The 234,889-nt window shown below is 31.5% G+C and overlaps 27 protein-coding genes and 1 long non-coding RNA gene across 58 annotated transcripts; 19 read left to right on the top strand and 9 right to left on the bottom strand.

The window, feature by feature from the left end:
* The first annotated feature begins 15,232 nt into the window (after nt 1–15,232).
* Nucleotides 15,233–16,352, top strand: LOC118647542. The gene is made up of 3 exons (XM_036292594.1): nt 15,233–15,253; nt 15,684–15,848; nt 16,103–16,352. Exons 1-3 carry the CDS (start codon nt 15,233–15,235, stop codon nt 16,310–16,312), a joined length of 396 nt encoding a protein of 131 aa, XP_036148487.1. The 3' UTR covers nt 16,313–16,352.
* Nucleotides 16,353–21,550: 5,198 nt separating this feature from the next.
* On the top strand, nt 21,551–24,248 carry LOC105831615 (splicing factor U2af 38 kDa subunit). The gene is made up of 5 exons (XM_012671854.3): nt 21,551–21,715; nt 21,807–21,894; nt 22,618–22,684; nt 22,897–23,185; nt 23,924–24,248. Exons 1-5 carry the CDS (start codon nt 21,672–21,674, stop codon nt 24,156–24,158), a joined length of 723 nt encoding a protein of 240 aa, XP_012527308.1. The 5' UTR covers nt 21,551–21,671; the 3' UTR covers nt 24,159–24,248.
* A 2,066-nt stretch (nt 24,249–26,314) lies between these two features.
* Nucleotides 26,315–31,552, bottom strand: LOC105841002 (transcription factor YY2). 2 transcript variants are annotated; one of them, XM_012688098.3, is made up of 3 exons: nt 30,737–31,552; nt 27,858–28,458; nt 26,315–27,588 (listed from the first exon to the last, which is right to left on the bottom strand). In XM_012688098.3, exons 1-3 carry the CDS (start codon nt 31,521–31,523, stop codon nt 27,474–27,476), a joined length of 1,503 nt encoding a protein of 500 aa, XP_012543552.3. In that variant the 5' UTR covers nt 31,524–31,552; the 3' UTR covers nt 26,315–27,473. The 2 variants fall into 2 exon arrangements, with proteins under 2 accessions (XP_012543552.3, XP_028045408.1); XM_028189607.2 differs by lacking the exon at nt 26,315–27,588 and having other exon boundaries at nt 27,854–28,416.
* A 44-nt stretch (nt 31,553–31,596) lies between these two features.
* LOC105841003 (gamma-secretase subunit pen-2) lies at nt 31,597–33,872 on the top strand. The gene is made up of 3 exons (XM_012688101.3): nt 31,597–31,724; nt 33,328–33,432; nt 33,518–33,872. Exons 1-3 carry the CDS (start codon nt 31,664–31,666, stop codon nt 33,655–33,657), a joined length of 306 nt encoding a protein of 101 aa, XP_012543555.1. The 5' UTR covers nt 31,597–31,663; the 3' UTR covers nt 33,658–33,872.
* Nucleotides 33,767–38,744, bottom strand: LOC105829357 (glucose-6-phosphate exchanger SLC37A2). Of its 2 annotated transcripts, XM_012668125.3 has the most exons (10): nt 38,593–38,744; nt 37,797–38,517; nt 37,391–37,469; nt 37,190–37,325; nt 36,357–36,722; nt 35,987–36,028; nt 35,322–35,517; nt 35,091–35,239; nt 34,346–34,648; nt 33,767–34,236 (listed from the first exon to the last, which is right to left on the bottom strand). In XM_012668125.3, the coding sequence occupies exons 2-10, from the start codon at nt 38,071–38,073 to the stop codon at nt 34,168–34,170; spliced, it is 1,617 nt and encodes a 538-aa protein (XP_012523579.1). In that variant the 5' UTR covers nt 38,074–38,517; nt 38,593–38,744; the 3' UTR covers nt 33,767–34,167. The 2 variants fall into 2 exon arrangements, with proteins under 2 accessions (XP_012523579.1, XP_012523580.1); XM_012668126.3 differs by lacking the exon at nt 35,987–36,028 and having other exon boundaries at nt 38,593–38,743.
* Nucleotides 38,745–38,767: 23 nt separating this feature from the next.
* On the top strand, nt 38,768–40,331 carry LOC105829359 (EKC/KEOPS complex subunit LAGE3). Of its 4 annotated transcripts, none has more exons than XM_012668129.3 (4): nt 38,768–38,898; nt 39,502–39,570; nt 39,645–39,773; nt 40,170–40,331. In XM_012668129.3, the coding sequence occupies exons 2-4, from the start codon at nt 39,554–39,556 to the stop codon at nt 40,294–40,296; spliced, it is 273 nt and encodes a 90-aa protein (XP_012523583.1). In that variant the 5' UTR covers nt 38,768–38,898; nt 39,502–39,553; the 3' UTR covers nt 40,297–40,331. The 4 variants fall into 4 exon arrangements, with proteins under 4 accessions (XP_012523583.1, XP_012523582.1, XP_012523585.1 ...); XM_012668128.3 differs by having other exon boundaries at nt 38,798–38,913; XM_012668131.3 differs by lacking the exon at nt 38,768–38,898 and adding an exon at nt 38,951–39,077.
* On the top strand, nt 40,325–41,176 carry LOC105829358 (phosphatidylinositol N-acetylglucosaminyltransferase subunit P). Its single transcript, XM_012668127.3, has one exon. The coding sequence runs from the start codon at nt 40,357–40,359 to the stop codon at nt 40,744–40,746; it is 390 nt and encodes a 129-aa protein (XP_012523581.1). The 5' UTR covers nt 40,325–40,356; the 3' UTR covers nt 40,747–41,176.
* Nucleotides 41,177–41,291: 115 nt separating this feature from the next.
* LOC105829361 (methylenetetrahydrofolate reductase) lies at nt 41,292–44,834 on the top strand. 5 transcript variants are annotated; one of them, XM_012668134.3, is made up of 5 exons: nt 41,292–41,847; nt 42,096–42,308; nt 43,525–43,685; nt 44,181–44,503; nt 44,600–44,834. In XM_012668134.3, the coding sequence occupies exons 1-5, from the start codon at nt 41,832–41,834 to the stop codon at nt 44,658–44,660; spliced, it is 774 nt and encodes a 257-aa protein (XP_012523588.1). In that variant the 5' UTR covers nt 41,292–41,831; the 3' UTR covers nt 44,661–44,834. The 5 variants fall into 5 exon arrangements, with proteins under 5 accessions (XP_012523588.1, XP_012523586.1, XP_012523591.1 ...); XM_012668132.3 differs by having other exon boundaries at nt 42,085–42,308; XM_012668137.3 differs by having other exon boundaries at nt 41,292–41,924.
* Nucleotides 44,835–44,954: 120 nt separating this feature from the next.
* LOC105829362 lies at nt 44,955–51,735 on the bottom strand. Of its 2 annotated transcripts, none has more exons than XM_036293361.1 (2): nt 50,611–51,735; nt 44,955–45,478 (listed from the first exon to the last, which is right to left on the bottom strand). In XM_036293361.1, the coding sequence occupies exon 2, from the start codon at nt 45,470–45,472 to the stop codon at nt 45,050–45,052; it is 423 nt and encodes a 140-aa protein (XP_036149254.1). In that variant the 5' UTR covers nt 45,473–45,478; nt 50,611–51,735; the 3' UTR covers nt 44,955–45,049. The 2 variants fall into 2 exon arrangements, with proteins under 2 accessions (XP_036149254.1, XP_028045425.1); XM_028189624.2 differs by lacking the exon at nt 50,611–51,735 and adding an exon at nt 46,169–46,342.
* LOC114254102 lies at nt 46,318–48,013 on the top strand. Its single transcript, XM_028189626.2, has 4 exons — nt 46,318–46,456; nt 46,558–46,656; nt 46,974–47,028; nt 47,119–48,013. Exons 1-4 carry the CDS (start codon nt 46,318–46,320, stop codon nt 47,198–47,200), a joined length of 375 nt encoding a protein of 124 aa, XP_028045427.1. The 3' UTR covers nt 47,201–48,013.
* Nucleotides 48,199–71,433, top strand: LOC105834266 (probable citrate synthase 2, mitochondrial). 2 transcript variants are annotated; one of them, XM_036293357.1, is made up of 4 exons: nt 48,199–48,366; nt 66,433–66,588; nt 67,932–68,855; nt 69,518–71,433. In XM_036293357.1, the coding sequence occupies exons 1-4, from the start codon at nt 48,322–48,324 to the stop codon at nt 69,782–69,784; spliced, it is 1,392 nt and encodes a 463-aa protein (XP_036149250.1). In that variant the 5' UTR covers nt 48,199–48,321; the 3' UTR covers nt 69,785–71,433. The 2 variants fall into 2 exon arrangements, with proteins under 2 accessions (XP_036149250.1, XP_036149251.1); XM_036293358.1 differs by lacking the exon at nt 48,199–48,366 and adding an exon at nt 48,408–48,864.
* A 697-nt stretch (nt 71,434–72,130) lies between these two features.
* Nucleotides 72,131–79,165, bottom strand: LOC105834271 (ADP-ribosylation factor-like protein 5B). Its single transcript, XM_012676629.3, has 3 exons — nt 78,755–79,165; nt 76,828–77,272; nt 72,131–74,696 (listed from the first exon to the last, which is right to left on the bottom strand). The coding sequence occupies exons 1-3, from the start codon at nt 78,798–78,800 to the stop codon at nt 74,648–74,650; spliced, it is 540 nt and encodes a 179-aa protein (XP_012532083.1). The 5' UTR covers nt 78,801–79,165; the 3' UTR covers nt 72,131–74,647.
* A 3,893-nt stretch (nt 79,166–83,058) lies between these two features.
* LOC118647779 lies at nt 83,059–83,662 on the bottom strand. The gene is made up of 2 exons (XR_004964919.1): nt 83,467–83,662; nt 83,059–83,163 (listed from the first exon to the last, which is right to left on the bottom strand). It is a non-coding gene; the product is annotated as an uncharacterized LOC118647779 (long non-coding RNA).
* Nucleotides 83,663–85,850: 2,188 nt separating this feature from the next.
* LOC118647798 lies at nt 85,851–94,845 on the top strand. The gene is made up of 10 exons (XM_036293340.1): nt 85,851–85,878; nt 90,193–90,290; nt 90,404–90,423; nt 90,766–90,840; nt 90,958–91,599; nt 91,668–91,718; nt 92,164–92,211; nt 92,704–92,842; nt 93,561–93,720; nt 94,484–94,845. The coding sequence occupies exons 3-10, from the start codon at nt 90,413–90,415 to the stop codon at nt 94,711–94,713; spliced, it is 1,356 nt and encodes a 451-aa protein (XP_036149233.1). The 5' UTR covers nt 85,851–85,878; nt 90,193–90,290; nt 90,404–90,412; the 3' UTR covers nt 94,714–94,845.
* Nucleotides 94,846–97,009: 2,164 nt separating this feature from the next.
* Nucleotides 97,010–111,574, top strand: LOC105833276. 6 transcript variants are annotated; one of them, XM_012674899.3, is made up of 8 exons: nt 97,016–98,402; nt 98,470–98,921; nt 102,843–102,933; nt 106,643–106,861; nt 107,126–107,341; nt 108,569–108,694; nt 108,870–109,108; nt 110,584–111,574. In XM_012674899.3, exons 4-8 carry the CDS (start codon nt 106,762–106,764, stop codon nt 110,677–110,679), a joined length of 777 nt encoding a protein of 258 aa, XP_012530353.1. In that variant the 5' UTR covers nt 97,016–98,402; nt 98,470–98,921; nt 102,843–102,933; nt 106,643–106,761; the 3' UTR covers nt 110,680–111,574. The 6 variants fall into 6 exon arrangements, with proteins under 6 accessions (XP_028048165.1, XP_012530353.1, XP_012530351.1 ...); XM_028192364.2 differs by having other exon boundaries at nt 97,010–98,921; nt 107,141–107,341; XM_012674897.3 differs by having other exon boundaries at nt 97,016–98,921.
* A 2,441-nt stretch (nt 111,575–114,015) lies between these two features.
* LOC105835226 (6-phosphogluconate dehydrogenase, decarboxylating) lies at nt 114,016–117,948 on the top strand. The gene is given in 5 exon segments (XM_012678301.3): nt 114,016–114,265; nt 114,357–114,601; nt 115,253–115,456; nt 115,458–115,879; nt 116,821–117,948. Coding segments are annotated over 5 exon segments (1,458 nt in total). The 5' UTR covers nt 114,016–114,021; the 3' UTR covers nt 117,164–117,948.
* A 3,538-nt stretch (nt 117,949–121,486) lies between these two features.
* On the top strand, nt 121,487–128,047 carry LOC105835227 (RNA-binding protein 45). Of its 3 annotated transcripts, XR_001138960.3 has the most exons (7): nt 121,491–121,834; nt 122,128–122,242; nt 123,689–124,485; nt 124,585–124,814; nt 125,536–125,676; nt 125,911–126,340; nt 127,748–128,047. XR_001138960.3 is itself a non-coding variant. In XM_012678305.3 (6 exons), the coding sequence occupies exons 1-5, from the start codon at nt 121,636–121,638 to the stop codon at nt 125,647–125,649; spliced, it is 1,455 nt and encodes a 484-aa protein (XP_012533759.1). In that variant the 5' UTR covers nt 121,487–121,635; the 3' UTR covers nt 125,650–125,676; nt 127,748–127,907. The 3 variants fall into 3 exon arrangements, 2 of the variants coding, with proteins under 2 accessions (XP_012533759.1, XP_012533758.1); XM_012678305.3 differs by lacking the exon at nt 125,911–126,340 and having other exon boundaries at nt 121,487–121,834; nt 127,748–127,907; XM_012678304.3 differs by having other exon boundaries at nt 125,911–127,888.
* A 695-nt stretch (nt 128,048–128,742) lies between these two features.
* LOC105835224 (period circadian protein) lies at nt 128,743–176,557 on the top strand. Of its 11 annotated transcripts, none has more exons than XM_012678300.3 (17): nt 128,743–129,790; nt 138,274–138,357; nt 144,691–144,869; nt 149,235–149,362; nt 151,490–151,688; nt 153,128–153,349; nt 156,646–156,830; nt 157,043–157,327; nt 159,436–159,588; nt 160,419–160,614; nt 162,172–162,563; nt 163,615–163,802; nt 164,866–165,032; nt 165,866–166,107; nt 170,111–170,329; nt 170,483–170,785; nt 170,999–176,557. In XM_012678300.3, exons 1-17 carry the CDS (start codon nt 129,708–129,710, stop codon nt 171,110–171,112), a joined length of 3,339 nt encoding a protein of 1,112 aa, XP_012533754.1. In that variant the 5' UTR covers nt 128,743–129,707; the 3' UTR covers nt 171,113–176,557. The 11 variants fall into 11 exon arrangements, with proteins under 11 accessions (XP_012533754.1, XP_012533745.1, XP_012533751.1 ...); XM_012678291.3 differs by having other exon boundaries at nt 170,111–170,386; XM_012678297.3 differs by having other exon boundaries at nt 160,395–160,614.
* Nucleotides 176,558–176,722: 165 nt separating this feature from the next.
* LOC118647797 lies at nt 176,723–179,421 on the top strand. The gene is made up of 3 exons (XM_036293338.1): nt 176,723–177,665; nt 178,028–178,166; nt 178,898–179,421. The coding sequence occupies exons 1-3, from the start codon at nt 177,590–177,592 to the stop codon at nt 179,028–179,030; spliced, it is 348 nt and encodes a 115-aa protein (XP_036149231.1). The 5' UTR covers nt 176,723–177,589; the 3' UTR covers nt 179,031–179,421.
* LOC118647796 lies at nt 178,891–184,982 on the bottom strand. Of its 3 annotated transcripts, none has more exons than XM_036293337.1 (7): nt 184,340–184,982; nt 183,957–184,141; nt 183,718–183,765; nt 183,472–183,638; nt 183,038–183,093; nt 182,787–182,941; nt 178,891–182,705 (listed from the first exon to the last, which is right to left on the bottom strand). In XM_036293337.1, the coding sequence occupies exons 1-5, from the start codon at nt 184,414–184,416 to the stop codon at nt 183,088–183,090; spliced, it is 483 nt and encodes a 160-aa protein (XP_036149230.1). In that variant the 5' UTR covers nt 184,417–184,982; the 3' UTR covers nt 178,891–182,705; nt 182,787–182,941; nt 183,038–183,087. The 3 variants fall into 3 exon arrangements, with proteins under 3 accessions (XP_036149230.1, XP_036149228.1, XP_036149229.1); XM_036293335.1 differs by having other exon boundaries at nt 183,042–183,093; XM_036293336.1 differs by having other exon boundaries at nt 178,891–182,668; nt 183,042–183,093.
* Nucleotides 184,983–185,006: 24 nt separating this feature from the next.
* On the top strand, nt 185,007–187,234 carry LOC114255381. Its single transcript, XM_028193929.2, has 3 exons — nt 185,007–185,278; nt 185,757–185,874; nt 186,335–187,234. Exons 1-3 carry the CDS (start codon nt 185,209–185,211, stop codon nt 186,459–186,461), a joined length of 315 nt encoding a protein of 104 aa, XP_028049730.1. The 5' UTR covers nt 185,007–185,208; the 3' UTR covers nt 186,462–187,234.
* Nucleotides 187,235–187,726: 492 nt separating this feature from the next.
* On the bottom strand, nt 187,727–193,598 carry LOC114255380. Its single transcript, XM_028193928.2, has 5 exons — nt 193,358–193,598; nt 193,046–193,160; nt 190,019–192,110; nt 189,462–189,573; nt 187,727–188,338 (listed from the first exon to the last, which is right to left on the bottom strand). The coding sequence occupies exons 3-5, from the start codon at nt 190,086–190,088 to the stop codon at nt 188,188–188,190; spliced, it is 333 nt and encodes a 110-aa protein (XP_028049729.1). The 5' UTR covers nt 190,089–192,110; nt 193,046–193,160; nt 193,358–193,598; the 3' UTR covers nt 187,727–188,187.
* A 1,494-nt stretch (nt 193,599–195,092) lies between these two features.
* Nucleotides 195,093–197,211, bottom strand: LOC105829348. Its single transcript, XM_012668110.3, has 3 exons — nt 197,099–197,211; nt 196,219–196,351; nt 195,093–195,639 (listed from the first exon to the last, which is right to left on the bottom strand). The coding sequence occupies exons 1-3, from the start codon at nt 197,172–197,174 to the stop codon at nt 195,507–195,509; spliced, it is 342 nt and encodes a 113-aa protein (XP_012523564.1). The 5' UTR covers nt 197,175–197,211; the 3' UTR covers nt 195,093–195,506.
* A 1,088-nt stretch (nt 197,212–198,299) lies between these two features.
* On the top strand, nt 198,300–200,899 carry LOC114255382. Its single transcript, XM_028193930.2, has 3 exons — nt 198,300–199,560; nt 199,931–200,075; nt 200,332–200,899. The coding sequence occupies exons 1-3, from the start codon at nt 199,485–199,487 to the stop codon at nt 200,516–200,518; spliced, it is 408 nt and encodes a 135-aa protein (XP_028049731.1). The 5' UTR covers nt 198,300–199,484; the 3' UTR covers nt 200,519–200,899.
* Nucleotides 200,900–201,302: 403 nt separating this feature from the next.
* On the top strand, nt 201,303–204,212 carry LOC105829349. Its single transcript, XM_012668111.3, has 4 exons — nt 201,303–201,729; nt 202,422–202,503; nt 202,902–203,004; nt 203,871–204,212. Exons 2-4 carry the CDS (start codon nt 202,434–202,436, stop codon nt 204,037–204,039), a joined length of 342 nt encoding a protein of 113 aa, XP_012523565.1. The 5' UTR covers nt 201,303–201,729; nt 202,422–202,433; the 3' UTR covers nt 204,040–204,212.
* Nucleotides 204,213–205,526: 1,314 nt separating this feature from the next.
* LOC105840979 lies at nt 205,527–208,610 on the top strand. Its single transcript, XM_012688065.2, has 3 exons — nt 205,527–205,811; nt 206,338–206,440; nt 208,387–208,610. Exons 1-3 carry the CDS (start codon nt 205,745–205,747, stop codon nt 208,523–208,525), a joined length of 309 nt encoding a protein of 102 aa, XP_012543519.1. The 5' UTR covers nt 205,527–205,744; the 3' UTR covers nt 208,526–208,610.
* A 1,219-nt stretch (nt 208,611–209,829) lies between these two features.
* LOC118647729 lies at nt 209,830–212,230 on the top strand. The gene is made up of 3 exons (XM_036293163.1): nt 209,830–210,471; nt 210,840–210,954; nt 211,952–212,230. Exons 1-3 carry the CDS (start codon nt 210,402–210,404, stop codon nt 212,073–212,075), a joined length of 309 nt encoding a protein of 102 aa, XP_036149056.1. The 5' UTR covers nt 209,830–210,401; the 3' UTR covers nt 212,076–212,230.
* A 3,494-nt stretch (nt 212,231–215,724) lies between these two features.
* Nucleotides 215,725–222,285, bottom strand: LOC105830628 (probable cytochrome P450 304a1). The gene is made up of 7 exons (XM_036293230.1): nt 221,463–222,285; nt 218,891–219,142; nt 218,538–218,710; nt 218,188–218,457; nt 217,513–217,802; nt 216,245–216,501; nt 215,725–216,119 (listed from the first exon to the last, which is right to left on the bottom strand). Exons 1-7 carry the CDS (start codon nt 221,551–221,553, stop codon nt 215,941–215,943), a joined length of 1,512 nt encoding a protein of 503 aa, XP_036149123.1. The 5' UTR covers nt 221,554–222,285; the 3' UTR covers nt 215,725–215,940.
* Nucleotides 222,286–234,889: the final 12,604 nt, after the last annotated feature.

Raw genomic sequence — 234,889 nt, 5'->3', positions numbered from 1 at the left:
TTACATAGTATCCTTTTCTATCTTATGGAAAAAGACGATCTTGATGGATGAAACAGCTAAAAAAATATAGAAAAAATAGTACCGGTGTTTTGAATTTTTTTGTACATCTAGTATATAAATAGATGAAAATATCGGCCAAGTTTTAATTGTTTTCATTACACCGTTTTAAAGAAATAAAATATAACTTGAGATAATTGTGCATTTTTACTGTGAAAAGTTTAAACTTATAAGTGAAAAAAATCGCAAATACGTGAAAAATACCTTGGTAAGAGTAAAAATAAGACTCCAACTATCGTTCAAGTTTCTTACATCTAGATTTACTATGCGTTAGGCCTAGATATTTAAGTATTTTAAATTTCATGCACTTTTGTCTAAGATTGTATGTCCGATACACCCTTAAGCCGTTATTGAGCTCTGATAATCTCAGGTGCAAGTTGCGTACTCGCGTAATTATACACGGCGGTCTCGCGCTGCGTGTTTACTTGGCGCGAGACACTATATTGTGTCTATTCAAAAAACAATTCGCAGTCAAAAAATATTAAGTATTGATTTCGAGAGACGTGTTAGAAAGCACGTCTGTTCTCCGCAATCTTTGTCAGTAGAAAGAGAAAAACGCTAAAGATATGAAAATCAAGTTGAATAACAAAAGGTAAATTTGATACAAAAATATAGTTAATCACAAGTGATTAGACAATATCTATAATCCTGTTATACAACGAGTTAAGATTGTCTATGTCTTTTTGTAAGTTTATATTATTATTAAACTTTTTAATGAAAAACATCTCAGCTTGTTGGGGGCCGCATGTTTTCAATGTTCAAAAAATTAATAAAATACGATTTTTAGAATGATTATATTATGTATTATGTATTTATTAGACTCAATGTGTCAAGCTCAATGTATTGTATATTATACATACATAGTCGTTTTATATTTTATGTCATTTTTTGAACTAAAAATATTTTTTACATTTTATTGTATATTATACATACATAGTCATTTTATATTTCATGTTATTTTTTAAACTTAAACTATAAATATTTTATATCAAACATAATCATAATAAAACATAAATCATCACATAAAATCCTACACAAAAAAATTCACTCGCATTATACAAAATAGAGTCCCCGCAAAGTGTTTGCCTAATCGTAAATGCACATAAATAAGATTTATGTATGTTCGATTTAATTTAATCCTATATTTTCTCTTTTTCAATCACTAAATTAAAAATTATTGAAACGCAAAATTTAAACTGCATACTGCAACTGCATTAAACTAAACTGCATACAAATAAAAATAAAATTTACTTTAAAATAATTAATATTTTTTTCAAAAAATTTTTAAGAACTCTAAGCGAGCCGCAACCTATGTATTGGCGGGCCACGTGTTTGACATGCCTGATCTACAATTTTGTTTAAGAAGGCGTTTTATATTCTTACTTACATTCTTTATATACGGCAGTACAATTGCTTTAGCATTGTCCGGTCTTTTATTAAAATCATATTGTTTGCATTCGCGCGTCTTTGTAAAACATGAAGTCGTATTTTGATACGTTTATTGATAAAGGCCATTGGATAACAATCGTTTAGCAGAAGTTTTTTTAATAATTCCTATATTTGTTTTGTGGAATCGTTCGTCGGATAATAAAATTGCTTAATCAACTAAATTTTTTATCGTATTAATTTTACAAACATTAGGATAGACCGAGAAATAATTAATGTACTTACCCGAGAACGTGTGTTTTCTGTACCAGTTACTTGTTAAGTTTTGACCATCTCTAATTACTGAAACATTCAAAAAATTTAACGAGTTGTTGTTTTCTATTTCATAAGTAAATTTTAGTCTCGCGTAGTAATTATTAAAGGTGTCTAGCATGTGATTTAATTCAGTTTCGGGAACTATACAACAAAAGATGTCCGTCCACGTATCGATAGTACAAACGCGGTTTAGCATTTAAAAACATAGCGTTTCCAAATCATCCATCACAATATTAGCTAAAATCGGGGAAAGAGGGGATCCCATTGGATTGCCAAAGTTGCTCATAGAATTTTCCATTGAATGAAAAGCTGATAGAATTCAATATGATGTTAATCGCATGTAAAAATTGTGCTAGACTTAAATTTGTAAATCTCGATAATTTTGTTCCATCTTTTTTCAATACTCGCTAGAACGAGTTTCTTAGGTATGTTAACAAACAAGGCACTGATATCCAAAGAAACAAGTCTTATATGGTGCGATTATTTTACCATTTATTACTTTTGCGAATGACCAGCTATCCTTGATATAAGATGATGGTTCATCTATATTTTCTTTAAGGATATTACGTTAGTATGTACTACCTAATATGGGACTACCTACTGACGAAACAATCATGCGTAGAGGAAATTCCGGTTTGTGAATCTTGGGCAATCCATAACAACTTGATAAATTACCATTGGTACAATTCAAACACTTATAGGTATAATAATCTATAACTCCATTCGTTAGCCAAGATTTTATTAGATTATTTGGTCTTAGTAGAGATACAATTAATACACAGAAAAAAATGTAATACAGCCAATAACATATGTGATTGCGGGCTGCCAACTACATAAAATACTCAATACAATAATATTTGCTATTAATGCAAGTACAATGTTGATACTGCAATAGCATATATTATTGTATTGAGTATATTTTTAATTGGCAGCCCGCAATAACATATCTTATTGAATATATTGCATTTTTTTTTCAGTGTAGAATCTCTCTTCAACTTTTTATATGTATCTTAGTCATTCAGTAATTTATTAGCCATTTGATTTTTGTACGTATTAACATCCATAATAACTATTACATATCCTTTGTCAGCTTTCATGATGAACAAATCATTATTCATTTTTAAGAATTTTTTACAATTAGCAAATTCCTTGAGAATATGATTGTCTAAATAATTAAGATGTATATTAGTATCTAAAAATTTATTGATAGTATTGACTACTAAGTGACTGTATAAGATCAACTGCTATTTCCGATAACTTGTAACAAAAAGCTTCAAAATTTTTAATTACACCAAGGGTAAGGTTTAATCTGTCTTTCTTATCCCTCTGGTTAATTGGTAAACCAAACTTGTCTTCTATGTTAATTATTATAAAGCATTAGATAACAATAATTTTTATAATTTTAATTATTTAATTATTGAAATTTGCAAATTGAATCAATTAATAAACATTAAAAACATGGCGTTGTTAGAAATCTCAATGTTAAATTAACGGAAAGATAAATTTGATAAATTACAAGCTTACTTTTATCGAAGCAGCTAGTTTTATAACGTAGTTAAAATGTCGGCCTCAAACAAACAACTTAAAATTTGCTTATGGAATGCCACTAGTCTTAATAAAAAGGAATTAGAATTTAACTATTTTCTATACAAGCATATGATATATTGATATTGCCATTGTTACTGAAACATGGTTGCAACAATTGTAGTATTAATATTAATTTTCGGAATTATACCTTAATAAAAAAATACTCTCCAAAGATTAATTATGGGGGTCTTGTCATAATTATAAAAAATAATATTTAACATAGCATTTTTCCTACACCTGCTATGCCTGCGGAAAAATTACTGCTTATTCGTACCAATATAGAATTAATAATTGGTACCATTTATTTGTCTCGTTTTATTAATTTTTCTATTAAAACTCTAGATAACATTTTCAAACTCATTGGAGATCACACGATCTCTAATTTTACTTGGAGGCGATTTTAATGCCAAGTATGCGGAATGGAATAACTTTTCTAGTAACTCCCGAGGGGACAAACTTTTTTATTAATTAATCAAAATAATCGCTCTCCAGACAACACGCATGTCAAAAAGACATCGAAAAAACACCTTAAAAGAGACGTCTTTAAGACATTGCGGAAAGACGTCTATAAGACGATTTTTGGTAAAAAATCTAATGGACATCCTTTTTTTAAGATCCTGAAATAATAGGTTAATTTTGTGACAGCTGTCAATATGACATATACGTATTGTGTAACGTGTAATTATATATTTATTATATATTTTATCATAATTATACTTGTGCAATTGTACAATTAATAATAAGAACGTAATTTGCGTGTATTAATTACCGATAATGCCGTGATGTCAATTACGCTGCTGTGTATTTGGTCTCTTTTCGATGGGCAGATATTGCATACGGTTTTAATTTAAGATAATTTTCTTTGTCTTCTTAAAAAATATTATATAAAATGTTAATACAATTACTATAATATCTTTATACACATACAAGGTGTCCCAAAACATGTGAGTCAACGCTCGTAAAAAGGTAAAAGGGATGAACATAAAAGTCCAATATCTTGGATTAGGTCTTGGGTTAATTAGATTCATTAATAATTGAGGTATTAATTTTTCAAATTATGTGAATAAAAGCGAGGCAAGAGCTCGATCCGTTTGAGCCATAACACGGAAAAAAATCTATCGTGAATGTATAATAAGCTTTTATTATTTACTGTTCACAATTACGATAGAAATTAATTAGATTATTTACAGATTTCATAATATCTCGATTATTGGGGGGGTGGACCTAACCCAAAACAATATTGGACTTTTTATGTTCATTTCGATTTCTTCTACCTTTTTGCGAGCGTTAAACCACATGTTTTAGAACACCCTGTATATTATTAATAATATATTTTGCACATAACTTCTTTCTGATAAAAATAAGTTATTTTGGAGCTTAAATATCTGTAAAAGTTAAATAACAAATAAAAATATTAATAATTTAATGCTGATTTAGAATTTAATGCAAAACTGATCATGTAGCTTAAATTACGTAAAAATTGTTACGCTAAAAATAAAGGATTTTTTGTAATTACTTTTATCAATGAGAAATATAAGTTTTGATAAATTTTTTGCATAGAAATATGTTAACCTTCTCTGGATGAGACAGTAAAAAAAATAGATTTCGGCAATTAGAAAATTAAAATATATGGTCTTTTTTTGAATACATAAATGAGGCATCAGATAAGCTGATACATACAAGTTTTACTTTCAAAATCCGTAGATAATTTTATTATGATGTTCATGCAATTATAAAAATATTTTCCTATCGCCGATTAGAAAACATTTATATAATTGTATAACGTCATAAATTATCTATATATTTTAAAAATAAAACTGATATGTACGTAGTGTGTAAGCTTATCTGTTGCCTTATTTGATGTCTTACAGAATGTCTAAAAGATATCTTATTGGATATTTAAAAGATGTCAAATAGAATATCTAAAAGATGTCTTATGAGACGTCTAAAAGCGGGACATAAGACATCTTTTAGACGTCTTTTAGATGTCTTTCTCTATAACTTTTCGGATATTCCAAAAGATTTCAGGACGTCTCTTAGTCGTTAAGACGTCTTAATGCTCTTTGAGTCTATTCCTAGACAGCACAAAGATAAACAGAAATTCATAAAGAAATCATTTTAAAAAATGCTTACAGAAGTAGAAAAATAAATACGTAAAGAATTCTTAAGGAATTAGCCACAATTAGTTCACCTTAAAGTATTCCTTAAAAGTTCATTGTAATGAATACTTCGCGATTTGTTATGTGGAATATTTAGAGTATTCATAGAGAAGTCATTTTAAAGAAATTTGCAGAAGTAGAAAAATTAATACATGAAAAATTCTTGAAGAATTAGCCACAATTAGTTCACATTGAAGTATTCCTTAAGAGTTCATTGCAATGAATACCTCACAATTTATTATTTGAAATACTTTGAGCATTCATCAGAAATTACTCGAGTGTTTAAATAATCTCAATTACGTTTTTACAATTATATAGCATTTATATATCGCTTAATAAATGCTAATTTATACTTTGTACATGAAATACGCTATATATAATTAACAAACCAATTAATATGCAATTTAAGAGCGTGCTGGTCTGCAACGACAGAGTGTCGCGTTCTGTTTCACGCATGATATATGTGCATGATGCAACATTCATCCTCGTTTGTGTTAACTATACATATATGTTTTATCCTTCTGACAACATCTATTGTAATAATCTATAACAAATATGTATACATAAACAAGAAGTGTTCATCGATCATCACGAAGCGTTAGGATGCGTACGATCTTTCGAAGCAACGTCAGCAACGTCAGCAATGGTTGACACTTGGATGGGTGACCGTTTTTTTAGGTACAGAGATTAAACATGCTTTAACAGATACGACTGGTGGCTTGGCTGAAACATGGTATAGTCTTCTTCCTCTTTCAAAATTACCGTAGAAATAATTAGACTTTTTAATTTTTAATTCAAGTTTTTTTTGCAGTACTCAGAACTCTTAAAAATACTTAGTAGAAATATTAAAAAGTTTTCTAAATTAATCAGAATTTTTTATTTTTTAAATTTTTCTGTGAAACGTTCCAATTAGAAAATCGGAACATTTATCAGAAATCCTGAAAAATAATTTTTTTAATTTTGTTTGAGATATCTACTTAAAGAAGTTCTAATGAATACTTTAAGAAGTTCTGAGGAATTCTAACAAGTAATTCTATATGAATACTTTAAGAAGTTCTGAGGAATTCGAATCATAGTGCATGTAACTTCTTACGTTATTCTTAAAGTATTCTTCTATGAATTCCTGAGGAATTACTGTTCATAAAGGGAGACTACTTTATAAATTCTTTAAGAAGAAACTGTGCTATCTGGGTTATTATTGCTCTATATATATATATATATATATTCATTTGGAATATACTCCTTTTTGCATAAGGCAAAGACTACATCATCTTTGTCAAAAATCTTTCCTATACCTTTTATTGTTTTTCTACTGATGATTTATCCTTTAACCATATACCTGTCATTCTTGAACTTGAAAACGTTAATAATATTAAAAGAGATAAATATTTACTTAAAATAGATTGGGAAAAATATCATAATTCAACAAATAATTGGAAAATTGTACATGATCTTAGTTCTGATAAACATCAGATAGATAACTACATAGCTAAATTACAAAAGTTCTTGCACAGTTTACTTAAACTTTCCTCTACTAAACATAAAGTAAATCCTAAATTCTATGATACTAATGTTGGAAAATATGCATTGTCCTGAAAAAAGTATACCGAAATTTGAAAAGTGAGATAACGTCCAAAAAAGTCAAAATCCCGAAATTTAAGACTCGAAACATTGTTCCAAAAAGTCAAAATCCCAAAATTAGAGATTCGAGACATTGTTTCGAAAATTCACAAGACCAAAATTTAAGACGTGGGACAATGTCCCGAAAATTGAGCCTTATAAATCTTTTCTATTGTATCATTGATCTTTTAATACTTAAAAAAGATATTAAAAAAGTCGATAAACCATTGACACGATTGCGCAATAATTGGATAATAAAAAAATCATTCACTTACGAACGCATGGACAGACTGGATGATTTTGTCTATTTATCAAAGATCTTTTAACATTAATAAATTCATTAATATGTAAAATACGTAAATATATTGTGATAAATAAGTTATAAGTTATAGATATGATTATAAAAATTATAATATTAGAAAATTAAACTGTTTAATTTTTTGGATGAATTCAAGACGAGACAAGACAAGAATTCGACGTTCTTGTCTTGTCTTGACTTTTTAATATCAAGAATCACTATGTCTTGATCTTGACAGTCAACTTCTTGTTTTGATTCTTGATTCTTGCAAGATTTTTGCAAGATTCTTAATACTTTTATAATATCTATAAACTATATATAATTGTAGATATTAGAAATTTTACAAAATTTATAAAAAATTTATGTAAATATAAATTTTTATAAAATCCAGATATTGTAAATAAAAATATTGATTCATTCACATTCTAATTTTGTTAAAGTTTTTAAAATATTTTTATAAAAATTATTAAAAAGATATATTTTTGACAGACAAATATTAACTGAATTAATACACAAAAAAAAATTCATAAAGTATCAATTATTAAATATACATATTTAAAGAAAAACACATTTTAAAATAAATATATATTTTTATTTATCACAATACAAATAATATTAACTAAACTATAAATTTTGACTACATACATTGCATACTTGTCAAAGAAATTAATATTGACTCTAACTTTTATCATATTTAAATTTTTATTTGTCTTACTTGTTTTTAATAGACTCTATTATTTTAGAACTATGATTTGTTTAATTCTACAATGCGTTTAGTGTACGCTTGTACTTCATACTCATAGTACTTTTCTTAGGATAAAAAAGTACACAATGATTTAGTTAAAAATTGTCAAAAACTATTTTTAAGAACAAAAAAATTGATATCATAAATAATCAAACTCTTCAATTGAGAATCTTCGTGATTAAATGATTCGCTAAATAAATAAATATTATAATTTATAATTAGTAAACAATAAATTTGATAAAATGTTATTATAGTTAGATAATTTTTTGATATAATTTATCAACTATAATTAAAAAAATTGTCGTTTAATACTTTGTCGTAATATACAATAATTTTTTTATTATGTTAAAAACAATTGTTTTATTATGTTATATTGTTAAAAACAAAATAGTTAAATATTTTTTTAATTTTAACGTAATACAATTTGGAAATTGCATTTTGTGAAAAACAATAAATACAATTGTAAAAATCAAATCTTTTAAATAAGCATTTCAAATTTTGCTGGTCGCGTATCATAGAGCGTTAAATGTGATCGATTTTAAAAACAATGAAGCAGTGACGTTAGAAACCATGCTCGGCAATAAATGCGATCGCGTTTGCCTATCTCGAATGGCCCGTGACTTTTTATCTATTCTTGCTACATCGGTTCTATCAAAGAGATTATTTTCAAGAGCGACACTTTATTCGTAATCATAGAAACAAATGAACAATGATTCTGCCAGAAGTCTGCTATGTCTTCAATACTGGTTTACTGCATGCAGTTTAAATGAAAAAATTCATTCTAATACATAAAGGTGTATAAGATCTTTTAATAAAGAATTCTCATGTGTCATTCAAAATTTTAATCAAATTTTATAAAATTTTTATGTATTTTAATTGTACACATATACTACACACACACACACACACACACACACACACACACACACACACACACACACACAAAATGTATAATTATAATTTCTCGTCAAGAATCAAGAATCTTGATTGATTTTTCTTGATCTTGAAGTAGTAAATCTTGTCTTGTCTTGATTTTATAAAGTACAAGAAATTGGTGTTCTTGTCTTGAAAAATCAAGACAAAACAAGATTTTGAAATTCTTGTCTTGTCGTTCATCATTAATTAAACATTTGTAATTAATTTAAATTATATTTTAATTTTAATTATATGTATAAATTTTATAGTTACAAAGTTACAATTGAATAAAAGTATAATAAAAAATGATGTAATTAAACATTAATATTTAATAATTATAATTAAATTATAATTAATTAAAGTTGCAATTGTATAAAAATTAGTTTTAATTATATATAAATAAAAAATTTTAATTGTATTCATTTTCTAATTATAATAAAACTTTAATAAAATTAGGAAATAAATAGAATAATAATAAATTTACGTAGTACATCTAATATATTATTAGTTATTGCATCAGATGTTTCAAAAGCACATTCAAAAAAATCTAGTAACTTATTTTGACATTTCTTCTCAAATAAAAAATATTGCACACAAATCGGATACATTTTTTATTTTCTTTGTTTGAAGTATCTGTCATAATACTGAAATAAACTTTATTACAATGTATTGAAATTTCTGAAACTGTTTCAGGATTTTTTAACGCTCTTATAACTATTTTTTCAGCTTTAGAACTAAGAACTTCTTTGACAATACTTTCAGACTTTGTTCTTCAACATAAAAGTTTTTTTGCAATAACAGAATCAGGAAAAAATTCTGTAATAGTAGTTTAATTCCACAGTTTAGTAAATTATAAGATATATTGTGTTTAACAGAGTGAAAAACGTTAACTAATTCAGCAAAAAAAAATTTTTTTTGATTCAGAGGAGTTTTACTTCGTAAAAAAATTACTCATTTTATATGAAGTTTTTTCAGTTATTAATATCTTTTTATGTCCTATTCCATTAGCATAATATTTTTTCATCATTAATTCCGCCATGATAAATTTTTGTTACATTTTTTACATTTTCCATAAAATTTACTCTCACTTAACCAAGAAAAAGTTTTCAGTCATTCAGCACGAAATTTGCACATACGCTTTTTTTTTTTATTTTAAATTACTTTAATGTTCTTGGTTCAGGTTCCTGGTCTTTTGGTAAATTAAAGTCATTCGTATCAGGTATATCCATTTTTATTGTATAATGCGTGACGTAATGCGAAAAAAAGATATAAACAGAACTGGTTGAACTTTCTGCATTTTTATTTTAATTAGATTAGGGGTGCGTCTTTAAACGCTTTCATGCTATAAATATTATTCTATTTTCATTACTCAATGCATATGGTATTTAAAAAAATAGAATAATTCTTTTAGCATGAAAACATCCAAAGCAAACACAGCTTAGATTAGATACTTATGACCATTTCTATGAATGTGGATTAATTTTAATTTTGGTTTAACTTGCTTTTCATCTTTTTCTAATTTTTAGAACTGGAAAAAGACAAAAAGTAAATTAAGCCGATTATAGTAATTTACATTGATAAAAGTGGACACGGTAGAATGGTTAGACGTAGTATAAGACTGCATTCCGATATTTGATTTGTACCACAAATATTGACTCATGGCTGCGTTGCGATATTCACTGCCAGACTGTCACGAGTGTCATAATAATAACAATCAAATATTAGTTATCTGATATCAGAGATGCCTATTTATTGCAAACGATGATAATATCCAATATCAGAGGCATCTATTTATTCCAGATGATAAAACAGGGCTCTGAAGCCTTTGAAGCTCTCTTTGGATATCGCACTCTGCTTACAAATTTTATCAATTTCTGAATATTGGGACTTTTAGCATCCCGGCCGCTATTGTGCCGGGACGCGGGACAAAGATTAAAAATCGGGACAATCCCGGCAAAATCGAGACAGGTGGCAACCCTGGCCACGATACCCGACGCGATACAGCCCCTCTCGCTTAAGTCCGACAATTTACCCCAAAATCGCAAGGCCACCCCGCGGCTGACGCAACACTAACACAAACCTATGTCGGAGGCAGAACGAGAACGGGATAGCTCGCCGGCCCGTGGCTTTACAATGCGCGGTCAAGACGAAATAAATGGGCCACCTTACCGATAACCGTCCCTGGCACTTGTCGCTCCTTCATCACCAACTGCTGCATCTTTAGGACACTCAATTCGTCTCACACGGGCTCGCTCGCCGTTACCGATATTTGCCCTTTTCGCCGAGAGTACAGAGCACGAGCTCCTCGGTCGCAAGTACGCACGTAAAAGCACGGGAGAATGGGGGATCGCGGTTGATCTACGATCGATGCCATGAACCCCCACTAAGGGCTGCGCGTTAGTACTCGCGCATTCCCAATCGCGTAGCCTCAATCACAATAGGGCGCCCACAGGATCGTGAGCACTCTAACTCTTCCGGAAGTCCTACGGATTCCCAGCGAAAACAGAATTTTCAGCCGGCAACTCCCGGCGCCTCCCGGCGGTCCTCGCCGCCCTCCGCTTCTCGCGAAAGGGTCCTGCATCTCGCGAGACGATTCCACGGCTTCGGCTTCCATGCCGCCGCCTCCAAGGTGCCAGCCGTTCGGCTATCAGCCGGGGCGCCGATTTTCCTTCCAACGGCCCCTAGTCTAGTAGAATTAGCTTCAAAAAGGGCCGTTTTGGGAAAAAATTGGTGACTCAGGTTTGACTGCGCGTAAAGCACAATTAATGTGCGTAGATTAAGATAGGCACGTTTGCCACTCGCAAAAAGCTGGGGGTTATTGCAAAATTACGGGTTGAAGTGAGGAAAAAGTAGTTTTTTGCTTGCGCCTCGTAAACTAAAAACGGAATCGAAAAAAGTTTCAAATAAAAGTTGTAGGTATTAAGTAGATCTACAATAATAAATTTAGTTCATTAAGATCGGTCAATTAGTTTAGTTGTAAAGTTGAAAAAACCATGAAAAATGGCCATTTTTTTAATTGTTTATAACTTTCTTAAAAATTAACTCAAGCATTTGAAATTGTAGAAAAATATAGCTTTTATGACGATAAAAAAGTGTACTAAATTTCATCAAAAAATATTAACAACTTTTTGAGTAATCTCAATTGTTTATCCAAAACGCGCTCCACTAAAATTTAATTTCTACATTTTTGAGACCATGCACAAACCTGAACCAAAGTTTTTTCTCTTCTTAAAAAGTTGCACTATTATATATCGGTATTGCGAAATGTGTGCAATGCAATTAAGTGCCTCAAATAAACGTGTAAAAAATAAGCCTTATTAACAATTATATAACTTTTAAAATATTAACGCTATCAACATGGGGTAAAATGCATTTGAAAGGTGCGATTTTTCCTTAAATTTAAAAAAAAAACATTGTTCTAGCTTGCTTAGAAGCCGAGATAATTTTTTTTCTTTGAAAAATCGCTGTTGCTATAGTTATGAATATTAAGAGCTGAAATTTTGACAGCGTCTTACTAAATAGTTAAAGTAACCTTTCCCAAAAGTTCAAAGCGATTCATGAAGATTGACCACTGTAAACGTGTTAACAAAAGTAGTATCACTCGAGAGCGGCGGCCGGCGGCACGCGCGCGCGTGCACGTCGTCCGCTACCGCGTGGCCAAGCGCCCGCGTACAAAATGGATCTGGCGCGTTCAAATTACTTCAATCGTCTATATCTCGGGAACTAAGCGTCCTAGAAAGATGATTTTTTTTTTAAACTGGGCTATCTCGACGAGACAAGACTAATGAGCTAAACCATTTTCTTATATCTTCTAAAATAAACGTTCTAATTAATTTTTTTCTTTTTTTAATTAATTATTTCACGCGTTAAATACGTATAAATAATTTATATAACTATGCGGCGTATGCATATGCCCTATGTTATTATAATTTAATTTTTTTATTACTTTTGTTGCAAGGAATGTGTATGTTCTTTATTTTTTTTTGCATAATTTAATATAATTTTTGCATTAATGTTATTATTAAATGAACGTTAACCTACAATTAAATATTAGTAATATAACATTAATTTTTTAACATATAAATGTTTGTTAATTGTACTAAATTAGCAAAAAAAAATAAAAAACATACATATTCCTTGCAACAAAAAAAATAAAAAAATTAAATTATAATAACATAGGGCATATGCATACGCCGCATAGATATATAAATTATTTATACGTATTTAACGCGTGAAATAATTAATTAAAAAAAGAAGAAAATTAATTAGAACATTTATTTTAGGAGATATAAGAAAATGGTTTAGCTCATTAGTCTTGTCTCGTCGAGATAGCCCAGTTAAAAAAAAAATCGTCTTTCTAGGACGCTTAGTTCCCGAGATATTGCCGATTCAAGTAATTTGAACGCGCCAGATCAATTTTGTACGCGCTCGCCTGGCCACGCGCTAGCAGCTGACAAGCGCGCGCGCGCATGCCGCCGGCCGCCGCTCTCGAGTGATACTGCTTTTGTTAACACGTTTACAGTGGTTAATCTTCATGAATCGCTTCGAACTTTTTGGAAAGGATACTTTAACTATTTAATAAGACGCTGTCAAAATTTCAGCTCTTAATATTTATAACTGTAGCAACAGTGATTTTTCAAAGAAAAAAAATTATCTTGGCTTCTAAGTAACCTAGGACAAAGTTCTTTTTCTTTGAAATTTAAAGAAAAATTGCACCTTTCAAATGCATTTTACCCCATGTTGATAGCGTTAATATTTTAAAAGTTATATAATTGTTAATAAGGCTTATTTTTTACACGTTTATTTGAGGCACTTAATTGCATTGCACACATTTCGCAATACCGATATATAATAGTGCAACTTTTTAAGAAGAGAAAAAACTTTGGTTCAGGTTTGTGCATGGTCTCAAAAATGTAGAAATTAAATTTTAGTGGAGCGCGTTTTGGATAAACAATTGAGATTACTCAAAAAGTTGTTAATATTTTTTGATGAAATTTAGTACACTTTTTTATCGTCATAAAAGCTATATTTTTCTACAATTTCAAATGCTTGAGTTAATTTTTAAGAAAGTTATAAACAATTAAAAAAATGGCCATTTTTCATGGTTTTTTCAACTTTACAACTAAACTAATTGACCGATCTTAATGAACTAAATTTATTATTGTAGATCTACTTAATACCTACAACTTTTATTTGAAACTTTTTTCGATTCCGTTTTTAGTTTACGAGGCGCAAGCAAAAAACTACTTTTTCCTCACTTCAACCCGTAATTTTGCAATAACCCCCAGCTTTTTGCGAGTGGCAAACGTGCATATCTTAATCTACGCACATTAATTGTGCTTTACGCGCAGTCAAACTTGAGTCACCAATTTTTTCCCAAAAAAATGCTAATTCTACTGGACTACCCAGTTTTCCCGGTTTTCGGTGCGCTCGCGCTCCGCCCGCTCACCTCGTCCCTCCGGCGATCCTTGGCTTTCAACCGTTGCCAGCCGGATCGGTGGAATTCCACCGGCGCGCCCCTTCTTCCGCGCTTATCTCCGCCTCTCCCCCGAACTCCCTGTTGCTTGCACGGTGAGGTGCTCGCCGCGTTACCGGAAAGAAAGTCAAATATGTAAGCCTAAATATTCTATATTCGTCGCGGTTCCCCCGAGAAATTTCTCGATCGGCTCTCGCTTTTCCGTGGGACGCTGCTCGTCGTGATAGCGAACTGACACGTCACAGTATATAAACTTAGAACTACTAACAGTAGATCTCACCTTAAATAAATTAGCTTCAAATTTAAAAAATTGCCAAATCCTCCTAAGAATAGACAATACTACGACAATTTCTTACATCAATAAGATAGGAGGAGTTAGGCATTCATCAAATATCATATTCTAGCTAACAAAATTTGGAAATGGGTGAAAAAAAGAAGTATTTTTCTATTTGGGTCTTATATCCTTCCAAAGATAACATCGAAGCAGTTGCTTTATCAAGATTAAAAACCAGGATGGCGAATGGGAATTTCGGGCGAATGGGCACCCTTCGCGTTCAACAAAATAATTAAAGCATTAGGTAAACCGGAAATATATCTATCCGCTACAAATCGGAACAACGTTCTCAACCGTACAATAATTATCGTATTTCTACGATAATTTTAATCATTGTACGATGTACGATAACACTGCTATCGTACGTAAAAATACAATAATTAGATCTTATTAAGACAGAAAAAGAGAGTGCGAGATTTCCGGAAGGTAACATTTGTGTTTTAATTATTAAAAAAAAAAAAGGAGTCTTAAACTCTTAAATCTCATTTCTTATTAATTATCATTTTCAATAATTATCATTTCTTATTAATTATCATTCTCATTAAATATCATTTGCGTTTTAAGGGGTTAACTACTCTTAGAATTTTCAAAAAATGGAAAAAAATTTTTTTTGCTTAAAAGGTGCCTAAGGGTCTTAGAAATAAGATACAACATTATTTATAAGGGGGAGAATTTTTTAAGTGCCTGTATTTTGATCCCGACCAAAGTCACTTGCTGCGCGCTCGGAGCAGATATAAGACTCGGCGCGACGCGCTACGATTTTTATTATTTGGAATGCTTATACTTGCTAGAATAATAAAGTATTAGTTACCTGTTTACGTAATTTGAAAAAAGTTACAAAGGGTCTCGGAGGAAAAGGAAAATTAATCGGAAAATTAATCGACGAATTATCGATTTATTACGGTCTGGTAATACGTCGAAATCACGATTCAGTCGAAAAAAATGCAGAACGACATATGGGCAACGCTTTATCACAAAATGTTTACGGACGAAGAGCCGCAGTGAAAGATGTTCATCCGGTGAAGATTCGTGGTGCTCGTGGCAGCGAATGAATGCCGCTAATACCTTGGGAGAACATCATCATAAACCACCGCTTTCCCAAGATGTATTCAAAGCCATAAAGCCAATATACGAGGATTTAAGCAGTGACGATCTTCTCACTCGATACATATTAGGTGGCTATATACAAAATAACAATGAGAGTTTCAACTCAATAGTGTGGGCGATGGCTTCTAAAACAACTTCAAGTGGCAAGACAATTCTCGATATCGTGACACATATTGCTGTTTGCGTGTACAATGATGGAATGACACCGATAATGAAAATTATGCAAACTTTGGGAATCAAAATCGGAACAAATTGCTATAATTTTTGCACCGAATCCGACGAATGCCAATTAATTATTTGTCTTTTTTTATAACAATTCTTGTTATTTCATTTTCTTGAAATATTTCGTAACCTAAAATGTCACAAAAATTTGATAAAAATTTAAGAAGTTGAGTTTTTTTAGTTACATTAAGACTGTTTGTTCTTTCGCGTGTAAATCCCGGATGTTGTAGATCCACGGGCGACGCGATTCGAGGCACTGGCCTCTATTTGATTATAATGAAGACGAGCGCGGATGATGGTGCAGACAATTAAATAAAAAACTATCTTATCGTGCAACTATCTTGAATTTTATTAAAATCTGAGTTCAAGATCGGGCGGAAGTTCGTAACGAGTCGGCGTCTTTTATAGGAGTGCTTGTGGCGCGAATCCGCGAGCAGATGGTAATATGGCCAGTGCAGATAATATGAGTGGTTATACATATTATCTGGCCATATTATCATCTTCTCCTCTATTAGATTTAGGCAGGCTCGGATTAAGGGGAGGAGGGCTAAGGAGAACTATAGCCCGAGCCTTGTTTGTTAGAGTCTCACCCAAACTATTCAAGAATTTTTCATTTTTGTCAAAGGGCCTCCATGGAGTCAATAACCTCGGGTCTTAAAATACCTTAATCCAGTAACTGGTCCTGGGCTTAGGTCTACCTTTCTACCAACGTAGATCAACTTTCTCGGTTCTAATACTTGACCTTTATCTATCTTTTTCTAATTTGTGAAACTAGAATGAGATAACAAGTAAGTTAACCCAAGAATGAAGCTTATCTACGTTGGAAGAAACCGATCTTAGGCTGCTTTCCTTTTAGAAAACACGATCGACACAAACATCGTTCTATCTTTTTTCATGTTCAATGAGTAACAAAGATAGAACAATACTTATGTCTAATGTGTTTCCTAAAAAGAAGGCAGCCTTAGTTTAATAGCATTGACCCAAATTCTACTGCTGAAATAGTAAGTTTTGATGTCTTTGAGCAGTCATCGACGCGAGCTTAGGCGCGGTGCGGCAAAACATGGGAATGCGTGAGAACGTCGACAACGCTACGCTTCTCCTTCTTCCCCCCGCCGCCGCCGTCGTCGGCAGCCAATGCTTGAGAGTAGGCCGTGCTATGGCTCGAGCGGCTCGAGCCCTTCCTTCGGCGCGCAAGGCGCGCTCTCATTCGCATAATTTAAAAAATATTTCGATTATTAGATAAAACAATATGTAGAGTCCTATAATAAGAAGCGCGATCTTGTTCCTACTTTCTGATTGGTCGGGCCCACGTTACTCATGTGTTGTTACACAATGTAAATAAATGCACACTTGTAATCATGGTAGATCCTGTCCGATCCTAAGATGGCGATGGGTGGCAAGGTGGGGGTAGAGTTCGCGCTTCTCTGATTATAGGACTCTATGTATATACGCAAATAGCAAACCCATTCTCTCCAAGAGTCTGCTAAGGGTCAGTGACCCAAATGAAACGTGGTACTGTAACCCTTTTATGGGTCGGAAATCCACCTGAGAAAATTTGAAGAAGAAGAAGAAGACTCTATGTATATGTAGTAAGGTGTTGTCTTTGTCACTCAGCTAGTCTGGTGAGAGAGCGCTTCCCGCTCCCCGTACATTGAAGCGTGCGTGGGGGATACGACGAGCGCCGTGGGAACCCGCGGGGTACGGAGAGCGGGGAGCGCGCCTTTAAATCTCCCATCACCAGACTAGCTGAGTGACGAAGACACCTTACTACATATCGTTCTATTCCATAAAAGATTCGGACAGCTCCGCTCACAGAAGGTTGCCTCTATATTATATATCTCTATGATTCGTCCCTTTCTCCTCTGCCCCTTCTAACGTTCTAATACCGAGCTCCGAGGCGGTCGCCGGTGTCTAATACTTTTTTTGAACTATGTTTATCGCGCGGGCGCTGCCTGCCTCGCGACTATTACGATCATAATTGAAAAAATATATATGTATATAAATAAAAACAATTTAATCAATTATAATAGAAATTAATTTTATAATAAGAAGAATAAAAAAGACTGACTTTAAAAAGCTTAAATATTTTTTCATAAACTATAGAATTAAGATATTAATTCTTAATTGAGAATAAAATACAATAAAAAATTGAATGTTAAAAATTTTTGTTTGATTGAGAAAATACCGATTTTAATTCTTAACTAAAAATATAGATTAGAGAATTTTAAAGCTTAAATGAATTTTTTCAATTAAACATTAATATTTTAATTTTTATTGGATATTTATACTCGTGTTGTATGCTGCAGAACAATTTGTACGTTTTATTGCATTTAATAAAAAAATAATTATTTTTTAATAAAACAACGTATTTGTTTCCTTATTTTTGTGGACAACACTTTTAACTTTTTTAATTTTAAATTTTAATTCTTAACTTTAACTAGATATTTTTAAAACACATAAACTTTAACTTGTTAACTTTTTTCCAAAGTTTTAAAATTTTATCTGTATAAAAGAAAAGATTATAGAAACAATTATTAAAAAAGATACGTTTCCTTATAAACGACAAGATTTCTTTTGTTATTCCATGTAAATTTAATTTACAAATAAAATGTTGAATATATTTTATGGTTAATTAAATAAATTATTTAATTATTTAAGTAACGCGCGCTTTGCTGTTATATGAGTTATTATTAATTTTCATAAAAATTGAAAAAAGATTAAGAAAACCTTTGTTTTTTCAATAATTTTACAAACTTTCCGTAACTTCACAAAATTAATGTTGGGTAAGTTAATATATTTTTTAAATCAAATCAAGTTAAAGCTAATAGCTTATAAAATTAATTTTTTCATGTTAAAAATTACCTAAACGGAAAACTGACTTAGGCCCGTTTCTATCAACGTAGATTAACTTTAATCTCGGTTTAATTTACTTGTTATCTTATTCTAGTTCCAAAAATTAGAAAGAGATAAAGAATAAGTTAATCTGAGATTAAAGTTAATCTACTTTGGTAGAAATGGGCTTAAGTTGAAAGTTAGGTTAAATTAACTCAAGTTAAATTTAAAGTTAATTTTGGAAAACGTTATTTATATTTATATTAAATATGAAAATCATAATTTGTTTAAACTAGATTATTGAAACAATTATAATTAGATTAGATTATAAAATATATTCAACAATTTCATAAAGTAAGAAGAAAAAGAATCAATTAACAGCGGTAAAAATGAGTAACAATAATTGAATACATACATTTCTTTTATACGAGATTATCCTTAAAAGTATACGTACACTATTAAAAAGGTAAAAATATTATTTTGTTTGAGTTACAACTTAAATAAATTAAAAATTCAAAATTATTGCAAGAAATATCAATAAAAAAGCAGTATAGAATGTAAGCAATAAGAAATCCACTCTTTGCCAAAAACGTAGATAGAATCGAGTACTAAAAATATTAGACAATTTTATTTCAAAAAGTAAAAGCTCTTAAATTTTTAAGAATAAGACGGAATATACATAAAATGAATATGTACAAAAACATTAGACGGGATTCATAGACCGATCTTAAGCTCAAGCATTGTCTTAAGTCTAGCTTCGAGCCGACTTGAGACTTACTTAACCAATGAAATAACAGCATTGACGTCTCAAGATCGTGCTTAAGCTGGAACTTGAATAAGATTCGACTATGAATTCCGGTCATTGTGTTGTGTCTCTACCCAGCAAACACAAAGTTACATGTAACGTGCTTGTTAGTTGTAATTTCCCACTCAATAATATAATTGCAATATAACACACGTGTTATATTACAATTACATTGTTGAGTGAGAAATTACAACTAACAGGTACGTTACATGTAACTTGGTGGGTATAGATATCTTTTACATAATAAATTTAAATCCACATTTCTGTTCGATGGAAATTGCGGGAAGGTGGTGGTCTCTTCCATTAAGAGGAAATGTAAAAGAAATTGTGTAATAAATTTTTTATAAAATACTTATAAAATAGTTATTAACCAATTTTGTACATTTCCTAAAAAAAGGGAAATTGGCAAAAATTAAAGGAACAAGCAAAAGTTTAAAGAGCAAAACATTAAACAGATAATAAAGTACAATGAAAATAAATATTTAAGTTAAACTTAATATTTATTATTAATATTTATTATTAATACTTAAATTAAAAGTGCGTAATAAAAAAATATAATAGAAACAAAACAAAATAATATTTAACTACTGTATTTACAGTTGCAATATGCATGCATTCGCAAATTGTTAAATAGTTATGTTTTATAGATATTTTATTAAAAGTTAATAATAAAGTTAAGAAGGTAATGACTTTTAACTTTATTAATTTTAAATTTTAAATTTTTTAAATTTAACTTTAATAGAATTAATATAAAATCATAAAAATATGTCTCAAAAATTTATTTATTTGTATTTTTCTGATTGTTATATATTTTGGCTAATAAAATAATTTTAAAAGATAAGGAAAAAGAGATTATCACCTCTTATTAGCATGCACATCCACGTTTTAATACGTCTTATACAATCTTATATGACTTACGTCTTATTTCTCTCTGGATCTTTCTATATTAATTAGTTCTACACATCCCTTTTTTATCCATCATATAACTAGTAGTAAGATTAAAGTTACTAGATAAATTGTATTCACATTTTTCACTTTTAACCACCTCGCGTGAAGGTTAAAAATTTCCATGAAAATTGACACTATTTTCAAGCAAGTCGAAAGTTTACATGAAATATTTCACTTTTGAAGAATTTATGCTGACGGTTAATCTAATCTAACCTAACCTAACTTTACAATCATTTGTTATATTTAATTGTATTATATATTATTACATTACATTATTCTCACCAAACACCAAGTTACATGTAACGTACCTGTTAGTTGTAATTTCCCACTCAATAATGTAATTGTAATATAACACGTGTGTTATATTGCAATTATATTATTGAGTGGGAAATTACAACCAACAAGCACGTTACATGTAACTTTGTGTTCGCTGGGTTATAACTATAAATTTTGGTTGCTTGATACTTATTAATATATTATTCATTACATTTTATATATTGTAGTTACATTTTTATATTAATAATTTGTATGATAGAAATACTACTTTTCATTTTTCGCTTTTTTACATTTCACTTTTCATTTACCTACCAGTGAAAAATGATAGATACATGATCGCTGCCCTGGTGTTACGGATGTACAAGAATAGCTTTTATGATAATTTATCGACCGACACAGTTAACGACATCTTTTGTTGTCGGTAGCAGGAATAGAATACGGATACAGGCTTATGTGCAGGCCAATAGGCCAATACCGGTACCGCCCGCCATTTTGACGTTAATCGACGCGTGATGTTCGGCAGGTTTTGATGATTTCAGATGAATTAACAACAACCGGGAATAATCACGTACTCGAAAGGACGTGAGTCATGGCAGAGTATTTAGCGTCTATCTTCGGTACCGAGAAGGACAAGTAAGGAGAACTCGTTCGCTAGTTGCAATTGAAAAGGAGATGCAAGAGATTTTGATCCTAACCTATATTTTTTCTTGTTTTCTTCTTTCAGAGTAAATTGTTCCTTCTACTTCAAAATTGGAGCCTGTCGTCACGGTGATCGGTGCTCGCGTATCCACAATAAACCTACATTCAGTCAGGTATGTGTTAAATAATTAATATAAAGTAACTCCATTGAATCAGTAATTAATTTTCCATCTCCTGTTAAATACATCAATGTAACAGAGAAGCTTTCATTCGGAAATACCACTGTAGTAACTGTATACTATCAGGAATATCCTCTATATAAATAAGTGATATATATTTTATTAATTTTTTCAATGTTTATCATTTATCCTGTACTCCTTTATTTATGGTCTTTAATTTTCTAATTGGTTTTTCTTCTAAAACAAAGATAAAACTTTGATAAACTTATAAATCTTGAAATTATACATTATTATGTAATTAAAATTGGTAATTAATTTTTTACTTTCTATTTAATGTGTCTATATAACAGAATCTTTATTTAACTATTAAGAATATTACTATAGTAACTACTATTAGGAATATTTTCTAAATATATAGATAGTTAATATGTATATTTAATATATCAGTTATTTTTATTTTTACTAAATATATTGATGTATATGTAATATATATTTTGAATCATTATCATTCATTTTATACTTCTTTATTTACAATCTTTAACTTTTTAATTGATTTATATTTTTTTATAAAACCAGAACATATAAACTCCCTTAAATATTGAGATAAGAGTTAGAATCAAACTTAAAATCTGTTGACTATAAGTCAAATATTGTTATATAATTGTCTATGTATTATTTCCCTTAAATATTTAATATACTGTTTATATTTATTTTCAGACATGTTTGCTTCAAAATCTATATGTAAACCCACAAAATTCTGCCAAAAGTGCAGATGGCTCTCATTGTAAGTATATTGTGAGTCTACAACTATTATTTAGTAGAATTATTATATTTTTATTGTAATTTTAATAATTACATTTATTCTTAAATGTATCAATCACTGAACAATCACTAGTTAATGATTGTTAAAAGGATATTAAAATAGTAAAACTTTAAAGTAATAAACTCTGTTCCAAAGATTGAATAAAAAAACCACGTGATCTATTCTCATTTCAGTGGTCGCAAACGTATCAGATGAAGAGATGCAAGAACATTATGATAATTTCTTCGAGGACGTATTTGTTGAGTGCGAGGACAAGTACGGCGAGATAGAGGAGATGAACGTATGCGACAATCTCGGCGATCATTTGGTAGGGAATGTTTACATCAAGTTTCGTAGAGAGGAAGACGCGGAGAGAGCTGTAAACGATTTAAACAATCGCTGGTTCGGTGGTAGACCAGTGTACGCCGAACTCTCGCCAGTGACAGATTTCAGGGAGGCCTGCTGTCGTCAATACGAAATGGGGTAATTCATAGAATCTATTTCACGCAAACATCTGTCATATCCCGATAGAATAATATTTATTAAATTATCTGATATCTTGTATAATGATTATAATGAGCAGTTACATAGATGTTTTCAAAAATAGATGCAGAAATTTTTTCCAAAATAACTGGTAATTTGCGGAATTAATAGTATTTCGACAAAATAATAAGATAACAATGTAATTTATATATAAAACTATGAATTATAACACTAGTGAATTTTTTTTCAAATTGTTACTTGGTAGTGGTATATTTGCAAAATTAAATTTGAAAAGAAATTGTACAATCGTTGAAAAAATATTTTAATTGTATTACTTATTTATCACATTTAGAAATATAATTTGTATTGATACAATATGTTTAAAAAGCAGAAAAAGGACAATTATTTCTAAATTATAATGTGGAAATATTGCAACATGAAATATTACATATTCATATTCACTATGATATTTCACAGAAAGAATATCAAATAATTTTTTAAATAATTTTAAATTTTTTATGCTTCAAATTGGATTTGTTTAATTTTTAACAAATATTATTTGGATATATTTATTTCGATAAAACTGCTGTAGAGCATCACTCTAGTCATTGAAAAATTTTCTTAAATTTATAATGCCAATAATTTATAAATTATTGTACAATGCACTTGCGGTGTTTTTATTGGAATAATGAATAAAATCCAGAATGAGATCTTTCATCTTCTCCGTTTTCTTTTCAGAGAATGCACACGTTCTGGATTCTGTAATTTTATGCATCTGAAGCCGATCTCGCGTGAATTACGACGCTACTTGTACAGCCGCAAGAAGAGCGGCAGAGGACGATCTAGATCGCGTTCGCGCTCGCGTGGCCGAGATCGCAAGCGCCGATCGCGATCACGCGACAGACGGTCAAGATCCAAAGACCGTCGAAAAAGGGATGATAAAGGTAGGGACGGGCGATCCGGAAGATATTGATTTTAAAGAATACAATTGTTTATACAAATATTCATTCCAAACGACGTGACACCATTTAACGGACGGATTTAATATAAACAGTCCCTCCTACGTGTGCTTGAATGAAAAAACGCCATTCATATATATATAATATATATATTTTATATATATATATATATATATATATATATATATATATATATATATTCAATAGAATTAGTACTCTTTCAAATGCGATGTCAAGAATTTTGTTAATAATTTAGTGATCTCGAAATATAAATAATCGAAGAATGTCTTTTCGCGCAATGAGAAATGAGACACAAATAAAATGTAAGCATAGAAATATATATTTCTTATTTCATGTTATATTTTTATATAAATTATCGAACTTAATTAAACATATATCATGAAAACTGTTGGACAGTTAGGTTAGGTTAGGTTGATGTATAAATTTATGAATATAACGAAAAAGTTACTTATACTTTTCAAAGATACTTCTATCTTTCGCGAAGATCACATATATCATTAATGAATTACCTCCTTTCGAAAAACAGGTGATAGCACTTCTTGTCGGATAATTATCTGAATTTTTTGATATCCAATCTTATAGCATTTTCGTCTGCAGTGGATTTGAACTCAATCCAAGATAGATTAATGACGTTGCATGCTGGAACTGTCTAATTAGAACCTCAAATAGAGCATGCGACATTATTAATTCATCTCGGGTTTAAACCCACTGCGATCGGAAATTCTAAATTCATATTCTGAAGCAATTATTTTATTCTTTTTTTTTTTTCGCGAATATTACGTTACCAAACCGTAAACCGTAAACGTAACATACAATACAGTACAAAATAACTCCAGATTGTATTTACATACAAAGGGTGCGTTCGGGAAGACGCTATTAGCGCTATCAGCATCAGTCTATCCTTGTTCTACTTTTAATGAGTAATGAAGATAGACTGATGCTGATAGCGCTAATAGCGTCTTCCCGAATGCACCCAAAGAAGCCTAATGTGAAATATGATAATCGTTAAAAGAAACAAATCAAAGAAATGACACTTGACAAAAAAAGCTTGTCATATAAAAACAATCATCAAACGTTAAATAATATTAAAATCAATCTTTTTCTTTTTATAAAATTTTAAACAGTACACGGAAATGCCTAGCTATTTGAATTTGGAGTTATATTCAAAACGCGTGCTTCAAATATTTGTGCGTTATGACCATCAAACAGATTATAAGGCGAAATAATAAAAGAGTATTAATTAATATAGTAATTAACTCTAGAAGACAGATATGGAGTTCCTCGTCACCCCAACAAAATTCAAACTGTTAAAAAAAAAAAAACTAATACTAGAGATATTCAGATTGCTTTAAGTAAATTGTTCAATATTTCTCTAACAATAAACTATGTTATACATCATTGTTTGCCTCATTAAAAAACGAAGAAAATATACTTAACCATTGAGTTACTGCTGATTGAAAAGATTGAAACACTATTTGAAGTGTTGTATTGATCCGTGTTTGCTTTTGAAGCTCACCAAATTTATACTTGCTTCCGGGACTAAAAATAAGTTTTTAATTATTGAATTTGTTAAAGTAACAAATTTAATGTCATAAAACGGTTTATATATATATATATATATATATATATAAAATTTAATTTGTTAATTGTAATGAAATTTGATTATGCAATAAAGAAATTTTTTCATTCTTTCACTTTTTATATAAAAATAAAGTAAAAATTTTTATTTTTTAATTTACAATTTTTGCGTTTATTTAAAAAAAACAAGAAAATTTCTTTATTGAGTAATCCATTTTATTACAATTAACAAATTAAAATAAACTATGTTTAAAAATATATTTTATCTCAATTTGTTAATTATAAAACTATTAAAACAAATTATAAGGTATAAAAGAGAATTAATATATTAATCAAAAATATTAATTTATTAATATTTTTTATAAATATATCAATTAATAATCTTATACCTCATAATCTGATGATTGTGCAAATCGCATAAATATTTAGAAAGAAGCACGTGTTAGGATCCGATATTTCTATCCTTGTGTATGGTGAAGAAAATATCAGCAAATGGGTACAGTCAGAAGAATTATATGTATAGCTGCAAAGTAACATCTTTTTTTTATGAAAGAATATATACTTCACAGGATTTAAACAAATTATTCCAAAGTTCATTTAATTCAATGCAGGTTGGTGCACATGTATACTTATATCGTAATTATGTCAGTTAACATCACGCGTATAAAATTATGATATGCGAATATAATTATGATCAGTGACGTAATAAGAGATGCACGCAGTAATCGTTTTATTCTAATTCGATATTAAATCTATCTCTCCATAGCTATATTGCTTCTTACTCGAAATTTTACGTATCACCATCATTTCAAGTCGTTCGATGTGCGTGCGCGCACGCAAACGTCGCAACGTTTTTTTTCTCGCAAATATCACATCGGAATGCAGTAACATCATTTCGTTTTATTCTTGTCTTTTGTACAATTTCCTCTTTTCGAGTACGTTACTTCCGTTTTCTTCCCACACGTTAAACATTCTGTCATATTCTTCCAATTATCGTATTTAAAAAAAAATTAATATCGTGAATCACGATAAAAATTACGTGATATTTACGGATTTCGTAATGTACGTTACGTACGCGTAACCTCCTTTCCTTTTTCTCCTCTCATCTCAACTGTCAACAAGTCTCAGCATTATACGGTGTAAAATTCGTATATGTTACCAAGATGGTATAATATTGAATCCGACGGAAAAAGATGTATCTTCGTGGTTTATTCCCATCTGAATTTCTCCAAAATATACTGTATACAATATTTTACTTGTACTTATATATATTTATATATATACAGTCTCGTGTTAAGTGTCGTGTATATGTATATATGTGTGTTGTGTGAATGTTGTGTATGCGAGCGCACTCGATTTCTCTTGATTAAACAAGAAATTGAGCAGTACGCGACACAGTCTAGCTCGTGTTATCTTAAAAGGTACATAATCTTTTTTTTTCTTTTTTTTTCCTTTAAATCTTACTTAACTTTATTTGCCCTCTCGTGTTTTTACGGTAATATAGTGCTCCAGACATTCCTCACAAGTAATTCGTATCTAAGCACAGAGGTATTAAATTCTTCCATTAATTCTCTTAAGACAGGCTAGTTGACTGTCCGTGTCATGTGTAATGACAAAACTCTTGTACGCGCCGTAAAAATATTTACATTATTTAGATTAATAATTAATGGTTACGATACTTCAGTAGTAATGTGTTCAGCGGGATATAAGAGATCAGTGTTTTAGGGGGGCTAATCGGCGTAGACAATGAACTGTTGATTGTCCACATCTGCAACTTCAACCTGGACAAATTGAGGCTGTTGAAGTTGGATTTGTTGTACTTGTCTTCCCATTGCGTTCCGAGATCTGAAAGTATACAAAACAAAAATCTTGTTAAATAATTATAAATTCTTACCCTTTTTTTTCTACTTTACATTTTATCGCATTGATCTTTTATTATGAAAATTAAATATTTTAAGCAATTTATCTCTTCAGTATGCCTAAAAAACTAATTAGCACATTCGGGATAATTATTATTTTAATTATTCTTTGACATAGATAGTTCCTAAAATATTTTCACGCTTGTCTTTTGTCTCTATTTCGAATTTTGTGCAACAAAGAAACGAAACACTTACTTGGCCTTCGCGTGAGTTAATATATGCGACTTGAGGTTCGTCGATTGCGCGAACTTTTTACTGCATCCATCGAACGGACACACGTACGGCCGATCGCCAGTGTGGATTCTCACGTGAGTGCGAAGATTGAAGTCGAGACTAAACCTTTTGCCACATCCTTCGAACGTACACTGAAACGGCTTCTCGCCCGTGTGCACCAGCTGATGTCGTTTAAGTTTCGAGCTCTCGACAAATGCCTTGCCGCATTCCGCGCACACGTGCACCCGCGGCCCATGCGTATGCAGGTGCTTGCGCATCGCACTGTTGTCCCGAAACATCTTCGTACATCCCTTGTGGGGACACGCGATCGTTCGCTCGACACCATCCATCACCGGTGGCTTACGCACCTTCAGTTTGTGACCGGGCCGTGCAAATTCGGCGAGTTGCTTCGGATCGGAGAGATCCAACCCGGGCATGCCATCTGATACTGACGAGCTGTTCGAATTGAACTTGGCATTATTGGACTTGCCCGTCATGTATTCCGTGTAGTCGGGATCCGGTTCTGGATTCGAACCCTCATCTGGAACATCCACATCCAGGTCAGGCGCTAATAGGATGTTACCTTTAACAGCAACAAACGGAGAGCGGTCCCAAAAAAGCTACGATAATTTTTCAATTTTTTTGTTAACTACACATGCAATAGGTTTGTTCGCGTTGCTTGAAATTTCCCAAATTTTTTACACTTGAAATAAATAAATAAATATATATATTCAAACGTTGGAGAGAGTGAAGTTCAAAAAGTGCAAGCAACGCGAATTGAAGTTACCAAATTGGGAAATTTTCCTTCTCCTAAATTTTAGGTTTTATTTTTATTACAAGATTTTTTGGAAGTTAAAATACTGCAGATCTTTATTTTTCCATTAAAAAATTTTTGTAAACTGTTCATCCTTCCAAAAAATTCTCCATATAATAAACCAAAATTTGAAAATCCCTCAACTTAGCAATTCCAATGCGAACAGATCTGATATATCATATAATTCATATATGATATATAGATTATATGTTTTACATATAAACTGTATGTATAGTTATGAAATTATATCTGGCAAGTAAAAAAATAATGAATTTGGTGGGGTTATAGGAGGAAAAATGTTTAGGAAAAAAAAAATCTAGAACAAAACTACAATGGGATGCAAGTTTCCAAAATTATTATAATAAATAAAGTTAAGTCAACATAAAGTTCAATTTTTTATAATTTTCTTTAAACAAAACACTTAAAATTACTATTTGTAGATTTGTCAATACTTTAATTATAATTTTTCAAAAATAAAAGTATCAAATTTTTTAAATTTAATAATTAGGTATATTTAAATATATCTCGATAATTTTTTACTTTTTCTGAACGAGGCAATTAAAGTTATCATATGTATACTTTCTATCATATGTATACTATCATATGTATTATTTATCAATACTTTATAATTTATATTTATGCCAAAAATAAAAGTACTAAATTTATTTAAACTGTAAGATATAGATACGTTTTAAAATATTTCTCTCATTGTAAACTTAAAAAAGTATGTTTTATCATTTTGGAAACATAGGATAAATTCCCAATGCAAAGGAAGAATGTTAGATATTAAGAATTAGAGAAACTAGGAATTTCAAAATTAGTTTCTTCAACACAACATACAAACAATAAGTTATACAAGTTTACATCTTACTCGTATTTATTGTGCGTTTACGTTTAACATTCATTCAGGAAACTGATTCTAAAATTCTATTCTTTTTTCTAATATTTAATATTCTTCCATTGCACGCATGGCCTAAAGGCAAGGAAACGCACGCAGAAACGGGACACCCGTTACATCGCGTCCTTAGTAACGGTCCCCAAAGTTCTTTCCGAAGAGATTACAAGGCAACAACGAAACCTCGTTTTATTTTTCGAACATCTTCGCAGAACGCGACCCATCTTTAAGCATACATTTAGAATCCTGGATAAACGAGAGACGCGTATCCGCGAAATATCGGTCGCTCGTATCGTCACCGCGCCGCGAGCGAGTTCGGGGACACCCGGTACATGCGCTCGCGGTGCAGCATGGATCTGTCGTGACGTCAGAAGTCGAAGCGTTGCTCTGGCGTGCCCGGACGCCTTTTGTGCGCCTTGAACAGTCTAGAACCTCACTCTTTTTTTGCCTCTTTCCATCCCGTTGAAACACAGCCCTGTCTGTCCATTTGTTTATCCGTTCATTTTTTTTTTTTCTTAAGAGACGCAAGCATTCCGGAATAATCTGAACCCGTCGAGGCGCTCGGCGGGACGTCGAACGCCGCGACGCTCCGACGACGTCGCTCGGCTGTTCCGCCGCCGCCATTTGCTCATAGACGGGCGGGCGCGATCCGCCGCCGCGTAAAAGAGGCCATTTTCAAAATATGGCTGCCCCCGTGGGGCCAAGCATAATGGCGTTCCCGCGATCAAAACAAACAACGCGGCCTGTCAAGCCGGCGGAATAGCGCGGCCGGCCCAGGTCGCCGATTTTCTTCCACGGGGCGGATCGCGTCTCGCGACGGCCGTGCGAGCGACGCGGTATCGATCTGAGCATCGCACCGGAAGTGCGTACCCGCCCGTGTGTGCGTGGAGGTACGACGGGCGCCAGGAGGAACGAGGGGAGAGAAAGAGATAGCGAAAGAGACGGAAGGAGAGACAAAGAGAGAGACGGACGGAAAGCGAGAGAGAAAAGGAACCGTCCTTTGGACCGAGGGCTCGGCGAAGGGCCAACGACGGGGACAGAATGGAAAAAGGGGAAAAAAAAGAGATAAAAATCGAAGCCAGAGAGGATGTATGCCAGAGACTTGATGCGTCGCGAGACACGCGGGCATACACGGCCCGTAAAACTACTCACCGTCGTCCGTGCCGGACGCCCACATCGTTACCGAGAACTCGCCCTCGAGCGTCTTGATCTGCACCTGCTTCTGTTCCCATTTCCTAGCCTTGGTCTCGGTGGCCATCTCGCCGAAGATCGCGTGCTCGGAGGTGCGGAAGCGCGCGCCACCGCTCTTACGGGCCTTCTTTGCGGCTTTACGCGACGGCCCCGGGCTGGACTCGACATAAATGTCGTTGTCCGGCACCGGAATCTGGTCGTACACGTTGAGCGGATCGGCGCCGACGATCTCCTCCTGTGTCTGCAGTATGATTTCCTCGCGGCCCGGCTCCGGCAGCGGCTGCAGCGCTATCATCGGCTGCCCGTCCTCGCCCTCGATCGTCGTCTCCACGGTCTCGCACGGTATCTCCACCGGTATCGCCTCTATCTCGACCTCCTGGATGTCCGGTTGTATCTCCACTTCGGTTATTATGTCCGAGGACGCCATATTAATCTCCGGCGGCGACGCCATGTTAACGCTTGCCAAAATGGCTGGCCTGCTGCGGCGACACAGGCCTCGCTCGGCGGGGACTCGGGGCACTTGGGAGCGCGTCTCCCGCGGACCACGTGACCCGCGCGAAAGATTCCCCACATCACGTGACGCAACTCTACAACCGCCAGGGGTCACGACGTGCCAGCGCACCCTCGCGGCGCCATCTTGCGAGCGCGACGAGAACGCTCCGTCGCGCGGCGGATCCTCCTTTCTTCTCCTTCGTTTCCTTCTTTTTGTTATTTTGCTTGCTTGCGTGTTGCGGGGATCGATTTTCATTGATCGACCGTCCGTCCGGTTCAATGTTGATCGTGGTCTGAATTTGATCGGAGGAACGGGAGGTAGGGTATCTCGAAAAGCGGCACGGCAAGGAAATCAGGTTAGGAACTGTCAGCTGTCATCACCGCGACGTCCGCGACATGGACCTGTCCAAGGTGCCGAACGAGAAGAAATTGCACCTGTGCAAGTTGTACTTTCGCGGTACGTTGACTATCACTGCACGATAATTTTTGGTTTGAGACCGACGCACTTCGTGCATTGATTTATCGCGTGTTACGATATGTTGTTACAACGTTCGACTTCCATTTTGACACGTTGACATAGGTATCTAGTTAAAAAGAGTTGTAATGACTCATTTCAAATATCGGGTTTTAATCCCTTTGTCTGCAATCTGGGTATTTTATCTTCAAATTTCACTGCTCAAATGCCAATTTTTATTAATCATCTTGTGCACATGTTTTTCACAGGATTGAAGGTTTCCTTGTAAAATATAAATAATCTACATTAAACTGGACACATTTAGCAGACAAAGGAGAACAATAAGTACTCAATGATTTTTTTAATGTGATTGGTTCTTACCTCTAATTCCTCGTTGGACTGAAAGTAGAAAGTAATATTTATAATAAAGAACCACTGAGCACTCATAGATCTGTTTTATCTGCTGAATGTGTCTAATATAATGTATATTAATGTAAACTATGTAAAATAAAAAACATTTTACATGTCATTTATGCAAACAATAATGGATCATAGAAAAATCAGATTTCATTTAGAAAAGTGAATAGTGAAATAGTGAAAATTATATTCCATTTTTTAATTTTTAGTATTATATATTTTTATTTTATGAAGTTTAAAGTCAAATATAAAAATCTTTTAAACAACTAAAAAATTTTATATTATAACAAATAAGTAGTGTTTTACCACTCTTTCATTCATGGATCTTTTATATATTTATAAAGGTACAAACTGACAGACAACTATGGACGTTCTAAAATATAATATTGTTACAAATTTTGTATTATGTAGTTTCGGATTAAACTTCAAATACAGCAATATATTTATGTAGTAATATGGAACAATTTGTGGTGTCCAAATTAAATTTTTATATCATTAACCTTGTTTTCTTTACTTTGTGGTTGAATAAATGTACGAGTTGCAGAATCAATGAAAAATCAAAACTTGTAAGTGTATCGAGATCTATTGCTGATTTATTTAATGTTTTTATTAGTCACCCTTGTGCTCTGTTCAAAATTTTTTAATCAAATCCATGTTCTCAGTTATTAATTTCGACCTCTCTGTTCTTGATCTTTGGATTGGGCGCCAAATATTTTTTTTTACCCAAATCATTAACATCCATTGTCTATTTAAACTTTCTTTGCTATTCTTAGAAATAATCTTGATTTCACGGTAATTATTACAATTCTTATCTGAACACAGAGACCTTTTAAAACCTACTGATCACACGATATGAGAAAAGGATACTTAATCATTCAAAAAGTTGCAAGAAAAACTTACATATTTAAAAACCTATTGTCTTCTCGGTCCTTTGTGTGTTGTGTTTAAACTGTATATATTTTTGGGGGCTTCAAATGTGAGAGTCATGGCGATATAATCAGCTTCCTTGAGAACTCACCTCTTCTTAAGTTCTTTTTTCTTCTTTTTTTCTAAACTTAAATACATATGAATTTTAAATACAAAGAGTAACGTAGAACGCAGTTAAAGGTCTCAAGAGTCACCAATTTTACATTAACAATTTTTTGTTAAATGTTTTCTTCATCTTCAATTTCTTTCTCTATCTTTACAGCTGGTTTCGCGCTGCTACCGTTCTTGTGGGCTGTGAACGCGGTTTGGTTCTCGAAAGAGGCTTTTGTAGCACCACCTTACGAGGAACAGAAGCAGATTAAAAGATGTTGGTAACAATAAATTTATCTCCTACAATGAAATCTTTTAGATTTGCTTTTTTAACAATATATTATTATTCGTGTTTCATTCAGATGTGATTTTCTCTGCCATTGGAGCAATCATCTGGACAGCTGCTCTAGTGGCTTGGATAATCGTCTTTCAAACCCAAAGAGCCGCGTGGGGTCAATTCGCTGATTCTATTAGCTACATAATTCCCACCGGCATTCCTTGAACTTATATATATATATATATATATATATATATATATATATATATATAAAATACGTCGTATCGGTACGTGATAATTTATTACAGAAAAATGTATATTAAACATCTGTATATTAGACTATGTAACATATTTATGTCATAATTTATTTATATAATTATAAAGTTATATGTGGTAACATTTGGCATATACAATAAAAAAATAACATTTTTTACATTTTACATACATGATTAAAAATATCGAATTTTTTAAAGATTTTTAAAATAGCAGAGCTATTTTCTCTGTTTAAAATTATACTTTCAAATGCATGTCTATAGCAGCTATGACAGAAAATATTATCCAAAAAATACATATATTTATTTCCGTACATTTAAATCTCCCTCATACATCGATCGCGGATTTATTTGGAAATATGCAACGAAAGTATACAAGCGAGTTTTAAAGTACGCAGATTCAAATAATCCTAAAGATCACATTCTTCCGCATTATGACAATTTGCGAATTTTATTTCGCTTTCTAAATTTGCATAACTCTTCGTCTTTGTACGTATGATCTTATATCTCTGTACACTAATCGGGATAGAAGCTGAAACAAAGAAACAGAATACATATTACATCATAGTGTTACATGTAATACGTTTACATGTACATAATAATTTCGTTTCTTTACGTCAACGAATGAAGCGAGGACTTACCAGTAGAGCGAATAAATCAGCACACATGAGCATGTAAAATACATCGTGCCACCCGCCCCATCGAGACACTACACCCGCTAACAGTGGACCAACGGCAGCTCCGATACTACCAGTTCCATCGATAATGGCAGTCACTGTAGCTAAGGCCTTCGAATTTTCTCCTAAGCTGGGATGAGTTCCCAATTCGGCCGACACGGCGGTCGTTATTAGTGCATAGGGACCATTCACTAACAGTCCTGCTATCAGTAGTAATACTATGTTGACGGCTAGACTGGTATTTCCAATATAGTCGTATATAAATAACTGAAAAACATGTAACGTACACATTAAAATGCAAGCTCTGTACATATATATTCGTTTTTATATTATTCGAATTTATATTGTATATTATAAAAATTAGAAATGCTGTTTTTTTGAAGCAGCATTTAATGAAATTTATATAAGTGTAAATTACACGGATACCAATTGCAGTTTATTAATAATTTATCTCATAATTTAATTCTTACAATTGTTAAAAATCTGCATATGAAAAATGTTTAGATTTCTGCTCGAACGTTTTCAGATATTTTTGCTGTCATTTCACTATTTCCTTATCAGTGTTATGAATAATTAATATGTTAAATTGTACATGCTGAACTTATGTGTAAATATTACGTTTTATTTCACTGTAGTCGCCAATTTTTGCAATTTTATAATTTTATATATTATATAAATATACATACTTCAAGCAAAAAATTGTACTCACCGCAGGAAATGCAAGTCCAAGCATCGCGGCACATGTTAACGCGCTCATGCCACTATAATCAGAGAGAACTCCAGCTGCTATGGCGCCTACTATACCACCGACGTCAAACAGAGTCGATAGATCCGCGCTCATAGTTGTGCTGTATGTAGCTGCAAAAATTAAAATTATTAAAATTTCGAAAATGAGAAACTATATTTCTAGTCGAAGATTATTTTGTCACAAGATACTCACTTGAAGCCGCGATATACAATGGTAACCAGTAAAGGAATGTATAGCTAACAAGTTTCGCGAAAAACAGTGATAAAGAGTATTCGATGACACCCGGTATCTTCATGGCCCCTACGAAGCCGATCGCGCTGTTCCGGACTGTACTCTGATCACGTCGATGTCCGGTCAGCATTGGGCTGGTTTCAGAACGTGCCATGTTCTTTTAGACATAAATTATAGTAAATATTATTAACAATATTTATACACATTAGAAAAAAGCAGTTGTAATATTAATCAATTTTGTAGTAACACATTGCTGCTTGGAATAGAGTTACTGAACCAGTCGCGTTTTAAGAAAAATATAAAAATAATAATACTTCAAACTAAATTGCAAATTAATTAATACTGCTTAGATTTAATTTTCATACAAATATGATAAAAATGCCATTTTTTATTTGTAAATGTAATTATATTAAATTTTTATTTATATTTTGTTCATTGACTAATGCAATAACTATGTATTCTTACATAATTACGAATAAAATTAAATTATGTCATTATATATATAAAATTTTGTGTGCGTGTGGGTGTGTGTGTGCACATGCATTATAATTTCTATCGAAATAATACGCGATTTTTATTACAAGCTACACAGCAATGTTAACTAATTTAGAGAGGCATGCACTTACATCAGCAAGTTGTTCACGGTAGACACAGCGATAGATGACGCGCTAGGTGTACAGTAGATTATTTATTTACGGAAGTGCAAACTATAATTGTACTAAAAATAATTTAATGATTTATCTCGTCACACTTGCATTATTAAAAAAAACCTAATGAAAACTAAAAGAGCTAAAAAAATTTTAATTATAGAAACTTAAAGTATCATGCTTACAATTTAATTCTGGACATGCTATTAAGTGTGTTAATCTATAAAAGTTACGCTAAAAAATTTTACGCTTGTTAAAATAAAAAGAAAAACATCTACTATATTAATACTAGTATTTAATGACTAAGAAAGTGCAAAGAGTATCGACAGCAATTACAGAGAGAACTTACATCCTCGCTGATACTACGAGATTCGTAACCTACGTCAGTCGAATCATCATCCGAACTATTTGTTACATCAATTTTCCGATACCCGTAAGAGGCGGGCGAGCTGTATCCTATGTCGACGGGACTCGGTACTAGGAACAGGAAAAGGACGAATCCCACCAGTCCCATTATCACTCCGGGTACTATAAAACTCAAGCTCCAATCGGACTCGACGTAAGCTGCCGCGATCAAACTGCCTAATATATTTCCTAAGGATGTATGAGAGTTCCACACACCGAAGATCAAGCCGCGTTTGCCTTTTCCGAACCAGTTTCCCACAACGGTCACCACACCCGGCCATCCAGAAGTTTGAAAAATTCCGCCTAACGCCTGTAAATAAGGAAAAAAAGAAAGAACATGTCTGCATCAACATATTTGGAACAAATAACTAAAATTTTTGTATTACGCAGTCCTAAAAAGTTTAATTTTAATTTCTTCAATAATAAATAATTATTTAATATTTATTTTATTATAACAAATAAAAGTTATTTCTTTTAGTATATTTCATTTTGTTCCTAAATTAAATAAAATAAGTTTATATTAGTTTTAATTAAGTAAATTTCTGTTATAAGTATTTTATTAAGGTAAGTTGTTTTTCTTTTTTGCTTAATATAATTATATTTTCAAATAAAAAAAGTGATATTTTAATCAAATTGTATGAAAAAATTAGATTAAAAATTTTTTAATTAATTTATAATTTATTATTTTAAAATCTTATTATTTCAATATTTTTCTTAAACAGTCATTCATACTAATAATTATTCAGCGACTAATGCAGTGACCATATTGATATTTACCTGTACGAAAACGAAGTACCACAGATTATGAATGTTGTACGGTTTAGCGATTCCAAACAGGTAACACGATATGCCTGACGCGAGCATACCGATGGAAAGGAAATATCGTAGATTTGCTCTCTCCGCTATGAACCCACTGTCAAGAAAAGCCATTATTGATAAGATACCAATTCTTGGCAAAGTTCATTTCAAGATATTTACCTAAGAAACATAGCCACAGCATACGCAAATAAAAATGCTGAGTCCAACATACCGAGTAACGCTGGCGCATCTTTTGTGTCTGTAGAAAGAACACATAATACAAAATTATTCACATATTTTAATAAGTTTTATTTTTTTCTGCAATATACTTTATATATAGAAAGAAATATTAGTCTTGTTTTAAGAACACTTTTATTTTCGAAATGTTAAATTTTGAAATGTAGAACTGAAAAATATATTTAATAATTGATATAAAAATATTATTAAGCATCAAAATCCTTTTGATCAAACAACAATGGTTCTTATTTCTTGTATTATTCATACATCAGTTTAATATTCAATTGACTAAGTTTTAAACTAGTATGTTTTTTTCTCATTCTATACTCATTATTTTGTCTTTTCTTACCAAACGGCGCCCAGTCGCACCAGGTATCCCGGTTACTGTCATTCACTAAAACGTCCGCAGGTACTGGCAGACTGCTGCAATTGAGACTCAGGACATTCTTCACCACAGATATGGGCTTTCGTGTCAAATGGTAACAGGTGTACGCCAGGTAGGTGAGGGCCAGGATACCTCCCTGATGCCATGCCATCCAATTGACACGGCGATGCTCGCAACAACCGTTGCACATGCATCTTGCACATTGCAAACCCCATGGCAGATCTTTCGTTGGCCCACTCATATTTAATACTTTCTACTTCGAATATTTTTTTCAGTATCATTCAGTTTCATTCACGTGATTCACTTGTCCAGCAAAAATTAAATCTCTTTTATCATCAAACAAAGAAGTATACTATGTACTTTGGTCGCAGGATTCTCTTTGTGTAGGCAGAGATCGAAATGATATTTATCGTGAACATCCGACGTGATGTAAAAAATGCAACTGGACTTAAATAAATAATTATCACAATTTTATATTAATTAGCTAGATTGACGAATGCATAGAGATCCCTTTTTGTGCGATCTCTTGACGAAATATTTAAGTATGACGTTGCTCGTGTTGCCTTCACGACGCTTCGCATAGTTCTCACCGTCTGGTCTGACAGATCGTCACTCGAAGCTTAGATTAATGGGTAAATGGTAAAAGTGGTAAAAGTAGTAAATAAACGCAACTGTCAGTCATAACCTGGGAACAGAGGAAGCATCTGTAGAAGACTCGGAGAGGAGAGTTTGCTTTTATTTTTCGAAATATTGCTCATACCTGGTTGGAAGATCCCGGAAGTAGATAAGAAATTTTCGATAAATGCAGGTACTCGCTTATTAACTTGTCTTTTTCTTTTTTTCTTCAAAATGCAATGTTTACTGTAGCACCATGTACCACCTTGAGATGACTGGTTGCCAACACATTTACGAACGTCAGCAACGCCCACAGCCACTCCACAACTTGCGTCTGTAGTTGCGTGTAGTTGTGTGTGCTGGCTGTCAGCTGTGTGTGACTGTGCTCATATGCTGCTATTGCTGCTGTGTGCTGCACGTGGCTGCACAAGTGCACAGACGTTCCTATTGTGTATGTACGCATAACGTATGTATGCATGCATGCATGATCGAATGCCTATATCATATCACTAATTGCAACTGTCTTAAACGCGTTCATTATTGCACGGACAAGTATTGCCACGTATAAAAAAAGTATCGCAAAGTGTGCAAGTCTATTTAATATCATGCTCGGTTTAAGGTTATCTCGTGGTAAACATTTATTTCCAAGGAAAAGCAGAAGAATCTTATGACTTTTAATTTTAATTAATTTATTGATATTTTATCATTTTTAATTCTCAATTTTTAGTTTTTTAAATATTTCTTGAATATTTCCTCCTGAGCTGATGGAAGAGTTTATCTACCAACAATGTAAATCTTGAACTATTGTTATTAAAATAAACTTAGTATATCTTTCTTTTACACGAGTTATTACCATTTTGAGTCATTTTTTCGAAAATAATTCGTGCTTTTTAGTCTAAGTAAAATTCACAAATGACAGTAACTGAGTTATAAAATTTAACATTAGAGGGTTATTTGTTATATATATATATATAAATAATATTCTATATGTGCATAAATATAGGCATGTAATATTTGCAAAGTATGCTTATATTGCTGTGATTTATGATTACAGGATAGTGTGACGGAGATTTCAATTTGGACAGATTACATTGCAGTGGAATGCCATGAGTGACCTCAGAGTGTATCCTTATTTTACAAATTAAATTATTTATAATATCATTAGCTATTTCTATTTGAAACCTTAGCATTACACAGGGAGCTATCTGTGCCTTTTCCAAGTGCCAGAGAAGCAGAAGTCGCATATCAGGTGCTTCGAGTCGACAAAGAACCATCTAGAAGCGGAGTCACGAAGAAGCTTGAGTTAAAGGACAATGTTTTAGAAGTGTAAGCACAAAATTAACTCTTAATTGAGCAAACAAATTCTGCTAAATCTAGAAGAAATAGTTTTTCTATGTATGAAACATAATCTATTTATAATTTTAATATTTGTGAAATTTAAGAATTTTAATTTATTTTTATTGATTTGAATGAATTTATTTGGAGTTTCTTATCGAGGATAGTTTGAAGTTTAAAGGATTTTTTTACCCTTCCATAAAAATACGATAAACCAATTCTTTAAAAATTCTTGATTTTTATGGAATTAATATTCTGAAAAATTTTTGGAATTTCATTTTTTTAAATTTAAGTTTTATTTCTCTTTTTAATGAAACTGTTTTCAATGAAATTGTTTAAATTTTCTTATGTATGTTGCTCTACTAACGTTTATCATTCTCTGTGTAGATCATTCAGCAGTAAGGAAGCAAAGAAAGTACGAGTAGCACTTACGTCCTTCTTTGATAACCTACTACTGGTTACAGAAACTATCGAAAAATTCGGTCCACCTGAACCGACGTATAATCATTACTGAGCGATCAGCTATTCATCGATTATATTTCGCTATTAGTTTTGAAACATACATATATGCATTATGGAGCATACTCCTGCGCCTTACGCTCCCAGAGCGGTATACGGATACGCCATGTATATCGGATCAAACATGCTTTTCCTGTTGTACGTGATATGGGCGATAATACCGGATGAAGTGTTGCACGATTACTTAGGCTTGACGTATTGGCCCTCCAAATACTGGGCGGTCGCGATTCCTATATGGGCGCTGACCGCTCTAGCCACGTTTGCGTTCCTCATCTATCCGGCTATCAATATGCTGATAACTCCGGATATCGACGATATTCGAACCATCACGGATAAGTACGCCCTGCCGAAAACCGAGAACACTCCAGCCGGGACACCAATTGTATCTGACATACCGATCACAGAAGTCTGCAGAAGATTATATTTGAGAAAAAATAACTCGTAATTATTTACTGTAATAATTATAATCATAATTTATTTTTGGGACTTAGATACGTGTACAATTTGTTAAAAATAATATTTGAGGGAAGCGGTGTTATGTACGAGATCACGACGTTTATAGATTATATTTGAGAAAAAATAACGTAATATTGTTTGCTGTAATAATTATAATTTATATTTTTACAATGAAATAGGTGTACATTTTCTTAAAAATAATATTCAAGAAACATGTATGTCATAAGAATCTGACAAATATCTGTTATGTATATAACAATAATGATCTATAAATTTATGTAAAAATACTTTCTTTAGAAATTCTAAAAGAAATTCTATAAGGTCAGTAAATATGACATAATTTTTATGTCATTAAAATTCCTAATGTTTCAAAATAAAATTATGGAACCCTTTCTAAAATAAGAGTGATCTATAATATATTCAAAGTTTCATTAAATGTAATTCTTTACCCTAATCAATCTATATTATTTAAATTTAATTAATTTTACATTTAAGTATTTTATTAAATTATATAAAAAAACAATTAGATATGTACATACATATATATTTCATAAATTTATTATTAATAAATGTATATACAACATTAACTGATTGGCACTAGAGATTGATAAACTTTTTTTTCGTAAAATTAATGATCATATGCATATATATTTTTATACTACTTATGCATGCATTAGTTCACAAAAGATCGCTCTCTTCTTTCCTGTCTCTATCTCTTCCTCTCTATATCTCCCTCCCCCCTCTCTCTTTCTCACACTGTATCTTTTACTGTCTTTTTCTTTTTCCATACTGATATTACACAATTCCGTGTAGATCGTCATTAGTACGGATGAAAGTATCAACAATACTAGTTCGGATTATCGCTAATTCTATAACAAGAAACTTAATTCCTGAGAAGCACACGTGTGAAAGAAGTGACACTGACGAAAACCAGCAAGGACGGATCTTTCACACGCGGTTTTCACATCAAGAATCCCCACAAGATGATCGTGGATTTGCGGCAATCGTTAAGAGACAAGATTAGCAAAAATGAAATATTTTGTAGCTTTGAAATCGCTTCCATGAGAAAACCCAATGCATTTTACCGAAGGTCTGTACAACGAGAGAAATTGGGCCGAATTACTGCATGATGAATTTTAATTAAAACAATTACATATAATAAGACAAGTAAGTTTTTTTCGAGATAAGAGACTCGATGCAAATTCGTGATTTTATTGAGGTTATAATGCATGATTCTATTTTTTTTAAATCGATTTTTGTTTCTCAAGAAACACCATTTATTATATATAAATATTAATATTATTATATATATTGGAGTGGATATTAGACTTCTCGCAGATATGGAAGAGTATTCGCCCCTCTTTTACGCGTTAACGTGGCATAACGAAGCAACTTCCAACAACGAAGACTATCTATTGGATTTGATGGAAAATTTTCCACCCCATACCCTTTTACATCTAGTGGCTAAGAGTCTAAAGCGTGACGATGTCGTTCATATCCTGAAAAAAGCACTTGCCTTGGGAATCGTTAATATATTTGCAATTCGAGGAGGTAATTAAATTAGTCATTAACTTTTCTATCAATTCTACAATACCTACATTATATATTGCTGTTAGGTATGTTAGGCACCTACGTTGAATTGAGTATTTTTATAAAAATTGACTGTAATTGGTCAATTTCTTATGGCTTGAAACTTAAATCTTTGTTATAGACCAGGACATGAGACCAAAATATATTTAAGATCATCTCAAGTTTATCTTAAAATATTGTATAGATCATTTCATTGGCTGTAGAGTATCTGAAAATTAAAATTAGGACAATCTTATATATAATATCAGATTACGAATGTTAAACTCCAAATTTATAACACAAAACATTGTTTTCAATTAAAAATATTAGAAATCTATTTTATTTAATGTTGTTTTAGTATTAAAAAAAATAAAAAGTAATGAATCATTTTTTAAATAACTATTATATAATAACGTTAATCTTTAAAATTAATAACTTAGATAAGAACAGACAAATTTTAGAATCATTTTTATTTTGAAATGTAATTTATAATATATACATTACAAGTCTAAATCTAATTTTTGAAATTATTAATTTTAAGTTTATTGTAACATATAGCAATTCTTTAAAAAATTTATGCTTAAAATTAAATGTTTACATAATTACAGTATCAGAGAGAAAATTATTTTAACACAGTTATTGCTGAGTGCATTGCAAAATTTAATTTTGTAATTATTGTATAAATTATTGCAAAAACGAAAATATAGCATAAAATTATACGTACATTTATTATTTAAGTATTCTTAAGTAAAAATTTCATAAAGAAACTTAAAGTAGCATGTATAACACATACATACTCTTTCAATATTATTTGTAAATATTTGAAAAATAATTGGAATAAATAGATTTACAATTAAATTATAATCACAAAATTCCTTTATAGCAAAAGATATATATGCATTTTGGTGTAAAATATAACAATTATGTTGTTTTGTAAAAGGTTTCTATTTGAGAATTGTAACTATAATTAATTATTTTTTTAACTCTGTAACGCCGCGATAATGATAACGTGTTACTTAAAAAAATTTTCCCAACCCTGATCATAATGATTGTTGTTAAACAATCGCGATACAATTTACGCCTGTAATCATTAAAATTGGGAGAATTAAATTCGTGACAAAATTGATTCTTGTAGCTCGAGTTTATCTTCCTGAGTTTATATTTTGCCGAGAAAACATTTTTTTAATTTGAATTGCAGATTCATTATCCAAGAGTGGTGATTTCGAGCATGCATCGGATTTGGTTGCTTTTATCAGAGAACAATTTGGCGATACATTTTGCGTGTGCGTCGCTGGTTATCCGCAAAAGCATCCAGAATCACCCTCCAAGGAACTCGACTTACATTACCTGAAAGCGAAAGTAAAAAGGCTTAACGACGTTACGAATTGTAATTTGTACGAGCATGATTTATCGAACAAAAAACAATTAAATCGATTATTTGAAAAAACACATAAGTCAATTTTTGTCGGGAAATTATATTAGGATATTCAGAATCAGAGAAAGTACTGTGTTACTCTAAGTACTTGTAAAAGATTTATGAAATATTTATAATTATTTGAATATTTTATAAATATTTTATAAACGTTTTTGTGATCTTAAATTAAATTGTAAAGATTTATAATAAATATAATAAAAATACTTATAAAGCATGTATATATAATAAAATTAAGATATTACTTTAAAAATTTTTTTTTTAATAAATAGTAATAAATATTTATGAATATTTATTATAAATAAAATGTGCTATCTGGAGTGCAAGTATTTTACTTAACAAGAAATTGTCTTTTGTTATTTTTTAAATGATTAAATCAATTATTCGAGTAAGAGCTTCGTTAATTTTTAAAATATTTTTAGGTAGAAGCGGGCGCGGATTTTATTATTACGCAAATATGCTTCGAGTCTCAAGTTGTGATAGACTTTGTGAGGAATTGCCGGAAGATTGGAATTCATATCCCGATCCTACCCGGACTCTTCGCGCCAGCGAGTTACGCGTCTTTGCAGAAAATGACGGACATCTGTAGGCTTGATGTGCCAATTGAAATTGAAAACGATTTGGCACGAATGAAGAACGATGATCAAGCAACGAGGGAATATTCAGTCGACATGATAGTACGAATAATTAAGGATGTGAAAGGAAGCGGAGTCACATGTGGTTTTCATTTATTTACTTTGAACAGGTAAAACATTAACAATGCTCTAAGAAAATAATGTTAAATTTTTAAAAATAATTTAAAAATTTTCTACATGTATTATATAATATTATATATTTATAGATTATTGTTGGTAGCAGAAATATGTAAACGCGTAGAATTGCTCAAAGGAGAAAACTCATAGTACGTAGCGCCGAAATTCACCATGTTCCAGGTCACATTTCAGAAATGTTACAAATTGAACGAAAAATAGATCAAGTTGATTTTTGTACAAAACAAAATAAAATCGATTGTTACGTCCTGGAGGGTGCGGGGCCAAGCGGTGTGCCATCCGTCAGGAGCGTAACTTGGTTCAATACTTCTCTTTCGCATTTATGTTCGTTGTCGTGGAGTTTTGGCACCTTGAGCAGGGAGGGATAACGAAAGTAGAGGAAGGAATAATGCATTAGGGGAGATGAGAAAAAAACGAAAAATGTAAATTACATAGAATTATGTATTTATATTTTTTTTTTCTTATTCCTAGCAGGTACCCATGCTGTTGATTTAGGGCTAGTACTTTTCGTGACAACGAATCTATATCGCGTGAGCAGTCGGTCGTTGCTTATTATTCGCGGCATTGGCCGCGGGGACGATAGGGGATGCACATCCGTTTGCCAAATCTGCCGAGCTATCGGCAGGGGCCTGGTGGGTATCCGTAAGGGGACAAGGTCCTCCGGAGGTCGCTGGCGCGGAGGTATTCTGAGAGTTGCCGGCCGGGATGCAAATGTCCGCGGACGCTGAGATACCGTTGCCGGTTGCAGTGTCGGAGACTCCGGAGGAGGCGATGTGTCCGGTCGTCTTAGGGTGAAGGGCTCCGGAGACGGATGTCGTAGTGAGGACGATTCGGGGGACCGGGGGGACACCAAAGACCCTGGGGTCAAAGGTAGCCAATTCTAATAGTCGCCTCTTAAGGCGCTTTAATTGCCGTTTTCGGCCACCTCGGCGTGATCGGGGCATTATCAACTGAAAAAAAGATTGGCACATTAGACGTTTGCGATGCATGGCCATAATTTGGGGGGAGTCTCGTGAGTCAGGAGGTACTCAGGAAGAAAACCCTTGTTACTCATTTATTAATTCACTTGCTCGGATATTAATTTGTTATGTCTTATATTTGATTGTAAGGCCTTTTATTCTATTAGAAAGAGAAAAGGGGAAGAAAGAGAGAAAGAAGAAAAAACTGGAACGGAATTGAACCATGCCTCATCGGAATGAACACGGATTAATCGGAGGTTAAAGCGCCCTTATAGTAGGCAAGCCCACGGCTCTCACAGGGTAAAGGTTGTATGGAGAATTCACAAGGTGAGAAATGGATAGATATAAGGTGAAGCGCCTTAATAGGCGAGCCCGTGACCCACAAGATGGAGGATAGGATATAAAAACTTATTCAATCTTGTGTGTGTTTAAGCAAAAAAATTAAGTCTATCGAAAATAAAAGAGTATACGCAGAGACAGATTCAAAGGAGAGAGAAAAGAAAAACAGAGTCTGCCCTCAGCCCGTCTGACGTGCGAGATCGCGGGAGTTCAAATATACAATATATTATATGTGTATTATTAATATTTGTGGCTATCGTGCATGAAAAAGAAAAAAGAAAAGAAAAAGGGATTTGTATTTACAGATACGCGAAGCTTTAATTATTATCACGAGTAGATTACCAATATTAATAGTGCCACTGGGAATCGAGCGACGGGATGAGATTCACCCTTTTCTTTTGCGGGGAGAATCCGAGGATGATACGAGGGAGAGAGATTGAGCGACAGCTTGGAACAGAGTCATGACGTCATGAGGCGGAGTAGACAGCACCATGGTCCATGAAATGAAAAAGAGAGACATACGTGGAGTCAAGCGCTTTAATAGGTCGGCCCGTGGTTCACTATGGGGATGGAACGATGTTGGGGGGGGGGGGTCAAGCACCTTAGGCTCCGAAATTCATTGCCAGTACTGTAAGTTTATAGTTCATGTTACGTGTACTTATATACATTTTCAGTACTGGCAGTAAATTTCGGAACGCAGCTATAGTAGCATAGGTGCCCGTTCTTAATAGGCGCCCGTGGCCGGAAGTTTAAGGAGAAAACAGCGCCTGAGAAGAAGCGCGCACTTCCGGGATGGGATCACAAGGAAATGTCAGCGCTCGTCGTTCAGGGTAAGTAAGGAAAGCACTTTACGGCGACACCCTTTTCTCCCTCTTACATCTAACGTACGCTATTCACATGAGTAGTATATTATTGGAATGGCAGAAAAGAGAAGGAAAGAGAAAAAAAAGAATTGTATTATATATAACAATTTTTGTTAAGTTTTTGCGAATATATATTTAATACGCGTGAAAGAACCATTAATTTACAACCGCCTTATTGCTGACTCGACCATAATTTAAATTATCGAGATATAATTTGACAAAATTTACAAAAGTAACGGAAAAATACAACGATTATGATGACAACGCTTATTTTAATATCATAGATATAGAATACGAAATTGAAGTCTTAGTTGCTCCAGAAATAAATGAAAATACTAGGTATGTGAAAATTCGATATTGTTTACTTGTGTCACTCAAAATGCTCTGTATTTTATTATTACAAAACAATTAACTTGTTTATTTTTAAAGCTACCGGCGCGTACGCCGCAGAAGCGAAGTTTTAACAGTTGGCGATTCCGTAAGAGTACTGCTTTTCGATTTGAATAAGTAATTTTCGTCAGGATATGCTCGACCAGTAAGAAGATTATTCACATGCACATTTGCGTTTGGTATTTAATTACATTATATTATTTAGTTCTATTATATTTTTCCAATGGTTAATTAATAAAATCTTTAAAAAAATTACTTTAGTAAAAAGAAATATGTATACATGCGCATGCTTGCAAAGAAAGAAATTAAAGATATGTCATTTCACTAATAAAAAAAAAAATTTCCTAGCAAAACACTGAGAGATTTTAACATTTGTCCCTACTTTTCAAACGTTATTGCTTTAAGATCCAGGTTCAAATCCTGGTTGAGATGTTATTTTCAATAATTTCTTTACCGCATACTTAATTGTTAGTATCAAAAGATATTGAATTGCTAGTCAATTTAATTGGTAATATTACATATTCCGACGGAAAACTGTGTTGTGAGACTAACGAATTTGTCGGCGCGTAGTATATGCTAGTAATTGTAAATTTAAAGAATTATACATGCAAAAGAAATACGTAACATACAAAATCTCGTTACAAAAATTATTGCTTAGTCGGTAAAACAGATTGTTTCCAGTATCCCCTTAACTAAAGCCACTGTAAAAGGCTCCTTGCACAATTACCTAGAAACAAGCAATAAGAAAAAAGGAATAAAAAAAGAGAAAAGAAAATAGTCTTTCCCTAAGTTTTGTAGTGATTCGAACTGCAGATATCGATCAAATAATAGCTGCAATACAGACAACCTGGATGCCATACTAAGAACCTTAATTATCAAAATATTGAAAAAAGATAATTTGCCAATTCTAACAATATTTCTAACGATAATGATAACGTACTACTTTCCGTACATCTCGTCGAAGTTTTAGCGCGGGGCGCGCCGCGCCCGCGGCCGTTTCTGAACGTTCCGAAGGCTCGCCGTGGTGTTGAACGCGCAATGTCGGGCGCCACGAGGCGCGCATGCGCGCGCGACGCCGCGTCGAAAGTGGCGCGGCGGCCGAGTCGGGGGCGCCCACTGTCGAGTCGAGGCGCCGCAGCACCGCGTGGTCGGTCGATCAGTCAGACGGTCGAGTCGAGTCGGTCGGTTTCGAGGGTACGGGACGCCCGCGCAAGGATTAACAGACTCACGCTAGGGAAAAGGATGGCGCTCTTCCGCTTCACCCCGAAACGCTGCCTCGACGTTCAGGTGAGTCGCCGTCTTCTTTTTTTCCTCCTCTCTCCTTCCCCTCCGTCTCACCCTTCTCTTCATGCCGAATTCGCGGGATTTGCGCGCCGCTCTCTCCTTTCGCGCCTTTCGCAAATTTGTTCCCAAAGTCACTTGTTCCGCGTGACGCGAATGGGGGAGAACTCGTGCCGTTCGAAATTCGAAATTTGAGACGCGCCTTCGAACCTACCCACCCCGGAAAGAAGAGGGAGGCGGGGAGGGAGGTAAAGTGACGAGAGGCGGATTCCGCGCCAGAATCGCGATGTGGTCTTCGCCGCCGCGAACAGCTTGGCCGGCCAAGCGGTGTTCTATCGACCGGCTTCGATACGAAACCCTCCCGACATGAAAGGACGGGACGGGTGGGCTGGCCGTTCGATAGACGGACGATCGAGCGACCGCGATCGATCTCACGAGCCTCGGGATCCCTCGAACCCAAGGTACCCCGGTCGTCCTCGTTCCGTGACGAGACCGGCGAAAAAGGTTTGGAAAAGGCACCTACGGCGTGTACGAATTTGATTCTGTGTGCGTATGCGTACGTGTGTATGCGTTTCTTCTGCGAGTGTGTTGGTGGGTCATTGTGTGCGAACGAGGCCTCCTCATTGTGAAATCGTAGACCTTGCGTTTTCGACAGAGGGGCAGCGAAGGCGGGGTGGCGCGAGGAGGTGCGAAGGGGGGAAGGGGAGGGACAACCGCGATTTAACGCGTGTGCGTGTGTGTGGCGTGATGACCTTGCGGGAGGAGTATCGTTAGCCGATTATTAGTCGGAACTTTTTATAGAAAACGGAGTTAGTTCTAGAAACGAACAGAGAATCTCCGTGTTCCTCCTTCGAATGAATTGGGAAGTCTCGTGTTCTCGATACATATTCATGAACGCGTATACGCGCGACGCGAATGTATGCTGCTGCGGTGTGTGCGTGTGTGTGTGTGTGTGTGTAGCGTGTTCGCGCGAGACATGCAGGTAGACCGAGAGTCGACGACAATGGTCGGGAGAGAAATCGGAAAACGTCGGGGCGCTCGTCGCAGCGAGTCACTTTTGATTTTCCGCCGATCACGTAACCTCACGCTGCACGCAGTGTCCTGGAAATCGGAGGCTCAGCTTCACGTTCCTTCCCCTCCCCTCCCCCTCTTGTGCCAGGAAGGAGTCCTCTCCATATTTCTGGCTTCGACATTGAACTCTACGTTCCCGGCGGGTTCTGGGTAGCGTGCTGCGCGGAGAGGTTGCATAATTCTTCTTTCACCCGATGGATTTCTGTCCCCGAAGGGACACAGTACCACGCTTTAATAGGGCTTAGAGGGCAACAATTGTGTGGGTCAAATGTTGTGCCCCAGCTAGGTTGCATAATAAGAGGCTTCCTTGGATTCTTTCCCCCTTTAAGCATTTAAGTCGATCGATCCACGTCTTTCCGAAGCTCGAGCGGTGCGCTCGGCTGGACGCGTCGCATGCACGTAGAATGCAGCGGCGCGTATTCCGGCGCGTCGAATCGAATCCGGGAATGTCCCGAGATCGAGTTTTTTTTATCGAGAATAGATTTTTTCTTTTCTACAAGTTTAACTTTAAAATTTTATGCTGAGAGAATATTTTATGCTGAGGGAAATCCCGCAGTGATTCTGTACTAGGAATTCACGTTTCCCAATCTGAATCACATTTCGATATTTGAATGTGTACTATAACGCGTGTGGCAAATATGTATGTTTTAGATTTAATAAAATAAGTGTAAGTGAACGTAAAAGTTTTATCAATATTGTTTACATTTTATTATATTTTGCACAAAATACGAAGAAATTCTGTACACAGGGTCATAATGTGTTTAATAAAATAAATATAAATGAAGATAACGTATATGTATATGTATATAATATATATATGTTATCTTCATATACTCTCTAAATCACAATCGGTGAAAATTCGACAAAATCAATGGAAATGTAATCATTTACTGATTATCAATCAGTGAAATAAATATACTGATCTTTCAGTGTTCAGTCTATACACTAATTCTCAAGTGAAAATTACTAAAAGACAGTGAATATTCACTGATTATCACAGTTTATAAGTATGCCAGTGAATATCCACTGATTAGAATATATATTATGTTTTTACATGTTACATGCATGACATTTAAATACGGAAAAATAATAAGTGTGTTAATGACATGGTAACACAGTTAAAAAAGTGGTTATGTAGCTAAATCATTGATTGTAATTAACATTATATGCACTCTTCACCTCAGTAGTAGACTCAGATAGTTGCGTAGAAACGCTATCTGCATCCACGGAGTCTTTAAAGATACACCTGTGTACTCGATCCGCATTCGGAATTAATTGCGAAATTAATTACGGTGCTTGCGCAGTAAACAGTTTTAGCGGAATATCGATGTTAACTTTACAAACAGATATAATACACCTGTAATCGGAAATGCAAACGTCAGCTATCACATTATTCACGGCTGCTCGTTTTTTTTTTCCACGTCGACGTATCGAAAACTACGAGCGAAACGATTTGGGAATGGGAACTCGGGTTTACACGTGGCGACTCATTAGCGCGATAGAAGGAAAAGAATGGTCAAATTTATGAGCAAACCGGCGATGTCTTCCTCGCCGCAAGAATGACATCATACTTTTTTTCTCCAATTATTGCAGACTTTTACGATGTAATAGAAGACCGCGCTATGTCACTCCGTGCTTGATTTCTCTCTCTCTCTCTCTCTCTCTCTCTCTCTCTCTCTCTCTCTCTCTCTCTCTCTCTCTCTCTCTCTCTCTCTCCTTTTCTCTCTCTTTAAATTTCAGAAAAGTAGAAGTTGCTGAAAAGAGTATGTTTTATGAAAATATAGAAATGTATACCTCATTACCAGCCGAGATAAAAATGTGTGAAAGAGTGAAAGAATTTAAAAGAATATTGAAAAAATGTATTCTAAATGAGATATAAGATTATTCTGTATTGTAAATAGCTGAGAATTCTCTCTTCTCCCCCTCCCCCCTCTTTCTCTCTCTCTATTTATCTATCTATCTATCTATCTATCTATCTATCTATCTATCTATCTATCTATCTATCTATCTATCTATCTATCTATCTATCTATCTCTCAGGATAGCAAATACAGGGATGCACAATCAAGTTCCGATGCCACCTTAGTACGAGGAAAATTATTTCTACGCGTGATTACGTAATACCATGCCGGCGCGCGTCTCTTTATCGTACCCGCATGCACATTCGAAATCAGCCTGCGCGCGTGCAATCGTCCGACTGTGACACGCGTCGCGTGACTCCGCGAAACCAATCTATACGGGGTGATCGAAAAAAACGCGTCCCTACATAGGAATACTTTTTGAGTATTTAAAATAGAGATAAGATAAGATAATTACCATCTAGTCTCCGAGTCGCATCGTTGGTGTCCAGCTATCGGTGCGTTATCTGAAATCTGACGTTTTCAGCGCGTAGCAATGCGCATAAGAATTTTTCGCGTATCATGCTTTTATACTACTACTACTACACTACTAAATTTTTTTGCTACGGCTTCTTGTATGGAAAACGTGGCCGGTCTTCAACGCAAGTTGCACGCGCGTCTTCGAATGTGTCGCGACATGTTTCAGAACAGAAGACGCTCTGTAGTAGTTCGTACCCTCTTCGAGCGATGCAACACTAATAAGTAATTGAATTAAACTCGAAGTGGAATTTTCTCATAGTCATTTTATAAAACATGCATACTAAAAAGCCACATAAATCTTAATTTTCTTCGGTAGTCTCGCGAATTTTTTGGAAAGACGCTCGCACGGAACGCAAGTTCGAATTTTGATTCAGGTATTTTTCGCAATAAAGTATTTACATTTTTTCGAGAAAGGAGAGATCGTGCTTCTGAGTATCGATATCTAGCTAATAACTTTTTTTAAAGAATGACAAAAGTGTAGGCCCGTAGTTTGTACGAGTTAAGACCGGTTGTTCCAACTTCTTGATAAACTTATCAGATGAATATGTCTTTGTCTTCATTTATTTAAGGAAATGAAGATAGATATATGTTTACCTGATAATTAAGTTTACCAAGAAGTTGAAACAATCTGCCCTAATTCATAAAAACTGCGGGCCGACACCTTTGTCAGTTCTAAAACAAAGTTATTAGCTGTTGATGCTCAGAAGCATCTGTAAGATATCTTTTTTTTTTCCCGAAAAATCAAATAATTTATGGCAAAAAATAATACCTCAATCAAAATTCGAACCTGCACCTTCCATGCGGGCGTCTTTCCAAAAAGTTCTACTGGGAAAATTATTAAGATTAAAAAATATTAAGTTTACAGAAAAATTATATTCAGCACCAAGATTCGCTGTAGCTCGAGGAGGCAATCTTATCTTTATGTTCGAAACGTTTATCGGTCGAATAATTAGCTTGCTGTTATTAATTTTTATTTCCTCGAATTATAATCTATTCGAGAGATTTGAACTTTCGAGATGCGCCGAGGGGCGTGACGTAACAATCGCGCGCGGATTCCCGTTTCCTTGAGAAAAACGGGCGTTTTTGTGCTTCCCGTGCTCGTAATGAGGAAATAATATCGACGAGACGTTGCACAACGCGTGCATACGTAAACGGAGAGCTCTTGTGCACGTATGCACGTTGCGTGCACAAGAGAGCGGTACTCGATTCTCTCTCTCTCTCCTCTCTTTTCTTTCTCTCTCGATCTTCTTCCCTTCGTCTCGCCGGCGCAGAATGCCCATTGAACGGTTTTGCAAGGCGCTAGGCTAATTTTAGCCGCAATTTCGAGGCCGAAAATCCGCCCGCACCCCCTGTTACCCTCGTGATCCACATCGGCCGTAACCCTGCCGCTGGTCCCGCATCTGGCGTTCTAACTAGGCCAAGTTGCTTCCGATCGGGGCCAAGTTATCCATCCCAGAGAGCCGAGATTCTTCAAGGATCGCGATCGGAAATCTCTATATTTAAGATAGACGCGGGCTTATATCACGGATTGTGATCCGCGACTATACGCGAGCCTCGAGAAATCGCTCCGTATAGATTCTCCACGAAGTAAAATTTAAGCTATTTTATATTACGAAGGAGATTATGAGATTTTTACTGGTTTTAATAAAATAGTAAGCTTTCAGTAAAATTTAGATTCAAGTTTTTACTAATTAAATTGATAAAGTCAAACTGTTTTATGTTATAAAATAGCTTGATTAAACTTGGATAAAATTAATAGTAAAATTCTTTGAATACTATGACGGTGATTTTGAGGGTGAGTTCAAAGAAAGGATCCTATATAAGGACATTCGGACGAATTCGCCGAGTTCCTTTTTTTTTTTACGGTAAATTCGTCGAGTGGTTGTGCATATCATATTGCAGATCCTTCAATACTTATCGTTGAATATATGAAATGACAAATGAGGAACTGACGAGACTCGAAGGTGGACCCCGAGTGAATTTATTATATCACGATTCTCTTGGCAGGCCTGACGTAACTTTCTGCGGCTGTATGTACATACATCTCACCTGTTACCTAATGCACGACGATCTGTCGCGTAACAAACTATTTCAGGGGCGATTCTTTCATTTCAAGCCCGAACACGCGTCATTTATTATTAGATTCCTTCCACTTGACCCGACTCCATGTCAACGCCTGTTTCACTGTCATCACGTATCTTGCAAGGCGGCTTTTTTTTCCTTTCTCTTTACAAGTCTCTGTTAATATCCTCGACGAATCGCAAAAGAATTTTTTTTACAAAATACGCTCTACTATTACAGTTCCTACGGTAATTTTAACTACCGAGTTGAATTAAAGTGAATACAATGATGCTGTTTCCAACAATCCCAGTTATATCATGATTAATTTAAAAATTAAAATCCTTAGAAAAACACAGAATGTGTGTGTGTGTGTGTGTATTTTTCTTATAAATTAATTACTTTATACCTTAAAAGTTTTATTGAGACCTATTAATTTGTTAATATTTGAATATTTAATACAATTATAACGATGCACACATAAATATACATTTACAATTTACATGTACATTTACATGTACATGTGTTTACACACGTACACAATTAAAAAAAAGTTGAAGTAGTCGAACTTCTCTTTGTAACGCAAACAAACTCAGAGATAATGAAGGACGTTATCTCTCCTTGGTTATTAAGGGTACGGTTAAATATTGACACATATGTTCCGAGCAGCGAGTGTTTTGTAATTTACTGCTTTTGTTGCGATAAAAATTACGTTTGCATACTTACGGTAGTGCGATCTGGTCGAAATTATTATATATTGCTGCCTCGTGACATGTTGTTTTGTCGCGAAACGAATTTAAACAAGTGACTAAGATGCATTTTATTACGTCACTTTTTGCTTTTTATATCACGTCATTTATTATTATTTATTGTTAGTTATACAGAGCTTGATGAATTTTTTTTAAGTTATGAAGTTACGAGTTTTACGCATTTTTATTATCTCTTTGGTAATATTTTATTATGCATTCTAGTCTTCAGTTCTTTATTACACGTTTTTTTTAAATTTTATAGTCTCTATAGTGTTAAATCTTTATAGTCTCTAAAAATGTTTTCAGGATAAATTAACTATCGTAGAATTACAAATTTTAATATTTAATTACGTTTTAATGTAAAATATAATTTATTGAGTTACAATATTAATTTTTTTTAAATACTATATAATATATAATTAAAATTTTGATTATATTATTTATGATTTTCACGTTACAATAATTGCATTACGATTCCAGAATATGAAAAGTTGTTAGAAATTGAAGCTAAGAATATTAATGTAATTAACAGATTTGAATTTATTTAGAGTACAAGCGATAGTTTACGATGCAAAAAGGGTGACACATTTTAGGCTACGTGCTTGTTAGCGCCATTTGATTACGTGACACGTGAAGAATTAGATAATTGTGACTCGCCGTATGTTTCGACTGGTAATGCCCTTCAAACCACACTGATTATACAATTGACGATAACGAGTGCCGTTATCACATCTGGACCACATGATTTGTTGACAATTAATCAGGCGCGATCGTTCACGCGCGTTGATCTGATTAAGAACGGCTAAGTGCGTCAGATCGTCGCAAATATAATCCGTAGTTTTCTTGTCAAATCAAATCTATTAAAGAAGTATAATTTTAATCCCTTAAATTCTTGCTTTAATCTTATCGTCGAGAGCGGAAGTGCTTTGTTTAAATGATAAAGATATTTTAAAAAATATTAATACTTTATTATTTTATGAATTAAAGACTCGATTTTATCCGCAATATATTTTTTATTATAGCACAGTACATTTAAATAATATATTTTACATATAAATTTAGTACATTTTAGTACATTATATTAAATTACTTTTGTATTATGAGAAAAAAATGAATGTTTTTCAGCTTTCTTCACGCAGAACATGTAGAAGCTTGTGTAGATAAATACATATGTGTGTCAGTGACGTAATTGTACGTGCGGACCATTTTTTACATTAAGTTGGATTTGTGCAATCGTACAATAACTTGTCCGGCGTTAAGGACTTTATTACGTCGCCGGCCTAGAATACGAGTCTAGGAACGAAAAAAGAATTCCAGCGAGTGTAATGAAAAGGCTAAGACTCGTGACAAAATATTTTATTCATACTTTATTCGTATTTTACTCGCGATCGTTTGGTAAAGAATTACGAGTAAGGAAGTTTTAGGAATTTCACACTGAATACAAAACGCATCGAGGAATTGAGACATCTGTTCCGTCGTAAACATTTTTCTACTTGTATACTCTGAAGTAAGTTACAAGTGCACGAAAGAATTTTTGGAACTTTACTGAATTATATAAAACGTATCGAGCCAATTAGGACACCGGTTCTATCATTCTTTTCCTTCTCACTGAAGTTTTCCTAGAAAGTTGACGATGAGGCTTTTTCGACTTAATTTTTTTCTAAATATTCATCAAAGGTGCAAATGGAAAACTTTCGCGCCGTATCTATGCAGATCCGTACCGAGGAAAGGACTCGAACCTGAACAAGGTCTATGACCTTGGTCGACAAACCGGTTGGGGGTTACCTCTGCGCCTGCACTTTTTTGTCCCCGGGTCGATTTTTTTGTACGAATGTGTGACGTAACCGGCTGCGAATTATAATTGCACTCGCTTTTTATTTTTAAGTCTTTTACTTTCGAACAGTAAATATATGCTCTAATACAATACATTATACATATTAGCGAGCTTCGTTTGTACATTTAAATAACATATATTACGCGCCACGTGTAACTCTGTCTTGTTTCCGATTACTTTTATAAACGTGAAATTTACATACGTACACACAGAGGCGTTGTTTATCAGTAAACTAATGCATGTTAATTTTCGTAGAGCGCCAGTGTGTCGTAACTGCATGCGATATATTTCTTTCTTGTTTCTCGGTGACCTCGGGAAAAGCGGCTTAGTATTCCGTGACGAAAGGGTCGTATGCGGAGGGGGAGGGAAAAACGGGGCAAACGCGTCAGTCGAATAAATAAATTGGGTCGTGCAGCTTTCATAAAGAGTGCAGCACGTGGTGGTTCGATTAATCCCGAAATAGCACGCTCACGAACGAACCGATATATCGATTCTCTTCGAGGATAATGCCCGTGTCCGTGAAAGCGAGTTCGCAATCACATCCGGCATCGGTTTTTCCCCGGCATTGTTAGAATTTCTCCAGTAAGAGGATTGGTTGCCAAATCAAAACCGTAAATTTATCCGTTTCATTCTTGTAAGGAAACATGAAATAGAAAATATTTGAAACGAAACTACTAATTTTGCTTTGTGTATTTTTTATCTGTCACTTGTCCTTTTATTACAATTAATATGACGGATCTATAAAAAATCAGTATTTATTATAATTTTTACTTGAGAAACTCTAGGTACTATAATTAAATTGCATGTTTATAGCAATCTAAGTTCAGTATGTATAGTCGGATATTATTTTAAGATCGTCTGAAGTAATGTCTTAAGATGTTAATACAACATCTTGAGAGAGTAGTTAAGACGATCTTAAATATAAGGGTATCCACACAAACTTGCATAAGCATATGTATGCATAAGGAATTTGATTGGTCTGTTTTCTCATGCAAATGCTTATGGTCCAATCAATTGTCTTGTGTAAATGCTTATGCGCTTTACGCAAGTGGATATACCTTAAGACTAGACTATGTGAATACCAGCCTAAATCCAATTCGATTATGAACGAATCGCGATATTATCGAAATCGTCTCACATGCAGCCAAAGTTCACCCATAAAGATATTCAACCGTAAGACATTTTATATTATCACCAAATATCTGTTTTTCACAGTACATACATTTACATATGCGAATTATAATAATATAAATACACGGAAAGAATTTTTTCTTAAAAGTTACCCTGAAAATTGTGGTAATTGTGGCATAATGTAAACCTTGAAGAATTTTACTATACTTTTGACAAAATTTACTAAAATTTGGCAAAATTTTATACATTTTACTATACTTCTAACAAAATTTACTAAAACTTTGCTGAATTTTATTAAAATTTTAGTAAATTTTAGTAATTTTTAATAAAAGTATGATAAAATTCTTCAAGGTTTACGTTATCTCACAATTACCACGATTTTCAAGGTAATTTTTAAGAGAAAATTCTCCGTGTATGTTACATTAATGAAACAAATATCAAATGTTTCGCTGTCGGAGCACAGTGATAACTGGTAACAATGCAGAAACACAAGATAGAAGGTGCCTTTTCCGATAATCGATGCGCAATAATTATTGAAAGAGTAAAATATCGTCGATGAATTATTTTTGTCACAGAATCTCTCGAAGTTAAAATTCGCTTCGATTAAACTTCGTAATGATAATTTAAATAGTTTGGAATGACTTACTGTTAGCAAAGTTTCAATTTTTTCGGACCGTTCGCTTATTATTTTAATTAAGCTTGATATTAATCTAGAAAAAGCGATCAGTTTTATCCTCGTGGGAGTTGCGAGGTCATGGATTACCGAGAGCATTTCTTATCGTGAAACGGGCGATGTATCTCGATCCACACCGACAATTGAATTTTTACGATCGGAAGTGGTTTTATACGCGCGAAAGTAGATAATCGCGGACGTGAGTATGCGAGTCACGGTACAAAGTGACGGCCCATAAAATGACGTCAAATGTGCCAATGTATCGGTCGGCACATGTGAGACGATAATCCCGTCATTCTGCAGCAAAGAGACGAGCCCACCAGCGAGAAGTCTATTGTGTTCGGTGCTCGAATCGTCATCAGTTTGTCGTTGACAGTCAATATGATCGATGCAGGTGCACCTGTTGAGACGTAATAATAAATAAGTAAGAGAAGAGACGTCTCTATTACGTCTCGCTATGCCTCATTCGGCGTGCATTTCTAGAAATACAGCGTGAATCATTCTCTCTGGATCATTATGATACTTGAAGATGCAAATCTATCGAGATTCCTACGCACAAAATATGTGTGTGCGTCAGCTCGTGAAATTTCGCCTTTCCAGCGAGATTAGAAAAAGATTAGAGATGGTTGTTCTCACATTTTGTGTACACTGAGGATAAATGGTTACAATTACTATAATTTTACTATAATTTAGTTATTTTTGGTGTCAAATATATATTTATAATTATTTTAACCATCCAAATTCTAGCTATAGATGTTAGTTATTATTATTAATCATTATGTAAGTGGTAAACGAATGTAAAAAAAATATATTGTAATTATGATTGCATTTATTATGTTTTTTATTATTTTATCTCTATTTTTTGATATATTATTATATATTTAAAATTATATTATAATTTATAATAAAATTTTTTTATAATTCATAAAACTATGAGCATTCAAAGTTTTTATTACTAACATTTATATTTAATTTTATTATAGCAGTAATATAGTTATAAAGAAAAGGAAATTTTTAATCATAATTATTTTATCATTATAGTCGTAAATACTAAACATTTTTGTCTTATTGTTATAGTGTAAAAAAATTCGTATTCTTAATAATTTTTCTAATAAATATATTTTTTAACACAATATAAAGTATTTAAATAATATATTTTACATATAAATTATAGCATATTAAATTATTCAATAAAGAGCACATTTTTATTATGAGAAAAGATAATAGTTTACTTATCTCACATTTTCAATATGATTGAATTTATTAATGATTCATTGATTCATTCTTTTAAAATCTGCCACGAGGCATACTCTTATTGTAGAAAAGCGAGAAAAAATCATTTTTACTTGAGATATAATTCGTGCCACGTGTCGATAATTGTGACTACACATACGTCCAGAGAATGTTGTGAGCGTGTGAGCTCTTATCAATCGTCTTCCGGATGACACAAATGAAGTCGACATTTATTACGTAATATATATAATTACAAGACATGTAGTTTAATCTGTCGAAAAGGCCAAACAGTTTCAAATAATATATTAACATATTTTTGTCTAAAACTAGTAATCTATGACCGACATTAAAATACGTTGAATACATTATTAATTTTTTACATATATTTGATATCGTTTTAACACATTTCAACATTTAATTTAATATTTTATATTAAAACTCGCGAGATTGATCTACTGCCGTATGATGCATACGCAGTATAATTTTCTGATCATCAGCGATACGGAAATGATAATTTATTTGAAAATGCAAACTTGGGCTCAATAATGTAATTTGAAAACAAAAAACACTAATTACGAAAGAGAGATCACATTTTATCGATATAATTTATATAATTATAATGTCATTTACATCATGGATTCGCGAGAAGTTACATAGTGAACTTTACCCCTACGAAACTAAACTTTGTTATCACTCGCCGAGAAGATCCAGACTCATTGAAAACTTTATCAGCTGCTATTATTTTGTTAGCCTCGTGTTTCACCGATGGCTTTTTTTAAACGGCGCGTAACATAAATTACATTGTATTATCTTGTGTTGTGTCTGTGGCTCGTCCTGTACAATTCTTTCGCACGTTCGCAATCGGAGTCCATTATTGAAAAACGACCCGTGAGACATTTCGATACGCGAAAGTCAGCTCGCGTCTATGCTCGCGTCATTCCGCGCGATGAGCGTCGATATTCTACCGCGTGTAATAATCGCTCGCAATTTAACCCGATGCCGATCTCGCGTTTCGGTTTGACGTTGGTTGCGTCTGCATTCCATTGCGTGGTCTCTCACAGTAAAGGGAGCCGGTTGACAAAGTTTGCGAGCGTCGGTGCCTATCTCTAACATACTTGAGCGTCCCTCTTAATGCGATTACAACCAATTGTCCTACCGCGTAATTGAGTAGGTTAAACGTATTTATACATTTCAAAGGGTTAATCGTATTCGCCGCGTGCTCGATTGACCCTCGAAGACCGGGCGCCCTTCAATTATCGTTCAATCCATATCGCGGCTTCAAGTGTTATCCGCGGAATTGAATCTCGACAGATCAATAAGTGGATTTTCAATTCGGGGAATAGGAAGTTATGCTTCTGGTCCGTTCTCGAACATGATTGTTTTCCCTAATTAAAGATCGGGGCGATTATAATTGTGATGAGTGAGATAAAAAGTTGCAACGTCAGCAATATGTTGCCGACGATAAAAATTATCGTTATTGTTATCTCTGTTACGATTTGCATTATTTTCCTCGTTCGTCTTCAGGCTGCAAGTGACTCTTGCATTCCTTCTGGGGATCAATGTATATTAACTTCACATGAAACTTTTCACATTTTATACAATGTATAATCTTCCTTCTATCAATGCAATAACTAACAAGAATTCTTGCGTAGACGAGAGAAAGACTGTACATACGTGAAGTATACACGGAGAGAATTTTCTCTTAAAAATTACCCTGAAAATCGTGGTAATTGCGGGACAACGTAAACCTTGAAGAATTTTACTATATTTTTAACAAAATTTATTAAAATTTTAATAAAATTGGGTAAAAAGTTTTAGTAAATTTTGTTAGAAGTATACAAAATAAAATTTACAAAATTTTGCCAAATTTTATTAAAATTTTAATAAATTTTGTCAAAAGTATAATAAAATTCTTCAAGGTTTACGTTGTCCCACAATTACCACGATTTTCAGGGTAATTTTTAAGAGAAAATTCTTTCCGTGTACATACGTGAAATATACATGAAAGGTTTCAGTTCGAAATTACGTGATCGATCCACAGGAAGTGTATAAAGGAACGATTGCATTTTTTTTCGGCGAGGGGACTAGAATTTTTCCGACACTTTGGCATCGATCCTCTTATCACGCTCGCGTCGCGAATGGTAACCCGAATTGCACGTCAAGTCGAAGTCCTTTTATTTTTAGCCATGCCATTGGCTCACCGCCTAGATTGCACTTTCTATCTGTCCAACGCGACAATGCTGACCGCAAAAATATTATCGGTATTTGTATCGCGCTTCTCGCGAGAAAATCTTTCTAAAAAAAAATTATACGGAAACGGGATTTTAGAGACGCGAGATATCGTAGCTTTTTCAATTGTCGCCTTGGTGAAGTTAAAGTTAAAGTTAAAGTCTCTTAAAAAATTTTTTTTGTTCGTTGAAATTACGTGGCGTGAGATTCGTGCGAACGGACGGACCGCGAGAATGTCCCGTCGAAAGGGACGCGATCCGCAGATTCTTGTGCAAGGGTCAAGGCCGGCGCCGACGGGATTACATTCAAGTGCAAGCGTCGTGACAAGCGAATTGCCGCGACACTACGTAATCGCGCTGCCACGCGTTTTACGTAAAAAATAGAATGCAGCGCACGCTATCGCGGACGGACGATGATAAGAGCGCGTGCGACGAGAAACGATCTTTGAACCGAGCCCCTCGAATTTAAAGGTGCACTTCGGTGATGCACGATGTACTCCGTTTCTTCTTTGATGCAACATTTGTATATTATATTTATTATTATATATATTTAATGTAAAATGTTAATAAATTATTAAAATATAACTTATTAATATTATAATTATTGTATCCATTATATTATAGAAATATAATGATTAATATATTAATATATTTGTTATGTATGTAATAATTATAGGAATTAACATAAGAATTAATTATATTTTATTTTTATTTAAGAAATAATTTGAAAACTTCATATTTCTCCCTTAAGAAAAATTTATTGTACTAACGTCAATGCATTATATAATCTGAGTAAAAAATGATAATCACTACAATATTTTAAACTACTTCTATTGCGATGAGAAAATAGGATAACGAATTTAATTAAATATTATTTAGTCTAGTAGCAAATTTTTTTTGTAGCATAAAATAATATATTTTAACAATTAATAAAATAAGTTTGGTAGCAATGGTATATCAGTAGCTGTCCCTATTTTTTTAAGAACATTTTAGCACGGCTATATTTTAGCTTTGTTAGCTAATTTTTTCGTGTGTACAGTGTCAATATGCTGTGTTGCCGTTTTTTTTTTTGCCTTTGTGTCACATGTTTCGCGATAAATTTGCATTCGTGAACATTTCTTCGTGCAACTTATTTTTAAAGAACAAATTACTTTGTCAATGTTTTTTTCCGTCTTGTGAGGATGTAATATTTTGTATGTATTTGGTCTTGTATAATAATAATGTTTAAAAAAAGATAGGGAGAACGGAAATTATTGATAAATGGCGAATTTATGATTTTCTAACGGAATATATTTCCCGAAGAAAAATACGTTTCAATCTTTATAGACTTCCAGTATGACGATTTTAACTTATAACCGGACTACCGACGTTTTTTTATCGCATCATAATTACTTTACTAAGTCACTTAATGATACTTCAGAGACGAAAAACAATTAGTAATTAATCAATTGATAAGTAATTGCAGTTTGTCGACGTCAGAGATTGCCGGAAGTCCAGTATTACAGAATCTTTTTATATTGATAATTTTTTTTTTTATGAACTAATTATACTTAAATACTTTGTTTAGTTACAACACTTGTTGTTTAGTTATAATATTTCGGATATTCCGATATTACAAAAAGTGTAACAGTGTGATTTCCTATTGTTCGCTTTAAAGATGCTCGTTAATTGATTGAATTGAAATTAATTGACGACATTTTTGGCCCTACATCATGGACGTATTATAGTCTTCAAAAGAAAGACAAATTATATGTCTTATTTTTTACTTGATATTTTTTAATATTAATTACGAAATCTTTTGAATTTTTTAAACTTGTTAATTAGAATATCTATCTAAATTTTTCCTATACCAATTAAGAGATTCTAAAGGCTATAATTATAATATTACGTAATATAAGAGAATATTATATTATATAATATTAATTTAATACAAACATAGAGTAAAGTTTTTATATCTACACAACATGATCGATTCTTGTTTATTTTATGCACTTAATGTGTTTTCTGATTTAGTCATAGCTTCTTATATATCTCATTTTTTAGGTTTATTTTTTATTGTAATACCTACCAGTTTGTAATGTCATCATATCACATTGTATCACATTGATACTCTGTTTTAGTTATTGAATTTTAGTCGTGAATGAGTTTTAAAAAACGTTTGTTTATGTTGAAGAAGACTTACCTACAAGTATGATCGAAACGTTCATTTTAATAATTTTTTGAAATTGATACTCCTTATTACATTGTAATTAATGTACTAAATATGTATAATAACATTAAAAACGTACTTTAATGTACATTTAATTGTGTCGACCTATAACTGGAACTTATATATAAACTGAGGAAAAAAAACCTCTCAAACGTCTGTTTGAAAACTCGAAGATCGTGTCAAGAAATATATGCTGTTTTCTTATTAATATTAAGATAAAATTTTTTGTACATTTATATATGTATATGTATACATACGTATATATTTATACCTTTATGATTTTGCCCAGTTCTTAAAATTGTTCTTAATTTAAAAGGATTGAGCATTACTGCTTTAATCTCTCGACATGTAAATTTGTGCGAACCGAGAGATTCTAATCGCCTGCGCGAGTCCCATTTTTCTGATCGCGGCTTGCCTCGTCTCGATACTCAGCTCTTCATCTCACCTTAATTACTCTCGAAGTGCGTCGCGTGCTTGTTCACACAGTCGACACGGACGAAAAGCCGTCGGAAGGAGTTCTCCTTCCCGCAGGCTGCTGTGCATGAGATGCGGGCTGCATCCGACGTTGTGCACAGCAGAGAGATAAGCGGGTTCCGGGCGAGCGCGTCACGCGACTTTCGCTTCGCCTGACAGGAGGCGAGGGGGGAGAAAGGAAAAAAAAGAGAATTAAGCGGCCTCGGATCAGATCGCTGTTCCCGCGTATCTGAACGAATGTGCCGTGATCCGGAGTCACGTTGCCCGCCAGTGTCGCAGCACGCACCCGTACACGCGTGCCGCCACACACTTCGCGCTCGCACGAATCACGCCGATCTTTCCGTCTGAGAGCCTGGACATATCACCGTCGTCACCGAGAGATCGCGCCCCGCTTATCGCCATTCGGATTCTACAATTTTTACGGCTATACTCTTTTGTGTCACCGTCATCGCTACTTGTCGATTTGCATCCGTTGCGATCGCACGACTCGCACAAATCTCGTCTCGATTTCGAGATCCGGTCTAAATTTATCCTGTCGAGGGCGATGGCAATAATTTATTAATTAGTCCCTGTGAGCGATCGTGGAGGAGATTGATCCTCGTCGAAGCGTTTCCACGAACGACACGCTCTATTTGATAATGACCCGAGGACCCCGCGATCTCTCGTGTTCTTATCTGACGTTTCTCATGAAGTTCGATGGTGCGTGACGAGATGACACACGATTACGGATTTTTTTTCCTCGTCGCACGCGGGAGCCGATTACGAGAGTTTAACAAAATGTGTAGTTGCTCCCGCATAATTCCATGGTAATATCCCATGTGTAAACGTAACTGCCGTTCCTCAAATTCACATTCTTCAAATCAGGCTTCAGATTCAACAGATTAAATTTAATTAACAAAGGTATTTGACATTTTGATTCTGATTTCTCACCATTCTTATTAAATTTTTATTCTTAGAAACTAATAATATAAAAATGCCCATAATATTTTTTCCAAGATAAAACATTAAATCTTAATATAAAATAAAATCGGGATTAAGATGTGACGTAAATAATTTCTAATTATTTTAATTTGCTATTAACGGCCACCACACACAATTATATATTTTTTTATTAAATTATTACCATATATAAATAAATATCATTAATTAATATTATCTCTTATTTTACATGTTATGAAATTTTTTTTGTTACTGAGAGACGGATTTAAAAAAAATATCGTTATATATGTTGTGAATTTTATAAATCGCACGAGATAGTTACGTGGACATTGCGCCGTCTTTATCCATTTCCTGTCGTCCTAGAGTTATGAAATCGTAATTTCAATTCCTACATGAATTTGCCAATCTAACGAACACTTGCGTGTGCACCATTGGCAATGCGATATTAACGGTTTGTCGCGTTTACGTAATGCACATGTGTCTTCCACCGTGACGATTCTTTATGACGATTCTTACACAATGCGTACGTCATGCACGGATGTCCCACGAAAAAAAATGATGAATGGATAACAAAAGAGCAAAAAGAAGTTACCAGAGGCTCATGGTCTAAAAAATAACTTGAAGAAGAATTAATAAAATTGCTTTTATTTTTTAATATGTTTCAAGTTATTAAATATTTGACATGGAGCACAAAAGTAGTAACAGTAGTAAAAATTATATAAATTTATTCGATTGAACGATAAGTCTTCTCGTTTTCTTTCTTTTAAAAGAATTCAAAGATAAGTTTTACATAAAATTATCTTCAACAAAATTCGCTCTTTTCTTCAACTACTTCTTGCCATTTAAGCCTTATTATTCAATTCTCATTGAGTACATAATTACGCTTAACAAAAACCATTGAAAGAACTAGAATATTTTTTGTTTAATTTGATACATTATACGGAATTACACAGTATAATTTTTACTTAATTTTAACTTTTTGCTTAATTTGTTCGAACAAATTTTTTTATGCTTATTTTTGATATTTCCAGTCTTTGATGTTTTTCGTTTTGCATTATTCTTAGTTGTTAATTATATAATTTTTTCTTTTTTTCAGAAAATAACGTCGATAGTCTTCGCGCGGCAGCTCACTGATGCGTCCACCGATCTCAAGAAGGTTCTTACCGATAGGATCCCGAAAGAACAAGAGCGGGTCAAAGCCTTTCGTAGAGACCATGGCTCCACCAAAGTCGGAGAAGTCACCGTCGACATGGTATACACTTTATTGTCACGTCCTTCATTAACATTAACGAGCTAACATTAACAATCTGCTTTATTATCGTAAAATAACATGATAGAGTATCTTAATTATTTTAATTATTTTAATTATCTGTTCGGGTATATTTAATTCAAAGTATATTTTACAAATATTTTATTTGAAAAGTTTCATGTTTTATGAAATTAAGGTGTAAGATTTTTTCTATTAAAAAATTTTATTTTATTTTTAATACTTTGTATATTTTGATTCTCAAATAATACAATTATATTTATTAATTTGAACAGAACAGGATTCTGTTCAGAGGAAAAAAGTAAATTTTTAAATAAAATCTAGTTTCTCCCTAGAAGGTAAGAAACATGTGTGACTAGCACACATTACTACTTTCTTCAATTAAAATCATTTTTTGTTAAAGTTGAATTTAGCCTACTGATTACAGAGAGAATTTGTTTTAGAATTTACCTTCAAAGTTATGAGACAACATGGGCTTTAAAGAAGTTTATTATAATTTTATTTAAAAATTTATAACTTTTTACAGTTTTATAAAATTATAAAATGTATATATATACACAATATTTTATTATATTTTTACAAATAATTTTATTGTAATTTTAACAAATTTTTTTTATTCTATGTTGTCTCACAACTACTACCATGATTTTAAAAATAAATTCTAAGACAAAATCCTTTTCGTGCAGAGATTCGTAAAAAAAATCATCTTCATCAGTTATCATTAATAATCATGAATTTGATAACGAAGGAGGAGGGCACGATGAGCTTGTTATGACGATACGCGATTCGATACGGCTCGCGTGCTTATTATGTGATTGCGATTACTGTAATGCACGTTGACAATTCCTGATTGTCACATGTGATCAATAAGCAGCGTATTTTTTTCGTTGGCTATCGACCGAATGATGCAGCGCGTGACAATTAATCGTCTCGCTTATCGCGCATGAAGACCTCATTCATTGTTCTCTATGTGTCTCTTTTTATTTATCGCTGATCTTTGCATGATTAATTAACGTGCCAATGGCCACGATGCTAATGATATTTTTAAATAATTTAGATCTACTGCTGTCGTTAGCATTAATTAAAAATTGGAAAATGTTAGCGATACCCTTGAATGAAAGATTATCGAAGAATTTAAGTATAAAGTGACTAACAAGTAAAAAAAATTTGAAGTTAATTTCTTATACTTTATTGTTATTATTGAAATTGATTAGAAAAAAAAATTAAGAAACTTGGAGGATCTAAATGATAAAAAAAGTTTAATCGAAAATAATTAACAGTTTTTATTCTATTGTTCAACTAACTAATGCGTTTCTTTTTTAATACAGATGTACGGTGGTATGCGTGGCATTAAGGGCCTCGTGTGGGAGCCGTCAGTGTTGGATCCGGAGGAGGGTATCCGCTTCCGCGGCAAGTCGATCCCCGAATGCCAGAAACTCTTGCCGAAGGCATCCGGCGGTGCGGAGCCGCTCCCGGAGGGTCTCTTCTGGCTACTAATCACCGGCGACGTGCCCACGGACGCGCAGGTGCGGGCCATCTCGCAGGAATGGGCGTCCAGGAGCTCATTGCCAGAGCATGTAGTCAAGGCTCTTAATAACTTCCCCAAGACGCTACACCCGATGACGCAGTTCTCCGCGGCGATCACGCTGTTGAACAGCGAGAGCGAGTTCGTTAAGGCGTACAACAAGGGCGTGCACAAGAGCAAGTTTTGGGAGACTGTGTACGAAGACTCAATGAATCTGATCGCCAAACTACCGGTGGTGGCGGCTACTATCTATCGCAACATCTACAAGGGCGGCAAGGGTCTGGGTTCCGTCGACGCTGGCAGGGACTGGTCTTGGAACTTCGCCAACATGCTCGGCTACGACAATCCGCAATTCATCGAGCTGATGCGCCTCTACCTGACGATCCATTCGGATCACGAGGGCGGTAACGTGTCCGCTCACACCACCCACTTGGTGGGATCCGCCTTGTCGGACCCGTATCTGTCCTTCGCCGCCGGTATGAACGGTTTAGCTGGGCCGTTGCACGGTTTGGCCAATCAGGAAGTGCTGGTGTGGCTGGAGAAGCTGCGCGGTCAGGTCGGCGACAGTCCGAGCGACGACAAGCTCAAGGAGTTTATCTGGAATACGTTGAAGAGCGGCCAGGTCGTGCCCGGTTATGGACACGCCGTTCTTAGGAAGACCGATCCGCGATACACCTGTCAGAGGGAGTTTGCGCTAAAACATTTGCCGGACGATCCGTTATTCAAGGTAAATCGCGCATAATACACGATTTCTATGCAGAATGTTTTAAATATTGCAGAAAGATTTTATTCTGCTTGAAATAAAAAAAAGATTGAATTAGTTAATTTATTTCATATTTAAGAGAATATTGAAATGTAAAAATTAAGAAAAACAATTTTAAATTTCTTGGAATATTTAATTCTTTTTGACATTGCACTTTTATTTCTGTGTAACTACACAGAAAAAAAATTAGTATCAAATCAACAATTATTATCTCATATATAAGCAAGAATATAAAATCTTTAGAGAGTTTAATCTTTAATCTTAGCAAAATACTATTTTTATTTCAATATTATAATAATTATTTAAAGAGCACAATGATTTTTTTTTTTATAATAAATATTTTTAAAAATTTACTTTGTGATTTTGAAGATATTGCTATTTTTTACTCAATACTCTTTTTTCCTCTCAACTCACGAAAATTATTGAATAAAGATGAACATTTTTTTAAATAAAATTATGCAAATTTGTTTACTATAGGCAAGCTTTTTCTATATATGATAAAGGATACTCATTTTTTCTGTGTATTTGGAATTATATAAATTAGCATTATTCTGATTTAATTTTAAATTAAATTTACATTAAATTTTAATGTCAATGTTAATATTAATGTTTTTTTTCCTTTATAGCTTGTTGCGCAAGTATATAAAGTGGTGCCGCCGATTTTGCTGGAGACCGGTAAGGTAAAGAACCCATGGCCGAACGTGGATGCGCACTCGGGCGTGCTGTTGCAATACTACGGCATGAAAGAGATGAACTACTACACGGTCCTGTTCGGTGTGTCCCGCGCATTGGGCGTGCTCGCCTCTCTTGTTTGGGACCGCGCCTTAGGACTGCCCATTGAGAGGCCTAAGTCCCTCAGCACCGATCTCCTCATGAAGGCCGTCAAAGCTTAAGGATCGTCTTTTACCGGATTGACGATTAATCAGCATCACCTCGGAGTCTCGTTGTCCCGGCCTCGACTTTGTTCGAGCATCGCCCGCGGCGCCACGGAACTTTGATAGAATATCATTTTGATACCGACCTCGCGACGGAGACAACTCAACGAGCCCGCGCCTTATCGAACGAACGAGATCGCGAATGAGAAAGCGATAGAGTGAGTGAATGGGAGAACGAGAATGAAAACGAATGAGACATAAGGCTAGGTATTAAACACGACAAATAATTATGTCTAATAATGTATTATCTAAATGTAGATTATTAAGAGCAGACACATCAACTTCCGCTTCAACGAGCGAAAGTTTTTATTAATTCTTTTCCTGCTGTCGATATTTCCAAAATGATGACAAATAGGCTTATTGATTATATAGACATATTATAATTATTACTTTTATGAGTATATGATAAAATTCATAACGTAATGTAATTAATATGACTGTTTGACTCTTACGAAGTATCGATTGCTGGGACAGTTTTAAATGTAGATGTCATCCGTTGTAACCTACGTTGTCCTCGCAACGTAGCTGCTTGTACACGTGGAAACATAGATTGGTCCAATAGTAAAAACTGCCAAAATTGCGAGGAAACCTAAGATAGCGCAAGAAATCCAGAGGATGGCTTTTAAATGTCTGAGTATTGAATTTTTAAATTTCTCTAAATATCTTTGACGTTTAAAAGATGTCTTCTGGAACTAGTTATTTATAGAAACACACACAAGATAGAGAAATGCGTGAGAAAGATAGGTTAAGCATATTGTAAATAAAGTCATCGCTCAATACAAAACAACACGTTGACTACCGTTAGAAATTTCGGAGGAACGGCATAATCCACGGCGATAATCAATGTGTTTAGCTCAACGACTTGACAGCCACTAGATTCGTCGCATTCAAGGCAACATTAAAATTAAAAAAAAACATCAAAAGTTTAAAAGATGATATTTTGACAACAAAATAACGACAAATGATGTCCTAATTTAGATTGGATGTTACTTCGGTCTTCGGTGACTTGCGCCGCCCGGGACATGTAGTTGGTAAGATCTAACTCATTGTTGTCTTGCTTTGTCACACACTCCCTGGGTGTGTAGTCATAGATTTTATTCTCAATCAAGTGAATTTATTTGGAAAATCGGATTTGTCAGCGGCAAAAAGCGATATCGAATTTTTGCAATTAGAGGATAGATTATTAGATCAAGGCAATAGTCGGTAACGGAACGCCAGAAAGGCGAACGTGCCAATTAGTTCACGAGACATAGATCTCCCGGTCATTAGTTTACAGTTTTCCCTCACCTCCCTCAGGAAGTTCATTCTAACCGATTATTTTTAGAATGGCGAAAAGAAATGCTATTGCTGTGTAACGCGAGTTGCAGTAGTTGCGAAATACTTAACAGCGAGCAATGATGCAGAGAGTGATCGAGCATACTTAAAAATAGCGTTTATAGCGTCTCGTTGGACGGCTACTCGCGATCGATTGTAACGCAGAGGAACCCGCCGCGATTCCGCGTAAAATTAAGGAGCATGACCAGTGGTAGACCCACTGTAACAAGAATGAATGAATGTGTGCATATCTTATTTATAACGAATGTGAAAATAAATGGATCAAAAGGTAACTGTGGCTGACAAATCTTTCTTCTTTCGCGAAACTTGAGATTCACATAGCGCCGCAAACGCATCGCTCTATCGAGAATACGTGTAACATCGAAAGAACGATATCGCGGAATATTATACCAAAATATTGAGAGATGCTTAGGAGAAAATTTAATGAATTTTAAGACAATATTCAAGGCATTGTAAATTTTAATATATTGAGTGAAATATGCTTAAAAGACAATAAAAACTTATTATTAGTAGGATCCGTGCTACACTAGTCAATAAACAAAAGAGAAATTGAAATCAATAAATATATAAAAACTTAATATAATTATATATACATCTTTAAGTAAAAAGTATATTTAATTAAATCTATATGAAAATTAGAAATAAAAATATTTATTTGCAATTTATTTTGAAATTTTTTAAACGCGAAAGTCAAGATCGACTTAAATATGATTAAAAAATGACGAATAAGCTTAACACAGATGACGTTTTTCTCATATAATATTTTATAATTTAATAGAAATTATAGAAAACGTATTGGCTCAATTTATTATGTTAAAATGTTTTTTAAGTCATCTACTTGTTCAGCAATTAGTACAATGATTCGGAATATGCATTTATTATGCATAATAAAATGCAAATGATTATACGAGAATTAGGAAGTAGACTTATCTTAGTGAGGTAGCAAAAAAAGTAGAGTAGACACGTATGTTTCTTACTGATAGAAACTGATTTTTAATTGAATTTATTTAACATCCCATACGTTTAGCCTTTGTTATTATTCGATTATACAGGATTCTCCCTGGCTTATGTTACACAATTATATTAGATAAAGACCGAATAAGTTGGAAAAAGATTGATTTTCGTAATCGTTATTTCGATACATTCGGGCCATGTGTAGAATTTGCAAACCAACACGAGTTGTGTCCTCGCATGTGATTAAAACAACCTACGTTCTTGTACTTTATATTCCAGAAATTATTTTTTTACACAATTACAGTTAAATAGAAGAGACGAACACGCGTCCGTGGATAGATTTGACGAGCGTGTAAGATTCGAATAATATATTCCCGCGTAGAGTCTTGAGGGGAGCAATGTATACGGCAAACAATGTATACGGGAGATACAACTCTTGTGTCATCAACACATTTAAGAATCCCGCGCATTTCTCAATATGAGAAAGCTAGCGTTAACATTTAAGCGTTAGGATCTCACTCTGGCATTGTTAGACGGCATTTTATATCTCTTCATGCGACGATGTTAACAATCTGCCTGTACAGTACCCAGTGCAATGCATGTCTAAAAGACATTTTTAAGATATCTTTCTAACGTCTTTTAGGCATTGCGTGTTGTCTAGGTATAATCTTCGCGTGTACCCGTTACTCTTGTAGCACACACCGACAATTTTCTTTCTTTTTTTTTAAAGCTATGATAATCAACATTATATCTACTGGAGTATTTAATGCTACATAAAAGATAGTTACATTTACAATTTTAAATAAAGCAAAGACGAGACAGCTGTCGGAGTTGGAGACAAGGTATATTTCCTCTGTGTCAGATTTTCGCCCGTCTTGCATCCATCCTGGCGGCACACGATAACCGCGGGTGAATGGAATCGGAAGATATGTTTCCTTAAACAACTAAAACTTTATGCCTTAGAAAATAACATCGCTATATTAACTTCTACCAATGGTGATTAATTTCGATTTAAATTGCATTTTGTCTTTTTCTAATTAGAAATGAATAGAGGATGAATAGATAAACCGACATTAATCGATATTCGTAGAAATGGACATTAAAAGTTACAGCAGTGAACTATATTGATATATATTAAACTTACAAGCTTCCTCATACTGAGACCATAAGAGAAATAAAACAACAAATTGAGATCGATTAAATGGATCAGCGAGACAATAGAAAAGTTTTTGATTCGAAGCTCCCATTCACCTGTCACGATATTACGTATGTCGCATGCGCTTAAAAATATCGTCGGTCTTCCGATTAGAGCTTTTATCAGCCTATCTGATCCTTCAGTTGCGCTTTTGTTTTCCACGCGTCACGTAAGTCGCATATCTGTTACGTGATCTATTCGGCAAACAACTGTCTCGGAATTAAATTCACGTATCACAGAGCAGTTCATATATTCCACCTTGAGAATAATTCTCTTTGATCGGGTCACCTTGCCATGAATCTGCTCGGCCCTTACGAACGGAAATGTATTGAAAAATCTGTCACTTTCTCCTTCTCTCATCTGGCATTATGTTTTTTCCCTTTTTATTTTACAGAGTTCGCTCTTTTAACGAGAAGTATAAAAAACTATGTACACAGATGCACTTTTGTTGCGCTTTTTATATGTCAACCGAGTACAAATAACGAGTTGCCTCCTTCATTAATTTTTGCTGCCAGTCTCACTGCAAAATTTTACCGTGGTGAACGGGATAAGAGAAATCTCGCACTTTTACCATGGCAAATGGTACAACAAAATTTGCATAGGCAATTGATAACATTCTTAATGAATTAAAATAGGATCACTGCACTAGTCAATAAACAGATAAAAATAACTTAATATAATTTCATCTTCAAGTAAAAAATGATATTTTAATAAAATTTGTATGAAGATTAGATATAAAAAATATGTATTAATTTGCAATGTACTATTTTGTGAATATTTTTTTTTAACAGTCATTTATTATATTTGCGACTGTTCAGCGACTGGTGCAGTGGTCCTATATATTTGTCGCTATATTTAATGGCCATTTAACTATGGTAATTAATCAAGAATATACATTTCGTATACGGACGCAAAAAATGGTTGTCTTCCTCCTTTAGTATGCTTAATATCTTGCTTTGTACTTGCTTTCTACTTATCTTCATTCTTTTCTTATCTTTGTTACTGATTGTATAACAAAGGAGTTGAAGTTTGTTATTATGTCACGAACAGTAATATCAAACATTCTTATCACGTATGCAATCAGCGCAATTAATGCTAAAGAATGAATTTACCCGTCCACCATCCTTCAAGTGTTGGCTCTGCCGTAATAAGGTAATCGCATCCACTTTGAAGGTTATATCAGAAAATTTAAATAATGACTAAAAAAATGCGACAGTCCAAACTGTTTTCCACTTCCGTATAACCGTCAAAGTGTATTAACCAGGGCTAACTTAACTTAATAACATATTTTACATTTTGAATATTCTGTTAGTTATAAACGACTTTCATAATGTACGTCATGTCTTTTTTAAACGTCCGACGATCCATTCTAGTCCCTGGTACAGCCTGAAACATTTTTTAATGTCGTTTATTTTATTTCATTGTATGCTAGAAATATGTACACAATAGAGACGTGCAAATCAAAATATTTTTAGAGTATTTATTTAAATTTTATAAAAAATTGGATTTTTCAAGAATTTTATTTAAAATTATGGGTAAAATTGGAGAACGTTTTATTGGAGTTTTTGAATAAATTAATTTTATTATATTTTTTAATGTTCCTTAATTATACAAACAAAAAAAAGGATTTGAATTTTGAATATTAGATTTGAGAAATATTAAAATAAAATAATACGAATTAAATTTGGTACATAACAATCTGTTTGCAACATAATTTAGCTGGACTAAAAGTACAGAATTAAAAATAATTAAACATAATGCATCATTTTAGAATAATGAATTGCCTTCTGTTGTACATTCAAGTATATGCTCGCCAAGTTTTATTTAAAAAATTAATGATACCTGAATGGCATATTTATTGTTATTCAATTTTACATTATTAATAAAAAATAAAAGAAATAAATTGTTGAAAAATAGATAAAATAAAACTCCAATAATTTTTATGAGTATCAATAAAATTCTATAATTTTCGAAGGTAAATTTTCTGCAAATTTTCTACACTTTCTGATTTTCTTGGTAATAAAATCTTATTTTTTGATACTGTTTTTTTACTAAATCAAATTAAACATCAAATATTACACGACTATTATTTAAGGGGGTTGTACAGGGCAATGTTAAGAATTTTTTGAAACCAAACAGTGATATAAAAATTGTTTGTTTTATTGTACATAAACTATAATGCAAGGTCTACAATGTCAGCAGGAGTAATGGAGTAGAAGTAAGAAGTAAGAAATATGAAATGAGATTTGCCCATTTCGTTTACTCCCGGTTTTTAATTGGTCAATTGTTATGCGGGGTCTACAATGGCAGCAGGAGTAATGGAGTAAGGAGTAAGAGTAACAATTGACCAATTAAAAACTGGGAGTAAACAAAATGGGCAAATCGCATTTTATATTTCTTATTTCTTACTCCTACTCCATTACTCCTGCTGCCATTGTAGATCCCGCATAACTTTTACTCCTTACTCCATTACTCCTGGTGATATTGTAGACCTAGAATAAGTATTGTAGAACATATAAAAATTGGTTTTTTTTTTAATAATTTGACGAACATTCTATAGAAGATCACAATGACTATCTCCAAAAAAAAAAAACGCTGTTGTGGCGTTGACAGCAAATGAGAAAATTAAATAATCCAATCGACTTCATCAAGGTTGCATTCTGCTAAGAAAATCTTTCTCTTTCGCAGCACGTACCCGTTTTTGATTGATAAAACTGATTTAATTTTTTTTTCTTCACGCGAAAAATTGGTAAAATTTTAAACCATTTCTTCATAAGTCCGCCGTTTTGTTATTATTCAAAACTGTTGAATTTTTCTACGTACTACAACAGCCAATCATATGTAGTTTCTACATTTTTTCGTTTTTTTTATTTTAAATAAAGTGTACGGCCAATTTGCTGTCAACGTTACAACAGCGTTTTTTTAGAGGTAGCCATTGTGATCTTCTCAAATCATTAAAGAAAAATTATATGTTCATCAATACTTATAGTTTATATACAATAAAACAATAAGGTTTTATATTACGCTATTTTCTTTCCAAAAATTCTTAAAAATACTGATGTATTTCGGCCCATTACCTTGTTCGATCCCCTCCAAAATACTATTATTGTTAGGTTGAATTTTAATATATAGATAATATAAGATTTTTATTTAAATAAAAAATAATATGGAAAAAAAATTGTATGATATAAAATCATTTTAATACAAATTATAAATACCAGCCTAAAATCTTTTTTATGTTTTTACCAAACTTCATATATCTTTGTTATTTCAAGTACAATAACTATTTAATTATAAAGAATAGATCTAGTAAAACATTTCTCACATTGTGGCTTCCCTGTTTAACAGGGAATGATTTTATACAATTGTCTTATAGATTTAAAATTTTCGAAGTTTAAATGTGAATCATAGAGATTTAAAAGCAAATTGAATCAATATTCGATTAAATTCCATTTAAATTTGAATAATTTGCACTGCTTTAATTTGTACAAATCGCGCAGATTGCTAACTCCCTTACCCCTCTCCTGTGAGGGCGCAACAGCTCTGTATGTGCCACTGATGCTTCTTAATGGACGTTAAATCCAACTGTCTCGAAATTTCGGCAGCAGTCATGCTGCCCTTCAAGTCTTGCTTGTTGGCGTACACCAAAACATTGGCCTTGCTCAGTTCTTCATGATTCAGCATTGAGTAGAGCTCTTCTCTGATCATGCCAAGTCTCTCTCGGTCAGTGCTATCTATGACCATAATGATGAACTCGGTGTTGGTATAGTAAGTGGACCAGGCGGCTCTCAGACTCTGCTGACCACCCAAGTCCCACATGATAAAATGAATATTCTTCCATACAACTTCCTCGACATTAGAGCCAATGGTTGGGGACGTGTGGACAACCTCGTTCATCAGAAACTGATACAATATTGTCGTCTTCCCGGCATTGTCCAAACCGACCATGACTATTTTGTGCTCTAAAAACAAGAAAATTTTTCTTTATATTAAAGTAATTACTTATGATTAATTATGATTGAGATATTAGTTTGAGGCAAAAATAATTGTTATGTTTGTTATTTTAAATGCATATTTTGGAATAAATTTTTGATTATGTTAATATGCCATTTCAAAGCACGAAATTCGCTCTACTGATTTAAAATAATTGTTTATTTTAGACTGTCAAATCAAAAATAGAAAAAGGAATATCTGCAATCTTTCCTATGTTCAAGACTCTCGTTTCCTAAAAATTTTTTGAAACTAATGTTTAGCTGTTTGTTATAGACCTCTGATCAAATTCTTAGTTGATATTGCGAGCAGTTTTTGCTACTTCACATCCCATTTAAAAATTATTCAGTTGCTCAAAAATTTGAATGTTTTTTTTCATTTTTAATTTAACAGCCTAAAACAAGAATAAACAATAAAAAAACCATTACAATAAATTAGCAAAGCAAATTTCATGCTTTAAAATGATGTATTGTATGAACGCAATTAAATAAAAGTTTAATCCAAAATAAGCATTAAACTTGAAAATAACCAAAAGTTATAAAACAATTATTTTTATTTTGTCTAACACTAATCTATACCATAAAGCTTTACTTGTTGTGAGAAATATTGTTGATAAATTAAAACAGTCAATATGGCTTACAACTTAATTTTATAACACACAATAACATAAGGAAAAAAAGTCTTTAATAAACACATAAAAAAGTGTTTATTAAAGATAAACTTTATTATAAAAACATACTGGAGCTGGAATAACTTTGATTCACAACAAAGCCAACAGTTGTTTAATAAATAAATTGGAACAAAACGCGAGATACTTTTGATAACATAAGATATGTAAATTTTTATACAGGAAATTCTTGTTGAAATGCAAAACAATTCCAATTAACTTTGTATCCTTCAAGGATACACAGGATATGATTTGGTGGACATAAATCAAACTTTAATTGCAAGTTGAGTATTTAAATTCCAAGGACAGGGGCTACATTTTCGATATCAAGAGAACGCGATTTGGCAGCATATGTTAGCAGACCTAGAGAAAGTAGGCCAGTGTAACACATGTTTGCACAGATTTTTCGGCGAGCGCGTCGCCCGATTCACCGCGTCATGTGGCTCTACGTCAGACTTTCGAAATCGACGCTTCACGAGAAGATTACGCTTAAAGTAACACGTTAAATTTTGCGGACGAGTCTCGTGTGTTTTTTTTTTTAGTTCCGTGAGGTTTTGCTTCCCGTTCTTCCGGATCGCGTGACGTAAACGATTAATTGTCAGACTGATCGACCACCCTCTCGACTAGGCTGGCAGATCAACGGACAACGATCAATCAACGATCGGACGGAGACTCCCTCGCACGTGTTATCGCAAAACAACTTTCACAATACAGTGGTCGCGTACAAAGGGAGAGGAGGGACGGGATGAGTGAATCATAGTTTGGGCTGAGCACGTCGATTATTTACCTTCATTGCCGAAGAAGCTCCACAGCTTCGCGAACAGCAGTCCCATGTCGACGGCTAACCGAATGTATCTCGTTCGACGCCAGAAGCTCGCCTTTTCCCCTCGCGGTTTTAGAAGAAAGTTCCACGAACGAGGTGGTTCATTGTCTCTCGGAGGGGTTATGTTCGCTTCCGCGACGACGGAACGTCGTTCACGCGCGGCCGCGTCGGCCGACGGTTTGACGTCATAATCTCGGAGCGTCGAGACGTCGACGGGGAAAGTCACAACGCCGCGGACGCGATTGCGGCAACGGTTTGGGAATACGGCGCGCAGAGAACGAGCGAAAAATCGGCGTGGGGCGCAGACACGAACCTCCGTCTAGCTCGATCGAACGAAATGCGACATGTTGCGCCTCCGACCGAGCAGTGTCCACACACCCCGAGCGAGGCGCCACCGCTGCGTCACAGTCTTTGAGTATAATATCAGAGAGAACCTGAGAGCGGCCACCGCGGCTTTTTTCGTGCGACCAATATTTGACTAGCATCAGCGCCAAACGTGGATGTAAAGCCCGTTCTACATTAATTGCAGTCGCCAGTTGCAATTTGCAACACCCAATAAATGTCGAGCTTTAACTAGAAACTAAGCGCCTATTGGATGTCAAGTCGCAACTAGCTGCTTGCGATTAATGTAAAACAGACTTTACATCCACGTTTGGCGCTGATGCTAGTCAAATATCGGTCGCACGAAAAAGGCCGCGGTGTCCGCTCTCAGGTTCCTCTCTGATAATATACATGGAGGAGGAATTACTATGGTTGGTAAGGAGCCAAAATCCATAAAAAACTAGGGGAGAATGTTGGCAATGATGGAAAATCACTAGAATCCATAAATTTATTTCTGAAGTTGACAACACTGTGGTGCTTTCGGGAGTAGCATGGGATGCGTGTAGTGCAGAACCGTGATTGTGACAGATGGTGTATGAAAGACCAAAATAACCTCGCGGAGATGACAGGTCAGCAAGACGCAGGTTAGTGCTAAATATTAAACTTTAATGAGATTATTAATTTAGGATCTTTACAATACGAGTTACTGTAAACTGTCTTTGCTGTTTAATTGTGACTGCATTTACTATGTAAATATTATCTTTCTTATAAAATTATGTGATATTTACTACATGTTTACTTTAATAAATAAATAAATAAATAAATAAAACCGAAGTTGTATTTATTAATTAATTTAACTAAAGTCATTTGTGTTGTAAAGATCCTAAATTAATAATCTCAGATCAGTCTTTCTATAATAGTATTGATTATATTACAATGTGAAATAATATTATTATTACCAAAATACCAAAAATAATATAGAATTATTATTATTTCTTAAGAGATATAAACGTATAAATCCTTTGTTGTAAAGATTTAATGATTGTATAGATCCATCAAAAATAAAAGATTAATTAGTAATTAATCTTTTACCTTTGATAGGTCTGTATTAATTAGTAATTAATCTTTTACTTTTGATGGGTCTGTATGATCATTAAATCTTTACAAAAAAGTATTTATACATTTATATCTTTTAAGAAATAATAATCAACCCATATTCTTGGTATTTTGGTAATAATAATTATTCCCTATTGTAATATCGATACTATTACAAAAAGACTGATCTGAGATTATTAATTTGTGATCTTTACGATACAAGTTACTGTAAACTGACTTTGCTGTTTAACTCCAGTTGTATTTATTAATTGAATTATTAAAGTAAACACGCAGTAAAATCACATAATTTTATGAAAAATATAATCTTTAGATAATAAATGTAGCCAGAGTTAAACAGCAACGTCAGTTTACAGTAACTTGTATCGTAAAGATCACAAATTAATAATCTCAGATCAGTTTTCCTGTAATAGTCGATATTACAATGTGAAATAATATTATTATCACCAAAATATCAAGAATAATATGAGATGATTATTATTTCTTAAAGGATACAAATGTATAAATACTTTTTTGTAAAGATTTAATGATCATACAGACCCATCAAAAGTAAAAGATTAATTACTAATTAATACAGACCTATCAAAGGTAAAAGATTAATTACTAATTAATCTTTTATTTTTGATGGATCTATACAATCATTAAATCTTTACAAAAAAGGATTTATACATTTATATCTCTTAAGAAATAATAATAATTCTATATTATTTTTGGTATTTTGGTAATAATAATATTATTTCACATTGTAATATAATTAATACTATTATAGAAAGACTGATCTGAGATTATTAATTTAGGATCTTTACAACACAAATGACTTTAGTTAAATTAATTAATAAATACAACTTCGGTTTTATTTATTTATTTATTTAATTATTAAAGTAAACATGTAGTAAATATCACATAATTTTATAAGAAAGATAATATTTACATAGTAAATGCAGTCACAATTAAACAGCAAAGACAGTTTACAGTAACTCATATTGTAAAGATCCTAAATTAATAATCTCATTAAAGTTTAATATTTAGCACTAACCTGCGTCTTGCTGACCTGTCATCTCCGCGAGGTTATTTTGGTCTTTCATACACCATCTGTCACAATCACGGTTCTGTACTACACGCATCCCATGCTACTCCCGAAAGCACCACAGTGTTGTCAACTTCAGAAATAAATTTATGGATTCTAGAGATTTTCCATCATTGCCAACATTCTCCCCTAGTTTTTTATGGATTTTGGCTCCTTACCCTATGGTTTCATGTAGACCGAAAGAAAGGCTGCGTTTTGTTTCAACGCATGAGGCGCATAATGCATTGTTCATCCTTGTTTAACGTTTGACAAACGACAAGGATGAACGATGCATCATGCGTATCATGCGTGAAACGGAACGCACCCAAAGTGTGTCCAAGATCTGTGCGAGAGAGAAAGGTATATCATGATACTCGCTTTCTCTGCGCATGCGTTAATATCATTATCTGCACCGCAGTTTCAACACTTCTTGTGCACTTCTTGTGCACTTTTGTACTTATTTATGGATTGTATGTGTGTGTAAAACATACAATGCCAGCCATTGTACATATAGCGTTTGACGCATGCGCAGAGAGAGCAGGTATCATGATATACCTTTCTCTCTCGCACAGATCTTGGACACACTTTCAGTGCTGGCACTCCTCCTCCATGTATATACGTACCGGGAGCGCCCCGATTGACCACGTTGCAATTGGCCACAACCATTTGCAGCAATGAATGCTTAGAGTTTTTCCGTTGGACCGCCAATTAAAAAAGCGGTGGTCAATTGGGACGTGGTCAATCGGGGCGCTCCCGAATGTACTAAGCATGTACTGTGAAAAATATAATACAAATTTAATTCATGTTGATGTCTCCTACTAAGACATTTTCACACCGGTTTTTAGATTTTAGCACTGAGGTTATGCTCAATTGCTAAATTCTCTCTAAAATGCGTTTTATGCGTTTACATCGACATTTGTATCACTTGGTACGTAGGGAGCGCCCCGATTGACCACGTCCCAATTGATCACCGCTTTTCTAATTGGCGGTCCAACGGAAAAACTCTAAGCATTCATTGCTGCAAATGGTTGTGGCTAATTGCAACGTGGTCAATCGGGGCGCTCCCAATTTCAATTACATGTTACAATTTAACTTAATATTTATTATTTTGGCGCGCGCATATGTCAAAACACTCATATGTCTCCGCGCATATGTCTCCGAACACTCGTGGATTTACTACTCAAACAATGGCTTAGTTTACATCGTCAAAACCTTAATACGCGTATTAAGTTTGGTACGCACCAAAGCCTTAGTACGGGCGCGTTTATATCGAATGTACGGGAGCGCCCCGATTGACCACGTTGCAATTGGCCACAACCATTTGCAGCAATGAATGCTTAGAGTTTTTCCGTTGGACCGCCAATTAGAAAAGCGATGGTCAATTGGGACGTGGTCAATCGGGGCGCTCCCAGCACATATGCTTTGTAGAACAAACAATTTCGACAAACCTGCTCTCAGTTTGTTGTATCAATCTGTTACTGCACCGTTAATAAATCAATTGATATTACAATATAATTTCAACTTTTTTGCTCACAATTTTGACATACTCGAGGAAGTAGCAGGCTTAGAATTTGACAGCTTTATTTGGCAAGAAATTGTTCTCTGGTGGTCCAGCTGTCAACATTCTACGATTGGCTAAGAAGCTGAAACAAAAAATTAATTCAAGAAAAGAATCGGTTCATCTACAAAAAGCACATATAGAATACATAATTTTTTATAAAGATATTAACTATTTATCTGATATATATTTTTATTCTCCATTTATTTCTTTCCCTCTTCCTTCTTTATGTTTCTATTTTATTTTGCACAGATTTTGTTTCTCGGCTGACTATGATTTTAATATGGAAAACCAGATTTCAATCATAAATCTTGTCTGTCAAGGCACATCAAAGAAATTAAAAATGATTATATTACTAATTAATTTAATATAATAAAAATATAATTTAGTATAGTTTAATATATTAATATATTATATTAAAATTTTTTCTCTTACATATAAATATATAAAACATTTTTTTCTTGTTCATCTCTATGTACTTAATATTCAGTTGTAATTTTTTAACATTAATTTCAATTACATGTTACAATTTAACTCAATATTTATTATTTTGGCGCGCGCATATGTCAAAACGCCTCCAAATACTCGCGGATTTACTACTTAAACAATGTTACTAACCTGTAAAAATTGAAATTGAAATGTCTAGAGAATTTTGTTGGTACCAACATTTTCCCCATCTAGTTTTCGGACTAATGTCGTGTAATCGAGCGGTTGTGCTACTGGATGCACCCCAATGCACCCACAGTACAAGTATATTTTTGAGTCAAAGGCACATGCATTATGGAAGAATATTTTTGTAATTTTTAAAATAATTTTATTGTTAAATATAAATTTAAAATAATAATATAAAATAATAACTATTTTAGATTTGTCAAAAATATATTTTTATTATTTAATTTTTTTTACTTTGCCGAAAACGTAAAAAACAAAAAATAGATGACAAAAAAATATCGAGTTTTATGTTGTCTTTTTCGACTTGCCGAAAAGATGTCTTAGGCCAGTATTCATAGTCGGATCTTATATTTAAGATCATCTTAAGTACTGTCTTAAGATGCCATCAGCCAATCACAGAGCTGTATTAGCATCTTAAGATATTGCTTGAGACGATCTTGAAATAAGATTTGACTTATGAATACCAGCCTTAGGCCCGGTTCCACAACTCACGGTTAAATTAACTGGCCGATTATTCCATTGGAATTGACCAATCGTATTTGTTAATTTTGCTTAACGTCAAATACGATTGGTCAATTTTAATAGAATAATCGGCCAGTTAATTTAACCATGAGTTGTGGAACCGGGCCTTACTGACGTCTTTTGGCTTTGACGAAAAGATAACTTAAAAATGTCAATTAATTTTTCGTCATCTTTTAGTCTTAGATGCTGTCTGGGATAATGCGGGGTTTACAATGGCAGCAGAAGTAATGGAATAAGGAGTAAGAGTAACAATTGACCAATTAAAAACCGGGAGTAAACGAAATGGGCAAATCTCATTTCATATTTCTTACTTCTTACTTCTACTTCATTACTCCTGCTGCCATTGTAGTCCCCGCATAAGAGGGAGTGTCCCAGATGCGCACAGTAACAAACGGACACCACCAATCAGATTGCTGGGTTGGTTAGGGTTAGGATGAATTTATAGAATTTGATTGGTGGTGTCCGTTTGTTACTGTGCGCATCTGGGACTCACTCGCATAAGACTATGGCCGGTATTCATAGTCAAATTTTATTTCAAGATCGTCTCAAGCAATGTCTTAAGATGCTAATACGGCTCTGTGATTGGCTGATGGCATCTTAAGACAGTACTTAAGATGATCTTAAATATAAGATCCGACTATAAATACCGGCCTATGAGCCGGTTTCGCCAACGTGAGTTAATCTAATTGGTCGATTATTTTAGATTATTCCATTGGAATTGACCAATCGTATTTGTCTTAAATAAAATTAACAAATGCGATTGGTCAATTCCAATGGAATAACCCAAAATAATCGACCGATTAGATTAACTCGCGTTGATGAAACCGGGTTTATTAAAAAGATTAATCCAGTGTAAGAAAGTTGGCATAAGGGCGTAAGTATAAAAATAAATTATTTTTATTTCGTTTTACTTCTCCTACTTTTCTTAACGCTCGGTCCATCACAGCGCAGAAGGAAATTACCTCACTTTTACTTCTTACTTCCCAGATAGCCACGCGAGATTGAACATATCGGGCAAACTAATGCATTGTATGTATTGTTGTGAACTTGCCCACAATTTGCTCTCATCGTAATTTAACATGGAACAGAGTTAGCATCAGGAAGGCAAATAATCTTCATGAGTTTATGAAATTGTGAGAGCATGCATTGAGGAATAATAAACTCTTCATTTTGACAGCAAATTGCCGGTATGCTATGAGCTCGCATTTCGTATCTAGTATCATATACGGCAATGTGACGGCAAAATGACGACGCTTATGTTATCAAACGTTGTACACAAGAAACAGAATATTTATTGTATATTGATGAATTTCCTAAACTACATCTTGATGTCGACAATTTGTTGACATCATAAGATTATTCTTCATGGGCGACAATTTGTCGGCAAGCATGGCTCATTTTCCTTAGTGCTAAAAAATTTAAAGTTTTATTGGCGGTAAAGAAAAACAAATAAAATTACACGCCGGTTGGTTTGATATTGTTAAGCCGGTATTCATAGTCAAATCTTATATTTAAGATCATGTTAAGTACTGTCTTAAGCATAGTCGTTAAACATTTTTTGTAAAAATATATGTTTAAAAGGCGCCTGTGACTGCAGCGTCAAGAAGCTGCGCAATAATCTTCTGCGCAGCTTCTTGACGCTCGACCCTCGACGCTTGCATGTAACTGCACCTTAATCCTTCCATCTTGAACAAAGCGTCTGCGAAAAGATAAGCGAAAAACATCAACAATAACACTCTTTGGCGAAGAAGTCATTATAATAAAAAATAAAAGACGATTTTGTGTTCTGAGACGAGGATCCTCCTTCGTATTACAAATATAAGGTTTGTCGAAGCGGTAATGTACCGAAAGTTTTAATTACTGTTTTCCATTTACATCAAACCTCAGATAAGTTCTCACTTGTGACGTTATAACTCAATTGAATGCACATTCTTTTTGCATTCTCACAAGTGAGATTCAACTGAGTTTTTTTCCTACAATCTGAGCAATTTCAAGACCGTATACTTTACTGAGTCTCGCACTTTAAAAATAAGGTTATGTATTGCGATAATTTTGTCATTAAAATTAATAAGCATAATCACTTGCACGGTTTTTTAAATCACTGAGTAATGATGTCACTATCTGAGTATAAAATATTTACATCACTGAGTGACTTAGTCTCACTTTAACATAAATAGAAAACAGCAAATGCTGTTAGAAAAATAATTAACAAGTTTTCCATTTCATGTTGACAGCTGTATGAAATGTTATATTATATATGTCGTAAATGTTTGTTTAACAAATCAGTACACTGACATACTCACATACCTCATACACATACCTCAGAAGTGGAGATTTCCTATCAACAGTTTCTAAACATTTATTGATTGTCCACCATATAAGATTTTGCTTAATATATGTACACTTAATTCAATGATATTTTATTACATATGATAGATTAGTACTAAGAAGTCATTCAAAGTTTATGTACATATATATTTGAAAAATAATGCTCTAGTTTACACCGAGCACTTGGTACGCGTATCAAGTAGTGAATTTAAGCTGATCAGCCAATGATTAAACATTCACTAGTTATTTACTATTTGATACGCGTACCAAGTGCTCGGTGTAAACTAGGCCAATAATTCCATACATATTTGGTTCAAAGCAATGCTTAGTTTACTAATTTTCTATCAACATGTGACAAACTGCGACCAGATAAACTGGTCGCAGTTTATCTTAAAAACATGGCATTTGTCAAAGCGGTAGTGTATTAATTTCTTAAAGAAACATTAAGACATATATATTTATAATTTAGGATGTAAAATGTTTCAATGGTGTTGATAGAAAATTAATAACAGGTTTTTAATTTTGTATTGACATGTTTTGAAATATTATATGCTATATTAAGATATATTATATATATCGTAAATGTTTGTTTAAAAAATTAGTACACCAACATATCTCAGAAGTAGATTTTTAAATAATGTGAACTAAGTATTGCTTTGAATCAATCGTGACAATCGATCTATTAGTGTCTAATATATTCATACACTTGGTGCTTGCATAGTTACATTATTAGTATGCGATTATAAATATATTAAACACATATTAAGCACAATTGATATAATTGTAGAATTTATTCATTTCTTTTTATTTCATATAATTGTTTTAAATACAACTTTATGTTTTATTTGCCCACAAATCTGAAACTCGGGCTAGGTCCACGATCACGCAATGCATTTATATACTTTTTCAATTTCAGATTGTACTACTTGGTTTTGTTCCTTTGGTTTCGATTTCGGTCAAGCTGGTTTCTTTTGGTTATTTTTATTCTTTTTGTTAACTTATAGTTCGGTTTTGTTAGGTTGGGTTTATTACTATTTTATGCGGATGTCAGTCTTTTCCACAGTTAGAAATATTGCGTATTTTTTAAAATTATTACAATCTTTTCTTTTTATTTATTCCTCATTTAAAAAATTAAACTCAAGTTCAAGTCTTTGCATTAACGGTGACATGAATCCCTACAAAAGGAGGCCAAAGTCGCAGTCAAAGTTTAGAGGCCGGAAACCGATGTACAAGGTAACATCACGTCAACGCTCCAATTTACTGCGACAGTTGCAGCAAAGTAATGAAATGAGTACTGATATGCGCCCAAAAAGTCAGGCAACGGAGGTTGCACACGATCCTTGCATTAATGACAGAGTGTTGTCTCCTAACTCTAAAAGTTGGCCTGATTCGGCAATGTCTGTTATTAATGAACTTTGCTCTGGACCATCTACTTTGGTTTCTGTTGATGTTGATAGTGTTGGTTCAATCCATTCTGACAACACCAATTCCGCTCTTGTAAATTGCAATAACGAGGAGGTGATGGAACCTACTCAGGCGTTTCAAGAATCTCTAGCATCGGCTTTTGTAAAGGGAAATCTCACGCATATACAAGGGAACATTATTTTAAAAGTACTGCATACCCTTCCGCAACTCGCTTATCTTCCACAAGATATGCGAACGCTTTTGAATACTCCTCGAGTTAGTCCTCAAGTGCGCAATATTTATCCCGGGGAATATTTTCATGTTGGGCTTAAAAAGGCCCTTACTCGCATTTTATTGAAAACTCCATCACATTTATTACCAGATATACTTCACATCGATTGGAGTACTGATGGTGCTAGATTAAATAAATCTGGCAGTGTGCAAATTTGGCCTATTCAATGTTTGGTTGCAAACATTTCACGCAGCAAACCTGAAATTGTAGGGATCTACAAAGGATCAAAAAAACCTGCAAATATCGACGATTTCCTTAATGACTTTATTGAAGACGTTCTTGAAATCATTGAGACAGGTGGTATCATTTTCATTAAAAAAAAATCCCTGTTACATTGAGGGCCTTCATTGCAGACGCGCCTGCACGCTCGTGGCTGTTAAATTGTTTCGGTCATACTTCCAGTCATCCGTGTTCAAAATGCAAAGTAGTTGGTATCTCTTGCGATGGCCACATGGTCTTCACTGGCATAAAACATTGCATTCGGACCAACGACGAATATGCACGACTTGTCGATGATGAGCATCATAAGGGATCAAGCCCCCTATCTCGTTTACCCATTGGATTAGTGTCACAGGTACCCGTTGAGTATATGCATTTAATTTGCATCGGTGTCGCCAAAAAATTGTTGATGTCTTGGGTTACTGGCAAACATGGAAAAAAAATGAAATTGTCTGGTCGAAATCAAGATCAAATTTCAAAAAGACTTGAATGTATTGCGCAGTATTGCCCGCGAGAATTTTCAAGAAAGCCGAGACCATTGTCTGATTACAAAGATTATAAAGCAACGGAAGGTCGTCAGTTCACTTTGTATACTGGACCCGTAGTTTTGCGAGGTATTATGGACGAGCAAGGTTACAAGCACTTCTTGCTTTTTCACGCGGCTATTCGTGCACTATGTTCCTCTCCACTCTCACCAACTTTGAGAAACTTTGCAAAGCTTGCATTAGAGAAGTTTGTCGAAATTTGTCCACGCTTTTATAAGCTAACTTTTCTAACGTACAATGTGCATGCATTGCTGCACTTAGCACAAGATGCTGAACGTCTAGATCCACTCGACACTTTTTCGGCATTTCCTTATGAAAACAATATGAAGTTTTTTAGAGCAATTTATAGGAAGCCCCATAGTCCTTTGCAACAGTTTGCCCTCAGACTAGCTGAAAGAGAGAAAAGGGAGGAACTTAAATCTTCAATTGTTACCAATGTAATTAAAGTCTTCCAAAGGCACTGTGACGGCCCTTTACCTTCACAATTATCCTTACGCTGTGTTTAGTATAAGAAACTACGGACTGAGAAATTCTTTATTCACGTTGATTCTTTAGGCGATAGATGCATCATTTTAAATAATCGTTCAATATGTGTCGTACGCAATATTGTTAATATCGATGACATCTATTATTTGGTATTGAACAAGTTTCAAATCGTCGAAGACTTGTATGATGTTGCTATTCCATCATCCGCATTAGAAATTGTCGTGTGTTCCGCATTATCTGAGAATTTAAAGATAGTTACTTTGAATGAAGTCAAAATAAAATGTTATTTGATGCCGTATTGGAGAGTTCAGAGTAGCAACGAATCAGATGTCAACGTTGATGAAGGAGATGAGTTCGTTCCAGACAAGTTCGTTGTTTCATCCTTGTTATAAATGAATTAAGGTGAGGTCTGGTTGGGTAAATCTTTGTTAAATTTGTTTTACAATTCAGCTCGCGCGTGCGCGCGTGCGCGCACACACACACACACACACACACACACACATGTACACGTAAACACACATGCATATAGAGAGCATTTTGGAGTCTTACTACGGAAGTAATGAGCCGTGGGGTCCGCGTCTTTACACGCACGCACGCACGCCGCATACACACATACACACACCTACACACTTATACACATATACGGGATCAGATTTCTGCCACGTCCGCGTCGTTGATACCGGATTATGCTAAGAGCAAAAACTGTAATGAAACGGACACTTAAACATTTTACAAGTAGTTTATATACACAGCTTTTTTTATTTCTTGTTCACGTTAATTTCATTATTGCTAGACAGTTCAATCTGTGAGAAATGCGTGAGAATCATCTTTTCTCCTTACTATTTTAGTATTTAACTTCTTCATTTCATATTCAAGGTGCAATCAAGCTGAACAATGAGTTCAGGAAACCGGAAGGTCTCGTCGAGACGACGTGGTATCAGCAAAACTTCAATACAAATGGGACAATTGAAACGGTAATTCTGTACTGTTAGATCCTTTATTGCAGTAGTACATGTGTTATTTCATGTGAACTGAATATAGTTTTACAACTCCCCATACGACATTAAATATTTCTGTTATGTTTCAGAAATGTTTAATGCTGTATAGGTATGTTTATTATTAAGTTAAATAAAAAGAGAAACATTAATATAAAATTGATATTGATATTTTTGTGTAAAATGTTTTATGAGAGGTGTTAGTTTTATAGAACGTTTGTTAATAATTTTTACATATTTGTTACTTCAATAAAGAATGTTGTTAATAAAGATAACACGTTACATGATCTCTGATAAGAACACAATTTTGTACAATTATATGTGTATTTATATAGTATAAAATAGTTATGTAATATAGCATGATAAAATCTTTGCATGCCATTATAATTCAACATTTTAAATAACCAATAACACCGCAATTAATTAAAAAAATAATGTTTGTGATGTGTTGCAGGATGAATGCTGGAATCGTTTCATCGTTTAAGCGACAAGGTGATATTGTCCAAAAGCGTACAGGACAGTCAAATCGGTAAACACACGATGTATTTACTTATAAACTTATACATATATATATTGGTGCCAAAAAGGTTCGAAACTATGAGATATTTCAAAAATTATTTAATTATAGTAATGATTCAAATTGCAGGGAAGGTCATCCAACACGTATCACCCAAAAACCGAAAAAAAACGTTACAACATCATCTGAACCAGAGACTTATAGGAAGAAGACTACTACTGCTGGCAATAAGGAAAACGAGAAAGACATTGACGAACATATTGATAACTTACGGAGAAACCTAAGTGCCGAAAATGTCACTCCGAATCATCCGAGTGCTAGTCAAGTATTCGGATTGACGCCACTGGAACCAGTCGTAGCGGATACTACAGGTCCCGTCACACCCAAAAACGTCATGGAAAAAACGTATATGCCGCTATTGCCGCGACTGCCATTGGCGTACTCAATAGGATCTGCAGACCCCTCCATATGCGGAAGCGCTTGTAACATTAACGTCTCCAAGTCGAACTGTTACCAGCCTTTCGAAAACTTTGCGCAGCCACGATACGACAACGCAATGCTTTGCGGAAACAGGTTTACTGAGCAACGTCAATACGAAGCATCATCGGCAACGTGCATCACAATGTCTCGCTCTCCTGCAACAACCGTCGATTTTCAGGACCAATATATGGATCTGCGGGAAGGACCTGAAAATACTCGTCAATCAATGCTGAAAGACATTCCTCAATACAACAATAACTCTACCCATACCATGCAAAACGACGAAATACGGTACGTGTTAGAAAAGATGCTTGTTGATGCCTTAAGAATAATTTCATTATTGAAAATTATTGTATCAGGATACTGCGAGAGAAAATCGACAAACTCGTCACAAAGGAGGAGTACAATAAGTAAGTCGAATCGTCTTTTGTATAATTGTAATTGCATTCATTTTATGTAATATCAGATTACTTTTATATATAATTTGCATAGCACCAAATAACATCAGAATGTCGCCAGAACATTGCAAAATATCGGACATAAGGCGTTGATCTGCTGACATTGTTAGAATGTCTTTGATATCATCGCTAGAATATTGCAGATTTGATATTTGGTACTGTGTGGAATTTAAAATTGTTACAGATTTTCAGATTTTAGAAGTAACGTTTATAATAAAAAAATTAATGAAATTTGCAGAAAATAATGAAAATCATAATTTTTTGTATGACGATTATTTAATATAACATCTATCAGTAAAGTTTAATTTTCCAAACTGTTGGACTCCGCAGTGGTGTCATGTTTAAAAATTTTCATTTTCTGTTAGTATATAGTAACTTCATAATTTGGTATTTTTAGAACTTTACTGGAGGTAACCGAAAAGCTACTAACCAAAGATGATTTGCAGTAAGTAAATGTCTTTCTTACAAAATTTTTTCTTTTGAGCGGCTCAATTCTCCTCACTGCATTTTTACATTATACGTGATATATTCGTAAATATGAAACATGTATGTATGCGTAGAAATGTGATAAATGCAGAAACTTTTTCAAAAAGAGCTCTAAAGGATCATCTTACTTTATCCAAGTTAAAATAAGAAGCGATTATTACCAGTGGATTGGATATATTTTAAAATGGAATTGGACTAAATGTTAACTCTCGAGTACCTTTTTCAAATACTTTTCGAGTAATGAGGTTTAAACGTTACAGTTACAGCTTTTGTGGAACCGATTACTCGAATCTTAGTGCACGGTGAGAGTTAATATTTAGCACAATTCCATTTTGAAATATGTTTAATTCACTGGTAATTCTTATTTCAACTTGGGCAAAGTAAGATGGCCCCTCTCAGTAATTATAACTGGTCACACAAGATCGTATAAAGTACAATATTTCATTTTCAGAATGATCAACAAGAAATTGGATAAATTGTTACGAAAGCGAATAAATGTAATACCTACAAAACCTACGTCGTTCCCTCTGTCGTCTGTGGAAGAAGTGATAGCATTCAAAAATATTAACGACGAAGAATACGAAGCTGCTGTGAGTATTACAGATACATAAGAAATGAAAAATGCATGGAAAACAAAAATGGATTCCCAGCAAACACCAAGTTATGTGTAACATGCCTATTAGTTGTAACTTTTTACTCAACAATATAATTGTAATATAACACGTGTGTTATATTACAATTTATATTTTATTATAGGCTTTTTATTACCATTTTTGTAGGTTATAGGCTTCACTTTACGTGCCTCTTACGACTATTTATTAATTGTCAGAGGGGGAAAGGATAGTTAAAGCTAATTTTTACAAGTGCTTTAAAGCTATCTTATTATTTTGTTTCATCCAAATTTCTTTTATTTACAAATGATATGCAAAAAACATCAACGTGTCTACCATGTTATTTCTCGCTTATGACGTCACGTTTTCAATATGTCCGTGACGAGTACTTAGAAGCCTTAAGGTTTAAAAAAATTACATTTATAGCATTTTTTATCGGTATTAGCATTTTTTACATGGACACTATTAAGTCTCATTAATGCATAGACGTTAATAGAATAGGATTCAGTTTTGCATTTAGTAAAATATTAATTAATTTTACTCTATTTTTAGGGACAATATAAGCGAATTTAGACACATTGACATTGATCTAAAAAACCTATTAATTTTAATCAATTCTCGTCTGCTGGAATTAAGCTAATATAAAATAATATAAAAAATGCAATAACATAATGTATTCAATTAATGTCGAATACAGGTCGATTATTTGGCATTTCTTGGGGAAAGAAATGTCCACGAAGCCGTCATCTTTTGCATGAAGGAGTCAATATCAGACGTCACAATTGGACACTATTCGGCCTGGGGAGAACGGGGAAATCGTCCATTATTCGATACAAAAATTATCAAAGCCATTTATGGTGAGTTAATAATTTCGGTGAGACAAATTTGATTATTAATTGTTTGTTTATACAGCATTATAGCTTTTAAAATCTGGAACCTGACGAATATTAAAAAATAATGTCAAATTCCTGTCTGTGAATATATTCAAAATAGGTCTCATTTTTTAGAATATACGCATGTATTATAGTATAAAAAAATTTAGTATAGAAATTAATTCTAATGTTTATATAAAATATTTAAAGACAGATTAATTCTCTATAATGTGAAAAATAGGTTCATGGTACAGTATTTACTATCAATTATACCTTAGAATTTTAAGGTCGCTGAATATAAATTTGAAGTCGACATGGCAAAATTAAAAATGGTGGATCCAATATAACATTGAATTACGAAAAATAAATTTTAGCTCTGAAAAAACTTGTCAACGTAAATACTATTGAAAAAAAATTAATTAAATATTTCTTAATTTAATCAGCCATAATAGATTCGCCATTTTGTATTTTGTAATTTCAATTTCAAATTCGGATTCAACAATCTTAAAAAAACTGGGAATACAAATTTCTGACTCCGTTGGTAAAATTTGTTTCTTCCCAAAAATTGACACTCATAGCTAATTTAAACTAATTTAAACCTTTGCCGTGTAAAGGTTAATAAAAATTGTCATAAATCAAATATTGTTAATTTCCGAATAACATAGATAATTAAAAAATTGTAATAAATTTGACATATTTAAAGCTTTCTCTACGTGAGAAATTTAAGCATGTTTGTTTTTTATTTCAGATGCCATCGCTGTGAATTTTCAACCACCTCCTAACCGCGATTATTTTTTTAAAGAAGTATCTGAAGGTGTACGCTTTGGAAAGCAACGTACTCGGAACGTAGTCGTTAGAGAGGCGGCTGTTCGGAATCCTGGCATACGTGCTCGAAATCGCCAAGCAGCCGACGTCAATTTAAACGACGATCGACGCGAACGCGAGGAGGAACTACAAGAAAGCGAAAGCGACAATTAAGCGGATGATGTCAGTTGTTATAAATGAGACTGATTATAAAAATCTTATTTTATTTTTTTAAAAGTTTATAATGAGTGAGATTGATTATAAAAATCGTTTTATTTTTTAAAAGTTTATAATGACATTGATTATAAAAATCTTATTTTATTTTTTGAAAATTTATAATGTTATAAAATAAATAGTGATTTAATATAGCATTTCGTTTAAGTGTGATCGGAACCCACCCTTACAAAAAAGTACGTATAATTTTTTTGATAATTTCTAACAATGCTGTATAAAATGTTTAAAGTACGCATATAACTTGAATTTTAATACACTTTCCCAGCTAACATAAGACTAAAAAGTTAACTCAATAATATATAGTCAACTTATAGACGTAAATCATCACTAAGTTGTGAAAAAAGTGAGACGTTAACTATTCAAAAATTGAATATTACTATTGGGTTAACTTTTCGGTCTTGTGTTAGCTGAGAATGTATTAAAATTCAAGTTATATGCGTACTTCACATTCAAGCATACACGTACTTCACATAATGTCGGCATATTTGTAGCATTCACGATTAATCATGCATGCCGTCGTCCTGCTGTTAATATGCTGTAACAATATGTTACCATAGATGACATATGGATGACGATAAAATGCTAATTGCGAAGTAGACAAGTTGCCGACAACATAACCTCACGACAATTTGCTGTCATTATGATATCAAACACCGCTCGTTGAACGTAGTGCATGCATGTAGACAACATGCCGTCAGTTTGTTGAATTCTAATGAAGACTTCACATGATGTCAGAACAACAGTCAGTTTGTGGAAACACCTTGGTTTTAGTTTGATGAAATTAAATACAGAATAAGTGATAGCAAAATGACAACATGTTGTCTTTATTTGGCTATCTGGGTTCATGCTTACTTAAGCTATTGTAGACCTGCTTGAGTGTCCTTGTGGGAAAGATGCGGTGTTGTATGCAGTATAGTTTTGCTCTGTACAATTCTTTTTCTGTTAGCCACCTGTCAAATGATATTCCCCGATAGGAAGATTTTGCAAACATTGCACAATAATGGCATTATAGATTGTGCTAAGATAATTCGCCATAACGCAACAGTTAAATTTTGTCAAAAAATAATTCTTGAATAATATTTAATAAAGATTAGACAAATATTGAAACATTTGCAATTATTTCAGCATTTAAAATTATTACATTATAATCTTTAATATTTTTATATTACAATGCAGCAATAATGCAACAATAATATTAGTGTGCAACATTTACAGCATTTAATCTTCAATATTTAATTCAAAATTAATTTCAAAAGGTATTACAATGAATTTAACAAATATCGCTTATTCACTAAACATTTAATAAAGATTAAAAAAGAGACACTTTGTCTGACAGATTAGTTGCGTCCGTTGGAGAGTTAAGTATTTTATTGATAGTAATAGTGGTTAGAAACTCTTAAATCATTCCTACATTATAATGCACAAATATTGAAATATACAATATTACACATTCCATATGTTTCAATATTTATGTATCATAAAATTTAGGAATAATTAGGGAATAATTTGAGTCTTTTGTGCACAATTATATTTCTAAATGTTTTAAACATATGTTACGACTGAAATATTTTTCTCAATTATTGCACAATCTATTTCTAAATTTAATTTTGCCAATGTGTTGTTAAGATGATATCGCTATTGTTATGCCAACATATTTCAAAATTTAATTGCGCAAACATTAATGTTTTATAAAAGGTTAATGTTTCTACATCTATTTTCTCAATTATGCCCTTATAATGACGGATTATAAATCTTTTACAATTCTTTTGTCATACAATTTTATAAATCAGGGTTGTTATTTAAGTTCTGCTATTTTATGTGTTTCGCATTTAGATCCTCTGCTATATACGCGCCGCGCGTCGCCCGATATACTCCGCGTCGCCAGTTAGCTGAGAAACCGATCAAAATTATCGATCGGCCGGTTGCCGGGGAAATGTTTATAAACATTTTCTTAGTCAGTTTTGTGCCGGCCTCCTGCCGAGGAGAACGCCTCATTGTTTTTCTGTTTTCCTTGGAATTCAATAAAGTTGGTGTTAAGCCGTAAAAGTTGGTAAAAGCCGTCTCGTTTATTTCCCGCGAGTGTACGTGTGCGTGTGCTGCGACGCAAAAATATAAAATTTTTTTCTCTGGTTTAGTTTTAATTGTTTGAAAGAATAAATTCTTTTTGCGCTTCGCTCGTTGCATATGCCGTTTAGTTATTGTTTCTTATTTTTATTTTTATTATTGTTTTATTATTGTTCTAGTAATGGATTTTTATTTATGTTATTTATGTTTACTCTCTGATACGGTATATGATTTTTTTTATTAGTATTGTCGTTCCTCCTTGTCTCGTTGTCCTATCGTCTCTGATGACATTATAAACTACGAATCTTATTACGTGTTCTTTTTTTAATTTTGTCTCCGAAATGCATAAGATGTCTGGTTTATATTTTTCCATCAACTTAAATAGTGACAGTCTTTTTTGGTTTGAAACTATTGAATTTATGTTTACTGATATGATTTTCAGCTTATCTATGGTTTTGTTCTGATTTTGGGATCTAATCATCTTGCGGTAGTAAGTTATTTATTACTCAGATAGCCAAATGTCTTGATGTTGCAGTTATGTTGCCAACAATTGTGCAGTAACTAATTTAAACAAACTCAGAACAAGATGAGACAGCATTATGTCTATTAGGTTGAACTCATATGAATTCTATTTTTAACAATGGCAAATTGATAACAACATGTCAGCATTAATTTGTTATCAATCATTTGTTATTGCCATGTTGCTGTTATATCGCAAACAATATAATGTATCATTATTGCTGACCGTTTCCTTTTTTAAATGACCTTAACTGATTGCATGTATAAGAATCATGTTGCTGAAATTGTTTTCTTCGTAGTGCCCTTGTTTTTCGTGATTAAACGAGTTATTGCGAATTATCTTCTTCAGTGTCGCGTTTGGGCTGAGTCTCGGAAATTTTCTTATCACCTCATCTATATCAATTCCTCGGGGTGTTGATATTGTCTCTGTATGGGATGTTTGATCCAGATTTTGATCGTTGGTGGGTCAACTATATATAGGTTGACCTTGTGCAATCTCAATCTCTTCTTCCTATTATCAGATATCTGTTTGTTTTTCTTATTTGGCTATCTGCATACACCAGTCAATTTTTACTTTGACTCAGGGATGGGAAGAAGAAAACTGCTCCGTACACCACGGAGGCTGGACGAGAACTCGAAGATCGTACGCAATCTAGCACTTCGTAATGATCCATGAACACTTGATGCTCATAAATACATATTTGTTATAGATCAGTTTAATAGATGTCAGAAAGATAAACTTGTAGTTAAATTTTTTTTTCAAATGGGCTACTTCTTAATCGCTAATATATCCTTTTACTTTGTGACGTGACGTTTTTCGTCCGTCACTAAGGCTCGGCCGGGAAGAGTCATTTAGGGCCGCGCCTTATCTCGAGAAGGGTGGATGCCTCTTCCTTTTTTCTGGCTAATTTGATTTAGAAATTACTAGCAAGCGGGTAGAGTGGTGTGCCAAGATGACCGATTGTAAATTACGGAGCAGCCGTCGAAGGATTATTAATGAGGAGCCTAGACAACCGAGGGACTGCAAATCAGATCAAATATCCAGGGTATTCATACCGAGATACATCAGGAGAGTCACTGTGGAGCAGTCACTGCCGTTATGTCCTGTTTTAGGAAAGGAAAGAAGTAAACAAAGCAACCGCGTGCCACCAAAGACGACGCCGGGGAAATAGCGTGCGCCCTTACGCCCGTCGGTGGAGGAAACCCCAGCAGGAGCGATCGTCACGGCCTCGAGGAATAAGCCAGACGGGGCCTGATCATCCCCGAGCCTATCCAGCAGGAGCCAGAACCGCGAGGAAAGCCATCGAGGCATGCAAACCGCAGCCTTTAAATCGCGCGGCGTCACGACCAGAGGCGCCCTCGAACGTTAAGATCCTACAGGACGAGTAGATGCCCCTATCGATTCGTGTGCTCCAATCGAAGCGCGATCGATGCGCCACTATCAACGTGGCGCATTGATCGCGCCCCCGACCGTTTATTCTATAGTATTTGTCATTATTCGATGAAGTGATCAAGGGTGCAAGTCAACGTCACCACTTCGATTTCGCAAGATAATAAAAGAATTGGTAAGCTTCCTAAGAAAATACTGCTGCGAGTAGATTTAGTGTTACCGAGCATACCCGGGGCACGTATCGAACTCCGTCTTGTGAGTTAAGTGCCCTTTTTTTGTAATTCTTCTTCTCGAGAGCCGCCGAGCCGACAGTCGCGTTATAATCATAAATTGCGATTTGCGGGAGACATCGGGACGATGCGAGAGAGTGAGACTTTCGGGATTAAGAATACTGAGGGCTCCGAGTGGCGAGCATTGTGCCAAGACGAAATTTCGAGGAATTTTTAGCCACCTCCCGGACGAGGATATCGAGCACCTGGGGATTGCGTTATACCGAGACGCCGCAACCACCTCGCGAGGATTTGTGTAAGGCCCGCGACGAGACTATATCTCGGCGTATATGTTTGAACTTTCTGCGTAATATACGGAATCGTGTGTAGAGTTGCGAGTAGAATGCGTGTGTTACAAGCGTCGGTGAGAATCGCGTTGGTTGGTCGCGTAATACCGAGCTATTCTTATGACCGTGATTGTATTATCGTGTAGAGTAATTAATAATTGTACTTCTAATTCAAGTACGCTCGCTGGCGATATGTCGAGCCTTAATCCCAATCAGCAAGCAATATTTTATAAATGTTTTTCAAATATTTATTTTTTGATTATTTTTACATTATTAGCGTTCATTGTACAAATAATATTTATTTAATATTTATTAAACATTTATTTTATATTAATTATTTATTTTAAAATAATGATTAAAAAAAATATTTATAAAACGTTTATTTAATATTTAAAAATTATTAATTTTTTATTAAAAGTACTAGTTTAAGAAAATTATTTATGTAACATTTATTTAATGTTTATTTAAAATTTATTTTAAATAAAAAAAAAATTTTAAATAATATTTAAAATAATATTTAAAAAATATTAATTTAATATTAATTTAGAATTTATATTTTAATAATTAATTATTTAAAATAATGATTTAGAGCAAATATTTATATAATATTTAATTAATATTTATCTAATATTAATTTAACATTTTAATGCAACGTTTAAAATAATATTTACATAACATTTATTTAATATTTATGTAATATTTATTTAAACCTTAAAAAAAATATTTTAAAAAACATTTAAAAAATGTTTATTTAATATTAATTTAATATTTATGTTACAATAATTAATTATTTGAAATAATGATTTGGAGCAAATATTTATATAATATTTAATTAATTTAATATTGTAATATTTATATTACAATAATTACACAGGCACACAAAAAAAAGTGGTTGGTCCGGCGGACTAGACTAGTCTATCTTTATGTATTTTGACCCGCTGAATCCAAATCCAAGGTCAGAATTGCTGAATTAGCTCATTTTTTCTTAAACTCAAAAAAATTTTTTTTAGGTTAGGAAATGCGAGCTAACTTTGCAATTCTGACCTTGGATTCGGATTCAGCAGGTCAAAATACATAAGGATTGACTAGTCTGGTCCACTGGACCAATATTTAAAAAAAATTTTTTTTTGAGGTTAGAAAATGCGAGCTAACTTTGCAATTCTGATCTTAGATTCGGATTCAGCGGATCGAAATACATAAGGATTGACTAGTCTAGTCCGCCGGACCAACCACTTTTTTTTTTTGTGCCTGTGTTATTTGAAATAATAATCTAGGACATATATTTATATAATATTTAATTAATATTTTTTAATATTAATTTAAGATTTTAATAAATTGTTTAAAATAATATTTACGTAACACTTATTTTATGTTTCTGTAATAATTATTTTACATTTAAAAAGTTGTTTAAAATAATATTTTAAAAAATATTTAAATTATGGTTAGAAAGCTTCACTAATTATATGTAGCGTAAATCAAGTGTAAAGAGGAAGTGAATCTATGTAATGAAAGAATCACAAAAGCGTACAAATAAAACCTCTGAAGCGTAGATTAAAACATCGGAACATAAAGAAAGTGGAGATTAAGACAACATTGCACTTATTGAAACAATATGGCATATTAACAATACTAAAAAATTATAAGAAATGACATCTATATTTTATTTTTTTAAGAACAGCGCAAAAATAGATCTTTTCCCAGACAGCACATGTAGATTATGAGAACGATAATAGGATATTGCGAAAGTATATTGCAATATTCGTATAATATTAGAGATACGTCTGTAATATGGCGAGTATATACTTATAACGTACTATGTCCGCGTTGCCTTATCCCATAGAATTTCGCTGGCAGTTTATGAGAATATACCGAATATATCTTAAGAATGTTATACGTATGTCTAAAGTATATCTTTAGTATATTCACAATATGTCTACAGTATGTTCACATTATATGGGCTCATGCATAATGAGAGGAATAAGGAACAAGGAATTAAACATACAGAATTAGCAAGAAGAAATAAGAAGAGGAGTTAATCATTTCGCACATCAGGAAGCTATCGCAAAAAATGAAGCGTAATATCTGTTGAATACGCTAGGGTGCTTTGGGAAATTATGCTCAGATAATTGTAGGTTATAACCTAAATAATATATGTATATATACAATATATATATATTATTATAGTTTACGTTACTATATTATATCTTATGTACATACCAGAGTTATCTGGGCATAATTCCTGAGAAAACCACGTTGTCCGTGAGTTCGTGTTCGCACGTTCACACCCTACACTTCACCACGTGTCTGCATCACACGGCAGACGAAAATGCGTAACGTTACAGATCATAGATAGCGTTGACATGATTCACTTTCGATATTACGCGGATATTTTGGAAATATGTGATAGATATACATGAGATATATCATAGGATATTTTACGGATGTTTTGAGTATATTAGATATAATCTCAGTATATTCAGTAGGAGTTGCGAAGTTCAGTCGCTATATTCTAAGTTTATCTTGAGGATATATCAAAATGACATTCTACTGAGACGTTATATGAATGTTTTACGTATATTCGGTATGATCACAGTACATTACGTATGAGAGTATAATATTCGTACGATATCTGGTGCTGTCTGGGTTCATATTTCACTATTTCGCATATGTAAAAATCAGTAAAAAATTGTAATTCTTTATATATATTTATAAAAATATAATTTATATAAATATAATTAACTATACATGTTTCATCTTTCTGACAACATCTATGTTGAAATAATCTATAACAAATATGTATGCATTAACATAAAGTATTCATGGATCATCACGAAGCATTAGGATGCGTACGATCTTCGAAGCAACGTCGGGCATGGTTGACTTGGATGGGTGACCGTTTTTTCAGGCGCAGAAATTAAACATGTTCTAACAGGTACCGTGGCTTGGGTGAAACATGTATAGTCTTCTTTCCTTTACAAAATTATCGTAGAAATTTATTAGATTGGTAAGGTTACGTTGAATTTATCAAAATTATTAAATAATGCAATCAATTTTTTGCTTTTGTTGTAAATATGTTTAGTAAATATTTAAAAATCATTTACTAAATGTCAAAAAAACATTTTCTTAAATTTTAAAACAAATATTTACTAAATGTAAAAAAATATTTGTCCAAACATTTAAAAAAACGTTTTTCTAATTTAAAAAAAGGAACTTATCTCATTATTTTTAACGTTTTTAGAAATGTCTTTTAAAATGTTTTTTAAATATTATAAAAAACATTTTTTTAATATTGTTTTGCTGATTGGGATCGTGTCTCGGACTCGTCGCACAGTGGGGAAAAAAGGCTCATTTTTTTGCCGGAATGCCCACAGCGCAGGACTGTTCGCCTTGCTATGATTGGGGCACGGGGATCGCGTGATGCGCGAGGATGAACGCGCAGTCCTTATAGAGGGGGGGGGGGGGCAGTGTGTCGATCGCATATCGATCGCAATCGCCTGTACTTTTGTGCGTATTTGCAAAGGTAAATGTGTTTTATTCTAGGACAAAAGGGCGAATATTGGTGCCGGAAAGCGAGCGGATCAAGTGCCCTGAGGACGGCGCAGTTGGTGACGAGTACCGGGAACTATTATCGGTGAGATGGCCCAGTTATTTCGTCTCGATCGCGCCTTGTAAAGCCACTGGCCAGCGAGCCACCCCGTTCTCGTTCTGCGTCTGACATAAGTTGCGTCAGTCATGGGGCGGCCTCGCGATTTTGGAATACATTGTCGGACTCAAGCGCGCGAGAGGGACAGCGTCGCGCCGAGTATCGTGGCCGAGGAGGAGAGCGGATTCCGTCCACGGTTTCCCCGGGAAGTAGCGAGCTGCGTAGCGCCGCGTGAAAAAGATCGTCTTCGCGAATATCGTTTGCGAGTGTCGTGTCGCGCGATGACTCATTTCTCACTGGGATACTGCTTCGTGCGAGTGAGATGTGCGAGTGCGACAATCCCGGAAGCCATAGACCGCAAACGCGATACTCGCCCTGCAACGCTCGTCTTTTTCGAAACCGATTTCGATGCATAAAATTACTCGCGCGACGCGACACTCGCGAACGATATTCGCGGGGATACTTTAATAGTATTAAGACAACAATATTATTAAGTAACATTTTTTAAATATTTATGAAACATTAAGTTAAGGAAAATATAAACATAATGTTACGGAAATTTCTTTAAAATTAATATTTTAAAAACGTTGATCAATGTTTTTTGCTTACTGGGCATGATTATATATTTGATATTTACATTAAAACTCCTTTTTATCTAAGGGAGAATTCGGACCTTAATTGGCACAATATTTTTATTTTTTTTTCAATAGAACTTTACCTGTTATTGCAGTTTTAACTACAAAAAATGTGAAATTATTACACTAAGTTTTTAATGATAAACTGAAAAGAAATAATTAAAATTTTATTAATTTTTACTTTTTAAGTGATATGATTATCTGAAAATAGTAAGAAATAGATTTTTTTAAATATTTAAATCATTTTTATTATAATATAAAAAATTGTACTCGTGAGATAAATATATTTTCTTGTAATTATTATTGAATAATTTTTTTTTAATAATTTGAATAATTTATATAAAATATAATATTAACTAAATAATATCAACTAAAAATGAAATATAATACAACTGGAAATAAATAATTAATACTCTGTTCCTTTCTATAAATAATATTACTATATACTATATTAATATTATCTACAATAATTATCTATAACAATACTATATAATATTATTAATTAGTATTATAACATTTTTTAACAGAAGAATTAAAAAATGAAACGAAATCTGCTTAGAAAAGACATATCAAGTTAGTGGAGTCAAATTGGACGAAAAACGAGCGTTACCTCGCAACCGGTTCAACCAACTCGGATCTTAATCGGATTTATGGCTTAAAATTTCACAAATTAAATATACTAAAACCTTTATAAGTTAAAAATTGCCGCTTTTTACAGGAATATAAAAAAATGCAAAAAAATTGAAATTGAACGATAAATGATTTTTTGAATGTGCTTCCTTGTATTCTATTGTTTGTAAACTGTAAATAATTATTTACCAGAAGTTTAGCGGTAATAAAATATATTTTTATTCATAATATACAAAGATTTTCAAACATCTTCTACATCTTCCATCTCATTTTCAAAAATGATAAGCGCGCAAATTGATAAGAACTTACTATATTACATCCGTAGTTGTTTCGTAATCTTGAAAGGATGGTTGTATTATTCGAACCACTAACTTTATTTTTCAGTTCTTCCAATGTAAAATGACAGTCTTCATTTTGCTTTATAAAGTCGAAAATAGTGTTCATAGCAGCATCAACAGCACTGATAATATTCTACACAAAATAATTGTACGTGGACACGATCAGAATATTTTGTACAAATATATTGTACACAAAAAATTGTACGTGGAAAAACTATGCACAAGAATTATTCTTGAATTAAAAATTGTACACAAATATATTGTGCATAGAAAAACTGTAGTGGACAGTTGTTCTATATACAATATATTCGTGTGCAATTTTTAATTCAAGGCTGATTCTTGTGCACAGTTTTTCCATGTACAATTTTTTTGTGTACAATATATTTGTGTAGAATATTTTGATCGTGTACAATTATTTTGTGTAGAATATGATCAGTGCCGCATCAACTAAGATTTGCTTATGTGTTTTGCGTTCCTTATCTTCAGGCATATAATTATGCTGAAAGCAATAGCTGAAAGCAATTTTTATGATACACAGCATGTCTAGATATTAAATCCGAAACACCTGTGAGTCTTTTAAAATTTGCTATGATCATCTCTGCGGTCTTTTATTAAATTGACAATACTAATTTTAAAATTATTAGATGTAACGTTATTAACTGTTGGGCGTTTTGATTTTTTCATTTTTTTGTCAACTGCAATATTAGTACAAATAAAACAATTGTCTATCCAATTGAAATTATTGATTAAAGTTCTCAATTTCTTCTTTTGTGGACTGTACTGCAGTTTGGTATCTTGATCTTTTTGCGCAGCTTTAATATATTGTTTGTGAATGTACTTTTGACGATAAGATTTGTGCACATAAACAAACTCAGCTTGTTTTAAAGTCGAAAAACCGTCATTTCTTTCAACCGACGCTTTAATGTTGGTAATCCCTTTGTCACTTTGCACGTCACTTCGCAAGATTATGTTTACTGCAAATGAAGCAAAGATTTGCTTCATTAGTTTGCGAGGGTCCAATCTCGCCCATACTTTAAAATATCTAAAATAAAACACGTAAATGTATACATTTTTTATCTTTTCTGTTATTAGTATGTTTCTTATATTGCTAATATTGTCATTATACGAATATATAAATAATTTACCAATAATTTTCTATTACAGGTTTCATTAATTAGTTAAGCATTTAATCTTTTACTTATATATTATTTCTATATATTATTCTTTTAAATTAGTTGTTTTAAAATAAAAATGCACATAGATTATCATGGCACTACTTATTTGTGTATTTTAAGGTTAACAATCAATAACTATTTCAATAAATAAATAATTATTTAAATTAATATTGTAATTATATTATAAAATTTCGCTTGCTCTTGGATGTTGTCTGAAAGACTACAAAAGTAAAACTAAACGTACCGAATATTTGACTATCTGCGGAACCGGACCGTACGTCATCGAGAGATTACCAAAACATCTGTTTATTCTTTGTCTTTTTCTACATTGAAATCCCCTCCAGAATCTTTTCAGCGTTTTATTATGCTTCAAATTCTTTTATACAGTTTTAGAATTGGTATTAAACCTAACATTGTACATTGACTGCGTTTTCTCTCGTACACATTATAATAAAAATATAATTTAAATAATTTATTAAATAAATAAAAGCGATAATTTTTAATCTATAAAGGTTTAGTATATTTAATTTGTGAAATTTTAAGCCGTCAATCATTGAAATCCGAGTTGGTTGAACCGGTTCCGAAATAAAAACCAAATTTGACTCCACTAAGACGGACTCTCAGTAATTCCAAAAAATTAGTTGACAAAAAATCACTGTGCAGCTTTTTGGCCTATTTATACTAATATTGCAAGATATGATAAAGCAGTTAAACATATGGAGAAGTTAAAATCTATATGGTCAAAACATACTATTCGAAAAATTTATGGAACATATTATAAGTAATATTATATTATTTTTTTGAAATATATCTTATTATTTGTTTTTCGCATGTAACATTAACGTTTGTTAATGTTTTGTAATTATAAAAAATAGTAATAGATCATTTTTTTAATAACAATTATATTATTTTGTTACAGCGTGGCTTATGCAGTGGCAGGACGAAAATTGATACAAGTCGAAGAAGAATCTGATTTTACATCGAATACCGAAAAAGAAGAATATCGTAAAAAGTTCAGAAAAATAGAACCGCTAAAACATGGATACAGCAAGTAGCAGTACTAACTGTAATAGTTTTCTGTCAAATTTTGTAGGATTTCCAATGTTCAATAAAAATACTAAGAAAGATGTTCAAAAAGGTAAGTCTTATGAAGCACATTCATATACTTATTATGAAATAATAAAATGTTTTAAATTTGAGAAAGCTGTACAGAGGAGAAAAAGATTTTCGTAAGTCTATTTTGTTAAAATAAAATGGGATTTGCACAAAACATATATAAAACAATATCTTTGTAACTTAAATAAATCTATACTTTGGATATATATTGGATCTACCTATTTAAAAACAATATAAATGATATATACTATGGTTACATTACTTATAGAAAATTATTTTATTTTAGGTCCATTACTTTTAGATTCATTCCTACTGAGAAATAGGAATCGAAGTCTATTCGATAACATCGATTCATCATGGCTTAGTACATGTTGGGATAACTTGAGGTTATATTTGGATGAGAATAATCAGTGTATTGATAACAATGATCAGTGGCAAGATCATAAAAATAATGATAACGTCTCATCAAGTCCAAGCTTGACCTCTGAGAAAGGTTATGCAAGTAATTTTTATATTTTTATTTATATAAATATTCATAAATTTCTATATTTTACATAACATTGTTTATTTTGCGTAGTATATTTTGACAATATTTGGTTACATTTTTTAACTTTTCCATATTTTTAACTTTAATTATTTGTAGTATACTCGTATCTTTATTTTAAGTAATATTTTTTGCATAATATCAGATAAAGTAAATGACCCGCCCAATCAAAAATTTTTCATGTAAAGTATGTAAAAATTTATAGAATTAGGTATCAAAAATGTCCATGCAAAATTTTATATTGTATATTTTTATATAATTTTACATAATTTTATATTATATAATTTTATAGAATTCTGATATAATTTTATAGATTTATACATGCTCTCGTATAAAAAATTTTTTACCGAAAAAATGGCTTATTTGCAATTATATATAATTATATGTAATTATAAATAATTATATTTAATTATTGTATATGATTATATATAAATAATTTTTTCTCAATAAAAAATTTTTCATACAAAAGCATGTATAAATTTATAGAATTATATCAGAATTATATAAAATTATATACAATTATGTAAAATCATATAAAAATATACAATATAAAATTTTGCATGGACATTTTTGATACATAATTCTATAGATTTTTACATATTTTTACATGAAAAATTTTTGATCCGGCCAGTTTCTGACACTACTGTAGTTTTTGACACTGACCGTACATATATTTGTAATAAAATTCGCTAAATATCAGAAAGATTATAGTCAAATTAAAAAGCGCTTTTTCCTACTGATTATTACAAACATATTTTTTTTTAATTTTTATAAGATTAAATTCGACAGCACTTGGAAAGAGTCAGAATTCCCCAGACCAGTAGACAAACATTATTAAAACAATAATTAATTATTAGATCTAAGTAATTTAACTAAAAATATGGGTAAGTCATACTCAAATTTTTTAATGCACGTGTTAATATAATTCGTCTTCAGTTTAGCAATATATCGCACTCATAAATAATAGAAATTGGGACCGCTACTTTATAGATATTAGAAACTGGGCTGTTTACTTTAATAATATAATATATAATATATAATATATATTATATATTATATAATATATAATATTATTTATACATCTAATAATAAATAGGTTTTTTGTACATGTAAATAAATTGTTATATTGAAATAACATTGTTTTGTTACATTCGGATTCACGAGCTGAATTTTTTTCCAAAACAGATTCATGTGAAGGTGATAATAATAATAATGTTTATGAGTCAATATCATTAAAAGCAAAGAAGAATGAATTGCCAATAACTGCCAGTACTAGTAAAGTACCAAAGTATAACTATAATTGTGAACAAAGTAAGTATGCAAATAGACCTATTTTATTTACAATTATATTACAGTCATAATCTTATTCAGAAAAATTTTTGCATTATATCTTTGCATTCTTCATTAGTTTTCAACTTACATGTTTTGAATTTTGAAAAATATCTTTTGTTTTTATACATAAATGATATATCTTGAATGTTTTTAGACATGAGTAATCTTACAAAAAACCTAACTCAGGAATACAATATGAAAATGAAAATAAATATTGATGTGAATACATACTTTAAAAAGTGCGTAAAAAAACGTTCGACTGTTACTCTTGAAATGGAAGAAACGGAAAAAATTGATACTTTTAAAGATTTTCTATTAAAAGATGATCTTGAAGATGTGGAAACAAAATTAAAACAGAACGTATCTTATCACGTATCTTATGTGATCCAAATAGTAAGTCAAATGTTTACTTTTCAATATACAAGTACACACACACACACACACACACACACATATTATATATACACACTGGCGCCAAAAAAACGAGACAAAAAGTTTGGCCATATTCAAAATGACGCAACTTTATGCAACTTTGCGAAAAATCACCCAAATTATATGTACTTTTTTTTAAATTAAAGTGTAAAGATTCTACTTTGAGAATCCTGAGGCGAAAATTTGATTTGTTAAGTGTAAACTTTTTGTATCGCATAAAAACCAAACATGTTTTTTAAATTAAAAAAAGTAAAAGTTTGTTATTGTTTTTTACAAGTTTCTCGTTAAAATCTTATTAATATTAATCCAGATTCTTAAAGTTTATTCTTTTCTAAGCAATTTAAAGAAAAATGCACGTCGATACAATGTTTTTTGTTGATTGCACACGAGTTTGAAATTTGTACTGTATTTTAGAGTATTTTAGCTAATAAATACGAAAAATTTTTTGAATATTGTAATTTTTGAGTGTAAATATGATATTGCACATTGATTTCATTCGTATTTAACTCAATCATACCGCCGTCATCAAAATGACCCGATGTGCACCACGTGCACATCATGCGGAGATTGATGGTTGGATTTTGCATATTATGTGGCTCTAAAATTTATCGGTGGAATTGTTGCACTTGCGGTGCAGTTTCGCACTCTCACTCGCACACACAAATTGCGTCGCGCGGTAAATTAAGGAACGAACCAAGGATTTCATTAACACGGTGCTTTATTCTCAGAGAGATACAATTAAAGGAAGCCTAAACAAATACGTCCATTTAGCTTAAAATCCCGACTCGAACTCTCCCTTGACAACGCGTCAACAGCCGTTGTCAAGGAGCCGACTTCGCGCCCTCCAGCGAAACTTTGATGCATCGGGAAGCCTCCCGACTCAGGCGCACGCAACAATATTTAAAAAATACCATATTTATTCGCTAAAATATCTTAAAATGCAGTGCAAATTTCAAACTCATGTGCAATCAACAAAAAACATTGTATCGACATGTATTTTTTTTTAATTGCTTAGAAAAGAATGAACTTTAAGAATCTGGATTAATATTAACAAGATTTTAACGAGAAACTTGTAAAAAATGATAACAAACTTTTACTTTTTTTAATTAAAAAAAAACATGTTTGGTTTTTATACAAAAGGTTCGCACTTAACAAATCAAACTTTCGCCTAGGGATTCTTAAAGTAGCCTTTGCTCTTTAATTTAAAAAAAGTACATGTAATTTGGATGATTTTTCGCAAAGTTGCATCACTTTGAATAACGTCTAAAAATTCGGTCAAAATTTTTGTCTCGTTTTTTTTGCACCAGTGTATATCATTATTTTGACTTACCCATTTATTTATTTATTTTTATTTGACTATTTATACATTAACATTTTTTTGAATTTCTGAAATTGTGTAGTTTTTATCTTTTAATATTTATTTACAAATATTTCAGGTAACATTTGTAACATTAATTGTAAACGTGAAAAAATGGTCAGGACAGATGAAATCACTGATCTCTAAATTATGGAAGAAATCAAATAAAAAATAGTTGGTATGGTGCGAAAAAAACCAAATATTTTTCAAATTGGAAAGAGCAATTACAAAAATCATCCATTTTGTGGATATCAAGTTTTGATACGATTTTGGTAAATGATTGTATATTATCAAACATTCACTCCATAAAAATTTCGAATTGAGCATATCTTTTATTGCTGAGATATGAAGGGTTAAAATTGATATTATTCACGAACTTGAAAAAGATGTTTAATAAAAAAAAATCACATAATACTACTTTTGTTAACAATTTTTCGTAGTTCAATAACAATTATGTAATTAGTAAAATATCTCGATAAAAAAGCTATCACTACTAACATTATTAGAAAAATCATAGTAAATACCGCATCAATATTTCAGAAATCGGTGGTATCTATATATATTTGAAATATTGTTATAAGGTTATCGGATTTATAAAATATAAAGCAAGATACCGTGTTGGCATAAAATAAGGTTAATAAAATATTCCCGTATATACATTATTTGTTCAATGCCCATAGAGATAGGTATCCGACATCAGTTAAAAAACATTTTCCTGAAAATCATAAGTTGACTTCTAAATAACATTCTGACTTAAACATCGATTTGAGGTCATGATAAATTAGTCTTCTAACAGACAAACAAATCTCATCTGAAACATTTCTTTATATGAGAAATAACCTCGAGGTTTTTCATGTTAAACGGATAAAATTGCATACTCTTTACTGGTGTATAGACCAATTTTAACTCTTCATATCTCAGTAATAAAAGGTATGCTCAATCTAAAATTTTCAGAGGATTGATGTTCCATGACCCAGCTAGCAAAATGACGCAAACTTTGCGCGAAGTTTGCCGCAAACTCGAGCAAACCTTTGCAACAAAATTACGACAAAGTGTGTCCGCATTATAAGCTTAGCTTTTGTTGGCAAGTCTTGTTGTAAATAGTATGACGCATATTTTATGCAAATAACAGGGTAAAATTTGCTAGTAAAGCATAATAACAAATTTGCAGCAAGAACAAGGCAAACCTTGCTGTACACAATATGATAGCAAATTTGTGGCAAGAATAGAGCAAACCTTGCTGTACATAGCATAATAGCAAATTTGTGGCAAAAACGAGGCAAATCTTGCTATGCACAATATGATAGCAAATTTGTGGCAAGAACAGGACAAATATTGTCGAAATTTAGATCAACAAAAATGATTATTAGACTGAAATATTAGACTGATTAGTCCAATATCAAATGTGAATGGTGCAATCATACTTGGTTCTCTGTTCTCGACGAGCCCTTTTTATTAATCCAGTAGGTATATCCTTTTCAAGAGAAATGCGCCATCTCGAGATAGATAGTAAAGTCAGAAATAAAGTTTAAAACCCGATAATGCAACCCTGTTATTTGCATAAAATGTGCGTCATACTATTTGCGACAAGCCTTGCCAACAAAAACTAAGCTGTTTACGGACACACCTTGTCGCAATTTTGTTGCGTAAGTATGCTCGGCAAGTTTTATTTTGTTCTTGCTACTAATTTGCCGTTATTATGTGCTTAACAAGATTTCCTGTTTCTGCCATAAATTTATTGTCATGTCGTGTAGCAAGGTTTGCTCTGTTATTTGCTTAAATTTTGCATTTTATCGTGTCGGAACTAATCTTGTAATTTCTATACGTAATATTTATGTACAAGTCTTTCTCTGTTATTTGCAGCATCGTGTGATGAAAACTTTTGCCGTAAATTTGCTCGAAACTTTTAGAAAACAAAGCAACAGACAATTACTTGTCATAAAATTGTTGTCAAAATTGAAACAATCCTTGCTGTAAAGCTTTCACGATATGTGATTTTAACAGGCCTGGCTAACTGGGGATGTACAATTATTTACAACAATCAACAGTCTGTGACATTAGATCGTCATTTTAACGTCATTAAGACGTCAATTAGAGACATCAATAATAGTCACAGACCAAAATTTGATATTAAAATGACTTAGGTTTGCTACCTAGGATGTTATGTGTTCAAAATATGTTTTTTAATATATTTTATTTGAAAGGATTTTAACGATTGTTAAGAACTACGTAAGGCTAGGAAAGAGTTATTAGCGCTCGAATTCCGTTCGTCGAAATGTCGTAGCTCGTTGTCAATGAGCGTGGAGCTATTGTCACGCGAAGACGAGTTTGCGAGCTTCTAAGTGCGTATCGCTAGCGATTATAAGGAACGAAGAAACTTTTCGTTCTCGATAATACCACTTTTCGATCGAGGAATCTTGCCTCGTCAGGTAATACTTAATTGGGAATTGCTTAGACTGTGCCAAAGCAATATCACTGAAGGTCGTGTGATAGTTCAATTAACTTAAGTATATATATAAGTTAGCTTTGTGTAATGAAGAGTAAATTTTGTTAAAATACAGTTCAACTGCTTGTTAAAAAATCAGTGCTTTATTTTACTTCGAAAACCCTACCCCGAGTTACAAATTCGAGTGCGCAATCTCAGCCATAATCTTTTCATTAGATAACCGCGTGCAATCCGGCGCATCTCACGGCACAGCAGCGTGCGCGTTAACGCTGCGTCATTGTGGTATCTCGACTGATCTCGACGTTTGCGGTGTAGAACGGACGTCGGACGACGCAATTGGTCAGCGATGCGTCGGCTGACACTACCTGCCGGACATCGCACGAATCACACGTCCTTCGGTCGCCCGCAACGGCGCAACGTTCGACGTTTGACCACTTGTTGCGCCCGTGGCATCTACACTACGAGGAGTCACTCGCGCGTTTATTCAGTATTCAGCATTTTCATCCTTGTAATCACGTCTGTGAACCACGTCCACAAATATGAGCACCCCGTGAGTACTCGTTCTACCCTGCGTCCGCATCAAGTTTATTCAGAATAGCAGAAATACAAGCGGAACGAGGAAGGTCGTCCTGACATTGAAATGACTTCAGAACAGTTATTAAAGGCTATTTTTTTGCCCAATTATAATTAACTTTGACGTCATTTCGATATTACCGTGACTTGATGTTCTGCTTGAGAACTAAACAAAACTTATTTTGTAAATGAAATGCTCAGATAGCCAAATCTTTCGAGAGGATGTGTTGCATATTTTAGTAGAAATCTAGCAATAATTGAGTACAATTTATTCTTCTTTATTATCGTTAGAGATGGATAAGAAAATGAGCAAGCAATATCATGATAGTAAAGTATGTTTTGCTTCTGCTATATTTCTGTTGTTAATACATAATCTGCTTTATAGTCATGATAGAACTTGCTGGAATATCGCTGTTATATTGCTGGGCATCTTTGCTATCTGTATGCATCAGTTGGTGCTTTAGGTTTAGGAGATGGGATTTTGTTTTTAGACTTTGTATGAACTCTATGTCTTTCAGGACAGCAGACATTGCTCTCATTGGGCTAGCAGTTATGGGGCAGAATCTAATTCTGAACATGAATGACCATGGCTTTGTCGTGTGCGCCTATAACCGCACCGTGGACAAAGTCAAGTCCTTCCTCGAGAATGAAGCCAAGGGTACAAAAGTTATAGGTGCCTACAGTTTGAAGGAAATGGTGAGCAAGCTGAAGACTCCAAGAATAGTAATGTTGTTGGTTAAAGGCAAGTTCTTTTTTCATTATTATAAGTTAAATCTGTAATTGTGCAGAGGATGTGATTTTAACACAGTTAAATTTGTTTTGATGTAACACAGCTGGCACAGCAGTGGATGCCTTTATTGAACAATTGTTGTCCCTTCTCTCCAATGGGGATATTATCATCGACGGTGGTAATTCGGAGTATCAGGACACTGAAAGACGTACCAAGGATCTGGAGCAGAAAGGCATTCTCTTTGTGGGCAGTGGAGTAAGCGGAGGAGAAGATGGTGCGAGATATGGACCCTCCTTGATGCCTGGTGGCAATCCCAAAGCATGGCCGCATATCAAACCCATTTTCCAAGTATAGAAATAGAAGCAATGCTTAATTGTTATTTAAAGAGATTTTTCAGTTTAAAAAAAGAGGAGAAAAAACATTATTGGTAATATCCATAAGTTTAAAAGATTCTTAAAACAAAGAATAGTTCAGATTTTAATTTCTGTTTTAATTCCTTTTAGTTAAAAATTAAAAAATATTTTTAAAAAGTATAAATGTTCAATACTTTATTCAAGGCTGTACATCATTTAACAAAGGAGCTTTTGGCATTGGCATCTCGTAAATAATAAATAATGAACAAAATTTAAATAATAAAAGCAGTAATTTGTTTTAAAATTAATAATATTAATAAATATTTATGTCAAAAGGTGGAAAAAATATTTATAATATTTTAAGTATAATATTTTAGCTACGCTTGTTAGTACATTAAAATTATTAGAAATAACAGTCTTTCTCAACTCTTCCCATTAATGTTATAAGAAAATATTTTTGAATAATGAATTATTTTTATTGCTCAAATTTTGTTTGTTACTTAATATTATTTTGAAGATGACAACGCTAAAACTTTTGTTAAAAGATATATGAAAAAAAACTACGTGACTTCCCTATTTTTTAAGCTTGGAAAACTTTTTTAGTAATAAGAATTTACGAAACACTGTGCAAAATTACATCTTTCAGGCAATATGCGCAAAAGCTAACGGAGAGCCATGCTGCGACTGGGTAGGTGAGACCGGCGCGGGACACTTCGTTAAGATGGTGCACAACGGCATCGAGTACGGTGACATGCAGATCATCTGCGAGGCGTACCACCTGATGCGTAGTGGCTTGCGGCTTACGCCGCAGGAGATGAGCGCGGTGTTTAACGAATGGAATAAGGGTGAACTTGGACTCGTTTCTGATCGAGATCACGCGCGACATCCTCCAGTATAAGGATGAGAAGGGCTATCTGCTTGAGCGTATCAGGGACACCGCCGGCCAGAAGGGCACCGGCAAGTGGACGGCGATTGCCGCGCTGGATTACGGCGTGCCGGTTACGCTGATTGGCGAGTCGGTCTTCTCCAGGTGCCTGTCCGCATTGAAGGACGAACGCGTGGAGGCGAGCGCAGTGCTGTCGGGCCCGGATCCAGTGTACGAGGGCGATAAGAAGCAGTTCCTCGAGCACTTGAGAAAGGCCTTGTACGTCGCGAAAATTATCTCGTACGCGCAGGGCTTCATGTTGCTGAGAGAGGCCGCCAAGATCCATAATTGGAACTTGAATTATGGTGGAATAGCGTTGATGTGGCGAGGCGGGTGTATCATTAGAAGGTAGGATACGGCTGAATAATATTAGTTTATCCGATTCTTTTAATTCATCTAGTTACGATCATCAATGCCACGTCGATCCTTTTGATGCGAATTTCCTTTTAAAGTGAGAGGCAAAGAAAAGTGTCAAGGCTACAGAACTGTGTCTCAGGGATAGGGGAGGGGGCATTTCGTACTGTCATATAAACTTGCAATATAACTCTCGTTTTTTTTAAACACTGATAAAATGAATAATCATTCATCTTACGTAAAGACGCGATAGGATAAAGATAAAGATACAGTGAGAAAAGTAAGTTTTTCTTTATTTTTAAGACATTAAAATGTTCTATTGTAAGAGAAAAGTAAGTTTTTTTTTATTTTTAAGACATTAAAATGTTCTATTTCTGTTTATTTTTATAAAATTAAAAATCTTTAAGAGTTTTAAATGTTTTAGTGTTTTAAATTTAAAAACCGTTTAAAACTAAGATATCTTTGAGTATTTAAAAAACAGAGATAGAAATGAAACATTTTATTATCTTAAAATTAAAAACCTTTTTTCAGTGTAACATGGAATGAAAATTGGAACAATAATATTTAAAAAAAGTGTTTAATTTTGCAGAATTCCAGTGTGGAAGATTTGTTTTTTGATTATAAAGTCTAAATATTCAGGTATTTTTTACATGAATATTTACATACTTATAATTTAAAAAACTGAGTCTTAATTGCGATTTTGTTATTCTTGATTTTTCGTTTTATTTTATTATTTAGAATTACTCTTTAAATTTCCTTCTACCTGTTGCCGAACACTGTAAACATTATAATAACTATTATATATTTTATTGATTAGATGTGCACTAAAAATATTATAAGTATAACAAAACTTCGCAGGTAACAAGTGTTAAAACACATTTTCTAAAGAAGCGTATTATCAGAGAGATTTGAGAAATTGTGTAATTTCTTTCTAGCGCATTCCTGGGAAATATAAAAGCGGCGTACGATAAAAATCCGAAATTATCCAACTTATTGTTGGACGAGTTCTTCGCTAAGGCTATGAACGTGTGCCATCGGAGTGCCAGAATAGTGGTGAGCGCTGCTGTGACGATGGGTATACCGACACCTGCTCTATCGACGGCTTTGGCTTTCTACGATGGATTCAGAACAGCGCGATTACCGGCGAATTTGCTGCAGGCCCAGCGCGACTACTTCGGCGCTCACACGTACGAACTGCTCGGTCAGGAAGGGAAGTTTGTTCACACGAACTGGACCGGACACGGCGGAAACGTATCCGCTTCCACGTATGACGCGTAAAACTCACAAATTTACGCGGTAATGTAACAATGGTCAACAATGTACAAACGAATACACCAAAAGAAATGCAATACAATGTGACAAATACGGGCAATTGAATTACAAATAATTTAAACATGTGACATTATTATAATACATAGCTCTGACATGACGAAGAAGCGTCTCGACATGGGTCATTTTATAATTAACAGACTAACTATATAACATAATTAATATATTGTTAATAAAAGATATGTTATATTCTCTTCATCTTGTTATGTATATATAAAAATATATAATATTTTTGTAAAAATATATTTTTTTTATATTTTTAAAACATTGTAGAGATTTGTGATAAAAAGAGTATATTTTTACGAATGTTAATTAACGATAATTATTTCTAAAAAAAAGATGAAATCAATAGTCGAATCCATCGAAATTGTCACTGCTGATTGGTTCTCTTGCTGTACTAATTTCATGAGAGACTCTCATCACGGAGATAATAAATTTTAATTTGTATACATAGTTATCTACATAATTATTGCAATTTATTTAAAAATAAGAAACTAAATAGCGCGTTTGTGCTGTTTAAAAAAGAGAGTTTATCTGTGCTGTTCTAGTCGGGTCTATTTTATTTTTTTATTAATGTTTTATTTAAAATTTTTTTCAATCTCTTATGTGGAAATTGTTTACTTTTTATTATTGACTAAAATAATAAAACAGTATAGGAAATTCGAACAGAATAGCAGGAAATAAAAATAACACACATATATATATATATGCTGAAAAAAAGAAATAATATGTAATTGAATAAATAATAAGGTACATTTTCAGAGATTTCTCGTAGAATTTTTACGTCGTCAATTGCGACGTTTATTATGGCTTTCGTACGCACGCGATGCGCCACGTTCCACACAGGTTACATGTATATTTTAAGAAACGACGATTTGGAGAAGTAGGGAGAAGCTTATGTAATCCTTGCGAGAGACGTTGCCTGATTGTCGAGGAGTAGGCGACTCGTATCCGCGTTGCTCGATGAAATTTATGCATCATAGAATCGCAAACGGTTAGGCTCGTGGACTCTGTCCTTCTTTTTATTCAATACATGCAAAGCGATACTAGGCAGAACTGCCGCGAATCGGCAGCGAACCTCTCGTTCCTCGCTGAGATTGTCGGCGGGAAACTAACGGAGACGGCAAATCGCGGCAAGAGAGCGGGGACCGAGGGCGCGCGGGGCTCAGGTAGTGAAACGCCGATTATGCCGCGAAGCGGCGAACCACTCGTCGCGTTACCGCATTTCTCTTCCTCTTCTCCGCTGACGCTCGCACGCGAAAATATTGGAGCATGACACTTTCAATCGCGCGTCGACGTTTTCCTGCGGCTTTTGCGAAACACAGCGCGATCGCGGGACGCGGGTTTGCGCAAGCCGATTTTTTTCCGCCGGCGCTCTCTGCCGTAACGCGATTTTGCGAACGACGGGGAAATTTGTATACCTGGGATGGTTTGAGACGCGTCGTCGTTATCATCAGTTCGCTATTTCGGCATTTATGAAAAAATTGTTGGCCGAGCGATTGAACGCCTTCCGCGCCGTTCGGACTGTCACGCACGATTTAATGAATTATTAATTGGCATTCTAAGTATGTGTAAGATCTTTTGTAAGACAAGAGTTTTTTTATTTATTTTTTTTTAGGCCGATTGACCTTAATTCTTTCCTTTGACGGCGCGTTTTTTTAGAGAATATTATTAGCCATATTTTTATTTAACGTCGAGGTCACACGCGCGCTCTTCCTGCGCGTACATAATATGCTTGGATGTAATATATATATATACACATATATATGTGTGTGTGTGTGTGTGTGTGTGTGTGTGTATTAAAAATAAGATTATATTTATCATTTATTTTGCTGCAACATGACAAAATTTAAAAGTTATCTTTTAATTGTTTGCGAGAAAAGAACAATACGGCTGTTCATTCAGAGCATTAAATAGTTAATAATGATTTTAGTCAACAATCACTAAAAAATAATGATTTTTAAAATATTAAAATTCTTTATTTTTGTCTCTATTTTTTAAAATACGTACATATGTTTTAATTTTAAATGACGTTTATATTTAAAACACTAAAATGTTTAAAGTTGTTAAAGATATTTTAGTTTTAAACATTTTAATTTTAAATATCGTTTAAAACTAAAACGTTTTTAAGTATTTAAAAAGAGAAATCAAACATTTTAACATGTTAAAATTAAATCAAACACTTTTTTTAGTGTTGTTACATCAGAATTGCATTTAAAAATAATATTACGAAATTTCCATGAACGAAATTCAAAACTTATTTCTGGGAAACTTTGTTTTCTTTTTAGCATTGTAGCGGTAGGTAACATACATATATAGCCTTGGCTAAAAATATTAAGTCTTTTTATTTATCCGAAATTCTTATTTTCTTTTGATTACCAGTATTGTATATAATTTTAAATCTTGAAACGAGGAATAACTTACATTTTACTTTTTTTTTTAATTCTCAAATTTTATTTTGAATTATACAAATGCTTAATATATACACATATATGCATCCATCAAATATATTTTATATATTGTACGTTAAATACAAAAAAAATCAATAACTTACATGTCTACATCCCATATTTTAGACATTTGAGTTTTTATTTGTATTTCAATCATATAAACATATAACGCGGCAGCATTACAAAAAATAAAGCGCGACCGTTAAATTCCAAAAATACGAGGAACGACGATGAAAATAGTTTGTTCGCCATTCGTCGCGTAACATCACAGAGGAAGGGATCCATGCGAGAATCGCTAAAGGTCATTTCCACAATAGCGTAAACGTAATGTAAGTGATAGTAAAGTATCGCCTAAGACATTTTGTTTATTTCTATCAACATAAATTAATCTCTGTAATTTCTCTAATCCCTATTTTTCTCATATATTCATAGAACTAAAAAAAGATAAAAGGTATATAAATCACGCTAAGATTAAAACTATTTAACATTTGTTAGAAAATGAACGTACAATTGCGTCTTACAGTCGCTTATGATTATTATGATTACGCTGTTGTAGGAACAGCCCTGATACATCGTGCATCCAGTTTTACAAACATCGTGCGAATGCGTTTTAATCGCCGAGAATGAAAAAATTGGCGACTGTTGTATGGACTACGATCTTTAGAGAGAGCGTTTTTTTTCTTCCCCGAGGTAAGAGGCAAACAAAATTCCGAATTGCCAGACTGGCGACGATTGACGTTAAATGTCAGGCGCGAGAACAGCAGGTTTAAGCCGGCACTTGCGGTTTTCTCCCCTCTCTTTCTCCTGCTCTTTCTCTTCCGTACCTTATTGTTAGATGTTTATCTGTCTCGTTACCACAGGGAGTTTCTGACATCACGTAACTCGTAAAGAACGTATTTCTCTTGTTTCTCTTCCTTCATTAATGGATCTATCGAGACAAATATGCCAGGATTCTTGTTTTTGTCTATAGCGTTTGTCCTTGCGAGGAACGAGATATTAAATTTTGTTTTTTTTTTTCAGTCCTATGTCGAATACGGTGATTTTTTTGTACATTTCTCAAGCGTCTCATCATCATAATTATCATGATCGTTGAACACTCAACGGAACTATGCTTTCGGAATTTCTATTCATATGTTCCGTCGCGGTTAGTAAAGATTCTTTGATCTATATCTGTATATCTTTTGCTTCGTGAAAATTTGTCTTAGAATTCTTTGTATTGTTTTTCAGGATTTCTATATTAATTTTAGAAATTGTAATTTTATAGGAAATTCTCAATTTTTTAATTGACACTTGCAAGATTGTAGAACGAGATTTGGAAATAAATCTCGCACAGAAATCTCGTAAATTTCAAAAATCTTTATTAAAATAATTTTAAAATATGAAAAATTTATATTTGAAAAACTTACAATTTTCCAAATTTTTTATATATGTAAATTCTGAGCATTCTAAGAGAAATCTTAGAGGTTCAAAAAAATTTAAGAAAGTTTTTCAGAAATCTTCATAAATGAAAAATAAATTCTCAAAAATACAAGATATAAATACTTTTTTTCTTATAAAGTTCTGAAGTATTGAAAAATAAATCTTACAAAACTTGGAGAGATAATTAAGATATTTTTTCAGAAATCTTAAATTTAAAATATAAAATTAAAAAAGAAATAAAATGTTTTTTTTTTTTCGTCAGAACCATAAGATTGTTTTTCCACGAACGATCGAGGCTGAAATTAAACATCTGATCTTGTTTAAAGGTTATACCGCAAGTCTCGCGTCGTTTGTCCGTCGCGCGGATTAACTCCGCGGGGGCGACGGTGGGAGGAGGCGGGAGGGACACCCCCTCCGCGCCAGCCGGAGCCAGCGGCATCCTCGTTCTCGCTCTTCGCGCGTCAGCCGAGCCCCGCGTAGACGGACGGCGGTAGATCGTCCGCGCTCGCGGCAGCGCTCGCGTTCGTCGTCGTTATTCATCGTTTGGGTAAAATGGCCGACCACAGGGAACGGGACTCGTATTACTCGCAGACGGATCTCCGCTCCAAAAATGACGATCCGCCGAACTCACGTCTCTTCGTCATCTGCCACAAAAGCCTCGAGGAAGACGATCTCAGGAAGGCATTCGAGAAGTTCGGCAAGATCGAGGACATCTGGGTGGTTAAGGATCGTAATACGGGCGAGAATAAAGGTGATGTAAAAACTGAATCGATTAGGTTGCGATCCGCTCTAAAAAATAACAAAAAAAAGCGCATTTTTTTCTCTTTTTTAAAGCGCGGCTCTTTTATTTTCCGTCTGAGAAAGATTATTGTTATTGTTTCTCTCTTTCTCTCTTTCTATTTGATTTGGTCTCTCTCTCCCTCTCTCTCTCTCTATTTGATTTTTTCTCTCTCTCTCTCTCTCTCTCTTTCTCTCTCTCTATGTTCCTGGCATATGTCCTATGTAATCTCTGTTAACATTGTTACCATTTGTTTTGTCTTTTAGGTGTCACATATATCAAGTTCTTTAAAACGTCAGAAGCAGCGTTCGCTCTGGAAGAGATGAATGGCAAGATGTTGGGCTCTGTCGGCAGACCTATCAAAGTGATGATCGCTTCGAAGTAAGTCCTCCTTCAACGTTTTGTTCACTTTAAAAATTCTGATTGACTAGTTCACTGATTGACCAGTGATTGTCAGGTTGAGGGATTATCTTCACTTTTCACCAGTTTGACTTTTGTTTTTTTGAAAGAACAAAAAGTTTAAAGGGATTAGACGAGAAACACATTAGAATCTGGGATCTTGTATTCAGGATGCATTTATGAATTCAGAGAGCAAAACTTGAAGAAACGGATTATGTACTTTGCTGTAATTTCTAATATCAGAAAGGCAACAGATTTTATACAGAATCTGCAATATCTGACAATGTTGGTAAACTGCTGCTAGAAATCTAATAGAATCTGTTGACATTCTGTCAGCAGATTGGCATGTTACATTTAATAGATTCTGCTGACAGAACCTGATGATGACAGATTAATGCCAGAAACTGAAGATCTATGCAACATCTGACAGCAGATTGTAAAAACCAACCAGGATCTGTGCCATCACTGAATACAGGATTGAAAATGATTGCAGGACTGCTGCTCCATCTCTTGCATGTGAAATTGGTCATTTTACTTTCTATATTTAAAGATTTAATATAATCAAAATTTTAACGTGGCATAATTGTTATTGTATGTATTGTTTATGTGTGTGAGACATGATTGTGTTTTTGATGAAGAAGTTACAATATTTTACATGTAAAATATTGTTGATCAAATTCGAAAACCACTTAACTCCACTTTTTTATGAAATTGAGATACTTATTTTGTGCAAATTATCTTAAGATTTTGAGTTGCATAAAATAAGTATCTCAATTTCATAAAAAATAGAGTTGGGAGCTTTTTTCAAATTTAGCTGATATATTAATTTCTATTAATAAAACAGTTAAAAATTTTCTTTAAATCGAAATTAAAAAGAACAGAATTTTTTAAGTCATTTCAAAAACAGTCATTTTTAAAGATATTTTAATGTCACAATTTAAATATCTACAAGACAGTAAACTGCTCGATTTCTACTACTAATCTGCCAATCAAATTGTGTCATGTAGATTTTGCTCAGTTTCACACTGTAATCTGCAGTCAGGTTCTGTAATCGACCGACAGAATGTAATCAGAATGTAATCTCAGATGAGATCAATCTGCTAACGTTTTCTGATCAAATCTATTGCCAATCTGCCGAAAGTGTAACATTTTGCTAGCTGGAAAAATTTTAGCACTTTTTTGTCATTTTTGGTTTTGTGTAATGAACAATAAAAATAGAATGACAACAAAGTACCCTAACAAAATTATAAATGTGTTCTGGAAAAAAAATATTTGGATCCTTTAGGATTCTCTTATAAAAAATTTAATAATAGCAGTTATTATATTTCTGTTTTGGGGAATTAATTTATATATTAATTTTTTATTATATTTATTTGATAATTTAAAAGAATATATTTGATTTTAATGGATGTTTCTAATAATTTACAGCCGGGATCAAGGTTCTGTGCGCGAGACGAACGAAGAGGAGAGGTGGGTTCGCTTATTCTGTGTATTACCGAAAACAATGACTGACAGCGAGTTGCAACAGGAGTTCTCCAAGTTCGGTGCGATAGAGTACGCAACGGTCGTGAAGGATCGCAGCACGAACGAGTCCAAGGGCTTCGGCTACGTAAAATTCAAGAAGGTATCGAGCGCAGCGCGGGCGTTCGAGGAGTGCGACAGGAAGTACAAAGCGGTGTTTGCCGAGCCGAAGAAACCGAAATCCGATCACAACGATGTCAAGTACAACAATGGGTTGTCCAGTGCCGCGTATGACGGCACCGGCGCCAGCTATGGTCCCACGAACTTCGGCAAGAGCAGCATCAGCCTGGAGATCGCGACCAACTACTCCAACTCGGAGGGCTATACGCGTCTGCAGGTGATCGCGCACCCGGCGCTGAATCAAGACCAGCTATGGAAGCTTTTTGATATAGTGCCTGGGATGGATTACTGCCACTTGAAGACCGATGTTAGATACAGGATGCCGCGTGGCCAGGCGGTAGTGGTGTACAACAATCCGAGCGCGGCGGCATACGCGCGCGAGAAGTTCCACGGTTTTGAATATCCGCCTGGTCATCGGATGATCGTCAAACCGGATCTGACGAGCGCACCACCGAAGGGCGCGTCAAAACCTGGGGGGTCGACCGCCGGCAGTGTCGCCAGCGCGAGGACTGATCTGGCGCATTTAGCAGAGACGATTGCTCAAGCCACCTCGTTGATTCAAGCTGCAGGTCTGACAGCACCGAGTGAGTAAATCCGACGATCTTGCTTAGCTCGCCCGGCGGCGAGCCGGTGCGCCGAGAGGATAATACATTGTGCGTCAAGTATTGCGTTTCTCACTTTAGGCTTAGACCACATATCCGTGAAGTTACCACCTGTACAACCGATGGCGAGTATAGACGCTGAGGTCGCTAAGAGGTGTTTCATCGTATGCGGTCCACCAGTGCCACCTATCTACGCTATGAAGGACGCGTTCTGTAGGTTTGGAAATCTCATAGATGTATATATGTTACCCGGCAAGAATTGCGGATATGCGAAATATGCCAGCGTCAGCAGCGCAAATGAGGCGATTGAGGTATCGCGCCCTTTTTTAAGCTATTGAAAAGAAAATTATTAACTTAATGATTATTGAGTTTCTTCAACAGTTCAAGTTTTATGTATTTAACTTACAAGAACTATTATAATTTCGTGAAAGAAAAAAATCATAATTTTCTGGAGCCATTTTAAAGTAGAAGTTTCGATTTTTTCAAAGATCAACTTATAAAGGAATTTAACATTGCGAAAATTCAAGAAAATTTGAAATCTTGCAGAATTATAGATAAACTTAATAATGAAACATTTCAACGGGCTGTTTTTATCATTAAAATTTATTTTGGGCACCAATGAAAATTATTTTGTTATTAAGTTTATCTAATCTATAATTCTGTCAAGTTAAAAAATTTTTTGAATTTTTACGTTGCCGTTTGTAAAAGAATGCATATAAATATTTGAAATATAAATTGGCTCATAGCTTTTTATTTTCACTATTTAAATTATTGTCTACTGTGCTTTTATTTTAGTATTTTTAATTTAATACTTGAATAAAATATTAAATTGAATAAGTTCACAAGTATTTAAATGTTTAATTTAAATTTAAGTTAAGTTAAATGTATAAACACTTGAACTGAACAAATTTAATCAAGTTGAAAAAATCAAGTTGTAGTGTTAAATTAATAATAATAATTTATTCTTAGTCTCTTCAATAATACTTATATTCGAGACACGTTGATATTTTTAAATTCAAAATACGACCTTAGGTCCTACATGGTCAGGAGATTTGTGGATCTCGGCTGAAAGTCCTTGAGGCGGAGGAACGAAACGTCGGTGAAGATCGACGGAAACGATTACGAATGGATGAAGATGAGAACTGAACGTGTCCTAATAAAAATGCGTATCTCGTAAGTAGTAGACGAGTAGTATAGTGACGCAAAGGAAAAAAAAGCGTTTTTTTTTGTAATAGTTGGTAGTACACCCCGAGATGTTTTGTTGACGCTATCACTTTCTCTCTCTTTCTCTTTTTCTCTTTATCTTTTTCTCTCTGTCTCTTTCTACCTCCTCTTCCTCTCTTCCTCCTCCTCGGTCAGGGGGGGAAAACAGCAGGAGAAAATGTAATTTTTGCTTTGTCTTCACAGACTGACTGGTATACACAAGCCGGACGCACGCAACAAAAAGAGACGAATTTAAAGACTACTACTCACTTGACCACATCAAGGGCCTGCATCCAGGGAAAACTACTCCAACTACCTACCTATATATATATTTAACTGTTCGCTTACGTTCGCGCAGCTGCAACTCTCTACGTTACTGAAACCTTTAACTGCTACTCTACTATTACTATTACTTTTTATCCTCTTACATGGTCCGTTCACACACGATACGTTGCGCGCGCGGACGAAAACCCATGTTTCTGTTACTTTAAGAGGCCTGTGCGAACGGCCATATATCGTTGAACGCTTGAACTCGCTATATCTATGGAAATGCTGAAATGTATACTTTCTTCCTTCGGATTTTACTGGAAGACTTGGAGGAAGCAAAGTGCGCACACATTGATGAGATGCACAGGTGCGATTTATCTCTCTATATATGCGATTTTCGCATATATCACTCTAATATGTATTTTTATCCTTTCCCAATCTTTTAGCCTCTAACTTTGCACTTTTCCGAAATGATTATTTCCAGTGATTATTGACACATTTTCTCGAATGGTGAACCGTTCGAGTTGGTTTACTTGAAACATCTTAAATGTCTTTTTAAATCAATCTTCGATGATTCTGTGAGAAATCCACGAAAACAATCGTGACTCCGATTATCCGTTCGCATGGGTTTTTAGGTATATAAATTATGCTTTAGGTTTAAACGAAGAGAACTTTTATTTATGCTTAAATTTCTGTACTTTTCTTTTATAGTTTACATTGCGTGCAAGTGAAGAAAGCAAAATAATTTGTACTTTGCCATTGACCACTTTTACGATAAGTTAAAATTATTGTGGACAAGAGTTATTCCAAAACAAGAGGTATATTGAAACATCGCCAAAAATTTTATGCTGCGGTGTGGTAACAATATAAAAAATTGTTATTTGATTAAATATGTCGTATAACTTTGTTATACTGTTTGACTATTTGTGTAAAATATTTTAACTTATTAATGCTCTGTAATAAAATTGTAAGACATTTCGATTAATTCGTGCCTTTTACGCACATTACCATTTAAATTTTTAGTCACTAGAAATTTAATCCATAATTATTTGTGTTTTAAAAGAGGTGTTAAGATATGTGTCAAGATATAAAAAATATTTTTAAAAATAAACAATTTATTTAAGAGATTTTTAATTTATCGAGAAAACTGATGATATTTTTGAACTTTTAATATACAACTTAAACATTTTTTAAAAGTGTGAGATTAATTAAGAGAGAGTATCGAGTTGATATACGCGTCGATGTTAATTTACGATTGGGTAAAATCTTGTTTTGGAAGCGGTTAATGTAAAAACGAATGAAATGTACTGGCATGTAGACTGTTTTTCGTTCGGAAACACAACAGGGAAAAGGAGCGTAGATTTTGTCGCTTATGGTAAAAGAAAGAAGATAAAAGAAAAGACGATTTTTCGTGATATGCAAAAAACCGATACCCGATATATCCATCATTACGAAATCAAACGACTTCATCATACACCCGGTGATCGACGCACAATATTGAACGCTTTATGATGGACACACATTTTTTGTACCACCGTGCGGTTAGACTCTCACTGTATTGACCGGATGATGTCCCAGGAGACTGTAACTGTGACTTGTTTTCATTGATGATATCAAATACAACATGGAATACGCAATAAATCCCAAAACACCAACTCTTTCACTTGATTTTTTTTACTTTGTCGTTTATTGTCGATTGGAACATTTTACGATTTTGTCTAATTAATCCATTGATTCTGTCTGATAATCTGACATATATTCTTCTCGATTTCAGGATATCGTGAGGATTCCACGAAGCATTGTACCTGAAGACTGTGATACTTCTAGCGACATAAGATTATATAATGTTTTTACGAGATTGTACATATGGGAAGAAAAATTTTACAGAATCTATTAAATTATTATATTTTTAGTACATGCAATTTTTTGTATTATTTACATGTGTATGTATTTATTTTTTTTTTTTGAGACAAACCATCGCCTCTATTAAAAATGAATGAGTAATAATTTTTTATCACTTCTCTATTTTTAAGTCATGTCAGATAAAGTTTATTACTCTTATTGGTAAAAAAATTAATTAGAGGCATGGATATTGTAAAATAAGTAATATAGTGCAAGATTTAATATACTATAATAGTGATTAGAAATTATTTGACATTATTTAATATGAATAAAATAAATTGTAATAAAATAATTTTTCTTGACATTTTTGTTATGAAAAAATCGATTTCAATTTGATCAAAGAATGGAAAGAAAATTCGATATTATGGTTTGAGTATATGTTTCGGTATTATGTTTGAAATAATTAGAAATAATTAATCTATAGCTTTCAGCACACGATACGATTTTTCATGCTAGCACGCATAGAAGGCGTCTTATGATTGGCTTACGATTGGTAATATAATCATTCGAGCCAATCAGGACACGTAATAAGAAGTCTCGTATGCGATCTAGCATGAAAAATCGTATCGTGTGCCAGAGGCTTATGTGAATTTGGGGTACAAAGGAATAAAAATAAGATCAAACATCGCAGTAGTAAAAGTAAGTACAAATACAGACAATTCGCAGTAGTAATCGGTCAGATATAGATGGCGTACAGTGGTAATACATAATGATGCGCCGACTTAAATTTATATTTTCAGTTTTTTTCTTCTCAAAAATGATTACATTTTAAACACGTATATCGAGTTATTAAATTTACATCTAATTAGAAGAAACGTTAAAAAAAATTAAAACTAATATTTATTAAATTTTATTTATGAAATCTGTAATATAAACGAGAATTAATTAAAAAGTAGGAAAAGTAAGAAAAAGAAATTAAAATTGTTTACAATTATCTAAATAAAAAAATGCAATAAATACATATTGCATTTTTCTATTTACTTTAATTTCGCAATAATTGTTACAAGGTGATTCTGCAAAACGCATATATTTTTTTGAAGATGGATTTTGTAATTAAAAGTTATAAATATTGAAAAAAGATCTGCAACAGGCTTGTTTTCCACATCAGATTTTTTTAAGTGCGGAATAAAAATTGTTTCTAAAAAAAAAAAAAAAAAGGCGCGAACTATCTTTGCGTATTAAGTATTGAAAATTGTAACCGGGCGATCTTTCGCTTAAAAATTTGATCGTGCGAAAAATACGTAAAGTGGGGGAGGTTCAGCTTTACACACGGGTAGCCTCGGTGCACAGTTCGAAATGTAACGTGCTCTATTTCGATCACGGTAGCGCTTGCTGCGCGAATTCCGTAGGAGGCGAGAGAAAGAGGGAGACCAGCGACAACTTCCTCTGGGCAATATGGGTTGACGCGGCGGGGACGTGGGCGCGGGTGGTCCGCGCTCACGTGTCTCAGAACGTGCGGCCGACTTATCGCGGCCGAGGATCGTGTCTAGGCCGGGAGAGGCGGCCGAGAGCTTAGTGTGCCGGCGACGCCGGCGTGTCAGTTTGCTCGTGGAAATCGGCGAGCGTCGGACCTTCCAATTGCCGTCGTGCGCCTCCAGCGATTAACCGAGCGATCATATACCGTAAAAGCGCCTACCCCCTTCCTTCCCTCCGTCTCTTTCACTCAACTACCCCCTTTTGTCTTAAAGAGCCGCGATTAAAAAATGTAGGGATGATGAGAGAGATGAATCACAAACTTTAGGCGAGTGCGTGTACGTGAGAAAGAAAGCGGCGATTTTGGAGAGCGTTTTTTTTTTCGAGAAAGAATCATACTTCGAGAGGAAGAGCGCAGAATGGAGAAAACATCCGTGGAGGACGCCAAGGTGTTGGATTCGGGATACTCCAACACTTGCAGCAACAGCCAGTCGCAACGCAGGTGAGCACAAGTTTCTCAAAATATGGAAATAATGATATTGCTGAATAAAGAAATATTCAAAAATTTAATTGTGTGTGTGTGTGAGATAGACAATTTAATAAATTTAACAAAGTTATTTTATTATCTGAATAAAATTATAAATTTAATTAGATTTATTTATTTATTAAATTTTTTTAAATTTTTTGAATAAGAATAATAATGGTGGTGAGAGTAGTAAGAATCTTAAAACATGGTAATAATGAATTTGTTGTGAAATATATCGCCTCATCCAGAGCTTCAAAACCTAGCTCTCCTAATTATTTAAGATAATTGTCTTTAACAATTCAATTATTGCGGTATATAATATTGATTGCAACAATTAGTGAATATGTTAGGAGGATATCATTTTATTACGGCTATTATAGCATTAATAATAAGTGATAAATAATATAAGAGAAATTATATAGACCAAATATTTAAATGTAAATTTATTTAAGTGCTACCAAAAACATGAAATCTTTCTCCAGCTCACAATTATTACATTTACATAATTACATTTAATTATACAAGCAATTTTTTTCTTATTTCCTCAAATTTCTTCAAATTTTTTATGAAATAAGTAATACTACAAAATGATTATTTTATCTATTTTTTTTACTTTTTAAAATTATTTTTGTATTTGGATAAAAATTATACAAAAGAATGAAAACATATATGTGGACTAATTTATTTATTTATTATATGAAAATATTTTTTGTACATACAGAGACGTGTTTATTTTCCGATGATGGTATTACGCGAGAGTATTACGCGGAGAAACAGGTAATAAAAATTGAAACCACGCATCATCGCGCAAAAATTCTTACGTGGATTATTTTGAAGACCATGAAATGTCGTTTGCATCGTTTATAAATTGTGTACTGTCAGATGTAATCATTTTTAAAGAAATATTTATGAAGATATTTATGATCCATTATGTCACACTTTTTATTTATATTTTATATTTATATTTCACTCAACTTTATATTACATATTATCTCTGTTCCGTTTTGTCTTCCTATCGAATGCTTACAAATAAATATTTTTGCTATGCTTTTTTAAGGTGATTTTTATGCGTTTGAAAAATGTGTATTTGCGAGATTACAGTCGAGTAAATAAAATCTTGTTACACAATAATGATAAAAAGTATAATAATCAGAAACACATACCAAACATTATATATAATACAAAATTTATATTTTATATATTTAGTATTTAATTTATATTTTTATTTTTTCGATGATTTTCTTGCGAAATTTTAACCAATTATAATTAATTGAATTATTATTACATTCCTGTAGAGAATTTTATTGCGATAATAATACATCAGAATAATTTCATGTGCACAAAGAAAAGTACGGGCACGTGTTTGATGGCGCAGTGAGGTTATTGATACGGCTCATTGTCTTTTATTTTTGTATACTGGTTTGTTCATCTCCCCTACGCTCGAAATAACGGATTCAAAATTAGCTCGATTAAATATACGCGGTACAGTGCGAATATAATTTAGCCTCGCGGCTTGTAACAATCACAATTATATCCCTTTAAACACAATAGCGATTTGTGTACTCGCCTCTCTTTTTCTTTTTTCTTTCTTCATCTTTTTTTGGATTATAAATAAATCCTTCCGTTCGATTTTACAAAATGCTGTCATTTTCCTCTTATTAACAAATCCCATTTCTTTATACACAAGAATTATTTTTTTATTGTTTTAATGATTGTAATCAAGTGTATCTTCTTGGAAAATAATTATTAGAGGAGAAGGTGGTAATATGACCATCCATTTATATTTTATTTAATAATTTTGTTTATATAATTATTTTAAATTGAAATTTAACAATTATATATATTAAAGTGTTATTCATTAGATTTTAGATTTAAAGTTATGCAATATTTACTATATATTACATATTACTTATAAAAATGTAGCAACACTGCGTAATAGCATGTTTTCAAAAAATTAACGCTTACGCACGAAGAGCGCATATACAATAGAAAAAATCTAATTCCTGTAATAAATTTTATTGCAAAGAAGAGAGAAAAAAGAACAGAAAATGCAATCGTCACACGTCTGTATTTTAAAGTGATTTGTCAGCGATGCGCTCAGTTCACAGTGATCACATTTATCATACATGCAGCCGGAGTGAAAAGATTTATGATATATCTTCTACCATTCAGTTTCTCTCTGGCATGTAAAATATAAAAACTTATTGAGTAAATTTATACATACATATTATACATGAATTCAATGTTTTCTTGTGTAAAAAAAAGAAATTAGGCTTTATGAGAGAAATATCGTGTAATTGTTGATTAAAGAGTTTTTTGTCTTTTTAAATTATTGCGCGAAGTTAATCGATTTACTGTACGCGATTTAGTGAAAGCAATTCAGTTGAAAATATGAAAAAATCCAAAAAAGCTTTTACAATATCAATTATTAAATATATTTTAAGAATTTTTAATTAAACAGATAATTGAGTTATTGTAGCTCTAACGCTTAAAAAAATATTGTTCTGACCAAAAAAAAAAAACAGTTTAGAGCTTAATAACACTTTTTCAATATAATTTTGAATCTTTTTCAAGAAAAATACACATATTTTTAAAATAGAAACATATTATATATTTATTTCTTTAAATAAAAGTTTTACACTATGTTAAATAATATCCTATGTTTGATTCGCTACATGGAAAAACTGCAGTTTTGCTAATGTTTTCATAGATTTAATTAGATACAGATCTGAAAATTTTATTAAACCAGAAAATAATTATGCATTAAGTATGCTCAAGTTTTTGCTAGAATGTCAAAACTTCGCAACTGTTGCTTACTTATTACATTTGATTATCTTTTATAATTATTTTGATAATCCGACAAAACTGTATTTTAGTATCAGCAAAATTTCTAGATAAGTTCTTAAGTTAATTTTTAGATAAATTTTTTCAGCTAAGATACAAAATAAAACCATTCTTTTCATGTAGAGTCCTATAACTCTTTGAGAAAGAGAGATAGCACCCATCTCAATACGTAACATATTTAATTACTTAATTAATTTACTTTTATCTCTTACTATGTGTTCTCTGAATTACCCCTACGATTCTTGGCATTGACATGCTTTTCTTACACGAAGGCGAGAGGCGAACGAATAGATCAACGCGCGCTAGAGAAAGAGACGGAAACTCGGTACACGGTACGGTTAAGGCTAACCGGTTTCTCAGTCTCTACGTATGTATGCATCTGTTTCTGTGTGTGCCGATTGCATTTCCACGTCCTTTGGTTAACGCGGCTAGATAGACATTGCGAAATCACCCCTCGCGAAAACAGGTCGAACGAAAAGGAGACGTATTGGCCAAGTCGCGATCTCTCGGCCGCGTAACTATTGCGAGCTAATGAAAATTGGAAAGTAAGCGAAACATTCCCTTCGAATTACGCTGAAAACTTTAAATTGCCCTTTCTCTCATTCGCGGGAGATATTTTCCAGTTCCGCTTAGAAAGTGACTCCGCAAATTTTGCGACATGCAACACTGAAGCGCGAAAGCTCGCGCGAAGGATCGGGTGGTCCATTATCTCTACTAAATAGAATCAATTGAGCGTATAGTTTTGCAAATTATCGTTATGAGTTTAAAGCATTGCAAGCGAGTTACATCGGGCTACTCTATAAATTTTATTTTTTCTTAAGAATTAGTTTTTAAAGAATTTATTATTTTATTATTTTTATTATTATTATAATATATTTTATTATTATTATTATTATTATATACTATTATTGTTATTTAATTTTTAAAGAATTTCGTAGAGAGAGAATAAAACATTACTAGAAAATTGGGCAAGTTAATTTTCATTTTTTTAGAACAACATTTTTACCTTACGAAATTTAGGGAGTACGTTTATTGTAAAAGAATATAAACATTTACGAGATATAATATAAGAAGAATTTATTAAAGTATCTAGTAAAAATTTAGCCAGCTATAAAACTGAAAATAATTTTGTTGTATCAAAATGATTACGTGAGACGCTCAGGCAACAGTGCAAAATATTTGGTATTTTAGATGCTTGAGCATCTTACATAATTAAATATTTTAATGCTCCAGCAGAAAAATTATTTTCAAATCTGTATCCCAAAATAGGAATTGCGCGTAATGGGCGCAACCCTTATAAAAATGTAATGCTGGCTAATATTAAATTGGCTAGTAATTATTATTTATTTTAAGTATTAAAAGTACTAATAGCAGTGCTTTTAATACTTAAGATAAGTATTAATTACTGGCCAATTCAATTATTGCTTGGTATTACATCTTTACAAGGGAAGTCCGGAGTAAGAATAAAAGTTTCATCGCGGATATCGTGGGCGTTATAAATCTATTTTGCACCGAGATGCAATGACGTATATACGCGCAAATCCCCGGACACGTGTTGGCATCATAAGCAAATCGGCTTCGCTGAATTATAATGTGTTGATATCGTAACGTGACATTTCGCTGGAATATCTCTTTGCTTGTAAACTAATTACAAATCTATCTACGCTTCTGTGAATATCCGTTATTAATTTGTTAGATAATATTTAGCGAAAATAGAACTCGTGTTCGTGCAGATTGATTCAATGGACGCGAAAAGAACTTTTCTGCTAAATTACAATTTACAATTTACTATTTAATAATTATGTCTGGTCACATTTTTGTGTTAAAATTTTATTTAAATTATTTTTTGTAACCCTATTTAAAATAATTTGTTTAAAGCGAGCTCTTCTTATCCCTCTTCAAATGTATTATGGAAATGATTTTGCTAAGGTATTTAAAATATTGCCTAATCTGAAAATAATTTTTTTGGACTCTCAAAATAATTATGTAAGGCGCTCAATCTGATTCCGAAAATCAGCTGAGATATTTTGCATTATTGAATGCTCCTATATAATTATTTTTGATAGTTTAACAATATTATTTTTAGATTTGTAATCAAATTTTTAGATACTTCAGTAAAATTATGTTCTTTCCGCGTACACTTGAAAAAGAAACAGGAAATCACTTTAACGAATCTAGGCAGAAACGAAAGAACTGTTACAAATTTAACTCCTTTCATACGATAGATTAATTTGCATAACAATCATTTCTTGTTCTAATCGGGAGCGCAATTTACTTTGGGAAATGAGAGGGTTACCGTTCTATTTTTTTGCGTTCCGGATAAGTGTAGGCGTAATCGGCGAACGAAATCGATAGACGTCGTTGTGGTGGTCGTTGTTATCGTGATCGTCGTCGTCGTCACCGTCGTCCTCACCGTAGTCACGAGGCCGCGAACGTGAAGCGGTGCCTTCTTATGCAATAATTTTTCCAACCGAACAAATGTGACCGGTCGGTCGATCGGCGACGGTCGGCGAATAATGAGGACAGTGAAAGGTCTGAGAGAGAAACAGAGAACGAGTAAAGCGAGAGAGAGAGATAGAGAGAGAGAGTCGCGCGTAAGGACCGAACGTCACGTTTGCCGAACATGTGATCGAGGGTTTTTTTCCCTGCTACGACCGGTTGGTCGCGAATTCGTGTCGCGTGACTGACTCGGTTTATATTACACCGTACGCCCGCTGTTCTATTTGTGTCTATTTGACCTAAAATATATTTTTTACATATATTTTAAGAACTTTTTTCTTGGCGTATTTGATGATTCCGTCTATTAAAAAATAAGATTTCTACAATTCTACAATTCCGTTTGTTCCGGACTCCTCTTGGGGTTGCCGGGGTGTTTTCAGCAAACCACCAAACCCCTTACGCAAATCTTTTTTCTCATATATACAAGTCATTTACATTAATACATTCTATAAAGTCTCTTCCCTCTTTCGGATCGCGTTTCCTTCCACTCCTCTCTCTATAAAATAACATTCTTCTCCCTCTTTCTTCTTTCTTTCTCCTCCTTTCTGTTAAAAAAGAAAATTTCTTTTTTATGAAAAATTTTTACTTTTTATTTTAGAGGGTTTTTTTTTTTGTATTGGCCTAAACGATATGACAGTATATGTGATATGATACTTAAACGATAGATAGACAGCAGAATTATTAATGCACGAGTCATAGTAATCAAAACGCACGAAAAAGAGTAACTGCGTCTATTCGCGAGACATTAATAAATATTCAAAGACATGTTAACTTTCACTTTATGATTATTTATTTTAATTAATTTAACTAATTTCTTTAACATTTTAATTTTTGCAAAATGGATATCTTTTGCACGCTCATACACTCGTGTTCAAAATCTTTGCTTTGCTCATTTTCTTGAACACATACACAGAAAAAAATTATATTAGAATTAAAATATTTAATAAGCTCTTATTTAACAAATACTGTTATTTATATATAAACATAAAATCTTAATATATAAAAATAAAATTTTAGAAAAGTTTAATAATCTTAAATCTTACCAAAATATTATATTTTTATTTCAATATTACAATAATTATGTAAACAACACAATATATGATTGTTTTAATAATGTGTTTTCCTTTATAATCTTATTTTAATATATTTACTTTTTAAAAAGAAAATATTCTTGAAATAAGAATGCTTTTTTTAATGTACTTTTCATATATTTTTTTTTACGTGTGCTTATCTATTTGCTCTTTTGTTCGTTCCTTCGTAATTCTTATATAACGCATAGTTTAGTAATATAATTCTTACAGATATTTCCACTTAATCGTTGATTTTATAATGTGAGTTTTACATCATAAATATACAAGTATTAAATTCTATTTAAAACAAAATCTATAGAATTGTTTGTAGAAGTCGCATCAATTTAGAATAGTAGCCTCGGATTGATTCATCAAGGCATTCATAACGTTATCATACATACATTCTTGGTGCCGATCAAATGATCGGTGTAAACTAGGCCGCTTTCCCGAGCGGTCGAGGCCGTTGCGAGATTACTGTGTCGCGATTTTGCAATCGTTTTGCACGTTGCATGCGCACGTTTCCCGCGATTGAGCGCAACGAGAAAAATCCCGATCAGGATTCTTGCTCGCCGATCGCGGATTTCGACTCTCACAAGAATACGTCGGGAAGACTTGCACGATTTGCATATTGCTGTGCGCGCAGTCGTTATTACTGAAGATATACATTTTGCATTACGCTTCGTCATCGCTTATTTTTGTTCTTAAAACTGATTTTGAACAAGAAGAAATTGTTTTTGAAAATTTGAAATTTATGGAGCCCGATTGGGTTTAAAAGAGCGAGTTAAATTTCAGGTCATTTTTTAAAATTTTGCGTTGCTTAATGTCTCTTGTTAAATATTTACTTATGTAAAGGAAGGAATTGGACAAGGAAAAATATATTCCCATGCATATACAAAATATTTCTTTATTTTAATAAACTTATTAAAAATAATTATTAAAAATATTAAATCTATTTGATAATTGATATTATTATTTTGTTATTTAGAGTAAGATTAATTAAAAAAACAACCTTTTAATTTAATATATAAATAATTTATAAATAATTTGTAAAATTAACATGTAATTTAATTTAATTTAATCTTGATGCAATTTTTCTGAGTTAGCTTTAAAAAATATTAACTTATTCAATCTTGTTGAAAAAAAAGTTTGATTTATCAGTTCATTTCTATAGTTGCTTAATTTTATAATGATCTACGTTAACGTATGCATCTAATACATAGATGACAAATTAAATTTTAGTAAATTTTAATACCAATATATTTTTTATTTTTAAATTGTTTAACAGCATTTTTTTTAATTAAATTAACAATATATTGAGTAAAAGCGACTTATAGAAATGATGAAAAATTACTCAAATTAAGTATAATTTAATATTATGTAACAGTTAACGTTATTTTCCATTTAACTGATATTCATCATTTATGCTTCTCATTATTGCTGCTTTCTGCTTATTGTTAGAATCAATTGACATGATGAGAATATCATTGGTAAAATCTGACCAAGATCTAATTCGATAACCATTATCAGTAGTTTGTTGAGTTTTGTGTCTGACATCCTACGTTCACCGAAAAGTAGCGCAGGCTAGAACACGGAAATGTTTATACACTGTTCGGTAGAAAGAACGATTTTGCTAAAATAACAAAAAGTTTAGCTGGATATAGATCTGAAAATAATTTTGTTGGATCCACAAAATAATTATGTAGATCTCAGCTAATTGTTACAATGTCAGAAGCTTTTTGCAGCACTTGCCATCGTGCTTGAGCGTTCACCATAATTATTTTCCTGAGCCAACAACATTTTTTTCAGATTTATATGTAATTATAATAAATTTTTAGACTTTGATAAATCTATTTTTTCCGTGCAACAGAATTAATTAAACAAGATAAAAAGTACACTTCACAGCAATACGTGGGTAACGCAATGAAAGTGGGAATTCAAGTCAACTTGTAATAATTTAATATTATTTGAGATAGAAGAAACTTTCTTCGAATGTTGTTGCTGTTTTTTTTTAGAACTATGTCAATTCTCGTTTTTTATGTGTTGCAGCAACGGCAGCTCGAATTCGAGGAACAGCATTCACTCCGAGAGCAGCGGTTATTACAGCAGACGTTCCTCGATCTTCGAATCTAGGTAACTTAGTTCATTAATCGATCGTCTATTAAAGCATTACAGGTGGCTTCTCAGATTTCACAGTCTTTTGTATCAGACAAGACAAATCGCGCAGTTTTCACAAGGCTGCAAAGATTCTTAAAATAGGAAGGAGATGCGAATTATATTTGGTTGCAATTAGACGTTGAAATTAATTAAAATTAATGCTGCTATTAATTTTATATACCTTACGGAATTGAACGGACAAAGTCCGTTGCAAACGTGACATCAAGCCGCTTAAATCGAGGCTATTTAGGGTGGTATCATCCCCGCACGCGGGGATTTACCGCTTTGAATGAACGGTCCCTCCTTCTGGTAGACTAGATTGACAGGCAGGCTGCAAACGTGACCGGACATCATTGTGAGATTCCTTTGAATTGCATGGCAAATTCAGTTGCAGAAGTCTTTAAAAATTTATTTACACAGATACAGATTTAAAATTGCCTATCAAAGTAATTACGTAGGACTCCGGCAAACAAGGCGACATCAAATAATGGTTCTAAAGTCGATAATAGAAAAACCTAATTTTGATTTACGTACATTTGATTATCTATTAATGCACATTAAGCAAATAAGTAAAAGATCAGGCTTTGTTCTCAGAAATTTAATCTATTTCAATGTAGAATGAGAAAAGTTAATATCGAATGAAAAACGTAATTTAGAGGCTGGTTTAATTGCAAAATTCCTTGAGCAGTGCATGGTGAGGAGTGGCAAGCGCGCGCGCGCATACACTGAGAAAAAATGTTAATTTGACTAAATTTTTCAACTAAATTAAATTTTGTCTATTCAAGCATTCATATATTTTAATTAATTATAATATATAAATACTTGAATTAAAATTTGTGCATTTAAGTTAAATGCATAAATTCTTGAACTGACGAATTTAAATTTATTGAACAATTTTGTCAAATCAACAATATTTTTTTCTCGGTGTAGCGGACATCTATCACCACTCGAGATAAAGTGCAACATTATTTTTATTATGATTATCTGAAAGCACAAGATTGAAGCTTTAATTAAATCCCTATTGTCACCTGCAACGTTGTTTTAAAAATGGCAAAAGTAAGTTTTTAATCTTAATTTTCTAAAAAATCTAACGTGATACAAAAATTTCGCTTCCAGATTCAGTTAAAAAAAATCTACGGAAAGTGACACATCTTATTCATGTTGCACGTTTAATGTTGATCTGTAATCATTGAAATGTAATTTGATGTCATCTTGTTTGCTGGAGCATTAGAATAGATTATCAGAATATCAAAATCATTTGCACATTACACATACTTAAGATTAAATTAATCTTAAATAATTACTTTGATAAATAAAAATTATTTTTATATCGTCTTTTTGATATTGATATATTGTAAAGAAGCTTTCTAGGATTGATATATATTTTTTGACAAATAATTTTGTTATTCAAAAGCGAAATAATTATTTGGAGATGTACGTATGTCTGATAATTAGACCTGTTAATTAAATCCACAATCTAAAAGAAAATCTATTTTTCAAATAGATTTACTGAAATTCTTTTTTAATAGAATTTTTTTATACGCGCGTCCTTCCCGTGATGGACTAGCTGGTCTTTAACATTGATTCTATTTAGAGATGACCTGTCGGAGATGCATAATTAAATAATTGCACTGAAAAAAGTCTAGTAATAAAATAATTCGAAATAGATAATAGGTCCTAAAGTTTTGAGGAAAATAATTTTAATAAAATGTTTGAGGTTAATTTAATAGATATAATTGAAATATACAATCAAAATATATAATCAAAATTAACTAAACGTTAATTTTATTTTTCTAATTATTATCATTATTACGTTTGGTAATATTTAGTAAACATTGGGCTACAATACGTTAAACGAAGTATATTTGATATAAATTTTTCCAATGTGACTTTCCAATCATGTACGCACGGCTGTGCTTTCAAGCATCACGTCACGTAACGCGTAACTGCGTTGCGTGCGTGATAAATGAGACGGTTAAAGTTGGTTACAGAGCAGGACCAAATGATGCTGATGCGACGTCGTAAAGACCGACGCACATGTTGCGCCACGTGCCGTGTAGGTATTCATCAGACACTTCTGCTATTGTTATATAATAGAAAGAGAGAGAAAGATGAGATGTAGCTATAATAAGCGAATATCGATCCTGAAACTGACGCCGAAATCAATCGGTGATTAAATTCCAGAGAAAACTTTTCAGAAATGTATATTATGTGAATCGTTACACAATTTGCTGAGAAATATTTAAAGTGGTATTTCGCGGAACAATTTTAAGGGACAGACTTAAGGATGTTTTACATCTCGAAATATTAGGAAAAACTTAAAAATTTTATGAATTGTTTTATTATGGTCATTGTAAGCCAAAGTTTTCCTTTTCTTTGCAGTGTCTGAACCAATTCAAGTATTCATAACCAACAATTTTTTGTTGGTTAAGAAAGAAAAGAATAAATCTAAAAAGAATTTTTATAAATTTCGATAACGGTTAGCTGTTTTTCTAATTAGAAATTTCTAAGAAAAGATTTTATATTAATTCTAAACGTATAATTAAAATGTTTAGTTTTAAAATAATTTTTAAACGTAACGTCAAGTCGTCTTGAAATTATATTAGTCTTCGTGTCATTATCATTGGTCAACAACATGACGAGATTATTGATAGCCACGAACATATTTAGTTGAAGTTAATAAATAATTAATCGTTAATCTTTGCAGTAAAAAACAAACTATTTTGAATCTGATTAAGTACTGTTTTTATTTATTGAAAGTGGTTACAAAGATTATTTATAAAAAAATCATGAATATATTTTTAAGTTTCTAGAATAATTGTTTGTAGCTTCTTTTGGAGAAAAATAAAATAGTATAATTTAATTATTTTTAAAATTTCTTGAATAGAAATTAATTGAACTCAAAGTATTTTTAGCCGTATAAAAAAGATTAAAATTGATATAATGTGATGTATTTCTAACAGCATTACTTTTAGAATTCTTTTATTTCAATTCGATAACAGTAGCTTGATCGATCGAATCTGAATTTTATTCAAGTGGATAAAAGCGTTTTATTGGAGCGGAAAGAAGTGCGAACTAAATGCGTTTCATAACGTGTTATATAAAACTTTGTAACAGTTACATACAATAAATGAATATGTGAATAAGACAATTCAATAGAGAAGCGCCCTAAAATAAATCTTAATGGTTGACGATATTTCTTGTGTGAATTTACATGTTCTAGTTTTTTAAACCAGGATTGTCTTACATTTTAAAATTACGTTTATTTATCTTATGTTTACACACTTTTTTATGTAAACAATATAAGCAATATAAATTATTATAAATTAGGTAATACAGAAAAAAGTAGCTAAAATTATTAATATTTGATTTTAGTGTCTAATTATACTTTATACATATAGTACTACTTATACTATATACATATGTACAGAGTGTACCGCAAGATATCTACTACCGCTCATAAGAAGGTATTCGAGAAGGAATTTAGATAAGTTATACTGTTTTACAATATTTGCAATAATAATCGAGATATTAATTTTTAAAATAAAAGCGCGACGAAAGAAGCGTTCGATCCGCTCGAGCTAGCACGGTTTACTACATCAAGTTTTGGTTGCAAAACGCGTCGGAGGGGAAGAAAAAGAAGGGCGCCATTGCCTATGTCGCGCTTATAAAGTAATCACTTATGAACTATTGCCAAAAATCGTAAAATGATAAAGGACTTTTTTACTCATAATCAGTTTAGTTTGTATTACATTTCTACCGCTTCGTCAAAAATTTTTAGCCTCTGTATATATATATATATATATATATATATATATATATATATTAAAATCTGCAAGAGGTAGATTTAAAAGAAAAAAATTTAAGCTTTAAAAGCTTTTGTTCTTATTATAAAGTTTCAGCAGTTTGAAAACAGCCTAATGTTTTAGTATTTGAAAAATGTTCTCTATTTTTTTTAAATAATATATATTAATATAAATTTACATAATTCTTGAAATAGGATTACATAATTAGATTATAATTAAATTTGACGCAACTACATCTTTGTCAGGTTTATTGCACAATCGTAACAATTGTAATTTATTAAATATTACATCAAAATAATATCAGATATCAGCTATATTGTATTAGAATAACTTATTTCTCGACGTGTTTAAAGTGTTTCTATTGTATTTGGTTATTTCGTATTGTCTGAAATGATTTGGTAATCACATTGTGTCTATAACATAAGAAAAGTCCAAGGACGATTACATGCACAAAAGTATAGCTTACAATTCTCGGAGTTATTATTTAACTTATTATTACTTATAATACTTATATAATTACTATAATACTATCGGTTAGATTTTTGAAGTCAGTAAGACAAATTATGAAAAGATAAGAATATTTTGAGAGCAAGAGCCTGTTCTCTATATTTCATTATCATTATATTTAATCATTATATTTGATTACATAATTATTAGCACTTGAAATGGTTTTGACCAAACTCTGATTAATTTACAATCAATTTGTAACACTTATATTTTTAAGCGGATAGAGTTATTAATTTTTTGTTGCTTAACACGCAGATAAAATAATTAAGGACAACAACTTATATTATAAGACTAAAAACTTTTTTTAGTTTTTTTTGCTCTAAGTAATTAATCCTGATAATTTAATTAATCACTGATTAAGTTAATTTAAGCTTGATCAAAATTATTTTTAATTATGTAATTATTTACTATTTATAAGAAAAGTGTACAAAACGTGCAATCAGGAAGACATCCGGTAATAGCTGCGGAGCGATTGATGAATAGGTGAACGTGAACTTTCTCTTACTTGTATAACGCGTGATAGTCACGTTTTACAGATTTGTTATATCAGTACTTCCTGGAAGAAAAGAGAAGAAAAAAAAAAGAGAAGAAAGTTGCCTATGTATTAGTAGATTAAAATTACGTAGCATGAAAGCAAAGCTATAACAAATTTTATTTTAAATGGTATCAACTCAATTTTACACAGAGTTTTATGTAAGGTATATAAATAAATAAATAAAATTGATAATAAAATTTTAATATATTATAGTTATACGGATTTAAATATGAGTTGATTATTAAACTTATTGTCTTTTAAATTTATACATATACATATATAATTAGAGAGAAGAAAGTTGTATTATTGTCGCCTATTTACACAATTCTTATATTTATACAATATTTATACAATATTAATACAATAACTTTGTCAATAATAATAATCAATCCCCCCAAAAAACCTTAAAAAGATAAAAAAGATATGCTAAGTGCATAAACACGTACTCTCAAAAATGATTTTCAGATTAATACAATTAGCCAAATATATTTATAAAAAAGACTTAAAGAAATTTACTAAACATCGATTTAAAAATTATATAAATAAAATTAAAAAATAATAAAATTAGCCAAGTATATTTTTAAAAAACTTAGAAAAACCTCATAAAAATTTATTTAAAAATTTGAAAAATAAAAATGTTATCAATGATAAATGCATTTTAACAAATGTTGATTTTTGTGTAGTATTATATTAACGTCACTGCATAACTGCGACCCACTGAACAAATGACAAGTGATAATAATGATTCCATAAGTATAAGTAATCACTATACTATAAATAAATACATATTTATTTGAATCAAGCATTCTTTTCTGTCAGTGATAGAATTTCTTAATAACGAAGATGCGAATGGCTATATCATTTTCTACTTATTAATGTGATGACGTTATCTCGAATGCTGCGATTGCAGCGCTGTCAGATAGTGTTGGTAATATTTTGTCAAGGTCTCCTAAGGATGCCAGAATTATGTTTGCACGCTCTTTCTCAACGGAATATTTTTCTTATAGCGTTAATTTTTATATATACGCGAGCTTTGCAAAAATTGTGTTTATTCTCTTAACGAAATCGACTCTCATTCGTTACATAGTATGGTTTTCACATAGATATCAGCTTACATTGCATGATTGATCTAAATTCAAAAATGTTGCTACTGCATGAAGAACTGATAGAAAAAACATGGATTTGCCAGTGTAAAGAATAATAATCGTTTTTTTTTCTTTATTCAAATTATATTTATATATTTCTACTGTATTTTCTATATTATACAATATTTATTATATTTATTATAAATAGTAATTTGGAATATTTTAGAGAATTCATATACAAGTTACAATAGATAATAATTTTCAGTTAGAAAAACATTTGTAGTGGCAAGTTTAAAACTAAGATTTTTTCTTAGATTTGGAGGTAGTGAGAAGGATTACGCTATGGCTCATGATTTTACGTGCATTACATGTGTAGCGATAAGGCGCTACCGCGACCGATCAGCAAGAAGGACAAGGAGCACAAGAAGAAGAAGTTGAAAACGGTGACGGTGCTTGACGCTGCCGAGGCGGAGGCTGATTCGAAGACAGTGAACGCGCTGCCGGAAGTCGCGTATAACGTCGCGCCGGCGAGCGCCGTACTTGACAAGAAACCAGGTTGGTCACGATTCACAGAAGCCGGGAACGAGTGCACGCGAATTGCCTACAGCTTTTCTTTCGTCGTACAGAGATAAACGCAATATGTATGGATCGGGAAAGTCACGAAGTCGTTCTTGGCCTGAGGGTGAATCGAGAGAAATTTCGATTTTTACTGAGAAATTTTCAATTTTCTGTTAAACATATCGATGTACAAACAAATATCGATCATTATTTCTTCAGGCTGCTGCTGGTCCGCGGGAAAAATGAGAGATAACAGACCTAACTGTTATAATTGTTGCAGATAAGAATTTTCTTTTAGAATTTACTTTTATGGAAATCATATGGAATAACATAGACTTTGAAGAATTTTATTATAATTTTAATAAAATTTAATCAAACTGTTTTATAATATAAAATTTTAGTAAAGTTTAATCAAATTATTTTATATTATAAAATTTATTAATGTATATAATTTTATTAAGATTTGAGTAAAATTATTAGTAAAATTTTCTATTATAAAATAGTTTAATTTAGAATAAAATTTTACTAAAATTTTGCTAAAAGTATAATAGAATTTATCAAAGTCCATATTGTCCATTGAGTACTATGATTTCGAAGTTAAATTTTTAAATAAAGTTCTTTATTTGGTTAAAGTTCTATTTCATGTGGATAGTAGTTATATGTAAATTCGCGAGTTTTTTCTTTTTCTGTTTGATTATATAGTGTGAAAACACTAGAGAAAACAAGAGAGAAATTTTGTAACGTAAAAAGATTGTTCGCAAAGAAACTATAAATATTAACGAAAAGCAAGCAGCGACAAGCTACGGCTTTTACCCGCGAATATCATTTACTGCCACTTGTTGAATTAAATTTACGTGGAATGTTCCGCGAGATCGATATCGTGTGCGTCACAAGCATTCTTTAGTTAATTTTTTGATAAGCTGATTTCGTGCACTCTTCCCGATCTTCTTCAGGTTTCTTCTTACTAGTTTTTATTTAAGGCTTCGAAACATCCCCCTTACGGTTATCCCTTAGTCCGACTATCATTTCACTGGAATATTGATTTATTTCGAACAGTTGGTTACCTTGAGATTTAGTAGAGATCCTTAAGCTGGGAGAGACCCTAGCCAAAATTTTTCTTAGAATTTTTTAGATAATTTTTGAAAATTTCTTATTTTAATAATTTCAAAATTTTTTGCATTTTTCTATAATCTTATAAAAAAGTATATTATTTTATCCTTTTAAAGAATTTAATAAATTTAAAATGTGTTTTTTTAAATACTAAAAAAGTAAAAATATAAATTTTTTTAAGTATTATAAGAGATGATATAATATGAATTTTTTAAACAAAATTCTAGATATTTAAACATTTCGCGAGCGCATGTGATACGCATGTATCATTATCACGTTGTGAGCAATCTCTCCCTTTTTCCTTCCTTTCGTCATCATCGTCACCAATCGGAGAAAATCGTTACACGTGCGGGCGAAGTTTATTTGAGTGGGGTGTAAAATTTCCATTCAACGTGACACCTACTTCGTTGCTCTTCGAAGTTATCGATCCTAACAAGTTTATAAACTGCCAAGCGTTATCTGTTGCTTTATTTATATTTCATCGCCTTTTCTTTTATTTTTTAAATATTTCGTTCACTTATATACTTAGATAGCATGGACATCTATTGGATGTTAATTGGACATTTGAGTTCGGACATCGGGACGTTTATTAAGTAATCAAGTAAGGGGTGAACAGTGAATGTCTTTTGGACGTCAATTTGCTACAACTTTGAATGTAACTGAATATCCAAGAAAGGACTTAAAATAAACATAACTTCCAGTGTTTTACTATTTGTAATTATTACTGAAATAGATATTCAAAAATAAATAAAAGAAAACTTTATAACCAATAAATCTAAAACGCAGAATTAATTTATATATTTGTTTATAGAATATATCTTGCCAAAAATTCTTGTATAAAATTTATAAATGTAGGCTTATATGAAATTAACTCATTGAAGTTACTATATATTTTTATGATCTCATAAGTTTTTATGTTTTAAATATTCCGTGAGATATTTTAAGATAATATAAGCTCTTGTGTTAAAATTCAATAAAAGTACATTATTTTATTTAAATTAAAATTAATATTATTATATGTATGCAATATTTTGCTTTAACTCATTAATGAATTCTATGTGTTCAGAAATTTCAGAAAATAGAAATAGTAGTAATATTAGAAAAGCTTTTAATCATTGTGATCAAGTCTTGAACAGTTATTGAACTTCGTATAGCGCGGTTATATCTTCAATATCCTATATTTTGTTTATGCTATGAGTTATCAATGTTCCAGTTAGCCATTTAACCGTAATAGACAATACGAGTGGTAGGCTCAATATGAAAACAGATCCAAGACTGGATGTTCTATGCCATAGAATCCAAACATTGGTCATTGATGAATGTTCGGAATGGGATGTATGTATGTATGTACATCCATTTCATGTCCATGGATGTACGGATGTAAAATAGATATCCTATGCTATCTGAGGTTGATATCGATTACGCGAATATAGAATGCAAGTATTGTTTAATATTGAATTTTTTTTAATAGCACTTCGAATAAAAAAAGAAGGTTAACTACGAGATTTTGTGGAAACGTTTAACAAGTTTTCTTGAAAAAAAAAAAAAAAAAATATGTTGTTAAGTTAAGGAGTTCACACGTGTTATTTTCCTCTTGGCAACGTGTTGACGTTATATAAACTATTGCAAAACTGATCAATAAGTAGCGAAGCCGCGAAAGGACACAGATTTAATCACGTTTAGAGCGCGGAACTTCTCTTACGCGGATATCTCGGATACTTTGTCCGTCAGAGCTACTTTCTTTCTGGGAATTCGATCTGCAATAATTCTTTTTACATCCGCTCATGACTCAGTTTAAATCTACGCAATTGAAGCAATTACTGTCCTCTCTGTTATGCCTCTATTCGTTACTAAAGAATACCGGTCGTATTTTTAGTGAGTTAATGCTAATCCTTGTGCGTTTATTAATTTGAGTTCTAGCAGGTGTTACGAAACCACTTTCGTCCTACGTTCATCTCTCGCGTGTTACTCTCTATATTTACGTAAGCGTTTACGTCATCGTTTATTTAACCCTCCTTTGCCACTATGTAGAATTAAATATAATGCTTTTAAAAATTTGCCTCTATTGATATCGTCTCATTTTTTAGTAAATAGCAGGATATACGATGCTGTAAAACGCATTAGAAAATATTAATCTTGAAAATAAGGAAGTTACATAACAATAGTAGTGCAACAAAAATTCATTACAGACATTTCCCTTACAGAAATGTAATAGTGGAAAAATATATAACCCTTATAGTTTATCAATTTAGTACTGATTATTATAATGTTATATAAAATGTTATATAATTATATAAAATTACTCGTTTAAAAAAAAACACTGCTTGTTAATGATTTTAATATTCAAAATAAGTAATTAATGAGCACTAAATTTTTGTAAGGGTTATATTTCTTTTTTGTTGTGTCAAAAAGTGTGAATTTAATCGATAAAAGCGTTGACGTTGTTCGTACGTATGCCGCGATTAGTTTTACTTTCACTTGGTTGTCATCGTATCCCCCATGATACACCCGCACGTTTCATGCGCTCGCGAAGAAATTGCAGTGAATGCCTTTCACGGAAAGCAACGTATGGTCGAAGGACTAATGGCATTGAACTTTCTAGTAACTTTCTGCCGTTACTCTGGTAGTCGTTCGTATAATACGAGTTTATGCGAAATACAAACTACGACGCGATTATTTGGACTAAGGGAGTACTGATCGCCCTTTTCTCACGCCTTTTTTACCTCCACTCACGTGGCAAATCTTGCTAGCGCGATTTAGCTATAAAACTCTTTTTTTACATTTGTGACTTTTTCTAATTAAATTATTAAATTTAGATTTAAATTATTACTTAATTTATTTATAATTTATTATGTTTTACTTTTACTTTAATAAAACTTTGACATATTATAAGCAAATATTTGTAAAAGAACTCTCTAAAAGACAATTAGTCTTATTTTTAATTTAGTTTACTTGAAATAACAATTCTTTTGTAATTATTACAAAATTGTTATTCATCTATATAGAAAAATTCAATAATTAAATTCAAATTTTATTATTTATTTATTTATTCGTAATTCACGTCTCGCGAATTAGAATGACTAGTTAAATATAAATTAAAAAGAAAAGTGTTACTATGCCACTTGGGCTCGATTCCTCATTATCCCTTTTGTCACCATCCGTTCTTACATCTGTCAGCATTTTGAATAGATGACTCGAATAGCAGCGCAAGTATAATAATGAAAATTTCTTTTGATGCTTTAATGCAAGAAGAGGTAACCACCGTAGAATTGGTGGACGCAACGGATCCCGGCGAGCACAACGGCGACACCGTTGCAGATCCGGAAGCAGGACTTGCTTCGCGGGTGGCCCCCCTGGACGATTCCACGTCTCAGGCCAACGTTAGTATACGTCGTTAATCGTAGGAAGTTATAAAAGGAAACACACGTATGTACACGCACATGTTTCAAGAGTGTATAATAAAAGAGAGAAAAAGAGCAGAGACTCTCAAGAATCGCACCGTGTGATCGTAGAAGCATGCCTGCTCGGGACCCGTCGGACGAGTGTCCCCGTAACTCTGTCGCTTTCTAGAACTCGTGTGTGACATCATAGTTGCGGATTGTGATTGTTATCCTCCGTGTGATGATCGGGATACACTGAGAAATATTCGGATTTTTTTTCTTTTTGATGTATTGTTTAAATTTTTTTTAAATCTTTGGGAACCTACTTTAAAAGTGACAATCAGTGAAAATATTGACCCGCAGTATTATAACTTGTAAATCAGTGAAATAAGTGCACTGCAATTTTTAATGATAATATAATATAATTTTGAATCGAATTTCACTAAAAAACAGTAAATACCCACTCTGATTATACACACAGTTATATATAACACTGCAAATCAGAATAATATACTAATTGTCATTTAGAGAGTTTTGGATAAAATGTTATACAACTTTTCTTCTTTTTCCATTTTTGATTTCCGTATATCTTCTCGATGAATATGACTTAGGTGACTTTCTCTCTCTCTCTCTTTCTCTCTCTCTCTCTCTGTCTGTCTTTGCATGGAGAAAGCTGGCTAATTGTAGGAGTACTCTGTGCAATTATTGGCGAAACATCTCGTGAGATTTATTGACTTGACTACATGACTCTTCTTTCTTCGTCACGAGAGAAAATATTTGAGAATAAAGGTCGACTAACGCTATGGTAGCTTATCTTAGAAATTTAACTTTTAACTAACAATAAATTGCAATTATCCGATCAGGCAACGTTAAGAATTGATGTTAAGATGTTAAGACTTTGTCGATTGCACGTGTAAAATTATGTTTACGTGGACATAATTATTATTTATATTTGTCAATGAATGCAAAACTTTCTTTATGATTAGACTTTTTCAAAAGCTTATACTTACATATTTTAAGATATAAAAATTAGAATATGTATTAAGAGAGCATTTTTACTTGTGCACGTGGCTGAATTTGATCTTTCTAACGGCGAAATCTCTCTCTCTCTCACACACACACACACACACACACACACACACACACGCGCGCGCGCACAAAACTGTTAATAACGATATTAACTGCTTGAGCGTGTTGATAATAAGTTACTTAAGTGCCAACTTTGCATTGAGAAAAAATAATTGCAATATTATTATTATTTAACTATAATTATAATATAATATTATTTAACTATAATTTGTAGTCTTTTTTTTAATTTTAATTATATGTTAATAGTTGTTTTATTGCAATTTGTAGCTATTGGTATGTAAACAGTAAGCAAATGTTAGAAAAAATACTTTTATTATAATTGTAATTGCACTTACTAAATAAAAAAATTTATCTTATTTTTATCACTTACATTTTACAATATTTGAAATTATAAATAATTTTTGTATAGTAAAATATTTTAATAATTGATAGGATGAACAACATACTTGAGATTATATATCACTAACATTATTATAGTAATAACTGTAAAACTGAAATTTTTAATTATAAATATTTTATACAATTTTCAAACAGTACTGGCCGAGTTCTTGAAAGCTTGTGTGCAAAATAATTGTATATAGAAAAATTTTTGCATGGCGTCGATGTAGCGTAGACGATAAGAAAGGAAGTAACGTGTAAATTAAAATAACCACGGATACCGTCAGTATTTCATTCTTTATTAATGTTTCTTTTACGACTAATTAACTCTTTAATACATTCCTCGTATGCGATGGAAATACTGGCAATTAAATTTGGTGTGAGAAATTTGATCTTAACTTGTTTGTGATAACGTAATAAAATTTCGTCTCTTTAAACGCCTACAAAGATTTTTATGAAATAATTAATAGTTCAAATTAATTTTTTGCTATTTTTTGCGATATTAATAATTTATCGCGTTACATTTGATTTTAACACAATATCTTTTTTTTTTATTAGGCGGAAAGTAAGAATCCAAGCATCACGTTATGATTTACGTTAAGATCATTAATGCCGATGCGTTATGTTAACCAGTTTTCCAATTTATTGATTGATCCGTAGGAAGGGTTTTGCGCTGTGATTTCGATGCACGATGGTCTCGTGCTGTACACAACCCCGTCAATATGCACGGCCCTTGGCTATCACAAAGACGCCTGGATCGGTCGATCATTTATTGATTATGTGCATCTGAAGGACAGGACCACCCTGGCCGATCAGATTACCAGCGGCGTCGCTTCGCCGCAAGAGGAACGATCAAAGGGTAAAAATTATATTATTTATATCTGACAAATTGCCCTAATGAAAATTTTTCTTCGAATCTTTTATAAAATTAAAAAAAATTTTAATTATATTTAATACATTTTTAGAATTTCTGCTTTTATAAGTTTTATGACTTTGGCTTTTATAACTTTTATAACATTTTAAAAACAGGAGGAATTAAATGCCCAAATAAAGTGGGGTAGCGGCCCCCTCACGAACAGTGATCAAGCCTATATCAAATAATAGTCTTCAATATATAATTAAATTTTATCATAATCACTTTCCTCTAACTAGTGTCTGAAAGAAGATACAGAGAATGTTTTATTTTACTTATCTCAAATATCTTGTTTATTAATAATTATAAATAATTGGATACTATTGCCAATGTAAAAATGAAATGAGGACAGTTGGATGCTGCGCACACAAATTGATAATAATATGGTTTTTGGGATATAATTATAAATGTCAAGTCGACAGTACAGTATCCGCAAGATCGCTGAGCGTCTTTTGCGAGTCTACTCTAAAGACTTTGATTGATTTTCACATTAATAATGACATTTATTGTCTAAATACGATTAAAATCTATATCTCGTTTTGGACATTTTGGAGAGAGATTTGCTGATAAGCAATTTTTATGTATTCAAGAAGTATAATTTTTTGGTATAGATTTCATTTATGTTCGTGCGACAGCCATTTTGGACATTCTTCTTTCTCAGATTTTTCATACAAAATAGGAATACTTCATAAATTCTGTATTTCTGATGTAATTTTAATAAAATCTGAAAAAAATGTTAAGTATTTTTTAGAAATTGTAGGATGTAAAATCTCAGAAAATGTCAAAATTTACATATAAAGAAACAAATTTCTTGAGAAAATTTTTCATTAGAGTGATAAAAAGATTTATTACAAGCCTTTCTAACTCTTCATTTCGTAATTTAGTTATTTTGTCTTAAAGCGAATATTTTCTCCTCTATTCTTAATTTAATTTTTACAATATTTTAATTTTTCAATAAACATTATTATTATTGCAAGGAAAATAACGTTTGTATTAAAATGTATAAAAATTTCAAAACTTTCTGTACATTTGAAAATAATTGCTCGACTATTAAAATAATTACACAGGACGCTCAAGCATAACAATAATGCTGCCAAAAGTTTTGATATTTTAGTAATTAACTTGCGCGTTTGATATAATTATTTTTAATGGTTCAACATAAATGTTTTCTGAACTGTAACTGAGAAAATTTTTATATACTTTCGTGAAATCGTTCTTTTCGTAGATTACACTTTTTTTTTACGATACTACCACACGTACATTTTTTTTGAGTGCACTAAATAAACGTCTACATTTTTTATTTTCGGGAATTTATTTACAAATTCTTCCATGGTTGTTCGAGCTCTGATTAGCATCAGGCAGGACAAGATCTCTCTTCTTTTTAGATGTCAACGGTAAAAGGGCGAGCCTGTTCTGCGGTCTGAGGAAGTATACTAAGTGCAACGTGTCGAATAGGTATCGCACGGACGCCAGGTCGAACCTGTACCTGCCATTCCACCTGACCCTGTCGTTCCGGGACTTCCGGGATCGGACGGCCGAGCAACAGCTCAACAACCGAGCTATGTTCCTCGTAGTTACTGCTCAACCCGTCCATTCCGCATACAAAGGTAGTATGGTCCAAGGTCTTCGACGAGGTCCGACTGGCGAGAGGACTCGATAAATTACGAACAGTTGGCTTTGATTGTCGCAAAAACAAAGCGGCGAATCGGCGCGATTTAGCGCGACAATTCACCAGGGCAGATCCTCGCGCGGCGAGATTGGCGGTGATCCGAGAAAGACTTTGTGGATCGCACCGTTAGCTCGAGAAAAATTTCCCGCAACGTTTTCCTTGCAAACTCCTTCTACTAAAACTAAATTATCAGCTTGCAAGTATAACAATACGCTATGTTCTCACGCGGCATGGACGAGCGCCTAAATCGAGGTCTAAATCGAAGTGAACGAGCACGAATTCCGTCGAAGTGACTTGTAGCATGTACCGTGAAACACGTGAAAAAGTCGCGGGGGATGGGAGAAAGGGGAATGTATTACGCAGTAGAATTCGATTTTCTAATCTTCCAACTGTTTACATTGTTTTGCTTCTCTAAGATACATTCGTTGTGTCTGTTATGCAAGAATACTTAATCTGCGACGATCGAGCCTTGTCGTTGGTCCGATCTCGTCGACGTTACTCACAGTGAGTCGGTGGTTTCCATGGAAAACGTCTGAAACGAAGGTAACTCACTTCCAATTTTTCAAAGCCGTTCCCGCACGGCGCGGCGCGGCCCGTGACGATATATACATATATATATTTTTCATATATACGTATCGTTCGCATCTTCCCCGTATTTGTCGCTGTGCCATTATTTTCGCCATTTTGGTTCGATCGGTTTCTCCCCCGTTTTTTTCGTTCAGTTTGGAGACCACTGTTACGAACGCTCGGTGTATCTCGCGGGCAACGCGTGCGTTTGTCAGAATCACGACACGACGGTGATTCGCTCGCTTTTTTGTCAACGCATGGAAAAAGCTTCCATTGCAACGATCATGGGCGTATCCAGGGTTGAGGTGTTCAACCCCCTCCCTCCGAAAGTTATTATTCATTTTTTATTTTTAATTATGGAATACGATTTTGCTTTTAATTATAAGTAAAGTTTTTCATATAACGTAAATTTAAATATTATTTTTCAAAAGAGCAATCCAAAAAATTGTTGTCGTATGTGTTAACAAAATTGATAACCCCTTCCTCCCACAAAAAATTCTGGATACGCCCATGTTGGCAATGATCATAACGCACATTTCTCTGCACGAGCTTCGCTATTGGGGATAATATTTCGCAGATTGCGTTATTCAAAGGGATTTAAGGAGATATTAAAGTGACGAAGTTATTGATATTACAAGTTTGAATTTTCTTTGAATTGATTGTACAGAAAAATATTTTTACACGTTTAAGAGAATGCTGAAAATAGTCCGTTTGGTCGATTAAGCAATAAATTTTGTAACAAGATTTTGCATGTATTTTGTTCATAAATTTGGATATTTTTTAAAAATCTGAATATCCATTTAAATTTAAAAGCGAGAATATCCCCTTAAGTTCCTTAAGAATAATTATTACTTGGAACTTTAATCTTAATTTTTAATTACGATTTTTGCTTGATTAATTCACTTTACGAAACTGTTCAACTAACTGTTGATATATCAAAATAATTTATTTTCATTTATTTATTCTATTTTATTACACACTACAAATGTTGAAGTTTTGAAGGAAACTTGTGTCTTATGAAAGTAGTTTAATAAAGAGAAAGTGTTGCAAAACAAAGTTCCAAAGTTTGCCTGTGATTATTATAACGAAAATTCGTTGCGGCATTGCTTACTTAGATAGCACATGTGAATGAATGGGAAATTGCAGAGATATCATTATAAAGAGTATCTGCAAAATATGAAAATAGATTTTTAAAGAATTTTTTATGAATTACCAACAATTAAATCAGGAATATTTTTTAATTCATTGTGATGAACTCTTTGTAGATATTTGAATTACAAATCCTAAGAATTTGAAAGATATTTTCTCAGTGTTTTATTGCGTACAATTATTGTAGCAGTTACATTGGCAATATTTAATGCATTCTGTTATCATGTATGTAATCACAATGTAATATATGTCAGGAAATAATATTAGGAAAAAGGAAAAGAATTCATTTGAGATTTAAGCGATATTAATTATTAGAAAATTATACAAAAATAGATTTTTAAAATTTTTACGTTTTTATGTAATTCTTTTTAGGCAATTTATTTAAATATTTAATAATTGACATTAAATATAATTCTTATTGTCGTCAGTGATAATTTTATTGATGAATAATCTTATTAATTCTTCTTGATTTAAATATTTTAATACAATTATTTCATTTCAAATAGAAAGAGAGAGAGAGAGAGAGAGAGAGAGAGAGAGAGAGAGAGAGAGAGAGAGAGAGAGAGAGAAATAATTTTGAAATACTTTCTTTCTTCCTAAGTTATTTTTCATGGATTTCTAAAATATATCAGTTTATATCGGTGTAATTTTAAATGAAGTTTTCAGGGATTATATACATGATGGATGTAACTTCTCATGTTCAAACATTCATTTATTACGTTCATTTATGATTTCCTGAGGAATATGAGTTTAAAAGAGAAGAACACGGTAATTATGCAGAATAGGGGCGATCTCACAGATTTCAATGACTTTGATATATGTTGTCAGGGTGATTATTCTGAACAACTTTTCTCTATACATCATGTTACTACCGCTCGACCTTAGTTTCCGAGTTATACACTTATATCATAAAGTCATTGTGTCAAACGAGTCATAAAACTTATGTGGTATAGAGAAACTGCTCCTTTCCTTGCACCCCCTCCCCGTAATTTTTCCTAACTCTACCCACCAATTTTATGTCGCTATTTGGTTAAGTGAAAACATTGGAAACGAATAGCCAAACCTATGTGGTACTGTACAAGCGTGGACGTCGTTTACTTTACGTAAAATGGGAAAATTGTTCAGAATAATCATTCTGACAACATATATTTAGGTCATTGAAATCGGTGAGGTCGCCCCGATTCTGCATAATTACCAAGAATACTTCAGTGATAGTTTACGAATTCACTATATATGCTATCTGGGTAGCCTATTTCCAGAACAGACCGGTACGGAGACAATTCTGAACGGTTTCGTTGGATTTCGTTTTAACCACGTTATCAATACTAATTAGCAACATGCGAACTCCTCCGTTCCGGCTTGTTAGCCTAACCATTGGGATAAGAATTTCATTCATTAGGATAGTGACGAAAGAGAGAGAGAGAGAGAGAGAGAGAGAGAGAGAGAGAGAGAGAGAGAGAGAGAGAAAGAGAGAGAGAAAGAGAAAGAGAATGACCTAAACTTTATCGTTATCTGCAGCGCCAGAAGAAACAATAATATCTTCGGTATTCACAACTCGCCACACCGTTACGTGCCACCTATCTTACGTCAGTCCCGACATAGTCAAATACCTTGGCTATCTCCCGCAAGATATGATTGGCCGTTCGCTGTTTGACTTCTACCATCCTGAGGATCTACCTTTCATCAAAGACATCTATGAGACCGTGAGCATGAGACTAACCATAAGAAAAGAGAAACAAAGAGAGAAGCTTGGGTACCGATTGCGTGAAAGATGAGAAGCATGCGAGAGAGCAAAAGGACCGTGGGGGAGAATGAGAGAGAATGAGAGAGAATGAATGAGCGTTGAGGTACTTCTCGTATGTGTAACGCAGCCGTAAAATTACTCAGTAATTTCTTACTAAATGTCGTTGAACAGATGCTCAAGCACGAAGGCTCCCCATTCAGGTCGAAGCCGTACAAGTTCGCCGTGCAGAACGGGGGCTACGTCGTTCTCGATACCGAGTGGTCGTCCTTTATCAATCCCTGGACGAAAAAACTAGAATTTGTCGTAGGTCAGCATCGTGTGCTCAAGGGGCCATTGGATCCGGACGTCTTCCGGGTGCCGCGCGATACCGATTGCGGTTACCTGGCCAGTATCAGCGAGGAAGTGCTGAAAGAGGCCAAGATCATCCAGGACGAGATACGGGCGCTTCTCGATGAGGTACGACAAAAGCGATTACACACGTCACAACACTATCCCCTCGTATACGATTCGCGATTCATTTGCTTGAGACTCCAAGCATTTCCCCTCCTCAACCCTTAAAAAATTGTATTTATCATTCTGAAAAACTAGGCGTGCAACTTTATATAGCACCGAAACTTTTCAGTGATATTTTAAAAGTATTTCAAATAAAAAGTGAGACATTTGAATTTCATAAAAGTTGCGAAATAGGTTTTGCAACATTTCTGAAACAATTCTGAAACAGTAAAATGCTAACAAATCTTGCACTCGAAACCTTGTAGAAAATTTACGAGATTACTACAAAAATCTTGTAAAATTAATAAAAAGTTACTGAAAAATTAAATCTTTTTAAAATATTGCTAATGTGTAATCCTGTAAATAGCGTAAATAATATAATATAATAAATTTTAATATTTTAAACATACATGTGTTTAAAATAAAAGAAATACATAATACCATATATATAAAACAATATTATTTTATTTAAATAACGTTCTTGTATTTGCATCTTACTACGTAAAATAAAAATTCGAATTTCTATTTGAATAACAGTCATTAATTTTTTTTAATTAAATTTTCTAATAAGAAAATAAAATTAAAGCATTATTATAAATATTTATTATTTAATGAATACATTACACTATCTAATAATATTAAATAATATGGTTATATTTGGTTATCGTCTTACATATCATCCAATTATACAAAATACTAGACATATGCGAATCAAGTATTTAGACAAAAGGGCCGTTGCTTTTGACAATTTTGAATATTCAAAGTTTCGAAAGAATAAAACTTAGATAAATTTAATTTGAAATTTTCCGGATTTATAATACATTACATGCTAACTCAAATGTAATAAAATATTTTTAATGATGTGGTAGTTTTTTTTTAATAGACAAAAAAATTCATTGTAAGAATTTTAGAACATGATTATACAAAAAAAAGTAAAACTTTATAAGTATAACAAATATAAAATAAGAATTATTATACAGGGAGTTTTATACTAATAAGTACACATTGAATACATATTGTAAAAATTACTATTGAAGGAACAGCACTTTGGTGCACTTCATTAAGAAGATATGGTGCAATTTTTTTCTGAAATTTTGTTCTAAATTCTGCAAAATTATAATATAATTCTACAAACTTATGAAATGTTGAAACAAATTTATAAAGACAATTGTCTATTGCGTACACAAATTTTGGAATAGTTTATAAAATATAAAAGTGGTAGAGAAATTTTGGAAATCGACAAACAACTAAGCACGAGAATTGGTACGCGCTGATACAAAATTGGTCTTGTCGTGGAAATGTATATGACATATTTAAATATAATTGATTAAAAATTCCCGAACTATTCGAATTTGAATCTTTCAGATTAAAAAACGAATTAAATTATTATAGATTTGATTCGGTTCGACTCAAATTCAAATTCGAATAATTTGCGTACTTCTACAAAATAATTATGTATAATTTATTAATCTGTTGTTCTGATATTATCACAAATCGTACTCAAGTGAAACAGCAACAATATTAAAATAACATAAAAATGAGTCGTGATTGATCAAAAAGTGACTTGTAACAACAATTTTAGAGCTATTTTGATGTCATGATAACTTCTCGTTCTGCTTGGGTATGTTTTTCAAATTTACTGCATGTGATAGATTTTAGGAACGTTTCTGTTGCAACATTTCATATGACAATTTGCAGAATCCTTTCAGAATTGTTGCATATGAAAGGATGAAACCATTTTGAAAGCTTTTCGCAACAGTCGGTGCTGTATGAAAATTTTGAGAAATTAAAGATTTTAAAATTAAATTTGTCTTTAATAGCGAAAGGACTCGCTAATACCGCCCTGCAAAGTCCAATAACACGGCAAAGGGGTAGTTAATCGTTCATGTACGTATGTGAGAAACGCAGGCGAGGTGTTTACCGTATTATATGTAATATGTAACTTATAGAGAAAACAAAACGAGAATCTCTCTCTCTCTCTCTCTCTCTCTCTCACCGCGAAACGGAGACAAGCCCGACTCACACGCCCAACTTGTTCTCTCTTTTTTTTTTTCTATCACACATGTGCGCAGAGCATCCAGCGAACGTCAGATATAACCGAGCACGACGTGTCAAAGCGATGTAAGGATCTAGCGTCCTTCATGGAAAGTCTGCTACAGGAGACGAAGGCGCCGGTGGTCGACAATGACGGACTGCTCGCGGCGGACGAACTCAGGAGCTTTTCGGTGACTATTAGCTACGTTTTAGTATCGCCGAAACACTGTCACGCTAGTTACTTATTATACATTACGACACTCTCCGCTCTGGTATGCTAATGTTTATATAACTATATCATACTTACCTGTATGTGTGTATATATACAATAATAACCAGTAGTCGCCTGACGGTTTACCTCGCAACCAGCTGGAAGATGGTAACCATCTAATATCTAACCTCTCGCCGTCGGGGCACGACACGCTTCCTCCTAGTTTCTATGTTTTTCTCGTTATTACTAATACATTTTTAAAACAGTATTCTCCAAGGGTCAAATAGAAGGTAAAGTAGCGAGAAAGGTGACGGTGAGGATAATATAAGTTGCAAGAGGTAGTAAATGATGCGAGGAATTGAAGGCGGTGTAATTTCGCTCCGTACTTCAAATTTCGGCGTCGTTAGGGGCGCGCAAAAAGAAAGAATGCAAAAATCGACTGTCTCCCTCGCTGTCTCTCTACGATATGGAAAAACTAAATCCCTCGCGCGATTCTACCCGGCTTTAATCGATAGGAACGATCGGGACTGGGATGTCTGGGTGTAGACTTGCGAGGGTCGCAGGCGATTTAATGGGGTGGTCCCTCGGATCTTTCACAAGTTCTTAGCGCATATCCTCTAACTGAAACTGATCTCTCCGCCTTAGCTGGCTGGCGCCACTCACCCCCATCGCTCTCATAAAAAAAAAAAAAAAACCCCACTACTACTGACCACGGTAGCGGCGGTTAAGTCGCGTATTGATCTACAGTGGCAACTCATTCTAAGTCATTACAATATACTTGTGAAGGGATCACGCAATCCCTTGTTGCAGGAGCACGACAGCGTGATGCTCGGTGAGATCTCGCCCCATCACGAGTACGACAGCAAGTCCTCAACGGAGACGCTACCGAGCTACAACCAGCTCAACTATAAGGAGAACATCGAGCGCTTCTTCAAGAGCAAACCGCCGATCGCGACTATGTACGGCAGCGACGAAGAGAACGTCAATTCCAGCAACGACGAGGGCGGTAAGCGCTTTTCTTCGCTTTTCTTTTTCTTACGCATATATCTATATGAATAAAAACTCGTCATATATTTTATATACTTTATATAACGTAGAGTTTATTCTTTTTAAAAGACATTTTTCTTAATTGAAGGCGAAATTCGCGAATTTATTTTAAGAAAAGCAATAAATGGATACAAAGTTCTTTGATTTACTATTAGACGGAGAGAATTTTCTTTTAAAATTTATCCTCAAGATCTGATAATTGTAAGATAATATGTGGACTTGAAAAATTGAGTTTTGTCGCGATTTTGTAATTTTTAGGGAAGCAATTTGTTATTTTCTAGTCTAGTTTTCCTTAGGATATACCTTATATAGGCTAAACATTAAAAAAACGTTATTATAAAATAGTAATGATATTAATAACGTCAGTTTTTTTTATACAAAAATGAAAATTTTACTCTCTAAATTTCTTAGAGTGAAAATACTGCTACTAAAATTTTTCCAGTGATTTTCCATTCAATAAGAGTTAGAATTCACTCCAATAGAGTGAATTTTTAACTTTTATTAGAGTGGAAAATCACTCAAAAAATAACTCTTATTGGAATAAAAAATTCAATTTATTAGAGTGAATTTGAACTCTTATGGAGTAAAAAATCACTCGAAAAATTATATTAACAGTATTTTCACTCTAAGAAATTTGGAGAATATATTTGTGTTTTTAGCATTGTGCAACAACATTTTTCTATGATCTATTGTGAATTCTCAGGAGCAAATGTCCTAGAGGAAATTAGATCAGAAAATAGTGCAGCATTTTCCTAAAAATCACAAAGTCGTGGTAAAAGACGTATGAAATTTTCAGGTCTATCTTTAATGACATAAAACTATACTTTTAATTGAGTTTTTTTTTATTACAAAATAATTTTTTACACCACAGACGTACTAAATTTGTGACATTACAGGCAAACTATGATACATTGACAACGCAATTTTTGTGCTATATCGTAATTATTTCTTATTATATTCTGATGCTATCTTATGACATACTTGTGAAATCTTCAAAATACGAAATAATGACTATAGCAACTATAATAACTATTATACATATATTATAAAAGAATTTTTTTTTCTTTATAACAGGCAAAAATCGGCCTTGTACTATATTTATTTTACGACTATCAAGGAAAAAGGAATTTATCATATTTTAAAAGTAATTTATTAAAATTATCATATGTGTTATTTTATCTAAATTTATTTTTATTTGCAAATGGCATAGACGCACAAATTGAATTTTTAACGTGTAATTTCTCGTTTCTGACAAATTTAATATGGCTACAGCGAGGGGGCTAGAAGCCTTAAATATAATAGTTAAGTAACATCTAAACGCGGAGAACTGCGTTTATTTATTCTCTTTGCTGAAATAAATTCGCAACATTTGCCTTTAATTTAACTACGCAAACCACCTGTCTTCCCTTTATATTTATTTCATGTCAATTTTAAGAAATTTGAACCCTTTTTTCTTCCCAGGAGGAAGTTTTCTTAATTAAAAATGTATTTTATGGAAACAAACTTCTATCTTCAGCACGAAAGTATATGTCGCCGATGAACGGCAGCGGGGCGAGCGGCACCGGTAGCGCGGAGAATCTGAGCAGCGGTTCCAACAATCAAACGAGCTCGGCGAGCCGAGGCGACGTGTCCAACACCGCCAGCAACAGCAATACCACCGCGACGGAGAGCTTCAAGCCGCCCACGCTAACGGAGTCGCTGTTGAATCGCCACATCGAGGACATGGAGAAGCTGATGATACAGAAGCATCGGGAGCTGCGCTCCAGCATCAAGAACAGCGACAAGCTTAAGGATTCGCGTATCAAGACGGAAAAGGTTAACGGTGGTGCGGATCAGAGCGCCCGTGCCAATCAGGGCCACGGGGTCAAGAGGAGCGGCAGTCATAGCCGGGAGGGTGATAACTGTAAGGTGTGTTTTTTAATTTTTTTCCCCAGAAAATTAATTTCATTATTTTGAATCGCGTTGAATGATGTTATTGCAATTATGATATCAACGGTTAGACAGTTTTATCTTTAAGTAAAGAATTTTGGTCTTAGAGAGGCGGATTTTAAGTCTAAAGGGTTAAGGCCACCCCTGAGGCCTTAAAATGATACTCAAGTTCGGGAATTTTTTATGGGCAAATGAATTGCTTTATTAAAAAAAAACAAATATAAACCATTTTATTATACACTCAGGGGTGACGTTACTCCTTAAGAGACACGACAGTATCCATTTTTTTTTTTGAGATTAGATCTCAATAACCTGCTGAACCGCTCGAGTTCTAGCTAGTTTCAATTTTAAGCCTGGTTTGATTTATATAAGAAAATTTTCGTCATTTTTTTCTTTACGTATTCAGAAATGTAAATTTTTAATTTAAGATACGTTGTCGTTGTCTAGTTCATATAATAATTCATACTAGTCAACATTTATCATTGTTTTTTATACTTGTGACCTTTTCTTTATAGATAATATGCACCGACGTAATAAGTTAAAATGAGGAAAAATGTACTTGTTTTTATTTTTAATTTAAAAAGTAATTAATTAAATCTTAAAATGTGCATATCTTGAGAATGCAATTTGGAGATACAAACTTGAGATAAGTACTAGTACCGTCGGAAGACCTCAGAAAATAAATACACAAAAAAATATCTAAAATTATTTAAAACTGGTACCTTTTGAACCTTTTTTAAAATAATTTAAATAAATATTATATTATTATATAGACACCAAGATCCGCCTCGACCAAAAAATGATGTTTTTCTTTGCTTAAATATGTTAATTATGTTGTTGATTTTAATCTCACTTATTTTATATTTCTTGTAAACATTTTTTTAGTTTAAATGCTAAAGAGCGTGTAAAAATATTACAAATAAATATATAAATGCAAAAGCAAAAGTACATAAAATGTATGCATGTTAAGTGTTAAGAAAATAAGTAAAATCTGTCAATTATTTAAATGAAAAAATAATCATGGAAATAGGTATCAAAGCACGATAAAATCTCGAGGACAAGCACAGCAGGTCCGGCGAATCTTACAACCACCGTTACCAACATGAGTTTCGATCAGACGACTGTGGTACAACCACAAGCAAACATCAATCTTTGGCCACCGTTATCAGTCACTGTACCCTCCGCCGCACCTACTCAATCTTGTGTTTCGCCTCACAAGTAAGAGCACTAAAATATTAATGACGAAGACTAGAATATATTAACTTTGAAATATTATATATAAACACCTTTTTAAAGAATAGCGACGTTGAATTTTAGAGTTTTTAGTTGTATATCGAATATTACATAAAGCTCTTAAGAATTGTATGTAATAATGAGAAAGATGGATGACGGAAATTACAATTTAGACTAAGAGAAAAGTGTGTCAAGTGTGTTAAAGAAATTTTAACTATAATATTCTACAATAAAATATGATTAGGAGCTTTATTTATATAATTATTATTATAATATTAATAATAATTCTATGTTTTTAGTAATAATAAGTAATAGTTTTTTAAAGGAGTATATATCTTAAAATATATATGTGGACAGTAAAATTAAAATAAGTATATAATGTAATAAATGCAATTACAATTATAATGAATATAACGATGATTTGTACATACATACATTGGAAGCCATTGAAATCGAAAATTGATATTAATTTGACAGTTCATTTTAATTTTTTTTGAACCAAATAAATTGTAGAGCAATTGAAGAGTATAAATTTATTGATACTGAGTTCTTTCTCTCTCTCACAGCACCTTTTCCGAATAATTTTATTTTTTATTACATGTGTTTAATAAAGCCAATAGCTGTAGACGCGGAATTTTAGTTGTTTACTTTTTAACAGTTATTTACTTCTAAATTAATACGTTTCGTAATTATTTATTTACATAGCTATAAATTAATTAAAAGAAAGAAACAATTTTAAGGCAAATTAATTAATTAAAGAATATAATATTTATTTTATTTATTGATCTCTTATCTTTGTACATTATAATTATTATTATGAGTTTAAAGAAAATTTTTAATTTATTGTAAATATAATTACTTTTAAAACTTTTTTATTTGTATATTAATAATAACCAATAATTACAATTTGTATGGTTAAAACAATTGTAAATATAATTGGCATCAAAAGTGATTTGGAATTGCAATAAACTATAACTGAAATGCAATCATGTTTTCTCTCAGCCTATAAATCACGTATTTAAAAATCACGTATTAAAAAATGTTCTAGCACCAACTTGGAGGCCGTATCTAGATTCTCCTTATTCCCGTCAATGATACCGGTTTACTATGTGCCGGTACCGTCATCCAATGAATCTGCGACAACAATGTCATCGTCGCAGGAGAAGTTGAGTCTACCGCAATCATCAACGCAAGCGACACAACAGAATCCTTACAGTAAGTATTCGATAGTAAATCTGAATAAAAAAGTAAACGCGAGTTCTTGTTGTTGATTACACAGTTCGACTTAACATTCCCCCTTTTTTTTGAACATCAGAATGAGACTGTACATTTTTTAATCGTTATTTAAATACTGAATATAAATTTTGTTTTCAAATTTTTCTATCACGTTACGATTTTGAGAAATTTGCAACTAAAGCTGCAAAAAGGAACTATTTTCATGTATTTTGTCACATTATAATTATATGTATATGTGCTGAAGAAGCGCTCAGAAGTATATTAGAAATTTTCAGCTCTCAAAACGAATTTTTTGTGTCGGTTAATATTATGTATGTGCGATATGTATGTGAAAATCCTTGCATATAATTTTTTTCAGCTATTTCTATTTAGTTTATTTTTTGAAGTTAAATTTAAAACAATTTAATTTTTCTTGGTTGTTAATTCCACCATTTTTAATTTGCTAATTATATCATTAAATTTGTATTTACGACAGATTTCTTGTACATAAATTTTTGCAAAAATTCGGACATTTTTAAATTTAATCCCCAAACTATTAATTATGTGAACATCCATGGCGGTGATATTAAATATATACAACAATAATAAGTTAATTATTTGAATATAGCTTATAGTTTGATAAATGTTTTAAACATAAAGATAAAGATAAGATTGCTTATTTGCAGCAAATCTTAATGCTGAGTATAATTTTCTTGTAAATTATTATTACTACTAATATTTCTAACTTATATAAACTGCGTGCCAAACACTTGTTAGTCTTGATCGGATATAAAGAAACAAATCTTCTATGGAGAGTTATAAAAAAATTTTAGTGTTTGCTCCAGTATCCTATGTCGCGACGGCGATGGCCGGGATGATCTATCCAGCGGTGATCGGCACGCCTCCGCCGCGCGCTATGATGTATCGACCCTTTCTGATACCCGAGCAAGCACCGGCGGTGACGACGCGCGAAAACCAACAGTCCAATGAGAAGTTTCTGGATCACAAACGACCGGCCAGTCAGGCGACCAGCATCAAGGCCGAACCGGGGAGCATAATGGCCATGTCTGAGAAGGTAAAGTGCCCGGAAAAAAATCTTTACATCAAAATAGATCAAAGTAGATTAGAATCATTAGATATGATCATATCTGCATTTTGTCTACATCTAATTGGATCTAGTCATATCTAATTAGATCTATTTGGATCTGGACAGATATAACTAAATACAGATATGATTATATCTGATAACTGAGATCGAATTTGATCTAAAAAGATCTGTTTTTTATTTACACTTTCTGGATATTGTATTAATTTTTGTGATACACTTGTATATATAATATTTTTTATTAGTATTAAAATTACAAATTTGACATTTTATATAAACTATATAAAATTTTAAATATATTAATAATATAACATATTATTAATGTATTAGAAACACTTCAAATAATTAAATTTCATCAAAAACAAAAATTATTTATTTTAAATGATAAACATAACAAGTTTTAAGAGCTAATTATTTCCAAGTAACCCTTTTTTTATTTCCGAGTCTTTTGTTTTTCAAGGAATTGATTCTTCAATTCATCAATCCTTTGTGTCATAGTACGCCTAATCACAGATTCTGACGGAATCAACCAATTTTTTGATTTTCCGTATTCCACAGAAAATTAAAAAAAAAGAATAAAATGATTATCATATTACAGTAAATAAAAAATTATAACTATATATACATTGAATTGTAATAATTTTGTTTTTCATAAATTACTTTGTATAGCCGTTATTGCTGTGAGATCTAAGCAAGAATATTGCTCGTTTTGTTTTTTTTCCCCTGAGCTCGAGAAGATTGACCCGTCATGGTACAGTCAATAAGTTTCTCAACTTTGAAAACTCCCTCCATCAGGCGGCGAAATAAAGGCGTCACTTGCCTTGCTACACTGCCTTAAAGCACTGTCGAAAATTCTTTTGCGGCAATAAATGTTATACTTTAGATGTACCATCTAAAAAATATTTATTCTTATAATATGTATGGATTAAAAACTATTTGAAAAAAATTAAAATTAATGATGATAAATCATAATTACCTCATCATCAAAATATTGCCCATATAACTGCTTATTTTTTAGCATCGACATTTAAAGATAAACGTTTTCTTTTTTATCTTTAAATTTCTTTAACTTTTTTTTGTTTTCCATTACCATTTGAGTCATTGCAATTGTTAGATTTATCATTTGAATAAACAGAGTCACAACTATCACTAGAATAGCTTTGTTTTTCTTTTTTCTGCCTTTTATCTGAAACAGAAATGTCACTATCTAAATTTATATAAATATAAAATTTAACATATAATATATTATTGTTTAATAAATTAAAAATGATATGTGTATACAATATAATTAATTTTTTTGCTTATCTAAAATTTTTACAATTCCCTCATCAGTGTTTCTGGATTTAATTTTATCTTGAATGAGTTTGTCTGCTTTTGGCGAATTGATATTTCAGAAAATAATTGATTGAATTGAATTTTCTTACCATGAAGATTTGTCGATCTATTATATTTATTTTTATATGTATAATTATATAATTTTCTTTATTCAAATTAAGATATATGTTTTTAAGGGAAGTAATAGCTCGACGACGATGAATATCGTCCTTCATGAAAATAAATGTTTTTATTTAAAAGAATTTATTTTTACAACTACAATTTTTATTTTTAATAATTATAACATTAATATAATGATTTATATATAATATTAATTATAATAACTATAACTTTATTTTACATTATTAAATACCTTTTTCTTGGCAGAAGATAGTGAGCTGCTCTATACATCTGTTGAGTCAGAAGAGTCAGTAGATGAAAGATCAATCTTTCACATTAGTTTCTCACTTTTCTTAATTAATTTAGAAATTTTTCTTTGTGAGACAGCACTTTCTATTACTTTCTTTTTATTCTTTATACCTTTACCTTTATCTTTATTTTACAAATATAAAATATAAATATCTTTATTCTACAAATATAAAATACAAATAAGGTTTACTACACGTAAAATAATTATATGTATATTTTTTGTACATTTTGGGGATAAAATATTTTTACATATAAATAATTGAAAACACATTGTGATTTATTTTACTTTTCTTTAATGAATATCTTATTTTGTTTGGCGAGTAGCTTCGTGTTTCTTTTCTTTGCCTTTTCTCTTTTATTTTGTCTTCTTCTGGAATTTTATTTGTTTTATCAATCACTTGCAATTCTTTCAATTTTTTCTTCAAATCAGTTTTATTCTCTAAAAATTGTGTATATAATAATTATAAAGTAAAAATATCTATATTCATATATGTATATTGCATACTTAATACAGATTATATATATATGTATATATACTGTCTCATTTCATGTCAAGTCATGTTCTACCTATCCACTAATATATACATATATATATTTGGTACATTTAATTTTATCGAAAATATCTATTATTTTATTCTTCTACATTATTTAAAAACGTAAATTTGCGTGTGCTTTTGATGACTTGCCTCTGCTACTTTCAAAGTTTTTAAATGTGTGAATGGATCGACGAGACCGACGCGGATTTTTCGGGTGAACGTTTCCATTTCTTTCATTTAACTTAAATGTTGAAACTCTACTTGCATTGTTTTTGACACGGGGACATCGTGTTATCTTTTCCCTGCTCGTTTGCCTGCGTCTGCCTTCGTATGACGACAATGTTCTCCACGCTTCAGAAACTAGTGAAGCCGATCGGAAGGATCGACTGTCCAACATTCTAAATATAATGTCAGAAATTTCCTTCGGCAACATTCCGATGATGTCTAATTTTTTTTCTGTTACAAAAACATTAAAGTATGCAATCATTCTTTTAAATGCCTCCATTGCTTACGATGTGCTCCGTGAGTTTGCTAAAAACAAAGTGGCACTCTCGGCAGTTCTGACGTATATTTATAGCCTATCCCCCCCCTCCTATCCGCGCTTGAGCGCCCTCTACCTCTAGCGATCGCAGATTGCGGCCCCGATCGCATAGGGAGGGGATGAAGACTAAGGGCAAGGACCAATCATATTAAAGAATAAGTGAGTGTTCAGTATATGATTGGTTCTTGCTGCTGCGATCGCTGCCTCTACCATCTTCTCAATATCCAATAGCAAAAAGGTGCCTTTTCACGCTGACGCTTGACGCTCATCTTGAGCGCCATGATATAACTATATGTTATACTATGATCAAGCGTTAGCGTGAAAAGGCACCTTTACGCGAGCACGCGACTTACGAACACCCGAGATCATCGAATTTTAGAAAATTTTAGAGGAAAAGCGTGGCAAATTGAACTCACATGATTAATTCTTTTCTGAAACTTCCTAATTTCCCAATTAACTTATTGCACCAGTGTATGAAGAAATATGCGCCAATCTATAAAAATAGATGTTTATTCTTTGGCTGGCATTCATAGTTTGATTTTTTGTTAAGCTTGTATCAAACTTGATATTGGGATTGAATTGAAATATTGGGATTGAATTGGGATTGAATTGTCAGGAAGTATCTTAGCAAAAAATAAAAAACATAATATTGAGCTGGTAAATAAGTTTTAATACAAATAAATTACAAATATTACAAATAAATATTTTACTACAAAAACTTGGCGCTGCTAAACCGAATAATTCGTTTTAATACAAAATCGCTTTCAGATGCACATTCAGATGCACGCACAAAAGAAAAAGAAAGAGAGCTGGCAAATTATTCGGTTTAGCGCCGCTAAATTTTTGTAGTAAAATATTTATTTGTATTAAAATATTTATTTCTAATATTTGTAATTTATTTTTATTAAAATACTAATTTGCTAGCTTAATGTTATGTTCTTTATTTCTTGCTAATATGCTTTCACATCAGATAATTTTTTATAGCCTATTGCATACAAACTGTCTTTCGTAGAAAGGATAAATAAAAAGAAAAGTTTCTTTTTACAACAAAAGTGTTTTCTACACCAGTGAAATTCTGATGAATTTAATTAATTAATGTCTTTGGTAGTTCTAATTTTTTAGTAAAATATTATTGTTTACCTGATTGTGGCAGGTTTTGTCACCCGGCGAGCTGTTCTCGTCATGCGTGAGCAACGACGGTGGATGCTCAAGCGTGGTGGATCTCCTGATACCGGTGATGAAGGAGCATCGCCGGCCGACCGACTACAACAACGACGAGTCGAGCACATCCAGCTTCTACAGTAGCTTCCTGTACAAAAGCAGCGACAGCAGCTGCAATCCGGATCAGAAGACGTGCGAAGTCTCCTCCGAGGTAGAGAATCAAACGGCGCAATGCTCGAAAGATGTTCAAGGGATGTCTCGATCATTCGTAGGTTACTTACGCTTCTCTTAGAGATCATCCTTTTAGCGTTTAAATAAATAAAATAATGTAAATTTTGACTGTATGAGTGTAATAAATGTGCAGGAACACACCAAGTGCCATCAGGGAATGCGAAGGAGGGATCCACCTTGGTTGGAGGGCGTCCAACTGACACCGGAGTTGATCTACGAATATCAGATGCATCCGAAGACTCTGAACGAGGTGCTGAAGGCCGATCTGGATACCATGAAGAACCTTAATCAGCCGTTACTGGTAAATAATCAACTGGGACAGCTCTACTTGGATCTGGAGGTAGAAGGTTTAGGCACCGAACTTATTCTTGAAGAAGGGATTACGTCGAGCGGAAGCGACAGCGGAAGTAGCAACGGCAGTTGGACTGAATCGCAGGTAGGTGGAACGCTTAAGTGACCATTGCATATATTATATGAAAAGAACAATTTTATCAGAGTATCTAAAAATTTAGCTAGATATCATTTGGCAAATAGTTTTATATTGTCCAAAATAATTATTTTTAGATTTGTATTTTAGTAAAATTATTCTTCGTGTAAAATTCATTAGAATATTTTGTGTTGTGTAACGTGATTCAATCTATACTTATAGCGTAAACAGAGAAGAAGAACGGTGAAGTACGGCAAACTAGTGATGATCCACGAGGAGAATGCACCTCTACCGCCTCCGTCGCCGTCTCAGACTGTATCTTGCCAGCGTTCATAAAAGTTTTCGATTCGCCACGAATTATCTCGAAAGACATTCAAAGTTACCGTTTGCTTCGTCATGATCGCATTTCTTTCCAATTGAAAGGATTCAGAGAGTTAAGGCAGTATTCCTTGAATCGAGTAAACCTTTCTTACTGAAAGAAAGAAGATTATTATAAACGCATTGTATTAATAAACAACGAATGAAAAGCACTCGGTGAGAAATACGTGACTTTATCGACATTTTAATAACATAATACCAGGCTCTTATGTCTTTCTTGAAAGGATTAATTTTTATTTAAGCTAGGACAATTCATTAAGGTAGATCACACACGTGTAATAAATGTGTATTGAGAAATTAATTAAGTCGTGAGACAGACCAACCAAAGTACAAAGCTCGAATAGACTTTTCAAGTTGCCTTAGCTAAGCTACGAGTTTGAATGAATTTCCTAAAATTTTTAGCGCAAAGTAAAAGCATAATTATATATTTATGAGATTTGCATATACTTGAGATATTTGCATCTACATTATATATATATATATATGAATGTGTTTTTCAGAGCTATCGGATGTTTTTTCATAAATGCAAATTACCGCTAGAAATTTCATGATTAAGGTTCTTTAGAAACCTTGTCAAGAATTGGTAATTGAGATATTAACTATTAGAAATGTGTGTGTGATGACGTTTTCTCCGCGTCAAAAAAGTTATCCGCGTAATAAAAAAGGAGTTTATTGCGAACTGTACATATATACAATTTTCAGTACTGTTTGTGTAATTTTGTATACATTTTTGTGTCATAAATTAAAATAACTATGCATATAAATTGACCGAAAGATTTCTATGATCGATTTTGCATTAATTAAGTGAATAGTATGCATGAGTAGAGAATTGGAAGATGACACTTTTGATACGCTCTTTGCGCAATAATACATTTTCTATTGCTATCTATTTTTTTGATGTTCTATTTTTCATGTTTATATGTAAGAATCCTTTTTATAAATATATATATAATATATAAAATATGTATATTTTATATAAATTTATATATTTAATAAATATGGAAAGATATGTTAATGATGACACGATATGGACGAATGGAACGATATTTAATAAAAATATAAAAAAATTATTTCGTGCATATCTGTGAAATTAATTGTGTAATGAGTACTAAGTTTAATTAAATTTCTTTTTGTACACGATTATATTTTTTGCTAAATGTGGTTCTTTTTGTACATGGACGGTGAAGACAAACATGAATATATCGAATATCTCAAAAAGATATATATTAACAGTAAGATTTTCTTCTTATATTACTTTGTATGTTTTTTTAATTCTATACAATTCTCAGTATTAATTGTGTTACATTTGCGATATACTTAATGTAAAAAGAAAAGGAAGAAATAACTCTTCATAAATCTATTGGAAAATAATCGATTGTAATTACATAAATTATTTACTTCATATTAATATTAACTTCATATCAACACAATCAGCGAGTATTTATTTATTGCTGTAAAATTGCGTTCTTTAACAACCCAGTAAGTACACGTCATTTTGACATCAGAATTGGGTCAGTTTGAACCAAAAGTGACGTTATGTAATGACATAAAAATGACACGAAATATTGACGGATTAATGTCACAGACCAATGACAATATTTTAAGACGTTAAAAAGACGTGACTTTATGATTATTTTAGTAACGTTCCAAATAGATTACATAACAAAATCTATTAATAACGTTTTAATGATGTTTATGACATCAATATTATTTAGATGTCGTAAAATGTCATTCTGCTACACATATGAAACTCGAGCATGTATAATCGAATCTTTCTCTATAACGTAAATTTATGAAAAGTGAAAAATATTTTTTAACGAATATTGAATTTAGGTATTAAAGTTAATAAAAATTTTTATTTTTTTAAACACAAAACAAATTCAGCATTAAAGCCTTGGAGTAAAGAATTTTGAATATTAAAGTTATATACAAATTATACACAAAATTGTTTCATTGGAAACTCAGTCTTTATTTTTAGTCTGCAAAAATAAAATACTTATATATACATATAATTTATAAACATATATAATTTATTATTTAAGATTTATTATATTTATTATATTCCAAATGTAGGAAAATAATATTATGCAAATTTGATTTGAAAAGTAATATATAAAGTTCAAACTTATAAATGAAAATAAAAGTATTTAACATACTATATACTTTTTGGACTATACTAGAACACTACATTGCGCTTTAGCTTTTTTATACTAAACATTGTACTTTTTTATTTTCTGTATTTATATTGATTTTATTTACACTAAATTTATTTCTCTAATGTTGTACCTCACTCTATACATTTTATCTGTGTATTTGAGTAGTAATAATTTTTACAATACAATATTCCAAATATTATATTCTATTCTTTTTAAAACGTTTCTGCTCTTGTTTTTTTAAAATATTTATTCTTATTTTTAAGATATGTACTTTTCTTTACTCTTTTCCTTTTTTTTTATATTGTAATTTTTTTTACTTAATTTTTCTAATGTTTTTCATTACTCTTAATTTGTAGTTTCTCTTTATTACATTTTTAAAATGTCTAATTTTGATTCGATTGATATTCCATCTGTCGCTTCTTGCTCTTATGTTGGTTCGACGCGTTGTTCTTCTCCGATACCTTTTTCTCGTCAAAATTCTCCAAGTATTTGTAATTAATTTTTCTTTAATAAATATCTTTTTTTTTCTTTTTCTTACATTTTTAGTTTTCTCTTTTTTAATTTCAATTTTATTTGTCTAGCTCAATTGGATTCTTCGGTTAATTCCTCTGTAAATCCTTTGGAATTGTTATCACCAAATGAATTATTTGATTTCTTGCAAAATTTCGATTCTGCAGTATAAGTTTTTTTTTCTTTAACGATTTTATAATTTTTTCTTCCTTTTTATTTATTTTTTTTTGTTTAATTCTATCTTTTTTCCTGTTTTTATTCTTTCAATATGATTTATCTAATATAAACTTGTTCTTTCGTTTATATTATTCTTTTCTATTTTATAGAAAAGAAAAACTCAATTTTTAGTCAGTATTAAAATGGAATTTACAATTTTTATTTAAAATATGTGCTCAAATATTATTGATTACGTCTCGTAGTATCAATAATATTTGAGCTCATATTTTAATTGATTTATCTTTAATACAGTGAAATTGTCGGATACGTTGATGGTTTAGAGTCTCCCCGATTTATTGGGGATAAAAAACAATTTAAATTTTTTAAATTTTACCTTAATAATGATAAAGGTAAACATATCCAAGTAGTGGTTTGGAATGATGATATTAATCTAATTAAAAATGAGATCTTTTTGAATAATGTAAGTTTACTGTTTCATTAAATTTCTGTACATTTTAAAAGAAAATTATAATTTTTTAATATTTACTTTATGCTTTTAATATATATATATATATATTTATTTACTTTTTTATTTTTCCTAAATCCTTTTTTCCTTAATTTCTTTAATTTTTAAACAATTAATTTTATTTATTATCAAATAACCTTGTTATACTCCTTTACAATTGAATTTTCTAGATTATCCATTTAGATGGTGTTTAAGCTAGGCTTCCTAAAAATTCTAAATATAATAATGGGAATGTGCCTTTTGAATTATTAATACGGCACAATACTTTAATTTAATCAAACAACACTAATTCAATCAAATTCGTCAACACGATATTTGACTGCAGATCTTGTATTAACAGTGACTTAAAAATTATGACATTACACGTTTTTTCAATTTAAGGCATCACAAATATGATGTTTAAAATTAGGCATTATTTGATCATGAAACGTCATTGGATCAACTATGATCAGTTTTCGACGTCAAAATGATGTGTGCTCTCTCATGGAAATATTTTATTGAAAATCTTTTAATTGGCCCATTTTATTAAAATTTATTAAATTTATTTTATGATTATTGAACAAAAAAATAAATGTTATAAATTTTAATAAAATTTAAATTAATAAATTTTAATGGAAAGGGGTCAATTAAAAAAAAAAATTTAGTAAAATATTTTAGTAATATATTTAGAGTTTGCACATGGGAAAAGTTCATTATCTATATATATATATATTTTGTTATTTATAAGAAATATTTGGCTCAAAAGTTGCTAATAAATTACGCGAGAATGTGCATTTTATTCGAGATACGTACAATTACAAACTGTTGCTTGTAACTTTTAGTTAGATTATGATTAAGTAAATACACACACACACACACACACACACACAAAATCTACCACCAATTACACATTCGCGTGTATTACACAATATCTGCGATGCACGCTATAGTGATTTGTATATTTAGCGTTTTTATATCTCTAGAAGATATTTTGGATTAAATTACATATAGAGCGATATAATAAGGTAATACCTGTTTCGTTTGTCTATATTTTCTATGTCAGTTTGTTCGGGCAATTAATGTTTTTGGATAGATATAGTAGGATGCTATATTATATTATTCGCGCCTGATAACGCTCCATTTACTGGAATTTCGTAGATCTATATTTGAAATATTGTGAAGTATTGAAAATCCCGTCCAAGAAATTTCTAAGACTATTAGAAAAAGAAGATAAACGAGTTAAAAAAAACAATATATCTTAATATGATATGTAATTTTACTGTATTTTCTGTTAAACTTGATTTCATATTCTGATGAATTTTTTTTATACAATTATAATACTGGGCAGTATTAAATTGGCTAATAATTAAATACTTTTAATATTTAAAATAAATAATAATTACTGGCCAATACTGCCAAGTATTACATTTTTACAAGGATTTGTAAACGACTTAAGTTTGATTAAAATATAAATTTATCCCTGATAAACAAGTTCTGAATAAATAAAGTTTAAAGCGTGGCGCGAGGTAAAACAATAACGTGTACGGTGAGTCGATTTTGTAATTAGTTAAATTTAAACTTGTGTATACAAGTCACGTGTTTGAAAATAACACGTTCACGCGAAAATCGATTGACTTCGCTGATCACATAATCGGAGGCACGGAGTTATGTAATTGCAGTCCAGGTCCGTGTCGTTTGACAAACGAATCTATTTCAGGAAATTGTGGACCAGTAAATTTAGCGCAGATTTAATTTTAACGCCATTCATACGATCCATGCGATTGGTGATGTATACATACGTACATTTGAGAAAAAAAGATATTTTGTGTACTACGTATTTGCACGTGTCGCGACAAAAAGTGATTGACACGCGGATGTAACTATTGTACATCTCTCTCGCGATCAAAGGCGATATTTTATACATACACCAGCGATTAAGCGCGACTCTGTTTTCATGAAACATTCGCGAGATCTAGTCTGGATTATATACGACTGTATTACTTTTGCAAATGGTTTTTCATTCAGAAATTGTTTTGCATAGCGATCTGTATCTTAATAAAGGTCTTTCTAAATGTAGGATGTCGATACAGGACTTTAATAATTTTTCTGCCTTTAATTAAATATCACCAGCTTAAAATTATTAATGCTTTATTTTCCGCATTAATAATTGATTGTGAATTATGTAAATTTACAGCTGAATTGCACATTTATAATTAGTCTATTTCTTGAAAAATTCTTTGCGGAATAATTCTTAAATGATTAATTATTAAAAAATGTCTAAATGATTAAATGGTATATTAATTATTAATGATGGAGTGAATCTAGACGTTTTTTTTTAAATTCAATGCAATTGTCTCATTCGCGTATATAGTTAAAAGATCCTCTGGCATTAGTTCAAGAAATGTTGTGATCTCACTAAGGAGTAATAATTTTGGAGGTCAATTAATCAAGTGCAATTTTTTTCTTTTTTTAGAATAATGTAAATGTTAATGGAAATAATCGTAGAATATAAGATGTCTGTGATTTGACCAGCTTTGATTACCATACAGAAACAGGATCTTTTCTCTTCTTAAATAAATGATAGAACGTTAAATTAAAAAAAGAATTATTATAAGACAACAAGCGAGAAATTTAGAGAAATATCTTTTCACCATTTGTACAAGCCGAAAGTGGTCCTTTTCTCATTAATTCACATTTAAGGCACAGACCACACTTTAACGCACAAGAAACAAAAAATATTGTGTGCAACATGTACGCCTCGCCTTCGGCTCGTATGTCCACTTCCATTTTGATATAATAAAGATATTTTGTTCTTATTAAACTTGAGTATTAAACTTAATCCTTTCTTAAATCATTACATACATTTAATTATCGGAAAGCCTAATGTTAATTTAATCCTTTCTTTTCTTCTTAGCTTAAATTGTTGCTATCGCTACGTGCGATATCACATGTTTTGCTTTGCCTGTTCGTGCAGAAGTCATAATAATGTTCTTTCTTCTTTGAAATCACAAAGTCATGAAGGAGGGAGAAATGATATAAAGTTAAAGTGTGTGTTTTTTAAATTTATTATTGCTTCTTCCTTCTGAATTTCTTAAGAAAGAAAATAAGATGAAGAATTACGTCTGTGCGATTTCATTGCTGATTTCCGGGCTGGCATACTTTGCTACGCAAGTAGCAACGCAAGGTACATTGCACATTTTTCATATGTTAATTCGACAATTAGGAAATTGTAGCTAAAGGAAAAGTATCGTTATTGCAAAATTGTAAATATTTGTAAAATACTTCAGCGAATTTTCAAACAATACAATTTTTTAAATTTAATTTTCTTGAAAGATTATTGCTACGTAAATAGAAACTGTCGTCTACATTATATACAATTTTTCAATGATAGAGTTTTGGACAGATTTTCAAAACATAACAAGTGTGATAATTTTATATGGTTACGTAGTTAATAATAATGCGGGAATTAAAGAAAGCTTTTAAATTATATAATTTTTTAATTATTATTATCAGGTTTTACTAATCTATATTAAATGTTGCATTTAGATATTGAGTTGCCACCAGGAATGTGGTCTTCAAGGCGTGGCTGCGAATGGCAAGGTTCATATATTAATGAAGGCACATACAAGATAGAGGAGTGTAGTCAGTTAACTTGTGACAGTAGCGGTAAAGCAACTATGCAAATGTAAGTGAAAGTGTTATTATACAATAATTATCATACTTATACACGGGGCAATCAGTAATAAATCAAATTAATAATATATCTATTATTTTCTCTGTAAAATTTGAATATGGTTATCTAAATTAAGTCTGGTTTATGTTTTTTTTTTTTATAATTTTCTTTGTTATTTATAAAATTTTTGAAGATATTAGAAAATTAACAAAATAAAGATAAAGTTTTTTTTACTATTAATAGTGGTTTTGGTTTAATCTTATACATATATGGTAAAAAAACTGGTTATTATACAGCGTTACTTTAATAATTGATAATTCCACTTATCGCTTTAATTAACTAACCACAAAACATATATGATATATAACAATAATAAGTGTTTAGTCGTCTAAAATTAATAAATTAATAAAGTAAAATGTGTAATACTTAAATTAAGCAAAGAAAAACGGATTCTTTTCTTGTGTTAAAACAATTTGCAAAATTTTTTAATTTAAAAACACTTGTATAAAAAAGATTACAAAAAATTATAAAAATAGTTTTATTTGATTTTTTTATTGTGTATCTCACAATCAGAGAAAATCAATAAATCCTCAATTTAAGACAAACATATTTGTTAACACACACACACACACACACACACACATACATACACACGCGCGCGCGTTTGTACAAGATTCTTTTGTTGTAAATTTTCTATCAAAAATTTTTTCATAAATCTATCTATACTTTTTTTTCATTTTTAGATGTCCTGTAGCGGACTGTCCAGATGGTCATTACTTACATTCTTATAGTTGGCCTGTTTATGAGAAGCCATTTCCAGATTGCTGTCCAAAATTTGTTTGCAGAAAAAAACCTCCTGGCTTAGTTGGAAAATAATCTGTTTGTTGTAACACCATCATTATCACTTATTGTTTGTTTTTCTTGTCGTCCAAGATGTATTAATTAAACTGTACTGTTAGATTATTTTTAAATTTATCTACGAAATTTTGTCTTATAACTAATGTTTTACATGATTAAAATAATAAGATCTTTTTAAGAACTTGGAATCTGCTTTGTAGACTAGTTAGCATTTTTTTATAAAATTTAATGTACAATTTAATGTACAATTAATGTTTTGAAAAGAACTCGAAATTGTGAGTTAAATTATTTGCGATTACATTTGTATTTTGCGTTATAGCATTAAATAAGCGCCTTTTTCAACTGAATAAAGTTATTGAATTTGAGATAAGTAAAAACACATAGTAAATAAAGACAAATTTTATTCGATTATACTTGGATTTTCGTGTGATTTTACATACTTTTTCAAGCTCATTGCATCGTGTGCCAAATAAATTTTCTTTGAAACAGAATTATAAAATGAACAAAAGTATATCTTTCCACTAAAAAATTGTAATTTTATTATAATTTTATTGCGAAAAAGATAATACCTCAACGAAGAATTGAAACATTTAACTTTTCATGTCTTACAGCGAGTGATGTGGTGATACTTTTTCAACATTACTTTAATCTTGAATGACTCATAATTGAAATTAGTGTTTGCTGATATCTAACTCAAATTATGTAGATGATTATTTAGAGGGAGGAATTAACATTCTTATATATATCTACGTAGATGATAAAGCACATCCATTTTTATCCTGGATTAAAAAATGTCATCTTAAAAAATGTTTAAGATATTTTTGTTATAAAATCTAACAGTAAATTTGTTGCACATCTTTGTCCTGTGTGCAATAAGTATAATTTTTTCTAACTCTAACCCAACCAATTTTATGTCGCTATTTGGATAATGGGGATAGTGTGTTCTTTTGTTAATAACTTTTTAACGAACAGTGACTGCCGATTAAGTTATAAAGAAAAGTTACTCAGGGTCATGTCTTTGACAACATATATCTAGGTCATCAAGGCGCGGTGTCCCTTAATCTAAATAATTACCGAAAGTTTCATAGTAAGGTTATGTAAAAATTTTATTTAAAAAAATAAAGATATTTTATACATTAAAAACTGTATGCAAAAATCTACTTTTTAATAGTAGCAGAGGGATGATGTGTATGTGTGTATGTGTGTGTGTGTGTGTGTGTGTGTGTGTATGAAGATTTCTTTTATAATATTATTAGAATATGTTATTTTTTTTGTATACACAACCAATCAATAGTATAGTATCGAGACACTGTTCTATTTAGAATCGAAATTGAAAAAGTTGAATTCAAACAAAGTAAGTACATAAATATAATATATAATATACATTGCTAATATTTTCATCAACACTAGTACAGCGCCTTTTTAGTATAGAACAACAAATATGTGTAAAAATCGTTTATGTGGCGATTATATTTTAATCAAATAAATGACGGGTTAGTCAAAATTAGATTCGCCAAAGCAACGAAGCGTCAGTCACTTCTGCGAGAATTATTATAAGCGTGTTGCGAGATGACACCCCTTCGAGTGCTGAAATGATTGTTAAATGGGCTAAAAAATCGTGTTAGAATGTTTTTTGCCAAAATTCACACCACCTATTAGAGAATAAGAACTGTGCAAGAATGTTAAAGCGCTGAAATCGGCGTCTTCACAAAAAAGTGATATAAAAGAAATCACTTTTGACGCACATATAGCAAAAAATTTATTTTAACAACATATTAATTTTTTTAAATGTAAAATAATTACATTATTTGATATCAAAAATGCATTTTTTATTTTAAAATAAATCTTTTCTAAATGTTTTTTAAACATTATACGAGTATTTCTTCAATTGAATAAGTCACTTTTTAAACAAAAAAAAAAAGAAAACTTAACTTATTAGTTTTAACGTTTTTAAAAATATGTTTAAAATATTTTTTAATGCTTTAAAAAATATTAAAAAAAATTTTTTTAATTGGATACTGAATTGAAGCTTAGTCGTAACACTGTGTTTAATCTTCAGTGCACGTAATACTAATTTGATCCTTTTTTTTCTTCTTATCTTAAATTATTGTTATCACTTTAGTGTGATGTTGCACGTTTTACTCTATGTTCGTGCAGAAATTAAGATTTTTTCTCAACGCTATAAAAAAGGGAGAAACGATATGTGAAAGTTACAATTTTTTAAATTTATTATCGCCTTCTCTTCTTGACGTTTTAAGCAAAAAAGTGAGAAAAGTTATGTCTGTGCGATCTCATTGCTGATATGCGGACTGGCTTACTTTGCTACGCAAGGTACGTTGCACATATTAAGTATATTAATTCACCAATTAGGAAATTGTCACTCAACGAAAAATATCGTTACTGTAAAACAATGCAATTTTGTCATTTGTATTTTCTCTAAAGACTTATGCGCACAGAAATTTGTTGTATACACTACATGTAATTTCAATATTTTAATGATAATTTAAATTCTTTGACAAATTTGCAAATTTATTAATTATAATAATTTCAAAATTTATGTGACTACGTACATGGTAACTGATAATAGTACGTGAATTAATGAAGATTTTATTAGTTAGATTGATTGTCATTCTAATTATAGCTACTAACGTTAACAATGTGTATATATTTTATACTGTTTTTTTAATTTAAACAAGTTATAATTAAAAAATCTTAATTAAAAGGAAGTTAAAATGCTCGTCAAACTTGATTGAAATCGATAATAATGTTGACCCATTTGTGCACGTTATTAACAACAAAATTTTGTATGTATTTCTTTTATAGATTTGGAAATTCTTTTCCAGAATTAAGGTACACGTATATATTAATATCAGTTTATGAATTGGATTTTATTCCAAAAATTTTAGACTGCTGTTTTTATCGTTCTTATCTGGATTCTCAATTATAAAAAGTTAAAGCTAATCTTTTTTTCTATACTTTTAAACTTAATTTGAATTGCACGATATTGTTCGTGTATGTTATCCCTAATCAAATACGGTTTTATGTTCTACATATACATATATCATAGATTTTGTACATTAAGGGGATCTTAAAGTCGTTTGTTTTACTGAAATTTTTTAAATAAACTAATTTTTAATCGGCTTTATAGAATTGTAAAAGTCTTTTACAGAATTAAAATACACACAAAAATGTAGAAGAAAAATTAATATTCTGTGATAAGATTTTATTTTAACAAATATTATACTTTTGACAGAGAAAGTGAGCTAATTAGTACAAATGATTCTTGTTTATCCTAAATTTTCGGATTTTTTATTATGTAACAATCGTGTTACGTGTACGATAGACTTTTAATTCATCTGATTTAATTGTCATTAAGGTGGTTTATTTTCGATTATTGTAAATTCTGTCGGTAAATTTAAGCAAATATTAACTAAATAACTTTTCGAATGGAGATATAGTTGCATCTTTAAAATAGAGTATACTTTAGAGCCATGTGTTTTATTACGATGACAGACTTTGAAGATGGAATGACCGTAAAAGCAGGCGTGTACCCAGTGCTGCTATAATCGTGTGCCTTCTGTAGACTCTGAATGAGAAAGACAAGTCAGTTGGAGTGTTTGCGCAGTACTTCTACGATATCTTCAGTGTTCCGGGATCTGTATTGGAAGTATAATCATACAAGCATCGGTTCACCTACGGCCGCGTGGTTTAAGCATTAAACCTTCTCAAACATGAGCGTCCAGCGATGTGCCAAATTTACGGGTCCGTGCTTACTTGCGTGCGTGAAGACACAATTTGTGATCGTGAATTTCGAGGTGCGCGAAACAGGACGACTCGTGAATTCTCGTTGCAATTAAAACTGCTGTGTTGCACGACCACTCCATAGATTTTCTCTACTTTTCTCGCATATCATACAGGTGTTCTAATACCTGAACAAGATTCACATGTTTACTGCATGGTAATATTTACAATTGAATCAAATATGCTGTGCAGAGTATTAAAAATGCAAAGAAGCATGAGCTTACATACTTGTGTAGATTAGCTGATTGCACTTTGTAGTAACCACGATATGCTTTTATAGCTGTCAAGAGAGTAAAATTAATATATAAGCTATTTTTTATATCAAAATTGAATAATCTTAATTTATGTACAGAATTTAAATTATTGGTAGATTTAAAGTTTCGTCTCCAAATGTAGGATAAAAAAAAACAATGACGCAAAACGCAAACATGGGTAAAAATAAGAAGAAAATTAATTTATAGTCGGAAGAAAGGACAACCAAAACTGCGCTTGGAATAGCAGAAAGGCTAACTCTGGGTCAGCTTTGATCGCAATGACCACACATACTTTTAAGAAATTTGGTCAGAAATAATATATTTGAATTTGTGTTTTATATCAAGCCAATTAAATTTACATATGCATAATAAATGGGAGGAGGAAGATTCTTTAAGTTACTTACTCTCAAACATTTCCCGCATGGTGTATGCCTAATTAGTCTAGGAAAAGACTCCCTTATCGTCACTGGATGCTGCGTTGCTCTTGTGCGTCTCAACGTATACGTTCTAGGAGTAACAATCGGTTCAAGCCTCGGATGGTGCGGGGTTCTTAATTGTTCTGTTTCTTTTGCTATCTCGGGAAAAATATAATGCTTTTATGCTAATTGTTTAGATTAAATGTAACACACGTCAATCATGACGCGACTTACCGTCTGTTTCATTCACGACATCAATATACTCTTCCTCTGCGGCATCGACTGAAGAACAGAAGTGATTAAACGTTTAAATTATTATCTTGTATTTACATAAGATTATTTTTAACAGAAATTTATTTATTATTATATTATTTGGAAGCAAAATTTTGTATATTTTGATATATTTTAGATTGTTATATCTATACAACGCGCTATTATTATAATTATATATTATATATAAATGTTATATTTACAATCGATTCGTCGTGGAAGAATGGCCACTCCAGATGCGATAAGTGGTCTACGTGGTGAAGCTGTTCTTAAACGAGGGATTGGACGAGGATAATCTCGTTGTACAGAAGCTGTTGGAGTCGCGATATGTTCCTGAGGAAGGTCTTCAGGATGTCGCGTTGATGTACGCCAATCGTCTGGAGATAATCTAGTTGAAGTTCAAACAATTTTTTATTGTATGTAACACATATAATTTTTGAATATAAGCAATGATTGCATTTCCCATATTCTCTAACAATGTTTAAAAAATTATCACACATTGACAAATGTATATGTTGAAAAATAATAAAGTTATATATTTAATTGCCACAACGTAACTACAATAAAATATATGTAGGTTACATACCTTTGAATGTCGGAAAGTGCACTATAATATTCTTCATGATTACCATTATTATTAAAATTTGAATTGCAAGTACACATAGTTTTTGATTTTACAGAAGAAATATTTATTTTATAATTTTGAAAATATTGTGCCGAAAAGATGTGTTTCAATTTTCAATATGATTTCAAAATTGTAGCCTTACATGGCGTCGGTCGATCAAGGAGATCGATCACTATCGATTACTTCCCTCATCATCCTTCACAGTACAGAATAATTTATATGCATCTTTATAAGTTTAAATTTGATTAAACTTGCGTTTTGATATTATTAATGCATACTAAAATGAAATTAGACAAATTTCAGAAATTGCTATTGCATTTTATAATTATATAGAAAAAATTAAAAAAATTAAATAAAAATGCAGTTTAAGGCGTCTTGCGTAAAAGATGTTCGGTCGATCTTACTATATGCATATTTGGCGCGAGACACTATCGATCTTCTCAATTTAAGAAAAGAATTTAAATAATTTATAAATAATATCACAGCTAACGTAAATATATAAGCGCGACAAAAAAAGTGAGTAAAAGTATCTTTTTACCTCGAAGAATTTTATCTTCGTCAGTACATTTGTTTATCTGAATCTTGTCAAGTCGCACGCATCTACTTTATTCTCTTTTACTTGGTCAATCACCGTGCGTTCCTATCTGAGTTATTGCTATCGCTACGTGCGATATCGCATACTATGCTTTGCACCTGTTCGTGCAAAAGTCAAAATGTTTCCTTCTTTTAAATCGTAACGTCATGAAGGAGGGAGAAATGAAATAAAAGACATGGTTTTTTAATTTATTGTAGCTTCTTTTTCCTGGTGACTTCTTAAGCAAGAAAGTAGAATGAAGGGTTACGTCTTTGTGATTTCATTGCTGATGTGCGGGCTGGCTTACTCTGCTACGCAAATAGGAGGTACGTTGTATATGTTAAGTATGCTAATTCGTCAATTAAAAAGTTGTTGCGAGAAAAGAAATCGTTACAGCAAAACTATAAATATGTGGAGAATATATACTTCAGCAAATTTACATACATTGTAACGATTTTCGTCGTTTGTACTTTCTAAAATATCATTGTTTTGTAAACAGCACTGTCGTATAAATTGTATGTGATCTCGATGTAAATTCTTTGATAGATTTGCAAATTAAACAGCTATAATAATTTCGAAGCTCTTGCAGCCGCATACAGCTGATAATAAAGCGGGCATTAATAAAAACTCTTGAATCATATTTTTGAATACTTTTCGGATCCCAGCAAACACAGAACATTGCAGCAACATTGCGGCAATGTTGTAATATTGTTGTGATGTTGCTACAATGTTATAATATTGTCACAATGTTGCTGTTACGTTCTGTGTTTGCTGGGATTTTATTTATACAGATATTGCATTTAGGTTACGAGGAAGTAGGATCCTGTCAATGGCGAGGCGCAATTTATGACGTAGGCACACACACAATAGGCCAATGCACCCAATTAGTTTGTGGGTATTATGGTGAAGTAACAGTAAATCAGTAAGTCCAAGTTTTAATATAATTATGTATCATACACATGTAAGATATACACGAGAAAATCAGTAAGAAATCAAACTATTAATGTGTAACTATTAGTATATCTATAAAAATTTGAATATATTTATCTAATATAAGTCTGACTTCCGTACCTTTAAGAATAATTTTGTCGAGCATTTATTCAGCGATATCACTGTCATACCTTAAGGATTTCCCGGAAATCTTTATTTATTTCAAATCTTATTCGTATATTAGACATTTTTATGATTTAGCTTGTTCTCAACCGTCCCTTGTGCTTTATTTCCATAATCAATTATTATATAGTGTCCTCAACACTCTAAGGAGGATTAATACATACAGCGTAGCCACAATGGAACATGAATAGCCACAAGATTTCTATTGTGATTTTAATGCTAAATTTTTTTATTGCAATTCTCTTTAGTAATTTAATTTTTTTTTTCAGATGCCCTCCAATATTACCTTGTCCAGCAGGTTATATCGTGTATAGTAATTGGCCTAATTCTGAAAAACCATTTCCGGAGTGTTGTGTAAAAATCCTTTGTTCGGAAAGACATAATACCAGCAATTAATACGTTATCTGTAATGCCATCACCGTCGTTGTTTTTTCTTGGTATTGATCATTATCTTTTTCTATGTGTGACGATAATGGTAATGGTTGATCGTTGATTTTATAACTCAAAAAATATTAATTAAAGTTGTATTGCTCTGTTAAATTATTTTTAAATTAAATTATGATATTCTGTCTCATACGTGACCATGGTAATTTTAAACGATAAAAAGACATTTTCTATTTAGAAACTACTCTGTAAACTAGTCAGTATTTTTGTAGAAAATTTAATGTACAATTATAAAGAGAACTTAAAAGTGTGAGTCGAATGTTCATGATTTGTATTCTGTATTATAAATATTATAATGCTCAAGCGTCTTTTAAATTTAATTGAATAAAGTTATTAATCTTGTACATAAAAAATTATTTGTTCTTTATAATTTTTTATATATATTTTAATATAATGCAGTTAGTTCTTTAAGTAAAATTATTATAGATTATTGTTGATAAATTTAATATAAAGGAAACCTACCTGTAGAGAACCATTATATAATTTTATAAATTTTATTGTTAATTTATTGAGTAACGAGTGATCCTAAATTCTAGTATAATACTTGCTTTAGCATTCCCTAAAAATTACAAATCGTTAATTTTTGAGTAATAATATCGGTAACGTATTGATTTTATAAAGTAACGTTCCAAATGTAATATACAACGTTCATTTAGATTAGATTCATGTAATGAAATATTCTTTATCTGGAATTGTTATTGTAAATAAACGTCGTTTTTCCTAAATTTATCAATATTTTATTTTTCCATTTTCCTAATATTTATCAAGAAAAATCAATGTTTAAAATCTACACGTAAAACGTCTTATTATATCTCGATTTGATGTATTATTTGTAATTCAAATGTACTGGATGTTTCCGCAACCTAACAGATCAGTACGTCGGCATATCTGCCGATTGATAGGCTCAAGTTTCACCGAACTCGCGCTGTAAAATCAGAATGCAAACCCTGATGGAAATATTTTATTGAAATGTATTTGAAAATCTCTCAATTAACTCTGTTTTAGTACGCGCGATCACTATTTCATAAAAGTATAATAACGCGTTACTTGGAAACTAAAGCTTTTCTTTGTGTTAAATTTATCTATAGCAGTAATTCAACTTACATAGCTTTCTGATACATGCAAATAAATTAAATTAAAATAAATAAGTTAAAAAAGTGCATATAAGAACTGGGAGTAGATTTTTGTGTGAAAATTGAATAAATAATTATATTCAATTAAATAGTTGATAAAGGCGTTTAATTAATGTTGTAACGTGGAGTACAAATGTAACCGTAAATGTTTCGACTTACAATTTGGAGTTTTCTTTAATACAATGTCATTATACATTAAATATTCTAAAAGAATACTGAATAATTTTCAGAATTCCAAATTCTTGAAAACCTTATAGTTTAAAATACAAAATTGTTATCGGTTATGAGACAAAATTTCATAGTTGTACGAAAGCATCATGTAAGGAAACATGATGTGCTTTTGCGCATATTTTGCATTGTAGCTAATTAGAGCTTAATCTTTTATGCGTCCATTTTTTGGTGCCAATTCATGTAAAATAAATATTATTATACTTCAGTACGCATACTACATCAATAAAACTTAGTTTCACATGTAATATCTCTCTTCTCGTACATTTTTATGCTTTATTTTATTTTCTTTAAGTCTTTTACCCTATACATTATTATTATAGCTTTAGATTTTTAAGATGTTTTAAATTATCTGGTAATATTGGGGTACAAATGACTTTTCCACAGCAGATTGGAAATGGTTTGTTAGGATCAGACCAATGAGAATCTATCTCATATCCTTCCGGACAGGATGCTGGTGGAGGGCATCTGAGAAAAGAAAATATAATTAGATTGATGAAAAGAGAAAAAATATACATTTGAATTGAAATCATGATATAAATCTTGTAGTTCCATTAAGACGTATGTATGCGTTATGTGTATTAAGTCTTAGAGTGCCGACGTCTGTCAACATTTTATGTACAAGTGCTAATGTTCAGTTTATATAAATATTTATAAAAAATTAAGAAATAGAATTTTTCTTTTAATTTTGTGTCAAACATTATTATAAATAATTATTTGTTATATAGAAACTATTATTTAACCTTTATAAATCAATCTTTTTTGACACTGAAAACATTATTTAGCATATGTATAGTACAAAATAAAAAAAATAATACTACAAAATATTTAGAGATTTTGTTATAAAATTCTTTCTTAAAATATATATTATTTATTTAAAAGTTTGCCCTAAACCACTAATTTTAAGAGTTTGTTAACAGATACCTATGTGTATGTCATAATTTGAGAAATTATGTATTTTTTTTAATTATAAGACACGCAATGAAAATCTAATAAAACTAATTTTGCATTTTTTAAGTCTTCTTATATTAATGTTTTTAAATTAAAAAATTTTTCAAATTTGACTTTAATATAAAAAAAAAATCCGTTTTTTCTTTGCTTAAATTAAGCACATTTTACTTCATTGACTTATAATTTTAGATGACTAATTATGTAACATATTATTGTTATACGTGATTAATTAATTAAAGTGAACGGGATGATTAATTATTAAAGGACATTGCATAATAATTTATTTTTCTAAAATTAAGTATTAAAAACTATCACTTAAATTTTTTCATCTTAATTTTATTAATTAAATTTTCCGAAATACCAAAACTCAGTTGTATCTATATAGTTGCATTAAGTAGTAAAGATATTTTATAAATAAAATAATATACTGCTTTTACATACCCACACATGGGTTCTTCAAAATAAAACCGAACTAGGCCTGCATAAAAATCTGAATATTTGTTAAAACGTTCTTGTTTTAATATTATTTATTATATTTTTAGTATTATTTGAATGCTAAATCGCGAAGTTAATTTAGATGTATACTCAAACTTTTATGGACATATTAAAAATTAGACATTGTATTAATACTTTGACTTACGCATTTAAAACTATTTCACCATCATACTGACAAGTTAGTTGGATGCACTTGTCCATATCGTATACGCCTGCGCTATAAAGCATGTTTTTATATGCGCACATTCCTTTGTAACCTAAATGCAAATATATATCTATGTAAGTAAAATTTAAATATATCCAAAGAATATTGTTCAAGAGCTTTCATTAAATTTTGCATTATTTTTAATTATACGTGACCACATAAAATCATAATTGTTTAATTTGAATATCTGTTAAAGGAGTTATATCGAGATTGCATATAATCTAACAAGCACAAACTAAAAATTGTACAATTTCTTACGTAGCAACAGTCTTTTGAGAAAATTAAACAACGAAAATTGCATATACCGTTTTAAAATTTTATTAGTAGAATTCTATGGTAAACAAACTTGTACAAGAATTATGTCACATAAAAATTTACGAAGTTATTTGAATAAAAAGCAATGATGGTTTATTCCTGCTTCTGTTCTCTAAAAATATTTTTCTTTCAGCGACAATTTCTTAATTGGTGGATTAATATATCTAACATGTTCAACGTACCTTGTATTTCCCTAGCATGGCAAGCCAGCCAGCACATCAGCAATGAGATCGCAAAGACGTAAACCTTCATTTTACTTTATTGCTGAATAAAAGCAGAAAAGAGAATCGATAATAAATTAAGACACCCCCGTGTCTTTTATTCTGCTTCTCCCTCCTTTATAGCAATACGATTAAAAAAAAAAACATTTTGACTTCTACATGAACAGGCATAAAGCAAAGCATGTGATATCACACGTAGAGATAGCAATAACTTAAGATAAAAAGAAAAAAGGATGATTAAATTAATATTAGGCCCATAATTAAACAGTGTACTATGATTAGAGAAAAGATCAAGTTTAATACCTAAATTTAATAACAGAACAGAAAAAGTCTTTATGATATCAAAAAGACATTAAAGTAATTATTGTATTTATGACTTGTGAGTAAAATGATTATTAAAAATCATTTTTCACACGATCCATTCCGATCGACGTCATTATCATAATCTGTTTTTGGTGCCATGCATTTATTGTATGCAGGCGGTCAAAGCTAGAACCAACCGAAGCCAAAATTCTGTAAATTGTACTCGGACATGTTATTATAAATGCGATAAAATTATAGTTTTATTTTTATTATATTTAAAGGAAGATTATCAATACTATAGTAATTTATTTCTACATAATAAAGAATAATAACATCTGAGAAATTGGACTGTAAACTGATGTAGTATTAAGCAAAATTTATATACGATATAATAAACGAGCTAATTATAAATTGACGAAGTAAAGTATATTTCTGTGTATTAAACAACAAAGTTTATGAAATGGAGAAAAAGACAAATGGAGAAAAAGAAATGGAGAAAAGAACAAAATTTATAGCAAATCTCCCATATCTCAGTAAATAAAATATTTGATAATCAAAGATAATTGTACAATTTTAAAAAATTGGTATGTATCTGCATATTTATCTATTAGAGGAGAGAAGATCGTTATGAACCAGTTGTGATATTATAAAATTCACGATATCTTGTAAACTCTCTTTGTGTTGAATTATAGTAATAACAAAATTTAAATTTTTTTTTAATTTTTGAGAATTAATAACAATTAATTATTTTTATTTATAAAAAATACCGAGACTCTTTATTGAGACTCGATAAACATTAAGCAAATGGAGAAATAAAAAATATCGATAAATTTAAGAAAAACCACATTTATTTATAATAACGTTATCGATTAAAAAACATCTTATTATACAAATCTTATTGTTAGTTTCTAAATGGATGTTGAATGCAGAGTTGAATGCAGCAGTCGTTATTTGAAAAGTAATGTGTGATTGTTATCATTGTTTAGAAAGTAACAATTCGTCATTTCTTTGCAATGTTATATTAAAATACTAAGATTTAGAATTACATCATACATATATTAAAGAGGCTTTTCTTTATATTAAATTTATCCACAGCAATAATTCAATTTACAACTCTGAGAATTGAATTAAACTAAAATAAATATATAAATTAAAAGGTACGTATAAAAGTAGATTTTTATGTGCAAATTGAATAAATAACTTTACTCAGTTAAACAGTTGATAAAGGTCTTTGATTACTGTTATAACGTACGTATAAATATAACCGTAAATATTTCGACTTACAATTTCGAGTTTTCTTTAATACAATCATTATATGCATTAAATCTTTTACAAAAATATTAAATATCTTTTAGAATTCAAATTTTTAGAAACTTTATAGTTTAGAATATAAAATTATTACAGTTGGTTATGAGACGAAACTTTGTAATTGTATTTAAAAGTAATCCAAAAGGTCAGATTTTACAAACTTTATTATGTAATTTATCTCTCTTAGATGATAAATTGGAAACCTTAGATCAACGGATATCTTATAATTATTACAGATAGAAAAACGTAATGATTGAAATCAAGGAAATGTAACATAATGGTAATGACGTTAAAAGTAACAAGTTACTTTCCAAAGGAAATAAAAGCGGTACAAGTGGATTTTGCACAACATTCCGGAAATGTTTTATCAAAATCAGGCGGACGATATGCATAAATGTAACCTTCCATCCGACAGGTGTTTGCGTTTAAAGCTGGAACGCATCTAAAGAAAAATAAAATTAGATTATTAAAACAAAATTTGTCAGAACATTTAAATAGTAATTTAAATTATAATATTAAAATGACAATAGAAATCTAGTAGTTGTTCAAACTTTATTATAACTTAAGATGTATGTGTTAATTATTTAGAATTTTAGAATATTCTAAGTCAGGAGAGATAAAAAGAGAAACTTAATAATGCAAAACAAAAGATTTTTTAGATTTTTTTTATTGTAAATTTATTTCTTGATATATTATTCTTGATATATAATTATTTATTTAAAAAATTATTAACTTGTGGTGAAATGTATTATAACATTTAGCAATTGTTAAAAAATTGCTAAATGTTATAATACTTGCTAAATGTTATATGTGTAAATAAATGCGTGCATAATTATAATTTAGAAAGAGAATTATTTTAATATAATTATTTTTGAATATATTTTAATGAATAATTTTGTAATTATCATACAATATAAAAAAAAACATTATAATATAAAATTGTACAATTATTATTCAAACAAGTATTCTTAAATAAAAATTTTGCAAAGAAATTTAAAGTAGCATGCATAAAGCATAATACAAGCTATTTCCATATTATTATTTACAAATATTTGAATAATTAAATAAATTAATTTATAAATTATAACCACAAAATTTTGTCGTAATAAAAGATGTTTTCAGCTTTTGCCAAATGTTTCAATTATTGTGAATGTTTCTTATCTGGATTCAAAACAAAGATTTTTAGAAAGCCTATGACGCACGGCAGATGATATTGTTAAATAAACGACAGAGGAAACTACTTTTAAAGGAATGGAAACCAGATTTAAATAAGACAAATATTCCAATTTAATTATAGGCTATATAGTTTGTTTTTTTTACTAATTATCTTATGTACATCTTATATGATATATTGATATATAATAATACTTAACTTACTCTTCTATAGTTACGTAACCGAGCCTATTACAGGTTAACCTTCTGCATTTAGATATTGTGTAAGTACCTTCGTCGTAACCAATGCTTTCATATTGGCAGTGAAATGGTCTTGCACCTAAATGCATATCTATGTGAGTAATATACGAAATATACACACACAAAATTTTATTCAAAAGTCTTGATTAATTTACGTGCTATTATTGTTATATGGATTTTGAAATTATCACAATTGTTAAATTTGTAAAATTGTTAAAGAATCTATCCTTGAAATATCGAAATTACATATAGCGTATAAGACAAGTTTCTATTCACATGATAAAAGTCCGCACAGCAGCAATGAGATCACACAGATGTAAGCTTTCATTTTACTTTCTTGCTTAAGAAATCACCAAAAAAAAAGAGACGATAATAAATTAAAAAATCGTGACTTATATCTTGTTTCTCCCTTCTTTGCGGTATCACTATCAAAAAAGAAAATCGTGATTTCTGCACAGATATAAACAAAACGTGCGATCGCATTAAAACGATAGCAATAATTTAAGATAAGAAGAAAAAAGGGGATCAAGTTTTACTCAATAAAAAAAATGTTTTAAAGAATATTTTAATTTATAAAACAATTGATAGTTTAGTCGGGACAAGCGTTCAAAGTTATAGGGTCTGTTCGATTCCATGTGACCGTTATAATGTTCTACTGAAGTGTGACATTTAGATAAGAATCACCTCAAAAAGTTTTTTACTGATATAGACAAATTTCTTGATATCACAACCACAAAATGTATCGCTAATTTTTGTGTCTGCTAGAATTTTGGCTGTCACGTATAGAATTTGAAAATTCTGCTTTTATCAACTAGATTGATTAGGTGCAATACATATCACAGTATTTGTTAATTATTTATCTATCCTAGCTAAATTTTACACACATATAATTTTTGTTGAAGTTGCAAGATTATTTTTTTGAGTGATTAATTAAATTTCTTGGGGAGGCTCTAAGTAAAGTATAAGATATCGCACGTATAGCGAGAAATAGAAACATTTAAGATAAGAAAAAAAATTAGATCAAATTAACAATAGGCTTTCAATATAATTATACACAGTACATGTTATATTATTAAAGAAAAGATTAAGTTTAATACTCAAGCTAAATAAGTAGAACAGAAAGTTTTCATGATATCAAAATGGTATCAAAATTAACAATAGTAAAATTTTTGAAGGTTACTCAAAGCGTATAACCTTTTAAGATATATGTAAATTAAAATTATAAGAAATGTTTATTAATTTGAATAAGAATTAATATTTTTTAATTTTATATATTTCAAATATATAAAATTATAGACGAGATCGTCGATTAGAGTACTTAAAGTCGATCAATACTTTCATCTGTATAACATATTTACACCAAGGTCTTTGAAGCTCCTCTAATGTAAATATAATAAATATTGGCAATAATATCATGTGCAATGGAGCTTGTGCGCAAAAGTTTGTGCAAACGTATGTCAGCTCTTAATTTTTTATTTGTACGCAAAAGAACTTATATTGATTTGTACACTGAGAAAGAATATTGTAAATTTGTCTAAATTTTTCAACTAAATTAAATTTGGTCTATTCAAGTATTTATATATTTTAATTAATTATGTAAATACTTAAATTGAAAATAGTCTATTTAAATTAGTGTATTAAATGGATAAATTCTTGAACTAACAAAATTTTAATTTAGTTAGCAAATTTTGTCAAATTAACAATATCTTTTTCTAAGTGTAAGCAAAAAATACGCAAAATATTTTTTGATAAAGATCTGTTGACGATCAATGCTGTTGGCAATTAATTTGTAGGCAATTAGAGCCCTCCCTACAATAATATCTGTAACAATTTAATCTAAAATTCTGAGAATTAAAATCAGAAATATATATATTTAATATTGCCTCAAAATAAATATATATATTTCCGATTTTATGTCATTCAATCCGGTAATAAAAATTTTTACTAGGTATTTGAGAATTGAATTACGTTAAAATAAATAAATGTAAAGAATTGTCAGAGTAAATAATAGTTTTCCGTTTGCAAGCTCAACGATTTCAGTTAAAGTGAAATAATTGAAAAAGATGTTTTATTAATGCTATAGTGTAGAATAAAAATATAATCACAAACGTTTTGATTCACAGTTTCGAGTTCTTCTTTAGAACAATAATTGTACATTAAAGTTTCTAGAAAAGTGCTAACTTACAGAACAGTTTCTAAGTTTTTGAAAACGTCTTATCCTTTGAAATGTAATATTAGTTAGTTAGTTAAGAGACAAAGTTTCGTAGTTTAATTTAAAAATTATCTAACGGTATACAAGTATAATTAATACATTTCGGACGATAAAATTAACAGTCAGTCATTACTGTTATAGATAGAAATAAATAATGATTAATACTGAGAAAAAATAATAATAAGTGATGATAATGGCGTTACAAGTAACGCATTATTTTCCAACCCAGGTACGATGTTTTTCTATACAAGTAAATCTTGCACAGCAATTTGGAAATGGTTGGTTATAATCAGGCCATTTATAACCACCAAAGTTATAACCAGACGGACAGACTACTAGAGGGCATCTAAAAAAGAAAAAATATAGTTAGAATACTGAAATATAGAGTATTAAAAAAAGATTTGGTGAAAATTAGTATTAAAATCACGACAAAAATCTTGTAGTTTCATTATAATGTACGTCTGTATTATGCATATTAAGTGCGTGCGTGCGTGTGTGTGTGTGTGTGTGTGTGTGTGTGTGTGTGTGTTTGTGAGTAGGAAATTCCCATTTTCTTTGCTTAACCTTAAGCATATTTTCCTATATTTATTTATGATATAATAATGATGATTAACCACTTATTAATGTTAGGCACACGTGATTAATTCATTAAAGCGAGTGGGAGAACTGATTGATTGAGAGTAACATTGTATAATGGCCAGTTTATCCGATTATATATAAAATTAGACATCAAATATTATTATTAATTGTAAAAGAATCTTTGATAAATGCTAGAGAAAATTATTTTTAAGAAAGTAAAAGCTAGATTTAAATTAGATAAACATATTCAAATTTTTAAAGACATATTAGTATTAGTTAAACATATCATTGTATGTATATCTTGTGTATGTATACATAATTATTGTATAATAACACTTTGACTTACTCTTTTATAATGACTTCACCGTCATTATAACAAGTTAACTCAGCACAGTTTCCTACTTTGTGTATGCCTTCACCATAAAGCTTGCCGTTCCATTCACAGGGCAGCAAAGGCAATCCTGGCGGCATCTCAATATCTAAATATGCAACAATGTGCAACATTTATGTAAGTAAAATTTAAAATAAGGTATTTAAAGAATTATGTGATTTAAAAGCTTTTATTAATTCTCGCGTTATTATTAATTATACGTGACTATATAAAATTATTAAAAATTGTTTAATTTGGAGATCTGTCAAAGGATCTATCGCTGAATATAATATATAAAGTAAACGTCCCAGTGACCGGACATGTATCTATATCCGGACACTTACACCAAATTTATTATTATTAATCTCAAATACTATAATATTACAATTTAATTGTAATCTTTAAATATTCAAGATTATAATTAAAGTTTATTATTATTAAAAAAAGAACATTTAAGATTAATAAATTAATAATAAAATTCACCAGCTTATAAAATGCATATATATAAGTAGAGAACAGTCAAAGACAAGCATTAAAACGATTGATAGATTTAATTCATTAAGGATTTAATTTTAATTCAACACCGCTTGTTGATGAGAAAAAATTTAAGATTAATATTAAGTTTTTGTGCGGAAGTGTCCGGATAGAGGTACATGTCCGGTCACTGAGACGTTTACCTTACGACAGTTTCTGTTTACGTAGCAATAATCATTTTGAGAAAATCAAATAACGAAAATTGCTTATAAATTTGTTAAAGTATTTTACACGTATTTATAATTTTGCAATATTGATATTTTTCCTTCAGCGACAATTTTGTAATTAACGAATTAATACTTAATACGTATGTGCAACGTACCTTGTGTTGCTACTTGAGTAGCAAAGTAAGTCAATCCGCACATCAGCAATGAGATAGCACAAACGTAAGTCTTCATCTTACTTTCTCAGTTAAGAAACCCAGGAGAAAGAAACGATAATAAATTTGAAAAATCTTCACTTTTATATACTTTTTCTCCTTCTTGACGCTAAGATTTCAAAAAAAGAAAGAACATTTTGATTTCTGCACGAACAGGCACGAAGTAGAACATGCGATATCGCACGTAGCGATAGCAACAATTCAAGATACAAAGAAGAAAGAGCAAATTAATATTAGGCTCTTTGATAATTAAACAATGTGTTACGATTAATGAAGGGATTAAGTTTGATACTCAAGTTTAATAAACCTGACAAGAGGTTTTTACGATATCAAAATGGCATCAAAATGATTGTAAAATGATTATTAAATGCCATTTTCAATAAGACACGATTTATTTGAATGTCATTTTCACATTATTATAATTTATTTTTCTCAGAATGTGTCTAAACATTGCATGCAGATTAAAGCTAGAAGCAGCCGAAACCATAATTCATGCAATTGTACTTGAACATATATTACTCTCTAACGTACAATCAGTGAAAACGTACAATATCGTATTTTTTCTCAAAGTGACAATTTAGAAAAGTTATATCTGTAGAAGATGAGATCTAACCACGTCTAGTTGTAACACTTGTAATACTCCGTGTTTAATTTTTTTGGTACACCTAATACTAATTTAATTTCCCCTTTTCTTATCTTAAATTATTGTTATTGTTTTAGTTTTTTTATTTTAATATCGCACGTTTTACTTTAAATTGTTCGTGCAGATATCAAAATGTTCTTTTTTAAGAGATTGTAACGCCTTGAGGATAAAAGAAGCGTTATATTAAAGTCACGTTTAATCAGTTTTTTAAATTTATTACTTTCTTTTTGCTGAGGTAATTTTTTAAACAAAAGAGATAAAAAATAACATCTATGCAATTTCATTATTGGTGTGCGGACTGACTTACTTTCCTACGCAAGTATATAGAAACACAAAGTACGTTGCACATATTAAGTATATTAAGTATATTAATTGGCCAATAGGAGATTGTTGCTGAAGATAACATATTGTTACTGCAAAATTATAAGTATGTGTAGAATATTTCTGTAAATTTACAAACAATGCAATTTTTGTTGTTTGTATATTTTTTCAAAAGACTTGTGTGCACAGAAACTTATCATATTACACATTAGATGCAGGTTCAACGTTTATAATGGATTATTCGACAAATTTAACTATTATAATTATTTCAAAAGCCATGGAATTAAATATAACTGATAAGAGCGGAAATTAATAAAAACTTTCAAATAATATTTTTAAATATTTTTGAATATTATTCACATAGATGTGTATTTAAGTACGAGAACATTACCGTTACTATGAAGGAATTAATTACAGGGTTGGAAAAGTTACTTTATAAAAATAACTAGTTAGAGTTACAGTTTTTTCTGTATTTTTATGGTATAGAAATTACTATGGTAAATAGTAAGCGCGGACCAAATTTTATCCGTGAAGAAATTCTGGTCTCCGAACAGTTCAGATTTGAATCCTTTAGACTATTTCGTGTGGAGCGTTATTAAACGAGTGACTAACAAGTCGAGACATCTCAACGTAATATCTTTCCAGCTATTGAGACAGCGTTCGCAAATATGGATAAGGGCGCATTGCAGAGAGCGTACCAGTGCTTTTGACCAAGTATCGAAGGAGTTATCGATGCTAAAGAGGGTTATATAGAATAATTTTATTCTAAAAGGATATCACTATTAATGTGTAGAATATTTTTCTGTGATTCTTACACTTTGATAAATAAAATTTTGTTCAAACAAATTGTTTATTTTGTCTGGATTTTGATGGCGGATGTCATATATATATTATATAGATCTATATACATTATATAGATGTTATACATATATTATGTATAACTATCTAAGACAAAATATTTATTACCGGTTTGAGTGATTTTTAAAATTAGAAATATATATATTTAATATCGCCTATACGAATCAAACATTAGATGTTCGCGAGTATAATTAATGACTTAAAACAATTATCAGCATATACTACGCGCTGACAAATTCGTCTTAAAACACAGTTTTTTAAATATAATTCTGAGTGTATAATTTTTGGAAAGCCTATTGTTAATTTAATCCTTCTTTTTCTTATCTTAAATTGTTTCTATCGCTACGTGCGATATCGCATACTTTGCTTAGTGCCCGTTCGTGCAGAAGTCAAAATGTGCTTTTCTTTTTTTTTGAAATTGTCATGATGGAGGGAGAAACGATATAAAAGTAAACGTTTTTTAAAAATTTATTTTCTCTTTTGAATTTTTTAAGGAAGAAAGTAAGGATGAAGGGTTACGTCTATGCGATCTCATTGCTGATGTGCGGGTTGGGTTACTTTGCTGCACAAGTAGCAACACGAGGTACGTACATGTTAATTATATTAATTTAACAATTAGAAAATTGTTGCTAAGGGAAACATATTGTTACTATAAAATTGTAAATATGTGAAAAATACTTCAGCAAATTTGTAAACGATGCAATTTTCATTGTTTGATTTTTTAAAAAAACTATTACTACGTAAACAGAAACTGTCGTATATGTATACTATATGCAATCTCGATATTTCAATGATAGATCCTTTGACAGATGTCTAAATTAAACAATTGTGATAATTTTATATGGTTACATACACTTAATAATAATTAATAATAACAGGAATTAATGAAAGCTTTGAAATCATATGATCCTTTAAATACCTTTGGATTTTATTTACATAAATTTTGCATTTAGTTATTGAGCTACCACCAGAAATGCGGCCTTTAAAGCGTACCTGCAAATGGGAAAATTTGTATATTGCAGAAGGCACACACCATATGGGAGGGGGGGTGTGTCGTCAATTAATTTGTGATAGTACCGGTAAAGTAATTATGAAAACGTAAGTCAAAGTGTCATTATACAATAATTATGTATCATATATACACATAATATATACGGGCAATTAATAAGCAATCAAACTAATGAACTTCTTATATATATATATATATATTCTAAATAATTAGTAAGCATAGCACAGACATACGTCATAATAGAATGTACAAATATAAGATTTTTATCGTGATTTCACTACTTATGTAAATTTTTTATCGAATTTCTTTTTAGTAATTTAACAATATTTCTTTTTTATTTTTTAGATGCCCTGAAGCAAACTGTCCGGATGGTGAATACTTGTATTCTTATACTTTTCCTGATTATACCAAACGATTTCCAGATTGTTGTGCACAATTCGTTTGTAGAAAAAGAGGACCGGTAAATCTAGCCAGGCTTGATGACCTTGCCATTGACGTATTTTATCGTGGTTACATTCCTGACGATGAGTAATCTTCAATAGATTTAGTCGTCTTTTGTGCTTCGTCAAAATGTTATAACAAAAAAGTTTCAAAAGAATGATGTATATTTTCAACAAAAAACTACTTTACAAGTCATATTTGAACAGGTAAATATTTACCTTTACGAAATCCCCGTCAATAATCTTGACCTTGACATATGTCAAGATAATAAATAAATTATTTACAATAAATATTTGCCAGATTGGTCATTACCCAAGAGTTTTATTATCATTTTTTGATTGCTGGCAACTGAACAATATTCCATTTGGATAAATTATTTATAGTTTTATTGATATTAAATAAATAAAACTGCAGTGTTATTATGATTTCATAACAATCAATATGCAAATATAACTTTACTTGCGAATGTCAAGAAGATGGTCTAGTTTATTTTTATCCTCACGCTTGATTTAGTTTTATCTGTAGATTTTAACACATAAATTTAAAAAAATTAATCAATAAAATATAAAATATTATTATCAAATTAATTAAAAACGTAATTTTAAACGTATGTTTTATTTGTCTTTTCTTAAAAAAAAAATAATAAGCATAATCATGTACTATGTGTGTTATTTTATGAGCAATTAAAATCACTCCTGTTGTAAAACAATTTACAAATTAATAAATAAATAATATCGTAAAAATTACATAATATATGTAACTTTGTTTCCTGATCAAATAAACTTTAATTTATTTAATAACATTTTGTTTATATAAATTTTTTAACAAGTTATAATTTTTACAGTGGTTTATTTTTATTTGATTTTTTAAATGGTTTACTTTTATCGATAAGCATTGTTCGCGTATTTATCTTAAGAATGTAGTTCCTCTTGTTTTTCTTTTTGATTAGATATAAGTTTTATTATATTTTCGAAGTAATGTATGATTAGATAATTTAAAACCTAGAGAATCCATTTCTCTAATATTATCATGAAAGCTTGACCAAAGTAAGTGATGTCATTCTAGGAGTTTTTCCGAGAAAAACGCGTCATTTTAACTTTATAAATAGAGAAACACTAGGACTGCAATGGCAGTTCCCTCAGATTCTTGTAAGCGTAACATTCGTTAAGTTGTAAAATTTATTGAAAAAGAAAGATAAATTCTATTTTTTTTAATCAGTCAAAATCCCGAATGTTACTCATATTAACTTTGTAAAAAAACAAACCAAGAGGATTAGATGAATCTACACGCAGGATAAAAAATGTAAGAATTAAAACACATACTCTTATGTTTAAAATGTAATAACAATAATAACAACAACAACAATAATAATCGTAGTTTAGGTAAAAACTTACAAGAAAAGTTTTAAATTCAATAATTTAAAAAATTCAAAAAAATTGTGTAGAACAGTTTATTCTTAACATAAAACTATTTTTTGTTTGTACTAAATTAAGATGAAATCATTCCTTTTCTTTGCGGTGTAACTGTCCAGCGATAAAACATATAGAAAAAGATATAAAAAAGTTTAAACAAAAGTTGCTTCTTTCTTTTTTGTGTTTACAAAGTTGTATAAAGAGTATTAAAAAACGTTTTTTACGTTAGCTCCATCAACCTTTAAAATTATGCAGCTTAATAGACATTAAAAAATGCAACTTTTAAACCTAATTCTCTTGTTAATTATTCATACATTTTATTGGAATTTTAAATACATATTTAACTAAATTTTCTTTTAATTATGATACACCGTTTTTAATTAATGTTGGCAGACCTGATGTTGATTTAATCCTTTTTTTTCTTCTTGTCCTCTTGCTATCGTCACGTGTGATATTATACATTTTTCTTTATATGCAGAAGTTGAAATGTTCTAAAAATCGCGGTTATATGAAGGAGGGAGAAACAATACATAAAATCATATTTAATTAATTTTTGTTTCTTTTTCTTGATGACTCCTTAAGCAAAAGAGTGAGATGAAGAGTTACGTCTGCGCGATCTTGCTGCTCATGTGCGAGCTAACTCAATTTGTTACCCGTGTACAAGGTACGTTGCAAATATAAAATACCTTTAATTCACTGCTGATATTATAACTGAAAAAAATGTCGTTATATTTAAATATAATTGCAAATATAACTGCAAAATTATAAATATATGTAGAACAGTTTAATAAATTTACTAAAAATGCAAAATTAACCATTGGTACCCTTTTCGAAAAACTTTTATTATATTATATGATCAAACCGTAGCACGTATTAATATGCAATCTTGACACTTCAATAATTTTTTGATAGATTTGCAAATTAGACAATTATGATTATTTCGATACCAATGGTCACGTATTACTAATATTAATGCCAAAGCTAATAAAAACTTTTAGATTTATTTTTTAAAAGTACTTTTAAATTTATTATATAAATACTTATAGAGATGTACATTTTTAGGTAACTGCATGTGGGAAAACAAATCTTTTTCGCAGGGTACACACACAATACATCCATGTAGGCAATTAATTTGTAATGAAAATGGTGTTGTAACTGTGATTCCGTAAGTCAAAGTTTTACATGACTTTATATCAAATATATAGAAATATATTGTCTTATAAAATATTTTTGTTATTCAGTTTGATTATAAGTAAAGTTAAAAGTATAAAATTTCACATATCTTAAAAAACTTTTTTTATAAAATAAAAAAAAATAACTTTAGTTAAATGATAGTCTTTCATCCCTAATCTTTTAATAAGAGAAATTGATTGTTGCGCATGACAATCTTCTGATACTCTGATTCTCACTTTAATTAATTAATTACTGGATATATGCGATAATAATAAAATTATGTGATTGGTCATATAAATTATAAATAAAATAAATATGCTTAATAATAATAAAATTATTAATAAAAAAATATACTTAAAATCAAACAAGAAAACAATCGATTTTTTAATGTGATGCTGAAGCTTCTTAATTTGTCAAACTTATAAATAAACTTTGTACATAAATTTGTTACAAAGAAAAATCTATTTATAGAAATTTTAAAATTAATTTCATGTAATAATGTAACAATGTAATAATTTAATTACTTATCTCACAATAAAAAATAATATATGGTTTTTTATATATGATGTACTTGTTTATACATTCATAAATTTAACAGTTTTAAGTAAATTTTTAATTATAATAAATAAAATTTATCACAAGAAAAAATGCTGTAATAAAAAATCTCGTATTATTTCACAATTATAAGTTTATTTTTCTTGTTTTCCTGAGTACCTAGTAGATTTCAAATAATTAACAGCACTTTGTACATTATATTGGGTCTGCATAAATGTAAAATTATGCCACAATTTTAATACTAATGTTAATTTTTTATTAAATATTTTTTTTGTAATCTAATTTTATTCGGTCTTTTTCCAGTTGTCTTCCACAAATCTGTGGTGAATCACATGAATTCATTGCCTATACAGGCGTGGATGAGAACCAGGAATACCCAGCTTGTTGTGCACAACCAATATGTAAGAGTCGTGATCCAAACTCAGAGTATCCTCGTAGAATAGGATATTATCCATTTAATGTAAATGTTTGAGTGTTACTTCAATATTTCTGAAATGGTGCAGTGTTGTTGCAATATTGCTGAAATATTGCGTTTTATTATGTTCTGTGCTATATGGACAAAATTTACATAAGAGGATATTCTTTATCTAGAAATAATATTAATACAGTTAATAGAAATAAAATAAGTACAGTTTTTCTAAATTCATTCTTTAATATTCAATATTCTTCTTCCTTACTCCATGTTTTAAAAAATTGACAAAAAACAAAAATGTTTAATGTTTTTAATTATAGTTATAAATCGGAAATTAATAAAAAAGTCCGATATAATTAATTTATTATATTTATAATATCATGTGCATATATATATATATATATATATATATATATATATATATAATATATTATAAGTACAACTCTAACAATATTTACAAAACATTGATGAATTTTATTTTTCTGTTATGCAGACAAATATTTTTTATATTTATTAATGTTAACCTAATATTATTATAGTATAATAATATTACAGTATTATAGCATTTTAAGAAAATTTTAATTTAAGTTTAAATTAATTTTTAATAAATATAACATTATGGAAATATAAAAATACACATTGAATACAAGAAAAATGACATAATTACGCATAAGTTTGCTAAAATATTAAAATAATATTTTATTAACTTTCCGACAAACATTATAATAAAAATTTATATTGTAAGATTAATGTCAATATTATATAGTAACATATGTCAGAAATTGTAATCTACTTATAATCTTACTGCAATGTTTTGTAAACACTGTTTTAATATGTGACATCCAGCTAGAAGTTTTTATGTTGATACAAACATTAAATAAATATTTTCTTTAAATTATTATTTCAAATAAATAATCAATGTAAAATAATGTAAAGTAACGTAAAATAAATATTTAATAAGCGTTTAATAAATATTAATTTTGTAAATAAAGTGTTTAATGTATAATTAATAAAAATTAAATATTACAGAAAACATTAAAAAAGAATTGTTGGCTAATTGGAATTTCGTCAATCAAGTTTTATTACAAGTATAATACAATATTGCTTCTTATATAAAATTTTAGAAAATTTTACGATTTTCCAATTTTAGAAAATAAAACATAATTATTGCATTTTTAAGTACATATCCAATTTTATTTTTCTAGTCTTAATATCGTGTTTCATTAATGTCACCACCCGTAGAAAAAAATTATGCAAAAATTATTGCACAAAAAATTGCATATTTTTGTGCATGAATTTATGCAATTTTTAGATTTTTGTACAAAGTTTTCGCTTTTAGAATTTTTTTGCAGAATATTTTGCAGGATTTTATGTAATTTTTCTGAAGACAAAAAACGTCAGAAAACATTACATAAAATTCTGCAAAATATTCTGCAGGAAAATTCTAAAGGCGAAAACTTTGTACAAAAATCTATAAAAACTGCAGAAATTTATACACAAAGGTATGCAATTTTTTGTGCAGTAACTTTTGCATAATTTTTTCCTACGGGCAGGACTAATGCTGATATAATTTTTCTTTCTCTTATCTTCTTGGCTGTCGTCACGTGTGATATCGCACATTTTGCTTTGTGCTTATTCGTGCAGAAATCGAAATATTCTAAAAATTTTTACGCCAGGAGGGAGTAATGATACATAAAAGTCATGTTAAATCCGTCTATAGTCAATTTATTCTTCTTCCTGGTGATTCTTTAAGCAAAAAAGTGAGATGAAGAATTATGCATATTCAATTTTCCTGATGTGTGGACTGACTTATTTTGCTATCCAAGTACAAGGTACGTTGCAAAGTATTTAAATACAAGATTATCTAGTATATTCATCGATTAGGAATCCTAATTTATAATATTGTTGGTCGAAAAAAGATATCATTATGTTAGTTTTGCGGCTTTTTTTTATCAAAAGCTCAAAATTTTGAAATATGATATTATACAGTATCATTTAGGTAATGGAAGTCATTTTCAAATTTATATTTGTTTTAAGTTTTATTTTCAGTTTTTGTTTAAAAGATAAGATTTTAATCGAAAAACAAAATATATACAGGTATGTAGAGAACAATTTAACAAATTTATAAACAATGTGATTGCAGTTATCTTCAAAAAGACTCTTGTTATATGATTAGAAACTTTTGCGCATTATATGCAATTATGATAATTTAGTCATAGATCATATTTGCAAACAGATGATTATGCTAATTCCAAATTAATGGCAAGGCGTATAGTTAATAATAGCGTAGAATTAAATACAAGCTTTAGGATATTCTTCAGATTTTTTAAACTTTTACTCATAAAGATATGAATTTAGGTGACTGCCAATTCGGATCCGAGGTTTTAAAAGTTGGTGTAAAAACAATTCCTCCATGCAGTGGGATAGTTTGTGAACCTACTGGTGAAATTTATACAGTTAAGTAAGTTAAAGTATTATTTAATTATATATTACAAAATATCCATTATGCATATAATACGTGATGACAAAAATTGTAGAATAGTTAAATATTTCGAAAATAAAATTATCAAAAAAAAGTTTTAGACAAAGATTGTATGATTTAAAGGAATACAAATAACGTGCTAAAAATAACTTTTAAAAACTCAATTTTTTAAGATCATATAGAGACTATTTTTAAAAATAGATTTAATATTATCTTCTTATAAATAATATAATGTTGAAAAATCAATAATTTACGATATTCTGTACTTTATTTTAGCCTATTTTGATTTAAAGTATTAAATGTCTATTTTTGTGTATATAATAATAAGAAAAATTAATTAACGGTAACACATCGCTACTTTATAAGAAAAAATAATGCAATTTGTAATATATAACTATGTATTTCTTTTAAAATTTTTATTTATATTAATTTTTTGACAATTCTATCTTAATATATACTTTTATATGAAGAATAATCAAAGAAATCACATGCAAACATAAGACATACAAAAGGTCATACAATTCTATTTAAAAAATGGTGATAGCCATATAAATTAAAAAAAAAAGTTTTTTTCATAAATTAATTTTATTATTATTTATTCCTCTTTTTAGATCACAATTTATGTTTTAAACATTTTTTTCGATATTTTTTGAATAATGCTTTATTTGTGAGATATTTAACCGTTTTTTTTTAATAGATGAAAAATTTTGAGGCAAGTATGATGGTGTAGCAAATGGCGAATTAGTCTGAAGGTCTGGAAGGTTCCAGAAAAATTTTACGTTTGTTTTTTTCTTTAATGGAGTGATAGGTTATCAAGAGTATTCTGTGCTTAGAAATCTTTCTATCTTTATGGTTCGGTACCGATGTTAAATTGTAATCTCTTTTATCTTGTACAACCTACGTGCGCACTATGGAGTGGTGTAAAAAGAAAGCCCAGGTTCGATTTGGATCATAGCATCAGGGAAGAAAAGAAAAGAAGAATTTAGATAAAGCAAAACTGAGAGTGAACTTTTAAGATAAAATTCGACGCTGACAAGTAATAAAGTTTCGAGTTTTTTCTTGCTATGATACTTGCTAAAACCTTGTCGTGACATCATGAAAATGCAGAACCTTGGATATAAAAGTTATTAGAAAATGTTTTTAAATTTAACATTTATAAAAATGTCTTAAAATCTAAAATGGAACAATGTAATAGCTCACACATTCTTTCCTCTAACTGGAGAATACTCAAGCCGGAAATAGGATTAAAAAACCATAACAAACCATAAAAATACACGAAAAAATTTTATAGTAAAAATTACTACGTATGATAGTAACTACGAACCATAGGAAGAAATTTCAGAGAAATATATCATAAATAGTGAATACTATGGTAATTTGATAAAAAACATAGTAAAAATTTTCATAATTACTTTTTTGGACTGGGCTTATTATTTGCCACAATAATTTTGACTAGAAAATTTTCTCTGTGTAGAAAATCCGCGTAGCTTGATACATTTTGTAATTAGAAAAATTGTTTATTAATTATTAAATAATTATTTAATAAAAATAAATTATTTTTGTTTCTAACATAATTTGTAAATTTGTAAGCAGTCACAAAAAAAGTAATGTATACTCATAGAAATTTATAAAAGCTAGAAAACACCGTAAAGCTACCGATTTTCAACTTTTAAATAAAAAAATATAAATCGTAAGAAAGAATTTTACTAAAAAATTTTGTATTATTCTACATTTTCAAGTTTTCCTTTTCTTTCTCACTCGCTTAATATGTTCCATATATATTCTAATACATTCTAAATGAACAGCACTCCCTATGTCGTAACGAGACCAGCATAATTACAAGATTATTGTAATTTCAATGCTAATGTATAGACTTACTGTCAAAACACTTTCTCACAATCTAATTTGACTTTGTTTCTTTCTAGATGTGCGCAACCAAAGCGGCATGTGTGTAGAGCAGATGAAGAACCTTTGGGTCATTTATATGAGGATCCTACCAAACCATATCCACATTGCTGTCCAGCAACTATTTGTGTACCTCGTAGAGACATCTACGGATATTAAAAGGGAAGAATTAGATTACGCGTAACAGAATATTCTGTACTTGGAAGTGTTGTTATAAATAAATGTTGTTTTTTATAATTTCAAAGTAATCTGATTCTCTATTTGCCTAATGTTTATTGAGACTAAATAAAAAGTTATGTTATCTATTGGGAATAAAATTAATTGTAATTAATATTTTAAATTTTTATTTTTTTTGTTTTAAAAAAACGCAATAATAATTGATTGAGGGTTATTTAACAGAATTGTACTTTTGGACGACCTGTATTTTTGGGAAAATTATCTGTAAAATAATTCGTAAATAATTATTAATAATTTTTAATAAGTACATGATGTCGTTAATTAATAGACGGGAATTATTGAAAATCAACGAAAAATTGACTAATAGATGATAGCTGCATTATTGCATTCTTTTACAATCTTGTCTATAAATTTATTTAATAAAATAGAATAAAACTAGAAATAGAATTATAATCTGTCCAAATTATAAATATCCAATAGTAGATTTATTCTATACTGTTGCGCAAGGAGTATTTTTATTTTTATTCTCTAGACATCTTTCAATTATTCACGACATCACACGTCAGCTAGAAGATCCAGAGGAATTTTCCTCTTTCATCTGCGAAATATGAGTTTACCTGACATTAAAGGTAATACAGATAATTTAAAATTCTTTCTCTACAGTTTTTAATCACTATTTTGATGTTAACACATCTTTAAATGTCCTGCAATGTCCTCTTCTAAAAAAAATGTAAAAGATTTGTTGCGAAAAAGTGTTACCTCAACTGAAAATTTTTTATGAGTAACTAGATCTTATAAGTGTTAATATATATATATATATATATATGAGTGTTAATTTATTATCGTAATATTACTATGCTAGTTCAATTTAAGAGCACTTATTACTACTGTTTCTCTTTTAAATATTTTAAATATAGAGACGTTTAGATATAAAAGGAGGTTGTAAAAAAAGAAGAAATTGAAAGCATAAATATTATGTGTCATGTTAAAGTTATGTAAGATTCCAGCAAATTAATAGATATAAAGAAAGAATGAGGAGATTAATTAGCTAATAGGTTAAAATCTAAATAAATGTATGTAATTAAATAATAATATAAACTAAATGTCTTTTTTACAGAAAAAAAATGAATTTAGAGAAAATAAACTTTTTTTGTTTTGTCTTAAATAAGTCAAATTTTACTTATTTTTAACAAATTTTAATAATTTTGTACATAACATTACATTATATTAAAAAGAAATACTTTTAGATAAAATGTACCTTTATGTATTAAATTTTTTATGTACTTATTACAAATATTAGTTTAAATCTACAAAAATAAAAAAATTAATTAAAGATAACCGTAATGTTTAAGAATAAAATAAGCCTTAAGAGATTTTGTTCTTGTGATTAATAATTATTTTAAATTGATTTAGAAAATAGGGGTTTAATTTTTTCTTAATATATTAGTTATTTTTAATTTGTAATTTTATTTTTGATTTGGACTTTAAAAGCATTTTATTCTCACTTAGTTTATATAAATATCTCCAAAAAATAGTTTCTAAAAAATATAATTTAGAAAATAAAATAAATAAACCTTAATCAGTTCAGGTATTTTAGTAACACGCCTTGATTAATTAATGTCAGCATTGTCAGCAAACTTAACGTTGATTTAAATCTTCTTTCTTTCTTTCTTGTTGCTGTTATCACGTGCGATATCGCACGTTCGCTTTGTGTCTTTTTCGTGCAGAAGCCGAAGTGTTTTTCTAGAGATCGTGAAAGCATAAAGGAGAGAGAGACGATGTATAAAAGTTGATTTAAAAAGTGAACTATTAACTTATCTATTGCTTTTTTTGGTGACTCTTTAAAGAAGAAAATAAAATGAAAGATTACATCTGCGTGGTCTTGTTGCTAGTATGCGGAGTAACTTATTTTCCTACGCAAGTACAAGGTACGTAGCAAGTGTTATAAATTACGTTAATTTGCTGACTAGAAAATTATTAAAAAAAAAGATATAATGTTGTATCCGGTTATCGCAAAATTAAAAAATGTACAAAAGAGTTTAGCAAATTTACAAACAACGCGATATTGTCATTAGGATTTTCTCAAAAAACTTTTGCTATTTTTGTATACAGAGATTATCGTACACTCTGTATGCAATTTCTATTCAATGACGGGATCTTTAGCAGATTTACAAACTAGATAATTATAATTAATGGCTATGTATAGCTTTTTTAATAATAGTGTAGACATAAATATAAATTTCCGGATATTCATTAAATATTTTTTTATTTTACTCATATAGATATATGTATTTAGGTGGCTGTGAATATTCGTCAATATTTGGATTCCAAATCTTTGACGTAGGTATACATACGGTTCACCCATGCGCGCAAGTAACATGTTATGAGAATGGTACAATAATTACAAAAAAGTAAGTCAAATTGTTATATAATTATAAATTATATACAATATATCTATTATATATATGTGCGTAAAATTTAAATTATAATCAGAATTAATATCCAACTTTATTTTCAATCTGTCATTACGTATTTGTCGAATTATTCTGTGTAATTTACTTTTTATTTTTTAAGACATTTAACAAAAATTGAAAAAAGTATCAAAGTATCCTTACATTTTCTTATATTTATACAAGATATATGTATGGATATACATATATATATATATATATATATATATTGTCTTATTTATAATATATCTCCGCAATTTTAAGCGCAACTACGAAACTAGATGTAAGATTTTATGTGTCTCGAATAATTCTACTTAAATATTTAAAAAATAAAATTATATACGCATTGTTAAATGAATGTTTAAAGTTTAGTCTTGTACAAAAAGACAACTAATTCCAATCCTCTCTTTAATGCAATTTAATTAATTTTCGCAGAACATGCGATAACAATAATATGACCTCCAATTATTTATCTAAATTATAAATAATTAATGAAATAAAATATATGTAATATTAAAAGCAAACAGCACTGGGTTATTTTTGTCAAATTAATACTTAATTTGCTAATACAAATTTTGAATTTGTATATAACTATAAAAAAATTATTCATAAAGAAATTCATAAACATTAGTCTTGTGACTTTTATTCTGAGCTTCAGAATTAAACAAATTATATGATTTCTCTGGACACTATTGTTAACACATCTGTGAAGCTAATGATTTTAAAGTAAACTTTTAAGTAAATATAGATTGCAAGAAAGATTTTGTAATAGAAATCTCATATTATTTTTATATTTCTAAGTTTTTCCTTCTTTTTTCTTGATTATTATAAATAATTAACAGCATTCCTTATGTTATAATTCCAGCATAATTATAAAGTTTTATCGTAATTTTAATACTAATGTAAATTTACTATCAAATCGCTTTTCGTAAATTAATTTGACTTTATTTCTTTCCAGATGTCGTGAATTAAGCAATCATTGTACACCAGATGAACAACTTGTTAGTTACACATTTGATGATAACTTCAAAGACTATCCAGCTTGCTGTCCAAGAGCTATTTGTATGCCTCGTTTAGATTAACTATTTTCAATATCCACAAAAAATAACACTGCAAATCTAAGTGTTTTATTTCATTACACTTAAAATATTTAAATCCTTATTACTTTTTGACCCTTTAGAAACGTGTTAAATATAAAAACACATAAAACACTTTTTTTAATAACATTTTATCCCAATCAGCAATAAAATGTTTAAAAAATGTTTTTAAAATATTTTAAAATGTTTTGAAAAACACTTTTAAAAACGTTTTTAAAAACGTTAAAAATAATGGGATAAGCGCCCTTTTTTGGTTAAAAAAATATTTATTTTAACATTAAAATTAATGTTTTTTAAATGTTATAAAGACGTTTTTTAAAGATTTAAAGAAACTAACTTTAAAATTAAGATTTTTATAATGTTATTAAAAATTTATAATATAAATACTTTTACTTTTATTTATATATTTATTATAATTATATATACATTTAAATAAATGTTCTTTATTTTTTTTATCAGAAAGATTTTCCTTATATTATAATAAAATTACTAGTATGAGCAAATAAATTAAAAATGCGAACAAAATAATTAAAAATTTTCTTTCTATACACAATAAATTTGTATACTTCTTATATTTAATATTTTAATAAAATTGCAACAAATTTTTCCGTCCCACTTTGCAGACTGCGGACTGTCGGATACCTATTTATATAATATCCGGTGTGGTTAAAAAATTTGATGCAAGCATATAATGGCTGCATTCTAAAATTCACTGTTTGTACTGAAAATGTATAGTATACATAATGTGAACTATAGATTTTCAGTGCTTGCAATGTAATTTGGTATACAGCCAAAATACAACCACAGCATCTGCATGCAACATTTCACACAACCATTCACAATACAATTTTATACATAAATTTACGTAATATAACATACACGCGCGTATATAAATATATAATGCATTAGAACACGTATTCACTCACATAACAATTCGCTAAATTTTACATACACGCACACAACTTATATAAATAAAAAAATATTATTTACATCACTTTTCAGATGTGATATGTTCCGCTCTTGCTAAGACTTCACATCTTTTCCTCCAATATTATGTCAATCTGAAGGCATGCCTTGCTTCTTACACGGAAAGCATGACTTCTTTAGAATTAATGATTTATTAGAGTAGAGAAGAATCCTGCCTATCTTATGATACAAACACTCATACTTTACAAACAACATACAAAACATACAAAAATATTCGCAACACTAAAATTCTTCTCAGATGCGATATGTCCCGCTCTTGCTAAGACTTCGCATCTTTTCCTCCGATATTATGTCAATCTGAAGGCATGCCTTGCTTCTTACACGGAAAGCATGACTTCTTCAGAATTAATGTTTTATCAGAGTAGAGAAGAATCCTATCTCATGATATAAACTAAACACTCACACTTTTACAAAAAATTATTACTTCATAACATAACACACATACATACAAATTCTGTACATAAATTATATATACACACGCAATACACGCACAATACACAATCAATCTATACATATACAACAATTTTATACATAAATTGTATTTATCTGTATATAATATACACGCACGTATATCCACAAACACACATATTACACCAAAAATATCATTAACACATTTTTTTAACCGAACATCTATAATGTGTTTTATTTTAATGTCAATTTAATGTATTTAATGTTTTAAATGTTTAGGTGCATTATTAGAATTTGCTTTATATCTTTAATTTACATAAAATAATAAAATCAAACTAAAACTAATTATGTAAAATTATAGTTATTCGATTATTTTACAAAAATGTTAAGTAAATCTTTAACATTATATATATACATATAAAACTATTGTTTGATACTATGGTCATTTTTTCTCTTAAAGTCAGGAAAGATGGCCAACATATATGTAATAATATTTTGATCCTCCTTTTCTATCCTCCTTCTTCCTCCTTTCTAAAAAAGAGCATGGCATCGATACTCGCATCTCTCGAAGTATTGTTATTGCTTTTCCGCGATGCCGATTGGTTCTCTCGTTGCTCTTACTTCATGTTGCGAGAGTAATCATTGCGATTAAATTTTGACAGCTGTCAAATTTGTATAAATGGTTATCTATATCGGAAGAGACGGGGAGAGACGGGGAGAGACGGGAGAGACTAGGAGAGATGGGGAGAAACGGGGAGAAACCGGGAGAGACGGGGAGAGACCGGGAGAGACGGGGAGAGACCGGGAGAGACGGGGAGAGAGGGAGAGGACGGGAGAGACCGGGAGAGACGGGGAGAGACGGGAGAGGACGGGAGAGACCGGGAGAGACCGAGAGAGACCGGGAGAAACGGGGAGAGACCGGGAGAGACGGAGAGAGAGAGAGAAAGAGGGGGGAGGGGGCAAGAGAGAAGTGCGTGCATCCGTGCGTGTGTACACTGTGGAGTATTTTACTCAAACAAAAGATTTTCGAAAGTTAGTTTTCTCTATTGATTATTTTTTTATTTGGTTATTTTTTTAATTTATTAATTTCTATATGTGCATGCATACGTCACAATATTATTTTATAATTAGCAATAATAGTTAATTAATTAATGTATATAAAGTTCTAAAAAATGTTGATCTTATTTTATATAGAAAGATACATGTAATGTCAAAGTATTTAATAATTTATTAATAATTGTAACTTTTTTTGTACATTGTGAAGTATCTTACTCAAACAAAAGATTTTCGAAAATTAGTTTTCTGTATTGATTTTTGCAAAAGATGTTGATCTCATTTTATATGGAAAGGTACACATATAATGTCAAAGTATTTAATAATTTATTAACAATTGTAATTTGTTTTTTAAACTATGTCGTCAATCTCTAATGCTAATTAAAGAAAAAAAAAACAAGAAAAAGAAGAAGAGTCAGAGCTGACAACATTTCGTTACATTTCAGTGTCAATATCATATTACTTTAACGATTACAAGATTGTTTCAGATAAGTTTTACTAAATGTTTTTATTACCTCTTCTATAAAAAAATTGATATTTTGTGTTGTATTTATCTATGTGAAATGTCTCGAGAACAAGGAGAACTATCGGCGCAGTCGGCGTTTAGTGTATGCGTCGGAGATCTTGCCGCACAAGTCCGATCTGGTCGACTGCACTGGTCGACTGCATGCTGCAGCAGATCGCGCACACGGAGATGAACATATTAAAGTTAAGAGGATGCTAAACTGCCCATCAAACTTGATTGAGATCGATAATGCAGAGTCATTATTTATCCTTGTTCATGAAAAAATTTGCTTTAAAATACAAGTTATATAGCTTATACTTACAAATAAATGGTGTCTCGCAGTTTGGAATAGAAGGAATAAGACTATATTTGTCAAATTACGTTTACAAGCCGCAAAAAAACATATTTATGTGATCAAAAATTTTATTCATTTAAGCGCTTTTATTTTAAAAATATCTTCTTTGTACGGCTTGTAATCGTAATTTGACGATTATAATCTTATTCCTCAATCTATTCCGAACCCGGGAACACCATTCATTTGTACGTATAAACTACATAACTTGTATTTTGAAGCAAATATTTTTATGAACAAATAAACTTTAAAAATTTTTTTGCATTTTTGGTCTTTATCTAATCGTCCCTGGGTTCATTTGTGTACGTACTTTAAAAATGTAAAAGGATTATCAATTCTGTAAATTCAATTCGAAATTAAGTGATTAAACAGAATGTCGGTAAAACACACGGCTTTAGAGGACAGATGAAGCTACAGTCGTATCTGTTAAAGCATGTTTTTAATCTCTGTATCTGAAAAAACGGTTACACATCCAAGTGTCAATCATCGCCGACGTTGCTTGATTTCGAAGATTGCTTGTCGATAAAATAATTAAATAACAAATATTAACGTGATTCGAAACGTATCCATAGATCTTTGGGAAGGACGACTATACCCGAATCCTTATCCTCGAGGCTCGATGGCTGACCCTCAACGAAAAAAAAGTTGAAGTTTTGTAGCAAAAGAACCAATGTCCCGAATATGTTATATCTAGAATAAGTTTCACCTGGACATAATCGATGACCTAGATAAAAGTACAGAAAGAAAATTATTCTTATTGTCATTATTAAAACTAATGTAATAATACTTTATACATACAAAGTTCAGTAAAATTTGTTAATCTTTATTAGATTATGTACATCGACTTACCGAAACTAAAAGGAAGTGAAAAATCTTTGGCTAATTGCCCATCCTCCTTCAGAAATCTTTCCGGTCTAAAAACTTCAGGATCGCCCCACAAGTCAGGATCATGATGCATCGCTGCCAAATTAACGAAAATTGGAGTGTTTTCAGCTATCTCGTAGCCGCCTAAAGTGGTTTTTTTTGTACATCTACGAACTATGCTAAGAGGTAGGATTGTTTCAATTCTTAACGTTTCTCGTATTACTGCCTCCAAGTAAGACAAACTAAAATAAAATAAGAATACTTTATATAATTATTTTTATATTTATTCTGTGTTAAACGTAATAAAATTAAAATTAAATTTATGCTAACATGTGAAAATAACAGTAACATTTCTAACGTTAAAAGAGAAACTAATATTAACTTCTTATATAAGGATAAAATAAACTAAATCGATTTTTGTAGCATCATGCAACATATTATAATACATTTTTTTCTTTTCATTCATAAATTAAGCATACATTTTAAATATTTTTATTAACTACATATTTGAAATAGTTTTTGTTCTTAATTTTAAAAAGCTTTAATAAATTAAAATATAATTTTTTTTCTTACCGAAATTAAAAATAATAAAGTACGTAATAAATAATATGAATTATTAAAAAACATATTTTCTTCATAATCAATATAAAAATTTTTTTAATAAAATTGAGGATACATAATAATTTGAGATATGTATAACTTTTTACACACATATATTTTTAAAATATATCTATTATACATTTTCATTTATATATTCTTTTTAACATTTAACAAAGTTATATCCCCATTTTTAACTGTAACTGACAGATTATCTTACTTTTCTGTCTTTTTTATGTGAATTATCTTTCTTTCTTATTTCATCACGAGAAAAATCTCTTATATTTTGGACATCTTTTTTACATCATTAGAAGATAACAAATTACAACCATAGATATTTTCGCGATCACATACCAATGCATTGAAGAGGACTCGAATTGTGAACCGAAACGTTTGCGTACTCGTTGTACATATTTTTGTTTGCGTTCGCGTTTGACATCAACCTAAATAAATTACTTGCACATTTGTATTCAGTGCTGGCTCTTGTTGGTAATTTTCTACTTTAACGTATATTTTTTTTATAAACTGCAGAATTTAATTTGCGGTATTATATATTTACTTAATATTCACGTTATCATTCTTGTTCTTTATTTGTTATTTATTGATGTAATTAAAAAATAATTATCATTTCACAAATTGTATATATAACTACTTACTTTTTTCTATCTTCCCATGTAGCCAATCGTCCGATTCCAATAACATTATCTATCTCATTTTTTACTTTTTCCATTATTCTGGGATGATGCATTAAATATTTCAGAATATGGGTAATAACGCCTGGTATCCCACTAAAAGCGGGCAACATGAAATCAACTAATAGAATGATTAATTGTTCTTCTGTGAAATTATCCGACTTGTCGTCTTCGTTTAATTTCTTTAGGTATCTGTCGGTGAATCCGCGTTCATCATTCTCGCTCATAAAATTTTTTTGACGTATCAGATATTTCTAACAAAATACAAACATATTTTTAATGCTCTATTATTTTATTTGATATTCATAATCTATATTCATTAATTCCATTGAAACTTAAAGTAATAAAATTAAAAAAAAATTTAAAAACACATGTAATAAATATTTAAAAAATTATTTATAATAAATATAAAATTTATTGAAAAGGAGATTTGGCTTATACAACTGCATTTTCCCAGCTTGATATAAAAAATTAAATTTAAATTTTATAAAAGTAAATAAGTTATTATGTTATTTAAACCTAAAATTTTAAGAAAATATTTTTTAAGCACAGTATATGTATACGTAGTAGTTTATTTGACAATATTAAAATTTTATGCGTAAACTTCTCGATAATATAATGGTTTGTCTTATAGCATACCTTGACAAGATTATTTAACGTATTGCTTGCCTTTATATGGTTTTTGTAGCCGAACATATTACCGAAGTGTTTTAAGAACGGATGCTGCAAAATGGCACCACCGGTTGTATCATTTGACTTTGCGAACAAAACAGCCGCACGACAGAGACGTCGAGGTATATCGTGTTCGCTTCTATCAAATCTATGACCGAACATAACGTTCCATATATTGTTACCCGTCGACGCGTATAGAATATCCGGGAAGAGCGCTAAATTACCCTTCAATATTTGCTAAAATAATGAAATTCTTTCTTTGTCCGATTTTCTATTTTTCTTCACTAAAAGATCATTATGCTTTACAATAGTCATACTTTCTCTTCATCATAAATAGGTCCGTTTTTCATTATATCGAGGAGTAAAGACATCTCATCCATGATTTCGCTTTCAAGCTTCTCCTGGCGTCGACCAAATCCAAAGTCGCGCATATGACGGAGGGCAAATCTTCTCTGTTCATGCCATTTCGGACCGTCGACAAAAAAAATACCTATGTATAATTTTATAATGTATTTATTTGCTATTCTGTCATAAAAGAATATTTAAATTATCACGTAAATGCTTACGATTTCAAAAAGAAATATAAGTCACTCTACGTAAGAGAATTACATACTGTAATATGCAAAAAAAATGTATAAATAATTGTATTTTTTTCCCCGCATTTTATTACCTAATTCTTTTCCGAAAGCTCTATCTTTCATAAAATCCACATTCGTAACTCGCCCATCAAATTCATCTCGACCGAGTACTTGTTTTATGCTTTCATAATCGTTCACTATTACTACAAAGAAGCTACCCATATAGCAGCTGATAATCTTCGAGTTCAATTTCTTGACATAATAGTCGAAGGTCAGATGTGGAAATTTATAGTTTCCCCATAACAATAGCCAGTAGGATCCTCCTATCGGAACTCTTATAATACCTATCTCGGATAAATTTTAAAAATGGAAACAATAATTATAATAACACAATTTATTTGAAATAACTTAAATAAAATTTTATCAATGTCACAAAAATATTTATTAAAAAATATAGTATGTGGATATATATTCTGCATAAAATGTCGGATTAAAAAGATTTGAAAAATATTAACATTTTGCAAAAAGCAGAATTCAGAAGATATTAGATCAGATTTAATTAAATATCTTCTAAATTCTGTTTTTTGACGATTCAATTCATTTCAAATATTAATTCTTGCATTTAAAAGTATTCACTTGACTCTAAACATTCTTTGCATTCAATCGCAGTAAGAGGCATTTAAATAAATGCGAACCCTCGCATTAAAAAAGATTCACTTCTTCTGCTAATTGTTATCGGATTCACAATCAGAGACATACAAGATTTCATGGTTCTCAATATCACACTGAAAAGTATTGATCACGATCCAATCCGAGATTTTTGCAAAGCAGAATTCACCATAAAGTTTCGTGAATACGAAACACTATTTTTGAATAGCAGGGTATATATTCCTACTAAAAAAAATTACGTCACAAAATTACATAACAAAATTACGTAACAAATCACGTAATTAATGACGACCAAACACGTAACAAAATGTTTTAAATTGGCATCTAATTTTAAAAAATCATGCGATTTAAAAAATTGCATGATTTTAAAGAAAGTTATGTAATTTTAAAGATGTACATTATTTGAAAAATTATGTTATTTCGAAAAGTCACATGTTTTAAGAATTATGAATTTGTCCACAAAAAAATAGTAAAAAATTTAAGTTATTTACTATTTTTTTATGGACAAAATCATAATTCCCCAAACATTATGTAACTTTTCGAAATGCCATAATTTTTCAAATAACATACTTTTTTAAAATTACATAATTTTCATTAAAATCATGTAATTCTTCAAATCACATGATTTTTAAAAATCTGGTAATAATTTGAAGTATTTTGTTTCATGTTTGGTCGGCATTAATTAAGTGATTTGTTACGTAATTTCGTTATGTAATTTTTTCAGTAGAGATATATACATATTATATATTATATATAAACATATATATATATATATATACATATATACATATATATGTATGTGTATATGCACAGAGAGAAAAATTTCTTTAGATTTAAAAAATTTTCTTAAATCCAAAGAAATCTATGCATTGGAACAGTTCAAACAAATCAATGTTTAAGCCAAAAAATGCAATTGTTTGACTTTTCAAATAACATATTTTTACTTTAAACAATTTTATTATATTATTCAAACAACGTTATTGTTTCACTCAAAGTAATGTATTACTTCACCAATGTATTACTTCATTATTAGAGCACATGTTTCTCTTTTAAGGAGACAGAAGCTCGTGACCGAATTATTCGGTCCGAATACATGATTATGACCTAGTTTACACCGAGCACTTGGTACGCGTATCAAATAGTAAATAACTAGTGAATGTGTTTAATCATTGACTGATCAGCTTAAATTCACTACTTGATACGCGTACCAAGTGCTCGGTGTAAACTAGGTCTATCACTACACGCAGAAAAAGGATTCGTTACCGAAGCTAAAATTTTTAGCCATGACAGATGTGTCTTTAAGACACAATAATAAGTACCACATAGTATCCCGAGAGCTTACTACGATAGCTCGTTAGCATAGGTTGATCCGTTTTCAGTCATCGTGGGTGGTCTGCTTATGTAGCCTTTGGAGTATAAATTGCATTACGAAAAAGGTGCCGCGTGCGTCATCACCTAGTGACGGTCCGCGAACTACATCCCAACTTTATAATGGTTATTCCAAACAATAAATTAATTAAGTAGCAACACTCTTATTTTAATCAAACATATTTTTTATTATTTTTATTTAAAGTTATTCAAAGAAATGTTTTATTTCATGGAGTAATATTTAGTATAATCAAAGAAATTGTTTCATCGAAACATATTGCTTCAAACAATTGTGTTATTTCTGTCAAACAATATAGTTTAATGTAACCAAATGTACAAAAGTTGTATTCAACCTAATAATGTTTGAGTTAAAGAAATTTTGTTTTAGTGGAACAAATGTAATCCAAACAAATCAAAATAATAAATGTAAAGAAATCTTTCTCTCAGTGATATATGTGCAATGAATAAACATACAATATAATATATAAAAACTTTTTATAATTTGAATCAGAGAAAGAATATTCGATGTAATAATAATAGCAGTGTAATATGATTTAATATCGCAAACTGGAAGGAAACGAAATTAAAAACAAATTTAACAATTTATATTAATCTTATTTGACTTACCTGGAGGTGTATTAGGCGGTTTATCATAAGCAAATCTGTATAGTTTATATATTAAAAGAAGTGTAAATATTATGATCAAGAGCGGCGACATGATTTGAACGGAACAAAGTTACTAAATGATTGGTTTCATGGGTCTGTATAACTTTTTAAGTCGTTAGGCAATAACGGCAGGCAGAAAAGATAAGATTTGACTGATGGATATAACATGCCCTCAGTTTAACATTCTTCCCCCGGTGATAACAGTTACTGTGCTAATAACAATAAACAATAATGGGTAAAGTAAAATTTCTAAAATAATTTTTTTTAGAATTAGAATCAAAATAAAATGTAATTAGAACTAATATTTGCATAAAGCGTTACTTTTGACTTTTGATCTTATTTACGTAAAACAATAAATGGTTACACTTTTGAAAAACAGATCTATCTAATCTAACAGTCTGAAAATATAGATAGTATAAGAATTTAATGTAGAAGATAAACATTTAACACTTTCAGCACACTGAATTCATATAATTACCATTTTGTAAAAAAACTGCAAAATTTTGACTGCAGAATTTTTTAAATGGTTTATAACTTAGTACCCATACAATGAATTAATACATATTATATAGATAGTTTTTTCAAACAGTCAAATCCCGAGCACGGAATTGGTTTTGTTTCTTTTGTTTAAATGAGTTGCAATTAGAATTCATCTATTTATTTAGACATGCATTCCAAGCATTGTTCGGTTTAAGACTGAAAGTATTACGAAAAAATAAATAGTATCAGTTATTACATTAATGAAATAAATCCCTAATAAGTAGCTTCTAAAAACAAGTCTGATTAATTTAAAAATAAGAGACCATAAAAAATAAATATTTAAAAAATCAAACTTATTATGCGCCAGAAAATAAATTAGTAATTAGTTTTTAAAAAGCAGATCCAATTAATTTAAAGTATAAATTGAAATTAAAACAGTAATAATTTACTCTTTCATAAAAATAGGTAACGATAACAAGACTTTAAAAGAACTCAATCTTGAAATATACATATGTACAAAACTATAGCAGGATACATATTCGAGTACATACGCTGCTAAATTTACACTTGGCAAGAAATATTACAACATTGATCGGATCAAAGTGCGTCTCACTGTAGATATATCGCGTGTTTGAATGAATAATCTAAAATTGGAATTACAAACTGTTGATTAGATTTATCGTGAGTAAATATTTTGTCTCAATTTTTACGATTAGAAATATTCGATATTCAAGAATATACTTTATAACAAAGAATCACTAATAATATATGATAAGAGATACGTGATAAGAGATAATTTTCTCAATTCAAAAAGTATGTATAGGAATGCCTATTTGTCTAATTACAATGATCATATAAAAAAACCTTACTTTTAACTATAATCACATGTCTAAAAAATCGTAGAAGTACTATAGATATTTTGTAGAAATATCCTCATTTTTGTTTCTTAGGTAACACATTCATATAAAAGTAATATCACACATGATCACTATTTCTGATACATGGCACATTAGGCTTTGTGAACATAGCACCCAACTTGAAGCGATTTTTTTTCTTAATTTTTTAAAAAGATTTTCGTATATAGTTGAATGTAGTAACATTTATTTTCTTTGTAGTAGCACAGAAAAAAAATATCGGGGTTTAACAAAATGTCACCCCCCGACTTTGAAATAAATCAATTTTAACGATTTTTTCTTATAGAAAATTGTTGATAGTAGTAGATTGTAGTACAATTATTTCCGTTTGTAATTAAACCGTTTGCGCGGTACAATTATTTAAATAAAATATTAATGGCAAATTTTTTAATTTTAAAGACACCTCAGATTTGCTTGCGAAACTTGATTCTGAATCGTTTGTAGTTATTTGTAGTGATTTCGCTTTTGTTTGTAGTTGAACCGTTCGCGCGGTATAATTATTTAAATAATTTATTGAGGGCGAATTTCTTAATTTTAAAAATCTCTTAAATCCGCTTACGGGTCTCGATTCTGAATCGTTTGTAGCTGTTTATAGTGATTTTACTTTCGTTTGTAGTTGAACCGTTCGCGAGATATAATTCGTTATTACTAAATTGTTTAAATAATTGCGTAAACCGTTTAATTACAAACGAAAGCAAAATCATTACAAACGACTATAAACAATTTATAATCGAGTCCCGCAAGCGAACTTGAAGTATCTTTAAAATTAAAAAATTCGCCATTAATAAATTGTTTAAATAGTTATACCACGCAAACGGTTCAAATACAGACAAAAGCAAAATCACTACAAAGAGCTACATACGATTATAAATTGAGTCCCTCAATTAATTACAAACAATATTTATTTTTAATGCCCAATTTTGCCATTTGTACATTCCAAGATTCATGTTTTCGTATAATATGTTTAAAAATGTAAAAGATAAAAGAAACAAAAAAATAAAAAATTAAGAAACTTAATATTAGATTAAAGATCATTGTTACGTATTGAACTTTTGATTCTTTTAATTATTAATTTAATCGTTATATAATTAATATTTTCCAGAAGAAAAGAAGCTTAATAAAATTAAATTTGTATAAAATTGTATACGCGATTCTATCTTTCTAATTTTATGATTTATCAAGATAAGCCCGTATAAAAAAAAACTATTAATTTTATGCAAATAATAATACTCATCCCATGGTTTCTCTGTCGAAACTCGTGCCTTTCCCGTGTAGACTTGCATCTCCTCTTCCTCTCGTTGCACAGGATACTCGCGAATAACATGTACTACAATTGCGCGTGCAACTAATTAGACTAAACTATAAAACTCATGCGACTTCGAGTTCTCGATCAAATTGTATCATGGGAGTTATGAGAAAAGCCCTTTTAGTCCATTTATTTGAACGGCACTCGCAAAGAAAACGCGCGACGCCAGAGTTGCCACTAGTGTTCGACCGAAAGTTCGGTTTCGGCTGGTTTCGGCCCAAAACACGATTTTCGGCTACATTTCGGTTTCGGCCAAAAAATGGCCGAAAACGAACCTTTGCTGCCGAAACTTTATCCGGCACATCTCACGATCTCGGCTTGCTTGCTCGGTCGGTCATGTACTGCGCAAAGCGCTCTTAAGAAATTACAAAATATTTATATTTTATTAATTACATTTTAACTCTTGTGCAAATTAAAATAGAAATTAAAAAATATTAATTTTGTTTAAAAAAATTTATATTGCTTTATGTTTACATAGAGTTTAATATGTTTTTGTTTCATTTTTCAAAGAAAAATATTTTATTTGTATTTGTTTGTAATTGTATTTAATTTATGTAAAAGTTTTAATTCTATTAATAAATAATTAATATGTTTTATTAATAATATGTATTTTGTTTCGTAATTTAATTATATTAATTATGTATAACTTAATTTAAAAAAAGTTTCGGTTTCAGTTTCGGTTTCGGCCGAAACTGATTTGAAAACCGAAATTCAGTTTCGGTTTCGGTTTCGGTGGCAAAACTTAGTTTCGGTCGGACTCTAGTAGTGTCACAGAATGCAAACTTTGACCTCTCATATCTCGAAGATAAAGAGTGGACTCAATTTAAAACTTCTAAGGGATTAATATCTTATATATAACTATTGTTTAGCATTAAATTCAAATCGGAATTAAAGAGTGGTGAAAGAGGCGAATTTTGGTTTGTTTTTAGCCTCGCTCTTTTAATTCACTCAATTAACAGAAAAAAAACAAATACCGAGCATATATTAGTCTATCACTGTGAAACAAAAGGATATGGATACTTGAAGCAAGTTTCATTATCAAAATATTTGACGTGTAATATGCATAGGTATTATAGACATGGCCATAGATATTATAGAAATAAGTAAACGCCAAATAATCTATTTTACATTTTATATATTGTTTGATAAGTGAACTTTATTGTTTTCTTTATTTCATAGAGCTTTGTTGCTTTATATTTTAGTTATCTTAATTATCATAATAAGCGAAATTAGTTAATACAATTAAATATTTGTAACAATGATCAATTATATATCGAAGCAGATATTTCGAGATTCTTGTAAAAGATTATATTAACAAAATATCATTAATAATTAGAAGATTGCGCTGCGTGCGAATAAGCTATTAAATTTTAAATTATTTAATAGTTTACTAAATTCTCGCCACAAATATTCTTTTTGTATTTCAAGTTATCGTTGTATATTCACAGCAGTACTCGAGAATGTTTTGAAAATACGTAGTTCTTCCTTGAATATGTATGATAACACAGTTTTAAAGGAATGATTATGTAAAAAATGTGTAAAAACAATCTTTGAGACAAATGACGTTAAAAAAAATTGTTGTGCCCCTTATCTCAGAGAGACACGGTATTTTGGGGTCGCCGTCGTCACTCCTCGGGTCAGGTTCCGTGAGAGATTAAGCCGTTTACAGAATAACACTTTACTATATTTTCTTACGCTGACTTACAGTAATTCGTACAAATAATATGTTGAGCGACATACGTTCGTTGCTGTACGCTATTCGATTGAGCCCACTCGTTATCTTTTCATCGGTGTTTATATTCACCGATTTTTGGCGTATAACCGGGGAGGATACTTCCGCGATCATTTCGGTCAGTGCACTTGCTTAGCCAATAATCGCTAGCTATGCAGATTCCACCCCAAAGTCAGGAGATTTTGGGTGTTGTTTATTAAGCAACCGAGTGCACTGACCGGTGCGACGCCCGATATGTAAACCGGGCGATGCTCACGCGCGAGGTGTCACTTGACACCTTTTATCGCTTGCCACATTTCTTATGTGCACCACACAACAAAATTATTTTTAGTAATTGAGGTCCGGGAGCGATCCGCTTATCTGACAGGGAAAAATCTTTATATCGAAGTAGATCAAATTTTATCAAAAGAATCAAATATAGAATACTCCAGGATTTTAAATTTGTCGCTTGTCGTAAATGCTCGACTGCACGTGTTTTCGCTGTTACTACTCGCGATCTTCTGCCCATTATCTCGCGCGCTTCGCAGTCTATCGATGGACGACAAGACAAAAATTTCAAGATCTTGTCTTGTCTTGTCCTGATTTTTCAAGACAAGAACATCAATTCTTGTACTTGATAATGTTAAGACAAAATAAGATTTACTACTTCAAGATCAAGAAAAATCAATCAAGATTTTTGATTTTTGACAAGAGATTATAATTGTACATTTTATGTGTGTGTGTGTGTATAATTAAAATACATAAAATTTTATAAAATTTGCTTAAAATTGTCAATGACATGTAAAAATTCTTTATTAAAAGATATTATACACCTTTATACATTAGAATGAATTTTTTTCATTTAAACTGCATGTAAACCAGAATTAAAAACATAGCAGACTTCTGGCAGAATACACGTACTTACTCTAGGAATGTACTTAGAAAGGATTAAGATGAAGTTATTAAGCATGAACTACTTATCGTGAGCATTACCCGCGGAATGCACTTATAGAGGAATGGAGATATATTTCTAATGTATATATTTTTTCTATTAGCTTTTGTTTTTAAGAAATACTTTACATTGTTTTCCTCTAAACGTATGGAATTTTCCTTTTTCTTTAGTAAACATGATACGTCATTTTGGCCTTATAAATAAGACACCCTGCGACTGCAGCAACAGTTCTCTTAAAGTACTCTTACAGTTCTCTCTAAGCTCTTCGAAGATCCGAATCACGTAGTTCTAAGTAAATAATTGTAAAACTTATTAAATAAAGTTGGTTTTTTTTATATGAAGAAAATCGACAATTCTTACATCGGTTACAGGTTACACAAACGCGTCTAACGCGGGTGAAGTCGTCGTGTCCTGTTGTACGCGTACACAGAATTAGTGCGCATCGATGTTGGGAAGGTGATTCGGTGTCTCGCAGTAAAGTAAAATATGCTACGTACTATTAAAAAATAAAAATTAACGTGTGAAATATAGTGCACGTTCATTTCATATTAAACTTATTTCCATTCATAGTACATTCTATTTAGTTACTTTTAGCAAGTCTAATTCTTTAATTTGATTCCTCTTTTTCATTCTTTTTTAATGCTGTTGTCACGTGTGATATCGCACGTTTGCTTTGTGTCTTTTTCGTGCTGAAGCTGAGATCTCTTTTTAGAGATAACAAAAGCATAAAGAAGAGAGAGACGATGTATAAAAGTCGAATTAAAAAGTGGATTTTTAATTTATTATTATTTCTTCTTTTTGGTGATTCTCTAAGGAAGAAAGTAAAATGAAGAATTACTTCTGCGCGATCTTGTTGATGTGCGGAGTGGCACACTTTGCTACACAAGTACAAGGTACGTTTGCAAATATTAAATAAACTAAAACATGAATTCGTTGATTAGAAAATTAACATTGAAGGAAAGATATCACTACGTCTGAGTTAACAAAATTATAAATATAGAATAATTTAATAAATTTATAAACGATATTGCCATTAATATTCTTTGGAAAGATTCTTACTACTATAAGTAGAGACAATCGCATATTATATATGCAACCTCGATAATTTGAAATTTTTTTTGACAAATTTCTAAACCAGGCAACTGTGATTATTCTACAACTAATATACATTATTTATGTTGTATGTACATAAGTTATGTAAATAGTTAATCAAGCATATAATATTATTACAATATAAGTTCTCGGATTAGCTTTTTTGGATACTTCGTATTTCACTCATACAGATACGCTTTTAGGTGACTGCCTGTATGAATCCATACTTTATAGCGTAGGTGTACATACAACACCTTCGTGTGTACGGCTGACTTGTTTTGAAGATGGTGGAATAGGTTTAGTCCGGTAAGTCAGTGTTTTGTATATATAATATTCTTTTTTACACACACATTCAGTATATATAGGATGTTTTTAAATTTAATGCCAAAACTAATATATTTTTCAGCGGTTTTAACACATGAAAACTAGTCGAAAATGTTTATTTATAATTAATTTAATAAACATATATCTTATTCTGAACGATTTCGGAGTTACGGGATTAAAGTTGCTTTCGTAAGAAGACATGAATGTGTGAAGTTAATGTTATTTAATTTTCTTTATTCTTTAAAGTTTTGTAAAAGGTGCTCAAACATTTCTCTCTCAAATTTCAAGATTTAGAACAATTGGAAAGTCCATGCTGTTGATGTCATCCGCATAACTCTAAATGTTTGGAGAACATTTGATGAGAAAAATTGTGATATACTCTTTTAACATTTAAGAATATGATTTTATACTACATGACTCAAAACACTTTTTATTTTTTTTTGTACATACAAATTTAAATTAACAGCATTTCTTAATAATAAGGCGAACTTAACAAAATTCTATTATGATCTTAATATTAATAAAAATCTTCTGCCAAATTGCTTTTTCGTAATTTAATTTTAATTATTTTTTTCAGCTGTCCACTATTAATAGATCAGTGTAAACGACCAAATGATCGATTTGTTGGTTATACGTTCGAGGAGAAGTTCGTCCATTTTCCAGCTTGCTGTCCAAGGCCTATCTGTAAATCTATTTAGATCAACGATTTTTTATATTTATAAAGAATAGGATCAGGTTTTGCTTAACAAGTTATTCTCTATTCTTAAAAGTTTTATTATAAAGAAATATTTTCCCAATTGTATTAAATTACTGTGCTTCTCGACTCACCTATTATTTATCGAGATCGAATAAATAAATCACGCCGCTTATTGCGAATAAAATTAGTTATCATTGGTGTTCAAAATTTATATAAAAAAGCGCAATAATGATTGATTGTTCGACCACAGAACTATCACGCTAGTGGGAATCGATACACCGATATGCATGAGTATTATTATCTTTTTTTTTTCTTGGCTTCTGGATGTGTAAGGACAAAACTACTACTAGTACCATTAACCGAATTACGTAAGATATGTTTGATTACATTCCTAACATAAAGAAATTGCATTGAATACTGTGACTACCTCCCGACCGGCTGTTGTTCGAACAATCCACTGCTTGGTGACGTTAAATATCTTGACTCAACCATCGCGATACTAATATTGGCCTTTCGTAATACTAATATAAAAAACTATAATTATTGTATTATTTTAATAAGGGGGGGGGATACTTTTTTCTCAATTATCCTGATATAATCAGTAAGCGTATTATTAAACACAGTATATCTTAACCTTCGATTATTTATTTCCTTTTCGTCGGATTATTTGAATAAAATTATTTTAATATAGTTTCTCTCCATAATAATTTCGCATTGTCCCCCTTTTTGTCCGTGCAGTCGAACCGGAGATTTCGAGTTCCTACCTGAGGTCTTAAACTAAACACTTTTTAAAAGAATAAGATTAAGATATTAGATTGTGAGTTTAAACTATTTTCGTGAAAAACTTACTAAAATTCATGAGAAATATAATTTATATAATTGTGAGATTACTTTTAATTCGTTTAACCCTTGTACACTCTTTAATTTAAAAAAGCTAATCTATACGAAAAAAAATCTATACAAAAAATATTTTTTATACATATACAGTAACAGATACATAAAATATTCGTATCAACTTTGCAATATAACTACGAGGTTATAACGTGTCTTGTTGACAGAATGTTTCTACTTTCTAATCCAAGATTTCACGAGGAGAATTTGAAATTGATTGTTAGCATCTTTCTTAAGGGGGGCAAGTCATGTAAATCAAAATTTTGTAGCAATTTTTTTTTCTTGCTTAAATTTATGAGAAATTTTCCGTAGAATATGAAAAAAAAATAATAGAAACCGATTTGAGAGTTCCTTCTATGTTATTTTCGTCAAAAAGTGAACGGTCGAATTGGGCGGAGCACTCATGTAGACGAGTCGGAAACTCAGTCTTTCAATCCCTCTGTAATAAATGTTAACCTGGCTGTATTAGAATAATGTTCGAAAAACAGGAAGATCTGCTCTATGGCCCTGGAATCGCAGATTAGCAAAAAATTGCGGTAAGTTAAAATAAATTACAATTTTTTCACGATTTTGTTACTCGAACTTTAAACGCGTTTTTCTCCAAACTACTTTTTTAACATTGGCGTGCAAGATAACTCAAAAACTATTCATCCGATTGAGTTCTCCTTGTGCATACATTTAGATAAATACTTCCCTTATAAATTGAACCTTTATTTGTAATTGTATTGTTTGAATAAATTATTTTTATTGCATAATTAACACGAAAATTTTTCGTAAAAATCAATACTTTTTTTTCTACGTGTCACCATTTTTACAATTTTGCATTATTTTCTTTAACAATAGGTTCAATCGATAACGCAAACCGTACAAAAAAGAAATCTATTTGGTTTTTTATTTCAGATGAATACAAGCAGCGCTACATTGCACGCCGACAAGTGACTTCAACGTCGACGCATTAGATTTACATTATTATTATTTATAAAATACATATTATTTTTCTGTTAAAAAATATTTTTTTAGTAGTTCAATATTACAATAACATACCCTGAAAATTTCCAAAGAATTGATTGTATAATTTCCTCAAACAAAATTCCAAAAAATCACTCGATTTTCAGCGCGTTACATGACTTGCCTCCCTTAACGAAGACTATACTCCTTAGATTTGACGTTTAATGCGATCCACGAACGCCTCAGATGCCTGTTTTTTAAACACATTGAAAAACGAAATTCTATTGACAAATCTGAGGAAGATAATAATAATTTCTAGTTCACAAAATTTTTCAAACAAATTCAATAATATCTTAAAAGATCTAATATTAAACCTTCTTACTACAATATTAATAAACTTAAAAAATTCATTAAAGCTCAGATCGAAGGATGCTCTTTCAATTTCTTCTATAAGTAGCATAATTAGTAATGTAGCCTATGAGATGTCGTGTTGGTATATGTGACGCGTCATACAGTGAACAGTTAAGTAGACAGTTAAAAACACAAATTTCCGAACATCATAATCACATCAGTTCTGTGATCTCTAATTACAGAGGGGATAGACACAGCTCTATCCCCTCTGTAATTAGAGATCACAGAATACAATTTAGACATTATTTTGATTGGGACAACGTTAAGATATTAGGTCAAGAAAGATATTATTATAAACTTCTCATTTCAGAGAAGTCTAACATATACAACAGAAAAATGGTTTAAATTTGTAATTCGACACTGATTGTTTAATCTCACGATTATCTCTCTGATGTCAACGGCATGTGATGTCTAGGACGATAAAACTCATTAGTTTTAATAAAATTTATATAAAAGCTATGTTCAATTTTTTCACGGGAAAATGTTAGATAATAAAATTTATTGGATTTGGCGGGAATTTATAAGTACATTTATTAAACTGAATCTGTCGTCGCGAACACAACATGTGTTTAATATCGGAGAGACCTAATGCTGAATTCTTTTTATTTTCTGATTCTTTTTCTCATTTTCTTGCTATCATCACGCGCGATATCAAAGTTTTGCTTTCGTTCGTGTAGAACCGGAATGTTTTCTTGCTCGTGGTGCCATAAAGGAGGGAGAAATATTATATAAATGTCATGGCCTTTTCTAAAATTTATTATTGTTTTTTCTTCTTTTTCTGATTATTTAAGCAAGAAAGTAAGATGAAAATTTATATTCTCAAAATCTTATTGCTGATAATTTACTTTGCTTCTCAAGTGCAAGGTACGTTGCAAGTACTAGATGCATTAACTCGCTGAAAGAAAGATGTTATGTTCGGATACTGCAAAATTATAGATGCATGTAGAATTGTTTAGCGAATTTACGAATGTCATATTTGCATCTTTTAAATAACTTTTCCTATTCCTTCTATAAACAAACTGTCGCATATATTAATATACAACTTCCCCATTATATCATAATATGAGACTTATAAGATTTTATCGTAATTGTAATGATATACACTTTTTATTTCAATCTCTATCTCTAGTTTCAAATTTCTTTTTTGTAATCTAATTTTATTTCGTTTCTTTCTAGTTGCCGAAAACAATATAATGGCCATCAATATTGTAGTCAGTCGGGTTATAAATATGTTGGTTATTCAATCATAGATGATTCCAAACAATATCCAAACTGCTGCCCACGCCCTCTTTGTGAACTTATAGATTAATAAATAAGAAACATCATTAATACTAGCATAATTATCATGTGGTGGAATTCTGTAACTCGTTATCTCGTCGTTATGTGTTATAACGATGAGATAACGAGTTACAGAATTCCACTACTGATAGCTAAAACTAAAGAAACAGATTATGCGCACAATCTGCTGTCAGGGCCTGACAGCATGCTAGCAAAAATCAACAAATTTCAAATAGACTTTATAATATCTAACGATATCAGCAAACTGTTATCAAAAATTTGATAGAACCTGTTGACATCCTTTGCAGCAGATTGGCAGCAGAAGTCGAACAGATTCCGCTGACAGAATCAGCTGACGTCATATTGACGGTAGAAAGTAAGTAGGACCTGTGATAATAATCTGAGAACAGATTGGCAGCAGAAATGCATCAAGCTCTGCTGTTATTCGAGGCATTCAAGCCTTTCACAAAGGCATACTCCTTGTTTTCCTTTATGCACTCTATTCTTTTCTATCATTAATTTTTACTCATGATTTTTCCATACATTTCTTAAATAAAGTAGCTAGTGTAAAACGTGTGATACATTAATACTTTTGTAAAAATACAAAACATTAAATATAAAAAAATCTCATCCATTAATTTTTTTCAAGATTTTCTGCGGACAAATTTTTATCGTTTTTTAAAAGTAGTATTCATTTATTGTTATCACAGTGAATTCATAATCTATTTCATTTTCTGACAAGTACGTGATTGATCATTGAATGGTGCATGCACGATTCGAAAGCATCTTTTAAATATTTAAAACTTAAACTCCATCGTGTAATTGTAATAGTAATTGAAAGCACGTAAAGTTCTCGATGTAATTTTGCACGATTAAATAACATTCGTGTGTAACGCGTGTAATTAATTCATTGCAAACATTTTGCAATCTTTTTATATGTATTATACGTGTTGAGCGATGAACGATAAGTGATGAAACGTGAGTATTTGGGCATTTGCATTTTGGAAACGTTAACACATTTGTTTATCTCAAATATTATGACTAACTAATTTTTTCCTAACAGTCCACATTGCAAGCAGAATACATGAATTGATTCATTTTATATATCAATTTTCTTTCTACCTAAATTGCTATTCTATTAATCTAAAATGTTTTTACAAAGTTTTCTCTATTTTAGTATTTTTTTTTTATGAAATAAATTACAAACGTGTCAACATAAATTTTACATGTTAAATGGATGGGAGATTTCTAGTGATATGTATTATTTAGGATTAAAAGAATTGCGATTACGTCATTGTACGTGGTTATCGAAGAAATTTTATTATACTAAGGCTGGGTTTGGAGAGTACACTTTTGGCGCTGTGAGCGTGCTCTACCTTTCTTCGACATTCACTGGACAACAAATTAAGATAGAATAAAGCTTTTCGCGCTAATAGCGTCTCTCCTAACGAACGCAGCCTTCATGTGTATGATTCATCACAATAATATATACATAACGCAAATTACAAGAGGTTTATATATACGTAGAATGAATAAGGCGATGGTATAGAAAATATACATTTGTTGTGAGGTGCGATTTTCATGATGATATTCTCAATATCGATATAAACTAATTACACATTCGTTGTATTTCGAATAAATGCTTAAAAAAAAAGAAATAAAAGAAATAAGAGATGTCCTTCCATATCTATTGCAACTTTGTCGACAAGACATTCTCTGGCACACGTGAAGATAATCCACAGAGAAGGAGAGAGAGAGAGAGAGGGCGGGAAGAGAGGGAGGAAATGAAGGACAGGAAGAGGGAGAGAGAAAGAGAGAGAGAGAGAGAGAGAGAGAGAGAGAGAGAGAGAGAGAGAGAGAGAGAGAGAAATTTTGATTCGCGATATAATAAATATATAGGTTGAAGCAAGGATTAAAATTTCTCCGTTGTTATGAATTGCACATTACCCACTTTTCAACACATCTAACATTCCTGATGTTATAAACGATTGTGAGCTAACAAAATATAAATAAAAAATATATATTATATATGTGCCTAAACCACAAAAGTCTATTCGATGCATTGAAACATTCCATACACGTACACACTTCATAATATTGCGTATTATTCTCTTCTGCGAAATTAATATATAATCACAAATATAAAATATAAAAAATCAAAACAATAAAATTCACAAATATATAGATTAGGCAAGTAAGAGTGCGCATACATTTCACATATTTATATAACGTATTCTAATTAAATGAACAATCTTCAAACGTTTTGAGTATATTTGGAGTCATCTTCAACAAAAAAAATGTACATAATAATCCCATGTGGTATAAGAAGGTAAAATATATTGAAAACTGCTTTGATCACAAATAATCTATACATATCGAATTAA

This window comes from Monomorium pharaonis, chromosome 10, assembly GCF_013373865.1.
Source record: "Monomorium pharaonis isolate MP-MQ-018 chromosome 10, ASM1337386v2, whole genome shotgun sequence".
Taxonomy (NCBI): domain Eukaryota; kingdom Metazoa; phylum Arthropoda; class Insecta; order Hymenoptera; family Formicidae; genus Monomorium; species Monomorium pharaonis.
Note: the sequence above shows the minus strand (reverse complement) of the source record. Positions and strands in the feature narration are given on the sequence as shown.

Coding starts and splice junctions, on each gene's coding strand:
- LOC118647542 (XM_036292594.1), top strand. CDS start 15,233: ATGTACGATAACACTGCTATC. Junction 15,254..15,683: donor TGTACGATAACACTGCTATC/GTACGTAAAAAT, acceptor TATACTTGCTAG/AATAATAAAGTATTAGTTAC. Junction 15,849..16,102: donor AAAAAAATGCAGAACGACAT/ATGGGCAACGCT, acceptor GAGAGTTTCAAC/TCAATAGTGTGGGCGATGGC.
- LOC105831615 (XM_012671854.3), top strand. CDS start 21,672: ATGGCAGAGTATTTAGCGTCTATCTTCGGTACCGAGAAGGACAA. Junction 21,895..22,617: donor ATAAACCTACATTCAGTCAG/GTATGTGTTAAA, acceptor ATTTATTTTCAG/ACATGTTTGCTTCAAAATCT. Junction 22,685..22,896: donor AAGTGCAGATGGCTCTCATT/GTAAGTATATTG, acceptor TTCTCATTTCAG/TGGTCGCAAACGTATCAGAT.
- LOC105841002 (XM_012688098.3), bottom strand. CDS start 31,523: ATGAAAATCGATCCCCGCAACACGCAAGCAAGCAAAATAACAAAAAGA. Junction 28,459..30,736: donor GGCGTCCGGCACGGACGACG/GTGAGTAGTTTT, acceptor TTGCTGTTAAAG/GTAACATCCTATTAGCGCCT. Junction 27,589..27,857: donor TTAACTCACGCGAAGGCCAA/GTAAGTGTTTCG, acceptor GTATACTTTCAG/ATCTCGGAACGCAATGGGAA.
- LOC105841003 (XM_012688101.3), top strand. CDS start 31,664: ATGGACCTGTCCAAGGTGCCGAACGAGAAGAAATTGCACCTGTGCAAG. Junction 31,725..33,327: donor GTGCAAGTTGTACTTTCGCG/GTACGTTGACTA, acceptor CTATCTTTACAG/CTGGTTTCGCGCTGCTACCG. Junction 33,433..33,517: donor ACAGAAGCAGATTAAAAGAT/GTTGGTAACAAT, acceptor TGTTTCATTCAG/ATGTGATTTTCTCTGCCATT.
- LOC105829357 (XM_012668125.3), bottom strand. CDS start 38,073: ATGAGTGGGCCAACGAAAGATCTGCCATGGGGTTTGCAATGTGCAAGA. Junction 37,470..37,796: donor GTGCGACTGGGCGCCGTTTG/GTAAGAAAAGAC, acceptor TTCTTTCTACAG/ACACAAAAGATGCGCCAGCG. Junction 35,518..35,986: donor ACCGTGAACAACTTGCTGAT/GTAAGTGCATGC, acceptor TATGTCTAAAAG/AACATGGCACGTTCTGAAAC.
- LOC105829359 (XM_012668129.3), top strand. Junction 39,774..40,169: donor AAGGACAATGTTTTAGAAGT/GTAAGCACAAAA, acceptor TTCTCTGTGTAG/ATCATTCAGCAGTAAGGAAG.
- LOC105829358 (XM_012668127.3), top strand. CDS start 40,357: ATGGAGCATACTCCTGCGCCTTACGCTCCCAGAGCGGTATACGGATAC.
- LOC105829361 (XM_012668132.3), top strand. CDS start 41,741: ATGATCGTGGATTTGCGGCAATCGTTAAGAGACAAGATTAGCAAAAAT. Junction 42,309..43,524: donor TATATTTGCAATTCGAGGAG/GTAATTAAATTA, acceptor TTTGAATTGCAG/ATTCATTATCCAAGAGTGGT. Junction 43,686..44,180: donor TACATTACCTGAAAGCGAAA/GTAAAAAGGCTT, acceptor AAATATTTTTAG/GTAGAAGCGGGCGCGGATTT.
- LOC105829362 (XM_036293361.1), bottom strand. CDS start 45,472: ATGCCCCGATCACGCCGAGGTGGCCGAAAACGGCAATTAAAGCGCCTT.
- LOC114254102 (XM_028189626.2), top strand. CDS start 46,318: ATGGTCCATGAAATGAAAAAGAGAGACATACGTGGAGTCAAGCGCTTT. Junction 46,657..46,973: donor GTCAGCGCTCGTCGTTCAGG/GTAAGTAAGGAA, acceptor TTAATATCATAG/ATATAGAATACGAAATTGAA. Junction 47,029..47,118: donor GAAATAAATGAAAATACTAG/GTATGTGAAAAT, acceptor TTATTTTTAAAG/CTACCGGCGCGTACGCCGCA.
- LOC105834266 (XM_036293358.1), top strand. CDS start 48,727: ATGAAAGGACGGGACGGGTGGGCTGGCCGTTCGATAGACGGACGATCG. Junction 66,589..67,931: donor GAGAAGTCACCGTCGACATG/GTATACACTTTA, acceptor TTTTTAATACAG/ATGTACGGTGGTATGCGTGG. Junction 68,856..69,517: donor CGGACGATCCGTTATTCAAG/GTAAATCGCGCA, acceptor TTTCCTTTATAG/CTTGTTGCGCAAGTATATAA.
- LOC105834271 (XM_012676629.3), bottom strand. CDS start 78,800: ATGGGACTGCTGTTCGCGAAGCTGTGGAGCTTCTTCGGCAATGAAG. Junction 77,273..78,754: donor GAGCTTCTTCGGCAATGAAG/GTAAATAATCGA, acceptor TCTTGTTTTTAG/AGCACAAAATAGTCATGGTC. Junction 74,697..76,827: donor TGCGCCCTCACAGGAGAGGG/GTAAGGGAGTTA, acceptor AAAATGTTTCAG/GCTGTACCAGGGACTAGAAT.
- LOC118647798 (XM_036293340.1), top strand. Junction 90,841..90,957: donor CGTACAGGACAGTCAAATCG/GTAAACACACGA, acceptor TTCAAATTGCAG/GGAAGGTCATCCAACACGTA. Junction 91,719..92,163: donor ACAAAGGAGGAGTACAATAA/GTAAGTCGAATC, acceptor TGGTATTTTTAG/AACTTTACTGGAGGTAACCG.
- LOC105833276 (XM_012674899.3), top strand. CDS start 106,762: ATGGATACAGCAAGTAGCAGTACTAACTGTAATAGTTTTCTGTCAAAT. Junction 107,342..108,568: donor CTCTGAGAAAGGTTATGCAA/GTAATTTTTATA, acceptor TTTCCAAAACAG/ATTCATGTGAAGGTGATAAT. Junction 108,695..108,869: donor TAACTATAATTGTGAACAAA/GTAAGTATGCAA, acceptor GAATGTTTTTAG/ACATGAGTAATCTTACAAAA.
- LOC105835227 (XM_012678305.3), top strand. CDS start 121,636: ATGGCCGACCACAGGGAACGGGACTCGTATTACTCGCAGACGGATCTC. Junction 121,835..122,127: donor TAATACGGGCGAGAATAAAG/GTGATGTAAAAA, acceptor TTTGTCTTTTAG/GTGTCACATATATCAAGTTC. Junction 122,243..123,688: donor AAAGTGATGATCGCTTCGAA/GTAAGTCCTCCT, acceptor AATAATTTACAG/CCGGGATCAAGGTTCTGTGC.
- LOC105835224 (XM_012678287.3), top strand. CDS start 129,708: ATGGAGAAAACATCCGTGGAGGACGCCAAGGTGTTGGATTCGGGATAC. Junction 153,350..156,645: donor CGTCCATTCCGCATACAAAG/GTAGTATGGTCC, acceptor CGTTATCTGCAG/CGCCAGAAGAAACAATAATA. Junction 162,564..163,614: donor GGGAGGGTGATAACTGTAAG/GTGTGTTTTTTA, acceptor TCATGGAAATAG/GTATCAAAGCACGATAAAAT.
- LOC118647797 (XM_036293338.1), top strand. CDS start 177,590: ATGAAGAATTACGTCTGTGCGATTTCATTGCTGATTTCCGGGCTGGCA. Junction 177,666..178,027: donor TACGCAAGTAGCAACGCAAG/GTACATTGCACA, acceptor TGTTGCATTTAG/ATATTGAGTTGCCACCAGGA. Junction 178,167..178,897: donor GGTAAAGCAACTATGCAAAT/GTAAGTGAAAGT, acceptor TTTCATTTTTAG/ATGTCCTGTAGCGGACTGTC.
- LOC118647796 (XM_036293337.1), bottom strand. CDS start 184,416: ATGTGTACTTGCAATTCAAATTTTAATAATAATGGTAATCATGAAGAA. Junction 184,142..184,339: donor GCACTTTCCGACATTCAAAG/GTATGTAACCTA, acceptor AACTTCAACTAG/ATTATCTCCAGACGATTGGC. Junction 183,639..183,717: donor TGTCGTGAATGAAACAGACG/GTAAGTCGCGTC, acceptor TTCCCGAGATAG/CAAAAGAAACAGAACAATTA.
- LOC114255381 (XM_028193929.2), top strand. CDS start 185,209: ATGAAGGGTTACGTCTTTGTGATTTCATTGCTGATGTGCGGGCTGGCT. Junction 185,279..185,756: donor CTCTGCTACGCAAATAGGAG/GTACGTTGTATA, acceptor TATTGCATTTAG/GTTACGAGGAAGTAGGATCC. Junction 185,875..186,334: donor GGTGAAGTAACAGTAAATCA/GTAAGTCCAAGT, acceptor TTTTTTTTTCAG/ATGCCCTCCAATATTACCTT.
- LOC114255380 (XM_028193928.2), bottom strand. CDS start 190,088: ATGAAGGTTTACGTCTTTGCGATCTCATTGCTGATGTGCTGGCTGGCT. Junction 189,574..190,018: donor CCATGCTAGGGAAATACAAG/GTACGTTGAACA, acceptor ATTTGCATTTAG/GTTACAAAGGAATGTGCGCA. Junction 188,339..189,461: donor GGTGAAATAGTTTTAAATGC/GTAAGTCAAAGT, acceptor TTCTTTTCTCAG/ATGCCCTCCACCAGCATCCT.
- LOC105829348 (XM_012668110.3), bottom strand. CDS start 197,174: ATGAAGACTTACGTTTGTGCTATCTCATTGCTGATGTGCGGATTGACT. Junction 196,352..197,098: donor TACTCAAGTAGCAACACAAG/GTACGTTGCACA, acceptor TTGCATATTTAG/ATATTGAGATGCCGCCAGGA. Junction 195,640..196,218: donor GGTGAAGTCATTATAAAAGA/GTAAGTCAAAGT, acceptor TTTCTTTTTTAG/ATGCCCTCTAGTAGTCTGTC.
- LOC114255382 (XM_028193930.2), top strand. CDS start 199,485: ATGAAGGGTTACGTCTATGCGATCTCATTGCTGATGTGCGGGTTGGGT. Junction 199,561..199,930: donor TGCACAAGTAGCAACACGAG/GTACGTACATGT, acceptor TTTTGCATTTAG/TTATTGAGCTACCACCAGAA. Junction 200,076..200,331: donor GGTAAAGTAATTATGAAAAC/GTAAGTCAAAGT, acceptor TTTATTTTTTAG/ATGCCCTGAAGCAAACTGTC.
- LOC105829349 (XM_012668111.3), top strand. CDS start 202,434: ATGAAGAGTTACGTCTGCGCGATCTTGCTGCTCATGTGCGAGCTAACT. Junction 202,504..202,901: donor ATTTGTTACCCGTGTACAAG/GTACGTTGCAAA, acceptor GTACATTTTTAG/GTAACTGCATGTGGGAAAAC. Junction 203,005..203,870: donor GGTGTTGTAACTGTGATTCC/GTAAGTCAAAGT, acceptor GTCTTTTTCCAG/TTGTCTTCCACAAATCTGTG.
- LOC105840979 (XM_012688065.2), top strand. CDS start 205,745: ATGAAGAATTATGCATATTCAATTTTCCTGATGTGTGGACTGACTTAT. Junction 205,812..206,337: donor TTTTGCTATCCAAGTACAAG/GTACGTTGCAAA, acceptor ATATGAATTTAG/GTGACTGCCAATTCGGATCC. Junction 206,441..208,386: donor GGTGAAATTTATACAGTTAA/GTAAGTTAAAGT, acceptor GTTTCTTTCTAG/ATGTGCGCAACCAAAGCGGC.
- LOC118647729 (XM_036293163.1), top strand. CDS start 210,402: ATGAAAGATTACATCTGCGTGGTCTTGTTGCTAGTATGCGGAGTAACT. Junction 210,472..210,839: donor TTTTCCTACGCAAGTACAAG/GTACGTAGCAAG, acceptor ATATGTATTTAG/GTGGCTGTGAATATTCGTCA. Junction 210,955..211,951: donor GGTACAATAATTACAAAAAA/GTAAGTCAAATT, acceptor ATTTCTTTCCAG/ATGTCGTGAATTAAGCAATC.
- LOC105830628 (XM_036293230.1), bottom strand. CDS start 221,553: ATGTCGCCGCTCTTGATCATAATATTTACACTTCTTTTAATATATAAA. Junction 219,143..221,462: donor ACCGCCTAATACACCTCCAG/GTAAGTCAAATA, acceptor TATCCGAGATAG/GTATTATAAGAGTTCCGATA. Junction 218,711..218,890: donor AGCTTTCGGAAAAGAATTAG/GTAATAAAATGC, acceptor AATTATACATAG/GTATTTTTTTTGTCGACGGT.